The 285,000-nt window shown below is 39.4% G+C and overlaps 5 protein-coding genes across 5 annotated transcripts; 4 read left to right on the top strand and 1 right to left on the bottom strand.

Moving 5' to 3' along the window:
- Nucleotides 1-10,232: 10,232 nt before the first annotated feature.
- LOC130926796 (UDP-glucuronosyltransferase-like) lies at nt 10,233-23,972 on the top strand. Its single transcript, XM_057852031.1, has 5 exons — nt 10,233-11,186; nt 14,618-14,749; nt 14,852-14,939; nt 15,098-15,317; nt 19,351-23,972. Exons 1-5 carry the CDS (start codon nt 10,326-10,328, stop codon nt 19,631-19,633), a joined length of 1,584 nt encoding a protein of 527 aa, XP_057708014.1. The 5' UTR covers nt 10,233-10,325; the 3' UTR covers nt 19,634-23,972.
- Nucleotides 23,973-24,194: 222 nt separating this feature from the next.
- LOC130926799 (granzyme B(G,H)-like) lies at nt 24,195-35,752 on the top strand. Its single transcript, XM_057852034.1, has 5 exons — nt 24,195-26,018; nt 26,104-26,251; nt 30,930-31,077; nt 31,547-31,801; nt 31,898-35,752. The coding sequence occupies exons 1-5, from the start codon at nt 25,841-25,843 to the stop codon at nt 32,060-32,062; spliced, it is 894 nt and encodes a 297-aa protein (XP_057708017.1). The 5' UTR covers nt 24,195-25,840; the 3' UTR covers nt 32,063-35,752.
- LOC130926800 (rab-like protein 3) lies at nt 33,793-38,714 on the bottom strand. The gene is made up of 8 exons (XM_057852035.1): nt 38,574-38,714; nt 38,146-38,237; nt 37,903-38,032; nt 37,720-37,834; nt 37,390-37,540; nt 37,047-37,118; nt 34,309-34,347; nt 33,793-34,170 (listed from the first exon to the last, which is right to left on the bottom strand). The coding sequence occupies exons 1-8, from the start codon at nt 38,617-38,619 to the stop codon at nt 34,114-34,116; spliced, it is 702 nt and encodes a 233-aa protein (XP_057708018.1). The 5' UTR covers nt 38,620-38,714; the 3' UTR covers nt 33,793-34,113.
- An 88-nt stretch (nt 38,715-38,802) lies between these two features.
- LOC130926798 (general transcription factor IIE subunit 1-like) lies at nt 38,803-57,252 on the top strand. Its single transcript, XM_057852033.1, has 6 exons — nt 38,803-38,987; nt 43,828-44,123; nt 44,388-44,545; nt 53,566-53,761; nt 53,856-54,094; nt 56,394-57,252. Exons 2-6 carry the CDS (start codon nt 43,837-43,839, stop codon nt 56,852-56,854), a joined length of 1,341 nt encoding a protein of 446 aa, XP_057708016.1. The 5' UTR covers nt 38,803-38,987; nt 43,828-43,836; the 3' UTR covers nt 56,855-57,252.
- A 44,840-nt stretch (nt 57,253-102,092) lies between these two features.
- On the top strand, nt 102,093-279,552 carry LOC130926797 (syntaxin-binding protein 5-like). Its single transcript, XM_057852032.1, has 13 exons — nt 102,093-102,756; nt 144,981-145,078; nt 236,682-236,763; nt 245,915-246,015; nt 258,069-258,203; nt 265,736-265,799; nt 272,925-273,008; nt 273,698-273,821; nt 276,963-277,038; nt 277,790-277,944; nt 278,073-278,145; nt 278,353-278,500; nt 278,642-279,552. The coding sequence occupies exons 1-13, from the start codon at nt 102,586-102,588 to the stop codon at nt 278,711-278,713; spliced, it is 1,383 nt and encodes a 460-aa protein (XP_057708015.1). The 5' UTR covers nt 102,093-102,585; the 3' UTR covers nt 278,714-279,552.
- The last annotated feature ends 5,448 nt before the right edge of the window (nt 279,553-285,000 follow it).

The following is a 285,000-nucleotide window of genomic DNA, read 5'->3' as shown; positions in this document are numbered from 1 at the left end:
AAAACATGGCACATCCATTAAAAAAAAAAAAAAAACACATTTTTTTTTCTGTCGCATAACGGAACATACGTACTGAATGTAAAAAAGGCAATGTTTCACTGTTTTACTCATAGGATGACCTATAACTGTTACTACTGTAATTCAAGTCCTGTATGGAGTTTCTCCATTTTAATAAACATCGATGTCCAAAATGTATAACTATGCTTCTTTTCTGACTTCAATTAATTGTTTAAGTCGACATAACTCATAACTAATGCGTGTGTGTGCGCTCCTGCGGCCAGTGGACACAATTTTTGACGGGGGTAACAACATTGGCAAGACACCGGTGGTGGCTCTGTTGTACAATTAGTGTCTTACAATTAGCGTCCAGTAGTTGTTGTTGCTTTTGAAAGCTTAGGTTTGAAAAAGATTATGTATATCCAGCTTGCCTCTTCGGTCCTCGGGTGGTTTTGGAAAAGCAAATGACGGTCTAAGGGGATAGTCACATGATCTGTTCGAAAAATCATTCTGACCCATTATAAAAATATCTTTTTTGTTCATTAAATTCATTTTTGTTGATTGTTTTATTGCTTTACAACTTTTATAGACAATATTTTCCCGGAAAATTCTTAATTTTAAAATCATATACAGTACTGTATAGGAAAGTCAATTGCACACAATGACTTTTTTCACCCACCGGGGGTGGGGGTGGCGGGGCTAGCGCCCCTGCCCCCCCCCCCCCCCCCCCGAAAATCCACTTATACTTCCGAGCAAATTTAAAAAATTTAAATCTCAAATATTTAACTCTTATCTGAAAGTTATAGGGTATGCAATATAAACTGACATCGAGAACATATTCACATTCCCACTCATTTTCACTAAACCCGTGTGAACTGATACAGACTATACTACTACACATTTTAAGTTGAAACAGTTGATGCAAGAAAAAAACAAAAACAAAAGGACAAATTGAGCACATCACAGAAAGAAGAAAAGTCGTGGAAGAAAAATCTTGTGTTTTTAAGTGTCATTATCTGATTTTTTCTTCTTTATTCGAAGGAGAAAAACGAATTCTAAAACCAATATGAGATACACTGTTAGTATTATCATTATTATTTCCTTAGTAATTAAGATGTTACGTTAAAGGTCATAACACCCAAACCTACTATGACTGTAATTGTAACCATTGGGGAAAACCCCCCCCCAACCTAAACCTAGTTTTTTTGCCCAGATAAAAAAGTAAAAAGGGCACAATGAATACTGTATCTTCCTCATTTTGTTATTGGTAATTGCACAAGCGAGCTGTGGCACGTTGGGAATTTCACAAATGACAATGTTGGTCTGATGTTATCCAATCCTCCAAACTTGGTTTCCTTTTTTTTTCTTTCTTTTTTTTTTTTCTTTTTTGAAGGCTTCTCACGCTACCTAGCACTGCTTGTAGAATTGTGCGTGCAAATGTGCACGTGTGAAGGGTGTATGCAGGGTTAAAGAGGGACAGAATACCACACAGTCACGCACACTCCTAGCTGGTGTGTGTCACATACACCAGTGTGTGTGTGTGAAAGTGTGCGTGTAATAATAGGCAAACCAGCTGCAAGTTGATAGTTATTTTAGAGATAACACTTGGAAGTGATTCAAGGAAGGGGTGTAGCCCTCATTTCAAAAGTTGGAGGCGAAAGGGGGTGTTCCAGAGGAAGCCTGTTTTTGTGAAGAGGAAATATCACCCTTCCTCACAAACATGTGCTTCCTATCATAATGGACAAAGAACTAAACCAGTGTCAAACTCAGAGCGAGGTTAAACACAATGTAAGTAAAGTATAACTAGCAGACTTTAAGAAACATGCGACCTACTATTAGGGCTGCAGCTATCCATTATTTTAGTAGTCGATTAATCGATGAACTAGTTATTTCGAAAATCAAGTAATCGGATAAGGAACATAAAAAAATAAAATACCTGAGCTGAGCTTCAAATGGTAAAGAAAAATGGATCTATGTTCAACAAAACAATTGACTAACTTACAGAGCAAAAGTCCGCTAGCTTAAATGCTATAAAATGCTAACAACTTTTTAAAAATTTTACATTGGTCAAATGGTTCAGACACATATTCCCACAAAAAAAAAAACAGCTAAATGTACCTTTAAACTGAATTAAGAATGCATTAAAAAAAAAAAAAAAATTAGCTCCAACAAAAACTTAGCTTATGTTGGTATTCCCAGGGAGCAGCTGGATTCAGCCATGTGAAATGAGGCAGTATATCCACCCAAATCAATATAACTAACAACAAACCATTACAAAGCCACATTAGTTAAACGAATACTTGAAGCAGCAAAATTTATTTCGGATCTTGTTTTCTAATCGAATACTCGAGTTAATTGATTAATCGTTGCAGCACTACCTACTATAAGTCGTTCTAACTTAAGATTTTAAGTAGACATACTTGAAAGTCTTAATTTCTCTTAAATAACTTGCTATTTTGTGTATCATTAACATTAACATTAATTTGATATAAATTAAATGAATTAACTTGCATTATCAAGCTGGTGGGCAATACTTAACTTTCTGATTACACTGAGCTTGAAATGTTTGTAGTAACACAAAATACCTTTAATACAAAAGGCATTTTTAAAATATAATTTCAAACTGTCCACATCCTTAGATTAAAACCTTTAGATCAGTGGTTTTTAACCTGGGTTCGCTCGATGAGTCAGTCTAAGGGGTTCAGTGAAGGTTAAGACATGCAGGGCCCTATTTTAGGTAGCTGACTAAATCAAGGCAAAGTGGCGTTTTTGATCAGGTTTTGGACTGGTTAGTCCTCAATTTACAGGCTTTATTCCAATTATTTCAGCTGATAGTCATCTATCTGATGGGAGGAGAAACTGGTTTGCTCAGTGGAAGTTTGAGTCTGACTTGGTATGAGGAAGTACAACAGACCAACAGGTAAAGTGCACTGCGTTTACATAAGAAAACGACATTTGTGTCACATTTTACGACATGGATATAGTATGTGAGGCAAGGATGCGATAGATTGAGAATGTCAACACGAATATAAAAATAGAAGCAATGTGAAATAAATTTGAGTTTATTTCCATTGTGAAAAGCAAATCAAAAGGCATAATCTTTTGTTGTAAATTCACCCTCTATAATGGATTTGTGAGAAGATTCATGTTTATTTTTTTTAACATAATGACTTTATGAGCAAGTTTGCTGGTTATTTTGTGCAGGGTTTTTCATTAAATTTGATATCATTTGAGATGTAAACAAGACAGAAATTGCACACTGAAGGTTAATGCAACCAAGCAGGTTTAATGTTAAACAATATAAGGTATATTAGTCTAAATATGAATGAAAAATTTTAAGATATGCGCATTGGGCCAGTCTTGGTTTAGCATAAAGATTAAAACATACATTTTGGCCTGTTTAAAAACATGCATATGTCTACAAGAGAAGAAATTTGAATGGAAATTCACTTAGGTTTTAGCTTGCTAGCTTTGAAATATTGATTTTAAATCTGAAAAAAGAAAAGGTTTTTCTGATTCCTAAGGGTTCAGTTAATGCACGTGTGAAACTCATGGGGTTCAGTACCTTTAGCGAGGTTAAGAACCACTGCTTTAGATGTAAATACTTTTGAATCACCATTATTCATTCATTCATTCATTCATTTTCCATGCCGCTTATTCCTCACGAGGGTCGCGGAGGTGCTGGAGCCTATCCCAGCTAACTTCGGGCAGTAGGCAGGGGACACCCTGAATTGGTTGCCAGCCAATCGCAGGGCATCACCATTATTCTTCTAACACTAATCAGTCACTAACCTGTCAAAGGTATCAATATGAAATCGGAATATTCTCTGAAATCGAGCTGAGGTATCTTTTTTTTCTGCATAGGTCTACTGAGGGTTTCTTTGTACCCAAACAAGATGGCCAGGTTACACAGTGTCAAACCCCAGTCACACATTGACAGACACATTTGACTGAAAAAACCAGAGGCAATCATTCCCACTAGGACTGGGCGACCTGTTGCCCATTAGAAGAAACAACCCCCCCCCATATGGTCTGATCACGGTTCTTTTCAACTTTTTAAAAAATATTATTATTATTATTTGCAAAACTTGGATTTTATTTTTATTTTTAGAACTGGTAGTCTTTTTACACTGCAAAAACACTCCTCCTCAAAACTAGTTCAATTCTCGTTTTCAGTATAAATCTACTAGAAATTAGTGAAATTATCTGCCAGTGCTTCAAGTAAATTTACTTAGATTTCTTGAAATAAGAAATTTAGCTAGCTGAAAATAAGCTTAATAGACTTATTTTAAGCAATAAATAAGTATATTTAATCTTTAAAAAAGCTTGTTTGTCAGAAATGTTCTTGATTCAAGAATTGATATGTTCAAAACCTTATTTGAAAGCAAATTTTTCTTGATGAAGGTGAAAAATGACCAACTTTCAGATGGCTTAATCAGACCAAATAGTAATATTTACTTAAGGTGGGGGTCTTCAACCCGCGGCTCTAGAGCTGTGTGCGGCTCTTTAGCGCTGCCCTAGTGGCTTTTCAAAGGTTTTTGAGATGGAAATATAATTTTTGTTTGAATTTAGTTTCTGTATTAGGACAAAAATGACACAAACATTCTTTCAATTCATTAATATTGTAATGAAGTTAAACTTGAGGTGGCATTGTACAACAGAGTAGTCACGTGGTGTGTCATTCTACATAGGATTCACTGCATGGAAAATAAACATTTAATCATGAAGGCGAATAATGTACTTCTTGCCAACGTAGTCATTTTGATAGTGGGCTAATATAGCTAATATCGATACATACAGCTGGTGTTACTTTCATTATAAAGCTTATACTAGTACAAGGCTTTTAATTTTTTGAGGCTCCAGACATACTATATCATTTTTTTTTTTTTTTTTGGTCAAATCTTTCAACATTTTGGATTGCAACCCCTGACTTAAAGTAAGTAATATCCTGATGCATTAATCTTTAACACACAAAAAAAGATGGAGAAAGTTATTTGACTAAAGAAAAATAATCAGATTGAGACTATAAATTTGCAGCATACAATGGCATCTACCGATGTACGTTAGCAATAAGCTAGCAGACGCACTAAGAAGGAAATGTATTTTGTATTTTGGTACACAATACGTGTCATTTTCTTTGCTTTACAACTGACCTCACTTGGAATCTACAAAACTACTGAAAACTGTCAACATTAGAGGGAATGTTACCCAGCTAGTCATTATGCATTTGCATATGAAAAGGGTCTATTAAATTTCAAACGACTGATCACCGAGATCGATATACTGTATTTATTTTCGATCTGAACTCATTGGCCTATTGACATTGATAGATGTCCAATCCATTAGAATTGAAGGGTTGCCAGCAAATGAATGAACGTTTCCATCCCAGTTCAAATGGATTAGACATCTACGATAAACAAACACATTCAGAAGGATGAGAAGACCCATATGATTAGCCTTCTTCATTAGTGGCATGGGAAGTGTGGTGCTGAGGGTGCTGCAGCCTCTCCTGGAAAAAAAAAGTGTTTTGGTAGATTCTTTTGTTGTTGTTAAAAATAAACGAATAAATAAAACATATTAAAACAATACAGTATATAACTTTGGGGATAATGATCTTTATTCAGGAATCACACAGGGTGTCCATAGCACACACACCAACAGAGAAATGCAGTACATAAGAAAACATATGAAGAAACAGAGGCTAGAAAAAAAGAGGGCGTCGGTTTGGTCTCAACCTTGGTAGGGGCGATACAACAGCATAACCTGCATGTACACTTTTTGCTGGGGATGGGGCATTAATAAGGCCAAACAGATTGGGTGATCGGGTGTCAGGGCTACAATGAACCTAATTAACTGATAGCCAAATAAATTAAATCTGTATTGATTTATACTAACTTTTATGTGTACTGATTCAAGTGATGAACCGTTCGTTTCCAACCTTTGTTTTCAAAAAACAATTTAAGAAACATTTTTAAAACTTCCAGAATAAATGTCTGGATTTTATTAGCAAATTTAAATTGCAATATTTGAACTTAATTTAAATTATATTAGCATTAACAATAAATACAAATGTGTTAATAATCTCTTAACTATCCAAGAATGCAAAAAAAAAAAAAAAAGGTCTGAAAGACCACTCAACATAGTCTGTCTAAATAAATGTATTAAATATAACCGGGAAAAAAAAAAAAAAAAAAAAAAAAACTCTTAGTGACTTAGTCAGGGATGAGAAAAAAGATACTTAAAATTGGTGCCTTCCTTCAGGTAAAAAACTACTGGTTTTGTCCACAAGCATCTCAAAAGTGCATCAGTGGTTTGACCAATTATTCACTCGATTATGATCAATGTATGGTTATCTGCCAATTATTAACTGGATTCTTGATCGATGTATGATTATCTGAAAAAATGTTTGCATAAGCTGCAAATAAAAATACAACCCCTAGCAACAAGTATGGAAACACCAGTCTCGGACAAACACTCACTCGGACATTTTATCATGTAGAACAAACTCATATAAAAAGCTTGAAAAAAATAATGAATTAGTTCAAAAGTGCAACTCATTAGCATTCAGAATCACTAAAATGAATAAAAAACATTGTGGTGGTCAGTAAATGTTACTTTTATAGAGCAAGTGCGGGGAAATATATATGGAATCACTCCATTCTGAGGAAAAAATATGGAATCATGAGAAACAAACAAAGAAATAACAATCAAAACACATCTCTAGTATTTAGTAGCACCACCTCTGGCTTTTATGACAGCTTGCAGTCTCTGAGGCATGGACTGAATGAGTATTCTTCATCAATTTGGTGCCAGCTCTCTTTGATTGCAGTTTCCAGATCATACTTGCAGGTTGTAGCCTTGCTGTGGACCAGCACATTTCCACCACAGGTTTTCAATCGGGTTGAGATCTGGGCTGGCCATGACATTGACTGGATGAGTCTTACTCCAAGGAATGCTTAAACAGTTTTAGCTCTGTGGCATAATGCATAGTTATCTTGGAAAGTGACGTATTTTCAATTGATGGGGTAAGAAAGCTGTCTAAAATTGTAATGTAAACTTGTGCATTTATTGAAGATTTAACCACAGCCATCCCACCGGAGCCTTTGCCTGACATGCGGTCCCATATCATCAAGGACTGAGAGAATTTAGATGTTTTCTTCAGGCAGTAATCTTTGTAAATCTCACTGGAACAGCCCCAAACCAAAGTTCCAGCATCATCACCTTGTCCAGTGCAGATTCTTGACTCTTGACACCTTTTCCAATGCAGATTCTTGACTCTTGACAAGATGATGATGGCCTGATCAGCATGTGTTGTCTTTTTTCTTTTACAGTCAACATTTTCCTGCGAAACAAAGACTGCATCCTGGGACCTCTCTCTAAGCAGCTTCTTGCTCACGTTTTTCTGGTTCTATAGTTTCCGGCAGAGTTCACTACATTTCTCACAGTTTAATTAACGTTAACAGTCAAAAACACACACAAAAGGACACTGCTTTCTTCGCAGCTTTCTACTTGAGTTTTGCGGGTTTGCAAGTTCCCACAGATTAATGTAATGCTAACTCTGATGCAGGTCAGACTTTCAGTAGCAAAAGTAGTGGTGTGTTTCCCACCTCCATAACAATGATGCCTTTTTACATCACTAACAATGGCTGCAGCTGGCCGATACAAAACTTCTAATATCCCTCATTTTTGGCGGGGGCGGAGGAGGCAGAGTGTTGTCGACATGTTGTATTTTTATGTCAGGACTCAGCTCGGGGCTGGCTGCGTGTGGGTTGGTCAAGTCATCAGCCAATCAAAGGTGGGTTTGAGGAAAAAAATGGACTGGCACATTCAGCGAGTGAAAAGGGGTAAATTAAAGTCTGAACATAATGAAAATAATTAACTTAATAATGGTAGGATCTATTCTATCCTTAGAACATATGGAAAGACAATCTAAATGACCTATATAACTGAACTCATTATATAATGCAAATAAGGTTGCGTAAAAGTTGGTGGGGACAATTTAAGCTTCCTGGAAAGTTGGTAGTGTTATGTCCCTACCATCCTTATACAAACCTACGCTGTTGGGCCCAAGCTATCAGTGCACAATAAACAAGAGGGCAATAAACAGGCTTTTCCGGCAATGGCGCCACATGCTTGAACTATACAGTGTACCACAAACAGTTTGCTGAAGACATTTCAACAAAGCACATGGATTACAGGAACCATGTCCTATGGTCTGATGAGACGGGCGGGCTTTCTTGTGTACCGTCTTCAGAAGAGGCTTCCTCCTGGGGTGAAAGCCATGCACATCAATTTGATGTAGAGTGCGGCGTATGATCTGATAACTAATAGGCTGAACCTCCACCTCTTCAATCTCTGCAGCAATGCTGACAGCACTCCTGTAGCGAGTCACATGACATTTTGGAGAGAAAAGGACAAGCAGTACTCAATTTGGACATTTAGGAATGTACGTATTTACTAAGGGGTGTACTCACATTTGTTGCCAGGGGTTTAGATATTAATGGCTATATTTTGAGTTATTTCTAGGGGAAAATTTATTAACTCTATTATATAAGCTGGACACAAACTAGTTTTCATTATGTCAAAGTGTCATTTTGTCTGTGTTGTCCCATGAAAAGATATAGTTAAATATCTGCAGAAATGCGAGGGGTGTACTCACTTTTGTGATACAGTGTATATAAAGCTCTTTGTAGAGTCTGTTATTTTCATTAAAATATTATTTTCATATTCATTTAACGATACATGAAGTTAAACATCAAATTTCATAATAGCGCTTTAAAGTTGGGTAACCCAGAACTAAAAAAAAAAATTGGCTGGTGCTGCACCATTTAGGCACATGAAATAACAGCCTCAGCGCATCATTATAGGCTCATCAATGATTTATGTTGAAAAAGGTTTTTTTGTTAATAACATGGTCACCACCTGACATCTTGCCTGCTACCGGGTCACATTGAATAAGACACTGTTGGAAAAGTTAACTGTTGACAGAGGAGGCGTTAACATGGTGAAAAAAACAAATCAGTGATTAGTTTTCTTTACTAAAACAGCGTAATTTTCTAAAATTCAAATGAAGATGATTATAATGATAGTTCTATCTACCTTTGGTGTCTTCAAATAGGTAAGACATGCATGTATTGTAGCCATTATTGTTTGTTGCCGTGCAAAGCGCTGTTGGATATTCATGTGCAATTTATTTTAGTATTGTGAAAATAGGTGTTAAAATGAGGCTTATTGGACCCTTTAGTTTTCAAAAGTATTTGTGTGTCATTGTCTTGCTGCACTGATTTGCGTCATAATAAAGGGCGCTTTTATTTCGAGTACAAAACCTCTAACACACACTGTAGGTGAAATAGAACGCTGTCTTTGTAGTAGCCTAGTAGTTGTACAAAAACTACGAAACGGCCGTTTTTAGATGGGAAACACTAAAAAAAGATGCTCAGCACCCCTTACTGTGAGTGACTTCCAGTGCCCCTGATCTTCATCAATGGCAGTGCAAGAGTTAAAAAAAAAAGTCCATAATGAAATTCCCTCATAATAACATACTATTACAGTTAGTATAATGATCTCGTCTTCTGTTGTGGCATTTCTGAGCTTATTGGCTTTGGAAAGACGCCAGGTTTTAAGGTATAAAGGGTCCATTTAAGTTATCCCATTAAGGGCTTAAAATGCACATACACAACAGTCTAGACAAATCTCGGTTGCTTTAGAAATGCAATCAGAATTCAAAAGTTTCTAGTTGCATTTGTGGCAAATAGTAATGTGCAGAAATATGGAATACCCTCATCATGTAATGAAATATCAGTTGAAACAAGGCAAAGGGTGAAACAAGGTCAAAGGAACGTCAAGCCCACATGTTCAGGCGTGGGGGAGTAGAGGCACGCTCAAAGTAAACTTTGCACTGCTTTGCACAAATCAGTTGTATAATCCGTTAACAAAAGCCCTCAATCTTTCGCCTACCGCTGACTAGTTAAGAGGCAAATAAAACACGTTTGATGCTTAGACTGAAAATGTTATTTAAAAAGTTGAAGCTGTTTGCCTGTTTCAAAACGTGAAGAATGCTCAAAGTTCCATAAGACATGCGATTGGCAATGAGAAAGGAGCGTGGCAAGAGATATGATTGTGTAATAAAGAGGAAAATAGTCAAAAGCATATCAGCAAATGATTTACTGTTGTAACTTTACACCACTACTCTGTCTTGTGCTGTTGATGCCTGATATAAAAGCTTCCAAGGACCGCATGCTCGCTCACACCCGCACACACCTCAACTAGGAAAACAACACGGTCTTGCTCTTTTTTGGTCACTTTTGCTTCTAGGGAGAGAGGAAGCAATGACTGTCAGGGTGTGGTTTTCTGCTCTCGGGCTGCTGGCCGGGCTCTGCTGCTTCATTCTGGGGCCTGCCGAGGGTGGAAAAGTACTAGTTTTTCCCGTGGATGGAAGTCACTGGCTGAGCATGAAAATCTTGGTGAAGGAGCTGACTCACAGAGGACACGATGTGGTGGTTTTAGTGCCTGAAAGTGGAATGCTGATGGAGAACTCAGAGGGCTACCGGACTCAGTTTTTCCAAGTGCCCTACAACAAATCTGAACTGGACAGGTCGTTTAAGCAGCTCCAGGGCAGCGTCTTTGTCAAGGCGCCGGCATTCACAGACTTATTTTTTAACGTAGAGCTTTTGGTCAATTTTACGACATTCCAGGCAAAAGGCTGTAGAAGTCTCCTCAGCCAGCCATCTCTGATGAGTCAGCTAAGGGATGAAGGTTTCGATCTGGTGCTGACAGACCCTTTCCTACCGTGCGGCTCCATCCTGGCTCGTATATTTGGAATCCCGGCTGTTTACTTCCTGCGCGGACTACCCTGTGACTTAGATTCCAAAGCTAACCGCTGCCCTGTTCCTTTATCTTACGTTCCCAGATTCTACTCCGGTAACACAGATGTCATGACTTTCCCACAAAGGGTAAAAAACAATTTAATGGGGCTCGTGGAGTCTTATTTGTGTGGGCTCATGTATGCCCACTTTGACGATCTGGCCAGCGAGTTTGTGGAGGAAGGCATGACCTATAAGAAGTTGTTGAGCCACGGTGCTATTTGGCTCTTGAGATACGACTTTGTTTTTGAGTGGCCTAAACCCATGCTGCCTAATATGTTTTTAATTGGTGGTATCAACTGTGCAAGGGAGAAGCCCCTGCCTGCAGTGAGTATTCTGACCATGCATGACATCTGGATTCACTCATGGCATTCTATATGCACATTCTAGGAACACACACTTCCTTTTTATAAAACCAGGCTTAAACCTTCCATGGTGGTCAATCAGAACTAGCAAAATCCTGTTGTAACTCTTTTCTTTGAACCCTTCCTTGACCATTTAATTACAACTGTTTGAGTAGTTAATCAAATCACAAATAACCATTTGGAAACCTACATAAAGGATGAAATGGGATTGAAGGATTACTTGTATAATCTTGTTTGCATGTTTAGCAGATGAAAATGTTGTTAAAGAAAACTTTTTTTTCACTCTCTTGTTGCCTTTGTCAAAGGTGTGCCATGTAAAGTAAACAGAGTGGAAGGGATTCTGTGAATCTGCAACCTTGAAACTACACAACTGTAGAGTAGGAGAGACTGATGACAATTGCCACTATTACTCATTGCCGGCCATTGACTTATTGACATCAAATTCATTTACACTGTTAGGACAGTTATTGATGATCTTTTAGTGCCATCGACAGTGCTAGACGTCCACTCCATTTGGCTTTGGAGGAACCTCTCCTTGTCATAATGGATTGGACATCTGGTGCTGTCAATTAAAGCCAACACGTTAAATGAGTGCCCTGTAAAGAGTTAGCAGAGGTTTTACAAATTGCTATACCAAGGGTCAGCAACCAGCGGCTCTAGCTATTTAGCGCTGCCCAAGTGGCTCCCTGGAGCTTTTCCAAAAATGTTCAAAAATGATAAAAAGATTGGGAGGAAAATATGTTTTAGTTTTAATATCGTTTATATCGGAGGAAAAACATGACACAACCATTCTTGTAATTCATTAATATTGTAAAGAAGTTAAATGGGGCGGCATCATACAACAGTGTAGCCACAAGGTGCGTCATTCTCTATAGCAGTGTCAGTGACCTTTGCTGAGTCATGGCACATTTTTACATTGGAAAAAATCTCGCGGCACACTACAAACCAAAAATCTCCCAAAATTACTTTCTGTACGGTATATTTAGTTATAAAATAATTTCTCAATATTTATACATACTCAGTGTGAAGATGAACACAAAGTCGATATCCTGGCAGGAAAGTTCTTCAACAGCTCTCAGTCGCTCTCTTTTTTATTTATGTATTTATTTATTCATTTTTTTTATAGCAGTTAGGCTCGAATAGCTCAGAACTATAAGGCAGGGGGACTTTAGCAATGTCTTTTACCGCATCAGCATCTCGCTGACAATGACTTTGCAGCCAGGCCAAAGTGTGGCACTTTTTTGGATTTAGCAACAAGTTCAGCAACAAGGTAACTGGCTTTGAGGGATTTCTCATTTACCTTTATAGCTTTTCTCAAAAAAGTTGCCCGTTTCTCTGTGTTTTCACAAAGGCGAACAAAATAGTCCTTCGACTTGTTTTGAAGCGACAACTACTGCAACTGCTGATGTCGTGTTCAAGAACTGCTCGGATTTCTAGCCATCAGCCTTCTTGCTGTCCGCGACAATGTGTTGGAATAAAACACAGGGGGAGTATTGACGGTTGTTACATATGGATAAAATAGAAAGGCCACTTTCGTGTATATTGACACTTGACGTGTCTAATCAAATTGTTGTACAGTAGACGTGCTGGGGTCCACATCGCGGACAGAAAGGTGGCTGATGGCTAGAAATCCGAACAGTTCTTGAACGCGACACGAGCAATACCTCGCTCATCTGCACACGACCGTATCTTTCTACCTACTTTTTCTTTCCTACCGCAACTCAGTCCGACGACGTTAAAAAAAAAAAAAAAAAAGCGTTATTGGATCATTTCCCGCGGCACACCTGACGATATCTCATGGCACACTTGTGTGTCGCGGCACACTGGTTGAAAAACACTGTTCTATAAGATGCACTGCAGAGAAAATACACATTTACTGTATTTTTCGCACTTTAACGCGCATCGGAGTATAAGGGGCACCTTCAATGAATGGCCTAGTTTAAAACCGTTTTCATGCATAGGGCGCACTGCATTGTAAGGCGTGGTTGGCGTTGCGTTATGCATCCACATGATGGAGCTGAGCTAAACATAATGTCATGCCATGATTAACTAACATTGATCCATATACAGTATATTGTAAGGCACATCGGATTGTAAGGCACACTGTCGGGTTTTGAGAAAATTGAAGGCTTTCGGGTGCGCGTTATTGTGCGGAAACTATGGTAATCATGAAGGCTGTGCTTGTTGCCAATTTAGTCATTTTGATAGTAGGCTAATATAGCTAATATAGATACAGACAGCCAGTGAAGCCTTTATTATAAAGCTTTCAATTTTCTGCGGCTCTAGACATATATATATATATTTTTTTGCTCCAATATGGCTCTTTCAACATTTTGGGTTGCCGACCCCCTGTGCTATACTAATCAGCCTCAAGCGTCTACTAATACAGTGGTACCTCTACATACGAAGTTAAATCATTCCAGGACGTTGTTTGTAAGTTAAAAGAATACATAAGAATAAGAATACATTATAATTCCATTCATTCGTTCCACAGCCCGAAAACCTACACTAAATCCTTAATAAATACTGCTGGTACCATTACAGAGGGCAATTATACAGAGCAAAACAAATAAATTAAAAATAAAAATCGGAATAACAATATAATAATAATAATTCCTGAAATAATGTCAAGAATCGGGTTCTAATGTGGCGGATGTGTTTTTCGTGCTGTACCGCTTGGCTGACGTGACAGTGAGATAGAGAGTGTTGTAGAGATTTTACTTTCTCTTTAGATGTCCTGTTGTTGTTGGCGCCAACTGCAGAGGACAGTAGACGTGTTCTGAAAATTCTGAAATAAAGGATTAAAAACCAGACGAAGCTGGCGATTTTTGTGTGATTTAACCACAATAATAAGTGTCACCTTAACTTAAAAAAACTGGCGAACGGAGATCGGAGGAGGACCGTCGAGACGGCCGTATTGTCAAGCCAGTTCACGGACACGCACACCATGCTCATATTTTTCTATCATTTATATCATCTTAATTTCAATGGTAAGCGTCACCTTTTTCCCTTTTTCACCACCTGCACTAACCTTCTTGGAACCCATGCTGATTTCTCTCATAAGAAAATATGCCGCGCGTCTGTTTTGGGGGAAAACGAACTGTGGCGCGGACATAAATCATCGTATTTCAAGCTTGTCGTTGGATGTAGAAACAAATGGCGAATCAAATCTTACGTCAGATGTCGAAAAGATCGTATGTCGAAGCAATCGTATGTTGAGGTACCACTGTACATTGCATAGAAAAGACCTTCTGCTACATAAAAAAAATGTTTGGCTTCATCTCTTTTTCTAAATAATTTAATTTTAAACCAGCAGTATTGCATCATGTTTAAAAAAACACACTAGAGATATATTTAATATACTGACAATATTGCCATGTATGATCCTGGCAGGATTTGGAGGAGTTTGTGGAAGGGTCAGGTGAGGATGGCTTTATTGTTTTTACCCTGGGCTCCATGGTTTCTAATATGCCAGAGCAGAAAGCGCTACAATTCTTGGATGCCTTTCGGCAGATTCCCCAGAGGGTAAGACACCAATAGTACAATCAATGACATGTTCCACTACATATCACACCATATTGCGCAAATGAACCTGTTGTCCATACATTAAACATGAGTATGTTACAGGTTTTATGGCGATATACTGGAGTTCCACTAAAGAATGTACCAAAGAATGTTAAACTGATGAAGTGGCTACCTCAAAATGATCTTTTAGGTAGGTTTGTGTTTTTAGTCAACATTGTGCAGGCTGGAATGTATTATCAATTGTAATCATGTTTCAAAAGCAAACTTAAGGTTTCCAGTTGTCTGTTTGTAGTTTGTGCTACGCTCCTTTAATGTAAACACTTCTTTTTCTTTCCAAATGCTGCTCAGCTCATCCCAAGGCTAAATTGTTCCTCACCCATGGTGGGACCCATGGTATCTATGAAAGCCTTTGCAACGGCGTCCCCATGCTCATGTTGCCACTGTTTGGGGACCAGGTGGACAATGTTCACCGCATGGTGGTGCGTGGTGTTGCTGAGAGGCTCAGCATGCACGATGTGACGACAGAAAAACTGCTGGTGGCTCTGGATAATGTCATCAACAACAAAAGGTAAGACAGGTTTCAAGTAGTAAATAAAGTAATCCGATCTTCTCAATGTTTATGAATGACAATTGAGAACATGATTGGTTCATCAAAACATGACTGCTACTTTAAATATTTCTCATCCTATCCTGATGAGTAATGATGTATGGTATTGTAATTTTTTAGCGTGTTTTCTTTCCACTTGGGGTTATTTTGGAATTATGTTCCAATCAAGTGACTGTCGCCAGTTCATTTTGGCCAGTTTCTTCACAAACACCGCTGAAAACTGTCTTGAGACGAGTAGTGCTGTGCGAAATGGAAAAAAATCTCCTATCGCGATATGGGCTATTTTATATCATGATATCAATATGCCTTATACAGTCCTGGCCAAAAGTAATGGCACCCCTGCAATTCTGTCAGATAATGCTCTATTTCTCCCAGAAAATTATTGCAATTACAAATGCTTTGGTAGTTATAGCTTCATTTATTTTGCTTGCAATGAAAAAAACACAAAGAGAATGAACAAAATTAAATAAATCATCATCATTTTACACAAAACTGGGCCGGAAAAAAGTATTGACACCCTCAGCCTATTACTTGGTAGCACAACCTTTAGACAAAATAACTGCGAACAACCGCTTCCGGTATCCATCAATTAGTTTCTTAAAATGTTCTGCTGGAATTTTAGACCATTCTTCTTTGGCCAACTGCTCCAGGTCTCTGAGATTTGAAGGGTGCCATCTCCAAACTGTCATTTTCAGATATCTCCACAGGTGTTCTATGGGATTCAAGTCTGGCCACTTTAGGAGTCCCCAGTGCTTTCTCTCAAACCATTTTCTAGTGCTTTTTGAAGTGTGTTTTGGGTCATTGTGCTGCTGGAAGACCCATGACCTCTGAGGGAGACCCAGCTTTCTCAAACTGGGGCCTACATTATGCTCCAAAATGCGTTGGTAGTCTTCATACTTCATTATGCCATGCACACGGTCAAGCAGTCCAGCGCCAGAGAAGGCAATGCAACCCCAAAACATCAGGGAACCTCCACCATGTTTGACTGTGGGGACCGTGTGCTTTTCTTTGAAGACCTCGTTTTTTTCCCTGTGAACTCTATGTTGATGCCTTTTCCCAAAAAACTCAACTTTAGTCTCATCTGACCAGAGAAAATTCTTCCAAAATGTTTTGGGTTTTCTCAGGTATGTTTTGGCAAACTCCAGCCTAGCTTTTTTAAGTCTCTCGGTCAGAAGTGGGGTCTTCATGGGTATCCTACCATAGAGTCCTTTTTCATTCAGACGCCGATGGATAGTACAGGTTGACACTGTTGTACCCTCGGACTGCAGGACACTTTGAACTTGTTTGGATGTTAGTCAAGGTTCTTTATCCACCATCCGCACAATCTTTCGTTGAAATCTCTGTCAATTTTTCTTTTCTGTCCACATCTAGGGCGATTAGCCACAGTGCCATGTGCTTTACACTTCATGATGACACTGCGCATGGTAGAGACAGGAACATTCAGGTCTTTGGAGATGGAGCCTTGAAATTGTCCATGCTTCTTCACAATTTTGCTTCTCAAGTGCTGAGACAGTTCTTTGGTCTTCTTTCTTTTCTCCATGCTCAATGTGGTACACAAAACGACACAGGACAGAGGTTGAGTCAACTTTAATTCATTTTAACTGGCTGCAAGTGTGATTTAGTTATTGCCACCACCTGTTAGGTGCCACAGGTAAGTAACAGGTGCTGTTAATTACACAAATTAAAGAGGCATCACCTGATTTTTCAAAGGGTGCCAATACTTTTGTCCGGCCCATTTTTGGAGGTTTGTGTAAAATGATTCCATTCCCTTTTGTGTTTTTTCATTGCAAGCAAAATAAATGAAAATGTTATGATTTACATTTACATTACATTACATTTGTAATTGCAATCATTTTCTGGGAGAAATTGGGCGTTATCTGACAGAATTGCAGGGGTGCCAATACTTTGGGCCAGCAGTGTATATGCCATATATTTGATGTGCCAACACGACGCACCCATTGGTTGGATGCGCAGGCACAATGTGTGTTAACTGACACCACTATTTACAAACAATGGGAGCGTCTTCAAATACCACACCAGACGCAGAATAAGTTCCTAGTTTATCAGTACCTACCGTTGACTGTAGATTCGTCCAATTAGCGATGAGTGTACATTTTAACCTGGTACCTATCTCTTTGGGTTCTTTATTATCATTTTTGGATTTGTCGTTGTGTTTTTTGATTGTTTTTTTTTTTTGCTATGTGATTTGCCATTGTGTTTTTTATTAATTTGCCCATATGTATTTTGATTTGCCGTTTTTTTATTTTTTATTTCGCTGTTAACACAGACGTGGGTAAAATAGCCAGCTTTAACAGGGAAGCCCAGACTTCCCTCTCCCCAGCCACTTCAACCAGCTCCTCCGGCGGGATCCCAAGGCGTTCTCAGGCCAGCCGAGAGACAAGACCATATTAGTCCAAAATGATGACACAAAAATCATAAATTTCAGACCAGAACAACAATACAAAACATCACCTGTCCAAAGAGCTTAAGTGCCTTCTAGTGGAGAAAAAAATTTGTTAACTCTGATTGGTATAATCGATGTGGTTATTGTTTGAATGTGAAACTGAGACGGCCACTGTCGGCATCTCTGGCAATAATAAAGTCAATATGTAGAATAAAAACAAAAAAATGTAACGACTTTAGTGTAGCAAAAGTAGGGGAGTAAAAGTAGTGTTTCTTCACAAATCTACTCAAGTAAAAAGTATTGCGTGGTAAAACAACTCTAAGAAGTACCGTGTTGGCCCGAATATAAGACGGTGTGTTTTGCATTGAAATAAGATTGAAAAAGAGGGCGTCGTCTTATATTCGCGGTCCTGACATTATACCCCTTCACGACGCTAGATGACGCCAGATATTATTGAAGCGATGTTCTGTTATGACAGATCTCAGCTACTCTCCCCATTCACGACGCTAGATGGCGCCAGATATCATTGAAGCGATGTTCTGTCATGACAGATCTCAGCTACTCTCAAGTTTAACCAGTTTGCATTATTTTATTGCAATGTTTTTCCTTATTAAGATTTGTTGCAAGATTACAGTTACAGTTAGACTTCACTTTGATGGTTAATGCAGTTTTGTTGTTTTATCACAATAGATTGGTTTATTTACATTTCAAAAACCAGAAGCCATTCATTTACAAATGTGATTGCACTTTAGTTTACATATTTAAATGTTCAGATATTAAGATTTGAATAAGGCAAAATAACATTTTTTTCCCTCTCAAATATATTGTTATTATTATTTGTTTCAGATGAACTGTAATTATTTTCTGTATAAAAATTAATTTGGTGTTCAAAAAGTCTTTTTTCAAACTTGAGTCTTGAAAAAGAGGTGGTCGTCTTGTAATCAGGACTGTCTTATATTCGGGCCAACACGGTAAATTTTTCTTAAAAAGTTACTCAAGTAAATTTAACTGAGTAAATGTAACGCGTTACTACCCATCTCTGGTCTAGAGTGTAAAATATAGAAAACTATATAAAAGGCATACACTATATACAACTAAAATGTAGTACAGATGTAAGTAAGATGTACAAGTGGAATCTAAAGTGACGGTGAATTAGGCACTATGACAAAATAAAAATGCAGATACAGCATTGTATGTTTTCTCACACACAATGTACTTCTGTATACCTTTGTAGCTATAAGGAAGATAGACATGTAAAATGTCAAAACATTTGTATCGATATACATCGTCATATTGAACAATACTAAGCCTGAGCTATGCTAGCTAGTTTGTCCAATTGATTTAAACTGGGAGGATTGGCGGTGACTGCTCATCTTTCAGTGCCGTTACGGTGGCTAGACAACCAATCCAATTTGACTTGGAGGGGCAAATGAACTATAAACGGTTAAAATATATCAAGTAGAAGGATGCAAAACGTCCCATTAGTCACAAATTGGTTAAAATATATCAAGTAGAGGGGTGCAAAACGGCCTATTAGTCACAAAATTGATACCCCTGTTTTAAATTGATGTGTTGAATGGCTTTGTACAGGTACAAAGAGAAAATGGAAAAACTGTCAGCAATCCACCTCGATCGCCCAATTCCACCTTTGGATCTGGCAGTTTTCTGGACCGAGTTTGTCATGAGGCACAAAGGAGCCGCACATCTACGTGTAGCCGCACACGAGCTCAACTGGTTCCAGTATCACAGCCTGGATGTCATTGGCTTCCTGCTTGCTGTGGTTGCAACTACGCTGTACGTGACTCTCAGATGCTGCTTGTTCTTTACCCGCAAAGTTTGCACAAAGGTGACTGTGAAGAGGAAATCAGAGTAAAACCTCTGAGATGGATTTACCATAAATATTATGTACTGATCTATAAATGTTTTAATGTGTGAATTAATGAATATGTGTGTGTGTCTGGGGTAACAGTCCTAATTTTAAGTTGATCGCTGAAAAAATTAAACTATTTTTGACTAAATGGCAAAGTTTCATCGGTGTATGTGCTGTATATTTTTGTAAGTACTGTCATATAACGGGCCTTGTCTGTGACGGGGCCTATTCCTAAACTGCCCCAGAACTTGAATGAAGATCAAGTTTTTAAAGATTGTAGCTCTACTATTTTGTTAATTTAAAAAACTAACCTCATAAAGACTGTGAAGACATCAGATTTTGGGTCATGTAGGCAACAGTATTAACATTTGGCATACAAATGTGACCTACATGACCAATCGTCACATTTTTAAATGATAATCATCATGTTCTTACATGATTGTTATCATGATTTGACATGATACCATCATGTAAAAATGTTGTACTGGACTTTTTTTTTATGGTTGCAGCGATATGCTTCACAAATGTATATAATTTCTATGAATAGATAAAATTCTAAATTACAAACAATGAATGAATTAAATTAAATTGAATAAAAATAAAAATACATTGTGCTTACGGCCCCAATATTACTTGTACGTTTTTATTATTTAAATTTCATACAATTTAAATGAGTGCCAAAAGAATAAACAAAAAAAAAAAACAAAAAAAAAAAAACATGAATATAGAAAGTTGCTCCATTGTCTTCTGAAACTCTAAGTATTTTATGTGCAGCTTTATTGGATCACAAATAGACCTACAGTACTTACAAATCTAATACATAATCTTCATGACTAAATGACAAATGAATTCCATTTGCAGAACAATATGTTTGATCTACTGTAATAATTACCTTAGTTGACCACTATGCATGTAGGAGGGCAAATTTCAAACACTGGCAAAGTATGAAATTGTCACATTAAATTGAAACACAAAACCATGCTACCATGCTCATCACTGAAATTTTAGCTATGCGCACCAGTGTTGTTTTCGTCAACGATGACGTTAACAAAAAAATTTAGTCAACGAACACTTTTTTCATGACAAAGATAAGACGATAACAAGATAAATACATGTTTTGGGAAAAATAACGAGTCTAATACCAGTTTATGTCTGACAAGAACAAGACGAAAATGCGCAATGGTTTCCGTCACATGTTCACAATATGTGATATTATATGCGAAGCTAACCTGCATCGTAGCAGTGTCTGGTTGTGTCACTGATGTGACGTGTTGGCCCCTGCCACTCACCAGTGCGGTGTCCTCTCCACTTTCAAGGCTTGCACACACGCACACTGTAAGATTTGTTTTCTTATATTGGCCAGAAAGAATATGCAATAATAATAATAATACATTTTATTTGTACAGCGCTTTTTTCCAATGCTCAAAGACGCTTTACAGTAGGAACAAAAAAACAGCAAACAACGAGAACAGAACAAAACAAAACAATAAAAAAAATTATTATACAGTATGTTAAAAGCTAGTTTAAAAAAGGTGAGTTTTTAACAGTTTTTTGAATGTGGGAAGGTCAAAGCCTACACTGCTGGCCAAAAGTATCGGCACCACTGCATTTCTGTCAGATAATGCTTAATTTCTCCCAGAAAATGATTGCAATTACAAATGCGTTGGTAGTAATATCTTCATAGTTCACTTGCAATGAAAAAAACACAAAAGAGAAAACTTAAAAAAAAAAAAAAAAAAAAAAGTAATTTTACACAAAACTCAAAAAATGGGCCGAACGAAAGTATTGGCACCCTTTGACAATTTGTGATATTTCTCTAATTTGTGTAATTAACAGCACCTGCTACTTAACTGTGGCTCATAACAGGTGGTGGGAATGACTAAATCATACTTGCAGCCAGTTAAAATGGATTAAAGTTGACTCAACCTCTTCCCTGTGTCCTTGTGTGTACCACATTGAGCATGGAGAAATGAAAGAAGACCAAAGAACTGTCTGAGGACTTGAGAAGCAAAATTGTGAGGAAGCATGGGCAATCTCAAGGCTACAAGTTGATTTCCAAAGACTCGAATGTTCCTGTGTCTACCGCGCGCAGTGTCATCAGTAAGTGTAAAGCTCATTGCACTTTTGCTAACCTCCCTAGATGTGGATGGAAAACAAAAATTGACGAGAGATTTCAACGAAAAATTATGCGGATGGTGGATAAAGAACCTCGACTAACATCCAAATAAGTTCAAGTTGTCCTGCAGTCCGAGGGTACAACAGTGTCAACCCGTACTATCCGTCGGCATCTGAATGAAAAGGGACTCTAAGGTAGGATACTCAGGAAGACCCCAGTTCTGACCCAGAGACATAAAAAAGCCAAGCTGGAGTTTGCCAAACCTTCCCTGAGAAAGCCAAAAATGTTTCAGAAGAATGTTCTCTGGTCAGATGTGACAGAATTATCATTCTTGATTCAGCTCAAGCTGTGTGCAGACACACTCTTGCGAGCTCCCACGAGCAACTTATCTCAACCGATAAGCGCTCAGGGCCAACTTAGGGCCAGCAAGCTCGACTCCCAGTATGGCTCCAAAGAATTTGAAATCTGGAGAGTTGGATGAAATAAAATCATCCATACAGAAATTGGAGGACTCCTTGACTGGCTTGATTCAAAGCCAGAATCAAGAAAATCAAAGGAGAACTCAAGAAAACGTCAGAGAGCTCCAGGTGTGCTGAAAACGAGAAACTCAAGCAGGCTGTCGAGGAGAGAGATGTTCGCATCAAAAGGCTGGAAATTTTGGCTGACGATCTCGACCAGTGCCGACGCGTAAATGAGCTCATCATTTCGGGATTACAACTGACGCCTAGCCTAGGTGATACAGTGGCGCAACTGGCAATCGCTAAGCTGAAAGAGTATGGAATAAACATGGAACCGCTGGACATCCGTCGCTGCTTTCTGCTCCCATCTGGGGGGAGACGACCGGCGACGGTGCTCATGAAGCTGGCAGACCACAAGACCAAGACTGCCCTGCTTAACTAGCGCCGCCACCTGAAAGGGTCGAAGATTTTTTTGAATGACAACTTGACTCGCCGAAATGCCGAAATTGCAAGAAAAGCACGTCAGCTCAAGAAAGCTGAGAAAATAGCCATTACCTGGGTCTCGGATTGCAGGATCCTTATCAAGATGCAAGATATGATGATTAAAGCTATAAGGAGTCTTGAAGAGCTGACCCCATTCGAAAATTTATGATGACATCTGAAGCCACACTTTAGCTTGATCCGGACCACAACTTTTACAATAGCATGTTGGATAACTGTAAATACTACACAGCGGACCAGTTTAACAACTCCGTGGATGGTAAACTGAAACTTATCAACGGCAGGAGTCTCTACAAGAATTTTGAACACATTAAGGATTATCTACTAAAGATAACAAAGGCTCTGACTTTAATTTGCACGGATATAACATGGCACAAATGAATCAGGCATCGAAGGGGGCAGGGGGTGTTGCCTTGTTTGTTAATGAAAATTTTAGGTTTGAAATCCTACATGACATGTGAATTAGGATTGACAATCTCCTGGAATGTATTACAATTGAGCTCCTTATCCCCATTTGTAAAAACATAATTATCTGCTGTGTCTACCGAGCTCCTGATTCAAATGTCCAGCTTACTGAGTATATGGAAAAGATACTGTTTAAAACAAATATTCTTTTGTTGTGGAGACATTAATCTTGTGAAAAAATATGTACAACATGTTGTTTGATTTTTCCTCACACATTCATGTCTGATGAAACTGTTACAGTGATCTTTGTGTGCGGCAATTGTTGCCACCATGTACACCTTAAGAATGTACCCTTTAAAGAGACTTAGCATTTTGAGTCGCTACTCACATCAGCTGTGATACACATAACACTTTTGCCACACACATAGCCACAACAAAATGTTCCCACAACAAATAGATGCTAGAATGTCAGGGACAATGACAAAGCCATAACCTTGTACGCCCTGAAACTCAGACCACTAAGCCTGTGTACGAGACAGCTAAGTGATCAACAACCGCAATGGAGCTGCATGACTGGACGCTGAGTTACGAGAGAGCTGTGTGATCAACAACCGCAATGGAGCTGCTTGACTGGACGCTGAGTTATTGTAAACCCAGATTGTTGTTTGTGTTATTGTACAGTTTGTGGCCATGTGATGTATGTAACTGTACCATGTCTGATTGTGCGTCTTTAGCTGTATGGGGGGACGGGAAACTGATAAGCATATGCTTCCTCACGTCTGCCTTTGTCTTTTTCCTCGGTTCTTTCTTCCTTCGGGCAAATCATATCACATTTTGTAATTGTCAATGATTGTAAATGATACAGATGATGATGACAATAAATAAATATTTCAATTTCAATTTCAAGTAGAGCTTTTTGGGAAAAGGCATCAACATAGAGTTTACAGGCAAAAAAACGGGGCCTTCAAAGAAAAGAATGCGGTCCCTACATTCAAACATGGCGGAGGTTCCCTGATGTTTTGGGGTTGCTTTGCTTCCTCTGGCACTGGACTGCTTGACTGTGTGCATGGCATTATGAAGTCTGATGACTACCAACAAAAATTTGCAGCATAATGTAGGGCCCAGTGTGAGAAAGCTGGGTCTCCCTCAGAGGTCATGGGTCATCCAGCAGGACAATGACCCAAAACACACTTCAGAAAGCACTAGAAAATGGTTTGAGAGAAAGCACTGGAGACTTCTAAAGTGGCCAGCAATGAGTCCAGACCTGAATCCCATTGAACACATGTGGAGAGATCTGAAAATGACACTCTGGAGAAGGCACCCTTCAAATCTCAGAGACCCGGAGCAGTTGGCCATAGAAGAATGGTCTAAAACTCCAGCAGAGCATTGTAATAAACTCATTGATGGATACCGAAGCGGTTGTTCACAGTTATTTTATCTAAAGGTTGTGCTACCAAGCATTAGGCTGAGGGTGCCAATACTTTTGTCTGGCCAATTTTTGGAGTTTTGTGTAAAATGATTTTTTTTTTTTTTTTTCTCTTTTGTGTTTTTTCATTGCAAGCACAATAAATGAAGATATAACTACCAAAACATTTGTGATTGCAAGGCTGAGTAATCATCATACACGAAATGTAACTCATAGCGTTAGCATTCGTGTTAGAATTAGGCTAATGCTAATGGTGAGCGTCCTCTTAAACTCTCGGACAACTTTCTTTACATACAGTTCGTGGCGTCAAGGTGTGTATAATTAATTTAAAATAATGTACTGTTATTCTGCTGAGTGTACAGGGTGACCCCAAAAAAAGTTTACACTGCTATAATACAACTTAAATGCCATGTTTATTCAGCTTAGAATTAGAATTTAATCACAAATTATACATTATTGTAAAGAACATGTACAGTACACTCTATTTTTCAATGTGTCCTCCCTTAAGTGTCACAACAGCCTCCAGGCGCCTGCGGAAGGCTTCTTTATGTAGGATGCTGTCATCTTTTCCCAAGATCTAACAATGGACCTCTCCAAGGCTGCCACAGAAGTTTGTGGCTTCTTACAGGCACTGTCCTCCATAGTTGCCCATATGCTATAATCCAGGGGATTGAGATCTGGACTCTGGGGTGGCCACATATCACCTTGTCAATCAACTTTTTGGTCCGCACAGATCTTCACTTCCAGACCCAGGTTTTCTTGAGGCTGTTCCAGTATCTTTCAGCTTCTTTTTAACTTTGTAGACTGCACATCTGGATATTCTCAGATTTGCTGCAATCTCAGTATGTGTCAGACCGGCACGCAGCAATTCAGGTACAGCTAAAGTTTTCTTCATTTTCAGCAGAAGCACAGGAATTGTAGAGACGAGCGATTACCAGCTGCATTGAGTGACCTTAACGAATCACTTAAGTATGACAACCTATTTAGATATGTTTCAATGGCTTTTAAACAAGCAGTCAACTGAGTGTAAACTTTTTTTTGGGTCACCGTGTATATTGCCACCGGGCTGGCGTTGTCCTTGTAGACGCTACAATATGTGCTGATCTTTCAATGTTCATTCAGAATAGTTGGAAACCTTTATTTATTCATTTTTGGAGTAAAATTTTTAATTTTAGTTTTTATCAACAAAAACTTGATAAACACATTTTTAGATGACTAAAATACAGTATGTCTAAGACTAATAAGTACTATTGTCCAAAAGGCCAAGACTGAGACGAAAATGGAAAGTGTTGCCAAAAACAACAATGATGCACACAAAAAAAAGTGTCACCTCCACCTCTGTCAGCACCTCCTATCAATTTCCTGTATGTATGTATTGCTTTCGAAATGACTTTGACATCAGCAAGTGTTCAACCTGCACAACTGTAATGATGTATGTCTTCGGCACCCTATTTGCCATTCAGCTGCTCTCTGGGTTTTCAGGTGAGATGACATTCAATTACTATCTGTACATAGCGAAGTACAAATAATATTAAAAACATAACTGGATGCGCTCTCTTCACATCAGAGGCAACAGGGAGCAGCATAGTGGGTGGTAAGGTTGCAAAGGCTCACTCCAAACCCTACATGGCATCACTGCACGTCAATGGAGGCCACACATGCGGCGGCATACTAATCCGCGAGGACTTTGTTCTCACTGCGGCCCATTGCAAAAAGTGAGTTTGGATGTATGCAGTGCACTTAAAATATCTCCAACTAGGATATACATTTTCATCATAACATTTTTTCATTTATCCCATTGTAAACCTAACCCCCCTTAGGTTGGATGTGGTGGGTCGATACATTTATTTGCAAGATTTATTAAAGATTAAAATTAAAAGATAGAGCTAATTACAGTGATCCCTCGCTACTTCGCGCCCTCAGTACATCGCAGATTTTTTTCAACAACAACAAAAAAAAATACAGTATTTTATTTAAAAATGTGGCTAAATGCATGTTAACATGCACAAATCATTGTTTTCTTTGATATATACACTGTATTTAATTTATATCATATTTATTACAATAGCAGTGCTTAAAAACCTCAGTTACAGTGGTACCATAGGCAGAGTTTGACTTTTGGGGCAAGTTGATGACCCGCCAAAACGCAGTGTCAGCAAAGAAATTAAAGAATATTTAGGTAATACTTTACAATAAGGGTCCCCTAATTAACATTAGTTAATGCAATTTTAGATAATAACTAATGTTTAAGTAACATTACAATAAATAAAATAATTGCTTATCTAACATTTATTAATATATTAATTAACATGAGTTAATGCATTAGCTAATGCATTAGCTAATGCCATTAGTTAATGCATTAGTGATTGCATAACTAGACAGTAACTAATGGTTTGGTAAAAAAAAAAAAAAAAAAAAAAAAAAAAAATATATATATATATATATATATATATATATATATCTATAGGACTATATAGGGTTAGGGTTTGTTAACTTAGCATTTATAATTTCTTAGTTAGGGGACACATGTGCTACACTTTACAATAAGGGTCCAAAAGACATTCAGTAATGGTTAATTAAGGTTAAGTAAAACTTATGCGGTATGTTCACGTGAAATAATACCATACTTAAGGTTAGGGTAGCAGCACCCAAGGACTCACAGAGCAATGTTTCTCATTTTAAAATAACACAATCAATTACTAGTACCAGTATACATTAATAACTATTTATTAATGCACTAATGTATATGTGAATCAATGTTAAGTAATGTATTATACAGATATTATAACCTAACCTTAAGTATGGTATTATTTCACGTGAACGTACCTCATAAGTATTACTTAACCTTAATTAACCATTACTGAATGTCTTTTGGACCCTTATTGTAAAATGTAGCATGCGTATCCCTTAACTAAGAAATTATAAATGCTTAAGTTCTCCCCTCTTAACCTTTATTAACCATTACTGAATGCTTTTTGGACCCTTATTGTAAAATGTAGCACGTGCGTTCCTTGACTAAGAAATTATAAATGCTTGAGCCACCCCTCAACATTTATTAAGCATTACTGAATGCTTTTTGGACCCTTATTGTGAAGTGTAGAACATGTGTGCCTTAACTTAGAAATGATATATGCTTAAGTTAACAAACCCTAACCCTAAACCCTAATCCTATATAGGCCTATATATTTTTTTAATTTTACCAAACTATTAGTTACTGTCTGGTTATTCATTAACTAATGCATTAACTCATGTTAATTAATATATCAATAAATGTTAGATATGCAATTATATTAATTATTGTAATGTTACTTAAACAGTAGTTATTGTCTTAAAATGTATTAACTAATACATTAACTCATGTTAATTCATATATTAATAAATGTTAGATAAGGGATTAAATGAATTATTGTCATGTTACTTAAACATGAGTTATTGTCTAAAAATGCATTAACTAATGTTAATTAAGGGACCCTTTTCGTAAAGTGTTACCAATATGGATAATAATAAGTTGAAAATGATCATTTTTCGTTTCCCACCATTCTTGAGGGGAATTCTAAATCAGGCTGCTTAGGACAGCTATACTTTTCGCTAAGATCATCATCCATTGAATATGGTACGCCCGCCAGTGTCATGCCAATGTAGTTCCCCCTCATTAAAAATTGCACTGCGGTGCACTGATTTGCTTGATTTCAGTGTTTTGGTGATGTAGTTATCTATGAGGTTTTAGAAAATGGCCCATCCATCAAAAAAAAAAAAAAAAAAAAAAAAAAGTCGCATAACGTAACATACGTACTGAACGTATGGCATTGCTTTACTGTTTTACTCGTAGGATGACCTATAATTGTTATTACTGTAATTCAAGTCCTGTATAGAGTTTCTCCAGTTTAAGAAACCTCAATGTCCAAAATATATAACTGATTTTCTGGCTTCAATTAATTGTTTAAGTCGACATAACTCATAACTAATGTGTGTGTGTCGGCTTCCGCAGCCAGGGGATGCAATTTTTGACGGGGGTAACTCCATTGGCAAGACACCGGTTTTGGCTCTGTTGTATAATTAGCGTCTTAAGTGGAGCAAATTGAAACTCCGCTCACCATTTTGGCTGTGCTCTCTGGCGTTTCATGGTCCACGTTTTCAAACCTTGGTTCTTGCTTAGTAGTTGTTGTCGCGTTTGAAAGCGTAGGTTTGAAAAAAATTTTTGTATATCCATCTTGCCTCTTCAGTCCTCAGGTGGTTTTGGCTAAGCAAAGCAAATGACCATCTCAGGTGCTAGTCACATGATCTGTTCGAAAAATAATCTTTCTAAGAATCTAAGAATCTTTTTCTCTTCATTTCATTCATTTTTGTTGTTTGTTCTATGGCTTTACAACCTTTATAGACAATATTTTAACGGAAAACTCTTAATTTTAAAATCATATATAGGAAAGTCAATTACATGCAATACTTTTCACCTACCTATGGTTGGGGTTGGCCCCCTGGCCCCCATAAACTCCGAGTGGTACTTCTACATGTGAAGTTAGTTCACTTCAAGATCTTGTTTCTAAGTCAAAATGGTTTATGTCCAGCAAGATTTTCCCATAACAATACATTATAATCCCATTAATTTGTTCCACAGCCTGAAAACCTGCACAAAATCCTTGATAAATGCTGCTACTATTGCCAATAGTAATTACACAGAGCAAAACCAATAAATTATGAATAAAAATCATAATAATAATATATTAAAAGTAATAATAACAGCTGTAATAACGTAACAAATTGGGTTCTAATGTGGCGTTTGTGTTTTGTGTGGTGTACCTGAACACATCGCATGGCTGACTTCACAGAGTGAGGGAGGACTTTTTACTTTCACTTTGTTCAGCTGGGGCGGACAGTAGATATGTTGTGTTGTACAAATTCTGAAATAAATGATTAAAAACCGGACGAAGCTGGCGATTTGTTGGCAATGTTATCGTAATAATAATTGTCACCTTAACTTGCAAAGACTGGCGAATTGAGGTCAGAGGAGGACCGTCGAGATTCTCGACATTCTACGGCCTTATTGTCAAGCCAGTTTACGGACGCGCTCACGATGCTCATATTTTTCTATCATTTCCATCTTCATTACAATAGTAAGCAAGCCCGTCGACGGGGGGGATAACCGTGTATTTTGTCCCGGGTTTCAGGACCATAGGGGCCCCTGAATGACCCTTAATTTATTTTACTTTATATTCACATATTTATTTTTATTTAAATCATTGTCTGATTAAATATTATGTTCTACTCGATATATACTTAAAAACTTTAACATGTTAGATATTTCAAATATATATTTATTCCTTTTTTTGCACAACCCCACCCCCCCCACCCCCTCTGTCTTAGCAGAGAATGGTTTGACCCCGCTCTGGCGCACTCAAGGCTACACTACGTGCGTGCCCTGAAGTGGGAAAAATATATCTGTCTTCAAATATATCTGTCATTGTTATAAACATGGCGACTCGTCATAAATCAGGTGCACAGAAAAGAAAAAGAGATGAAGATCATAGAGGTGAACGAGAAAAAATTATGACGTTTATAAAAGGGGGACAAGAAGCCAGAGAATTAGGGCTAGAGTCGGTTGTGGACGGTGATGTCAGTAAGTGAACAACAGCCGCTAAAACTGAACATTTTACATTCGCGATCACCATGACCAAAGCCCGATTCGAGTCCGTCACCAGCCGCTTGTAGCCTATTGAGGTGCGGTATGACAAGACATGTTGGTTAGTTATACTGTTTTGTTGCTTAGCAGGCAGGCATAGCACTCTCAGTTGTATTGTATTGTAGCCTACATGGGACAATAGATGGAAATAGTTTGTTTATATTGTGTCACATCACATTACGGTCTGTTAAATTCTCCTATCCTTATCAAATTAAATAATTTGAAAATTTACACTCATTGCTTGCAAAGCGTTAAAAGTACTGCGTATGTTGTCGTGACAAGCCGGTGGCAGGGGTGGGGTGGGTGGGCCTATAATGGTTTCTTGCCACGGGCCCCTGCAAGTCTGTTGACAGCCCTGATAGTAAGCCTCACCTTTTTCATTTTTTCGCCACCTGCACTAACATTCTTGGAACCCATGTTGATTTCTCTCACAAGAAAATCCGCTGTGTGTCAGTGTCGTCGGATGTTGAAACAAATGGAGAGTCAAATTTTACGACGGATGTCGAAAAGATTGTATGTTGAAGCCAGTATGTCGAGGTACCACTTTATACATATATTGTACATATAAAGTCTTTTTGTTGTTGTTTCGTTAACCGTGAAAAACGAGGGATCACCGTATATTAAAACTGTCAGTGAAAGGAAGATGAACCCAAGTTGCCTGAGCGGAAGTCTGTAACAAAGTTGTACACTTGTTCGTTTGTTCCTTTGGTTGTTAGTGAGTCAATAGAGAAAATGACAGTTATACTTGGAGCGCACAACATAAGCAAGCACGAGAAAAGCCAGCAACGGATCCACGTGGCAGAGTTCTATCTTCATCCACGCTACACCCCTGGAGGGTACACCAATGACATTATGCTACTTAAGGTAAACAAAAGTCATGAATTGTTTTGTTTGAAACCTGAAATGTTATTTTGATGCTTTCTAATAGAATGAATATAAATGTGTGCTAGTAAACTGCAGAATCACTCAATTAAATGAATTGTACATACATAATAACATACACACATAATAACATACACAATGAATTCTACATAATGTCACGGTACCTTAAGAGACATTTAAAAAAAAAATTGTTAATATACTTTTAATATCTGTTTCAGTATTTAATCTTTAAGTACAAGGCAGGCAAAAATTATATATTATATAAAGTATATATATGTATACAAATTTTAGAATAATTCCTTTATTTGTTCTTGAGTTATCTTGAGCACAAACATACACCAAACAGACAAGACGACACATATGGAACAGAATACATAACCTCTGCCTCCCATAGCTTTCATCTACCGGCAGAGGTAATGTCAACCAATTGTCAGAATCTGCTCTCTTACAGTTGGAACGTAAGGCCACGCTGAACAGAAACGTCCAATTTATTGTTCTACCAAAGAAGAATGGGAAAATTCCGGCCCAAACGAAATGTGTCGTTGCTGGCTGGGGCCAAACTGAGAAAGTGCCCACTTCTGATGTACTGAAGGAGACCACCGAGAAGATACAGTTCAATTTTGAGTGCAAAAATATTTGGCAGGAAATATTTCATTCAGATCACATGATATGCACCAGGCCCGACAAGAAAGGAGGGGTTTGTTGGGTAATGCATGTCAATCACTAAATAGCATGCAGACAAATGTATCACATAACATATTAAGTCACCAACAAACCATAACTTTCGTTTTGTGTCCCCTAGGGAGATTCCGGGGGTCCGTTAATCTGCAACACTACGGTTCAAGGACTAGTGGCCTTTGTCTACCAAGATGACTGCAGTAATCGCACGATTCCGCACGTCTTCACCAAAGTTCACCCCTTCCTTCCTTGGATTAAGGAAGTGATGCAAAGGAAGGTTGTGGTGTAAGCACATTGCAAAATTTCTTTACTTGCTAAACGCTTATTAGATGGCAAATTTCCATACACTGCTGGCCAAAAGTATTAGCACCCCTGCAATTCTGTCATATAATGCTTAATTTCTCCCAGAAAATTATTGCAATTACAATGCTTTGGTAGTAATATCTTCATTTATTTCACTTGCAATGAGAAAAAACAAAAGACAGTGGAAAAAAACCAAATAATTATCGTTTTACACAAAACTCAAAATGGGCCAGACAAAGGTATTGGCACCCTCAGCCTAATACTTGGTAGCACAACCTTTAGACAAAATAACTTCGAACAACCGCTTCCGGTATCCATCAATGAGTTTCTTACAATGTTCTGCTGGAATTTTATACCATTCTTCTTTGGCCAACTGCTCCAGGTCTCTGAGATTTGAAGGGTGCCTTCTCCAAACTGCCATTTTCAGATCTCTCCACAGGTGTTCTATGGGATACAAGTCTGGACTTATTGCTGTCCACTTTAGAAAGTCTCCAGTCCTTTCTCTCAAACCATTTTCTAGTGCTTTTTGAAGTGTGTTTTGGGTCATTGTCCTGCTGGAAGACCCATGACCTCTGAGGGAGACCCAGCTTTCTCACACTGGGCCCTACATAATGCTGCACAATTTGTTGGTAGTGTTCAGACTTCATAATGCCATGCACACGGTCAAGCAGTCCAGTGCCAGAGCTAGCAAAGCAACCCCAAAACATCAGGGAACCTCCGCCCTGTTTGACTGTGTTCTTTTCTTTGAAGGCCTTGTTTTTTTCCCCAGTAAATGTTGATGCCTCTTCCAAAAAAGCTCTACTTTTGTCTCATCTGACCAGAGAACATTCTTCCAAAACGTTTTTGGCTTTCTCAGATAAGCTTTGGCAAACTCAAGCCTGGCTTTTTTATGTCTCTGGGTCAGAAGTGGGGTCTTTCTGGGTTTCCTACCATAGAGTCCCTATTCATTCAGACTCTGACGAATAGTAAGGGTTGACACTGTTGTACCCTCAGACTGCAGGACAGCATGAACTTGTTTGGATGTTAGTCGAGGTTCTTAATCCACCAGCCGCACAATCTTTCGTTGAAATCTCGTCAATTTTTCTTTTCCTTCCACATCTAGGGAGGTTAGCCACAGTGCCATGGGCTTTACATTTATTGATGACACTGCGCACGGTAGACATAGGAACATTCAGGTCTTTAGAGATGGACTTGTAGCCTTGAGATTGCCCATGCTTCCTCACAATTTTGCTTCTCAAGTCCTCAGACAGTTTTTTGGTCTTCTTTCTTTTCTCCATGCTCAATGTGGTAAACACAAGGACACAGGAGAGAGGTTGAGTCAACTTTATTCCATTTTAAATGGCTGCAAGTGTGATTTAGTTATTGGCACCACCTGTTATGTCCCACAAGTAAGTAACAGGTGCTGTCAATTACACAAATTAGAGAAGTGTTACATGATTTTTCAAAGGGTGCCAATACATTTGTCCAGCCCATTTTTGGAGTTTTGTGTAAAATTATAATGATTTAATTTTTTTCCCATTCTCTTTTGTGTTTTTTCATTACAAGAAAAAAATGAAGCTATTACTAACAAAGCATTTGTAATTGTAATCATTTTCTGGAAGAAAGTGAGCATTATCAGACAGAATTGCAGGGGTGCCAATACTTTTGGTCAGCTGTGTAGTTGTTCTCAGTTTCTAGAGAAGTAGGTGCCGTTCATTCAGAAACAAAACCAATAACTATAGGAAAAAGTGTTCTTTATTGATTTTAGCATGAGACAAATACACAACATAAATAATTAAACACATGATGACTGTCATGTACGTTTGGATTTATAATATGAATAAAAAAATAGATGTATCCATCTTGTAGCTTCTTTATTTTTTTATCACAAGGTAATGTGCATATTTGACTGGTTTAAACATAAAATCATAATTGAAAATGATTAATGATACTGTAAATGTATTTGTCCATGGAATAAAAGAAAGTAAAACTGGTTGAAGGGACAGAAAGTTGTGTGACAAAACTGCTTTTGTTAACGTTTAACCACAGACCGCACTGTCAGTCATAGTGCAAAGTCTTAAAGTTGAATCGCTTTCGGTCCGTGAAGCCTGTCATCTGCACACACACAACGCATGTCTTTATGCTTTAAGACTTGAGTACATTTTAAAACATTCTGAACAATATTTAAATACTATAGGAGCGCAGTGTGGATTTTAAATTTTACAAACGAAATTCGTTAAAATCAGAACTCACCTGACTTGGATCTCTTGTGAAATATCTTTTTTCAATCACCTGTTTGAAGATACGGCTCATGTTTTTATCACATCACAGTATAGCTTCATGGCATATACATTATGTTAACCCAATATCGTATATCAAGTGCAGTCAATGGCTTCGAAAGATGCCAGTCCTCCCAGTTTAAATGGAATAAATAAATAAATAAACAAACTTTAGAGTGCTATATTTCCAGAGTGCATACTGGTATTATTATTTTTTAAATTGTATTTTTTTTAACTGAACATTTTATGACTAAATATTATTATTAATTCATGAAAAAAGATTGATAATAATTTGGAAAAAAAAAAAGTCAAGTTATATTCGAGACCTGGTGTCCACATGTTGACACCACAATTTAATTCATGTAGGGCGCACCCATAGGCGGAGATTGATTGGGTGGTTGCAGTGCGCTACCTGGTGGCCGAAAATGTCATTGCATGTAATTGATGAATTTCAAGGGGGAAGTTGAGAATTTTTGACATAAGGGCTATATAAAGCTTACTCTTCGAGTTAGTGGGGGTTTAATTAGTCAGTGGAGTTGATTTATACAAATTCTGTGTAGTTTGCTAGTTATTTGTTAGTCTCAGGGTCCCAGAGTGGCTAAGCTAGTGTGAGTCAATGGTGCCTGCTTTGCATAGCAAAAAAACAAAACAGAAAAAAAACGTATGCAAACATGAGAATCACCAATGACCCATGCAATCAATAGTGTTGGCTATGGTTCCAGGATAACATTACTAAAACTGACCATTGCATGTCAATAATTGTAGTATGAACAGTAACTTTTGTAATACAGCAGCTCTGCAGGGAACAGGTTGTCTAGGCAAGCAGGGCGGAGTGATATCACATTGGTTTTTTCAACGCCGTTTAATCTGTGGGAACGAAAGGGCCACCCCAGCAGACCGAGCATGAGTGGCCGAAGCACTCCTTTCTATTGTAGTCGCATTACGCATCTAAAAAAAAAAAAAAAAATAGTCCAGCAGAATGAAATGAAATACGGCAGTTTGGTGCGACATTGTTTTGGTCATATGGGTATTTCAAACAGTGATCTGCATTTTGAATTTATTTGACTATGTTAGATCTGTTAATATCATTTTTTTTATTGGCATGCTAAGCAGACATCAGTGTTGTTTTCGTCAATAACGACTATAACGAAAATATTTTGTCGAAGAACAATTTTTTCATGACGATAACGAGATCATTACGAGCTAAAAACGTGTCTTGGGAGACTAAAACATAACGACACAAATGCCAGTTTTCGTCTGATGTGACGAGAACAAGACGAAAATGCGCTATAGTTTCTGTCACATAATCACAATGTGTAGTTAGCCTGCAGTGTCTGGTTGTGTCACTCATGTGACGTGCTGTGCCCCCCGAAAACTCCACCGCTAGTGTACTCTCCAGTCTCCCAATGCTTGTTTTAAAACACATGTAAGATTTGTCCTTTTATCTTTGTCCTTAAGAGAGAAAATGCAGCGTTGCTTTAGCCTTTAAAGGTCTGTGCTGTGTGATCATCACACACTAAATGTAACTTGCATTGTTAGTATAGCATTCACGTTCATGTTAGTATTAGGTTATATTGCTAATGGAAAGCATCCTCTTAAACTCTCGGACAACTTTTTTTTTTTAAATATACAGTTCGTGGCGTCCAGGTGTGTATAGTTCATTGAAAATGTACTGTTTTCCAGTTGAGTGTGTATTATCACATAATAAATTTTTAGAGGCTTGTAGATGCTATAATATGTTCTCGTATGTCAATGTTTATTCGAAATATTTTTTTTTATTAATTGGAGAGAAACTTTAGAATTTTACAGGCAAAAATATTGAGTAAACGTCGACTACAACTAGACAAAATTAGTCTTGGAGTTTTCGTCAACAAAAAGTAGACGAAGACAAAAGCATTTTGAAATGACTGAAAAAGGAATAAGACTAATAAGTATTATCGTCCAAAAGTCTAAGACCAAGACGAAAATTAAAAGGCCTGCCAAAAAAACAACACTGGCAGGCACCATTGACTCGCACTAGCTTAGCCACTCCGGAACCCTGAAACTAACAAACTGCACGGAATTTGTTGAAATCATCTTCAAGATTAAGCCTACTGTCAAAAATTCTGAACTTCCACTTTAAAATAAAGACCTATTTGTTAAAATGTTGTCTATCAAAGTTGTAAAGCAATAAAAAAAAACAACAAAAATGAATGAAATGAACAAGAATCCTACAAAGTATTTCCTAATGGATTAAAATTATTTTTTTTCATAGATCATGTGACTAGCAACTTACAGACGGTCCTTTAGCCAAAACTACACCTGAAGAGGCAAGATGGATATTTAGAATTTCTTTAAACCTAAGCTTTCAAAAGCTTCAATAACTGAGCTTGAACACGAACAGTATCAAGATATAAATATATATATTTTTAAATGTAATTTAATTGCTGACACTGCATTTCGGGGTGATCAACATGCTTTGCCCCTCCTCCCACAAAAGTTAAACTCCTCCTTTGGCCACACATGTATCCCAACTGCCTACATGATCCAAAATGTGATGTCCACCCATGTGGACAAAAGGTCTTTATTGTTAATTTAAGCTATTATTGCTATTTTTTCCTCGCGCCTTCTTGTAGAACCGCCCTTTGTAGAAGTGCAAACTTAACTAAAAAAAATACTTTCAGTCCACGTCAATAGCTGTGCTATTGCTATGTCATTTTGTCACTATCTCACCTTGTCAAAGAATCTGCTGAGCTTCACTGCATTGGATGTGCCTGCAGCCAAATATCTCAGATTGGTACAGTCCTGAAGGAACAAAGTAGAATTTGATATTTCAATTTCAAAGCTCAAAGATGGTCAATATTGTTGGTCTACAATAACATAGGATTTCGATACAGTATGTATCTCCAAACATCTTCTGTGCATGTTACATTGATGTTATTCTAGCAGAACAACCACTAGGGGTCACCATAACTATTTGGACTGCCAACGTGACGTCTTCAGCAGCAAGTTTTTGATTGCAGGTCTGATAGCAGTTTTCCTGAGTTAAAAACAAAACAAAAAAACCTTGACATACAAGATTGATCTCCTCCGCGTTGAAGTCTTCAGACAAGAAAGCCGTCCGTGTGAGAACTTCACTCCGTTTGGTTTCGGAGATCTGGTCAAACTTGGTGCCAATGAGAAGCAACGGCACCGGATTCTCTGCAAACTGCTCACGATCATAGTCACTTGCAGGGGAAAAAAAAGGATACGTTATCACTTCACAGATCACCCCAAAAAGTGTATTAAATTTCGAGGAACAAAATCAGATGTAAAAAATTATTAACTTATTATTTTTGGACCAATTGGGAGAAATTTGACAATTCTGCACGTCACATCTGTCAATCTCGCTTGAAAACACACATACCCATTGGAGACAATGACGCCCGTTGGTGACGAATCCTTGTTTAGCGCTTCCAGTGACCAGCGATAAAGATTCTGAGATGATTTCTTATTTGTCAGATCGTGGACTAAAATAATTCCTAAAATGATAAAACAGGTGAGAACAGCAATGCTTTCCAATATTGTACACACGTGGACACAACTCTACCGTTGACTGAATTATAAAAGACGGCTCTGGTGCTTTTTATACTGCTGGCACTGCCGACCGAGCCCCCGACATCCCATAATTCAATGTAGAATGTTTTTTCGTCTGGGGTTCCCTCTTTGTAGTCTTGAACCTGTATTGCAAAATTCAAAACACATTTGATGTGATATTATTGTTCACAATGACAAATCACGTACAACAGCCAGCAATCTTGTTAGTTTTATTCTTAATTGAAAGCAACCTTACCCGTACATCTACTGAGCATCCAACAGTCCAGGATGGATTCCCTAAAACCTGGTTCTGGCACAAAAGATGTACTAAGGAGGACTTTCCTACACCTGTGAACAGACAGTGCACAATGGACTGAGGATCTGAATAAAAGGTAATACCTTCTTAGTAATTAGAAAAGTGGTGCTCAAGTTGTAATTAATATCATCTAAGTTAATTCTCTTACCATAGCCACAGCAGTAAAATATAAAGTTGCTTATTTATTAACAGTTATTCATCCAGTGTTAAATAAATCAATAATAAAGTTAATTATATTTAGACTACAGTACAAGATGGAGCATGACCTATAGAGCTAGAACTGCGGCATAGTATACTTTTGAATATGGTATTATACCATGTACACATTTAGTCATGAAAACTACGTTATTCCAAAAGTATGCACTTACCGGAATCACCTAAAACTAGCACTTTAACTCTATCAAGAGAAGCCATGATTTGACAGTAGCAACGGGTGCCAGTTTCCGGAAGAAAACATGATAAAACCCCGCCCAAGTTCAAAATACCGTAATTCTACTGGCCGTTTACAGTTTTGCGCCTGAGTATTATATCATCTTATTGGCTAAGCATGTTCTCATCTGCCAATTAAAATGACAAAAAGACGTTTTCTTCCGGTTTTGCGTTTTCTTTCCGGAGCAGCTGCTCAAATTCGAAGCAGAGTGAATGCTAGTAAACTTAGCCGGCGACAAACTTAAAAATCAGCAATTCCAGTGTTTCTCTTCAATGATGTTGTGATCACTCTGAAGTGAAAACGGCTCCAGAGGACATATTTTGCGTTTATTTGGAATTCAACGGATAAGGAGGTAAGTTGAACTCGTGAGAAAGCACTAAATCATCAGTGTTCTTCGCATTCAGATTATCTCAGGTACTACCTTTTAATTTCCTCTGGTTATAATATACCTAAATAGAGTGGCTAGCATGCAGTATTAATTGGTTTCATTTGAAATAATATAACGTGTTAATAGCTTCTGTTATTGATAGACAGTAGTGTGAATTAGATGAGTGATTACTTCTGAGTTTCACACACATCAAAAGTTGTGATAAGGATGTTTAAAAAAAAAAAAAAGAAAAAAAAAGAAAGAAAAGCAACAGCAAAAACAACCCATCGACCGTGAATTACAGAACATATATGGGTGATTACTTCATATTTGTTACGAGTAGGCATGTGCCGGTATGATATTCTGACGGTATGATAACCTTAAGGCAAAATATCACGGTTTCACGATATTGCAATAGGGAATGGGACGTACTACGTCATTGTTTGGACGCGCCTCCATGCTGATAATATGCCTTACTTCCGGTCCGCCAAACTCAACGGGGATTGTAACGTGTGGTAGTGCTAAGCTAATTCCTTTGGTGTATTAGAAAGAAATTATGGGTGTGTATTGTTGTGTTACCGGGTGCAACAGCTTCTCCTACGACAAAAAAAGGGCGAGGAAAACTGGACTCACTTTTCACCGTTTTCCTGCATGGAGGACCAAATATCAGATCACGAAGGCACGACGGATGGCTGGGGCGCAGCGGTTCGTCGGAAAAGCATTTCTCTTGATCATATTTCTGCTGGAATGAGAGTGTGTTCCCGTCATCTCTACTCTTGTAAGTTGAACGATTTATCCGTTTTGGTTTCGATACGTTTTTTTTTTTTACCATTGTGTAAATCTGCCTCGGTAGCAATGCTAACCTACTACTCCTCCTCACCTACCTGTTGTGTTCCTAGGAAAACCTGCACATTAAATGCTGACAACACATCCCGATTGGTCACCATATCTCTTCTTGGGTTATTCTGAGGTCAAGCGCACCACATCGGCGCGTTATGAGAGGTTGGAAAGGCGAAGAGTGCACGCTGAAACTTCTGTTTGCTGTGCTCTTACAAACACGAGCCCAAGTGTTGTTGTGAAAAGTCAATAAAATATGAATACCAAAACATGACTTGAACAACTTCTTGACAAACTGTAACTGCTTGTTGTTTACTTCAGGTCTTCATAATAAACAGGTGTAAAAATGACAAAGTCAGGTGACTTAATGTTGTTATTCTATTTGGAATATGCATTGACAATTTTTGGACAGTGTTGTAGACAAGAACTGGGACTGATAAGTTGCAATAGATTTATTTCAAGTAATGCAATTTCTCCAATACGATATTTGAATTGACAGTTTAAAATCTTTAAATTAGTGCAAACAAGGCCCACCCTCTGACGGGGGCAGCAAATATTATATAATAAATTATAAGTAATACACAAATACAAGATTACAATAAACTTGTCTTTGTCAAAGCAGTTTAAAACACTATTTACTGGCCTTGGGTAAATTGCCAGACAGAATAAATATGTGCTTTAAAGTTCTTGCATTTCCATTTTAAGTATTGCAAGTACTAGTCTCCAACACAGTATTTGAACTGACAGTCTAAAATCCTTTTAGTACAAAATGGCCCACACTCTGGCAGGGGGCAGCAAATATTATAATAAATAATATAATACATTATAAAAAGCTATATACTGTATAAATATAAGATCACAACAAAACCTGTATTTTTCAAAGCAGTTAAAAAACATCCAGTGGCCTTAGGTAAATAAAGGTGTATAAATATGTACTTTACAGTTCTTGCATTTCTATTTTAGGTATTGCAACTTTTCCAACACTATTTGAATTGACAGTCTAAAGTCTACATTAGTGCAAACAAGAATATTATAAATTAAAAATAAAAATAGAATATATAAATTCATCATTACAATGAAACGTGTCTTTGTCCTAGTGGTTAAAAAAACCCCCACTTCACTGGCCTTAGTTAAATAGCCAGGCAGAATAAATATCTGCATTAAAGTTCTTGCATTTTCACAAGTTAAAAGCCCGCAGTTTATCGACAAGAAGGGCAGACCCTGATGGCGTCTGCTGCAGGGGCTTGTTTGAGTCCGACACAGGACAAATAGAACCACTCCATTGAACAAATTTTCTTTGTCAAATGATCCAAGAAGAGAGATGGTGACCAATCGGGATGTGTTGTCAGCAGGTTTACCTAGGAACACAACAGGTAGGTGAGTCGTAGTAGGCGAGCATTGCTACCGAGGCAGATTTACACAACGGTGTAAAAAAGCAAAAACGTATTGGAACCAAAAGTGGATAAATCGTTCAACTTACAAGAGTAGAGATGACAGGAACACACACTCATTCCAGCAGAAATATGATCATAAGAAATGCTTTTCCGATGAACCGCTGCAATCCAGCCATCCGTCGTACCTTCATGATCTGATATTTGGTCCTCCATGCAGGAAAACGGTGAAAAGTGAGTCCAGTTTTCCTCGCCCTTTTTTTTGTCGTAGGAGAAGCTGTTGCACCCGGTAACACAACAATACACACCCATAATTTCTTTCTAATACACCGAAGGAATTAGCTTAGCACTACCACACGTTACAATCCCTGTTGAGTTTGGCGGACCGGAAATAAAGCATATTATCAGCATGGAGGCGCGTCCAAACAATGACGTAGTACGTCCCATTCCCTATTGCAGTTTCAAAATGTGTTTCTTTGATAAATCTGGGTTAAAAAAATCCATTGAACAGGATTTTTATTTTTCAAAACATATTAGCAAATTGAAACAAGTTAAAAACAAATAAATAAATAAATAATGTAAATGAAATTAAAATAAATGCAGTCCTTTTGGTGAGCCTACACCCACAGCTCAACATTATTACCATCAGAACAAAAATGAATTATTTTCCATAAAGCATGTGTGTATGACTTGTATCTTGTTTAAATTGTGCACATACTCTCTTTCTCAACACAGACAGTTGCAAGAGAGAAAAAAACACATGTTTTACCACCACTAAACACGCTGGAGTTAACTCTCGTAGCTAGTGGAAACGTTCATGACGGTGTTTAGTAAGCTTTAAGTTTGTGGAAATGCGAAATCATATCAGAGGTATTTCCTCCTCGGCAGCCATCCTCCGCAAACTTGTTTGACATGTCGGTTGGCCCTCCTCCTCTAAGCCATGGCCGTCTGTAACTTTTCTGTAGCCGAACTATTCCCGTACCAGCGATTTCGTTTTCTTCGATGGGGAAAAATGTTCAGGAGTTTCACCTCCTCCAGCCATCGTGTAGCACAGCTGACTCACTGACACTGAGCAACAACCGGTGGTGGAGGGTTGAGCCTTACAGCTGCAAGTGAGCGATTTCTCCTTGCATTTTGGGACATAAAAAATATCCAATACCTTAGGGACGGTATGATTGCAGTTTTGAAACCTTGACGTTTTCATACCACGGTATACCTTTAAACCGGTTTGTGGCGCATGTTTAGTGACCAGTGTTGGGCACGTTACTTTAAAAAAGTAATTAGTTATAGTTACTCGTTACCTCTTCCAAAAAGTAACTGAGTTAGTAACTGAATTACTCTATAGTAAAAGTAACTAGTTACCAGGGAAAGTACTGTAACTATTTCCGTTACTTTAAAAAGAAGTTGTAGTATGTCAAAGAATTTGAAATTTTCTGAGCAGTATTCGAGTCAGTTGAATAGAGAAGAACAGACAGGTAGTTGTGTTATAGAACCTTGTAATATTTATTGCACCTTACCAGCAACAGATTTATCCTACACTTAAAGTGCAACAAAAATAAACAGATTTGAATTGATTACCACAGATGTCGACAAAAGCTTTGCCCCGGGACATAAATTACACTTTACATGCACGGTCTTTCCTTTAATTTCGACCAACTTGAAATAGTGTTTATATCTCCACCTCGTAAAGGACAAATTTTCCTCTGAATGCTCTGCCATTATATCCCTCGGCATCTGTTTTGCGTGTGTGTATTTGCCGCACGCGCTGTTCCGGTTTGTGTGTGAAAACACCGGCTCTCAAGTTTGTTTAAAAAAACAACAACAACAAAAGCAAAAACAAAAAACTTTATTAACAACGAATGCACGTGCGCTATTAGGCTTGAGCGTTTATGTCACAGAATGGGGGATCACGTGAGATTTGACAACAACGCAGCCATATTTAAGCAAGTCTGGCTCGCGGGACATTAAACTTTAACTTGCCAGTTCGATAAAGAGTCAAACTCGTTACTAAGGCGAAGAACAGATATGTGATCAAACTTAAGGATGTGAACAATGTTGAACCTTATGAGCAAGCCGAAGACAAATGGAGTAAAGATGTTGATGGGCTTCCACAATTACGCAAAATGGACATTCTGCTGTATTTATTGTTTGGTGTATGTTATTAAACTCATCAGCGATTCCGAAATTACAAATCGCTACAAAGCTACGAACAGTTTTGCTGCGGATGGATGCAGGACCTGCACATTATGACCGTATCAAACGACAACTCCATCGTTCTTGCAAAGGTAGGCTATGTGTGGTTACTATTTTCATTGCCACAAACCTGAACGCACCCCAAGTCTTGGATGGCAAATAAACAGAGCAGAGTAGACTCGCTATAGCTGGTAGTTTCTTCAATTTATTCAAAGTAAGTAACGCACCGCTTTTGACCGTCAGTAACGGTAACGGCGGAAAAATAATTAGTTGGATTACTCCGTTACTGAAAAAGATAACGCCGTTATGTAACGGCGTTATTTATTACGCCGTTATTCCCAACACTGTTAGTCACTATTTGAAATATTTTTCATAATCTTAGTTTGGACCACCTTCTTCCACAGCACAAGGTGATGGAACCAGAACTCTTGACCGAGGTCCCCGCTGCATTGAAACGTCTCGCCAAGATGGTAGTGAGGGGGTTTTATGGGGTGGAGCACGCCTTGGCCTTGGATGTGCTCATTCGCAACCCATGCGTCCGTGAGGAAGATATGCTGGAGCTGCTCAAGTTTGACCGGAAACAACTGCGCTCTGTACTCAACACATTAAAAGCTGATAAGTTTGTCAAGTGTCGTATGAGAGTAGAGACGGCACCGGATGGAAAGACAACGCGACATAACTACTACTTCATCAATTACAGGTGATTTATGGTTCATGATCGTGCCTTACTCATCATATATATTATCTTTAACACTAATTGAAAATCGTCGCTCTCCATTAAAATGTATGGAAAAGCCATAAATCTGTTCTAAATTTCTAATTTCAATGTGTTTTAAAATAAGGAAAACAGAAAATTTCATCAACTAATTGAGTGCATAGCATGTAGCTCAAAGTCAGGCCACATCATCAGTGGCTAAAAAGCCGTTTGTATTTCACGTTAAAAATGTCTATTCATCCATGACAGAGTCCTGGTGAATGTGGTCAAGTATAAACTGGATCACATGAGACGACGTATAGAGACTGATGAACGAGATTCCACCAACCGTGCCTCATTCCGATGTCCCTGCTGCTTTTCTACTTTTACTGATCTCGAAGCCAATCAGTTATTTGACCCCACGACAGGTAAGATTATAAAGTGACATCATTCAAGTAGGTAACTTTCATTTGGTCTAGGGGTGCACGATATCCATTTTTTGAAACCGATACCGATATCAATAACTTCCTGCTCCTCAAGGCCGATACCGATACGATAAACGATAATATATATATAATTTTTTAATGTATATCAATCAGTCAATATCATTGACGATGCCTCCCCTGAACAATGAGCACTGATCTAAAACAGAAACCCAAGAGGTATTGTGCTTTGTCAGCAGATAAAACATTTGGTGCAACAGGAGAGGAGACTTTTGTCGTCTTGGTCTATGAAACAACTTTCTTAACCTGGCAATTACAGAACAGCAAGCCTATCAATAACCAAAAGGCCTCTCAATGACTTCTACACGTAACTCTGTAAAATACAAACATTTGCTAATTGCCTAGTAAGGTTTATAACTCAGTGAAGGAAAAATACGGCCTCTAGAACAGTAACAAGCCTTTGCATACTGGCAAAACAGAAGTGGAAACAAATGCAAATCCCAATCCGACACCAAAAATATTATTAATAGGCCCGATAACATGTATTGTTATTGGGTATATTGGGATGACGTCATAATTCCTATTATCGGACCGATAATTATCGTGCACCTCTAATTTGGTCATCTTTGTTTTTACTCTATGTACAGCTTGTCACTTATACACTACATAACCAATTGTAGAGGTGGGAGATTTATTTGTTTATTTGTGAGAATTAAAATGGTGTTGCACTTTACTCCCCACTGCAAGACGATATTGACTAGACCTGCACAATATATCATTTGAACATTGCCATCGCAATGTGCGCATGCGCAATAGTCCCGTGGGATTGTTTTATTTTTATTTATATATTTTTAAATGGTAACTTTTGTTTTTCTTCATAAAAGCAGCAAAAAAAGCAACCTTTTATTAACACCAGTCTTCCTCATTCACATATAAACCCCCTTAGCCTGGAATAAACGGTATTACAGTGGGGAGAACAAGTATTTGATACACTGCCGATTTTGCTGGTTTTCCCACTTGCAAGCCATGTAGAGGTCTGTAATTTGTATCATAAGTTCTCTTCAACTGTGAGGGACGGAATCTAATACAAAAAAACATAAAATCACAGTGTATGATTTTTAAATAATTGCATTTAATTGCATGAAATAAGTATTTGATACATCACAAAAATCAAACTTAATATTTGGTACCGAAACCTTTGTTTGCTATTACAGATACCAAACGTTTCCTGTAGTCCTTGACAAGGTTTGCACACACTACAGCAGGGATTTTTGCCCACTCCTCCATGCAGATCTTCTCCAGAGCCTTCAGGTTTCGGGGCTGCTGCCGGGCAACACAGACATTCAGCTCCCTCCATAGATTTTCTATCGGGTTCAGATCTGGTGACTGGCTAGGCCACTCCAGGACCTTAAGATGCTTCTTACGGAGCCACTCATTAGTTGCCTTGGCTGTGTGCTTTGGGTCGTTGTCATGCTGGAAGACCCAGCCACGACCCATCTTCAGGGCTCTCACTGAAGGAAGGAGGTTGTCAGCCAAGATCTGGCGATACATAGCCCCATCCATCCTCCCCTCAATACAGTGCAGTCGTCCTGTACCCTTGACAGAGAAGCAGCCCCAAAAAATGATGTTTCCTCCTCCATGTTTCACGGTTGGGATGGTGTTATTGGGGTTGTACTCATCCTTCTTTTTCCTCCAAACATGACGAGCCGAGTTTAGACCAAAAAGTTCAATTTTGGTGTCATCTGACCACATGACCTTCTCCCATTGCTCCTCTGGATCATCCAGATGGTCAGTGGCAAACTTCAGACGTGTCTGGACATGCACTGGCTTCAGCAGCGGGACCTTGCGTGCGCTGTAGGATTTTAATCCATGACGGCGTAATGTGTTTCCGATGGTTTTCTTCGAGACTGTGGTTCCAGCTCTCTTCAGGTCATTGACCAGGTCCTGCCTTGTAGTTCTGGGCTGATCCCTCACCTTCCTCATGATCAGTGATGCCCCACGAGGGGAGATCTTTCATGGAGCCCAAGAACGAGGCAGATTGACCGTCAACTTGAACTTCTTCCATTTTCTAATAATCGCTCCAACAGTTGTTACCTTCTCACCAAGCTGCTTGCTTATTTTCCTGTAGCCCATCCCAGCCTTGTGCAGGTCTATTATTTTATCCCTGATGTCCTTACACAGCTCTTTGGTCTTGGCCATTGTGGAGAGGTTGGAGTTTGTTTGTTTGAGCATGTGAACAGGTGTCTTTTATACAGGTAACAAGTTCAAACAGGTGCAGTTACTTCCGGTAATGAGTGGAGAACAGGAGGGGTTCTTAAAAAAGAATTAAGAGCCGAAATATTTACTAGTTGGTAATGTATCAAATACTTATTTCATGCTGTTAAATACAAATTTATTATTTAAAAAATTATACAATGTGATTTTCTGGATTTTTGTATTAGATTCCGTCCCTCACAGTTGAAGAGAACTTATGATACAAATTACAGACCTCTACATGGCTTGCAAGTGGGAAAACCAGCAAAATCGGCAGTGTATCAAATACTTGTTCTCCCCACTGTATATGATTACGAGGGATGTCCCGATCGCATATTTTTGTACCCGAGTCTGAGTCACCTGATTTTGAGCATCTGCCGATACCTTTGACGCTCACATTGCCGCGAACAGCCTCTCAGTTACACAATGAATGAGTTGCCACAGCACAATTCAGACTTTGTACAAAGCTTAACGATAATTAACACATTTGTGCCTTTGATCGTAGAGCTACCGAGGCGTCCGTGGCCAGATCAAAGCTACAAACCTGTCAATCATCGTGAACTTTGAGTACCAAACGCTGCACTGGTGACCAAGAAAAACAATTTGGTTGCACTGCTTAGCAGCAGATCCTTTTAACCCGATACCGATCCTCTAAAAAAATCATGCGATCGGCCAAATTTCCCATCATGAGATCGGATCGGGACATCTCTGATACCTACAATGTGGTCATAGTGATCCACCAAAGTATTCCCAAATGGAGCGATTCAAGTTATCTAGTGAAAATTCTTCTAGTTTTAATATGGCAATATATAGCAAACCCCCAAACAGTTTTTTTTTGAAATATCGTTCAGCCCTAATATTGACCGACAGCAAAATATGCCTTGTACAATATCTAATTAATTTTCCTCTCCACAAATGACTGTGGTTTGAATGTACAGTTTTTAAAGTTTTCTCTTTTAATTTTCACTTTGGCTTAGAAATATAATGTATGGTAAATGTCATAAAAATGTGTGACTTGTTATCCTGATTTTGTTATGCAGGAACATTTTCTATAAATTGGGTGTAGTCCCAATTGTGCTATTTAATACCCAGCTTTAATACTGCTTTGATCGGCTACTCAGTTACAACGTGAAACAGCAAAATCTGGCAATTTCAATAAAATCAACACGTCAGCACTCTGCGTATGATAGCGAGCACTCGAGCTTAGGTAATTTTATACTTGTAACGGCTGTAATTAATTTGCAGGCTATAAGTGTAATATAAGTGAGAGGCTTGTGGAACCAATGTACAGTAGGACTAGTGTTACATTTATTTTAGGGGGGGGGGGGGCTGATGGAGGACTAGCTACTGCGAGTTTCCATTTAATGAAGTAAAATGTGAAATGAAGGTTTTGTCTTATTGTACACAGTAGGGTTGTTCCGATCATGTTTTTTTGCTCCCGATCCGATCCCGATCGTTTTAGTTTTAGTATCTGCCGATCCCGATATTTCCCGATCTGATTGCTTTTTTTTTTTGCTTCCGATTCAATTCCAATCATTCCCGATAATTTTTCCCGATCATATACATTTTGGCTATGCATTAAGAAAAAAATGAATAAAATTCGGACGAATATATACATTCAACATACAGTACATAAGTACTGTATTTGTTTATTATGACAATAAATTCTCAAGATGGCATTTACATTATTAACATTCTTTCTGTGAGAGGGATCCACCGATAGAAAGACTTGTAATTCTTAAAGGACAAATGTGACTTTGTATATTGTGACTAAATATTGCCATCTAGTGGATTTTTATGAGCTTTCAGTAAATGATAATTCAGCCATTTAACTTCTGCCCAAATGCATGATGGGAAGTGCAACCATGACTGTGCGTAATGGTACCAATTGATATATCTTCTCAGCGTTGGGAAATAAATTAGGGTGTTAAAAAAAAGATCAACTACTACCTTTCTTCCCCACATTGCTTCCCACGATATTTCTGATCGTTGAGAGAGGGAATGTAAGGCTTTAGCCAATTAAAAAAAGGCTTCAAAGACTGCCAAAATTCTCTCTACTCATTTTACGTTGCCCTTTAGTTCTATGTATATGTAATACGGTGCCATTATAGATTGAACGCAACAATGCGTGAGTGGGTAGTGCAGCGCATGCGTTAATTTCGTTAAATATTTTAATGTTATTACCGCTGTTGACGCGATAAATTTGACAGCCCCACTTTAAGCCAAAACTAAAGACTGGATGAGTGTAAGACATTTAGCCTATAACGTTAAATACAATTAGAAAACGATTTACTTAAAAAAAAAAAAAAAAAAAAAATATATATATATATATATATAATTAAAAAAGGCATGTCCGATATTTTTTTGCTGATTCCGATACTTTGAAAATGACGATTGATCGGGACATCTTTAGTACACAGCATTTACTGATGCTTTCAACCACAGTCCCTCATCCTTGATTGTTAAATATCAGTGATTCTGATCAATGAAGTGAAAATGTCACATTGTCTGGACGGTTTTGAGTCTTTTGACAATGTGACGTATTTGTATTTGTGAAGTATTACAAAGTTGGTAGATAATCATTACAGGTTCAGCCAATAACTCTGATGCAGATACATTGCTCATTTGCATTAAGAATTATTGCATTAACGTCTTACTTTGCATGTTTCACAGAGTTTAAAAGTTTTTTTTTCCCCATTCATTTTTTTTTTTTTTTTTTAAAGTAGTTTTTTAGTGTGAATGGCTTTTGCGGGTGTGTTCGACACGAACAGCAACACACAAAGTAGACATGGGGATTGTGCTAATGCTGGAACAGTTCCCATTATTGACAGTGAAATCAGCACGGGAAGCAGATGGCCTCTTACAGGAAGCAGAGGATGTGTACACAAGGTCCCAAACCCCTTAGCCGCGCAGTGCAGTGTTCAGAGCATCCCCCTTGAGGAAAAAAGATGCACAGTGGAATAAATTACAGTATTTGAGTCTGCGTTGTCATTAAAGTGGAACGCATAGAGCATCCACTTTTTATTTTTTTTCTAACAAGCCAATCTCTGATACTCTTAAAATTGGGACACATGCATACAAACTATTGTTGTTTCACGGCATTTCACTTCATTTATTGATGTGGGGTGCAGAGCCAAATAGATGAGAATTGTGTTGATGCGTGGTGGTTGGACCATGACCATTTGGACATTTATGGCTGTCAGTGGATTTATTAATGACGTGACAGTTCACAAAAACAGCAGGATGAATTCTGAACAGTTTTGCAGTCATGTTATTTGCTCGTATTCAGCCAAATGCTCATTGAATGACGTGCCTCAGTGCAGATGGGCAATGAGTGGAAACATACTGTGCAAAAGTTTTTTTAAAGCAAAAAAAGTGGAATTTTGTTAAAAGGCTTAGTCTGTCACCTGACCTGAATCCGAACGAGCATGCATTGAATTTTCTTAATACAAAATTGAAAGAAATTCAGATTGTAATTGACCAAAAAGGATTTCCAACTATTCAAAAGTGTAAGTTTGATTAATGACAGATTGTTAGTATTTCCTACTACCGTAATTTTCGCACTTTAAGGCGCACCTGACTACAAGCCGCCACCCATCAAATTTGACACGAAAACGGCAATTGTTCATAGATAGGTTGCGCTGGACCATAAGCCACTGCTGTCATTATTGTATTATAGGATATTTAAACCAAAAGATATTAACCGGTAACACTTTATTTGACAGCGGCATCATAAGACTATCAAATGAACCTCCATGAAGCTTTGAACCAATTGGATGCAAAGATCCATTGCTTCAATAATAAGCTTCATTTGGCCATTACTGCTCCTTTGGGGGAGACAGTCAACCCTGCTGCGACTTGCTGTCAACACTGTTGTAGTCCAACATGCCTCCGAGCATGCATTGCTGCGCTACAGATGCAAATAACAAACAAAATTCATGTTCTTTGCTAATTATTTCTTCAGTTATTGTTGTAGTTGTTTCATTACTTGCTAATTAAGGAATTTGGTAACACTTTATTTGACAGAGGGACCATAAGACATGACATGACACTGCCATGAGCATTAATGAATGCTTATGACAGACATCATTTCGTGTCATCCGGAAAATGATCTCACTTTTGAATGGATGTAAAAGATCCGAGCTGGTCATAAAAGGAGTTAGTGACATAAATTGCCAAATGACACTTAACGACACCTGTCATAAGCATTCATTAATGCCCATGATAATGTCATGTCATAAATTATCTATCAATCAATCAATCAATCAATCAATCAATCAATCAATCAATCAATCAATCAATCAATCAATCAAATTTATTTATATAGCCCTTTACAAAACCCGAAAGGCCCTCAAAGTGCTTTACAACAAAACATGGCTCAAAATAAATAAAAGGCAGGAAAATATTATACAATGACATTTAAAAAATAAAATAAAACAAAGACAGTGCATCGCAATAAAAGTCCAGCAAGTAAAACAATAAAACCGATAAAATCGAAAAACATTAAAAAAGCCCTTAAGCTAATTAAACCAGGCTATCCTAATCTTTGTAAAAGGCGAGTCTAAAAAGGTGTGGTTTTAGCCGAGACTTAAAAAGACCTACATCCGTGGTGGTGCGGATTTCGGGGAGAAGGCTATTCCACAGCCTGGGGGCAGCAACCGCAAAGGATCGGTCTCCCCACTGTTTAAGTTTTGACCTCGGAACATCTAAAAGAAGCTGGCCGGTCGAGCGAAGAGTCCTGCCAGAGTTACGAAAAGGTAAAATTTCCGATAAATAAGATGGAGCCTGGCCATTAATAGAATTAAAAACAAACAGTAAAGTTTGAAATCAATTCTAAAATGGACTGGAAGCCAGTGGAGTGATGATAGCACGGGGGTAATATGCTCACGTCTAGGTGTACCTGTTAAAAATCAAGCAGCAGCATTTTGAACAAGTTGCAGCCGAGAAATCGAGGACTTGGGTAGGCCAACATAAAGTGTATTGGAGTAGTCCAGCCTTGAACTTATAAAAGCGTGAATTGCTTTTTCAAGGTCGTGGCGACTAAGAAAAGGCTTCACTTTGGCCAAGCGACGGAGCTGGAAAAAACTTGCTCTTACAACAGAACTAATCTGTTTTTCAAAGTTAAGTCTGCTATCGAATATCACTCCGAGATTTTTAAAGTGTGTCTTAAAAATGTCAGCTGGAGCGCCAGAGTTTGGCTCAAGGGCTTTCATCATGGAAGGTGTGCCAAAAGTAATAAATTCAGTTTTGCTCTCGTTAAGGTGTAAAAAGTTTTGTGCAAGCCACTGCTTCACATCAGATATGCACTCCATCAATTTAGCGAGAGCAGTTTTTTTGTTAGGTCTCAGGGGCAGATAAAGCTGCAGGTCATCAGCATAAAAATGAAAAGCGATATTATGTTTTTTTATAATTGATCCTAAAGGTAGGAGATAAAGCGCAAAAAGAACAGGCCCTAAAATAGAGCCTTGCGGTACCCCGCAAGACAGAGAAGTTTGTGAGGAGGAAAATTCCCCAATCATTACCGAGAATGTTCTATGTTGTGGGTACGATTTAAACCATTTTAAAGCGTTACCAAGGATACCTATGACATATTCTAAACGAGATACAAGGACTGAATGGTCACCTGTATCGAATGCTGCTGTGAGGTCCAGTAAAACAAGGATAGCCGGGTTTCCATTATCTACAGAAAGGGCAATGTCGTTATGTACTTTTAACAATGCTAACTCAGTGCTGTGTCTGGACCTGAAACCTGATTGGAACTTGCCAAGGGTGGAATTTGTCTCTAAGAAGGTTTGCAATTGAATAAAAACAACTTTTTCTAAAACTTTGGAAAGGAAAGACAAGCGGGAGACGGGTCTAAAATTGGACAGCGCAGAGGAGTCGAGATGGGTTTTTTTAAGAAGGGGTCTGACTACAGCCTGTTTGAAGGCAGCTGGGACAGAACCGGAACTGAGAGAGGTGTTTATGAGAGACAGCAGACTTGATCCAAGGCAACTAAAGACTTCCTTCAGAAGCATAGTTGGTATTACATCTAATGGACAGTTAGTGGGTTTCATGCCACTAAGTCGGTGAGAGATGACAGTGAAATATGATCAAATTGCTCAAAGGCATTGAGCAGTTCTGAAGGACGTACGTTATCGGATGAGAAACCAGAGTTGCGGACATTTTGCCTTACTGAAGGCAAAAGTATGACGGTCTTATGGCAGTCTTATGACACCGCTGCCAAATAAAGTGTTAAGTATTAACCCAAATAAATCATCAAATAAGCCACACTGGACTATAAGCAGCAGGATTCAAAATGAAGGAACAAAGTAGTTGTTTATAGTCAGAAAATTACTATTTTTCGTCCCTTAAAATGTGAAATCATATAAATTGTTGTAACACCTGCACTATTTAAGTCATTTGAACATATATATCTTTGTATTACAGCTGAAAGCCTTCATTTCAATCACATTTTGTTTGTTTCACTTAAAATATATTGTAATGATGTTTGGAGTCCGTGTAAAGGGCCAAATATTTATAAACCTGACTAACAAAAACTGCTCTGAGTGCTTTGTTTTATCTTGGCATGCGGTTCATGACACAAAGATACTCTTTGAGAAAAGGCACAATTTGTACTGACAATAATTAATCGATGAAAATCAACTTTTGACAAAGAATATTATTTTGGAAAGCGATTAAATAAAATGTTTTAGGGCAGGGGTGAGGGATTTCATGATTCCTAGTCAACTCTTATAAGGGTCTTCACACAGGTACATTCCGTTGCACGTTCTGTCAAACGGAAGTGGAAGAAGATGAATCTGTGTGTCCTGATGCCAGGACACTGGTGGCACGATTTAACGAACAGATAGAGCCCATCTATGTGCTACTCCGCGAGACCGAGGATGTGAACTTGTCTCACGATCTGCTGGAGCCCGAACCCACAGAGATCCCTGCTCTCAAGCAGAGGTCAGTTTCTGCCACCGCAATCGTGATTTGGACCATCAAGTCCGGAAGATATGACTTGGCAGCAGAAAGCCACTAACGTGGATCTTTCTTCTAGCCGTGAACGCAACGCGGCGGCTGCGGCTAACGCTGTGAGCGGACCACACCGAGAAGCCTGGTCCAACAAAGGCTCATCCTACGCTGACCTCTACACCCAAAATGTTGTCATCAATATGGAGGCACAGGGTGACCTGCAGAAGCAAGCGAGTGAGGGCACGGCATCCAAGGAGAGGCCTGTCTGGTTAACACAGAGTACTGTGCAGGGCGCTTACACAGAGTCGGACTTGCTGAAAAACCGTAAGTGTGCTTTTTCTTACTCCTCTTAAGCTTTTTTCTTTACATTGTCAGACTTAAGCAATTAATATACAATAGAGCTGTTGGCTTGTTTTTATACAATGGCAACTAGCATTGTGTAGTAGCGTTAAACCAACAGTCGCTCAATTAGTGAAATGTATTTTAGTACACAATTTGTGTAATTTTCTTTTTCTTCACTGTTTACCTCAGTTGGAGTTTAATAAACCATGTAAAATCCATCCAAATTTCATCATATTTCAGGGATTGTTCAAAATCTACTAAACTAGTCAATTTGCGTATGGTCAATTAAATATGACACGGGTGCTCACTGGGATTGATCTACACTCACGGTGACTCACCAGCCACTTTATTAGGTACAACATGCTAGTAACAGGTTGGATCCCCTCTTGCCTTCAGAACCGCCTCAATTCTTCGTGTCATAGATTCAACAAGGTGCTGGAAGCAATCCTCTGAGAGTTTGGTCCATATTGACATGATGGCATCACACAGATGGTGCAGATTTGTCGGCTGCACATCCATGCATCCATGATGCGAATCTCCCGTTCCACCACATCCCAAAGATGCTCTATTGGATTGGGATCTGGTGACTGTGGAGGCCATTTGAGTTCAGTGACCTCATTGTCATGTTCAAGAAACCAGTCTGAGATGATTCCAGCTTTATGACATGGCGCATTATCCTGCTGAAAGTAGCCATCAGAAGTTGGGTACATTGTGGTCATAAAGGGATGGACATGGTCAGCAACAATACTCAGGTAGGGTGTGGCGTTCCACCGATGCTCAATTGGTACCAAGGGGCCCAAAGAGTGTCAAGAAAATATTCCCTACACCATTACACCACCACCACCAGCCTGAACCTTTAATACAAGGCAGGATGGATCCATGCTTTCATGTTGTTGAGACCAAATTCTGAGCCTACCATCCGAATGTCGCAGCAGAAATCGAGACTCATCAGACCAGGCAACGTTTTTCCAATCTTCTATTGTCCAATTTCGAAGAGCTTGTGCAAATTGTAGTCTCAGTTTCCTGGTCTTAGCTGAAAGGAGTGGCACCCGGCGTGGTCTTCTGCTGCTGTAGCCCATCTGCCTCAAAGTTCGACATACTGTGCGTTCAGAGATGCTCTTCTGCCTACCTTGGTTGTAATGGGTGGTTATTTGAGGCACTGTTGCCTTTCTATCAGCTCGAACCAGTCTGGCCATTCTCCTCTGACCTCTGGCATCATCAAGGCATTTCCGCCAACAGAACTGCCGCTCACTGGATATTTTTTTTTCCGGACCATTCTCTGTAAACCGTAGAGATGATTGTGCTTGGAAATCCCAGTATATCAGCAGTTTCTGAAATACTCAGACCAGCCCTTCTGGCACCAACAACCATGCCACGTTCAAACTCACTCATATCACCTTTCTTCTCCATACTGATGCTCGGTTTGAACTGCAGGAGATTGTTTTAAACCATGTCTACATGCCTAAATGCACTGAGTTGCCGCCATGTGATTGGCTGATTAGAAAAGTGTTACAGGCAGTTGGACAGGTGTACCTAATAAATTGGCCGGTGAGTGTATATCATATATATTTTTTTAAAATTAAAAAATCATGAAATCACCCAGCCCTAATGTATGACTAGCTATTAATTGGTTTAACTAATGCACAAGTTTTCCTTCTCGCCATTTTGCTAACGATGTCGTAGTAAGGGTTATGACCTTTAATTTATCAGGGGCATTTTTGGTGTATAGTATAAAAGTAGTGCTTTACTGGTATCTTTTAGCAATTATAGATAAGCCCACACTTTTTTTACTTGACATCGTAAAGTATTATACATTATTTTATTGCTCATCTTGTATATAATTTAATGTCAGAGTTTCTCATTAATGTAGCCATCTTAGCCATTCTCTGGTCATAGAAGGTTATCGCATTCGGTCAATGACTTTCACTGAGTTATCTTAGCAGCTGACATTTTTCAATAGCTGAGGGCACGTCGCAATCAGAGAATTTCTTTTGAATCATAATTGCTTAATTTGAAATATTTGTTGGATTGTTTGATTTATGAATGAGCAAGCTTTGCTCGTAAATGTTTCTTTGTTTTCAGAAATACTTTAATTTGTCACTAGGAACGTCAAATCCATTTGGACTAGCAAGCTGCAGTGAATTAACGAATGTGCATTCACTGCAAACCCTCCCTGTTCAAATGAATAGGATGTCTATCATTGTCAATGTCAGTTTTTGAGTCGCAAGTCACTTCCGAGAAATGAATATTCTTGGCGTAAGTGTTTATTTAATTTTCACAGGTGGAGACACTGTAGCCGGCATCCAAGATGGAGCAGGTCACCCTGGAGCTGGCCAGTCCGAAGAAAACGAGGAGGTAATGCGGGCCTTGCTCATCCACGAGAAGCGAGCTGTAGCGGGGCCAGGTGGAGGCGGAGCAAACGCCGCCTCCAGGGGACTGGCGTCCGCCGCTACCAATGCTAGCGACTCAGAGAGCGACACCAGTGAATCCGACGACGAGGCGCCCACTGCCCCTCCTCCTCATGTAGCCACCGCCGCTCCTCGGCGAGTTGCGGAGGATGAAGAGGAGGATGATGATGACTTTGAGGAGGTGGGAGATGAGCCCACGGTGATGGTGGGAGGCCGGCCGTTCTCTTACGGTGAAGTGAGCCAGAGGCCGGAGCTTGTCGAACAGATGTCTGCGCAGGAAAAGGAAGCCTACATTGAAATGGGGCAAAAACTCTTCCAAGAGATGTACTTTTGAGCACACATGCATACATATTTTGTACAAACTTAACAAGATGCTGCTTCCCAAATCAATCCATTCATTAGCACAGTGAATGATCCAAGTGGGCACATATGCTTTGTCAGTGTGCCTCAAAGGTCACTCAGCGTATAGTATTCATTCCGAAGTATGTTGTAGATTCTGCAAGCCAGCTATGCATTTTGTGCCAATGTTTTTCCTCGGCTGTTATTTCAACAGGCGTCTTTTTTTTTGTTGGTATTAATACAGCTGTTTAATTTGAGACATATATGTCCAAATCTATCATTCATGCTACCTTGAGGGATTCTGAGCAACTTGCTCAAAGGCTCAATTAATTGCTCAATAAAAAGAGCAATGCGTTGTGACATTTCAGTTTTCTAAAAATAAAAATTTGTTTTGAATTGTACAAGACTCGCATTGAGTCAGCCGTGTCTCGACTCATCTTGTTATGCTTTCATTTCAACTGCTTTAATTTTCCTAGTCCCAGTCACTGTAAATGTCAATGCAGTTGGACTAAAAAGCTGAGGGCTAACACCATTTTAAAATGGCTATGTGTAAGGGACAAATGCTTCTGCTGCCCTTTCCTCAAGGCTAGACCAGGGATATTGAGAAAAAGGAACTGCTTGTCTCTAGTGACACAGCCTCTGTGAGTCGACAGCATATTATTATTAACCACTGGGGTTGGAGCCAGCAACATGGATTTGCACGTATTATATACAGGTGGGCAAATAAGTATTTAGTCAACCACTAATTGTGCAAGTTCTCCTACTTGAAAATATTAGAGAGGCCTGTAATTGTCAACATGGTAACCCTCAACCATGAGAGACAGAATGTGGGAAAAAAACAGAAAATCACATTGTTTGATATTTTAAAGAATTTATTTGCAAATCATGGTGGATATATGTATTTGGTAAATACCAAAAGTTCATCTCAATACTTTGTTATGTACCCTTTGTTGGCAATAACGGAGGCCAAACGTTTTCTGTAACTCTTCACAAGCGTTTCACACACTGTTGCTGGTATTTTGGCCCATTCCTCCATGCAAATCTCCTCTAGAGCAGTGATGTTTTGAAGCCGTCGCTGTGCAACACAGACTTTCAACTCCCTCCACAGATTTTCTATGGGATTGAGATCTGGAGACTGGCTAGGCCATTCCAGGACCTTGAAATGCTTCTTACGAAGCCACTCCTTTGTTGCCCTGGCTGTGTGTTTGGGATCATTATCATGCTGAAAGACCCAGCCACGTCTCATCTTCAATGCCCTTTCTGATGGAAGGAGACTTTCACTCAAAATCTCTTGATACATGATCCCATTCATTCTTTCCTTTACACAGATCAGTCGTCCTGGTCCCTTTGCAGAAAAACAGCCCCATAGCATGATGTTTCCACCCCCATGCGTCACAGTGGGTACGGTGTTCTTCGGATGGAATTCAGTATTCTTTCTCCTCCATACACGAGAACCTGCGTTTCTACCAAAAAGTTCTATTTTGCTTTCATCTGACCATAACACATTCTCCCAGTCCTCTTCTGGATCATCCAATTGCTCTCTAGCGAACCGCAAATGGGCCTGGACGTGTACTTTCTTCAGCAGGGGACACGTCTGGCAGTGCAGGATTTGAGTCCCTGGCGGCGCATTTTGTTACTGATAGTAGCCTTTGTTACTGTGGTCTCAGCTTTCTGTAGGTCATTCACTAGGTCTCCCCGTGTGGTTCTGGGATTTTTGCTCACCGTTCTTGTTATCATTTTGACACCACGGGGTGAGATCTTGCATGGCGCTCCCACAATTGCTCCCACAGTTGATTTCTTTACACCAAGCGTTTTACCTATTGCAGATTCAGTCTTACCAGCCAGGTGCAGGTCTACAATTTTGTCTCTGGTGTCCTTCAACAGCTCTTTGGTCTTGGCCATAGTGGAGTTTGGAGTGTGACTGACCGAGCTTGTTGACAGTTGTCTTTTATACCGATGAGTTAAAACAGGTGCCATTAATACAGGTAACGAGTGGAGCCTTGTTAGACCTCGCTAGACCTCGTTAGAAGAAGTTAGACCTCTTTGACAGCCAGAAATCTTGCTTGTTTGTAGGTGACCAAATATTTATTTTCCATTCTAATTTGGAAATAAATTCTTTAAAAATCAAAATGTGATTTTCTGTTTGTTATATTCCACATTCTGTCTCTCATGATTGAGGTTTACCCATGTTGACAATTACAGGCCTCTCTAATCTTTTCAAGTAGGAGAACTTGCACAATTGGTGGTTGACTAAATACTTATTTGCCCCACTGTATGTACTGTATACATATTACATACTGTACATAATGTACATGGGGGATGTCAAACTCATTTTTGTTGTGGGCCTTTGGAGGGCTATAGACCCCACTCACATGACGTCACAACCGCGCCTCTGCGCCATATTGTCCGTCAGGTCGTCGTGTTTACGCATTACCGCTACGTAAATTCCTCCTATTATGGCGTGTTTTTCTGCTCGTTATCATTAATAATCATAATGGTGAAGGCGTGTGTGGCGGTTGGTTGCAGTAAAAGAGAAGATAGACGGAGAGACTTGAAATTCTACCGTATTCCGAGAGACCCGGAGAGGAGAGCGAGATGGACTGCTGCAATTCGACGAGAAAACTGGGCACCAAACGATCACCACAGATTATGTAGTAGTCATTTTATATCTGGTAAGATGCATTTAATATATATTTAGAGGGTTTTGGGCTGACAACCACAATTAAGATCATCGCGAGGCTAATCGCCGACAACATACAGTTTCAAATTCAAGATGCTTATTTCTTCCACCATCATTATATTTTGAATAATATTTAGCTGGTACCAAGTGAAAGAAGCTGGCCTCGTCTACAGATCATCAGTTAAACAGGTCAAACCTTTTGCAAAGGGGGCCAGATTTGGTGTGGTAAAAATGCGGGGGGCTACCTTGGCTGATTTACATAGAACAATATATTTAAACAAATTTTAGCAAGCCCTTCTGTGTGTCACATTTGCTTTATTTTTTTTAATTCACAATTTCAACAGTCTCGTCTTTGTGGCGTTCTCTTTCGACACTCGGGCTCTTGCGAAATACTGCTGCTGTGAAATTAAACTAGCTTCAAGTTGCTATAATTTCTCACTGCGTATCTTCCCTGTAATGTTGTCGTACATGTCAGCGTGTCTTGTTTGGTAATATCGCATCACATCGAACTCTTTGAAAACAGCGACTGTCTCTTTGCAAATGAGGCAGACACAGTTGTTGCGTGTTTTATTGAAGAAATAGTCCAATATCCACCTATCCTTGAAGCGTCGGCCATCGCAGTCAACTTTTTTTTTATTGATTGTCACCATTTTAGAAAATTGGAAGTAAAGGGTCACACGGGGTAATGTTGCTTAGAGTGCTGCTCTTAAAGTTTTTCAAACTTTCGTGAGAATAGGCTGATTTTGTGTGGACAAGATAGTTGTCGGGGTAGCAGATGTCAGGCAGAGAGGGCGAAGACAGCGGGTCGAAAAATATCGATTTAGGCATCAAATATGGATCTGGCGAATGGATAGACTGAAGCTTTTCCACATAACGCCTTTTATGCAACGCATCCAATGAGTTTACAGCGTCTGAAAGCACCGGGGCTTCCATGAATTGCACTATAAATTGCACGACAAATTGAAACCATTGAGAATACGGATAAACAATGACGGACAATATGGCGGCCGGATACAGCGACACGTCATTCTGTGACGTTGGTGAGTAGGGTCCATTCATTATTATTATTCATTATGTTTGCCAAATAGGACTGCCAAAAGTAATCGACTAATTGGTAACTAATCAATCATCAACTAAATTGACACATGGACTTCATAATGTATTGACGGGACACGGGGCGTGAGGCCGATGCATAGGGGGTCTATCTCCGTCAAAGCTGACCCAGTGGAAACACAGACAAAGAGCTTTTTCTGTTGAAAATTCTTGTTAATAAATGCTTAAATACCTGAATTCTTTATCGATATGGACGTAAAACAGTCTCGATTCTTGGTTAAAAAGCAAAAATACCATGCAGGGAGCATTTATTTTGTTTAAATATTGCGAACTATGAGGCTAGTCAGTTAGGGAATTAGCGGCCGCCAAATGTAAACAAAGAACTTTTTTCCGTTGAAAATTCATGTGAATAAAAAAGCTTATATCCCTGAATTCTTTATAGATATGGACGTTAAAGAGTCTCGATTCTTGGTTAAAGGCAAAAAAACAACAACATGCTGGTAGGATTTATTTTACGTAAATATTGCGAATTATGAAGCTAGTCAGTTAGGAAATTAGCAGCCGCGATTTGTAAACAAAGAGCTTTTTCTGTTGAAAATTCTTGTGAATAAATGCTTAAATCCCTGAATTCTTTATAGATATGGACGTAAAACAGTCTTGATTCTTGGTTAAAAGCAAAAAAAAAAAAAAAAAAAATGCGCAGGTAGCATTTATTTTATGTAAAAATTGCGAAGTATAATGCCAATGCTGTAGCGGCTAATTTCTCCCATTGACTTTTTTTCACCATGTTTCAAAATGCATGCATGGTACGAAAAAAATAATAATTACCTTGATTTCTCGGACAAATCACTCCTGAGACAATCCTTCCTATTGGATGCAGTACAGCTTTCGTACTTTTTCAAACTAAATCCGGCGTTAGATCGCTGCATGTGACTGACTGCTAATAAATGAAGCAGAGTTTGGACGGTCATGTCAATACATTATGAAGTCTATGATTGACAGCTATTTTGGTAGAATTATTTACTTGTATAAAATGTGTCCAAATCTTGCCCTTTATATATGTATTTTAAATTTATTTTAAATTTCTTATCCCCACGCACCAAAATGAGGGTAAAGGTGGAAATCTTCTTTTTTAATTCATTTATTATTTCAATTATTATTATTTTTTTATTAGAAAAATAAAAATGATGATTTTAAATTTAAAACACTTTTTAGCAAAAAATTAAGCTACATACAGTTTATCTTTGAGGACTAGAAATTTTTGTTAGATTTTATTTTAGCGAAAAATATGAAGTCGATGTATCTGATTTCCTTCTGTGGTCTACACTAAATGTTGTAGCGGGCCCGTGATGGGAGTTGATTGAACAGGAGACCATATAATCTTTCCCCACCAATGACAGCAGTAGATGTCCAATCTACCCTCCCACTTCAAATAGAGTGAACGTCTACTAGTGATGAGGTCATTTCAAAGCAAAAGTATGAAAAGAGTCACATGATTGTACCTCTATCATCTTCAATAACACTGAAAGATTTAAAAGGGCTTTTTCAAGGCGGACTATTCTACATAAGTGTTTTTTTCGGACCCCAAATTACCAGTCTGAACACCCCATTTTAAAGACCATCCTCATGTTGCTGCATAAGTTGATACAGTGCCTTGCAAAAGTATTCGGCCCCCTTGAACCTTGCAACCTTTCGCCACATTTCAGGCTTCAAATATAAAGATATAAAATTTTAATTTTTTGTCAAGAATCAACAACAAGTGGGACACAATCGTGAAGTGGAACAAAATTTATTGGATAATTTAAACTTTTTTAACAAATAAAAAACTGAAAAGTGGGGCGTGCAATATTATTTGCCCCTTGCGTTAATACTTTGTAGCGCCACTTTTTGCTCCAATTACAGCTGCAAGTCGCTTGGGGTATGTTTCATTCAGTTTTGCACATCGAGAGACTGACATTCTTGCCCATTCTTCCTTGCAAAACAGCTCGAGCTCAGTGAGGTTGGATGGAGAGTGTTTGTGCAGCAGTCTTCAGCTCTTTCCACAGATTCTCGATTGGATTCAGGTCTGGACTTTGACTTGGCCATTCTAACACCTGGATACGTTTATTTTTGAACCATTCCATTGTAGATTTGGCTTTATGTTTTGGATCATTGTCCTGTTGGAAGATAAATCTCCGTCCCAGTCTCAGGTCTTGTGCAGATACCAACAGGTTTTCTTCCAGAATGTTCCTGTATTTGGCTGCATCCATCTTCCCGTCAATTTTAACCATCTTCCCTGTCCCTGCTGAAGAAAAGCAGGCCCAAACCATGATGCTGCCACCACCATGATTGACAGTGGGGATGGTGTGTTCAGGGTGATGAGCTGTGTTGCTTTTACGCCAAACATATCGTTTTGCATTGTGGCCAAAAAGTTCAATTTTGGTTTCATCTGACCAGAGCACCTTCTTCCACATGTTTGGTGTGTCTCCCAGGTGGCTTGTGGCAAACTTTAAATGAGACTTTTTATGGATATCTTTGAGAAATGGCTTTCTTCTTGCCACTCTTCCATAAAGGCCAGATTTGTGCAGTGTACGACTGATTGTTGTCCTATGGACAGACTCTCCCACCTCAGCTGTAGATCTCTGCAGTTCATCCAGAGTGATCATGGGCCTCTTGGCTGCATCTCTGATCAGTTTTCTCCTTGTTTGAGAAGAAAGTTTGGAAGGACGGCCGGGTCTTGGTAGATTTGCAGTGGTCTGATGCTCCTTCCATTTCAATATGATGGCTTGCACAGTGCTCCTTGAGATGTTTAAAGCTTGGGAAATCTTTTCGTATCCAAATCCGGCTTTAAACTTCTCCACAACAGTATCTCGGACCTGCCTGGTGTGTTCCTTGGTTTTCATAATGCTCTCTGCACTTTAAACAGAACCCTGAGACTATCACAGAGCAGGTGCATTTATACGGAGACTTGATTACACACAGGTGGATTCTATTTATCATCATCGGTCATCTAAGACAACATTGGATCATTCAGAGATCCTCACTGAACTTCTGGAGTGAGTTTGCTGCACTCAAAGTAAAAGGGCCGAATAATATTGCACGCCCCACTTTTCAGTTTTTTATTTGTTAAAAAAGTTTAAATTATCCAATAAATGTTGTTCCACTTCACGATTGTGTCCCACTTGTTGTTGATTCTTGACAAAAAAATTAAATTTCATATCTTTATGTTTGAAGCCTGAAATGTGGCGAAAGGTTGCAAGGTTCAAGGGGGCCGAATACTTTTGCAAGGCACTGTAAGTGCGATACGTCATCTTTAAATTGTTTCGAGAAAGAAAAATGTTCAGATTCAAATGTCAGTCTTCACAGTGGAACTCACTGAGGTTGGGTACCTCTAGAGGGAAGCCCTCCTAGCCCATATATCTCTTTTAAGTCAGAGGATGGACACCTGTAGGGCAGAGCCTCAAAGGTCAGGAAGAAAACAGAGACTCAGCCTCATTAAAACAATCCCCACCCTTCAGGATAGTGCAATTAAAAACCTAATCCCATGCTGTGCCATTGATCCGGCGAGGCTAGCGCAAGAGAGGAAAATGTGTCGAGAAGTTGCATAGCGGCTAAACTGAATCCAACAAGGAAAACATAATGCAGGTGTAAAAACTGAAAGGTCCATGTGCTGTGTTGAGGTGATAACGGATTACTGTGGGCTATATTTTTTTGGTTTATCATAATTATGTTTGTAATAATAGATCGGATTAACGTGGACATCCAGAGGACAAAGGTGGCATGAGTTTCGTGGCTGTGTATGACTGTGTGCATTGATTAATGCTTCGCAGGGTTAGCCTGAGAAGATTACATAAGGATTGATTGATCGAGGTGTCGCTGTCACTCTTCATCCAATAAAGCCTGAAGATGAAGCGCTTAATGATCGACCTGGTTTGTGTGTCTGCCACTTGTTTTGAAGTTGCTTCCATGGTCCTTTCAGCAATAGGAGGGCTCTATAAAGATTGAATCCATCCACTGTTATTCGTCACCCTTTTTGGGAAGCGTAGTTTTACCTTGTTCTATTGTAACCTTGACATGTATCAATCTACGATTGCGCCCTTCAATGCTGTTTTGAGGTATGAGAATCACCGACATTTTGACTTGCTAAAAGCCATGCCACGGATTTTCCCATAAGGCCAGATATTAGTTGCCACCCTGACACTCATACTTAATTTATTTTCCTCTGATCAGATGCCTAATTATTTGAAGTAGGCACTCGACCATAAATCCCTAGATGAACTGGCAGATTACTGATTTCAAAGCTTTAAGTAAGTTATCACTTGCTCCTCATTACTCAACAAGACAATTGGATTTCCTGACTAATGCTTTAGGCATCTGTGTTAAATCATCTGTCTTTCTGAAAGTATTAGTACATCCTTACTATTTGACTTTCTCACATCAAAAAGTACGGGTGTAACGGTACATGTATTTGTATTGAACTGTTTCGGTTCGGGGTGCTCGGTTCGGAACGGAGGCGTACCGAAGTAGTTTCTGATGTAATGTAAAGTGCTGTCAAATTTAGCGCGTTAACGGGCGGTAATTAATTTTTTGAATTAATCACGGTAAAATATTTGACGCATTTAATGCAAGCGCGGAATGCCCACGCATGCATCCCATAATCCCACCGTTATTTACGCCCCACGGACGGCTCGCTAAGGGCGTAACATAAAACGAGCCACACACACAAGTTGCAAGTGGACACAAATTTATTCACATAAGTCGAACTCGCAATGAACAAAATATACAAAATGCGGAAGGAGATGGCTTCAGCGTAAGCCCAGGCCAAAACAACAAACAAAATGAAACTACACTTAAACCCCACCCGCTAAGTAAACCCTGATCGTAAAAAGGAAATTAAAAAAAAAAGACAGCCACTACCCTGGCTTCTACACTAAACAAAACGGGTTGAACGAAAACGGCAGTTTACTGCTGCGGTGCTCTTATTTACAGTGGTGAACAAAAACGATCCAATAACGAATGAACACAAAATACCTCACTGAAAAGCGGGAGTGTAACAAAATAGCGATCACAGGTGAACAGGTCAATGAATGGCGAGCAAACAGCTGGCGAGGAGGTACGCGGCATGTATGCTGTCAAATGCGAACTCTGAGTGTTGACTGTAAAATGACGAGCGGTCAGATGACTTTTGTTAACGCTGCCTTTATTTGGTTAACAAGACTCAGGCACAATACAACACACACGCGGGGATGCGAGCTCAAACAACGGCCTAATAGTACTACCTTGTATTGGCTTAGCTGCCGTAAAGCAAGTGTTGTTATTGCCGCAAATGTAAACAAAGGGCTGCACAATGGATACATGACAGACATCGGCTAGTTTCTGAAGTTGGCACCCTTCCTCGGGTGGCCCATCAGCGGCGGCGACATAGTCTGCCCGTCCGGCGTCAATCAGAGTACGTCACGTTGAGAGGGGAGGCAGCCAGCTGGTGGACGCGATGATCAGCTGACTAACAATCTCAAAAAAGATAACAAACGGCCAGGGCTGTCACACCACTCAGAACAGCAGCGTGAGCAGCGTGGGTAACGGTTAAATGTACAGTGGGGCAAATAAGTATTTAGTCAACCACTAATTGTGCAAGTTCTCCCACTTGAAAATATTAGAGAGGCCTGTAATTGTCAACATGGGTAAACCTCAATCATGAGAGACAGATTATAGGGAAAAATAAAACATAAAATCACATTGTTTGATTTTTAAATAATTTATTTGCAAATCATGGTGGAAAATAAGTATTTGGTCTATACCAAAAGTTCATCTCAATACTTTGTTATGTACAGTTCGCTAGATAGCATTTGGATGATCCAGAAGAGGACTGGGAGAATGTGTTATGGTCAGATGAAAGCAAAATAGAACTTTTTCGTAGAAAGAATACTGAATTGCACCATACCCACTGTGAAGCATGGGGGTGGAAACATCACGCTTTGGGGCTTTTTTTCTGTAAAAGGACCAGGACGACTGATCTGTGTAAAGGAAAGAATGAATGGGGCCATGTATCGAGAGATTTTGAGTGAAAATCTCCTTCCATCAGCAAGGGCATTGAAGATGAGACGTGGCTGGGTCTTTCAGCTTGACAATGATCCCAAACACACAGCCAGGGCAACAAAGGAGTGGCTCCGTAAGAAGCATTTCAAGGTCCTGGAGTGGCCTAGCCAGTCTCTAGGTCTCAACCCCATAGAAAATCTGAGGAGGGAGTTGAAAGTCCATGTTGCCCAACGACAGCCCCAAAACATCACTGCTCTAGAGGAGATCTGCATGAAGCAATGGGACAAAATACCAGCAACAGTGTGTGAAAGCTTGTGAAGAGGTACAGAAAACATTTGGCCTCCGTTATTGCCAACAAAGGGTACATAACAAAGTATTGAGATGAACTTTTGGTATTGACCAAATACTTATTTTCCACCATAATTTGCAAATAAATTCATTAAAAATCAAACAATGTGATTTTCTGTTTTTTTTTTCCCCACATTCTGTCTCTCATGGTTGAGGTTTAACCATGTTGACAATTACAGGCCTCGCTAATATTTTCAAGTGGGAGAACTTGCACAATTAGTGGTTGATTAAATACATATTTGGCCCACTGTAAACATGGAAGAAAAGAAAAGCAGGTTGGCGCTCTTGGTGGGGAATTCAAATAAAAAAAAAGAATATAGATGGAATTACGGTGGCCCTGAAGTGCAAAACACAACGGCAAATCAAAAAACACAACGGCAAATTAAAAAACAAAACCGCAAATTAAAAAACACAACTGCAAATCACATAACAAAATAACAAATTAAAAAACAAAACCCCAAATCACATAACAAAATAACAAATTAAAAAACACACCGCCAAATTAAAAAACACAATTGCAAATCACATAACAAAAAAACATTAAGAAAAACACAACTGCAAATCACATAACAAAATAACAAATTGAAAAACACAACGCCAAACAAAAAAACACAACTGCAAATCACATAACAAAAAAACAAATTAAAAAACACAACGCCAAATTAAAAAAACACAATTGCAAATCACAAAACAAAAAAACAAATTAAAAAACACAACGACAAATCACATAACAAAATAACAAATTGAAAAACACAACGCCAAATTAAAAAACACAATTGCAAATCACATAACAAAAAAACAAATTAAAAAACACAACGCCAAATTAAAAAACACAATTGCAAATCACAAAACAAAAAAACAAATTAAAAAACACAACGACAAATCACATAACAAAATAACATTAAGAAAAACACAACGACAAATCCGAAATGACATTACATATCGGCCCGAAATGAAATTACATTTGGCCAACCGGAAAAGGTAGGGACCAGTCAAAATGTTAACTCATCGCTGATTGGACGAATCCACCGGAAACAGTACGCTCGAGACGGAAGACTCGACTGCAAGACGGCGCCGACCAGCAGGGATAGTTACTGCTCGCTTTTGGTTCAACATTTGGCCAAAAATACGTAAAACACAACTGAATTCTTGAAGTATAATGTATTGCCAGACCTGTGGAAAGCAGTTGGTGGAATCTTCACCTAATTTTTGCAGCGGCTGTGACAAGAGGCTTCGAGAAGTTTCTAATGTCAATGACGCAGAACGTCCTTCGAGTAAGTAAAACAGTGCAGTATGACTTTCTTTACCTCTGTAAAACGATACATACGTTTACTGGAGAAAGCTAACATTATTCATTCGGATACCAGGCCTTAATAAGATTTCCTTGACATGTCCTAATTATATATTTTTATTTTGGGAATGAAAGCATTGCGTAATGCATGCCAATCAAATGATCTACTGCACTGTTGCCATTCTTATTTCAGAGAAAGTTGCAGCCGTTTCCCTGGAAGAAGTTCTGATGTTCACTACAGGGTTAGCAGCATTTCCACCAGCCCTTCCACGCATCGAGTTCTTGACACTCACGTTCCACTCGCCTACACTTGTGCCAATACATTGTCAGCTTTATTTTAAGAGATATATGGTGTCTTCAAGCAATCCAGAATTCACCTGGATTTGGGTATTTTTAATGTACTGTATTTACAATGTTTTTTGTATTACGTTTTGAGAAACATCCTATGAAATTTTTAAAGTAACAATTAACTCAATGCCATTGACGACGCTAGACCACGTGGCTCTTTTCAAACTTCAGCTGTGAATTTAAATATCACCAGCAGACATATAATCCATTTAAAATAGGTGGGGTGACAGAATGAACATCCATTCCTTTGCTAACCCTCCCATTTCAATAGATTTGACATCTAGCGTCGTCAATGGCATTGAGTTAATTACACTGTATTGCTGCGATTGTCCCATTTTCCGTTCGAGGTCTGTTCGCATTCTCATTGGGATGGCACAAAGACCCTTGACGCAATTAATATAATCGGTTGTTGTCACCTACGTCATCACGACCACCTGAGCTGCCATCTTTCGTGTATCTCAGTGACCTGGATTACATCCGTCCCGGTCACGTTTGTTTTGTTGACAATTTTGCGGGTAAGCAGCCACGCGAATATCACATCGAAATGGGAAAAAGCCAGAAGAACGACAAGACTCCTTATGTGGAGAAGCTTGAAAAGGAAGCGGGAGATCGGTATTTGTCAGTTATGACGTCAGTTATGGTGCCTCTGCTGTGGTCTGGAGACCAAAGATGACATGGTTGCGTGTGATAATGAGATCTGCCCCATTATTATTTAACCTGTGTTGGTTCTGCTCTCTGTGCTCCACTTAAGTTAGTGGTGGTTGGTAGTTTGTGATTTGTTTTAACTGACAATTTGGCAACATTAAAAGTACCTGGCCAAAATAGTTAACTGTCGTCCTTTGTATAAACATTATTATGCGTGTGTGTGTATATATATAATACAGTATTGACACATACTGTACTTACAAAGAATAGGATTCAAGATGACTTAATGTTTTATTAAATACAATCAAGTCACAAAATACAAAATATCAATAACAGCTAAGTTTGAAAGGCTGAAACGGTTAGCATCGTAAATGGTATAACAGTACAAACTACACAACAGTTGGGCAAAGGTTTGTAAGGGCACCGCATACATAAACAATCTTATCCAACAATGTGCAATCTTCGCCGTCACATGGCAGAACCAAGTTAATAGGTATAGTTCCTGTTGGATCTTATACTTCTGGCAAAGATTACCAATTACCTGTTCAACATGGATCCTCAAATGTGCTATATTCCTAGTCTCCTCCACATCTCTACCAGCTAACTGACAGCGACCGTTTGTGAAAGCAGGGAGTTTGACCTCTGCACATAACATACCCACATGTTCTTGAATATCAAAGCCTCTGTCAGTCAGGTTATTAGGTTATTAAAAAAAGCACTGTTCAAGGTGATATGTTTGTCACTTGTGCGACCACCCCAACCTTTTGACATCAAACAAATTCCCCCCTTTGGTGGGATTCCAGTTAGGTATTTCATGGTGTAGTTATGCTTGTAACTTGAAAACATTTGCGCACACGCCTTAAGATTTGATGGTTTCTCTGTAAAAATGTCAAAAAACTCAATAATCACTGCAACTCTGCGTCTGAAGGACTCAACAAACTCGTGAGGCATTGTTTTATAGAGTGTTTCTCTGTTGGGCCAAACAATTGCTCGTCTCAAGTTAGCATGTAAAAAGGGCACCATGCCACTGAACACTCAATACACAGTCTTACGGGAAACATGGAATATGTGTGCAATGTGTAGTGTAGGCAGGTCCAAACGCAGGCGCATGAAGGTCAGAAGGAGCATCTAAAGGGCGCTGACGGCTCCTCCTGTAGCTCACCAACGTCTTCCTCCATCCTCAATTTCTCACGCCTACTTCGCCTAGAAGAGCGGTCCACGTTGGTGGGCTGAACACATGTGTGTCCCAGGCGTAAGGATGGTGCCCAGTCAGGGTCTGCCTCATTTATTTCATATGTGGGTTTTCCTTAAATTATAAAAGTCATATCAGTCATACAACAGGTTAACATTAGTAACTTAAAATGGATTTTAAAGCTTTGTAGTGTGTCTAAACTGGTGGGACCTGACCTCATATGGCACTGATTTGTATGCAACAGACTTTTTTTTTTAAGTTTAACTGATCATTAGGCATAACAAACAAGCAGAAGATTCTTCTGGTGATTTAGTAGATCTGTAGTCTCCTCCACAGAGTGCTTGGTCAAGCATATCAGTAGCCTAAGCGGGAGGTAAATATTGCATTTTTTTCTAACACATCTCCCATACTTATAATCATTCATTGTGTGCTGTTACATCTTCATTACTACCCTTACTTTGTTACCTTTGAACTGTTTTTTGTGTACTAGTACCATATGGTGAACGCCTGTTGCTTATGCACAGTTAGCCAGTAGGGCTACAGTTAGCCTCTCTTAGACACTAGCGTGGTTAGCCAAAGTAAACAACACAACCACACGCCATAAGCGTTTAAATGCAGTCAGTATCAGCATCCGAAGAACATTAACACTTCCAGTTACTTACCTTTATGGAAATGTAGGGAACAGACCGACATGTTTTCAGTTGATGAATAAAAAGTGATGGCCTTTCTTCTCACCGCTGCCACCATTCGAAGCCTCTTGGTCAACTCATCTGAGTTCCATATCTTCTCTTCCAGGCGGGAATGCTAAAAAAAAAACATATCCCATCCTTTTTGCATTCGTTTCTATCATGGGACGTAGAATGGCAGTCTTTCACACAACACGAGTGTACCATTTTCAACGATTACCACGCAGAATGGATGCCTAGCAAAGGATCACGTCGCGGGCTTGTTGTTGTTCTGCAATACACGAAAACCCACAATGCATTGCGCCAGAAACGTCACGAGACAAGAACCGATTGCACGCGATTACAGACGGATTGTTGTTTGTTGCGCCACAAGCCAGCCACATTATTCTTCTCGAGAATCCATACACCCAGAGCCAGGCCAAAGGGTTTAAGTTTATCATAGCCATCCACGTGCCTGTTGTAATTTGGCCTCATGGAGTGGTACGTGCGTCTCACAAACCTTTTGCGAGTATGTCCAATAGGACTTCATACGTATGCCCCGGAAAAAAATATTCTTTTATAGCGGCAGCCATGTTCGCATCTTCGGTAAGGCTCATTTTGAAATTCCACGCCAGAAGCGGAGAAACTTTCTTGTTCATCAGTACTACGCTTTCCGATGGATTTGTCCAATCAGCGATGAGTTAACATTTTGACTGGTCCCTACCTTTTCCGGTTGCATAAAATGTAATTTCATTTCGGATTTGTCGTTGTTTTTCTTAATGTTATTTTGTTATGTGATTTGTCGTTGTGTTTTTTAATTTGTTTTTTTGTTTTGTGATTTGCAATTGTGTTTTTTAATTTGGCGTTGTGTTTTTTTAATTTGTTTTTTTGTTTTGTGATTTGCAATTGTGTTTTTTTATTTGGCGTTGTGTTTTTCAATTTGTTATTTTGTTATGTGATTTGCAGTTGTGTTTTTCTTAATGTTTTTTTGTTATGTGATTTGCAATTGTGTTTTTTAATTTGGCGTTGTGTTTTTTAATTTGTTTTTTTGTTATGTGATTTGGCGTTTTGTTTTTTAATTTGTTATTTTGTTATGTGATTTGGCGTTTTGTTTTTTAATTTGTTATTTTGTTATGTGATTTGCAGTTGTGTTTTTTAATTCGGCGTTTTGTTTTTCAATTTGTTATTTTGTTATGTGATTTGCAGTTGTGTTTTTCTTAATGTTTTTTTGTTATGTGATTTGCAATTGTGTTTTTTAATTTGGCGTTGTGTTTTTTAATTTGTTTTTTTGTTATGTGATTTGGCGTTTTGTTTTTTAATTTGTTATTTTGTTATGTGATTTGGCGTTTTGTTTTTTAATTTGTTATTTTGTTATGTGATTTGGCGTTTTGTTTTTTAATTTAAATTAATTTAATTTTAATTTAAAAGGGAAGAGGGCCACATTTATGTGTACACTACACACACTTTGCACACATTATAAATAATAGTTTTTTTTTTACTGTTCTAAGGCACTGTTGTGTGTTTGTTTTTGCAGAGAAAAAGAAAATGTCTTCAACAGAAAGAATGTTAATGTTAATGCTATCTTGTGGATTTATTGTTATAATCAAGAAATACAGTACCTATGTACAGTATGTTGAATGTACTGTATATATCCGTCTTGTGTCTTATCTTTCCATTCCAAAAATAATTTACAGAAAAATATGGCATATTTTAGAGATGGTTTGAATTGCGATTAATTACGATGAATTAATTTTTAAGCTGTGATTAACTGAAAAATTTTAATCGTTTGACAGCCCTTACCTAACCCTTACTTTTCGAGGCTGTGGTCATAAAGTTGATATGGGATACTTGAAACTGATCAGTGTTGCAACTGTTCAATTTTGCACATCAGATATTTTTTTTAACGAAATGTCTTCGCTAATGTTATTTATTTTTATTTTGTTTTTCAAAATATCTACATTTCAGAAAATTGTATCTTCTATTTTTGAGCATAATTCTAGCTTTGTATAGGCTAATGTTCCTATTGTTGAAAGCACAAAAGTGTGTAATAAACAACTAGCACATTTATATTTTGCATTTTGTTTTTTTTACTGTACCGAAAATGTACCGAACCATGACCTCAAAACCGAGCTACGTACCAAACCGAGTTTTTTGTGTACCGTCACACCCCTATCAAAAAGGGTTGAAAAATTATTGCAAACAAAATAAAGTCATTCAGTTTCAGTTTTTTTCTTTTTTTGGGGGGGGAGTGGGAGTGGGGGGGTTATGATATCTTATTAGCTGCCATTGACGCTTCTAAACATCCAATACATTTGGACTAGAAAGGCTTTTTTTCAATGAATATGTTGTCGGTGTTTTAAAAAAACTAATGTAATTTTTTTTTTTTTTTTTAAATTGAAAATTAGGTAATTTTTTTATAATTCTTTTGAACTGGGAGGGCTGTAAATGATCATGTTTTTTTTTAAATGAAAATGTTAGGGGTTTTCAAATATTTTACTGCTATTTTTTTTATTGTTAAAAATCAGAATAATTAAAAAACATTTTTTGATAATTCTTATGAATTTAGAGGGCTCTAAATGATCGTGTTTCTTTTTTAATAGAATAATGTACAAAAATATACGTATATTTTTTTAATTTAATGCATTTTTTAATTGTCAAAATGTTTTTTTTCTTAAATTAACAAAACATTTAAAAACCTCATCTTAAAATTTTGTTTTTCTTTTGCATCCCCTTTTTTCTAATGAACGTTTTTATCCGATTTACGGTAATAGATAACAATTCTTTTTAACAGGGAAGGCTAAAAATAATCATGTTTCTCTTTTTAAATTAAAAAAAAATATTTATAATGTAATGTTTTTTAATTTTTAAATGCCCATTCTTTTAAACTATTTTATTTCTAATTCTTGTTTGAATTTTTATTTTTATTTTTTTATTTTTTTAATGATCTTATTTCACTGCCATTGACAGTGATAGACTTCCAATACATTTTGACTGGGAGAGCTGTCAGCACCCCGTCAATGACACTTAACGAGGTAATTCAAACATGAAATAAGGCCTACATTCCATATATATACTGAAGATAAAAGAAAATCCCTATCATCTATGCCCTCGACATGTCTAATTCTAATCCGTTACATTCTTTTGTGTGTCGTTGTGAAGACGCGGTTCCTCCAGCACTCTCATTCTGGAGACTTGATTTGAGTTGACTATTGACAGAAAGACCAATAGTATGACCTTCCCAAACCTCTGATCATTTCTCACCCCAGTGGGAACGGGCAGAGGGCTCACCTATTTTCATGGCTGATTAGCTTCTGGCTACTACTCGAGCAAGTTCTACTGCTCCCCATTTTCGAAATACTAATTCGCTTTTTGGGAGAAGCGTTAAGTTTAGTTGAAAATAATAATGTGTATCTTTCAATTCTTGGTGGTAACCCAAGTGTGCAATCGATGTGGAGTACAAGTGTCTTCCTGACTTTTATGTTCCTGAAGTGCATTTGACATTGAAGTGTAAGGCGCCATCTGAAACATGCATAACAGAATAATGGTAGCAAAAATAAATGAAAAATGTAATAGTTCTTCATAACTTGTGTCTTTTGAATTGAATATGAACACAGCCTCTTTTGGTTTCCAGTCTGCCCTAGTGTTCTACCAAGCTGTCTTTATTATTAGCCAAGCTGTTCAGGCCACGAAATTGTCAATCAGTCTTTTGAACCTTGTCATTCTGTCTTACTTATTTTCGGAGATTTTATAGCACAGTATCTGCTGTTACAATCTGTCTTGGCCAGCACATTTCATAAATGACAGCAACATCTCCATAAACTGATATGCATGCTGTCACAATAATTTAGAAGGATGGCATAGGAGTGCAAATTACCAATTTCATGACAAGGGGTGTGACAAAATATCGAAATGGTGATATATCGTGATACTTTGTATCCCAAAAGGTTATCGATATGCTCCTGCCAAGAATCGAGATATCGTTTTAAAAAGGTGTCAATGTCTAAAAAAAAGAAAAATAAAATAAAAAGGAACTAACAAGTTGCTACCAAAATCTTCCACCATAATAGTGTCTCAGTTAACTCTAAGGCTGCATTGATGATGCTCGACGCCCAATCCATTTAGACTGGGAACATTCGTTCATTCAAAACCAGAGCGTTCAGTCATTCTGTCGGATTTTCAGGGCATTTACAGGTCATGCTGTTCATTTTAGGGTATTTACAGGTCATTTCCTGTTGAGTTTAAGTCACTGCCTATTCATTTGGGTGATTCTCAGGTCACTTCCTGTTCTGTAACTCAAAATAAACAGGAAGTGACCCATAAAATACCCCCAAATCAACAGGAAGTAACTGAAAATAAACAGGTAAATGACCTTAAATGGCCCAAATTACCTCATTGCCTAGCACTAGCTGCCACTGACGTCCATAGACGTTCAATCCGTTTGAAGTGGGAGGGTGGCAGCGTATGAACGAATGTTTATTCGCTGCCACCCTCCCAGTTCAAATGAATTGGACGTCTGCTTGTGATAAACTCATTCCAATTTACAACAGAAGCTTGTTTTTTCTGTTTGTTAGTTGTTTATAGAATATCCTATGTTAGGTTTTGTGTTTGGTTTCTCCATGTGTGACTTGTCCCTGTGATTACCCATTGCTCTCACCTGTGTGTGTTTTCCCAGTGTATCCTGCAATCTGCATCCACCTGTGTTACCCAGCTGTTCCTCGTCTCATTACCCCTTGTCTGCGTATATAATGACCCAGTTTCTTGTCACTCTTTGTTGCGTCATTCTGTTAGGGACGCGGGCAGGCAGGCAGGTTGTGTGGACCCAATTGCAGGGAAACAAAAAGCGAGGCAGAAGGGCGGTACAAAAGGTTTTAATTAATGCCAACAAAAAACAAAGTACCAACAAAACGACTGGGTTATCCAAAAACTCTTAACAAACAAAAGTCGGGCTAACAAATAAACTTACTTTCAAAGCAGGGCGAGTAACACGAGGAACTGTGTGGGAACGCAGGCATGAACGTGGACCAGTACATTGACATTGACATAGACACAAAAAGGAGTGACAAGAAACTGGGTCATTATATACGCAGACAAGGGGTAACGAGACGAGGAACAGCTGGGTAACACAGGTGGATGCAGATTGCAGGATACACTGGGAAAACACACACAGGTGAGAGCAATGGGTAATCACAGGGACAAGTCACACAAGGAGAAACCAAACACAAAACCTAACATCCTAGAATGATTTCCTGACCAATGTATCGATAATCGTTGTATTGCCATATCGTCAGATCATCGTTATCGTGATCTTTGTATAGCGTATCGTATCGTGAGGTACCAAGAGGTTACCACTCCTATTCATGATGATATGATATTGATTATTTGGACAACAATACAATACTTGCTGATATTAGCAAGTCAAAATTAGATTGTTAGATATGTAAACAAAGTGCCTGTGGCACCATAAAAAAATCTTAAATAGCATTATTATTGGAAGGAAAATCATATTTTGAGACGATTCAATTATATACAATAATTTGGAAAAGCCGTATAGCCACTCCTGTAATTATAGCGCTCTGGTGCCTCCATCTGGATAATGACGCCGGTGGAGTAGTGATTTGAGAATTCAGCCCAATGGAGGAGGAAGCTTTTTCAGCGATTCTGGTTCAAGGTCTTTCAAGTGACATTGTCGATCCAGAGGAAGCCTGTGGCATGCAGCCATATACAGTATGTTTGAGTCGTATTCGGAGGAGGAGGATGATTCAGAACGACAACAGAGCGCCTAGAGGGGTTAAAGTCTACACAATTGCATCTTCCCGGAGGACAGGGAGCATTGTCACCCACAAAATGCAAGCCACCTCCATATTAATACGAGTGCATGATCCCAGTATTTGACATAATATAAAACATGTACCTTACTCACTTCCTTGTCCGTCCAATGGTCCCACGGTTGTCGGACTTGTTTTGCCCATTTTTCGCGGTGAACAGAATCTTTTTGAAATAAAAGGCTCACACCAATTTTCCTGGTGTAGCAACAAAAACCTGCAGCTCATTGGGCTGGCGTGACACGAAAAATAAACAGATTGATCTGCAAAATCAGCTGGATCCGCAGTCCTTTTGCATACAATAGCTAACTGCATAGTGAAGATTATGTCTCCTGTTAACGTCACATTCGCCTTCTTCCTCAATTCGAGACCGTGGTCGGAAGTCCCTCATTTTCGTAGCGCGGGATTAAATTTTTTTTAATAAATATAAAAATATCGCGTCTGTTCACATCCGTGGTCCATTTCATTCAGGAGCATAAAATACCGGGTGTAATATGAAATAAACATGCTTTTTTGTGTCGCAGGCACTTTAAGACAATCACTTCATTTCACAGAAAGACATAAAAACCTACAGAGTACTCGGTTTTGTTCTTACAATATTCCAGACATTTGAATGATTTTTTTTTTTTTTTTTTTTAACAAAATAACATCTATAAGGTATTAATCTACATTGCTGGCCAAAAGTATCGGCACCCCTGCAATTCTGTCAGAGAATGCTCAGTTTTTCCCAGAAAATGATTGCAATTATAAATGCTTTGGTAGTAATATCTTTATTTTGCTTGCAATGAAAAAAGACAGAAGAGATAGGAAAAAAAACACATAAAATTCCACAAATGGGCCCGACAAAAGTATCGGCACCCTTTGAAAAATCAGGTGACGCTTCTCTCATTTGTGTAATTAACAGCACCTGTTACTTACCTGTGGCACATAACAGGTGGTGGCAATGACAAAATCACACTTCCAGCCAGTTAAAATGGATTAAGGTTGACTCAATCTCTGTCCTGTGTGCTTGTGTGTACCACATTGAGGATGGAGAAGAGAAAGAAGACCAAAGAACTGTCTGAGGATTTGAGAAGCAAAATTATTGTGAGGAAGCATGGGCAATTTCAAGGCTACAAGTCCATCTCCAAAGACCTGATTGTTCTTGTGTCTACCGTGCACAGTGTCATCAACAAGCGTAAAGCCCATAGCACTGTAGCTAACCTCCCTAGATGTGGACGGAAAAGAAAAATTGACGAGAGATTTCAACGAAAGATTGTGCGGATGGTGGATAAAGAACGACTAACATCCAAACAAGTTCAAGATGTCCTGCAATCCGAGAGTACACCAGTGTTAATCCGTACTATCCGTTGGCATCTGAATGAAAAGGGACTCTATACCCAGGTAGACCCCACTTCTGACCCAGAGACAAAAAAAAAAAGCCAGGCTGGAGTTTGCCAAAACTTACTTGAGAAAGCCAAAAACGTTTTGGAAGAATGTTCTCTGGTCAGATGAGACAAAAGTAGAGCTTTTTGGGAAAAGGCATCAACATAGAGTTTACAGAAAAAAAAAAAAACGAGGCCTTCAAGGAAAAGAACATGTTCCCCACAGTCAAACATGGCGGAGATTCCCTGATGTTTTGGAGTTTTGTGTAAAATGATTATTCATTTTTATTTCTTCATTCTCTTTTGTGTTTTTTTCATTGCAAGCAAAATAAATGAATATATTACTCCCAAAACATTTGTAATTTCAATAATTTTCTGGGAGAAATTGAGCATTATCTGACAGAATTGGAGGGGTGCCAATACTTTTTGCCAGCACTGTATGTTATGAATTTTGATCGATTTCGATCTGATTATGCTTAACAAATTGACATATCCTTTAGAGAGATTAATTCTAGTCACTAATTGAAGACATTTTTGAATTTGTAATAAGAAACAGAACTTATTGCAATATGTATCAGGGGTCGCATTAACCGAATATTTTCCGTCGTTGACCGATTTTTTAAAACGGTGACGGAAACAACTGAAGTCCATCCGTCATTTTGACCGGTTGCAATTCACACCCCAGACCACAGGGTGGCGAGTGAGCATATTAATTAGCTATTGTCTCTCTTGATGCATGACGTCGTTGGCCTTACTCTGAAAAATGTCAAGGCAACTGAGTGTCCGAAATTTCTTCAAAAAGCCCCAAAACGACGATGGTGTTGATAAAAGAGGTGAAAAAACAGGGACTGCACAAGCAGGCACGCAATTGAAGTCCATGCGCACCAGGAGGAAAGTGTGAGACTACGTTCAGGCCACAGCAGGTGAACTGTTAATTTCCTTGTTCCATATGCTACATATGGTAGGCTACCTACCTACTGGGGCCACAGTCAGCTGTTTTTGTCACTGCGGAGAAAAAGTTACATATTCATCTGCTTGATGTGTGATGGCACGGTGTGGATTCTCTGTTAAGCTTGTTCGGGCAGAATATTAATTTAAAATGAAAGAAAACTAAATACTATTGAATATGTTGAAGCGGTATGCAATGTTAAGAGTCTTGTTAGCTGTAGGCGCACTATCCTATTCCCCTCACTATCCACTCGCGGGGGCCTGCGCTTGTCAGTGACGTTCCTTATTCTCGCTATATGATTATACAACTTTAACATTTGTTAATAATACGCTCTGTGTGTAGTATCATCCATCGCTTTTCCTTTTTAAATGGGCACTTATAAGCGAACGCAAGAAGTAACAACGGGAACATTTTTAAACAGGCATTTCACGGGAGAGCATTTTGACTCTTCGGCCAATCATATAGCGAGAGCGAGTGGATAGTGAGGGGACGGCTCTTAAGTGTCTCTGTCACGTGACTGTCGTAGCCGGTAACGCGCTCGGCCAAATGGACACACAAGTACGGAAAGTGAATTATGCCAAACAAAGGGTCAGCACAATGTCATTATCATCATTTTAAAAATTTAAGTGACGGGTAAAAATAGATTATGACCGGATTTTTATGACCCTGTCAGTCAAAATGACAGACAACGAAAAAGTCTAGCGCAACCTCATATATATGCATATATAAAGTAACTTCCTGCAAGTCCCTGGTTTTGAGAAGATTTCAAATTTGCATCACTATAGTGAATGACTTTTCGTTGCTTAAGTAACAGCCAAAACAAAAGTCCCTCTTACAAGTTCCAATGTTGACTGATGCTTGATTGATCACCTAAAGGTTTTTTGTTTCAGTGAAGACATCAAAAGTAGAACAGAAAATACAGTTAGTACATATAATATGTATCAGTGAAGTGGCAGAAAAACAAACAAACACAAAAACAAACAAGCAAACACAACAACTGCACATACACCGAGACATAAAAAATATACAACCTACCATGAGGCTCTTGGTTCAATTATAATTTTTTTTTTTTTACCTGTCATGTTAACTTATCACAAACGTGTGAAATATGCAATCTTTTTTATCTTTAAATTGCATTTTGTCTTTCTCATTACGGTAAGTTGATTTCATTGTCTGCTTCCATGCAGGGTTTCACACTATCTCCTCCGCCCACCACCAGCAGGCCTAGTAGGAGAAGTCCCATGAGTTTGCATGTTGACGTCACCAACTCATCATGCCAACGCTTGTTTCTATGCCACCCAGCTAAAGTCTCTTGGCATAATTAAACTTTCAGTCCCCCTTGGGAAAGTGACTATTCATTAATGTGTGAGTCATTCATTTCAGTTCTGCGCTCACTTTAAATCTTGTGCTGCCCAAGCTTTCTCTGTAGTCATTAACTGTGTTGAGTATGAATCAATACTGTCGTCACTCTACTATGTGGCACAATTTTTTTTTTTTTTATTAACAAAGATTTTGTTTGAGCAGCAATGCTTCAGTATGCCAAGATAATTGTGCCCTAAAATGGGGAAATTAGTCCTGCCTTGAGATACATTTCAAGACGGTTTTTTTCCCAAATCAACTCCCTCCATTGAAATGAATGGCAATCCCGTGAATCCTTTCCAATTTTCTACAAAAAAAAAAAAAAAAAAAATTCTTGGAATTTTTATGATTAGGGAGGGCTCAAAGAATCATTCTCTCTTCTTCACCTTCCTGGTCAAGACACAAAAAAGGCCACTCCTTTATTATTCATTGATGAATCAGAATGAAATTTGGTAAGTATATTCTTGGGATGTATACAATTACGCAACCTTGAAGCCCGATTTTTTTTTTTCATCTTAGAGCTGATGAATTAATTGTAAATTGAATAAAGGAGTAATTACGGACTTGCTATGTTAGTTACCCCAGTTTTCCCAAAGATGTTAGCATTACGTCACATGCTCTTGTTTGGCTACAGGGCGATCACAATTCATTTGAACTTGTTTATTAGAAAAATATACTCTAATATAATGTACGTTATAAAACCTGTGTTCTTATTTACTGATCATATTTTACTTTTCATATTTTGTTTGAATTCTCTGGTTTATTGTTTTTGATTGTGTGTGTGTGTATTTGTAACTGTCAGCACCTTGCAGATGACTGCATACTTCAATGGTGTACCGCACGCAAAACGTCACTTTTGCTCATTAATATTCATGACGTTAGCAACTGTTGCTAGACGGGTCAAGCTCGTGTTTTTCCCTAATGCTAAATGCATGTAAATAGTGTACGAACGAGATGTTTACTGAGCTAAACCTACCAATTCTCTCTGAAAATTATGTCCGTAGTGCCAAATTCACTGGTAAACATGTGGAAGAACCAGGGCTGGGTGATATGGCCTTAAGTACGTATCACGATAAATTGAGCAGATTTACCTCAATAACGGTAAATGACCATAAATTCGCCCAAGCAGACAGTTATATTATTTGAAAATTTGAATCAATTCATGGAATACAAATTAACCGTTTCTCGTTAAATTTATTTACCAGCTTTCAATTTAACAATTGCACATGCAGTCTAAACATTAAGTATTAAAAACAATCTTGTAAACAATAAGAATTCTAGTGTGAACATTTATAACAGCTTGTATAACAACTTGAAAAATGTACAACATTATAAAAATCAATATGACGACTGTGCAAACATGTAATTCTAACACAAATGACTTGCAGCTTTAACAGTACACTTCAGACAAGTTATTGGTAATGGCTGCTGCGACATAATTATTGAACACAAGTGTTTACGTCAAGGTTTCAGTTTTTTATTTTCCCAAAACATTTTTTAATACATGCACCCCCCCACACAGACATAACCAGATTAAAGCTGTATTGCTCTGATGCCAATGAAACATTTAAGGTTTTATGATGGCAGAATAAAGCAAACACATACAGAAAAATAGCTGTGGCCATTAAACTGTCATATTATATATAGGCTTCACTGTTGGATTATACTTTATGCTGAGTGTTTTACCATCATGAAAGCTGTCAGACAAATCACACAAAGATGCCAAATAACGCGACATAATGATTGCTACATGAAGTCCGTTCCCAGTCCACTCATTAATTTCAGCCGTTTCGACAAGGTTAGAGCCACTATCAGACTCTTTCACGTTCTTTTGTAGCCGCTGTCATTAGCCTGTGGCTTGGCTACCAGAAGAAAGCAGTGAAAGCATCCTCTCCTGAAATCGTGAGAACCAGGGAGGACAGCGGGTGAAAGCCCGTCTGGAACCCGCCAAAAGTTTACTTAATGTCGGGTGAAAGTTTGGCGACGCTAACTTAAGCCCGACTCCATCCCGTCCACTTGTAGCGTTAGCCGCTGGCGTTATGCGAGGCTGCTTCTATGTTGACTCACTTCTGGTTTAAGATGGTGACGTCACGCAAAAATAGTATTCGTGCAGTACACTATTTTGTTGTACTTGTGAAAAGATATTTATTCCTGTTCTGTTTTTTGTTTAGGTTTGTGTTTTTTTGTGTTTTTATTCCAATGAAAATCAAATGTTTAAAAAAAATTAGATTTTTTTTTCAGAGGATAAAGAATATAGTTGTACACGTACTGTAGGCATTGTTATATTACCAATATGTTGCTTTTTGTGAAGTTATGATGAGAATCGGCCAAATGACGACTCATACCTAAAAAACCTTCAAGTCGGGTCACCCCTGCACAAGGATTTGCGGAAATGAAGTGCATATACCTGTAAAGAATTGTATTCATTTTTCAGTGATAAAATGGTGCAGGAAACCTTTTTTTTTTTTAAATTTCCAATCGCATCATCTCACAATGACGCCTAGTATAAAGTATTTCCATTGCTAATCGACTTGTCTTGACTCAGCAGTAGAGTATCTAATTTGCGCATGTTGCAGAAAGAAAACATGTCTTGGCTCTGAAGAGTTATGTAGAAAGGGAAACCATTCAGGTGGAACAGCTACAAGCGCTGAGGTAAGCGTCTCCCATGTTTTCTCTGTGTAGGTGACTTGCAGTTTTTTTTTTGGAGGACGGCTTTATGAGCAATTTATGCTATCCCTGTAAATGGCGGCCAATGAGAGGGTTTTCAAATGAATGAATGAATGCCTTTATTGTTATTGTACAATATTACAATGCGGAGTGCAAAATAGTCAACTACATGCTTTTAATTTGCAATATTATTTAAAAACTACACATGAAATCACTAACCTATTGGATGGTGCAGTCTCTCAAACTATTGTGATTATGATTCAAATTACGACCGTTTGATCTGAGTGCCTTTTTCGTATGAAATATCAATAGACCGATTGAAGATACCAAAAATTCATTTCACTATCCCTAACATTTGATTCTCATCCTTGAATTTATTTGGTGTCATCATTTTGTGCTGGGACTGTCAGCCTTTCACATATGCTCTCAATAGTGATTCAACACCCAGAAACCAATTTCCTTGTTCCATGCAATCCGAGAGACAAATAGGCCTCAGACATTTGACTTGACAGCCTAATATTCCACGTGTCGAAGAGACCCCAAGTGCAATTATGTATGACGCCAAATGCTTCACCTTCAATAGCTTTCCACCTAAAACAAAAGTGAAATGTTTTATCAACCATCATTGTCTCTTGTACGTGCTGATTACCATGGCCATGGGAGTCTGCTACAACCCAGAAAAGTCAAAGCTGTATTCAAGTTAGATCATTTCATTAGAGCTAGAATATACCGTGAGTTGGCTATCATTGTGTACAATTTGCAGTCGTTTGAGTAAGTTTTAGAAAGAGTGAGACATAAAATCAATTTGAACTTGGATGACTAGAATTTCACGATGATGTTTCAGTGCCATTGGCGGGGATAGAGGTCCAATACATTTGGACTGGGAGAGGCTGGCAGTGATCGTTCAGTCTGGGATGCTCATATTCGGCGCGATTGAAGGCGCGAGACGTCCAATCCATTATCACTCGTCCTTTTTACCCCTCCCAGTAAAAATGGATTGGGCGTCACGCACTGTCAAATGGCAGGTGAACTAGGGTGCCACAATTATTTACTAGGGTGCCACAATTATTTACTAATTTGATTAGCAAATGAATCGTCATCTATTTTGATAGTTAACGCACCATTTAGAGACATTGTTGACTTCAAATAGGCAAAATCATTTTTTGAGCCTGTGAATAAGCTTTTTTTTTTCCAAAGGAAAAAAAAAAAAAACGGGTGGGAAACAATATTCTCTTTGCTAACTTTGTTTTTTGTGACTAAAATAGGAATAACGTTAATATTACCTTGTTACATATCTATTCATTTATTTGTCATCTTTGTACTTTATTTATTTACAATTATTAATAAAAGGGAAGTATTGGTAAATGGTGCGTGTACCTTTGGTCATTCGTTTTTCCTTCTAATTTTGGAAAACAAAAAACTGAAAATTAGGCCCATTCCTTTTTGTTTTCATGTGTGTTATCATAAAAATGAGAACTGAATCGTCTCCCGATTGAAAACCGGTAATTCAATAACGGAAAACGAGCCTTTATACGTTTTTCCAATGTCAATTTATTGGATTGAAGTTAAAAAAAAAAAAAATGTGTGGATCACAGACTGAGACCAGAAATAGCAAAGAGGTTTGTATTTAATAAAAAGTACAACAAAGGAAGCATGCCAAACAGTACGCGAATTTATCAAAGTCCAATAGAAAATAGAGCACAAAAAAACCAAAATGATCAAATTAGGATAGAAACGGAGGAAACGTTGGAGAGCACTAAGAATATGCATAGACAGCTGTAAGCAAGGCAATCGTCTGACACAGTTGATAGACACAGTTGTCCTTAAATACAGTGTGCTCCTAATGCATCACAAAGACAGCGTGCTCCTTAATGCGTCACAAAGAGCAACTGAGAACAAAAACATGACAGCATGTGACACCAAGTTCGCTTTTACAATGAGCCCTGACCCGGAAGACGATGTTCTTCTTCAACAAGACGAATAAGACCCTGCTGCAGCTGCATAATATTAATTTATAAGAAAAAGACCCTGCTGCAGCTGCATAATATCAATTTATAAGAAGAAGAAGAACATTGTCTTCAGGGTTATGAATCATTGTAAAAGCTTGGAAAACACAAGTATTGGACGTATTTTGTTTTTCGACTTCAGTATAATAAACTGATATTGGAAAAACAGATTAAGGCTCGTTTTCCGTTATTGATTTACCATAATTTCTGGACTATTGGGTGCCCCTGATTACAAGCCTCACCCAGTACATTTTTAAAGGAAAAGCCATTTTGTACATACATAATCCTCTCCGTCTATAAAGTACGTGTGCCCACATAGTAAAATGAGATATTTACAAAGAAATACAAAGAGTTTTCTAAATTTTAATAACATACCTTAACTTTTCTTTCCAAACAGCGCTAGCAACACGGCAGTTACATAGCAGCACCACAGCAGTACAGACCTAACCGGGCTGGTTATTAGAAACATAAAAGTCTTTGTTAGCCATCTTCGTCTTCCTCCTGTGCACTGAAACCATGGAAGTCTTCATCCTCAGTGTCGGATATGAATAGGCTCAGATACACTTCTTCACGCACCTACTCAGTCTCTCGTTCCTTGTCGTTTTCAATGTCTCCTACAATGAGGCAAATTCACTCCTGGGCTTGTGCCGTCCTCTTCGACATGTAGCAGACCGGCTTTTCAAAACCCGTTGGTGATGGTGGATTTTTTTTTACACTGCTCCACGCTGTCAGGATCCAGTGGCAGACTTGTGCAAAAGTTGCTCTTTGGATGCAGCCAGTTTTGGTAAACGATCTCTCTCGCCGCTGGTCATCCAAGCCTCCAATTCAACTTGGAGTGCCACTTTAATTTCTTCGAGCATTTTCCATGATGCGGGTCTGCTAATTTTACTCATGCACAAAGATTAGGGTCTGCTACTTTTATTCATGCACAAATCACAAGTTAAATTACCGTTAGCAGTGCAAACTAGCGTCTTCCTCGACACATATATTCCACGTGTCTTATTCTTACATTTTATGCTCGAGCACCCCTGGCGGCCGTTCGAAAAATCGGTAAATTAGCCACATCGTTGCACACGCTGAAGGATTCAAAATGAGGTAAAAAAGTAGCAGCTTGAAGTCCGGAAATTACGGTAGCAGTTTTTAATTGGGAAACAGGAGACAATTCATGTATCATTTTTTGTTAACACACATAAAAATAAAAAACAGAATTGGGCTCGTTTTCCGTTTTTTGTTTTCCAAAATTAGAAGGAAAAACAAATGTCCAAAAGGTACACGGACCGTGAACGTTGTCATTTTTTCATTTTTGGATTTAAGTGAAAACAAAGGAAAACATTTAATGCTGTTGTTTATTGTTTATTGTCATTGTCATCGGTATCATTGACAGTTACAATATAGCATTGCGATAAGATTAACCCGAAAAACAAAACAAAAACAAAGAAAAGACAAGGGCTGACGGAAAAACGAAGAAAAGACAAGGGCTGACGGGAGAAGCCTGGGGTTATTAAATCCCGTCCCCAATTAAACCAAAGGACGCACATCATTACATGATAGAGTAGGCGTTTCACATTGTGGTACAAGTACTGTATTTTATTTATTCATTTATTTAATTTTATTACACATGAATTATCTTCCCAGAAGTCATTGATTCAACGTAACACTTTGCACAAGCTTTCTGTCCTCTGTTTGCTCATTGATTAGGGTAGAGTTTGTCTGATTTGTTGAAGGAGGATAGCTGTGGGAGTCACGGAAATCCAGACGTGAAGGTGTTGGCCGGACATGGGTGTTGGCTCGATATAGGTCATTGTTGTGAAAATTGTTGTCCAGAGTACTTATTGACCAGTTACACAGTTCCATTATACAAAAATTGTTGCAGATTTAATCAACGCTCGACAGCATTCGCGTATGTCAGCAGTTGGAATGTTCAGTCTTTGCGACAGAGTTTATTATTAGGGCATGTTATGACTACCTTATCGTTAGTCTCTGAAAATCCTCCACTTTTTGTTATGGGAACACTATGTGGTGTCTGTGTGTCTGCCAGAACGCCCTACTTTGACTCTCGTCCAGTTGTTTTTTAATACTGGAGGTCAGTCAGGTAGCGACTAAGTATACTGTCCTTATATATTTTTTAAAACGCTGCTAGGTACCCCATGTTGGTCAGTGCAGAGTCAAGAGCATTTCAGAGCCGGGCCCCTATGTTAGTAATCGAAAATGATTTTAAGGTAGTTCTCACATGGCTATAGATAAACACATTTTCCCCCCTCAAATAATAATTTAATTCCCTTGCTTGGAAGCGAATTTGTAAGTTATGCGGAAGACAATTTGTATGTGCCTTGTACGTCATCTGAACAGTTTTGAAGTGTATCAAATCATAAAATCTTAAAAACTTAGACTTGATGTAAAGCTCATTTGTGTGTGCTCTTTATGGTGCTTTGTGGATAATCCTAATCGCTTTCTTTTGAGGCATCAGCAGAGGATGAAGGTGGGCTTTGTATGTGTGTCCCCAAATTTCCGCACAATAGTTGAGATACGGCAAAATCAATGCACTGTAGAGTAAGGGTGTAACGGTACATGTATTCGTATTGAACCGTTTCGGTACTTGGTGCTCGGTTCGGAACGGACGCGTACCGAACGAGTATCTGACGTAATGTAACCCTTACTTTTCTTGGCTGTGAGTCGATCAGGTTGCAGTTTCTTTGTGTATATTGTATGTACTCCGTCTTCTCTACTATAATGAGGACCAACACGGTAGGACAGTAGGCTATAACCCAGAAACGTCAACGGCGCGACAACGTGGCCGCCGCGAGAACGCAGTGAAACGTGGCCGTTAAAGTCAATCAGCCAATGCACACCAGTCGCAGTCGTGTTGGACGCGTCCCAGAAGCAGCTCAACGCGATGCACGCAAAAAGAACGGCAAAATTTTATTATTTGACACGAGACGTGGCCTTCCTGCGTCAATACTACTAGCGAGCAGACCGGGCAGACCGGAAGTAAATCGTGTAAAAATACGGTGGATCCGGTCGATTTTCAAACTAATATGTAATCGTAACCCACTTCTTGAGTCCATCAGATCTCAAGGTGGTAGATCGGGGCACAGTTGACTTGTCTTTGTTGATTTACAGTTGTCTTCTCTGCTATAATAATAACCAACACGGCCCCGTGTTCAATACCTTCCTACCACAACAAAACAAGTAGGAACTAATATTCACATAGGAACTAAAGTTATACAACATAAAATGTACAATATAAATGAATACTACATCACATTTGTAAAATACAAACACATAATAAAATAAATAATAGCCCATTTAAATAAAATAAATTGAAATGAGCTATAACACCTGTAATTAAATAATAAAAATAATCCACAGATCTTGCTTACACAATTACATTTATTAATTTCTGTGTGGCGCTTTAACTTAAGAAAATCCACCAATAAAGCTTTTGAAAACCGTTCATAAGGGGAAAAAAAATCATTCAGGCATTTCATTTGTAAAATACATGTTAAAATCTTTGTCATTGGGATTGCGTTTCTCTTTTAGCACAGGACTTCTTTTTTCTTCTTTCTTTCGAAAAGACAGCTGACCAATACGTGGGGTCTGAAAGGCAAATTGTTGTTGGATTATTATCTTTAAATACCTGCTACTTTTTGAGCAAAATTCTAGCTTTGTATAGGCTACTGTTGCTATTGTTGAAAGCACAAAAGTGTGTAATAAACAACTAGCACATTTATATTTTGCATTTTGTTTTCTTACTGTACCGAAAATGAACCGGTACATACTGAACCAAGATTTTTGTGTACCGTTACACCCCTAGTGTAGAGTTTTTGGAGAGCCTTCTCATCTAGCACATTTTGGACTCTAAAGAGAATAGAAATGTTTCTGGCTAGCTTATTTTTCAGATGGCTTCCATGTGCCTTCCATGTTAATAAATCATCAATTACTACTCCTAAGACTTTGTGCTCTCTTACTCTCTGTATTGTCACATGGTTTATTTGTATGTTTAAGTGCTCCTTGAGACCCTGTCTGCCAAATAGCATATATTTTGTTTCTTCCAGATTTAGAGATAATTTATTAGCGTTGAACCATTGCTGCAGCTTTTCTAGTTCGACATTTATTAGCTTAGTTAGACCTATCAGGTCATTCCCTGAACAAAAGATATTGGTGTCGTCCGCAAAAAGTACCATTTTTAATAGCGATAATATTTTCTTTTATTTATTTATTTTTATTTTATTTTAAAAATCCTGAAAGGAAAAAAAACTAAATATTGTCTAATTTTTGGACTATGAAAATTTAAGATGAATTTTATTTTAGTAAAAAAACAACAACAACAACAAACGAACTAAAAAAAAAGTTATTTTCTTCTGCAGGCCACGTGAAATGAGGGGCTAGGCCGGATCTGGCCTGCGGGCCACCAGTTTTACACTCCTGCTCTAAATGATGACAAACTAATAAGCATTTTCCTCTAGTTAATCACATCTCATTTGTATTCTGCATTGATTCAAAGAACACCTCCTATCAAGGCTTTGAAATCAGAATCAGACAGAAAATGAGGAAAAAAATTCTTGTTTTCATCCGCTGGTCAGAAATGAATCTCCCGCTTAATCAAGCATGTATTTTCCAGCTCGTTTGTATGAGAACGATGAAGCACTGAAGCATCACAGCCTTTTCTTCACCTCCTCCACCTTGACTCAATTATGAGTGTTCTCGTTGACAGGAAGCAATTCGTAATTGGAAAATGATTAACTCATTAGCTGCCAGTGATGGTGCTGGATGTTCCAATCCATTTGAACTGAGAAGGTTGGCAGCGAATGAAAATTCATTCGCTGCCAACCTTCCTAGTTCAAATGAATTGGGTGTCTACTAGCGATAAATATCATCTTCGATGGCTCTGAAATAGTTAAAAACAATTTCCACTTTGTTTCTCTTTTTTTAAACGTCCGTCGATGTCGAATGACCTGACCTGATTTGCATTTAACACAACCTAAAAACACGAAAATGCTGCACGCCGGTTCTGACATTAAACATTTAAAAGCGCAGCTTGTGGTCCAAATGTAAACCAAAGGTCAGCCCTGCCCGGCATCAAAAATTGAACACACAAAAGTGGAGTCTTCAGCCGCTCCCAAACTCCAGAACAGCGTTGTTGGCGCTAAAACAGTCAAAGCGAAGATGGCAAATTATTCTTATTTTCTTGCATTTAAATGTAAAAAAAAATCTGGATTTCAAACAAGTTTCTATTTTAGATTGTAATTGAATATTTTTGAACATTTTGGTATGCATGAGTTAAAGCTTGCTCACTAAGAAGCATCTAAATTGCTAATTATCAATGAATATTTCATGGTAATTCCATGAAACTGCATTCATTTAATTTAGAGTTCCTGCAAAGGGAAAATATTGTCTTCTAAATTTTATACACCAAATAGAAGAACTATCGTAACAAGCCTGCCAACTCCAGGAGAGTATCAATTATATTTAATGTTGTTTTAATTTTTAAATTATTAATCTACATTGTTTCTTTCAATGTTTTTTTATGCTGAGGCAAAATTTTGAATTAATAACATTTTAATTAAAACAGAGTTTATGCCGGTCATTAAAAAGCATTCAAAGTCATTAAATGGATTTTGTCAATGTTTGAGACATTAAAAATTATATAAACTTGACGAATAAAAAAAAGTTGTTTTTTTTTAAACAGTATTAGAGTTGTCTGATATTATCGGTCTGTGCTCGTCATCATACTACGACACCCAATTTGAAACGTCATCAACAATAGGCTGATAGGAGAGCAGAATCACGTCACTGAAGCATGATGGGAAAGATCATGTCGAATAGACAAGTTTCCTGAGTGAAATATGGGCGGCGCCATCTTGGACAATGTATGCCTCGAGCTTCCGGTTTAGGACGATGTTAAAACTGCGAAATCAAGCCAGAGGAATCCACAGAATCTTCCAAAACTGATTCTGCACGACCTAGATAGACGTAGATGAGATTGGATGATTGTTCTTATCACTTTGTTAATCAATCGTGAACAAAATTATAACAACCTCTCAGCCTGTGTTGACGTGAAGTACAGATTGATACGCCGGCCAATTGAGTGACCAAAATGAGGCGAAATTACAAATTGTATTACATTTTCCGAGTGCAGAAAGGCTGACACTGATTTTGTTGTTACAAGGAAATACTAAAAGGTATGAACATATCATATAAACCAAAATAGTATGTCACTTTTTTATTGCAGACATTTATCGCAAAAAAACATTAGGACAACATGATTCCATTTCCTGTTTTATTTAAAACGATTGGTGTATGTGCAAAACAGGTCAATAAATCACAATTTATAAAATTATTAGAAAAATATTAACGAAGGTTGAGCATACGAGGAATGTGTTATCAGACAGCAGAGCTTAAGCCGCTTTTCCAAACATTCACCTGACATCACGGAGACTCTCGGCGGCATCCAGACGGACTTTATCCCGCTGTGTTCGGTAATTCCAGCTCCAATAGCATATCTTAAAGTTGCTGCAGTTAAAAAGCTAGTAATTGGATCTCGGGATCGAGCTGACGGTCCGCTTCGAGGCAAGCTTCCCCCAGGTAGAACAAAATAAGCTTGATATACCGTATTGGCCCGAATATAAGACGGTGTTTTTTGCATTGAAATAAGATTGAAAAAGAGGGGGTCGTTTTATATTCGCGGTCTAGACATTATATCCATTCACGACGCTAGATGGCGCCAGATATCATTGAAGCGATGTTCTGTCATGACACATCTCAGCTACTAGTTTAACCAGTTTGCATTATTGTATTGCAATGTTTTTCCTTATTCAGATTTGTTTCAAGACTAGTTACAGTTAGACTTCACTTTGATGGTTAATGCAGTTATTGCAATTTTGTTGTTGTATCACAATAGATTGGTTTACAGCAGTACTTGTCAATTATTTTGCTACGCCCCCCCAAGGAAGACGTAAATGTTTCGCGCCTCCCCAAACTCTGCCGCCACTGTAAATAGTATCATTTGTCTATTACTATTATAAGTACGCCTCTGCCTCACATTGTACCCTTTTTTTCTATTAGAGAAAATAAGAGATCAACTTATAAAGTATAACTTTATTAACATTGTTTTGTTTGTAAAAGAAAAGACTTAACACGCATCAATTTGCCTGAATTAAAAAAAAAAAAATCACATCCAAACTGTAAAAATACACTCAAGGTACATTTTTGACCATTTGAAACTGAAAAATAAAATCAGTAAATACTAACAAATTCAAATTGATTAGAAACATTAACTCATGAGGACAATATACCAAAAAAAAAAAAAAAAAAAAAAGACCGAAAAAACAAAACTGAATAGAAGAATAAAACAGTGTCTTTGGACAGAAGGACAGTTTTTATTTTCGCTGCTCCCAGTATCACCTCCAGTTTGCAATGACGTGGGGTTCTATATAAGTATTACCATTACCATATTGCACTGAGCATGCTAACAGCGCTCACCGGTTTACTGATATAACACTGACAAAGCGGGACGATTGTTTCCAATATTCGGCACGTTTTCGCTGAAAAACAACCAAGCAGCTTATCAATGAGATTGGGGTCTAATGTCTTTAAGTGGCGTCTTAATTGATTTGGCTTCTGGCTGTCCGCTATAATCATTTTTAGACACAGTAAACAGTGGTCTTTCCTCGTTTACCACTGTATTAAATGTCAAAGCCAAAAGGCAAACGGCCCGAAAAAAGCGCATTCTCGGCGGCCGAGGGAGAACCGTAGGTGAGGGCGGTCGTCGTGACGATCCCAAGCCGAAAATGGCACTTTTCAGGCGGACACGTGAGAACCGTAGAAGATAGTGAGTCACTGCGTGAGTCTGGCCGGAAAACGGCTTTCAAAAACGGCGCACAGCTTTCCAGCTCTTCATTCATGAGTCTCTTCCGTGTGCTCTTGCTTACTTCAAAAAGACTGCGCGCACTTTGAAAATGAGAGCGCCACTGCCACCCACTGAGTGGATGTGCAAGTACACTTTATTCTAGTACGGAAAAAAAAAAAAAAAAAAAAAAAAAAGCATGTTCCCCGAGGTCACACGCCATTCATTTACGAATGTGGTTGCACTTTAGTTTACATATTTAAATTTTGAGATATTAAGATTTGAATGAGGCAAAATAACATGCTTTTTCTCTCAAATATATTGTTATAATCATTTGTTTCAGATGTACTGTAATTATTTTCTGTATAAAAATTCATTTGGTGTTCAAAAAGTCTTTTTTCAAACTTGAGTCTTGAAAAAGAGGGGGTCGTCTTATAATCAGGGCCGTCTTATATTCGGGCCAATACGGTATGTCCATCAACGTACAGTAAGTGTTGCTGTGAGGCGCATCAATTTATATTCCCTTGCCTGACAGCATTTTCCACCTGTAAACAAACGAACAAAAAACTTGTAACGCCTTCTTTTATTCATGCCATCCAACACGTACTGATTAGCAATAGGCTAGCAGCAATAGTTGTAGTAAATGATATTAAAGATCATGATTACAATCATCATCATAACATAATCATATCATAATTTTAGGTTTCATATTTTCTGAGCACATGCCTTCCATAAGACAGCAGCAGCATGACTACACGAACTCCCAGGACCTGCGGGACAGTTTGCAGTATGGACGTCTCCCTATGGTGATAGCAGCACCCATGGTTTGTGGTAAGGAGCATTGAGGCACTAGTTTGGTTTTACATCCGCCTCCATGAAGACAAAATTCCTGTGATCGTGTATGAGGACACAGCGAACTTCGTGGCTGCGGAGGTACTGGAATGCCTCTGAGCTTCCTGATGGCGTTTCCATCCACTGCCATAGTGTCAATAAAATACGATAATATTTTACCTCAGCCACTTCTTTATTTTGTCTTCCCATGTCGAAATGGCAAAAGATGCGGTATTTCCAAATTGTGATTTTTCAGGGTTTTTAGTGAGTAATGCCACTCCAGCGCCATTGAAGTCAATGGTAAAAAAATTGGAAACGGAAGTGGTAGGCAGACATAAGGAAGTAAGGTGGAAGTCAGAAACTTGTCTGTAGGGCAGCAGGATCTTATGGCATGATTTAAAAGTAGGAAGTACATACAGTCATATGAAAAAATTAGAACACCCCATTAAACATTTGGTTCTTTATTAAGAAATGTTCACGTATCAATATCTGATCTTGGTTTTTCCTTATTGCTGCAAAATAAAGTGTTTTAATTGCAGGTAAACAACAAAAATTAACATTGCTTTACTTATTACACTCAGGACACCCCTCCAACTAATAGCTAGTGTTACCCCCTTTGGCTGAAATAACTTCAGTGAGAGGCTTTTTGTTGCCATCTACCAGTCTTTGGCATCGGTCTGAAGAAAGTTTGCCCCACTCCTCAACGCAGAATACTTTCAGCTGTGAAATATTTGAGGGGTTTCATGCATGTACAGCCCGTTTCATGTCACCCCACAGCATCTCATTGATTTTTTTCACAGATGATCTAACATGTTCCTCAAGCACCTTCTGATACACGATAGAATTCATGGTGGAATCTATGATGGTGAGGTGGCCAGGTCCTGCTGTAGTGAAGCATCCCCAAACCATGACACTTCCACCTTCATGCTTTACATTTGGTATGAGGTTCTTTTTCTGGAATGCTGTATTGGGTTTACACCAAACATGTCCTCTGTTCTGGTGGCCAAATAATTCAATTTTATATTCATCTGTCCAAAGATTATTCCAGAGGTCCTGGTCTTTGTCTACATTCACTCAGGCAAACGTCAGTCTGGCCTTCATGTTCTCCTTGGAGAGCAAAGGTTTCCTCCTTGCACACCTCCCATGGAGGTTAAACTTGTGAAGTCTCTTTCTGATTGTAGAGGCATGCACTTTCACATCAACAGTAGCAAGAGCCTGCTGTAGGTCCCGTGATGACATTCTAGGATTTTTGGACACTTCTTTTTAGCATCTTGCGGTCTGCTCTCGGGGTGATCTTGCTTGGATGGCCAGACCTAGGCATGTTGGCAGTTGTTTTGAATGTCCTCCACTTGTAGACCATTTTACTGACAGTGGAATGGTGGATTTTATTATTATTTTGAAATCTTTTGAAATTACTTAGTAGTCTCATAAGTGTCTACAATCTTCTTTCTGAAGGCCTCAGACTGCTCCTTTGATCTCAACATGGTGCACACCAAACTAAATGTGAGGTTTAAATAAGGCAAGCCTCCTTCAAAACACTGGGTAATGATGTTCTAATCACGTGCACCTGATGTGATACGTCTTTGTGTGATTTTAGCCATTTTAAGTGAGATTGAATACGGGGGTGTCCTAATTTATTCCTCAACAGAAATTCCATTAATTTAAAATTATTTTTTTACTATCTGTCTATTTTTATTATCTGAGTCTCTCAAGATTGGTCAAATTAATATTAACTATCCATATGACCAAATATGTTAGAAAACACACAGGCTTCCATAGGGTGTCCCAATTTTTTCACATGACTGTACATATCTTCTACCCTTCTGTATTGTATTTTTGCCTCGTACAGTGGGGCAAATAAGTATTTAGTCAACCACTAATTGTGCAAGTTCTCCCACTTGAAAATATTAGATAGGCCTGTAATTGTCAACATGGGTAAACCTCAACCATGAGAGACAGAATGTGGAAAAAAAAAAAAAAACTGAAAATCACATTGTTTGATTTTTAATGAATTTATTTACAAATCATGGTGGAAAATAATTATTTGGTCAATACCAAAAGCCAATCTCAATACTTTGTTATGTACCCTTTGTTGGCAATAACGGAGGCCAAACGTTTTCTGTAACTCTTCACAAGCTTTTCACACACTGTTGCTGGTATTTTGGCCCATTCCTCCATGCAGATCTCCTCTAGAGCAGTGATGTTTTGGGGCTGTCGTTGGGCAACACGGACTTTCAATTCCCTCCACAGATTTTCTATGGGGTTGAGATCTGGAGACTGGCTAGGCCACTCCAGGACCTTGAAATGCTTCTTACGAAGCCACTCCTTTGTTGCCCTGGCTGTGTATTTGGGATCACTGTCATGCTGAAAGACCCAGCCACGTCTCATCTTCAATGCCCTAGCTGATGGAAGGAGATTTTCACTCAAAATCTCTCGATACATGGCCCCATTCATTTTTTCCTTTACACAGATCAGTCGTCCCGGTCCCTTTGCAGAAAAACAGCCCCAAAGCATGATGTTTCCACGCCCATGCTTCACAGTGGGTATGGTGTTCTTCGGATGCAATTCAGTATTCTTTCTCCTCCAAACACGAGAACCTGTGTTGCTACCAAAAAGTCCAATTTTGGTTTCTGACCATACCACATTCTCCCAGTCCTCTTCTGGATCATCCAAATGCTCTCTAGCAAACTGCAGACAGGCCTGGGCGTGTACTTTCTTCAGCAGGGGGATACATCTGGCAGTGCAGGATTTGAGTCCCTGGCGGCGCATTGTGTTACTGATAGTAGCTTTTGTTACTGTGGTCCCAGCTCTCTGTAGGTCATTCACTAGGTCCCCCCGTGTGATTCTGGGATTTTTGCTCAACGTTCTTGTTATGATTTTGACACCACAGGGTGAGATCTTGCATGGAGCCCCAGATCGAGGGAGATTATCAGTGGTCTTGTATGTCTTCCATTTTCTAATAATTGCTCCCACAGTTGATTTCTTTACACCAAGCGTTTTACCTAGTGCAGATGCAGTCTTCCCAGCCTGGTGCAGGTCTACAATTATGTCTCTGGTGTCCTTCGACAGCTCTTTGGTCTTCCATTTTCTAATAATTGCTTCCACAGTAGATTTCTTTACACCAAGCATTTTACCTATTGCAGATTCAGTATTCCCAGCCTGGTGCAGGTCGACAATTTTGTCTCTGGTGTTCTTCGACAGCTCTTTGGTCTTGGCCATAGTGGAGTTTGGAGTGTAACTGACTGAGATTGTGGACAGGTGTCTCATACCGATAATGAGTGAAAACAGGTGCAATTAATACAGGTAACGAGTGGAGCCTTGTTAGACCTCGTTAGAAGAAGTTAGACCTCTTTGACAGCCAGAAATCTTGCTTGTTTGTAGGTGCCCGAATACTTATTTTCCACTCTAATTTGGAAATAAATTATTTAAAAATCAAACAATGTGATTTTCTGTTTGTTTTTTCCACATTCTGTCTCTCATGGTTGAGGTTTACCCATGTTGACAATTACAGGCCACTCTAATCTTTTCAAGTTGGAGAACTTGCACAAATCGTGGTTGACTAAATACTTATTTGCCCCACTGTATTCTGAAATGTCTTTTGTGACAAGAGGCAATATTTTCCCATTGAGGCATGTCGTAACCTGAAATTTCCATTTTTCAGCCCCTAGCAGTAATTGTTTTTTCTCTATTTACGATGCAAGTCTAGCTGATTACGAGATCAGTCTGCATCCGAGTTGCCAGAGGTCAGTAATCTGTAGACTACTTAAACTAAGGGTGCTGCAATTTTTACAAACAGGGCAACCTAAAATACGGTTAAAAACTTTGCTTGAGATGGCTTTTGGTTCAATATGAACTTGTCAGAGTTGACTTTTTAATAATCATCACAGAATCAAAATGTAAAAGCGGGCACATTGCGCATATGTGTTATGCTTAGAACAGAGGACATCAAACGTTGCCACAGGGCAGTGGCTACTGGTGATGTAAAAGCTTATGTGATACCACTCGCCCTGGGCATTAAGATAAGGTAATTATGATACCTGATTTCTCTTGAATATATATATATTTTTTCACATAGTATATTATGACATTTTATACCCAGTGGTATAGCAATAAATGTGGCTAATGTATTCATTCACACGCTGTGCATTAATATTTATGCATCTCATTCGTTTTAACCTTTTAGATTGGTCTTAAGTCATGCAGGGACGTTGTCATTTGTCCAATTTATATCAATAGCCTTGCACTTTTTATCAAGGGACTGTCACTTAAAATGTAAGTACTACCCAAAGTATAAATAGAATAAAAACAAAAGCTCGGAAGCATCTTCTTCTCTCATCTGAGTGTACTTGGAAAACAATTCTCACTCACAACATAAAGGAAAATAGAAAATAGTCTGAAGTATGTTTGTGGCCTTGTTAATGGAGAACTATGTGCAAAAACCACTCATGTGGGCTTTCTGATACCTTTAATGACTTTCTTTTAAAATATTAAGAATGGTCTTAAACCGGCCTGACCATGCTGAATGTCTCATTTACCACAATTATAAAACTAATCGACCCACAGGGCAATTTTACAGAACCTTGACTTTTACTACTTAAGTTATTTTTCCTTCTTCACAAGTCAGAATTTAAAATGTATCCTATATTAAATAGGTCAGACTCAATCACTTGTTAAGTTGAAGAATATGAGAAATACATAAAAAGTGTATAACTATACAAATGTGTTTATAGTTGAACATATTCCTTTGGGGTAATCTTCAGAGAATCTCTTCAGTTTGGAAGGCTTTTAGTTGGCATGTTCTTTTAGCCTTTGCAGCAACGTGACGTGTTAATAGTTGTGCTACACTCACATTTCCTAACATAGGTCATGCGTTGCCAGTACACTATGAAATATTTAAATGTTTTAAAAATGCTCAAGAGGCAGGCTTTGGGCTTCATAGAGCTCAAACACAACCAGTGAACTGAAAGACAAACAGGCTAAAAACAAATATTTTTTTATGTTTGTTACCACATGGATGTAGAGAGAGCGTGAGAGAGGTTTCAGGACATTTGAAATGTCTTTCTTTAAAACAACTGGATTGGATTATGTAGTATAGTGCTCAAGTGTACACAGGGACCTGATTTGGCCAGTAAATTTAATCATGTGTATCGACCTAATGTTTTGACTCTAAAGTGAAATTTAATTTAAAAAAGTTGTAGTCCAAAATGAATGATTGGGAACTACAGAAATCAGAGGATATTTATTGTCCCTGCACCCCAATGTTTTTTTTTTTTTTTTCAATTTAAAATAAAGAGAATAATTACACACTTTTCCCTTTTTTTGTTTTTGCATAATTAAAAAGCAACCAAATTAAAAAGAAAAATAAAGAAAACATGTTATTTTTAATCTTTTTAGTTTTTCTATTGAAAAATGTAAATGTATAAAAATATTTTACAAAAAAAAAAAAAAATGTTTTTCTTTTTTTTTTTTTAAATACAAAAATAATAGAGAAAAATAACAATGAAAAATGTAAGAATATTTGGTATTGAAGGGCTCAGAAAAGATCATTTTTAGATCAATAATGTCTCTAACTGACTCGATCGATTGATTCAAAATATAGTAGTTTTTGTTTTATTTGATAATCCATTAGTTGTTGATTAGTCTCTTATTCACGGCAACTCCGAAGGAAACCATAATTACGTTTTTGCCCTTGGCAAAGATGAGTTTGACACAGTCTGGTTTGGAGTACAGGTAGTCCCCGGGTTCCGAACGAGTTCCGTTCCTACACTGGGGACGTAATCCGAATTTCCGCGTGAGTCGTAATTAACCCTTTAAGTATCCCTAAATACTCTCTAAATCTCAAAATAACTATCGAAAACCATGTATTATACGTGCTTGCACTGTTCTTCCAAGATGTTAGAGCTAAGTCTTAGCTAGACAGCGAGCTAAGCTGTAATCTTTCCCCTCTCTCTCTCACGCGGCTGCGCGAATTCTTCATGGGAGCAAATGCATTCTCCCTCGTTTGTGCGCGTGCGCTTTTCTATGTGTGCAAATACATTCTTCTTCGTGTGTACATACGCTCTTACTTGCATGCGGAAGTACTACCTGCTCTACGCTTCCTGCGCCAAAATAAAAGCATGCGTGGGTGGTGGTGGGCGTCGGGGGTGGTGGCGCATCCCCCTTATCCTATCCCTGAAGGCCGGTTGATGGGGGTGTGGATGGCCTGGGGGACCACACTGGATCCCTGGGGGATGAGGATGGCTGAAGGCTGGTTGATGGGGGTGCGAATGGCCTCAGGGACCACACTGGATCCCTGGTGGATGAGGATGGCCCCTTTGCTGGGCTGCGGGAGGAGGGATGGGCTGCGCTGCCCAGGTGGCACCCACCCGGCATTTCCATTCATCTGCAGGACTATCACATGTTAGATGGCACTCACGCATGACTAGGTGAAAATAGACACACTAAAGTAGAGAACCTCGGTGTCAGGATTAATGATGAGACAGCATAGAATGCAGATAGAATTTGCAGATGATATGGTGCTGTTGGCTTCATCAAGCCGTGACCTCCAGCTCTCACTGGGGCGGTTCGCAGCCGAGTGTGAAGCGGTTGGGATGAAGATCAGCACCTCCAAATCCGAGACCATGGTCCTCAGCCGGAAAAGGGTGGCATGCCCTCTCCGGGTCGGGGATGAGATCCTGCCCCAAGTGGAGGAGTTCAAGCATCTTGGGGTCTTGTTCACGAGTGAGGGTAGGAGGGAGCAGGAGATTGACAGGCGGATCGGTGCAGCGTCTGCAGTGATGCGAACTCTGCACCGGTCCGTTGTGGTGAAGAAAGAGCTGAGCCAAAAGGCGAAGCTCTCGATTTACCGGTCGATCTACGTTCCTGCCCTCACCTATGGACACGAGCTGTGGGTCGTGACCGAAAGAACAAGATCCCGGATACAAGCGGCCGAAATGAGTTTCCTCCGCAGGGTGGCCGGGCTCTCCTTTAGAGAGCTACTCTTCCGCGTTGAGAGGAGCCAGTTGAGGTGGCTCGGGCATCTGGTTCGGATGCCTCCTGGACGCCTCCCTGGGGAGGTGTTCCGAGCATGTCCCACCGTCGGGAGGCCCCGGGGTCGACACAGGACACGCTGGAGAGACTATGTTGCTCGGCTGGCCTAGGAATGCCTTGGAATCCCGCAGGAGGAGCTGGCTGAAGTGGCTGGGGAGAGGGAATTCTGGGATTCCCTGCTAAAGCTGCTGCCCCCACGACCTGACCCCGGACTAAGCGGAAGATAATGGATGGATGGATGGACAGCATAGAATAGGATGCCAACCTACTCACACTCACAAGGGATTCACATAAATACTGGGTTCTAGACCACATGGCTGATTTGTGTACACTCCACCCCTCCCAATCACTTATCTCTCAGACCACCCCCCCTCTTTCCTTGGTTATCAGGCCCCCACATGCTGTCAACCGGAAATACAACTAGCTAACGATAGCACCAACATATTCATAGTTAGTTAGTGTAGGCGTTCAATGCATTTCTTGTCGTTGTTTGTGCTTCTTCTGTCTCTCTCTCCCTCTTTTCTTCTGTTCCCGAATTGCCCCCTTCCCCCTTCTGTTCCCCCCGCTGCTTTCTCCTAATAAAAGAAATAAAAAAAAGAATAAAGTAAAGAATAAGATACTGTGAGGTACTATAAGGTACTACAAAAAAACAAACAAAAAAGTCTACTACTGTATAGAGTAGTGCATAACAACAATAATAATAATAATAATAACAATATCCTAAAAGATAACGCAAATAAAGATACATTGTCGTCAATAAGGTGAGTTTCATTTTTTTCTCCAAAAAGTTTAATTCATTGAACTTCATATTTTTGTATGCTTTCTTTGTCAAATTGAACAAGCTCCCTGCTTTTTTTTCCAGTTAATAATCTGCAAAAACAGATTAGACATTCACACGTCTTAATATTGGAGCTTCCTGAAATGTTGAACATTAAAAACTTGTTTGACGTTTCACTTGACCTGCAAGCAGCCACCATGTTATTCTGCTGAAATTTTCATTTGCTATTGAAGCGCAAGAGAGCAAAAGCTAGAGAGAGAGCGATAGGCAGAGCAAGACCGAGGCAGGGAAAAAAGGAGGTGGGGCTAGGCTTGCTGAGTGTTTTCAGCACCGTGGACAGCTCCAGTCTCTGCATGTGTGTCTGGGCGACAAGCAATCACATCCACCCTCGAACAAACATCCAGCATTCATCTGTATCTTTGTGTCTCTCCGTCTTTGGAATTTGTGGGCTCTTGCTGCTCCTGCACCGTGAAAAGTGTTTTTTTTGGTTTGTTTTTTAAAGGAGTGGAACCTGCCTGCACCAAGTTCTTTTTGTTTTCCACTCTCATCAGAGCATGGCTGCGACTCGTCTCCGTGACTGTTGCTGACGTGTGGGATGTTTGTCCAACCCGCGCGGATCCTTCTTTAGGATCTAAAGAAGTTTGAGCGCTCCAGACACATTCATTCTGTCAGGATGAGGTGCCCGTGTGACTTTTTAAATTTCACTTAAACACAGCTGAGGAGAGAGTGGGCTGCACAGCCTGATACATCTGCAGCAGCAGAGCTTCTCATCTAAGTGTCTGCGAAGAGCCACATTTCATACTCTTTTCCATATTAGCGCAAGACAGAGACGTCAGAAATGAAGAAGTTTCGTAAGGTGTTGGACGGCTTGACCACCTCCTCTCCGGGTGGCGGGACTATGGGATCGCCGTCGTGTGGCAGCGCCGCCGGGACCCCCACAGCGGCGCCCACCCCCAAAGAGATCGACGTGCAAGAGACTCTCGTGTCAGAAAACTTTCAGCTGTGTAAGGTGGGTGCATGACTAAGCTTTGTTTGCCTTAGCCGGGCCGTGCTTCTGTCCTCCACGCCCTCTTTATTTACATTCACACACACACACTGTGTTGACACCGTGCCATTCTCTGCTACAATTTATGTTGAATTGTGCAACATTTTACCCTTTGGAACGTTTGTGAAAGTTCTCTTCGACAAAAGAACGTTGAATGTTTCACAGCTTGTTTGTCATCCATTTCCATGGGCGCGCATCTGGCTAAACTGACGCGAGTGCAGTTTTGGGAAGCTCCCACCAGCATGCACATGTGATCCAAACACCTAGAGAGCATGTCACTGAATAGCTGCCTTGCTGTTGCATCAGCGAGCACACATAAACGCTGTGCAGGCGATGACATAACTGGTGTCCCTCCCTTGCATACAAAGTGCACACAAGAGGGACCCTGCAGTACTGTTCTTATAGTTGACGTGCTTTTCATCGGGGGAGGGGGGGGGTGTTGTGTGGAGCAAGAGGAGGGGGCTGGTGCTGATGTGCGTGCTAGCACTGGGGTTATACAGTAGGTGTATTTATAGCACGATGCATTTCAGAGCTGACTGCAGTGATTATTCCTTGCGCTGGAAAGAAAAGGGTGAATTTTGGCGAGCTCTGTGAATAATTCATTAAGAACCCAAGAGAATGTGCGTTGTTTGCGGTGTTATATTTTGGAGTGGCGGCAGGGTGGGAGTTGGGCTTTTATTTCTACAAAGATTAGAGGAGGAGGTTGATTCATGAGAAAAGGATGCTGCAGAGCACCCTCAACAAGGCAGACGGGGAGGAGAAAGTGCTGGAAAACCAGCAGCGGGATTGGCGAGTCCCATGCAGGAAGCTGCGCCTTCTCACTGAGTGCCTTAATGCACTGTTGATATTAAATACGGACAGTGGATTGATTGAAGCTCTCGTGTAAAAAGCACAAGTGTATTGAATTCCGCCTCAGTACTGTGTGTGCAAGTGGATATGTACGTATGTGTGGGGAGGCTATCACTCCTTCCATCCATTTCTATCCTCAACTGAGTTCAAAGGGTGAGGGGCAAGTTATAAAGCTGTCTCATGTGGCGTATTATCAGTCTTAAATTTATGTGTGAACTTTGACCTCTCCAAGTCATGCTACTTATGTATAAGACTATTTATTTCACGTGTCTATTCAACCTCGGGTTACTAAATTATACTGGTTTTTAATATAAATTGCTGAAGTCATGCCAAAAGACAGAACAACTTAAATGCTCAATTGTGGAGAAGTAAAGTTAACTCAATGGCTGCCATAGTAACGGCTATAAATGATCTTTTCATCCTTCTGCTGTGAATTCAAAATAATTTTTTTACGGATAGATTAGCAAATGTTCATTTCAGTGTTGTTTTTGGCTGCCTGTTTAATTTTCTTTTTAGTCCTATGGAGGATAAAACTTATTAGTCATTTTGTAGTCATCTCCAATGTGTTTGTCTTCCTCTAGTTTTATTGTTAAAGAAAACTAAGTCTTGTAGTAGTCATCGTTTACTAAATGTTTTTCTCTGTAAAATTAGTTAGCATTAGCCTAATGCTAATGGCGAGCGTCTCATGAAACTAGGGGTCAGCAACCCGAAATGTTGAAAGAGCCATATTGGACCAATAAAACAAAACAAAAAACAATGTCCCAAGCTGCAAAAAATTAAAAGCCTTAAATAACCCTAATAATGAAGGCAACACATGATGTATGTATCTGTACTATATTAGTATCTATATTAGCCGACTATCAAAATGACTAAGTCTAAAAATACATAATGAGCCTTCATGATTTAATGTTTATTTTCCCTGCAGTGCATCCAATGCTCCACGTGACTACTCTGTTGTACAGTATGATGCCACCTCAAGTTTAACTTCATTACAATATTAATGAATTGTTTCTTTGTGTTTATTAAATTATAGTAATGCAATGAAGAAATCCGATTTTTGATGTCATTTTTATCTTGAGGTTTCGGAAAACAACAAAATGTAGCATGTATAACATGCCGCTTATCTGCGCATGTCTTTGATTTTCTTCATTATCTCAGTTTTGTTTTTTAAGTCCGCAAATAGGTGTTCTGATATGTTGATGAATGTCTCCATCATGTATTCACCATCTGTGAACGGTTTCCCACACTTTATTATCTCCCGGGTTGCAACAACACATGCAGCAGTAATGGAGTTTGGTGATGCAATCCACTTCTTAAAGCTATTTTTGCGCTCCTCTAAGTTTTACAGAAGTAATGGAATCGCACTTTTTCTCTCACTCCCAACTGGGTACTCGGCTGCCGGTTTGTTTATGATAGCCACCTGCCTGGCACCCCACCCTGCTGATAGAAATGTGTGTCGCAGGGTATGACGCAAATCTTCGTTGACAGGAATGTTGAAATTTAATATTTATTCTACACATTTTTACAGCATTGGAAAACATTAAGAATGTTTCTGTCATTTTTGTCCACCTACAGAAACCATATAAAAACAAAAAAATTATTTCCCTGAACCATCTTTTTCCATTTTCAAACAGTTTTTAAAATGCTCCAGGGAGCCACTAGGACAGCACTAAAGAGCCACATGCGGCTCTCAAAACAGGTGTTGCTGACCCCCGTCTTAAGCTCTCGCGAATGCTGTGCTAATGCTATGAGTTGCATTTAGAGTGTGATGATCACTCAGCACAGATCTTTAAAGGCTAAAGCAACATTGTATATTCTCTCTATCCAAGACAGGAAAACAAATCTTACCGTGTGTGCAAGCTGGAGTGACTGGAGACGACACTGTCACTAGTGACACACCAGACACTGCTAGGATACAGGCTAACACACATTATGAACATGTAACGGAAACTATTGCACATTTTCATCTCGTTCTCGTCTCGTCAGACGAAAACTGGCGTAGTATATTTATGTTTTAGTGTCCCAAACATGTTTTTAGCTCGTTATCGTCTCATCATCGTCACGAAAAAAAGTATTCATTGACGAAATATTTTCATATATCGTCACCGGTGACGAAAACAACAATGGTTTATTTGCTGCTGTCCTTCCCATTTCAAATGGATGAGATGTCTACTTGTGACAAACTAGTTTATAGGCAATACTTTTGTCATATAACCAATTCCTGTCTTTGTCGTGTTTTTTCCCCAGCAACTTCCACCCCACGTCCAACCAAAGGAGAGGCAGTTTCCTTGGTTGCACGGTTTTCTCACTTAGTCCTCGATTTGCTTTTATTTTAATGTGTTGTTGTTAATTGGGTGAATGTTATCTTTAAGTAGAAATATTGAAGGAATATCAAAGCATTTTAGGACCAGCAAGATTTTGCCTTTTGATTGAAATACGACTGTTTTCACACATGGGACCCCGCTGAAGCGGGTTTGTGAAGTGAATGAATGCTTATTTTTGTACAATTGTGAAATAGAGAAGCGTGGTGTCACTGAAGAACGATTGTAACCACATGCTTTGGCCGTAATTTGAATGTTCAAGTTAAATCGCATCAGCTGCATGTTAATGAGGATTTAACTTTTGCAGAAACCCAAGCAAAGATGACCAACTAAATAGCTTGAAAAATGGCATTCTGGGCAATTTCAAGTCAAATTGTTGTGCAAACCTGGTAAAAGGGTTATAAAAAATAATGTAAAAAAAACAAGACCTTAGTGCCACTTTAAGATAATTGCTGAAAACACGCAGAAAGACTGAGAACTATTTTAGTGACTGAGAACTATTTTAGTACTTAGTTGTAGAGATGTGAAGTTAACTCTTTGGCTGCCATTGAGGGTGATAGACATCCAATCCATTTGAACTGGGATGGGTAGCAGTGAATGAACAATGGTTCAGTTGCTTTCAGTTCAAATGGGTTGGATATCAAATAGTAATAAACTAGTTACATTTAAAGAAGGAAGAAGCCACATGATTGGACATTTATCATTGTCAATGGTAGTGAAACGGTTAAACTGTTACAGTTTTGTTGTTGTTGTTGTTGTCATTTTTGTTGCATGACACTGTCCTCTAAAACAAACTCAACAATGATGGCAGACAGGCATGTGCTGGCATGAGATTCTGAAAAAAACAACAACTTTTTTTTCCATTGAATAGGATTTTTCTTTTTCAAAACATATTAGCAAATTGGAACATTAGTATAATGTTAAAATAAAAAGCTAATCAATTGATTAAAAACACCAAAACGTTCTAAATAAAATTAAAATAAATGCTAGACACACTAAACACGCTGGCGTTAACTCTCCTAGCTGGTGGGAAACGTTCATGACAGTGTTTACTAACCTTAAGTTTTGTATAAATGCGAAATCATATTGGAGGTATTGCCTCCTCAGCAGCCACCCTCCACAAACATGTTTTACATGTCCCGTCTGTAATTTTTCTGTAGTCGAAGTATTCCCATACCAGCGATTTCGTTTTCTTCGATAGGGGAAAAAGTTCAGCAGGTTCACCTCCTCCAGCCATCGTGTAGCACAGCTGACTCTCTGACACTGAGCAACAACCAGTAGGGGATTGTTGAGCCTTGCAGCTGCAAGTGAGGAATTTCTCCATGCATTTTTGGGACATAGAAAAATAGCTAACGCCGTAGGGACGGTATGTCAGAAAATTTTTGCGGTTTTGAAAACTTGACGTATTCACACCACAGTATACCCTGAAACCGGTAATCGGCACATGTCTAGCACACATATGATGAATATGCCATTCTGAAAACAATTTAGCAGCAAAATAAATAAATATAAGTACAACGTACCAGTTTAACTGTGTAACTTCACACCAGAAAAATATTTCGAAACATTTTTTAGCAGTCTCTGACATCAGTTTTTTAAGGTTTTCTTATTTCTGGCAGATATTTACCCACATTGTTTCCTTTTGGTTCTGTTTGCACTCGCTGTGTGCTGACATTGCAGCCACATGCTCTTATCATACTTGCTTGTGTCAACGCTTCCAGAAGAAGAGTAAGCAAAGAAAGGATTTTGTCTTGTGTGGTCCATGTGGTGCTTTTATTTTAAGAACATTTTATATACTCATTATTTTCAGCGTTCACCTCCGTGTAACCCAGATCCGGCAAGAGTAATAATGTTAATATTTCAAGCTAATGTAACGCATTATAGCCTATTATAGGAAGATATTAGTGAGTCAATTTGAAAACGATCTTGGGTGCGAGCCAAATTGAGAGTGCTTTTTCTAAGAGGTATTGTTGTGTTTTTCAGATGCTGGCTGGATGTTTTTTATAGCATGATTATGCAGGAATTACACAGCGGATTCCAAATGTTGTGAAAAAACAACAGCATCTTATGTAGTCTGATGTCATCAAGGGCGTCTGTATACTTCAGGCATGTCAAACTCCTCTTTGTTGTGGGCCACATCGTCGCTAAGGTTTCGTCGAACACCATTGTGTCGAGTAACACATACAAAATGTTTTACTCATTTGGGTTCCATTGACGGTGTAAAATGAAATAATCTACTGCAACAACAGTCAGAGGCAAAATTCTCTACAATGACGCTAGACAACCAATTTATTTTGACTTCTCCCAGTAAAATTGGATTGGACGTCTAGCACCGTCACTGGCGGTGAAACTAGGCCTGACTCATCGACAACTAATCAGTTATCAATAGAAAAAAATCTAGATTGATAGTCAGTTAATCATTTGACAATGACGTTGTTAAACTCAAAATTTTCCAAATACTCTTTTTGATCCTCCTAATAAAAGTTTTTGTTACTTTGTTTTTTAATGTTACTGTACTGTATTTCTCTTTTTGAAATAACAGTAATAATGAAAATAAGGAAACAGTAAATATTTTCTTTGTTATTTATTTTTAATATTTGGTTTGTTCTAATTGAAACTCGTAAAATTTAAAAAAGTTATTAATTTTCTTTTTTTTAATTCATTGTATTTCATTTGCAAATTTTAATTTAAAAAATGAGGGGAAATGGTAATCAAGCTCTTTTAATTTGGACATTTAATTAAAAACCCAGGAAAAAACAGTAAATTTCTCTCTCTTTTATTATTTAAATGGATGATATTAGAAAAGAAAAGACAACACTGTATATTATAATCTCCAATTTCTGGCCTACAGAAAGTTTAGATAAATTTATTTTAGCCACAACCTTGAAGATTATACACATGATATACCTTACTTTTTAATTTGACGACAGGTAGTCCCCGGGTTACAAACGAGTTCTGTTCCTATGCTGGCGGCGTAACCTGAATTTCCGCCTAAATTGGAAATAATGCTTTAAATTAGGGCTGTCAAAATTAACGCGTTAATGGGCGTTAATTAATTTTTAAAAAATTAATCACGTTAAAATATTTGACGCAATTAACGCAGATGTCCCGCTCAGACAGATTTAAATGACGGTACAGTGAAACGCTCACTTGTTAATTGTGTTTTATGGAGTTTTGCCGCCCTCTGCTGGCGCTTGGGTGCGACTGATTTTATAGGCTTCAGCACCCATGAGCATTGTGTAAGTAATGATTGACATCAACAATAGCGGGCTGCTAGTTTATTTTTTGATTGAAAATTTTACAAATTTTATTAAAACGAAAACATTAAGAGGGGTTTTAATATAAAATTTCTATAACTTGTACTAACATTTTTCTTTTAAGAACTACAAGTCTTTCTATCCATGAATCGCTTTAACAGAATGTTAAAAATGTTAATGCCATCTTGTTGATTTATTGTTATAATAAACAAATACAGTCCTTATGTACTGTACGTTGAATGTATATATCCATCTTGCGTCTTATCTTTCCATTCCAACAATAATTTACAGAAAAATATGGCATATTTTATAGATGGTTTGAATTGCGATTAATTGCGATTAATTACGATTAATTAATTTTTAAGCTGTAATTAACTCGATTAAAAATTTTAATCGTTTGACAGCCCTACTTTAAATACCCCCGAATCTCGAAAATAACTATCCAAAAACATGTATTATACGTCATTATACCGTCCTTGCCTAGACGTTGGATCTAAGTCCTAGCTAGACAGCGAACTAAGCTCCGAAATGACGATGTCAGACGTTCGTGCGCTTTTCTGACTTTACTCAGCTACACATGACATCAGCACTTGCAGAATGAAACTAAAAGAAAAATAAAATTAAATCAGTTTCATCTTCATTCACAGCATTTTAAATTTGCGTGTATAACTAGCTGCTGATAAAGCAATAACAATCCGCACAAACGATTAGCATGTATCAGTGAGCGTCCGCACGTCATCAAAAACCATCACATTAACTCACCCCAAGTATTTAACCGCAATTGAAAATGCACAATAAACAGTACAAAAGGTGTTATGTACAGGTGTTGCCTTTGTGGATGCTTCACAAGCAACACATGTGCGCGCAGGCTTTCTTTCCCCTCTCTCTCTCACTCAGCTGCGCAACTTTTCCGGGTGTGGGCGTGCGCTCTTCTTCATGTGTACATGTGCTTTTACTCGCGTGTGGAAGTACTACCTGCTTTATGCTTCCTCCGCCAAAATAAAAGCATGCATCACAAAATAAAAGTCAACATTATTAAAAAAAAGACTGGATACAAAATAGTGGACGAGACCAGCTTTGTTAAGTTGAAATCGCATAAGTCCGGTACGTCGTAACCCTGGGACTACCTGCATTTTCAATTTACCTATTTTAATTTTTCACTAATTTTACGAATTCAAACTTACTTTCACGGGCCACACAAAATGATGCGGCGGGCCATATTTTGGCCTACGGCCCCCAATGTGACACCTGTGGTATACAATAGCTTGACCAGTTCACTGCTACCGTACAGTGATTATATCTCAAATTCCTAAACACAAGACGAAACAAACCTCCAAAAAAGATATTGAAACAGCAATTCATATCTCGAAAAAACTTGCAGGTTAGGTTACACAGGGTATCCGTGAATTGCTCTTCATGCATGAAAAAAAAAAAAAGAAAAATTGAAATTTTTTTCAAGCCTAACGTCTGTCAAATAACCATAAAGAAACTCTTGAGTGTGGCTCTCAGCTCATCTTCTCTCAACCTTTTCTTGCTAGAAATGAGAGGAGAGATTCAATGAGTCGCTCAGCCACCTGCTACCTCATCGTTCTCCCTTGATTTCATTCAGTCTGTGGAAGAGTTTGAAAAAAATAAAATAAAAAATCAAAATGAAAAAGCACTATCAGCACTTCTGCAAGCACAATTTCTATAGCAGCCTGCTTTGAAATAACGTGAAACGAGAGAAAAAAAATGGCATCTTCCCACACTGCAACAGTGAAGACAAGTCATGACTAACTCTGAGAAGTAAGCCAGAAAGACTCCCACACATTACCACACACACACAAACAAACACTAGTGCATATACTGACATCACCATGAAAAGATCAAAATATTAACCCATTATAGGGCAAGTAAAAAAAGTGTGGTCACATTTTGCATCATGTAGGCCATAATATTAACATGTGGTATACCGTACAAGTGTGGCCTACAAGTAATGTCCACTATTGTCATGTCAGGTGTCCTTATACTACTACCTTATATTACTATGCATCGTATAATAAGTTCCGTTATATAGGTCATTTAGATTTAGATTGTATTCCCGTTCTTGTAAGGAGAGAATTGACCCTACCATTATTAAGTGAATTCTTTTTATTATGTTCAGACTTACATTTATGACTTACCCCTTTTTTCTTGCTAAATGTGCCGCTCCATTTTTTCTTCTCAAAACGCACGTTTGATTGGATGATGACTTGCACTGATTTAAAAATGTATTGATTTATTTTCTACATTTTTTATTTAAAACTATTTTATTTGCAGCCAATGCAGACATTTTTCCCATGTTATCATACATTAATAATAGTCAAGGTAAAAAGTTTTCATTTTTTTGTTGAGTTTTGCTGTGCTTGTGGATAAAATCAGTAGTATTTTACCTGAAAGAAGGCTCAATTTATATTTATTTTTGTTATACCCTAAGAATTTTTAAAAAATTATACTGTACTTATTTATTTAGACAAACAATGCTGATTGGTCTTAAGACAAATGTTTTTTTTTTTTTTTTTTTTCTCAACAAGTACAGTGGTATGAAAAAGTATCTGAACCTTTTGGAATTTCTCACATTTCTGGATTAAAATCACCATCAAATGTGACCTGATCTTTGTCAAAATCACACAGATGTAAAAACAGTGTCTGCTTTAACTAAAGCTACCCAAACACTTATAGGTTTTCATATTTTAATGGGATTAGCATGCAAACAATGACAAAAGGGGAAACATATGTAAGTGAACCCTCTGCCTAAGGAGACTTAAAGAGCAATTGAAACCAATTTTTACCAAACAATTTAAGTCAGGTGTGTGTGCCCAATCACTGATGAGTGGTTTAAAGCTGCGCTGCCCATTATAAAACACACACCTGGTAACAACTGTCTTGATAAGAAGCATTGTCTCATGTGCATCATGGCTGAGTCAAAAGAGCTATCTGAAGACCTGCAATCAAAGATGGCATGGTGGCTGAGTGGTTAGCACGTCCGCCTCGCAGTTTTGAGATCAAGGTTTCAATTCCAGGCTCCGGCCTTCCTATATGGAGTTTGCATGTTCTCCCCGTGCCTGAGTGGGTTTTCCCCGGGGAGTCCGGTTTCCTCCCGCATCCCAAAAACTTGCATGGTAATCCAAATTTTCCATCGCTATGAGTGTGTGTGTGAATGGTTGTTTCTCTCATTGTGCCTTGCGATTGGCTCGCAACCGATTCAAGGTGTACCCCGCCTACTGGCCGGAGTTAGCTGGGATAGGTTCCAGCACCTCCCTAGTGACCCCTGTGAGGATAAGCAGCATGGAAAATAAATGAATGAATGAATGAATGATGTGCCAGGCTGATCTGCAGCTACAGGAAGTGTCTGGTTAAAGTTATTGCTGCCAAAGGGGGGGCACAATATATTAAATGTGATGGTTCACTTACTTATTTTCCTCCAGCTGTCATTGTTTGCATACTATCATTAGTTAAAAGTTTTTCATCTGTGTGATTTTGTCAAAGATCAGATCACATTTGATGGTGGTTTTATGCAGAAATATGAGAAATTCCAAAAGGTTCAGATACTTTTTCATACCACTGTATTTATTGTGTACGTTAATATAATTTAAGTTATGTTCAAATATTGCATTTTAAATTTGCTGATCAAATCCAGACATTTATTCAGGAAGTTTTCAAAATGTTTCTATTATAGTTTTTGAAAACAGGTTTCAGTCGAGCGGTGTATCACCTGACCAATACACGTGAAAGTATCAGTCGTTACAGATTTATTTTGCATTGATCATTTAGCCTATCCATAATAAATGTAACCCTGACCCCCGTTCACCCAATCTGTTTGGTCTTATTAATGTTCCATCCACAGCAAATAGTGTAACTTGCTGGTTATGCTGTTATATCGTCCCTACCAATGTTAAGACAAAACCTACCCCATTGCTTAAAACAGTCTTATTTTCCGTGCTTTGCACATAATTTATACAGTTTTGGCACACATTTCAAGAGCATACGGAAAGTAGTAGATAAAATACCTTGTGCGCCCCAATAAAGAGGCCACTTGACACTCATGCATCATCACACGTGTTTGAGTGCTAAATGCTTAATATATCCGGATCTAGATCTTGTTAAAATATCCACCCGAGGGACATCTTCAGGCCATTTTCATCTGTGATATCCTTTAAAAAATTATTAATATATTAATTAGATTTGTGTTGACCCTTTATGCTCGTAAAATCACTCTCCCAAAAAACCTTTCAATGTCAATTAGGATAATGGGGTAGGACACTTTTTAGAGGAAACTCTTCCGGCTTTTTAATTTTTTTCAATTTTCTAGCTATCCCAATGCAGAAGTTGAATCTGAATTGTAATAAGATTTGACTGAGCTAACATCCATCTTTGCTAACATCTGGAGTTGATACTGAAAAGCTTTACAGCTTGGTTCTTTTTGAATAGGTTACAATGCATTTTGCCTGAAATGTCAAAAAGCAGTTGAAAATTGTGATAATACCAGGTTATTCATAAATAATTCTGTTCAAGACCCTTAGTAATGACATCTTTTGACAGCAGCTCAACAAACAAAAGCTCATTCTTCTTCCTCCTTTTTATTGGATTACATTTATATGATCTGCTTCAGTTACTCCGCATGAGTAGCGCTACTCAATATCGTTCTAATAGCTCTGTAATGTTGCTAGTAGAAGAAGGATTTGGCATTGTTTCAACAACAATGACTTGATGATTTGACTGTACTCACAGTTTTGCAATGAAATGAACACTTGGAAACAGCATGAAAAGTCCCCATATGGAGGATTTCTATAATTATAGAAATGAATTATAGTATTTTTGTTGAGAAAATGTTGAGTGATGCCAACCATTGTTCTTTAGGCATTATTGAACTGTTGTGAATTGTATTTGTTTTGTCTGATTCATGCTGATGAGTATGTAGCGGACAAAGGGGTAGGATGCGTATAAGTTTTTTACTTCTTCCTACTCCTTTTCGAATCTTATGTTTTGTTTGAATTCTTGTGTATCCATAATGTGATGCATGTTTTCGAAATAAATTCAATCAATCAATCAATCAATTTCCCTTGTGATATTTTTGTTTGACATGGAACTGATTACAGCTCACTATATTTACTTTTTGTAGCGTGAATTGTTTAATTTGGATCTAGCGTGAACACAATATTATAGTGTATTGTGTGGCATAGACTTCGTAATGTATTGACGGGACACGGGACGCGGGGCCGATACATAAGGGGCCTATCTCCGTCAAAGCTAACCGAGTGGAAACACAGACAAAGAGGTTTTTCCGTTGAAAATGTATGTGAATAAATGCTTAAATCTCTGAATTCGTTATAGATATGGGCGTAAAACAGTCTTGATGCCTGGCTAAAAGCAACAAAAAAAAAACGTGCCGGTAGCATTTATTTTACGTAAATATTGCGAACTATGAGGCTAGCCGATAAGGAAATTAACGGCTGCCAAATGTAAAGAAAGCTTTTTCCGTTGAAAATTTTTGTAAATAAATGCTTAAATCCCTGAATTCTTTATAGATATGGATGTAAAACAGTCTCGATTCTTGGTTAAAAGCAAAAAAAAAAAAAAAAAAAAAATTTAAAAACGTGCAGGTAGCATTTATTTTATGTAAATATTGCGAACTATGAGGCTAGTCAGTAAGGAAATTAGCGGCTATCATATGTAAAGAAAGAGCTTTTTCCGTTGAAAATTCTTGTGAATAAATGCTTAAATCCCTGAATTCTTTATAGATATGCACGTAAAACAGTCTCAATTCTTGGTGAAAAGCAAAAAAAAAAAAAAAACCTGCAGGTGGCATTTATTTTACGTAAATAATAAATAAATAAATAATTTTGACAAATAATAATAAAATGTTTCAAAATGCATGTATGGTATGAAAAATATAATAATTACCTTGAATCCTCGAACAAATCACTCCTGAGACAATGCTTCCTGTTTGTATGCAGTACAGCTTTCGTACTTTTTCAACCTAAATCCGTCGTTAGATCGCTGCATGGGATCGACTGCTAGTAAATGAAGCGGAGTGTGGGACGGCCCCCATCGGGAAGGCATGACACAGTGAATGGCGAATGTGTCACATCAGTACATTATAAAGTCTGTGTGGAATCAAAAGGCGAAGCTCTCTATCAGTTCATACCCTCACGTACTGTATGGTCACGAGCTGTGGGTCCCGGATACAAGCAGCCGAAATTATTTTCCTCTGCAGGGTGTCCGGGCTCTCCCTTAGAGATAGGGGTACTCCTCCCCATTAAGAGGAGCCAGTTGTTGTAGCTCAGGCATCTGGTTCGAATGCCTCCTGGATGCCTCCGTGGAGAGGCGTTTCGGGCATGTCCCACTGACGACCGAGGACACGCTAAAGAGATGTCTCTCGTCTGGCTTGGGAACGCCTTGGGATCCCGCTGAAGAAGCTGGTTGAGGTGTCTGAAGAGATGGAAGTCTGAGCTTCCCTGCTAAAGGACTCCCCGATCCGACCCCGGTTTAAGCGGCAGATAATGGATGGATGGATGTGTGGAGTCTACTTATCCAAGCCAACATGAACCACTTGAATCACAGAAAAATAAGATACCAATGTTAAAAGTGACGTGAACTACCCTCACCACATTAATTTTTTCCCCCTGCTCTTCTACCCTTTGGTTTCCCTTTTTCTTATAAAGAATTGAGAATCTGTTAGATATAGCTGATGGCAGCTATACCTAACAGATTCCACTCTCTGTTCCTTGTATCTGTCACTGACAGGGCTGGCGATCTCGTCCAAAAAAGATTATATTTTTTTCTTATCTTCCGCTCTTGATTCTTTCAGGATATTTTTAGCTTGGTTTTTATTTTAGTAGTTTTATACTATTGCGTATACGATTGTATATTAGCATTAAGCTAGCAGGCAGACGCCAACACTGGACACTTTTTTTTTGGGACTGTTCAAGATCTACCAAACTTGTCAGTTTGCATCTGCATATGCATTTGGTCGATTGAATATGACACGGCTGATCACCGAGGTCGATCTAAAAATTTGTCAGATCTTCGTATCTTGATAATACAATTGCCTAACCCTAGTTGCAGTTTTTCAAAAAATTTTTCAAGTTTCCTTAGGTGGAATGTAATTTAAAAGATAATTTCCATGTAGGTTTATGACATTGTTTGCCATCGAAGATGTTTATACAGTTAATTTGATATTATACGTACAGTATCATTAATTCAGAAAAGAATTGGAATCCCGATGATCTGGACACAGTTGTGGCTCATTTGTATAATTGCTTGACAAGTTGAAGCTGCTCCAATCTTTTCTGTCGACCATCAGGTCCTTCGTATGACATCGCCTTACTCTGTTCATAGCCACCCTGCGGAATCTCAGTGATAACGATGACTCATTGTGATGGGCTTCCAATGTATCTCATATTACCATGTGTCAGAAGCCTCAAGGGGTTTCTCGTGTAAGAACTTAAGGTGGTGATGTCTGCCTAAAATGGAGAGTTGAAGAAAAAAGAAACACTATGACAGATTGAGAGTTTGACATCAATTTAGAACGTAGAACTCTGCGGCACCAACGTAAGCAACTAGGCCTCTGAGAGCCAACTTAATCATGTGGGGTCACTGGCATTTGGTGCAGAAGGAGTCTTGAGTGAGGCCGGCATGTGCAGTCTCAGCAACACACTCTCATTCCCTTAAGTAAACCTCTGCAGTTACTCTCTCAAAAATGGATCCCTTGGCACAGGAGGAGCGGACTCCTCTGGAAGGATTAAGGAAATATACCCCGGTGCTTGTTGCACATAGCAAAGGCTCAGAAAATATGCTCAAAAGTACCGGCTTTGCTTACGGCCTAGTAATTCATAAAGCTAAACTTTAATGAATAAACCATTATCACCTTTACTCAGGCACAGGTGCACTTAAAACCCTTGTTACGAGGAAGGGCATGCAATCTGGGCATGCAATCTACTTGCATTTGATTGGCTAAAATAGTATGCCACTTCCTGGAAATACCTAATAAGTTTTTTTCTCCACTGTTATCGATTGTTCGTTTGTTCATTCATCTTCTAAGCCGCTTATCGTCATGAGGGTTGCAGGGGTGCTGGAGCCGGCACATTCTTCGGACTACTTTTCCATTTATAAACATTTTTATTCATATTTTATTCTTGTTGTTGCACAAATGGCGCTGCTAACTTACGACCGAATTGCACTATTTCTGTGTTGCACATATTTCAGTCTAAGCAAGCTATAATTACTTGCTTATAGCCCTAGAGTATATATTTTCCTATTCATTTATTTGATTTAATTTTAATTAAAATACATATGTTTTATAATGGAGTGCCACGTTAAATTTTGTTGTTCACAATGCTCATTCCGTTGCTGAAAATAAGAATAAAGATCTATTCTATTCTATTCTATTCTATTCTATTCTATTCTATTCTATTCTATTCTATTCTATCTTAACTGTAGACATTAGGTGGGGTTCACCATGAATTGGTTGCCAGCCAATCGCAGGGCAAAGGGAGGCAAATCTATTACAGATCAGAAAAGTGAAAATCTGTTTTTTTGGCAATTTATTTAACTGGATTTTTATCCGCTGGTATACATATGATGAACGTTTTTTCTCCCTCTTTAAGTTACTCTGGCTAGCTTAAACGATGATTTGGCTAGTCTCCAGGCTGCCGACCCTAATGAGGAATAGCTCTACAGCAAATGGATGGATGGATGGATGATTCTATCGTAAAGTACCAGCTTCTAATGTGGGTTGTAATGCTATAAGTAGAATACCGTCTGTCATCCTATTTCCAACCACACATCACCTACTTTATTGCTCCATGATATTAACGAACCAGCCGGTGACAATAGAACAAAGACTGAGAAAGTATTATCAAAGCAATACTAAAAAAGTGACTTGGTCGGACTGAGTACTTTTATAGCAGAGGAAGAGCAAAGTTTACTGGCGCATCTTTGACAGCAGCTGTGTGTCAGGAATGGAATAGCTCTTTCTGGAGGGAATGTGATACATTATTAGTTTTATACTTTGTGGGCACTCGGACTGAAATGAAAAAACGCCACTGAACCATGGCCTCTGTGCTATTCTTACTTTTTTTTCCCCTCTCTTTAAGTTTAGACATTATATCGTGTCTCTGGCTTCCTCTCTTTCTGTTACTAGGTAGCCCCTCCCAATATGGTGTCCCCTTGGTAAGAGTTGACAGCAACGCTTCTTTCATCACGTATCGTATACAGTGGTACCTTGACATACGAACAACTCGACATACGATCCTTTTGACATCCGACGTAAAATTTTGTCTTGACATGTGACGACATGCTCGAAATACGACAATTTACAACTGCGTTGCAATTTCATTGTTTTCCCCAAAGACGGCAGCATGGCGGATTTTCATGTGAGAGAAATCAACATGTGTCCCAAGAAGGTTAGTGCAGGTGGTGAAAAAAGGTGACGCTTACCATTGAAATCAAAATGGAACTGATGGAATATGTCTACGCTCTCAACGGTCCTCGTCCATCCTTCGTTCGCTAGTCTTTATAATTTAAGGTGACAATTATATCGGTGATATCGGTAGGAAGTCGCAAGCTTTGTCAGGTTAATAATTATTTATTTCAGAGCATGTGCAAGACAACATGGCTACTGTCCGCCGTAGCTGATTCTAACAACAACAGAACATGAAAAGTGAAAGTAAAAACTGTAACGCACCTCTCACTTCTCGTCTGTTACACAGTGTGTTCAGAAACAGCATGCAAAACACAACCGCCACATTAGAACCCGTTTCGTCAGATCATTGTTATTATACTACAAGCCCTAGCAAAAAGTATGGGTCACCTGTTAGACGAGCACTCACTCAGACATTTTATTATGTAGAACAAACTCAGATAAAAAGCTTGAAAAAAATAATGAATTAGTTCAAAAGTGCAACTCCTTGGCATTCAGAAACACTAAAAGAAATAAATAAAAAATATTGTGGTGGTCAGTAAATGTTACTTTTATAGAGCAAGTGCAGGGAAATAAATATAGAATCACTCCATTCTGAAGAAAACAATATGGAATCACTCTATTTTGAGTAGAAAATACAGACACACCCAGTTAATTTCCTTTCCTTAATGGGGCCCCTGCCTCAGATTAGATCTGCTCGTTAGTCAGCAGTTAAAAACAGTGCACTTATCACACCTTGGAGGGCTGCTGGACCAAGTGGATTCACAAGAATCATGGCTCCAACAAGAGTGATGTCTCTTGAGACCAAGGAGAGGATTATCAAACTTCTTGAAGAAGGTAACGCTACACGTATGGTTGCCAAAGATGTGGGCTGTTCACTGTCAGCTGTTTCAAAAATCTGAACCTAGTACAAACAGCATGGCAAGGTTGTTAAAGTTAAGCATGCCGGTAGACCGAGGAAGACATCCAAACGTCATGACAAACAACTAAAGGTCATATGTCTTGAAAACAGAAGATGTACAACAAGACAAATGAAGAAGAAATGGAAGGAAGCTGGAGTCAAGGTATGTGACAGAACTGTGCAAATTCGCCTAAAGGAAATTGGATTTTCATACATAAAAGCTAAAAGGAAACCATCATCGACACTTAAACAGAAAAGAACAAGACTGTAATGGGCTAAGGAGAGGTAATCATGGACTGTGAATGACTGGATGAAGGTTATTTTCAGTGATGAATCAAAAATCTGCATTGGGCAAGATGATGATGCTAGAACTTTTGTTTGGTGCCGTTCCAGTGAGATTTACAAGGATGACAACATCAAAATTCCCTCAGTCCTTGATGATATAGGGCTGCATTTCAGACAAGGGCACTGGGCTGTGGTTAAATCTTCAATAAATGCACAAATTTACATTGAAATTTTAGACAGCTTTCTTATACCTTCAATTGAAATGATGTTTGGGGATAATGAAATCATTTTCTAAGATGACCATGCATCATGCCACAGAGCTAAAACTGTTAAAGCATTCCTTGGAGAAAGACTCATGCAGTCAATGTCATGCCCTGCAAATAGCCCAGATCTCAACCCATTTGAAAACCTGTGGTGGAAATTGAAAAAAAAAAAAAAAAAAAGGTCCACAGCAAGGCTCTGACCTGCAAGGATGATCTGGCAACTGCAATCAAAGAGAGTTGGCACCAAATTGATGAAGAATGCTGTTTGTCACGCACCAAGTCCATACCTCAGTGACTGCAAGCTGTCATAAAAGCCAGAGGTAGTGGAACTAAATACTAGAGATGTGTTTTGATTGTTATTTCTTTGTTTGTTTCTCATGATTCCATTTATTTTTCCTCAGAATGGAGTGATTTTATATTTATTTCCCAGCACTTGCTCTATAAAAGTAACATTTACTGACTACCACAATGTTTTTTATTCATTTCTTTTAGTGTTTCTGAATGCCAAGGAGTTGCACTTTTGAACTAATTCATTGATTTTTCAAGTTTTTTATCTGAGTTTCTTCTACATAATAAAATGTCTAAGTGAGTGCTCGTCCGAGACTGGTGATTCCATACTTTTTGCTATGGGTTGTATTATTATTCGAATTTGTATTTATAATTTGTTTGTTTTGCCATGCGTAATCGCTATTTGTAATTTTACCCACAGTATTTATGAAGGATATAGTGTACGTTTTTGGGCTGTGGAACGAAATAATCAAATTCTAATGTCTTTTTATAGGAAAATCCCGCTCGAGATACGACCACTTCGACTTACAACCCAGGTCCTGCAACGAATTAAATTCATATGTCGGTTTAATGATGTTTTTTTCTGATCTTCTTGTTCTTCTGACTGTTCTTTCTGGGAGGGCTGGTAGCGATCGGTCGATCTCCTCGGCCAGTAGATTGAATGTCTAGCGCCGTAAATGGCAGCCAGAGATAGTTTATGAAATAACATTAAAGCCATGCAAACAGAACGTTGTTGATCTTTTTGCTTAGTTTGAGTGTTGTAATATGTATATTGCTAAAGTTACTGTGTGGTCACTGTGAATATAGCTCATTTTTAAAGCAACTCTGGTTTGTCTAGCACAGTCAGCAGCTGATGAATTAACGAAATGCTATCTTGTTACGATTGGTGACGTGGGGGAAATTAGAGTGCACTGAAAATCCAGATTTAGACAATTTTGATATGTGTTTCTTATATTTGGCCTTTTTGGGTTGTTGTTATGTTGCAAGTGTTAACAATTTTTTGTTTGGCTTGACAACAACAGTTATTTTTCTATTAAAAGTCAATGAACTTTCTGAATGAACAAGGTATTGCAGTCGTAAATATGGTCGAGCTGTTTATCACTCTTGTAACATTTCGACCATTTTAAAGGTGATATAGTTGGAGTCATGCCTAGTTGATTTTTTTTTATTAGTGTTTGAAGGTGATGCTGTACTTATAATTTATTTCACTGACTAACCGGCAATATGAGTTCTCGAGACTGCAATGCATTTCAGGCAATTATTGTGCTGCGGAATCAAAGGACAGTGATGTGATGTGTTACATTACAGGTCATGCGAATTGTTTCAAACTAAATGTAGGAATTGTGGTTGAGCAATGTCCGTGTTTGTGTGTGATTGTGTACAATTTTGCTTCTGCTCAATTATATGTAAGCCTCCACAATGCTGTGTCCACTCGGTCTGTAGGCTGCGGACAGCTTGCTTCACCTCATGTTGTTCAAATGCAATCAGCTGAGCTTTTCAAACAGACTCTCTTTGCAGTTCAGTGCACTCTCTTTAACAAATCAAGCCTGGCAAGGGTGTCTCTTCTATAGCCATGCTTGATTAAGCGCCGCGCTAATATGCAGTAATTTTACTGACATGTGGCTTCTAGTGAGTGCAAATTCTCACATATGAGGCATGTGTATTGTGGCTGTTTTGTTTTTTTCAAGCTATTTACAAAGTACCTTCAGCTACCACCAGACATCATGCGCTCTTTGCTTTGAATCTCTCCTGACCTAACCTTTTCCTTAGTGTAGGTGATTAAAAATAATACTAGCAAGACACAATCACATGTGTATTAATTTTGGTGATATTAAACTATACTAATGTATTTTAATGAACTTGCTGAAAAGTGTGAAGAAAAGTGAAACAGGTGAAACACTCTTCAAAAGTATAAAAGGAAGAACATGATACCCACTAAAAGACATTTGCCAAAGTGTCATTCAAGAACACAGCTTGTTAAAAGATGTCTTTTATAGGATTTTCTTTCATGTTTGTAGATTTCTTCAAAAGCGCCAGCAATTTTCTTTCTTCAAATAAAGCAGGAAATGGACTGATTTATGCACCTTTTAGTCACTTCTAATTGCACTCTTCAGACTCACAAAAATATGGGCTTGTGGTGCTTGTCGCAGACTCACTGTGATTAAAACCTGGCCTTTAACACAATAAAGTCTGAGAATTTGTTTGAAAAATCAAGCGTTTCGTTTCTGACGTTCTCGCTGTTAGCTTGTGAATCGTGGATTCAATTCTAATTTCAATGACAGTGTTAATAAAAGTGTGAATGGTTGTCTGTCTCCATATGTCTCCTGTGAATGGCTGAGGATCACTCTGTTTTAAACGGACCAGAGTTCTTTTTCTCAGATAGTTCGCTAATATGAATGTGCATCCAAACTGTAGTTTGGACCAAACAACTGAACTCTGGTCTGCTCAAAAATCGTAGGTCTTGGTCCACTTTAAACGCACCCTGCTTCGCTTGTGAATGCAATCGGAGAAGGATGCGCCTTGCTACTTTATGTGCAGCGTCACAGCGTGAAGCTGTTATGCTCTAGGCCAGGGGTGTCCAAACTTTTTGCAAAGGGGGCCAGATTTGGTGTGGTAAAAATGTGGGGGGCCGACCTTGGCTGACGTCCTTTACGTAAAACAATATATTTAAGAAAATTTTAGCAAGCCATTCTGTGTGTCACATTTGCTTTTTTATTTTTTTAAATGAATAATTTCAACAATCTCACAACTAGCCTTTGTGGCGTACTCTTTTGAATCTCGGGCTCGTGCGAAATACTGCTGCTGTGAAATTAAACTAGCTTCAAGTTGCTTCAATTTATCGCTACGTATTTACCCTGCAATCTTGTCGTACATGTCAGTGTGTCTTGTTTGGTAATATCGCCTCACATTGAACTATTAAAAAGCAGCGACTGTCTCTTTGCATATGAGGCAGACACAGTTGTTGCGTATTTTAGAGAAGAAATTGTCCAATTTCCACCTATGCTTGAAGCGTCGGCCATCGCAGTTGATTGTCGCCATTTTAGAAAATTGGGAGTAGAGGGTCACACGGGGTAATGTTGCTTAGAGTGCTGCTGCCTTTTAGTGGGTAAATGAGGGGCAGCATTTAGTGTGTAAGCTACTTCATATGATGGTAGCAGTACTGCTGACCAATTTATTAAGTCTGTGTGTGGGCCAGACGTTATTAATTTTAGGACAGAGGCTGGGGGCCGGATGAAATTTGTCCACGGGCCGCATTTGGCCCCCGGGCCGGACTTTGGACATGTCTGCTCTAGGCTGTGACGGCACCAGCAGGGCATCCTTGGAAACAGAAGTATAGCGCGGACGCTATTCAAAATCAACAATGGCAAGATGACAGACGATTAGCCATGGCTAAATGTTGTTGTGCTGCGCAAAGCAGTAGCATTTGATACACAGGATCGGGTTCTAATGTGGCGATTGTGTTTTGCATGCTGAACGTACCGTGTGAGAGTGACTGGCCGAGATAGGTGGAGTTTCTCGGTACAGCCGTTTTGTGAGTCTCACTTAGAGGTAAGATCAGGCATAAAAAATCCAGCCCAATCCGGGTCCACGGGTATTAAAGCCCGACCCATTCCGATCAATTAACTTGATTTGTAGGCCCGAGTCCGAAACCCCCCCCAAATTTTATGTTTTGTTTGTTGGCCCGAGCCTGAAAACTCCCCCGAAACTTTATGTTTTATTTGTGAGGACTCAGGAGAAGGAGGCAAGGAAGGGGATGCGTCAGTCAGACCTGGACAGAGCACTGCTTGTGAAAATGGACTGGTTGCATTTGTGATAATGCCTGTGCATAATGACAACAAATTAAAGCCTATCTTTTGTAACACATTCTCCCAGTTAAACAATACTGTAAAATGCATATTCAATAAACATTTATATTGTTTATAATTGTGTGTCTGTTCTATCAGGTGGATAGTTCATGCTGCCATTTGACATTTATTTTAATTTCTTTGAGTTGGCAGGAAAAAAAAAAGTTTTCTTAATATTTCAATATTCTACATATTTTTATGATCGTTATAAATGCATTTACACAATGAAATAATGCTGGAAAAGTTTGTTAAATATATTTCTCGTATGAGAGCAAAGTGCCACATTCGTTACATTCATATGTTTCTGATGCATCTTCAACAATCAATTTGAAGCCTTTCCACACCCCACTCTTACCGGTGCGTGTTTGCCTTTTTTAATTCCCCCATCTTTCGTTTGTTTTTAACTTCTTGCTGCTCCATATCGAAATACCTGGTCAAAAATATTAAACGGATGCGTACTCGTGGATGGGAAGATCGGAGACCACGAAGAGAGCGGGACCACAGCGTTCACGTGCGCATGGCATGTTGTGGCTCTGCGGCTCCTGTTTGCAAATACCATAGAGTGACTTCTCTGTTTTATCCAAATTATTTATTTAATAACAAGTATTCCTTAGTTTAACATCCATGCATCATTTTAGTATACATATATAAATATATACAGGCCCGAAATTCGTGTCAGGTCGGGTCGGGTTCGGGGTTAAGATCTTACCTCTAGTCGTGCTCTTCTGTAAATGACGACAATTTGACAGTCCAAAAAGTCACGAAAGTGAGAGTGATGCGCTCCTGTGTGACTTGGAGTCCCTTTCGTGGTCTAATTTTGTCCTATGCATTTTTTTATATGCTCCAGTTTTCTCGGCACTGAGTTGAGAGGGAGGGACCCCGCCGCTGGCTGAGCTCCGACTTGCTATGCTTTGCTACATTATAATTTTTTAAAAAATTCAAACTTAAATGCATACAAACTTCTGCTTCACAAAACAGTCAGTTGAAAATTGACACATACGGTTGCACGGTTGTATTATCATTGCAAAATAAAAGACAGTAATAAAAAAATAATAAACTATATGCAGTTTAAGATGTAAAAATAATGCTATGCTACATTACGTACAGTGTCACAGCACCACACTGTGACACTCCATGCTAAGTCCCCTCCCAGGAGGGAGGTATTTCCTCTTCTATTTGTCCAATCAATGAGTGCGCTTATCGTCTACGTTATGCTGCTCTGAAAGTTCGGTTGGTGCAGTGTGAATTGCTGCTTTTTTTTAATTTTATTTTTTTTATTTCAACAACTCATTTGCAAGTGATGCTGTGAGGTAGCTCTCCAACCAGACCCTGGTCCTCTTGGTCTAGTGCAGTGGTTCTTAACCTTACTAAAGATACTGAACCCCACAAGTTTCAAAAGTGGATTCATCGAACCCTTCAGAATTAGAATATAAAGCATTTTTTTTCAAATTCAAAGCCAATATATCTAGGCTAGCAAGCTAAAAATTTGGCAAATTCCTGTTCAAAAATTTTACTCATTTTGACAACATGTTTTATAAACAGGTCAAAATTTGAGACCACGGTGACCATTGGTCTGTTGTATTCCCTCATACCAAGTGTGAGTCAACCTTCCACTTAGCAAACCAATTTGTCCTCCGATCAGATCGAGGACTAGCAGTTATAAGAAAGACTCACCAAACCTCTGGGGTTCGATAGAACCCAGGTTAAGAACCACTGGTCTAGTGTGAAAATCCTAAGTTGGATAGAAAAATTCATCATTACTACCTAAAACTAGAAAAAGCAATATCTGGAGAATTTTGGGGTGCTTTGCTCTGCTGGTCGGTAAACTCACATGGTTATTTTTCTGTTGATTTTGCGTCACTTCCTGTTCATTTTGGGCCATTTCCGGGTGATATCCTCTTCATTTCCAGGTCACTTCCTGTTCGTTTTTGATCACTTACTGATTTGGGGGCAATTCTGCTTCACTTCTGCTGATTTCGAGTCATTTCCTCTTGATTTAGGGACTTTTTTTTTTTTTTTTTTTAAATTTAAAATTACAACATGCAAATGTCACAAATTAGGATGGTTCTGTTGCAGTCTTGTTATTTGTCTAATGCCTTTACTTATTAATTTTCCCTCTAAATATCATTTGGCATTGGGCAAGTTAAAACCCTAAGCGACACTTTGTATTCAGTCTCTTCTCAAATCGCCACAATGGAGTATCACAACAAACTCCTCCTCCTCATCGTTTCTTGTAACAGATGCATTCATGGCTAGTGAACCCACGCTTTTATCAGAGGAAACATACGGCTAACCTTTTCAGTCGACCTAAAAGGTTTTCCCGCTTAAATGCTGCCAGACAAAATGCACAATTGTATCTAAAGGAAAGGCATATTCATCCATTATGCTGAAGCAATCAACGCTTATTTCAGACTGAATGTATGCAAGCACATTTCCAATTTGCAAACCACGTTGGCAACTGCTGTGCCACTTTTTGGTTGGCTACATAGCAAGTATGCTACTAGTTCTTTGTATGAAAATGATTTATGAAAGATAATTGGCTCATGTCTCCTTCTGCCACTGCCAAAAATGTGAAGAGTTTACAGCCTCAATACTTGTCCATTAAGCTTGAAGGGAAGCTTCTGACTTTTTAAAATTTATTTTCAACTACCGAGCTCTCATGCTGCACACTTATGCTTATTTGCGCTCTTTAGTGTGTGCATTCATCCTTGGAGAAAATCAGCCTTGGCATCAGTGTCGAATGTAATGCTTTCAGCAAAACAAACACAATAAGCTTATTTTTGGCTTAACTGGAAAACAGCGATGACTTATTTTTCCTTTTTCTTTCCTTGATGTGGCTATAGATTAATCAAGACTCCACTTTTTTTTTTTTTAGTCAAAAGAAGTAAATATGAGTGTATTTGAAAAAAAAAAACTGTTGCTGAAATGCAATGTGATTTCAACTAGGGCTGCAGCTATTGAATATTTTAGTAATCGAGTAATCGACTGAAAATCCTATCGATTAATCGAGTAATCGAATCAAACATATTTTTTAGGTAAAGAGCAATTATAAATATACATGAGAAAACAAGACATTTCATCTAATATTGAACCATTTTCAGTCAATCAATGTCTTTATTTTCGATGTACATTGTTGAAAACAGCCAACAATTGCCTCTCTGATGTGACTAGAATAATAAAAAAAAGACCAATTCACTGCTTCCACTCCAAAAACTTTTAGATCTTATATATATATACAGTGCCTTGCAAAAGTATTCGGCCCCCTTGAATCTTGCAACCTTTCGCCACATTTCAGGCTTCAAACATAAAGATATGAAATTTAATTTTTTTGTCAAGAATCAACAACAAGTGGGACACAATCGTGAAGTGGAACAACATTTATTGGATAATTTAAACTTTTTTAACAAATAAAAAACTGAAAAGTGGGGCGTGCAATATTATTCGGCCCCTTTACTTTCAGTGCAGCAAACTCACTCCAGAAGTTCAGTGAGGATCTCTGAATGATCCAATGTTGTCCTAAATGACCGATGATGATAAATAGAATCCACCTGTGTGTAATCAAGTCTCCGTATAAATGCACCTGCTCTGTGATAGTCTCAGGGTTCTGTTTAAAGTGCAGAGAGCATTATGAAAACCAAGGAACACACCAGGCAGGTCCGAGATACTGTTGTGGAGAAGTTTAAAGCCGGATTTGGATACAAAAAAGATTTCCCAAGCTTTAAACATCTCAAGGAGCACTGTGCAAGCCATCATATTGAAATGGAAGGAGCATCAGACCACTGCAAATCTACCAAGACCTGGCCGTCCTTCCAAACTTTCTTCTCAAACAAGGAGAAAACTGATCAGAGATGCAGCCAAGAGGCCCATGATCACTCTGGATGAACTGCAGAGATCTACAGCTGAGGTGGGAGAGTCTGTCCATAGGACAACAATCAGTCGTACACTGCACAATTCTGGCCTTTATGGAAGAGTGGCAAGAAGGAAGCCATTTCTCAAAGATATCCATAAAAAGTCTCGTTTAAAGTTTGCCACAAGCCACCTGGGAGACACAACAAACATGTGGAAGAAGGTGCTCTGGTCAGATGAAACCAAAATTGAACTTTTTGGCCACAATGCAAAACGATATGTTTGGCGTAAAAGCAACACAGCTCATCATCCTGAACACACCATCCCCACTGTCAAACATGGTGGTGGCAGCATCATGGTTTGGGCCTGCTTTTCTTCAGCAGGGACAGGGAAGATGGTTAAAATTGACGGGAAGATGGATGCAGCCAAATACAGGAACATTCTGGAAGAAAACCTGTTGGTATCTGCACAAGACCTGAGACTGGGACGGAGATTTATCTTCCAACAGGACAATGATCCAAAACATAAAGCCAAATCTACAATGGAATGGTTCAAAAATTAACGTATCCAGGTGTTAGAATGGCCAATTCAAAGTCCAGACCTGAATCCAATCGAGAATCTGTGGAAAGAGCTGAAGACTGCTGTTCACAAACACTCTCCATCCAACCTCACTGAGCTCGAGCTGTTTTGCAAGAAAGAATGGGCAAGAATGTCAGTCTCTCGATGTGCAAAACTGATAGAAACATACCCCAAGCGACTTGCAGCTGTAATTGGAGCAAAAGGTGGCGCTACAAAGTATTAACGCAAGGGGGCCGAATAATATTGCACGCCCCACTTTTCAGTTTTTTATTTGTTAAAAAAGTTTAAATTATCCAATAAATTTTGTTCCACTTCACGATTGTGTCCCACTTGTTGTTGATTCTTGACAAAAAATTAAAATTTTATATCTTTATGTTTGAAGCCTGAAATGTGGTGAAAGGTTGCAAGGTTCAAGGGGGCCGAATACTTTTGCAAGGCACTGTATATGTATATATATATATATATATATATATATATATATATATATATATATATATATATATATATATCTTACCTGAATATGCCATTACGCTTGATAACACACATCACTTAAAAGTTAAGTGTTTTTCCCACGTGTTTTAATTGAATTTCCATTTGTGTCTAGCCATTTTAATTCTAGTTAAGTTTTAAGTTACTCTAAACTGTAAGTCCTGATAGAATTTTGAGTTTTTGAAGTGTTCAAAATAAATGTATTGTAACATATCAGGTTATAATATGGCAGGGATATTTTCACGCGTTCCTGAATGCACTGTATGACGTGCGGGGGTGAGGGAGGTGCGGGAGAGCGAGAGACCTGCCTTCCTTTTGTTGTTGTCGTTCCACAAGTTTGGAAAAAAAAAAAAAAAAAAAATTGAAACCTAACGAAGCGGGTGACTCTTTGTCAACGTTACAGTATAATACCTGCTGTATTAGAGCACATTAGGGACCAGTGCTACTTGGTGTTTTATCCAGCAATGACTACTGAGCTAAAATTGACAGTTAGCTTTATCTTATTTTCATTTTACACCCTCATCACTCTACAGCGCTATGTTTTCACAGATTAAATAAAGCCTGTATGTAAGACACGTTAGCCACGCATTGACAGTGGTCTTAATAGAAACCTAGCCCTCCGCAGGGCTAACATTACGTGAGCGAGTGACAGTAACGTTAATCGTATTTATTAGCGCTGAGAATTGTACTGCTCTAAGATGGCGGCTGTTTACTAACACCGCTGACTCTGTCATTTTGCATCTAGTTTAACATACATGTGATATCTATGAGACACAACAGATGCTACCTGTTACCACCGTAACATCATGCGGGCTAGTTTTTAGCAACGTCGGCGTAGTTTGGAGCGGCTGTCGGCTGCAGAAAGGTTTTTTAAATATTTTTTTATTGCTTCTTGCTCTAAGCACGTGACGGCAGCGCGTTATCACGCATTAAAAGTAGTCCGGGCAAAACATGATGCTTAGAGCTGGCTAAATTAAAGGATTCCTCGAGGTGAATAAAATTACTCGGATCAGTTTTTAAACTCGAGTTACTAGAGTTCCTCGAGTATTCGTTTCAGCTCTAATTTCAACCCACTTCTTTATTATATAATACATCATCATTGAGGATTCAACATGGTGCATGCAGGCACAAATACACATGTAAAAAAAAACAACAACAAAAAAACTTCCTATTAGTCATGCGAACTTAAGATTTCAAGTACAAATAACTTCTTAAGTTCTCTTGTGTATTCCTAACTCGAGTTTATATAGCAAACACGATTAACCTTTTAAGGTCTGGGCCTATTTTGTCTGATTTTGCATGCCTTTGAAGTTGCCTTTATATTTCAAAGAAAGAACTGTTTACGATGGCCTGGTTTGGTCCCTTTTTTTGTGACACCTTGAACTTCATGTCCAAACTGTTGTTTCCTTCACTGACCAATTATAAATCATAATTTTGGGCCCAAAAAGACCAAAAATTCCAAAATCATTTTGTCAAAATTTTTAATATTGATGTCCAATTGACAACCAAACATGCGTAACAAACCGTTTTGAAACTTTGTAATATTTATTCAACATGTTAGGATGAACATTCAACCAAAAAAAATTAGAATAATTAGTCTTATATTTGACAATTCAACATAAACAACAGGTATAGCCATAGGCGTTTTTTGCCTTTATACATGCTCTAGTCAAAACAGGTTATATACAGCAGACCAAACAGTGAAGAACAGTGAAAAAATATATAACATCTAACACAAAAAGTGTTTAGAGGCCATCTCTTTATGAGTTTAGGTATTGCGGCCCATCACCTGATGAAAACTATGTACACACAATCAAGCTTCTTGAACACACATTTATATACACAAATTGAGAAGACTGATTGTGGGGAAATATATATATATATATATATATATATATATATATATATATATATATATATATATATATATATATATATATATATATATATATATATATATATATATAACATTGGGAAAAAAAGTATTTTCAAAAATATTTACAATAAACAAGTTAAATTTTTTTCAGGCATGCCACTCAGAAAAGCAGTTTCATCCTGGAATTACACACAGGGCTACATCACACAGCCCACACTTCCATGGGGTGTCGGTCCTCTTTCCACCCTTCCACCCTTCCATTTTCATTTCACTTTACTTTCATTGTCACTATAAATGTACATGAAAAAAAAGTCAGTATTTATGAAAATAATAAAGTATAAAATAAAAATATATACAGCAATAAATAATAATGGAAATCTATATGTATGACAATAGAAAGAATACCATAGCTGAACATGTGCTACATCCCTAATCTTCATATAGAAAGAAGAACACAAATTATAAATTCCTGCCTGGGATACACACAGTGCACGTACGACTTTGATCTGATATGCACATTTTATTATTATATACACAAACACACACTTATATTGCATCAAAATTAACTTTGTCTTGCAATATCAAAAGAAACTTTTTCAGCATAAAAAAAAAAAGTGAGTTGGTTTACCTCTGCTCGTTGATGGCGTCACCCACGTGTTCAAATCCGTCACTATCTTCACTCGAGGACTCTTCCGAAGAAGACGATGATGACGAATTTGGACCATCCTCTTCCTCAAGTTGATCAAAAAGCACAATTGCTTGTGCAAAATTTAGTTTTCCATTCATTCTCAAAGTCACACAAAGTCGCTCGCTCGATCCAAACGGTCTCGCTCGCCACCTCGCTGCTTCAGAACACTCCTCCCTCTCGTTCGGTGGAACCTCGCACGGCAGTTATATTTATAAAAAAAAAAAAACGCATTTTGTGCTTCCACTGTGACTTCGAAAGGGTTCGTTTGATTTGTGTTTTTTTCATGGAGCTTCCGTTTTGAAAAAGGACAAGAAATAATGGAAATATAGACATAAACAAATGATCTATGCAGCGTTTTAATGTTTTTTTGAGAGGACAATAAAACTATAAAACTTAAATGACAATATCTCACGTTTTAGTTGGTCGATTGACTTCAAATAATAACGAGAGTAAACCGCAACTTCCGCACTTTAAAACGAGACCAACCAACGGCATGTGGGTGACGTAATTAAAACGTGAGGGCGCTTCAAAGACGACGTGCGCTGAGGACGCGCCGGCGCGTCCTTCGACTCTCAAGGGTTAAATGAGTTGAAATAACTTGAATTATCAATTTTATGGGCCATATTTTAATTTCTGAGTAAGCTGAACTTGAAATGATAAATTGTGTGAAATTAGCATCACTCCTGTTGCCTTGTAGGCTTGTAGGCTCTAAAAAGCCAGAAATGTTCTCTTTTACTAAAATATGTTATTAGAAACACATATATTCTTGTCATTGATTTAAAAATCTATAATATTTAGTACATGTTTTGACCTACGGAGGGCGCTGTGTTTTCCGCGCGCAATGCACGCTAGTGGTGATGACGCGGTTGGGCTGGACTAGGAGAATAGCTGTGCTAGCTAGCAAGCGAAGCTCGTATGACGACAGGCATGATTTTGTTACATTCTGCTGCTAGTCAGATTGTTTTTTTACAGAGCTGTGAAATGAGTTCCCAAAGTCGTACCTGCACCCAATTCCAGCTCATTAGCAGTGTCTTTAAACCGATCCTAGGCGGCTTACCGAGATGTTGGCTTTCTGCGATTTGACAGTTTGAATTCTTGACGCCTTCATTGCGAGTTGCATCTTTGCCTTGGTTTTTCCGTTCGTCTGCCTCACATTGCGGTTTTCCCTCGGGTGTTTTTTTTTTTTTTTTTGTTATCGATCCAGATCTACTGTCACGGACCCTTTTTGTGTCTCCATTTTCGCTATCGAGTGTTTTTCTGTGTGTTCAATAAACCGTTTTACGCAATCCCTATGTCATTGTTCTCTGCTTGCTTCCGAATTCGCGGACCTTAACGGATTGGTTGGTTTTCACATTAGGACTTGGTACTGATTGCATCTCATAGATCGGATATATCTTTGTGAGGAAAATCATGAGTCTGATGTGGAAGTATCTTCATGTGGTCAGTGCTCGTCTGTCGCACGAGAAACGCACGTTCGAGTCCCGCTGGAGACCTTCATTTAATTGCTTTTGCTGCTTGTTTTGCGAAATATTGACAGTGCTTTCCTGCTCATCACTTTTCCGCTTGGTTTCAAATTGGAAGGGCATAACCGACGACATGTTTGTGTAGCTAAAGAGTGACACTGTGGAAGCCCGGCAGCGCCACCCAGTGGCGTCACCGCCCAGATTGCATTGCGTCCTCAACAACAATGGCGACCTTAAACTAATTTTACAAGTTTTATTAAAACTAAAACATTAAGAGGAATTTTAATATCAAATTAATATAACTCATACTAAAATTGATCTTTTAAGAATTATATCTCTTTCTATCCGTGGTACTGTGGTTTACTTGAAATGTTCATGTTGTATGGTGTAAAGGATAGATAGTTGAAACAGGAGAATGCCATTGTCAGTGGCGTAAGGCAATGCACACAGGAAAAAGGTGTCGATAAAAAAGCTACCGTTGGGTCAGGTCGGCTCTTTTTTCAGTCTTTTTCAGCCCGTGACACTCAAGATGTTCTTCCACATCTTTACCAATGAATTTGGCACCAGGGACATCATTTTTGGACAGAACTGGTAGGTTTGGCTCAATAAACATCTCGTTCGCACACTATTTACATGCATCTAGCATGAGGGTTTGACCCCCCTAGCAACAGTTGCTAACGTCTTGAATATTAATAAGCAAAGGTGACGTGTTGCTTGCGGTACGCCATTGGACATCTATCATCGTCATTGGCACTGAAAGCGTTAAGAATTAAGAAAGTTACAGCTTGTACAGTTTTAAGTTGTTTAACTGTGTTAATCTTGTTAACAAGAGAGAATTAAGACACTAATAAGTTTTCAACTGACCAACATGATTTTGGTGTAATTGGAAGGTTTATCTCATGTTTATTTAGATTTTTTGGTTGGGGGTAAAAGTAATGTAGTTAAAATTTAGGAACTTTTGTAAAATACCTTGTGATTATCTGACGACCAGTGTATGGAGAGTTAGGATACACGGTGAAATTTAAAAAAAAAAAAAAAAGTTTTATAGCAATAATAACAATACATTGTATATCTAGGGCGCTTTTCAAGCCACACAAAGATGCGTCATGTTGAGTTTTACATGATAACCCTTTTTTTTTTTTTTTTTTTTTAAATTAGTTTTTCATCAAAATGTGAAAATTCAAATGAAATTGGTTAATTTGAAGTGTCTGAAAGTTCTGTCAACTTTCTATTCATTTATTTTACACTGTACATGCATACCTCCCACTAATACAGGTATTCGATTATTTGGACTAGCTTTATCAAAACCAAGGGATTCTTGGGCTAGTCAACTTATTGGCAAACATTGATGGCGATATATGTGATCTAGCACTGTCAATTGCACTAATGCTTAGAATTTATATACAGTAATGATATTTTTACATGAACCACTTTGTCAGAAATTAGAGACAGTGTGATTATTACGTATTCTCAATATTTGCAGCTTTAGCCGCTCAGTGTACAATCGGGTGGCAGTGGGAAACATGGGTGCTGCTTTCTATTTATAGAAACAGAGGTCTAGACCATCCCTGCAGCTCGGCACCGTTTGTAGAGCGATAGAGAGAGAATGGTGGGTGGCGCGAGGTGATAGAAGGCTGCAAGGTTTAGGATTTACGGGGAAGGCTATCCAATAGATCAGGCACGTGTGCTTAAAGGTAGTGTGGATGTAGAGATAAACAACACAGCAAAGTGAGAGAAAAGGGAGCCAGAGTCAGGAGCAAAGTTGATGTAATGCAGCCTCTGGCAGATAACACTGCTGCTTTGTTGCGGGTAAACAGCTGGTATATATCGAGTGACGTTTTTTGTATTTTTTTTGGGTCGATCTGAACTGTCGAGACAAATGATACACTGAAAAATAGCGGAGAAAAAGCCCGTTATAGCGTCAGCCTTGCAATATGTATGAGCTGCTCTTGGAAGCATCAAAGTAAATGCACTTCTCATCCACGCCTTGACTGTCTTGTATGTATATGTGGGGGTGGTTCTTCTGCATCCCAGCAACAGTACACTTGACTGGGGTCAGAGCACCTTATCTGGGTCTGATGGAAACTCCCAGAAGACGATCGTTTCTGTACATGAATGTCTCTTCTCCGTGTGCCTTAGCTTTAAATGTGGCTGACATGGCAATTGATTCTTGACATCATGGGAAAGAATATGACAAACATTGTTTAAATAGTAGCAACAGTGCACTTGATAGAATATTTTCAGTAGTGTGTCCAAATTTCTTCAGACATTTCGCATGAATAAAAATTGGACTTCAATGAACCACAAAAACATCGCTTGATTGCCAAGACAAATGATTCTTGACATCATGTTGAAAGAATATGCCTAACCTTATTTGAACATTTGCAACAGTGCCCTTACCTAATGGTAGATTTCAGAAATACTGTATTGGCCCGAAATAAGACGGTGTTTTTTGCATTGAAATAACACTGAAATAGAGGGGATCGTCTTATATTCGAGGTCTAGACCCATTCACGACGCGACATGGCACCAGATATCATTGAAGCAATGTTCTGTCATGAAAAATCTCAGCTACTCTCAAGTTTGACCAGTTTTCATTATTTTATTGCAATGTTTTTCCTTATTCAGATTTGTTTCAGGACTACAATTACAGTTAGACTTCACTTTGATGGTTAATGCAGTTATTGCAATTTTAATGTTTTATCACAATAGATTGGTTTATTAACATTTCAAAAACCAGAAGCCATTTATTTACGAATGTGACTGGACTTTAGTTTATATATTTAAATGTTCAGACATTAAGATTTGAATGAGGCAAAATAACATGCTTTTTCTCTCAAATATATTGTTATAATCATTTGTTTCAGATGTACTGTAATTATTTTCTGTACAAAAATTAATTTGGTGTTCAAAAAGTCTTTTTTCAAACTTGAGTCTTGAAAAAGAGGGGGTCGTCTTATAATCAGGGGCGTCTTATATTCGGGCCAATACGGTACATGTACGGTATGCCCAAATTTCTTAAAACAAGTTATGTGAATAAACTGGACTTGAACCAGTAGCGGAACAAATGTGAACAGGGCCCTGGTTGGATAGGCATAATCATTCCCCCTTCCCACCATGAGTGGACTGTCCAATGTTTAGGGGAGGGTGGGGGCTAGTGGGCCCCTACAGACAACCAGCTCGGCGGCTGGCAGAGATATTTTAACATTTAAACACTATATTGCAGCTCCGCTCGTCATCTTACCTTTCCGTTTGACCTACCTCTCGCTGAACCACGCCCACATTATGCCCGCAAACTGGGCCCCTTGGAGGGCTCGGGTGCGGTCACACCTCCAGCTCCCCCCTAAATTCCACCCCTGTCTTCAACTTTAGCTGCATTCCTGTGATGATTGTAGGGCTGCAACTATCGAATATTTTAGTAATCGAGTATTCTACTGAAAATTACATTGATTAATCGAGTAATCGGCTAAAAACCTTTTTTAGGTAAAGAGCTATTATAAATATACATGATAAAACAAGACATTTCACCTAATATTGAACCATTTTTAGACAATCAATGTCTTTATTTTAGATGTACATTGTTAAAATCAGCCCACAGTTGCATCTCAGATCTGACTACAGAAAAAAAAAATCACTGCTGTCACTCAAAAAAACTTGAAAACTTTAAAAAAAATGTTCTTAGTTCTTACCTAAAAATTTCATTATGCTTGATAACATACAGCACTTAAAAGTTAGGTGTTTTTCCCACTTGTTTCAATTGTATTTCCATTTGTGTAAAACTATTTTTAAGTTCTAGTTAAGTTTTAAGTCTAAATTGTAAGTCATGATAGTTTTTGCAGTGTTCAAAATATATGTATGATACCTGCTGTATTGGAGCAAATTAGGCACCAGTACTACTTGTTATTTCATCCATCCATGACTACCGAGCTAAAATTGACAGTTAGCTTTATTATCTTTTATTTACCACCCTCATCACTCTACAGCACTATGTTTTTACAGATTACATTACATTAGCAAGGTACAGTAACGTTAATCTTGTTTATTAGCGCTACGCTAACTTCATTTTACCTTGTCCCGAGTATCGCTCCTACGCTCTCGGAGTAAACGTGGTGCCTTCAGTGGGGCTAGGCGGGTGGGTCGCGCGGTGGGACCCCGCCCGGGTTTCGGGAGCAGTCATAGGTCAGCAGGGCCACCCGGGGGTAGTGTTATGCAAGCGCTGTCTTACTGTGAATACATGGAAACAGTGTTTGCCTTGGTCTCTAGTTGGGCTGTCCCAAACGACTAATTTCCTCCCGATTAGTCAGCCGACTATTTTTACGATTAGTCGACTAATCTAATATATATATATATATATATATATATATTTTTTTTTTTTTTTTTTACTAATTTAATATTGAAATTTTTGGTAAAGCTTATTAATTCACAAAAAACATTTTGGAACACCTACATTCTTTATTAATGTATAAATAAATAACATAAATATCAATAATAAATCACGAACAATGAGGTCAAATGCTGCTAGCATTAACTGTTGCCAAAAAAATGTAAATTGAAACACTGTGACGTTACCTTTTTAACAGGAGTCAAAACAATTCTTACTCTTTTTGCGAAATGTCATTGTCTATATCGTTCTAAATGTTAAAATTAATCGCAATGTCCTGGACAATCATTTTCAGAATACTTTGTGTGAGTTCAGACGCTTTTTCTGGTTGGCATTCCGCATTTTTTTGGGAGGGGAAAAACTGTTCAACCTTTTTTTGTTTTAACCTGAAAATAGATAAAGCCGAGGGCACACTGAAATATTACCACAAATATTTGAATGAAAGGCACACCTAGTCATAGTAGCAAAAATTAAATATATAGTATTAATTTTACAGTATACTACTATATGTATATACACAATAATACAATAATACTTTATAATATAAAGTAACTAACATGCAGTCATGGATTACAGTAAGAAGGCCAGTGTTGTGTTTCCATATATATTTTTTAATTATATTATGTATATACAGGATGTATATATATATATTAGGGCTGTCAAACGATTAAAATTTTATATATTGTATATATATGTGTGTGTGTGTATATGTACATACATATATATATATATATGTATACATACACACACATATATATGTATGTATGTATATATATATATTTCCCCCCAAGTGGGACCTTTCATGATCCTACTACATTTAATAATAATAAAATATATAATTACATTATATATATCATTATTATTATTTTTTTTTTTATTAAATAAAAATGCACGTTGATACGACGCACATAAAGGCAACTTCAAAAAAAAAAAAAAAATCGTTTGAAAGTTGTATGGACTTACAATCCGCTAGCTTGTTGTTTCTTGTTGTCTTCCGATATACACCTGGGTGACGGCGCTTCAAGTGTTCGTTCATAGCCGACGTGCTACCGTGTGTAACCCAGGTTAACATAGTCTCACCAAATTAAGAGCCATTGATAACGACAACCAAATAAGACAAATAAGACTACATTATTAAACATTAAAATGGAAAAATGTTTAAAAACCCGTGTTTAAAAATATTAAAAACCTGATATAATCATCAAACTAAGTTATTTGACAATTACTTGATTTAAAAGAAATAAAAAGTTAAATAATTCGGCTACACTTTTATTTTGAAAATCTCTATTGGCACTAACCTGTAGAATGCGCACTTGCACCGCTACTGCTCATTCGTGATTGAAGAAGGAAAGCGGTAAGCCCCTTAGAGTTGCTGCTAAAAAGATTAAAATATGATAAAAACTATGATACTAAAACTTTTCTTCTAACTGTGAAAGGTGTATTTTTGGACTACTCACAAGCACTGTTCATCTCTATGACAAACTGCTTGCTGAAAGGGACTTGGTGAGTTAGAAATCCTACTTAATCATATTTGTTTAATATTTTAGTTCATATTATTTGAGCCAGTGTATGCTAAAAGTGTCAATTCATGATATTTTTGTCACACGATTGTTGTAAACCAAGAAATGGTGGTTAATTGAACGTATGACGTCGCAAAATGTCTCCTTTTTGCCTAGCCTGGCCACCTGCTCTGTCGGTTTGTGGCGTGCGTCGCTGCACTTTTGTCGACTTCACTCGACGATAGCTTTATTTTAAAACATACTTGGATCTCTTTGGTGTGCGAATTAGTTTGTTTGTTTGTGTGTTTTTGTGAATTCGATGGGCTATTAAAGCTTGATCCAGAACTAATTGAGAAATTGTTGGAAAGAGAAAGTCCAACCAAGAAACAAGATGGCGAGCTAATCCGGAGAAGATCCATCGAACTGTGCCGCACGCAGGAGCGAGAAGCACGCGAGATTCCCGTTTAACATCCTTCGACCTGGTAGGATCTACTATATTTTTTTTTGTTGCCCCAGCGGAGGATTTTCCCCCCTCTGATCTCAAGGAACAGCAGAAAGACTGGAAAAAAAAAAAAGACATTGATACAGAAAAAGGACACTCCTATCTATCGGAGCCGTTCAGCCTTTTGCTGAATTGTTTTGAGTTTACCATTTTTGTCAAGTTTATTTTTCTGCATCTGTCTTTAATGCTCTAAGTGTTATTGACTTAAGGTTTTGTTGATCAACAAAATTATACCATTTGATGAGAAATTTTGAATATTGAAGAAATCAATTGATTTAAAAAGGAAAATTAGAAATCTGAAAAACAAAAACAACCCGGGTTGATAGATCCTAAAAATAATCAAAAATAACTGATTATAAGATAGGAGAAATAATTGATAATAGATCATACAAATAATCAAAAATAACTGATTATAACATAGGAAGAGAACTTAAAGGAAAAATTGACTTATTCAATAAGGGAACAAATTTCCTTTTGTGAAATTTATATATATATTTTTTTCAATTCTTTGTTAACTATATGTCATTGTATGTCTATTGTGTGTTTTTGTTTATAAAGAATAGGCCGGCAGTTCAACAACATAATTTGTCCGAGTCATTTATTTGGTTTGTGCATATACTGCTTCAGTAGTCGAACCTAGTACTAGCCATTGCATAATTAATTGACTGTAATCACGTCATAGGTGTTACACGTGGTATGCAGCTCAGCTTAGCATAGAGTCATCATCATCATCGGCGATCACTCGTAATCGAGTATGATAGTCCACCTGGGGGGGGGGGGGGGGGGGGGGGGTTATTTGTGGGTCCTCAGATGGCTGAAAAGTCCAATTCTAGAACCACAGACTTTCGTGCAGTGTGGGCATGGGTATGTGTTACTGGGGGTGGAATATGATGTGGCCTCATGGGTGGTAGTGCTGCGCTGTCTTTTGACTGTGGCAGCCCGGCGGAGATTAAGTTCATGGAATGTGGCTCCTTTGCATAGACTGTCTCTCCATGCAGACCTATTTTGGGCAAGGTCTTCCCAGCAAGCGCTGTTGATGTTGAACTGCTTGAGGCAGTTTCTTATGTTGTCCTTTTAGTGCTTCTTCTGCCCTCCAGGAGCTCTCTGGCCTGTCAGCAGCTCTGAATAAAGGACCTGTTTGGGCAGCCGCGTGTCTGGCATTCGGACAACATGGCCGGTCCATCTGAGTTGATGTTTAATGACGGTGGTGCTAATGCTGTCTATGTTTGCCTCCTCGAGTACCCTGACATTTGTGCGCTTCTGCTTCCACGTGATGTGCAGGATTTTACGTAGGCACCTCTGGTGGTAGGACTCCAGAGCTTTTACGTGCCTGCTGTAAGTGGTCCATGTCTCTGCTCCGTATAGAAGTGTAGGCATGATAACAGCCTTGTAGACAAGGATTTTTGTCCTTGCCAGCAGGTCGGGATTTTCAAAGACCCTTCTTCGGAGCTTTGCAAACGCTCCTCCGGCACAGGAAATTCGATGGTGTACCTCAGAGTCAATGTCTGCGCTCGAGGAGAGGTGGCTGCCCAGGTAGGAAAACTGGTCCACATTTTCAAGGACTGTGTTGTCGATCACTATTGTTGGCGGGGTTATGGTGGAATCTCGTTGAGGCTGATAGAGCACCTTGGTCTTTTTAACATTTATGGCCATTCCTAGGAGCTTGTATGCTCTAGCAAAAGCATCAAGTATGGTCTGGAGATCTTTCTCTTTGTGGGCGACGATGGCATTGTCATCTGCGTATTGTAGTTCCACAATAGAGGTATTGGAGATCTTCGTCTTGGCCTTGAAACGGTTAAGATTGAAAAGCTTGCCATCTGTTCTGTAAATGATCTGGACTCCAGGGGGTAGGCTGTTACTAATTAGGTGGAGAATGGCTGCAATGAAGACGGAAAACAGGGTAGGGGCAATTATACATCCTTGTTTGACCCCAGTTGCCACCTTGAAAGGCTCAGTCTCACTTCCACTGCAGAGAACTGTTGCTGACATGTTGTCATGCATAGAGTACACACAGTAGCACACTCCATATTTTCCTTTAAATAATTTCAGGCTCTGGCTAGTCTGGTCTTCTTTTATGGCTTTATGCCGCTTTCACCATGTTACCAATTCTGCCCTTCTTGGTAATTGGCATTTTCAACTGCTCGCAGTAGTGATATAGATTCACTTGACTCGTTGTCGTCGGTTCGTCCAATTTCCTCCTCAGGAAGGCGAAAACACCGAAAGAAGTCGGATGGCTTTTTATGGATACTTTTATTGACCAAAACAAAAACAGCCACTTAACTCCGCGCTGCCCGCACACTTTTCCAACTCTCACCGATCTCGTTCCCTCCCTCTCTCTCGCTCGCCCACTTTCTCTCCGCTCAATCTGACAATGCTGGTCACATTGATAATAACAGTGGCCTCCTTGGGGGTGCTGGTAACAACCGCTTGCATCGCGAGCGCCCTCCATTCTAAATTTTATCTGCATTTATTTTTTTTAACCCATCATTACCCGTCGACGGTATGTTTTACCCGTCGACGCATTTACGTCATCGATGACGTCGACAACGTCGACTAGTCGGGACAGCTCTAGTCTCTAGCTTGAAAAGCTGCCACACTTTTGACATTTCCTTTCGCTTCGCTTTCGTCGGCTTCTCTGTCGCTACCTCTATATTCATGCGTGGTTGAAATAAAAAATATCCACCACCTGTCCCTTGTTCCTCTACACACGTGATGTCAGCGCGTTGTGGCACGTTAAAAGTAGTCCGGGCAAAATATCATAGTTAGAGCTGGCAAAAGTAAACGATTCCTCAAGGCCAGGGGTCGGCAACCTAAAATGTTGAAAGAGCCATATTGGACCAAAAAAAAACAAAAAACTAAATATGTCTCGAGCCGCAAATAATTAAATGCCTTACATAGGCCTTATAATGAAGGCAACACATGCTGTATGTATCTGTATTAGCTATATTAGCCTACTATCAAAATGACTAAGTTGGCTAAAAATACATAATGAGCCTTCGTGATTTAATATTTATTTTCCCTGCAGTGTATCCCAAGCACCACGTGACTACTCTGTTGTATGATGCCACCTAAAATTTAACTTTCTGTTCTGTTTCATTGCTTTTATGAAATTAAAGAAATGCAATAAAGAAATCCAATTTTTAATGTCATTTTTACTTGGAGGTTTGAGTTTGGAACATGCATAACATTCCCCATATCTGGGCATGTTTGATTTTCTTTATTATCTCGGTTTTGTTTTTGAAGTCTGCAAATTGGTGTTCTGATACTGTATGTTGATGAATGTCTCCTTCATGTACTCACCATCTGTGACCGGTTTTCCACGCTTTATTATCGCCCAGGTTGCAACAAAACTTGCAGCAGTAGTGGGGTTTGTCGATGCAATCCACTTCTTAAATCTATTTTTGCACTCCTCTAAGTTCTTCAGAAGTAATGCAATCACACTTTTTCTTGAACTCATAACTAGGTACCCGGCTGCAAATGTAGCATGCCTTCCCTGGAAATGTCTTTCCACATTACTCTTTTTGTTATTTGACAACTTCTAGCCACAGAGTAAACATCCAGGCAATCCTTCCGCATTGGCAATGAATGCAAATGATTCGGTCCAAGAAATGTTGAATCCTCTGTTATTTTTCTCTTTTTTCCTTTCTGATCCATGGCCCATCACACAGCCGCTGGTTTTGTGACAATAGCCACCTGCCTGGCATTCCGCCCTGCTGATAGAAACGTGTGTCGCAGGCTATGACGCAAATCTTCATTGACAGAAATGTTGAAATTCAATATTTATTCCACACATTTTTACAGCATTGGAAAACGTTAAGTTTGTTTGTGTCATTTTTGTCCTCCTACAGAAACCATATCAAAACAAAAAATATATTTCCCTTTTCCATCTTTTTAACATTTTTTAAAATGCTACGAGGAGCCACTAGGGGGGGCGCTAAACAGCTGCATAAGGCTCTTAAAACACGGGTTGCCGACCCCCGCTCTAGGCGGAGAAAATGGCTCAATCAATTTTTAAATTTGAGTTACTAGAATTATTCCAGTTATCTTTTAAGCTCTAGTTGATTGTGATGATAAATTATGAGGACTTCACTTATTCCTACTAGTTATACACATAGTTGAAAACGGAGTGAAAGATATTAATTTTGCTTATGTGCTGTAAAAGCTTAGCAAGTAGTTTTTATTTTGTATGGGAATTTACATTCATACTGAACTGGCATACATGCTCTTCATATCGCTGTTTGTGTTGTTTCTCATTTCCCCCTATCTAACTGCATCACCACCGAGTGAATTCATTGTGTTTGTCCACAGACGGTCATATTATCCTTCCAAATTCATGTCTGTGCATGCCTAATTAAAGCTCAAAGGGCCAAGAAATGAGGTAGAGCAGAGGGGTTACACAAATCTGGCAGCTATAGCAAACAAACAACCTCCAATATTGTTGATAGAAATCTATAATTAGCATCAGTCACATTAGAATTGTTTAAATTTACATTGCACATTGTACACCACTCCCACATCGGTTATGCCCATGCCTCCACATCTGAGTGGAGTAGATTAAAGGAAGTGAGGCAAAAGCGGGAAATGTAACATGACGGATGGCTGACAGCTGCATACATTGAATTTCGGAGAAGCTGCTACAGAAGCGGGATCAAGGTTGCTTTCATTTCTGATCATACCTAGCTGACCTCGTACACAAATTTTTGTTTTTGAATATCAATTAGAATTCAGCTCATCAAAATTCTGCTGCATTGTCACTGTTGTCCTTAATTATGTGCATACAGAGTCAGTAGTGTGTATGTGAGAGGCTTGCCTGGAATGACAGAACTGCCTAGGGAATACTTCTTGTTCTTATGAAGTTTTGTTGTTGTACCAGTGTTAGACATTGTTCATTTAATTAAAAAACGTGCTTTAAAAATGAAATATTTTTTTATTGACGACTCAGTAACTTTTGTTTATTACCATTTTTAACACTGAAACTTAGAAAAAACATCAACATTTCTATGGTTCTAGCAGCTTTAATATTGTTTCATAAATTAACTTACTGGCTGGCATTGATGGCGATAGACGTCCAATTCATTTGGATTGGGAGGTTTGGCAGCCTGCAGCTGATCATATTTTGACCCAATGTCCTTTGATTCGAAAATATGGATTTACAAAAATTTAATTTAATCTAATGTCACACACTCTAAAGCATTCCTGTAGGGGTGCATAATCCTGCTTTCAGACATGCAAGAGATGTCGGTGAAAACACTTTGTTGGCTATTATTGGCAATGGCATACAGCTCGGAGGCAATCTTTCAGTTTTTTTTATTGAATTAAATGCCACAGATGTTGAAAAATGCTTGAACGGAACAGTAGAATGTCACAGCCAGAAAGCGTTGATGTCTGTTTTCTATTGTTTTTTTTTGTTGCAGACGGTGCGCCATGGTTTCCCCTACCAGCCCACTGCTTTGGCCTTTGACCCTGTGCAAAAGATCCTGGCCATCGGCTCCAGATCAGGTGGTGTTCGAATGTATCCTTTCATCTGCTCACTCTAACCTCAGCGCGGAGAGACACGCAGCCCAACTGTATGTATGCTAAAATTTACACAAAACAACGTCAAGGCCAAATAGCACAACGCTATGTGTGAGGTCATATCTGACCAAAAGTCACCTGTGAGAATTTGTGTTTGCTTGTCTAAATTTAGCTTTCCAAAATATATCTGTTCTTTTTATCTTTGTCAAGGTTATGAACGGAACTTGTTTCGCCCCACAAATTCGTGTGGAGCTGTGCGACTCAGCTGAGAAAGAACCTATTTGGTTTCATCACGATAATAATCAATGATCCTTCAAGGGAAAATTCAATTTACACTGTTGTATATTTTTGTTGGATACTGCACAGAGAAGCAGACAACACGCATCCAGGCTTGTAAAGGCTAGAAATGATAGTGAGGGGTGAGTTTTAGGGAGGGATAATTGTGACTTGCTAACATATAGCCATCTTGGTAGCTCAGTATGCAAACTAGTATCTGGTCAAAAACTAGTTATGCGATATTCTTTCTTGATAGTGTCATTTTTCCCCCGTGCTAATATCCCACTTGGATGAAGTTATTGACATAAATTATCTCAGTGGTGCATTTCAAACACATTAAAATTGACATATTGCAAAAAGGCAGGCTAGTTTACCTGGTTATTGACATTCTTCCCTCTATGTATGCACCTCAATTGAGTTGTAAAGTGGCCATCTAAAGGAGAGGTATGCATTTTCTCACACTTGAAAACAGCATTTAGGCCTTGATGTATGAGATATGCTTCAGTTAGATAACCTCAAGTATCAGCACACGATTCATCTTCTTTTTGGAGCGATCTTGAAAGGAGTCAGGTTGGGGCTGGAGGCTGTAATGTGTCATGCAAATTCGCCGCAACTCACCCCATCTTATACTATAGGGTGTATCAACTAAAAATGTGACTTTGACTCTTTGCTATCTATCTCGACGGAGAGACCCTACCCGGCACCATGGTAAGATAGAATAGAATGGGGGAAACCCAAAGGCAAGGCACTGGCTGTTCCGTTACATAGCGAAAAGATTCCATTTGTACACCACATAACCAGAGTAAAATATATTTAAATAAAATTTATGGAGACTTTTTTCTTTGTTGTAATATATATGTGTGTGTGTCTGTGTTTCATTTGGTCTCCAGTAATTTTTTTTTTAGTCATGTAACAGTATCTCAACTGCCATTTTGTCACCAGTCACGATCTTATTTTTTACTTTATTTTATCAATACGCGTGAATATGTGCTTTTAGATAGTTTTTTTTTTTTGGATTTAAGGAGTATTTAGGGGTACTTAAAAGGTTAATTCGGAATTTGGGTTACGTCGACAGCCTAGGAACGGAACTCGTTCCTAACCCTATATATATGATATCTATATATACACATACATATACATACAGGTAGTCCCCGGGTTGGGAACGAGTTCCGTTCCTACGCTGTCAATGTAACCGAAATATATGTATGTATGTATATATATATATATATATATATAATTTTTAAAAAAAATCGTCGTCTTGCCCACCCGGGCGGTATGGTCTCTCCTTTCAAGCTCGGGTCCTCTACCAGAGGCCTGGGAGCTTGAGGGTCCTGCGCAGGATCTTAGCTGTCCCTAGGATTGCGCTCTTCTGAATGGAGACGTCGGACATTGTTCCTGGTATCTGTTGGAGCCATGCACCCAGCTTGGGGGTTACTGCCCCTAGTGTCCCGTTCACTACTGGCACCACTCTTGCCATCACTCCCCACATTTTCTCCAACTCTTCCTTCAACCCTTGATATTCCTCCAGCTTTAATGTTCTTTTTTCCTGATGTTGCTATCGCTCTGGATTGCTACATCTATCACTACTGCTGTCTTCTGATGTTTATCCACCACCACTATGTCAGGTTGGTTGGCCATCACCAGTTTGTCTGTCTGGATCTGGAAGTCCCACAGGATCTTGGCTCGGTTGTTCTCGACCACCTTCGGAGGTGTCGCCAACCTTGACTCTGGGGTCTCCAGTCCGTACTCGGCACAGATGTTCCTATACACTATGCCTGCTACCTGGTTATGTCGTTCCATGTGTGCCTTGCCTGCTAGCATCTTACACCCTGCTGTGATGTGCAGGACTGTCTCAGGGGCCTCTTTGCATAGCCTGCACCTGGGGTCTTGTGTGGTGTGATTGACCCCAGCCTCTATTGCTCTTGTGTTAAGGGCCTGTTCTTGTGCTGCCATGATCAGTGCCTCAGTGTTGTTTTTCAGTCCGGCCTTTTCCAGCCACCGGTATGTTTTTCCCATGTCAGCTACCTCCTCAATTTGTCAGTGGTACACACCATGCAGCGGCTTGTCCATCCATGATATATCATCCATGATGATATATACAGTGGGGAGAACAAGTATTTGATACACTGACAATGGGAAAACCCACTGGCAGTGTATCAAATACTTGTTCTCCCCACTGTATACATACATACACATACAGTACGTACAGTATGTAGGGTCCGCCATATTTTGTCTTTCTCTGTGTAATTTTGTTGATACTTATTCAGTTTTTCTCTTTTATATGACATTTGAAAGCTGAAATCCTTTATTTGCTGCAACATAAAACATTGTTTATTAAAGCCTATTTACGCTACGTAGAGCTCAATGCACTTTGCTAATCTTTGAGGGACTGAATAAGCCAACATTTGAGTTCGATGTTCAACTGTCGTTGCCGTAACAGGCCAACCTGAGTGCGACAAATCTTCCACTGTACTGACCTCATCAAACTTTTTCACAAGACTCATATTTGCTGGATAGGTTGGAGGTGCGGATCGAAACTGCCTTTGAAGTTCTCGTTGGGAGAATGTCAGAGTCGGGGCTTTCAAGAACTACACTGATCCATCGCTACTCCGCGCTTCATACTTTTCCCATTCAGTCCATTGTGGATTTTTTTCAATTAAAAAAAAAAAATACAGATGAGCTCTGTCAGGTTGATCACGTAGTCTCACTCTCCCTCCCTCTCCCTGCTCTGTGTTCGTCAGGCAGTGCACTGGAATTGCTTATTAAACTTAACAATGACTGACAAAAGTGTAGGTTTTATCTTTCCAGAAGTTCAAAGCGCCACATGCGTCAATCATCGTTTAACTTGTTAAACAATTGCTGTGGCAACTCATTCTGTGTAAGTGAGCAGCTTGAGCGGATTTGAGTGGACTCAGTCAATGAAGCATTTAATGAAGCCAAAATTTTTTCTACTACTTTATTCTTGTTTAAAATAATTCGGTGGTACAGTAACATGTTTAAAACTTATCATAATTATTACATTTAAAGTGCTTAGAAACTATTTATTAAAAAAAAATACTTTGGGAAAAAAATTAAAAAACATGTCTTATATGTATCTCTTCCAATGCTAAATCTGAATAAATACATTAACCTCACAGTTTTTAAAAAAAAAATTTTTTCTTTATGCGTGGTTTTTGACTTATTGCGGCAGGTTCTTGTCCCCATTTACCGTGAAAAACGAGGGATCACTGTACTACAAAACCGCAATCTTTTGCAATTGGTTGGACATCATTAACATACAAGTATAGCTTAAATAAAAATAGAAATGCTTTCGGGATAAAAAAAAAAAGAACAGCTTTAAAATGAAATATAGAAAAGAAATATTTAATAATTATGAAAATACAAGTATACTGTATATGTTATATCTAAATCCATATACTGTATATATTTCTTTAGTTTTTAGTATTTTTTACAATATTTATTTTTTCTAATTAATATCTGTAGTAATTATTTATTCTATAATTAATTATTTAATATTGAATTATGAAATATATGTAATTCAATTAATTATTTAATAAATGTTAAAATTTTTTTTTTTTTATCTAATATATTAATACTCTGCTATGTAATTTAAACTAATTTAATCCAAAATTTCTGGACACATCATCAGTAGTGTACCTCAAGTTCATCAGGTTATTCCGGCCATTACCAAGAGACACTTTCACTCGAAGAAGCTTTGATTAATTCCTACACAAATTCACTGATGCAAATTGGGATTGTGTACATCTCTGTTTTATAAATTTGCATAACTTTCTAGCACAAAACACTGTATGTGGCATGCAACAATTATCAATAAAGAACTCCCAACAGAGCCATGTGGGATCTTATAACTACAAGCATAGCTACGAGTCTATTGCATCTCAATGCACTCCTCCTCTTGCTCCTCCCTTTCCCTTCCGCTCTGTCATTTCACATTGCATGGCTGTCATGTCTCAGGCTCACAACTGTCCCTCCAACAGCCCACGCCTTGGGTCACCCGGTCACAAGGAAAGGAGATGGCATGTCAGCGGGACCTAGGTAGAAGATTATACTCTCATAAATACACAGTGTTCCTAGCATCCCCGTCGGGAACCAGAGGCAGAGGCAGCAAACAATTATCGATGCTGCAGTTGTTGCGCTGCTGGTCTTGCTGGGGAAGATGATGAACAGACACAGTGTTCTGCTGCTAAGAGGAAATGGAAAAAAATCAATTGGAAAATCTGAAATGAGACATGCAGCAATGTTGTTTGAAGATGGGAGAGAAGGTGAATTTTAGAGTGGGAGAAAGAAAGTTGGATAAAGATGTCACTGATGAAAAGCTATTAAAACGTGTCCTGATTACGTGATAAGCGCCGCCAAATGAAGCAATGTGATCTCCTTTGTGCGTCTGACAATCGTGCCATCGCTTCCCTTGAAATTCTGCCATGGCTGTGAAACGAAACAGAGATTGCGGCTGGATGGAAGCCCTTGAGTGACTTAGCATTTGTATTTACATGCTGCACACATCGCAGTACTCTCATGAGGGCCCTCGCTTATTCTCATTCTCCATAGCTACACTTTAAAAGAAAAAAAAATGTTTTTCTACCTTGCCCTACATCACCTTTAACTCTTCTTGATTTAAGCTTGCATTTATTACATTAAATTACTCTACCCTTCACAGCCTTCCTCCCCCTTGTGTCCACCTGTCATGGTCATCCCATTTATTTCTGCAGTGCAGCAAAATGGTGGAATTTGACACGAATAGCAACCATTTCTAAAGGATTAATAGAAGTTAAATTACCAAGCAAAATTGTTCTATTAAAGACCACTTTACATTTTTTGAAAGTAAGAAAAAAATAACATCAGGTAGCTGTGATTACGCTTGTTCACAATGTGGCACATTTTGGTTTTGTATGCTGTAGTCTACATCATACTACATTGGGTGTGCAGGCTTGGTACTGACAGTGATAGACAATGAGCTCTGCATACAGAGTGACATTAAAGCAGCAGGAAAGCGTTTCAGCTGATACAACAAAGAAAAAGGTGCGATATAGGCCACTGCAGTGTAAAGACATAAGCTATAAGGAAAGAAGACCAGTGTTGGGCACGTTACTTTAAAAAAGTAATTAGTTACATTACTCACTACTTCTTCCAAAAAGTAACTGAGTTAGTAACTGAATTACTCTATAGTAAAAGTAACTAGTTACCAGGGAAAGTAACTATTTCCGGTACTTTAAAAAGAACTTGTTGTATGTCAAAGAATTTGAAATTTTCTGAGCAGTATTCGAGTCAGTGGAATAGAGAAGAACAGACAGGTAGTTAACTTGTTAGGTGCTTCAGCAGATTTGAATTGCTTACCACAGATGTCGACAAAAGCTTTGCCCCGGGACATAAATTACACATTACATGCAGGTTCTTTCCTTTAATTTCGACAAACTTGAAATAGTGTCTATAACTGTCACAGATTACTTGAAAAAGTAATTACTGTTTACTGATTATGCCTCAAAAAAGTAATCTACTCTAGTAATTACTTTACTGATTACTTTATTATCAAAGTAACTAAGTTACTTTAAAAGTGATTTATCGGTTACTTTTTTATCAATTTTTCTCTCTTTGCTGCCTCAACATAAGAATGACAACAGAAAAATGACATCACATATAATTGACTTTCCGATAATTGAATTTAAAGAGTAAGATCAGAATTTTTCACATAAGGCTTAATCTTCGAGTTAGCGGGGGTTTAATTAGTCGATGGAGTTGATTTCAACTACCATTGACCCGAGCTACCTCAGCCATTCAAGAGCACTGAAACTAACAGCATGGAATTTGTTGAAATCAACTCCACCGACTAATTAAACCCCTGCTAACTTGAAGATTAAGCCTAATGTAAAAAATGTTGAACTTCGGGTTAGGGGTTAGGGGCGCCAATGTAAAAATATGCAGATTGACTGCACAATAATCAACAGCACACAATTGAAATAATGCAATAAACAATGTAATAAACACAAATGTGGGGGCAGGCGTGAATGCGAGCACATAACCCGGAAGTGCGCCGTACACACACATGGTCAATTTGGCCACAAAACAAGGCGGCAACTAAACACTTTACACTCAATCGGACGTACAACACATCCCAAAGATGCTAAACGGACCCGTCACCTCACAGCATAAATGTGCTACACGAATATGATGTAAACAATGCTTGCCGACTTGGAGCGATGACTACCCGCCGTTGCAATGGCAAAGCTACGAAACGGTCGTACATGTAGCAGCTTCAACCTATCAATGTAACCCTCCAGAATGAAGGAAAAATACTCACGTTCATTTATTGACACACACAGATCAACATTCCCTCGCACATCTCAACAGGTGGCTGTACTTGGCTCGAATGTGCACCCCATGTTGTTCACGCCTTTCTTAGTCCCAAAACACATAGCGCGTGTGACTCAAAACCAAAACAGGAATTAACATTGAACGGTTACAATGGAAACGAATCCGGAGTGAGAAGATGGGAATCTTTCTAACATTTTCTATTCGAAATGCAATGACAACATAGTAATGCACAGACACCGAGGAAACTAACTTTAATCAGATTACTGATTCAAATGAACGCAAAAAATGAACGCATTAGATTGCTCGTTACTGAAAGAAAGTAATCAGATTACAGTAACGCATTACTGACAACACCGGGTAAGATATTTACTTGCATAAACTAGGGGTGTGCCATCTTAGGCACCCCACGAGTTGATCCGTTTCCGATTCAGGGTGCTACGATTCATTTATTGAACGATGATCACGGTATTGACGATGATCACGGTTATCACGATTGGCATGATTATCGATGCATCTTACATTTTTAATTAATAAAGTAGCCAAACAAATTTATGTCCATTATTTATTTTAAATATCCCAATGATTCAACAGGAACAATAGAGGAACATTTTTTTTAACAAGAAAGTGCAAAAACATTAACCATTTTAAAGGCAGTACTTATTTCTCAACATGCCCATACAACACACAGCTGACCTTGAGATACTCTTTTCACAAGAAGTCGCAAAAACATTAGCTGTTTCAAAGGCAGTACTTACTGCGCTCAACAATACAATAAAATTTACACTAGTGGAATGAATTCCACATTTTTTGGGAAAAAAAAGTGTCTTTAGCAAGAAGACTTCTTTTAACCAATATACTTGGTCTTCACAGATTTCTGTACTATTTTGCATGTTTGTAGTGTTACCGCTGTACTTAATCCTGGTTTTAAACATTCTGCATCTGTTTGTACACCAACAATCAACGCACAAATTGACATGGAAATACACGTTAGCGAATTCGCTAATTAGCTTAGCGCTCGGCGCTAACTGTTAACATCTCAAAAACAACAACAATAAAGGCTAAACAGTACAAGAGTGTTCGTGTACTCACCTCTTATAGACACACACAGGACTTAGCAACACACTCGGTACATTTTTCAATTGACATGACTTGAAACTACTGCTGGACAACTGAAATACAAGGAGCAACGAACTATCTCTCTTCCTCTAAAAAATAACTTGCGCACAGAAGCGCGACTCCCGGGCTCTGCCTGTCTCATGCACAAATTTATTTTCCAGTCTTTTGAAAAGGAGTAAATCTCGTTAAGTAACCGGCAGCATCCATCATAACATTGTGCGTGTCCGTTAAAGGTGTCCGGGCGGGTCTTGAATTTCGTTCCGCTACGAGTGGCTGTCATAAAATTATTAGGGAAAATCATCGTTTTTGAACATTTATGAATCGTAATCGAATCGTCACGTGTCGAATCGCGATGCATCTAATCGATAATCGATTTTTTGGCACTTCCTTACGCGTAAACGCTGTGACACATGACTACAACTGAAGTCAGACAGTATTTCAACAAAAGCTGACATTACCCCTATCAGGTATACCGCATGTCAAACGGATGACAAACAGCCATTCACAAAATTTAAACTCTTCAATAAATCAACTATGTGCAATGCATCATTTTAACAATATGATCTAGTGAGGAAAAGCATGCAGAAATGGTAGGAAGGTTCATTTCATGCAGTCCAAGTGGTCTTGTGTCAGAGTGTATAGCTTTTTTAATGCATTCTCTCCACTCCCTTTCATTTTTTACAATTGTAATAGGAGATGCATGCTCCATTTGTATCCCACAAGTGGCACATTCAGTAAACATCCGGTGCAGTAGTAGCCTCCTGGCTTCAATTTCACGTCCACAATATGCAAGTGATGCATTGCATCTACATAGTGAACTGAATTTAATGCTTTGATATTTCTGTCATATCCTATGGGCGTTTATATTACTACACACTTAATATTTATAGCTATGTTATTATATTACAGTATGTCAGTCAATGTATAACATCATTACATTTATATTCTACTTCATCACCCGCAACTCATATTACACCCGTATGAACTGTTCGTCATGGTCTATATTTTAAGTATAATAATATAATGATTTACTGTCAGTGGCTATAGCTGACAGGATGCACATAACTATCTATAAAGATTTGCTGCTTTTGTTGTGCATATACTGTAGATTATTTTGATGAACGTTTTAGGATGCTCGTGACTTTCCCTCCCATTAAATGTGTTGCTGAACAAAAAGATGCCTCACTGATTTTTATAGATATTGCAACAATGATAAAACCGTGAAGTCAATTTTGTTCTTCCGAGTCTGGTTAAGGGTCACAAAATAGTTAGAACTGAAATTCTTTGAGAAAGAGGCTTTTCTATCCTTTTCTTTTAAATTCCATTCCATTTGAATAGTTTCTAGTGTTTAGCTTAAATTTTCACAGTGTTTTTTTTTTTCCCCCAGAAATTTAACTAAAGGTCACTGGGGATGTGACAAGATATCTATATACAGTGAGGCAAATAAGTATTTAGTCAACCACTAATTGTGCAAGTTCTCCCACTTGAAAATATTAGTGAGGCCTGTAATTGTCAACATGGGTAAACCTCAACCACGAGAGACAGAATGTGGAAAAAAACCCAGAAAATTACATTGTTTGATTTTTAAAGAATTTATTTGCCAATCATGGTGGAAAATAAGTATTTGGTCAATACCAAAAGTTCATCTCAGTACTTTGTTATGTACCCTTTGTTGGCAATAACGGAGGCCCAACGTTTTCTGTAACTCTTCACAAGCTTTTCACACACTGTTGCTGGTATTTTGGCCCATTCCTCCATGCAGATCTCCTCTAGAGTAATGATGTTTTGGGGCTGTCATTGGGCAACATGGACTTTCAACTCCCTCCGCGGATTTTCTATAGGGTTGAGATCTGGAGACTGGCTAGGCCACTCCAGGACCTTGAAATGCTTCTTACGAAGCCACTCTTTTGTCGCCCTGGCTGTGTGTTTGGGATCATTGTCATGCTAAAAGATCCAGCCACATCTCATCTTCAATGTCCTTGCTGATGGAAGGAGAGTTTCACTTAAAATCTCTCAATACATGGCCCCATTCATTCTTTCCTTTACACAGATCAGTCATCCTGGTCCCTTTGCAGAAAAACAGCCCAAAGCATGATGTTTCCACCCCCATGCTTCACAGTGGGTATGGTGTTCTTCGGATGCAATTCAGTATTCTTTCTCCTCCAAACACGAGAACCTGTGTTTCTACCAAAAAGTCCTGTTTTGGTTTCATCTGACCATAACACATTCTCCCAGTCCTCTTCTGGATCATCCAAATGCTTTCTAGCGAACCGCAGACGGGCCTGGACGTGTACTGGCTTCAGCAGGGGGACACGTCTGGCAGTGCAGGATTTGAGCGCCTGGCAGCGCATTGTGTTACTGATAATAGCCTTTCTTACTGTGATCCCAGCTCTCTGTAGGTCATTCCCTAGGTCCCCCCGTGTGGTTCTGGGATTTTTGCTCACCGTTCTTGTTATCATTTTGACGCCACGGAGTGAGATCTTGCATGGAGCCCCAGGTCGAGGGAGATTATCAGTGGTCTTGTATGTCTCCTATTTTCTAATAATTGCTCCCACAGTTGATTTCTTTACACCAAGCGTTTTACCTATTGCAGATTCAGTCTTCCTAGCCTGGTGCAGGTCTACAATTTTGTCCTTCGACAGCGCTTTGGTCTTGGCCATAGTGGAGTTTGGAGTGTGACTGACTGAGGTTGTGGACAGGTGTCTTTTATACCAAAAATGAGTTCAAATAGGTGCCATTAATACAGGTAATGAGTGGAGCCTCGTTAGAAGAAGTTAGACCTCTTTGACAGCCAGAAATCTTGCTTGTTTGTAGGTGACCAAATACTTATTTTCCACTCAAATTTGGAAATAAATTCTTTAAAAATCACACAATGCGATTTTCTGTTTTTTCCCCCACATTCTGTATCTCATGGTTGAGGTTTACCCATGTTGACAATTACATGCCTCTTTCATCTTTTCAAGTAGGAGAACTTGCACAATTGGTGCTTGACTAAATACTTATTTGCCCCATTGTATAGTAGCTTGGCTCTTTCTATTCCAATAGGTCATCGATGCTCTCACCACGAATCGATATATTGTACATCGTTCGAAAAAGATGTTACTGTTTAAAAAAGGAACCAACCTGCTACTACCAACATTTGTCTCATCTCTATGTTCACTGGCTGCCATTGACGGGAGAGGAGGGGCGTTTATTTGTTCATTTCCCCTCCCACTCAAAATGAATTGGATGTCAAGTGCCGTCAGTGGAACTTGAACATGAGCATTAAAAGCAAATAGTAATATTGTACCAACCATAGTAGACACCTATATTAGAAGTATATCACATCTTTACTGTTTCAATATCACAGTCTTTTCTGCTTCATTGTGAACATCGCTTTGCAACTTATTCCATAAAGTGACCCTTGGGTGCTACACACTCCTATACTACAGTTGGCAAGTAGAGACCTGTAAATGCTATCAGGAGACATTCAATCAGCAGAAAATGAGTCTGTGGCAGGACTGATCATGCCTCTCTGTGACAGCGTGTGCCGATGCATAATAGGCTCAAGTTTGGACGCGGCGTTTGTGGTTACAAAAATTATGCAAATATGCACGGTGTGTGTGCAAACACATCTCACGCACTTTTGCATCTGATTATGGCTTTGGACGCACTCCGCAGCAGCTAAGCTACTGAGAGCAACAGAGTGATTATGTTTGGGGGCTGTTCATACAGTCAGCAAATGACACAGTGAGATAGTACTGAATGCTTAATTGATCCAGTACAGTCATATTGTTTTTTTAATTGAAGCTATAAAGCTGTTTTGTCAAAAGCGTATATACAGTACTCTCATTTAGCTTTGAATTGACTGTACCAAAAGCTGCCTGACCTGTTGTGTGCACACAATCAATTTACATGAACCAAAATCCATTGAACGAGCATGCTGATGTGATTGTTTCATTGCCTGCTATTGGCAACGATGGACATCCAATTCATTTAAACTGAGAGGTAGGTACTGGACCGTCATGAAGTTTGCCCCCCATCAGACAGAAATTTATATAAAAATGATGTCAATCATTTGTGCTACGTTTGTGCTGTAAAAAGTTTCGTTTGTGCTGCTTTCATTTTGAAGAGATTTACAATTTTTTTTATAGGTCAATCTGAGGTCAACCAGCCCAAATTTTGATTAAAAATGGCTAAAAATTGTGTCAGTTGTTTATGTTTCGTTTGTGCTGTTGTAAAAGGTTTCATTTGTGCTGCTATCATTTTTGAGACATTGATATATTAATTTCGAGTAATGACGTCAGGCAGCCCCCTATTTATTACAATATGGACCCATAATGGTACCAATCATTTATGCTTCATTTGTGCTCTAAAAATTTTCGTTTGTGCTGCTATTGTTTTTTTTTTAGATATTGAGATGTTAATTTCGAGCGATTACGCCAATGGCGTACCGCAAGCAACACGTCACTTTATTCAGGACGTTAGCAATTGTTGCTAGGCAGGTCAACCTCCCGTTTGTCCATAATAGTAAATGCGTGGAAATAGTGTACGAACGAGATGTTTACTATGCTAAACCTTACAGTTCTGTCCGAAAATGATGTCCCTGGTGCCAAATTCACTGGTAAAGATGTGGAAGAACATACATATGTTCAGTTAAAGAGATGGCTTAAGTGCCGAGGGCTGAAAAAGACGGGAAAAAGAGCCGACCTGATCCAGATTTAGCTTTTTTATCGACACCTTTTTCATGTGTGCATGGCCTTACGCCACTGACAATGACATTCTCCTGTTTCAACAATCTATCCTTTACCACCATATGCCTGGTCTTTCATATATAATATATCCTCTAGTTGTCTTACGTCTCTGACCGTTGTTGGGGGCCATTTAGATTGCTATTTTTGTGTAGCTCTCGCAAATGCTGCTCAGTGACAGCCAACAAACACTTTTAATGTTTTCATTAATAACAAATCTTAATTCTATAATGAATTTACACTTCCCTCCTTGCTAAAGTTGTTTTTACAACAGAAAAGGTAACAGTGGCAGTCAGATACCATTTTAATTTTTTTCAGGTCATTCATTGTCAGACAGAAGCAGCACAGCAAAACGCTACGCTAAAAAATAAATAAAAATATCAAAATGGCTTACCTCTTCTTCCTCTGTAAGACTATGGCCCCCAACAAAATGTTTACTGTATATGAAATGTAAATGGCTTCACCTTGCTGGTCTTTTGGATGCCGTGCAAGTTGATCCATTCTTCCCATTTTTTCCTCCGACTTTATGGTTTCGGGAAACATATGAAGTAAACATCCGTCATATGTCGTAATGTATAGAGTTGTTTCTACAAGTTCCATAGCAGCAGTGTTTGATCGGCATGTTCTTTTTTGAAAGATTACCGGAGAAAACAAGCAGAAATAACATAGATTGTATGCGAGGGCATGTCTATAACAACCCACTTCCGCGTTACGATAGTAACGTCACGGTCTAAAAATAGCAATTGTGCCGTACGCTATTGCAGCCCCTCTGTGGCAGCTGACGGAGTGTACCAACTCTCTCAATAACAGAGTGGTAGCACAAATGAATGGCACCTTCGCAGCCCCCTATTTACTGCAAAATGGAGTGCCATTTGTTTGTGCAACATTTGTGCTAGTTGTTTGGACACCTCTCTATTATTGAGAGAGTTGGTAAGCTCCATCAGTCATGGAGTTGGATAGGGAAAACCTCTGAGTGACGTCATCACTCGAAATTAATATCTCACTATCTCAAAAATGATAGCAGCACAAATGAAACTTTTTACAGCATAAATAAGCACAAACGAAGCATAAACGATTGACGTCATTTTTAGCCTTTTTAATCAAAATGGGCTGGTTGACCTTAAATTTGACCTATAAATTAATTGTAAATATCTTAAAAACGATAACGGTACAAACGAACCTTTTTACAGCACAAACGATTGACATCATTTTTATACTGTATAAATTAGCGTCTGATGACTTCACAGAGGTGAAGTTCAGTCAAAATTGATTGGATGCAAGGGCGTTGGTTTGGTCTCAATATTGGTAGGGACAATATAACTCGGGACGACAAATCTATAAGACCAAACAGATTGGGTGAACAGGGTCAGGGCTACTTTTCTCACAAATATGAACCTAATTAATTGATTGACTAAATGATCACTGCAAAATAAGTCTGTATTGACTTGATACTAACTTTCATGTGTATTGGTTCAGGTGATACAGCGTTTGATTCGGACCTTTTTTTTTTTTTTTTTTTAAACTACTAAAACATTTTGCAAACCTCCAAGATATATTTCTAGATTTTATTCACAACTTTAAATTGAAATATTTTAACATAATTTATATCAACACACACAATAAATGCAAACGTGTTAATAATCTCTTAACTATCCAGGATGGTAAAAAAATAAAAGTAAAAGTCTTAAGACCACTCAACATTATCCAGCTAAATAAATACATTTAATACAACTGAAAAAAAACATCTTAGTCAGGGAATGGCAAGAAAAAAATAAAAATAAAATAAATAAAGAAATAGAATTGGAGCCTTCCTTCAGGTAAAACACTACTGCTTTTGTCCACAAGCACAGACAAAAAAAATATAAGGTCCTTTGGGCTTCTTTGGGACCACATAAATAAAATAAAAATTAAAATTGGGGAGAAGGGGCTAAACCTCCGTTCACTACATATCTCACAGTTTAATTAACATTAACAGTAGAAAACATATAGAGGAGGACACTTCTTTCTAAGCAGCTTCCTACTCGAGTTTTGCAGGTTGCAAGTTCACACAGTTTAATGACATGCTAACTCTGATGCAGGTCGGACTTTCAGTTGCAAAATTAGTGGCGTGTTTCCTACCTCCACAATGTTGACATCTTTTTACATTACTTACAGTGACTACTGCTGGCCGACAAAAACTAACAAAAACTAAAAACTAATATCCCACCTCTTCCTTTAAGGGAGTGGAGGAGTTGGCGTGTTGTTGACATGTAGTATTTCTGTCGGGGCTGTGTTCCTGTGTGTGTGATGGTGGGGGGAATCAAGTCATCAGCCAATCAAATGTGTGTTTAAGGGAGAAAAAAATGGACCGGCACATTCAGCCAGTGAACAGGAGTAAATGTAAATCTGTACGTAACGGAAATAATTCACTTAATAATGCTAGCTTCAATTCTATTCTTACAACATAGACTGAGTAGACAATCTAAATTACCTGTACAACTAAACTCATTATACAATGCAAATCAGGTTTCTTAAAAGTTGGTAGGGACAATTTGGGCATCCTGAAAAGATGTATAGTAAGCAAGTAGTGTTACAGTGAAGAAAATAAGTATTTGAACACCCTGCTATTTAGCAAGTTCTCCCACTTAGAAGTCATGGAGGGATCTGAAATTTTTGTTGTAGGTACATGTCCACTGCAAGAGGGATAATCTACAAAGAAAAATCCAGAAATCATGATGTATGATTTTTTTAAACAATGTATATGTGTGATACAGAAGCAAATACGTATTTGAACACCTGAGAAAACAAATGTTAATATTTGGTACAGTAGCCTTTGTTTGCAATTACAGAAGGCAAACGTTTCCTGTAGTGTTTCACCAGGTTTACACCCGCTGCAGGAGAGATCTTGGCCCACCCATCAGTCAGGTTTCTAGGCTGTTACTGAAAAACCCAGAGTTTGAGCTCCCACCAAAGGTTTTCTATGGGGGTTAGGTCTGGAGACCGGCTACACCATGCTAGAACCTTGTTATGCTTCATACGGAGCCACTCCTTAGCTTTCCTGGCTCTGTGCTTCAGGGATTATCAAGGAAGACCCAGGCATGCCCCATCTTCAATGCTCCGACTGAAGGAAGGAGGTTGTTCCCCAAAATCTCACAATACAGTGGCCCACTCATCCTCTCTTTAATAGAGTGCACTCGTCCTGTCCCATATGTAGAAAAACACCCTCAAAGCATGATGCTACCACTCCCTTGCTTCACAGTAGGGATGGTGTTCTTGAGAACTCATCGTTCTTCTTCATCCAAACACGGTTATTGAAATTATGACCTAGGAGATCTATTTTACTCTCATATGACCACAAAACTTGTTCCCCTGACTCCTCTGCATCTTACAACTGGTCACAGGCAAACTTCATACTGGCCTTGACATGTGCTTGTTTAAGCAGGGGAACCTTACGTGCCATGCATGATTTCAAAACATGACGTCTTAGTGTAATACCAACACTAACTTGGAAACGGTGGTCCCTGCGCTTTTCAATGCTTTTCCTCACCTTTCTTAGGATCATTGAGACCCCACGAGGAGATATCATACATGGGGTTCCACTCTGATTGTGATTGACCATCACATTTTGCTTCTTCCATTTTCTAATGATTGCTCCAACAATAGACCTTTTTTCACCAAGATGCTTGACAATTGCTCCGTAGCCCTTTCCAGCCTTGTGGAGGTGAACAATTATGTCTCTCATGCATTCGGACAACTCTTTGGTCTTGACCATGTTAGAAGTTTGAGCCTTACTGATTTTATGCGGTGGACAGGTGTCTTTATGCTGCTATCGACCTCAAACAAGTGCATCTGACTTTTAAAAGGTGGACTCATAGGTATTTCAGGGTCAGAATTGTAGCTGATAGACAGGTGTCCAAATACTTATTTGCAGCTGTATCACACAAATAAGTGGTGAAAAAATCACGCACTGGGATTTTTGGATTTTTCTTTTTAGCTTCTCTCTCTCTCACAGTGGACATGCCACTACGATGAAAATGTAAGACTCCTCAATGATTTCTAAGTGGGAGAACTTGCAAAATAGCAGGGTGTTCAAATACTCATTTTCTCCTCTGTATGTTCTTACCGCCCCTATGCAAACCTACACCCTTGATTGAATGTCTAGCTTTTTCAATGGCAAACAATGAGTTAAATGACTGACAAATAAAGATGTCCAATTCATTTCAACTGGGGGAACTAGCTGTGAAGGGTCATGTTTCAGTGCCATTTCAGTAAATTACAGTTACTGTATAGTATTATTTAGAAACAACGGACATCTTATTAGTAGCGCAATACAATCCTTCAAACAGGCATAAAACATGCCCTCCCACTAGTAGACACGTGTAAGTTATTTGTGTTAACCTGCACAATTAAGCCCATACATAAATGAACAAAAAGATAAAGTCAATATACAATGATGCATTTTTTAACTCAAAGGAGTAAACTTACCATGGACATGATAGCATCTTAATTTAGATGATTGATTATCAACCTGTGTGCCTGGCACCCTCGTGTGCTTTACATTAAAAGGCAAAAGGTACAATAAACTGGTGTAACCATTTGTTTTACCGTACATGCAACTGATTGTTATAATTTCTATCAGTTTTGTGTTCTATTAAAAAGCACGATATTTCACACTGACTTGATAAATAATTGTTTTCTAAGAATTGGCACTTTTTGTCAAGTTGTTTGTTAGGTTTGTGGTTTGCCAGTGTAAAATAGAGGTATTTGATCAATTCAGGTTAGCAAACACTGTCTTAAATATAATGTATTTCAGAGGACAATAAGTAGTAGCTCGCAGCGCCTCAGAAATGACATTTATTGATCGATCAACAAATGTTTTTTTGGAATCAGCATGATTGCTTGTTCAAGGTTTGTTGGATGTGTTATTTATGGGGAGCTGTGATTAACTACATATTGTCCTCCAACCTGTTAAGTGTTTATTTTTTTTCTTATTTGCTCCGCATTCATTTTAAATGTGCCACATTAAAAACAAAATCACAAGGTTGGTTATTTTTCTGTTAAAAGCATCTGGTGTGTTTCCTTCTTTCTTTTTAAAGAGCTACTGTCTGTCCTCTGGGCTCCATTATTATGATGTCTCTCTGGTTAGGAAGACCACTCATTTCCTTTTAACGCCATAATGATGCCATCAACTGACATTAGTTCCCATGATGCTCTGCAGTTTGTAGCCTTTGCCACATGGTCTGAGTCTTATTGCTTTTGTGTCCTTTCTAACGTGAATAGCAGACTGGAGGACAATGCGATATGTTTCCTCGATTGCTATATATTTTTTTACCCTTTGTGGTTTCAGTTACTCTATTCATCCTTTCCCTGTTCTAGATTAAATTACAAGGATAAAGTGTACGTAGGTTGAAGAGTATATTAGTTGTCAACGTGTGCTTGTGTCAGATTCAAAGGAGAACATATGAATATGGTGTTTCACATTTAAGATGTAACTTGATCTAGAAATATTCTGATTTACCATATATGCACTCTGTGTTTGGCAAATTTAACTCTTTGGTTGCCATTGAGAATGTAAGACTTGCAATCATTTGAGTCTTTCTATCATTCTGCTGTGAATTAGAATGAGTTTATCACCAGTAGACGTCAAATCCATTTGAACTGGGAGGGCGAATGAAGAAATGTTCATTCGCTTACAGCTCTCCCAGTTCAAATGGATTGGACGTATATTGTCGTCAATGGCAGACAAAGAGTTAATTGAGGTTCCCGACCTTGGTGAATTAAACGACCCTGATATGCAGTACAAATGTAGAGCAATTACTTTAAATTATGCTCATCCTTTTCGTCCCTACATTTCCCCATACCCTCCTTACTGTCATTATTTGCTCCTTGGGAGAAAGGGCGATAAGGTCGAGGATTGAAAGGTCAGATCACTAATAATAGCGGTGCTGAAAAAATCTCGGAAAGGCCACTGGTTTTTAATCAGGATTCATACTACTGAATCCATTGCAAAAATTATAACATGTCACAAGATATCTGCATTAATTCATAGGCTGCTTTTGACCATGCCAATTGAAGTGGGAGGGTGGCAGCATTTTCGTTGCCACCCTACCATTTCTGGATTGGACATCTACTACCGATAAACCAGGGCTTCAGACTGCGACCAAATTATCACATTTTGCGAGTAAAATTAGAGCCAGTGCTAGTAGTTTTTTCCATCTACTCGCACATGGGCTGACAAACTCCTTCACGGTTAAATCCACTGGTGACGATGTGTGAAGTGGTCGCCGCTGGTCAAGCGGCGGGCGGGTCGGCCCCTCGCGAGTTGATGCTGAGCCAACTGGAGTATATAAAAAATGCATATGGAAAAATTAAACTGCGGCTCAGAAAATGAATGAATGAATGAATGAAAGGGAACCCCAAGTCAAAAAGGCGTGCAATCGCTTTCACTTTCGTGCCTTTTTGGACTGTCACGCAACGGGCGCCAGCTGAGGATCTGCCTTTCTTGGTCCCTGATACACACGCGTCCACATGGTCGTCTTGCTTAGTTTCTGCTTCCAGGAAATATTCGCGGTGCCACACCATGTTTTGTATTTCTTATTTTCCAAATAGTGAGTGCGCAACTGCGCAACGATTGTAACGTCTTAAGTAATGATGTTACACTTTATAATTTTCTCAAGATTGATTTCAATCGCAACTCGGTGATTGCTTGTAAAAGCGGAGCGTGACCACGCTCTCCCTCCTGTGTAATGCATTAAAATGCGTTCCTGAAAGAAATAGCGCTCACAAAACTCGGACAAACTGGCAAAAGAACATTGAATATACAGTATAAATAGATATACAGTAATCCCTCACTACTTTGTGCTCAAACTTCGCGCCCTTAGTCCATCGCAGATTTTTTTTTCAATTAAAAAAAAAAAATATATAATACCGATGAGCTGTCCCGAGCCAATCGCCTAGTCTCACTCTCTCTCCCTCCCCCTGCTCGTTGTGTGTCAGGCTGTGAGTGCACTGGTGTTGCTTGTTAAAGTTAACAATGATTGACAGACGTTGATGTTTGATTTTGCCAGAGAACCGAGCTTCAAAGCACCGCATGCGTCAATCATCATTTAACTTGTTAAACAGTTGCTGTGGCAACTTATTGAGTGTAAGTGAGAGGATTTGAGTAGACTCACTCAATGAACAGGCATGAAAATGGGTCAGGGGTTAAAAAGGTGAGAAGGGTGTGGAGGAAATATGTTCCAGTACACTGTACAACCCAACAAAATATTGAGCTCTGTCGACCCACACTGTGTTTCAGCAGGGCCGTGCAGAGACCGTTGGAGGGGCGGGTGCTCGTCGATCAAAAGGGGCACATGAACATGTACTTACTGTAATACACCTTAAAACAACATAACTTCAATTTTAACCAGCTTTAGGTAATAATTGGCTGCAACTGTGACATAATTTAATTAGGAGGGGGCAACAGTGAATAGAAATCAACACTGTCATCAACACTTTCTGGCTGTCACTCAGTCTGTCTGCCTCTTTTCTTCCTTCAACCTCTGCATCAAAACTTCCTTCCTCAACTTGTTCATCTGAGAACAAACCACATCAGACGATCACTGAGCCACCAACAGCTCAGTTTTCTCAAAACTATTATTTCATTATTATCCATACTTAACAACTCTAGCACCTAATAATTAATAAAGCAACGGCATAAAATCCTATAGAAAAATAACATTGTAATTGTGTTTATAATTGTATTTTACACCCGACTATCCTTGCAAACTTATTCTTACCAAGTGTGCTATTCACCCTGCTGATGAGGTATCCACTGCCTTTGGCAGATTCATTCAACTCTTTTTTTATCCCTCAATCTCCTTCCCTTACAAGACATATCTATATAATGAAATAAAAATCCACAGTAATAGGGTGGTAGGTGGGTTCCACACTTTTTCTATATGGCGTGGCTCCCGGGGTGTGGCCTCCCCTCTGCCTCGGCTGCCGGCCGCGGGAGTGGGTTGGGGGGTCGGGTCTCCGATCTTGCATCGCCCCGTGGCAGTTCCTGGGCGTTCTCCTGCCTCCGCCTTCCCCTCTCTTCTCTGGCTGGGCATCCGCCCTGCGCTCCGTCGCGGGTCGCTGGCTGGGCGCCGGTGTATCAGCAGGGTGTCGCCTGCACCGGCGGGGGACACTGCCTTGCCTGGGGCTTGGTGGGCCGCTGGGGGTCCTGTGGCGTGCCGTGCCGGTTGGGGGGCTGTGGCTGTGGCTCGTGGCCCGGGTGGGCGGGCGGGGGTGGGTGTAGGCGTGGGGTTGGTGATGCGTCCCCTCCTGCCATCCCTGAAGGCCGGTTGATGGGCGCGCGGGTGGCCCGGGGGACCACCCTGGGTCCCGGGGGGGGGGGACGGTGGCTCCTTTGCTGGGCGGCGGGAGGAGGGATGGGCTGCGCATGGCCCCCCCGAGCCCCCCGCCCGCCCTCCCTCCCCGGGCTGGCTGGGTGGGGGCCGTGGCCCTGGGTTGGCGCCCGCGCGGTTTCTCCGCCCGTCTGCGTGGCTGTCGCGCGCCCGGTGGGGCTTGCGTGCTGCTGGATGTGGTAGGGCATGCTCGGGTTGGGGGTTCCGGTGCCGGGATTGGCGATGCGGCGGCGTAGGGTTGGTCGCCAACGGGCTTACACTCATAAGAGATTCACACGATTACTGGGTTCTAGATCACAGAACTGATTTGTGTACACTCTACCCCTTTCAATCACTTAGCTTATAGTCTTATAGACACCCCCACCCCCATTCTCCTCTTTCACTGGCCAATTGGCCCCCACATGGTGTAAACCGGAAATACATCTCGCTGACGATAGCACCAGCATATTAGTAACTAGTTTAGATGTTCAATGTATTTCTTGTTGTTTGTGTATGTGTTTCTTTTCTTTCTTCTCTTGTATTTCTTTTCTTCTGTCCCCCCATAATCCCTTCCTGTTCACTGCTTTGTCATAATAAAAAGGTATTTTGAATGATCACAATGGGAGTATGTCAGACTCTTCATGTGAAACATTAAAACTGTTCAGAATCCGGGCACTTAGACTTCCATTCTCTGTGTCAAACAGCTGAACAGGACAGGTTTAAAAAAAAAAAAAAAAAAAAAAAAAAAAAAAAAAAAAAAAAAGGAAATAAAAATCATAAAAAATCAGACTCCCCGGTGGCTTTTATTTTTAAAGCTTTCTTAATTTCTTTCTCTCTCAATAACTATGGAGGTGGATTTGTGTCTTCATTATTCAATCCCCCAAAAAAGTTGCTTCAATCAAAAACAAAGTTGCTTCAATCAAAATAAACATTTTTAATCCCAAAAAGTCACTTCAATAAAAAAAAAATTGTTTTTGATTGAAAAAAATTAATTTGAGACACAAAAAAGCATTTGAAAACTATTTTTCTTGATTGAATCATCTTTTCACATTGAAGTAATGTTGTTTTGCGTTTGGGCCCCATTTTGGCTAGGATATTTGTGTCTTTATTATTATTCAAACAAAAAATAAGTTGCTTAAAACAAAAATCAAAACAAAAACAAAAAAAACTCACTTAAAAAAAAATTCTACCATAGAAAAAGTTTGTACATGTGTCCATCATCGTTTTACAAAGTGAGCAGCCTCAGAGGGTTTGAGTAGACTCACTATGAAGCATTTAATAAAGCCAACCATTTTCTTACTACTTTATTGTTGTTTAAAAATAATTCGGTGGGGCAGTAACATGTTTAAAACATGTAATTCTTACATTTTGAAGTGCTTAAAAAACATTTATAAATGATACTTTGGGGTGAAAAGTGAAAAAACATGTCTTATATATGTATCTTTCCCCAATGTAAAATCTGAAAAAATGCATTGAACACGCGCAAAAAAATTGTGGGGGTGGGCGCTACTTCGCGGTTTTAACTTATTGCGGCGGGTTCTGGTCCCCATTAACCGCGAAAAACGAAGGATCATTGTATTTCTGAAAAGCTTTAAGAAGCAAGAATCATTCTCGCCACTCGTCGGGCCGGTGTTGTGCCGACACCGGCCGTCATCTCAAGTCCAAGCCGAAAATAACGCGTCTCAGGCGGACGATGGGAGCAATGCGAGGCGCCCCCCTCCATCCGAGAGCAGGCCGCTTAATTTGGTTCAACAGTGCGTTTCTTCGTTTATATTACCGCTAAATACACAAGCTTGACGCCAATTTAATGGGAGCTATTTTTTCACGGGAGATTTGCCTAGCTCTAGCAGTGTTCAACGCAATCTGCAACGAATAGCAGTAACTTTATTATATCGCAAAATATGAAAACGATTGAAACCTTTACTCACCAAATTCAATCTGCTGGCAAATACAGGCAAGTGTGTATTTTGCGCTCTGTCTGCTTCGGTGTGGGTAAGGCCTGCTTTTTGTTTTCGCAGCTTTGCAATGCAACCAAAGGCTCTCCTAGCATTCCCTGTACGTAAAGAGTGCGCGCGATTGGAATAATGGAACGCAGTTTGGGCCGATGATTGGTTCTCGTCAGCGAAGCATCTGGAAGGATTTGCTGACTTTCCAAGTGTCACTGTTTTAAAGGACCGATTTCTGAATTGCTTCGTTTCCGTACTAAGTTAATCACATGATGATAATAATAATAATAATTAAATAAAATCTCCCGACCCCCCCCCTCCCAAAAAGAATTTCTCCTCGGATCTACGCAATTCACGTAGGTCGCCCTTTTTGACTTCAAAACGGCGAATTTCGCCGAAAGGTGAGAGATTTTCATGCCTGAATGAAGTGTTGCGAGTGCTGCCTAGGAACAGACAGGCTCTGTGTGCATATGCGCGGGCGGGGGCATAAGGAAGCGTGTGTGTGTGGCAACGTTCGAGGCAGCCGGAAGTGTTGTGTTCGCGGCAATAAACGCCACATGTTAAAAGTGATCCTGAGCAGTTTGTAATTTCCAAGAGTCACAGCCAAGGGAGGTACCAGAAGCATTTAATAAAGCCAAGCATTTTTCTACTACAGTACTTTATTCATGTTTAGAAATAATTCGGTGGGACAGTAAAATGTTCAAAACTTATCCTAATTATTACATTTGAAGTGGTGAAAAAAACATTTATTAAGATACATGTATATGCATTTTTCCCAAAATTATATTTTGGGAAAAAAAGTGAAAAAACATGTCTTATATGTATCTCTTTCCAATGCTATATCTGAATAAATACATTGAACATGGCGGGAGGGGGTGTGCTTTACTTCGCAGTATTTCACTTATCATGGCGGGTTCTGGTCCCCATTAACCGCGAAAAACGAGGCATCACTCTATATAGATATATATGTATTTAGATAAATGTGTATACACACACACAGACGCACACATACACACACACTGTATGGCTCTTGTGGAATCACATTTTAAAATATATTGGGTGTTTTGGCTCTCTAGGTCAAAAAGATTGCTGACCCCTGACTTAAACCCATGACTCTCTTTAGATTCTGCTTTTTTAAACTTTTTTTATGTAAATATATATTTCTTTTGTCGTGAATGCGTCACTCCACATCCAGCTCGGTCTCTCGAAGAAAAAATTCCCATTTTAACCTAATTTGTAAGTAGTATACTTGTTGATGTAAAAACTGATAGAGAATAAAATATAGATTCAGAAGTTTGTAGTTTTATGCATTTATTATGAAAGTATTGGTTAGACAGTAAAAATTTGAGGAAAACTTTGCATGCCAATTTACAGTGTGTTCCCCTGAATCATCTGCTTGCACCCCTAAAATTTGAAGTCGGGGCAACGGTGCTCCGAGTGAAAAATGTTAGTCTGGAGCCCTGCAAACCTGTTTAAATTTCAAAGCAGGATGAAATAAGCCACATGATTGGACGTCGATCATTATCAATGGCACTGGAAGAGTTAAAGGAATAGCAAGCGCTTTGATCAGTGTGGCTATCTACTGCTCCCAATGCTGCACTTGTGTAGTGTACAATCGTGTCATATGCGGAATTTACTCTAAAAAACGACATAATGAAAAAGGAGAAGGCAGTGTCTGTTTGCCACAGTGTTCAGCTTTTGACTGTTGGAAAAGGATGGCGGGTAAATATAATAATTGGGCAAAGAAAGGCAACAAGCAGAACAAGAGCGAAGACTTATTAGGAGTGTGCGCCTATTTTATTTTTACTTCTTTATACCTGTCTGTGCCTTTCACATTAAGGTCATTTAAACTAAGTGATTACTATTTCTTTAAGTATGTAAAAATATGATGCAATATGGTTTGGATATTACAGAATGTATTCATAACACATTATGTATAAAATAGAAAATACAATAAATGATAATAATAATGCTATAAAATAGTAAAAAATAGATACCCTAGTCGTAACCAGTGCTGTTAATAACAGAGTTAGAATATAACGGCGTTACTAACGGCGTTATTTTCTACAGTAGTGAGTAATCTAATTAATTACTTTTCTCATCTTGGCAACGCCGTTAGCGTTACTGAGGCGGGATAGGTGTGCGTTACTATACGTTATTATGTTGGTTGACTGACGCGAGAAAAGTCTTAGAAAGACGGACTCGCGGAGACGAGAAAGCAGAGCAGGAGTGAGGAGGAGGCAAGGGAGTGTGACGCCGTTGTAAAGACGATGCTACTATGCTAGGTGGCTCCAATAATACCTGACTGTAGCCGGTAGCCTACAAACTACGTCCGCATGATGCTTCGGTAGATATCACATATATAGAGAACTAGATGCCAATGACAGACACGGCGGCATTAGCAACATGTATAATAAAGAACTAGATGCGTTGGTAAACAGCGGCCATCTTAAAGCAGTAGACTTCTCAGGAAGGCTCTGTTGTAGAGAACCTTCCTAGCGAACCTAAGTAACTTTTTATCTAAAATGCTCCTAAATCGGCAAAACTCAACTTAAATCAATCTTTAAATGATGAAACAGTTTTAAAAAGGAACTAATGCAATAACGGGAGCAATTTTCCCAATTTTAACGGTTGATTCCCAACATTAAATGACTTCCACACATAGCAAAGGTTACTATCTAGTTATCGCAATATCCGCAATATCTCTGTGTCTAGTTATGTTTAGGGTAAATAATTGGGCCAATTGTCCCAAAAACTTCACATTGTGTGACCTGTTTTTTTTTTTTTTGGGGGGGGGAGAAATACAAACATGAAAATTATCACCAGTTACTTTGCCAAGTAACTAATTACTCTTACATTCAGGTAACTGAGTTACTAATGCTATTACTTTTTAGGAGAAGTAATTTATAATTGTAATTAATAACTTTTTAAAAGTAAGTACTGGTCGTAAGACATTTATGTTGCTTCACAGATATTTCATAGGACCTCAAATTTTCTCACATCCATAAGGCACTTCTTTCTCATACAAGTACTTGTGGAGTCGCATCCTGTGAAGCGCAAGGTAACCTTCAGCTCTAAAGAGACAGAACAGCAAGAAAAGGACCTTTGCAACCTTTGATATCCTATAATAACAGGAGGATGCTTTGTGTGTAGAAAACACGGAGTGCAAAGTTTAAGCGAATGACATGAAGGTGCTGCAGAAGATGTATCACTCTTTTTTTTGCAGTGTTGTGGGAAGCAAAGCAGTTTACGAGGTCCCGCATGGTAGCACCGTTGAATGCTGGGACTTTCACTGAGCGTTCTTTAAAAATGACTTCACTCTTCAGGTTATTGCCTGATGTAAAAGAGTGGATCTTTGGAATTACACAGGACAAACAGGTAAAAGCTTGTGCTGGAAGGGTCAGTGATGTAAAAAAAAGAAAAAAAAAAAATACTGTAAAGTACAGACAGCTGTGTTTCCCAATATTTAACCGTAGAACAAACAACAACAAGAAAACAAAACAAAAAACAGGGAACCTGCACAAAATTCATTGTCAAATTAACTACAAACTTCATTTCAAATATATATTTATATATAGAATTGTTTTGAATCAAGTTAATATAAAAGGTATGTATGTGAAATCAGTCTGATGGTGGCGACATCACAGTTCTGCCTTTCTGGATCTCCCCCTTCTCCAACTGGAATTTGAACCCACGTTGTCACTGCAGTGTTGTTAATCTTACTTTAAAAAAGTATTTAATTACATTTACAAATGACCTCTAACAAGTAATTGAGGCAGTAACTCAGTTACCTTATTGAAGGAGTATTCAGCAGAGTAACTGACGTTACTTTTCATGTTCTACACATTCCATACGTTCTATAACACAGGTGTCAAACCGATTCCAGAAAGGGCCAAGTGGGTGCAGGTTTGCTTTCCAACCAATGAAGAGGACACCTTTTCACCAATCAGATCTTTTACATGTGTAATCAGTTAAACTTTGTCAGGTGCTGCTTGTTTCAGTAGGAAGTTCATTGGTTAAACTCTCTACACGGTATCGGTTGGAACAAAATCCAGCACCCACTTGGCCCTTTCTGGAATCGGTTTGACACCTGTGTAACATCTTTCACATCACATCACATCTTTAGATTTACTGATTGAAGAATAAAAACGCTATATACAGTATTTTAGAACATTTGGTATTTGTTTGGATCAAATATATTAGTGGAGGGAATCGTATTTTTTCTCGTATTTACCGTTTGACTGTTTGTATTACTCTAACACACTTAATATAATCAATCAGGGAATAGTATCTTTTCTCGTATGTATTGTTTGACTTTTTGTATTACTCTAACGTACCAAATGTAAAATAAATACCATTTATATCATACTTTAAGGAAAACAAGCAGAATATATTTGATATAGAGCATAAGAGATAAAGTGATGGCTTCTGACCACGGAAGTCCAAAGCGTGCGTCATGCAGCTGACTGAGCTAGCTTGACACTGACTACCAGGTGATAGGCAAGACATCTACATGCCCAAGTCTGCAACACCAAATCCCGCAATCAGCTCTTCAGGACAGTCCAGAACAAATGGCGGGACGTCCTGTACTACCATAACACCCAATAACAAAAACAACTCTACGCTTGATAGCTTGGCCCCTCTCAGACGTCAAGACAGGCCGAACCTCTCACCTCAGTTGCCTCAGTAATCATGACCCAGCAACGAACGGTGATTCACGAACTTGACCGCCCAAATATGCTACAGAAAATTTATCCTAAACAAGACCCAGGTACACCCTTCATCCGGCCCACCGTACCGCGGACTTTAAAAAGGCTGAACGTTTAGCTAACAACTGTCGCTTCTCGGGGACATTCCGATGTGCTCGTTGTTTTGCTGACCCTGGATCCAGAATTGCCTCTTTGTCGGGGAACTATTTGCTGTTTTGTCGTTTGATCGCTGTCGACCTGAATAAATTGTCAACTTGTGTTTCGAAGCCTTCAAGCCAGCTTTCAAAATGAAATCAGTACAAGGGGTTAAGACTAAGGTGAACGCGCGGAGTCTAGCCTAGTTAGCTGCGCCAGCGCGGGTTGGGCGGTTCGGCTGGCGTTTTTCCGGCAATCTGGCCAGAAGGTCAGATTCCTTATTTAGTCTGTTAATCTCTGAAACTGTATCTTAGGTCTACTGCACAATAAACAGAACACTATCCTTAAATATAAAAGTTTTTGAACACTACCTTTGAAATACCTGGCCCATCGCTGTCTTGTTGTGTTTGCTGGAGCATGCATTGAAACAGGGCATGATAACCACCTCCTTCCCTCCTCCCCTTTCCCGCTTTGCTATCCCCAGACAGGCAGCTGATGGTGACAAAATCAGAGAACTCGCCCTTCAATCAACCAAATTGTTGTAACGCGCCCCTTCACATCCTCAGTAACGGTAACGGTGTTGCAAACATGGGAGTAATTAATCAGATTACTCACTACTGAAAAAAATAATGCCGTTAGAAACGCTGTTATACTCTAACGGCATTATTAACAACACTTGTAATCAGTAGCACTGACCACTAAGCCAAAGGGACAATCTAGTGTCAGCTGCTAGTACACTCTTTTAAGATCACAGAGAGTCATGTTTTCCTCGCCTTCTACAGGCAAATCATCGAACTGTTCAGCAGTAGTTCAGTAGTTAGCAGTTTTAGCTGCCAAGATGATATGTGTGGGTTAAAATCCTGACATAGACTTCCTAATTGTACTGACGGGTCACATCCATCAGCTACTGTGCAACGCCTTCAAGTAGGGGGCTGTCCTACAGTCCACTTCAGTTATTCGCAGTAGGTAGCAGTTAGTCAACACATGCAGTGATCCAATGCCGGCTCTAGGTACAAAAAGTACGAAAGCTGTACCGCATACAAACAGGAAGGATTGTCTCAGGAGTGATTTGTTCGAGGATTCAAGGTACTTATTATATTTTTCGTACCATGCATGCATTTTGAAAAAAAAAAAATCAATCGGAGAAATTAGCCGCTACAGCATTGGCATTATATTTTGCAATATTTACGTAAAATAACTGCTAACTGCATGTATTTTTTTGTTTGTTTTGCTTTTAACCAAGAATCGTGACTGTTTACATCCATATCTATAAAGAATTCAGGGATTTAAGTATTTATTCACAGGAATTTTCAACAGAAAAAGCTCTTCGTTTACATATGGCGGCCGCTAATATCCTTACTGACCAGCCTCATAGTTCGCAATATTTACGAAAAATAAATGCTACCTGCGCAGTTTTTTGCTTTTACCCAAGAATCGAGACAGTTTTACGTCCATATCTATAAAGAATTTAAGGATTTAAGCTTTTATTCACAATAATTTTCAACGGAAAAAGCTCTTTGTCTGTGTTTCCACTCAGTCAGTTTTAACAGAGATAGGCCCCCTATGAATCGTCCCCGCACCCATGTCCCGTCAATACATTATGAAGTCTATGATCCTGACTGAAGATAGGGACAATGAGCAAAGTGCAACATGATGTAATCAAGGTACATATCAATTACAGTATAAAAATTAGAGCCGGGCGGTTTACTGAAAATGTACCGTGAACGAGATGGTTCACAATGACCGACATAATTTTGACCATGTCGGTAAATTCATTTTTCTAATGAAACAAAGAATAAAATATTTTCACTTTGGTTATGTGTTGTTTGGCTATGCTCATTCCCCTTTAAGAAAGCAACCAATGTGCTTATGTGGGAAGTCACATGGCTATCAGGAAATCAAACAAACAGAAGCCAGGTACGCTAATGCCAGCGGCTAACGCTACAAGTGAACGTGATGGATAATCGTGAAACAGTTACTGGTAGCTAGGCTACAGGCATTTCGGGTATAGCATTAGTCGACGCTCATAGTGTGGTGCCAAGAAAGTTGGCTTCACCACCTGTGATGGCGGCTCTAACCTTGTCGAAGCGGCTGAATTTAAGTAGTGGATTGGCTACGGACTGCATCGAGCAATCAGTATGTTGTGTTATTTTGTATCTCTGTGTGTGTTTGTGATATCTCTGATAGCTTTTATGATGGGTACAGCATTAGACATAATGTACTATATAATCCAACAGTGTTGCCAATAGTATCACCGTTTAACGGCCACAGCTATTTTTCTGTACGTGCTTGCTTTATTCGGTGTCATTACTGCCATCATAAAACCTTAAATGTTTCATTGGCATAACGGTTTGAGCAGTATAGCTTATTGTGTGTGCGTGTATTTCAGAAAATGCTCTGGAAAAAAAAAAAGCTGAAACCTTTAAGTAAACACTTGTGTTGAGTAATCATGTCACAGTGGTCATTAACATTGTTAGGTGTCGCAGAATGGAGGGGACCCCGGTGCGGACACGAAATAGCACAATGGTTGTGATTTCTGATGGCGTTTATTCAATCGAGGTTGATGAAGGTTGGGCAGGCGAGAGGCGGACTGCACTCCAGGGAAACAAAGTAATTTGTTCCTGTGACAATAAAAGAGTTCGTGAGCAGGGGATTAAGACAGAAAATATAAAAGGAACACACAAAGCAACTGATGACGAAACCAGACGAGTTGATTGGGCGATGAGGTGGGGCGACAACAGGCTGCATGCACCTGTGGCTGCTCCACTCGTCTGATATCCAACCTGCAATTAGATGGAAACATGCACACCTGCCCAAGGTGTTCAAGGTCTCAGGAGGGGGTAGGGGGGCAGAGGCCCTAACAACATTAAAGGCCAAATTATACCGGACGTGTTTGCGGTCCAGATCCGGCAAGATATAGCGCTGGAGCCAATCCGTTTCTATTCTATCCTATTGTTCAAATTATATCGGCCGCGTCAGCGCTACGAATTGACTGCAAACTATTTCCGACGTGCTAAAATTTTTTATTTTAGCCGCGGACGCATCCGTCAAGATGGGTGGAGCCAGGCCAGGAGTCAACAGGCCACGTGCTTATTCACGGTTTAAACACCAGCGAACATGGAAGAAGAATGGAAGTGGAAAGTCACAAAGTGATTTATGATGCAGCAGATCATTTTTATATTGACAACATTAAAACAAAGCTGCATGGTGTTTTTCGGGCAGAGATATCAAACACATGACGTGCTGACAACTTTTTTATTAACACACGGCGCTAACAACACTTGCACAACCTGTGGCTCTCAGCAAGCTGTGTCTCTCTCTCTCCCGCGTCACATGACCAAAACAACATCACCGTTCCGTGCAATTCAGGGTGCGGTGAGTTTTTATGCAAGTTATGTAATTTAAAACGGTAATTAAATAGTGACCCAAACCCATGGTTAAAGCAAAATTAATTCGGGAAAAAATGTTCTGTCAAATCAAGTCAGTCCACCTCTCTCTCTGCTTCTTTGTTGAGTACAGACGGCGTGTTTGTCGTTGTTTTTAATGCCACATTATCTCACGTGATCACGTGAGAGCTCACGACGGCATGAAGCTGCCGGACTGCAGTTGTGCGCAGCCGGTATGTTTTGTCCTATTTTTGACGTACTGCGGAGCACGCAGTCAACATGTAGATTGGTGAATTCGACAGAGGCCGGACTGGTATAATTTGGCCTTAAGTTGTCTGATACTCAGTCCTCTGTTTGAACTGTTCAAACCGCTCTTGCTGTTAATCATTTTTGTTACAATTACATTTTTACACAGTGGCCATATTGATATTTATAATGTTGAACATTGTTCAAGTCATACAAGAGGTTATAAATGTTCATACTTGAATCCTTATTGTTTACAAGATATTTTTATATACTTAATGTTTACACTGCATGTACAGTTATTAAATATGTTAAATTGAAAGCTGGTAAATAAATCAAGGAGAAACGGTTAATTTTGATGTCACACTTTGATTCAGATTTTCATATTATATGAAAGTCCGCTTGGGCGAATTTATCGTCATTTATCGTTTTTGAGGTAAATCTGTTCAATTTACAGTGATAAGTACTTAAGGCCAGATCGCCCAGCCCTAATAAAAATATAACAATATTGAATTTTACTATTATGATTTTAAGTGAAAAGAAAAATCTACAAAGGTCGTCAATGAAACTGATGGTTACTCAAGCACTATAATGTTTTTACGTGTATTTTACAGTTTTCCCGTTTCTTTTTTAACAATAAAATTACAAATACAGCTGCCAGTATTTTACCGTAAATTCAAAAGTTGTTTTTACAGTGCAACATGTAAAAAAACAAAAACAAAACGTGTTAACATGCTTATCATTAACCACGTATAAATTCAGTGCTGCCAACACGACATTACATCCAATCTGTTAGTCTTTAACTGGATCCGATTACGAGACCATTTGAATGGAATGACTTGACCCTGCTGATAGTTTCTCTAGCGTAATAATGAAGTTGCTTATGTGACTATTTAGTATTCCTTTTTTTCTGCATTGGTGCTTTTCAAAAGACATTATTTTACATACGAATTACTTTATTTGGAGCAACCAAAGGCGGGTTTTCTACATTTGAATCAAAATTGGAAGTACTGTGATATATTTCTTTAATCAAGTGGTTCAGTGAGAAAGCTTGTGTGCTTTGCTGTGCACTCTGGCAGAACCATTCCGCTGGAAGGGAAAAGAACATTTGAAATACAGTACATTATACCAGTCGCAGTAATTACACAATAGACAGAAAAAAATGCATTAGATAATTAATACATGAATAACGTAACTTCAAAAAAAAAAAAATAGTATACAGAACAATCTACCGATAGATCATGGAGAATAGACAATCTTTTATTTATAATTTATTCAAAGTTGTATACTATACAGTCATGTGAAAAAATAATGACACCTGATAAAATATTCAGTTCTTTTTTAAGAAATATTCACATATCAATGTCTGATCTTGTTTTTCTTTATCTCTGGAAGAGAAAGTGATTTAATTGCAAGCAAACAACAAAAATTAACATTTTTTTACTCATTAAAATAAATATATCAAGAAAAATGCATATTCTGAGGAAAAAGTTTGGACACCCTACCACCTAATAGCTAGTGTTACCCCCTTTGGCTGAAATAACTTCAGTGAGACACTTTTTATCGCCATCTAAGTCTTTGACACCGGTCTGAAGAAAGTTTGCCCCACTCCTCAAGGTAGAATACTTTCAGCTGTGAGATGTTTGAGGGGTTTCTTGCATGTACAGCCCGTTTCAAGTCACTCCACAGCATCTCAATGGGATTAAGATCTAGGCTTTGACTTGGCCATTCCAGGTCTCTCCATTACTTTTCAGTCAGTCCTTGGTGGATTTACTGGGATTTTTTTGGGTCATTGTCATGTTGCAGGGTCCAGTTTTGCTTCAGCTTGAATTTTTTCACAGATGACCTCAAACACCCTCTGATACACAATAGAATTCATGGTGGATTCTATGATGGTTAGCTGGCCAGTTCCTGCTGTAGCAAAGCATCCCCAAACCATGACACTTCCACCTCCATGCTTCACAGTTGGTATGAGGTTCTTTTCTTGGAATGTTGTATTGGGTTTATGCCAAATATGTCCACTATTCTAGTGTCCAAATAATTCAATTATAAATTCAGCAGTCCAAATAACATTATTCCAGAAGTCCTGGTCTTTGTCTACATTCACTCTGGCGAACTTCAGTCTGGCCTTCATGTTCTTCTTGGAGAGCAAACGTTTCCTCCTTGCACACCTCCCATGAAGGTTAAACTTGTAAAGTCTCTTTCTGATTGTAGAGGCATACACTTTCACACTTACGGTAGCAAAAGCCTGCTGTATGTCCCGTGATGACATTTTAGGGTTTTTGGAGACTTCTTTTAGCATCTTGCGATCTGCTCTCGGGGTGAACTTGCTTGGACGACCAGACCTGGGAATGTTGGTAGTTGTTTTGAATGTCCTCTACTTGTAGACTATTTTCAGGACAGTGGAATGGCAGGTTTTATATTCTTTTGAGATCTTTTGAAACCCCTTACCAGACTCGTAAGCGTCTACAATCTTTCTGAAGGCCTCAGACAGCTCATTTGATCTCACAATGGTGTTTTCTCTGACTTCAACAGACAGTCACTGTTGAAAGTTTTCTGCTTTGAGGGGTGGGGCAAACTTTCTTTAGAGCAATGTCAAAGACTGATAGATGACTACAAAAAGCGTCTCACTGAAGTTAAGGGGGTAAAAGAGGGTAACACTACCTATTAGGTGGTAGGGTGTCCTAACTTTTCCCTCAGTTAGAATATGCATTTTTCTTGATATATTTGGTTTAATGAGTAAAACAATGTAAATTTTTGTTGTTTACCTGCAATTACATCTTTTCCAGAGATAAAGACAAACAAGATTAGACATTGATATGTTAACACTTTTTAAAAAAAGAACTGAATATTTAATAGGGTGTCATAATTGTTCACATGACTATATATAAGACACACTTGGATGAGCTTCAGAAAGATAACTTCAAAGTTTGGAATAAGTCAACAACTACAGTGGGGAGAACAAGTATTTGATACACTGCCAATGGGTTTTTCCATTGGCAGTGTATCAAATACTTGTTCTCCCCACATATATCCCAAATAAAGTATATGTATCTTATCACTTTGATAAGTTAATATGATGCAACAGATGAGCAGTCTACTGTATTTTCGGCATCTGCAAGTGAGACAACATAAGGTGAAAACTGAGGTTATAGCATGCAAAAACTCTTGCTGCAATAAAGCTGACTTTACTCGTTTGTTGTAATCGCTGACTCAAATTATGCAAATCCAGGCATGATCTGTTTGCTTATGTCCACTTTTCGTTTTGCATTAAACACAGAATATTAACAAACTTGGAATGCATTGCATTACATTGATTGCACAACCTTAAAAGTAAAACTTAGTTGTTTGTCCAAAACAAAAGTAGTTGTTAATGTACTTTCCCCAGCATTTTGCCCTTCTTTGTCAAAGCCAGAGCCGCCCCACTGACTTTGAATAATGCAATTCCAAATGATTTGGGTAGCAGGTGTTGAAGGTCAGATTGATACTTTAGCTTTACTGCTGCGCTAATTGCAATTAGCAAGTGATTGTCCTCGCTGCTTTTCACTGATTGATTTGTGGCGTCACTCACTGTTGCCTGTACGATATTCTTTGTTGTCTCAAGGAGAACACATTTGTATGCGTGAAAACGTTAACATTTATTATCTCCTACCAAGGAATATTTAGGATCTGTACTTTTGACCTTGCTAGGTCAGCCAGCAGGGATGTGCAGAGGGGGGAGGGAGGGCGGAGGGTGCTTCAGCACCTGCCCTTTTGCCCCTACATGCCCAAAGTGCCCCTTTTTGACGGGCTTTTTTTTTTTGCTTGTGTGTTTGCTGGCCGACTGTGCAAGACATGCCATCGAGTACTTCCCTTGAACAACGCACACACCTTTAAAAAACAAAACAAAACAAAACAAAAAGTTCCTCTTTGACCTGGGTGTGTGGCGAGGAGTCCAAGGACATCTGGTGGTTGGAAACAAATGGTGTTAACCTTGCAAACCGTGTTCGAGCAAATAGTGAAAAATCTTACACCAGGTTTATTGTGGGGATTTAAAAAAAAAAAAAAAAAAGTTAATTTCTCTGATAGTTTTCTACTTTAATAAAGAATTAAACCCCTCACCCAGCCCCATGGCTATTTCGATCCGTGTGTCTCTACTATCTATAGGCAACCATATTTGTCCATTCTCTTCACAACGTTATCTAGAAGGGTACACATCTTTAAGTTTTCATTTTAAACTAAATTTAATATTTGCAATCCATCCCTTTATTTCATTTTTCTTTGATTCCAGTGTTTGTATGAAAGGTAATGTGATAATTTGGTAAATAAATTTGTATTTTGTGGTAAAATTTATATTTTTGTATTGTTCCCACTTTTTAAGTGTTCTGTGTTCTCTCTTCACAACATTATTGCGAGAGAAAGAAATTAAGAAAGCTTTCAAAATAAAAACATCAGGCAATTTGAATTTTTATATCTAAGATTTATATTTTAGTATATAGAAAGGAGTTTGAGGGACAAAAAATAGATGGATGAGGCTGCTAAAGGCAGTGGATACCTCATCAGCTGGGAGAAGAGCACAATATGTAAGAATAACTCAGTTTACAGTGATATTCAGGTATAAAATCAAAAAATTATAAACACAATTACAATGTTTTTGTTCTATAACATTTTATGTCATTACTTTATTATTAGGTGTTAAGAGTTGTAAAATATGGATAATAATGAAATAATAGTTTTGAAAAAACTGTGCTGATGGTGGCTCAGTGAACATCTGATGTGATTTGTTCTCAGATGAACAATAAGTTGAGGAAGGAAGTTTTGATGTAGAGGCAAAGGAAGAAAAGAGTCACAGCCAGAAAGTGTTGATGACAGTGTTGATTTCTATTCACTATTCCCTCCTCCCAATCAAAGTCTGTCACAGTCACAGCCAATTATACTGTAAAGCTTGTTAAACCAGAAGTTATGTTGTTGTAAGGTGTATTAACCCTTAAATACCTGCAACATGAAGCAATTATGAGAGAATTCCAAAATTTGAAAAATAAGGTCCTAATGAAACTTTTTTTTTCAAATTTGTAAAAAGAAAAGTCAAAATGAATATGTGTAATAAGCGCTCTAATATCTATAACCCTTGCTAAATCCTGTTTTTTTTTTTCCCTCATGGAACCTGCAGATGCATGTGTTGACTTGCATCCATCATATTTTTTTGGGAAAAGAAATGTCAAAATTCTGAATTAGTCTCAAAATCATGAAATTGTAGGTGTATCAAATGTGATACTGTTATGAACGGCAAGCCGTTGATGTGGATCCCAAAAACAGACAAGGAGATCAGGTAGAGCTAATGTTTGTATTTAATAAGTACAACAAAGGGGAGCACGCCAAAATGCGAGTAGAACTGAGAGAGCACGCCAATAAACGCGGATATAATAAAATACAACAAAGGGAGCACGCCAATAAACGCGGATATAATAAAATACAACAACGGGAGCACGCGAATAAACGCGGATATAATAAAATACAACAAAGGGAGCACGCGAAAAATGCGAGTTTAACAAAGTACAACTAAGAGAGCACGCTAGAATGCATGAATATAACACAGTACAAGAATCTGACTACAAAGCCCAAAAGAGCACTAAAGTAAAGATGACCAAACCAGAATACGACCGTAGAACGTCGGGAAACTCGAAGGATGACGATGAACACACAGGCGGTAAGCAAGGCAAATAGCAAGCAATAGTCCGACACTTGCAGATGGTGACAAGCTTCCTTAAATACTGAGCTTTCCTAATCAAGCACAGGTGTGTCGCATTACCCCGCCAATCTGGCTCAATCAGGTGCTGCATAAAGGAAAGAAAAAGAACTGAGACACACACAAATATGACAGAACCCCCCCCTCAACGGACGCCCCCTGGCGGACCACCTGGTTTCGTGGGATGAAGGGAGTGGAAATCCCGCAGCAGCGACGGATCGAGGATCCAGGAGCGGGGGACCCATTGGCGTTCCTCCGGGCCATAACCTTCCCAGTCGACCAGATACTGCACCCCCCTACCCCGCCTCCTAGAATCGAGAATGGAACGCACCGTATACACTGGCCCACCGTCAACCACACGAGGAGCAGGAGGAGGCACTGGCGGGGGGTTCAAGGGACTGGTGGAGACCGGCTTGAGCAGGGAGACGTGGAAAACCGGGTGGACCTTCATGGAGCTCGGAAGCTTCAGCCTGACAGAGACCGGATTCACCACAGCATCCACAGCGAACGGACCGACGTATCTCGGGCTCAGCTTCTTAGAAGTCCCAGCGAGGTGCAAATCTCGTGACGACAGCCAGACCATCTGGCCCGGACGATAGACCGGAGCAGGCCTTCTGTGGCGGTCAGCAATCTGGCGGTTGCGGGCTGCCGTGCGGACGAGTGCATCCCTTGCGTTCCTCCAGACTCTATGGGCCCTCCGCAGGTGGACCTGGACAGACGGCACAACTACCTCCGCTTCTTGCGACGGAAACAACGGGGGTTGGAACCCGTACGCGGTCATGAATGGCGACCTCCCAGTGGCTGAGCAAATGAGGGTGTTGTGGGCATACTCCACCCACGGGAGATGTGATGACCAGGAGGCCGGATGCAGCTGACAAACACAGCGAAGGGCGGCCTCCAGGTCCTGGTTGACCCGTTCAGTCTGTCCATTCGACTGTGGGTGATAACCGGAAGACCGGCTCGACGTGGCCCCCAAGGCCTTGCAGAACGCTCCCCAAACTTTCGACACAAATTGTGGCCCCCTATCGGAGACAAGGTCACTCGGAATGCCATGACTCCGGAATACGTGCGCCACCAACAGGTCAGCAGTCTCCAAAGCAGAGGGCAACTTGGGGAGTGCGATGAAATGCGCCATCTTTGAGAACCGGTCCACGACGGTCAAGATGACAGAATGACCCTTTGATCGCGGGAGTCCAGTGACGAAGTCCAGTGCCACATGGGACCAAGGGCGAGATGGGACAGGCAGTGGATGCAGCAATCCAGCTGGAGGGCGGTGAACCGCCTTGCCTCGAGCGCAGATGGTACAAGCAGCAACATAGTCCATGACGTCCTTGCGCATACCCGGCCACCAAAACCTCTGTGAAATGAGGAAGAACGTGCGGGACACACCCGGGTGGCAGGCGAACTTGGAAACGTGACCCCACTTCAGCACTCCTGCACGTTGAGCATCTGGAACGAATAACTTGCCCGTGGGGCAGCCTCCAGGCACAGTTACACCCCGCAGGGCCTCCTCCACCAGACGTTCGATCTCCCACCGTAGTGCCCCTACAATCAGGTTGTCAGGAACGACCGGCTCGTCGGAAGGCCCTTCCTCCACTGGCTCATGGATCCTCGAGAGTGCATCGGGCTTCCCATTCCTTGACCCTGGACGGTAAGTAATAATGTAGTTAAAGCGGGTCAGGAACAATGACCAACGGGCCTGACGAGAGTTGAGGCGCCTGGCTGCCCGAAGGTACTCCAAGTTTTTGTGGTCCGTGAGTATCTGGAACGGCTCTTCTGTCCCCTCCAACCAGTGCCTCCATTCTTGCAAAGCCTGCACAATGGCGAGCAGCTCCCTGTTGCCGACATCATAGTTCGCTTCCGCCGGGCTGAGGCGGCGGGAGTAGAAAGCGCAGGGGTGCAGTTTCTGGTCGACCGAAGACCTCTGGGACAGGATGGCCCCCACTCCGGAACTCGATGCGTCAACCTCGACCACAAAAGGAAGATTAGCATCAGCATGGACCAGGACAGGTGAACTCGTAAACGCTCGTTTTAGGCCTACAAATGCGGCCTCTGCCACCGATGACCACATAAATGGCCGTTTGTTAGAGGTCAGCCTAGTAAGAGGCTCGGCCCTCATGCTATAATTACGGATGAAACGTCTATAAAAGTTGGCGAACCCGAGAAATCTTTGTAATTGCTTACGCGATGTCGGAGTTGGCCACTCGGCCACTGCCTGGATTTTAGCGGGATCGGGCCTGAGCTGTCCCTTTTCCACAATGAACCCCAGAAACTGTATTGAAACTCTGTGAAATTCGCACTTCTCTGCCTTGACAAACAATCGGTTTTCCAGAAGTCTTTGGAGAACAAGGCGAACATGTTGCCGATGTTCTTGCAGGCTTCTTGAGAATATTAAAATATCATCCAGATATACGAAACAGAATATGTTCAACATGTCACGCAGTACATCGTTTATGAGACTCTGGAACACGGCAGGTGCATTTGTGAGGCCGAAAGGCATAACAAGGTACTCAAAATGCCCGAGCGGGGTTTTAATCAATCAATCAATCAACTTTATTTGTATAGCACATTTAAAAATCCGCCAAGGAGACCAAAGTGCTTTACATAGCAAAACACAGCAAAATAAGTCAACTTTGAAAGATAAAACAAACACATAAAATAAAATAAATAAAAGACGAGGTCATAAACTGTCATTGCACATTAAAAGCTGACGAAAAATAAAATGTTTTAAAAGCGGTTTTCCACTCATCTCCCTCACGAATCCGGACCAAGTGGTAAGCACTGCGCAAATCTAATTTTGTGAAAATGGTGGCTGATTTCAATGGGGCGAAAGCTGAATCTAACAACGGTAGCGGGTATTTGTTTTTAATAGTAATGTCATTGAGACCCTGGTAGTCAATGCACGGCCTAAGACCCCCATCTTTTTTGCCAACAAAGAAAAACCCCGCCCCCAACGGAGAAGATGAAGGGCGAATAAGGCCAGCAGCCAAGGAAGAGGAGATGTATTCCCTCATTGCCTCCTGCTCTGGTTTAGAGACCTGGTATAACCTTGAGTTGGGCAGCGTGGCATTGGGCAGCAAGTTAATGGCACAGTCGTAAGGGCGGTGCGGCGGTAAGGTTTTAGCATGCTCTTCACTAAAAACGCGCTTGAGATCATGATTATCAGAAGGAACATTGTCCAAATTAACTGGCTCTGTAGCAGTGTGTGCTTGACTGGGAAGCAGACACGCCGACCGTAAACAGTGTGCATAACAAAAAGTACTCCAAGTTACTATTTGCGTTTTAGCCCAGTCAATATTGGGGTTATGTACTTTCAACCAGGGGAGCCCCAGCACTACTGGAGCAGATTTACACGGCATTACCAAAAAGCTACGGACCTCAAAATGATTTCCGGACAGTTTTGTTTTGAGCGGAGGCGTAATAAACCTCACGTCCGCCAGGGGTCGCCCATCGAGATCTAAAACCCGTTTGGGCCTAGCGAGTCTTATTAATGTACATTTAAGAGCGTCCACAACACTCTGGTCAACAAAACAATCATCAGCCCCCGAATCGATTAGAGCAGAAAACTTAATATTAACCCCACCGTGTGACAATTCACCCGGCAGTTGCAGTCTCATAACACCTTGGGGTTCGCTGGGTTCCTTTATCACGTCGCGGGGCAATTCACTTGACTGATTACTGTCATGTACGAACCTCGGCCCCCCTCGGGCAAGGGGAACCCCTGGGACCGAAGATCCAGATAGACGCGAAGGGACAGCGTCACAGGCGGCGATATGGTGCCCCGGCGAGCCACAATAAAGACACAAGCCTGCCTCCAACCGCCTCCGTCGCTCCGCAGCAGAAAGGCGCCCGCCACCGAGTTGTGTAGGCTCCCCTCCTATCGGGACCGGACTCCGCGTCGGCGTAGAAATGAACGGCGGTTTGACGAAGCTGTCCCCACGGACCGCAGTCGGACCGCTCCGCGGCGATGACCAACGACGTCTCCGAGGCTCCATGGCACGTTCCCTCTCACGCGCTTTCAGGCGATTGTCCAAAAGCACGGACAAAGAAATCAGGTCTTCCAGATTCGATGAATCATCCCGAACCGCCAACTCGTCCTTCACCGCAGAAGACAGCCCGCGCCGAAAAATCCCACACAGCGCCGCTTCCCCAAAACCGCACTCAGCGGCCAAAATGCGAAACTGAATAGAGTAGTCTGCAACAGTTAGATCGCCCTGAAAAAAATCCAGCAGGCGGCTGGCTGCCTCCTTGCCTCTAACTGGATGATCAAAAACTCTTACAAACTCAGTCTCAAAAGTTTCAAAAGAATTACGGATCGCGGGCCTTGTGTTGCTTACCGCCATGGCCCATGTAGCCGCTTTACCGGCGAGGAGACTCATTACATAAGCTACACGGGATCTGTCACTCGCAAACGTACAAGGCTGCTGGTCAAAAATTAGGGAGCACTGATGCAAAAACTGTCGGCAAGCACCTGGCTCTCCCTCATAACGATGAGGGTGTGGCAACATCGGCTCCCGAAAAGAAGCCGACGGGCTCATCGGGGGCGGGGCGGGTAGATCGGGCGCCGCAGCAGCGTCAATTATACCACCGGGCTTTACAGGCGAAGCCATATTCGCAACTCTTGTGGTGAGCGAGCCGATCACATCCACTAATTTGCGTATCGATTGCTCGTGTTGACTGATCATATGGTAGTGACCAACGAGAGCACGGCAAAGACCCTCCGAGTCCGTGGGATCCATGTGGTCGGACTATTCTGTTATGAACGGCAAGCCGTTGATGTGGATCCCAAAAACAGACAAGGAGATCAGGTAGAGCTAATGTTTGTATTTAATAAGTACAACAAAGGGGAGCACGCCAAAATGCGAGTAGAACTGAGAGAGCACGCCAATAAACGCGGATATAATAAAATACAACAAAGGGAGCACGCCAATAAACGCGGATATAATAAAATACAACAAAGGGAGCACGCGAATAAACGCGGATATAATAAAATACAACAAAGGGAGCACGCGAAAAATGCGAGTTTAACAAAGTACAACTAAGAGAGCACGCTAGAATGCATGAATATAACACAGTACAAGAATCTGACTACAAAGCCCAAAAGAGCACTAAAGTAAAGATGACCAAACCAGAATACGACCGTAGAACGTCGGGAAACTCGAAGGATGACGATGAACACACAGGCGGTAAGCAAGGCAAATAGCAAGCAATAGTCCGACACTTGCAGATGGTGACAAGCTTCCTTAAATACTGAGCTTTCCTAATCAAGCACAGGTGTGTCGCATTACCCCGCCAATCTGGCTCAATCAGGTGCTGCATAAAGGAAAGAAAAAGAACTGAGACACACACAAATATGACAGATACATTTGCCAACAAAGGGTTAAATTATTGTTCATATGCCCCTTTTGACCTATAAGCACCTGCCCCTCCATCGGTCTCTGCACGGCCCTGTCAGCTAGCATATTCAAACAGCTAAACACTCAACATACGTCTTATACACACTAGTCATCAAAAAACAGAGTACCGAATACTAGCTATTTCATAGACTGTTAGCATATAGCGCCCATGTTTGCATAGAGCTAGTGGTTGATAATTAGCCACAAACATCACACATATAAAACTAGATCAGTGTTGCACGCTGTGAACCAGTGGGAACCAACATTGTCATTTTGCGTCGGTGCCATTCGATAAACATTAAAGTCAGTGGTCAACATTATAGAAATAGCTGTAGCTTACTCATTTTTTTCTCCACCAATTTTCAAAGGGCGTGGTTTGTCACAAACGCCCAAGATGCCGTAATTTTACTGCATACTTAATTTTTGATAACATTTCATCCAACTGCAGCCTGAATCATAGCCACATTCAATTCAATTTTAGTGGAGAAAATAACCCACCTTATACAGTGGGGCAAATAAGTATTTAGTCAACCACCAATTGTGCAAGTTCTCCTACTTGAAAAGATTAGAGAGGCCTGTAATTGTCAACATGTCAACCTCAGCCATGAGAGACAGAATGTGCAGAAAAAAACAGAAAATCACATTGTTTTATTTTTAAAGAATTTATTTCCAAATTAGAGTGGAAAATAAGTATTTGGTCACCTACAAGCAAGATTTCTGGCTGTCAAAGAGGTCTAACTTCTTCTAACGAGGTCTAACGAGGCTCCACTCGTTACCTGTATTAATGGCACCTGTTTTAGCTCATTATCGGTATAAAAGACAACTGTCCACAACCTCAGTCAGTCACACTCCAAACTCCACTATGGCCAAGACCAAAGAGCTGTCGAAGGACACCAGAGACAAAATTGTAAACCTGCACCAGGCTTGGAAGACTGAATCTGCAATAGGTAAAACGCTTGGTGTAAAGAAATCAACTGTGGGAGCAATTATTAGAAAATGGAAGACATACAAGACCACTGATAATCTCCCTCGACCTGGGGCTCCATGCAAGATCTCATCCCGTGGCGTCAAAATAATAACAAGATCGGTGAGCAAAAATCCCAGAACCACACGGGGGGACCTAGTGAATGACCTACAGAGAGCTGGGACCACAGTAAGAAAGGCTACTATCAGTAACACAATGCGCCGCCAGGGACTCAAATCCTGCACTGCCAGACGTGTCCCCCTGCTGAAGCCAGTACACGTCCAGGCCTGTCTGCGGCTTGCTAGAGAGCATTTGGATGATCCAGAAGAGGACTGGGAGAATGTGTTATGGTCAGATGAAACCAAAATAGAACTTTTTGGTAGAAACACAGGTTCTCGTACTCAGTTGCATCCGAAGAACACCATACCCACTGTGAAGCATGGTGGTGGAATCATCATGCTTTGGAGCTGTTTTTCTGCAAAGGGACCAGGGCGACTGATCTGTGTAAAGGAAAAAATGAATGGGGCCATGTATCGAGAGATTTTGAGTGAAAATCTCCTTCCATCAGGAAGGGCATTGAAGCTGAGACGTGGCTGGGTCTTTCAGCATGACAGTGATCCCTTAACATACAGCTAGGGCAACAAAGGAGTGGCTTCGTAAGAAGAATTTCAAGGTCCTGGAGTGGCCTAGCCAGTTTCCAGATCTCAACTCTTTAGAAAATCTGTGGAGGGAGTTGAAAGTCCGTGTTGCCTAACGACGGCTTCAAAACATCACTGCTCTAGAGGAGATTTGCATGGAGGAATGGGCCATAATACCAGCAACAGTGTGTGAAAAGCTTGTGAAGAGTTACAAAAAATGTTTGGCCTCCGTTATTGCCAACAAAGGGTACATAACAAAGTATTGAGATGAACTTTTGGTACTGACCAAATACTTATTTTCCACCATGATTTGCAAATACATCCTTTAGAAATCAAACAATGTGATTTTCTGTTTTTTTTCCCACATTTTGTCTCTCATGGTTGAGGTTTACCCATGTTGATAATTACAGACCTCTCTATAATTTTCAAGTGGGAGAACTTGCAAAATTAGTGGTTGACTTAATACTTACAGTATTTGCCCCACTGTATATCCTGCAGTACAGTCCGTCATAGGCTACTAGTTACTTATGCCACCAATTTCACCAATAGGCATTTAGCCATACATATAACAATTTGTGTCCACTTCATGACCGAGACAGGGAGCATAAAATAAGGGGTTAAATTCATTTATTTAGTGTGCATAACAATTCAGTTGTTTTGCTGTATGAATCTTTTTGTCGTTTTGTCGAGAGCATGCTGAGAGCTCTTGAAAGGTTGGTAGGTTGCCATGGAAATGCCAATACATAAAAATGTTACAATTGAATGTTAAAAAAAAAAAGCCTACCTTAGGGGGCAAAACAGTTTTCAAGCATAAATTGTAGTGCCGTGTAGTTGGTGAGCAGAGAGAAGTTGCAGTGAATCTTTGCAAGGTGTCATGAAGTGGGAGTGTGCAGTGTAGCACATCATATCGCATTAATTCATTCTGTCTATCTTCTAAACAACAGACTCTTGCCGAAGGGCCTTTCCAGTGCCAGCTGCCTCTCTTGTTAATTTGATTCCTCACCTCATCGCCCGGGCCAGGGGCAGTCGCACACAAATGTCCAGGCGTTGTTGTCTAGACATCTGTTGGCCGTGACAAAAAGGTCTTTTTGATAGCATTTCCCTGATTTTCATGCATTCATTTTTGTTCCTGTTGGTTTGCCAAATTCACTACAGATGATGGAAAATGATTCATATTAGTGCTCATTACTGCTGCAGAGGAGCCTGATGAGAGGAGATAGACGTGGGAAATGATGCACGAGTGAGGCAGGTAATGAATGCAAACACTTACGGAGCTATTAGAAAATAATTTCTCCAATTTTTCAAAGGTTAACATGTAAATAGGCCTTTTTCTTTCTATCAAATAGCAAACAAAACTCTTGATTACATGTAATTACTTTCCATTTGTGCGTCCTTTACAGTTTTATTTCAATACATCACGTGCTATTTTTTTGTTTTTGTTTTTAATTTTAGTTTTTATACTGCAGGTTACTTACTGGCTCATACATGGAACACAACTGGTAATGAGGTGCTTGTATCATGAGAGTCCACTGTATATATCCCAAAAAGTTGTATGTCAAAAACAGTAGCAATTGCTATAAGACTGCAAGGGAAGCTCTTTTCCCTCAAAATGTCAAAAAATAAGTGATCAAATATATACTGTTGTGTGTACCATGCCATTGACTGACTGTACACTCAAGCTTTGCTCAGAATTAGCTTTTTATCACTGGTTATGATACGGCTTGCTTTTCATGCATTCGTGCAGCCTCACAGTTAGAGGTGCATCGACAACTAATTGATGAGCAAATTAATCGACAACTATTTTGATAACCAATTAATCGTTTAGGACAGGGGTCGGGAACCTTTGGCTCACGAGCCAGATCTGGCTCTTTTGACGGCTGCATCTGGCTCGCATAAAAAAAAAAAAAAAAAAGTTTCCGTTTACTCCTTTGCACATTGTGCGAAACAGCAACGGTCATCGGTCATATGCTGGTGTTGAGCAGTAATGAGCAGACGTGACTTTTGCGACGTATGTTAACTAATTTAATACTCCAACAACACTGGTGCAATTTGCACTACATATAATCAAATAGCAACCTAGATGTGCTACGTTAGATACCCCCCAAGTCCCATGCCATTGCCTGCGTGGGAGACGTAGTCCGTATACTACAACCGAAAGACTAGAAAGCCGGTTCGCAGTAATTTTATTGGGAAAGTGGCAAACATACATGTCGTTGTGTCTATCTGTATATTTATTTATCTATCAATTTCATAGCCAAAGCAGATGAGGCACAGACACTGTTCAAGTGGGGTCGCCGTATTTTGCTGTCGAAATAGCGGCCGATGTGCGCATATACGTGAAGTAAACTTCCCTCGATTGTAGTTTCGTTTTCCACGTTTGGCAGCTAATTTTAGAAACCCATTTGAGAAGGTGGCAACAAGAAAAAAAGACGAGGATATCGTAATTTTCAGCAGGAATGGAATTTGTCTTTGTGGAGAGTTTTTGATCACTTTTCGGATAAAGACAAGATAAATAAACAGATAAAAATGACATGCCTATGTCGGCAAAAACTGTTCACGATCTTACCATCACAATGTCAAATCAAACTGAGGCAACGCAATTGAAGGACATAAATGTGGCATCGTTTTTTCTCTCGCTTTGGATGAGTCAACAGACTCAGCAATTTATCCCAAATCAGCGTAATTGCAAGGTTTTGACTATGAACGGGAAAACAAGAGGGGAGGATTTATTCAAGTCCTTCACTGAGTTTGTTAAAAAAATCTACCGATGGATAAACTTGTTTCGGTGTGCACTGATGGTACTCCGTGTGTGGTGGGGAAAAACAGGATTCGTGGCGCTTCGTGAACATGAAAAGAGACGCATCCGAAGTTTCTCAAGGCCTGCATGAAGCTTAACCCCACCCAGTATCAACCAGACTACAAATCCATCAGCAAAGCCATGCACCAGTAGTCACATTAATGGTAAGAAATACTCATCATTGATGAGCAACAGCATAACAATGTTATTAAAAAGACTTCAGAGACTTGTTATACTTTAAAAGTGTTGAAATTACATTAAATGCACACATTACTTGTATTTTTAGTTTTAAACATATTGTATGGCTCTCACAGACCCCTGGTTTAGGACCTCCTTCACTTTAAACTTTCTTGAAATTATAACATACATATAACTTCTCAGTTGTAAATATTGTCAGATTTCTTTATTATATTTTTGTTAAGTGATTTCTTCATTATAATTTTGTTAAGTCAAAGTAGGACATTAACAAAAATCTGCTTTTACTTTGGAAAACAACAACTAACATTTTTGCCAATTATCCGACATCTTACTGTCCAAACTAGCTTCTTCATAGGGCTGCAATCACTAATTCATTTAATCGATTAATATTGATCAATGAAATAGTTGCCAACGAATTTGATAATCGATACCATTGTAGACTACGGTTAATTCTGGAAGCTGTAATAAAATATTATTTTTGAAGGAAATAGCCATCCATTTTGTTTTCATTGTTACTTACAACATGCCTAAAACAGCTTCAAGGTAAATTGTGAAGGTAATTGAAAAAAGTGACATTTCTCCAATGAATTAGTATTGTATTTAATTAGTTGTACAATTAATCGATTTAATTGTTAGTTGCATCCCGACTCACAGTCATGTAAACAGTGTGGAGTGGACGCTGGTGTGTCTGCAGAATTGAGAGTGCATAGTTTGAGCGCCTTGAAAGGTGGAAAAGCGCTATACAAGTATAATACCATTTACCATTTCAACTTGAGCGAAACGGGGCAAGTCATTGGCTAAAGGCTGGGTTTATCCTGCCGACCGGACGCTGGGCATCTCTGGGGGTCTATCGGCAGTGGGCGGGGCTCGGTTAGCCCAAACGCTGGCTTCTCTGCATGATAATTTGATGATCTGTCTCAGGCTGAATCCCTTTTTGATTGACAGTGCAATAAGCAAATCAGTGATCTTGTCATATTAGAATCCACGGGAGGCATTTTAAAAAATTTTATTCCGTTGTTCTGGGTTGAACAGGAGACTTTCCTAATCATCGTTGTGATTGTGTTGCATTGTTAAAAACGACTTGAGAGAAAGTGAGTTTCAATTTTTGTGTGTGTGTGTTTTTTTTTTTTTTTTTTTTTTTTTTTTTTTTAAATTGAAGCAGCTTGTGTTTGGAGACTTGACTTCTGGCATTTTAGTTTCTTTCCCTACTGAGCCCTCCACCGTCACAAAGCACTCATAGGCGGACACACTTTGAGCTTTCCTTCATTAAAAGACCAGCATCCTCCAGTGATCAACCAAAAAAACAAAACAAAGATACAACCTCTCAGAATCAAGACAATGTCCAAAACCAACTCATTATAACTTCAACAAATGTACTTCAAATAGTTATAAGGTATATTGTATTGTTATTGCATTGCACAGTGTAGCTACAAATCTTAACTTTCAGTTTCTACTCAATTGGAAAGAGGTGGAGCTAATTTATCATCACAGACACTTTCGCACTCACACCTATGATATATTCAGAGAGAAGATGTATTCTCGGGTTGTAGGAGGAAGCCGGAGTACTTGGGGAGGCGGGAGGTCTTGTAAAAGTACTTAATTAACAGTCTCTCAGTGCCATTGATGGTGACATCCAATCCATTTTAACTAAGCAGTTATAATAGTTTGGTTGTCTATCCCCGTCAATGGCAGTGAATGAGTAAAGAACATAAGACTGTTGAAAATTTAACCCATTAACATTTGTAGTAAGAAGTTTACATGAACAGTTCATACTAACCAAGAGCCTTAATATCATTTTGATCTTTAAATTATTCATTTGAGCAGTTATGCACTGCACATTTTCAATGATTTTCAGAGATTTTTTTGTTCCCCAGCTCAACACCTTTTGTGTTTGAATGTATTTATTCAATGTAAAAGTTTTGAGTGTTGGATGTTCCTTCACAATGGGGAACAAAGTTTTTGTTGGTTTGCGTCTGATGGCTGTTTTTAACAAAATTTTGGTTCTGTAATCCAAACTGTTCTCAGTTTTACTACATCATTATAGACAAGTTTCCGAGGTACGTCCACTTTACCTTCTTATGTCTGCCAACAACTTCTGTTTTCAATTTTTTTTACCATTGATATCAATGGCGCTGGAGTGGCATCACTCACTAAAAACCATGATTTGGAAATACCGCATCCTTCTGCCATCTCAACATGGGAAGACAACATAAAGAAGTGGCCAAGGGTGACCACAAGTAAAATATTATCGTATTTTATTGACTCTACGGCAGTGGATGGAAACGCCATCAGGAAGCACCAAGGCATTCCAGTACCTGCACAGCCACAAAGTTGGATGTCTCCTCATACACAAACACGGGAATTTTGTCTTCATGAAGGCGGATGTAAAACCAAGCTCGTACCTCAATGCTTCGTACCACAAACCATGGGTGCTACTATCACCATAGGGGGACGTCCAAACTGCAGGCTGTACATGTATCGCGGGTCCCAGGCGTTCTTGTAGTCATGCTGCTGCTGTGTTATGGAAGGTATGTTTTCCAAAAATACGAAAACTAAAATCTGGCGCATGAAACGACTTGTGCCTTTGCAATTGATATTACGATGATGATTGTAATTATGAAGTGTAATAATTTTTACTCCAACTACTGCTGCTGCTTTCCTGTTGCTAATCAGTATCTGTTGGATGGCACCGCATAAATCCAAGTGTTACAAGTTTTTGTCCTTTGTTTACAGCTGGAAAACGCTGCTAGTCAAGAGAGGACAACTTCATTTGTACGTTGATGGACATATATCGAGACTATGTGCATTCTACTTTGATGATGAATGACTCGACTCCCGGGGACGGCTGAGAACCAGGGGGCTGGGACAGACAGTGGTTCGCCTTGCGGCGGACCGTCAGCTCGTTCCTGAGATCCAACTACGAACTTTTTAACTTTAAGATACGCAATTAGAGCTGGAATTACCGAGGACAGCGGGAGAAAGCCCGTCTGAATGCCGCTGAGGGTCTCGTAATTTCGTGAAAAAGTTTGGCTCCATTAAGCCCTGCTGTCTGATAACAGATTCCTCGTATGCTCAACCTTCATTGATATTTTTCTAATCATTTTATAAATTGTGATTTATTGACCTGTTTTGCACATGCACCAATCGTTTTAAATAAAGCATGAAATGGAATCATGTTGTCCAAATGTTTTTTATTGCCATCATTATCAACAATAAAAAAGAATGACTATTTTTGTTTATATGTACATACTTTGTAGTATTTCATTGTAACAACAAAATCCATGTCAGCCCTTTTGCATATGGCAAATGTAATATAACGTGTATTTCATCTCATTTTGGTCACGCAAGTGGCCGGCCTATCAATCTATACCTCATGTCAACACAGGCTCACAGTGTTTTATATTTTGTCCACAAATGATCAACAAAGTGATAAGAACAATCATATAATCTTATCTACGTCTCATCTACATTGTGCTGAATCAATTTATGGAGATTCAGTGAGTTCCTCTGCTTTAATTTTGCAGTTTTAATTTTGTCAAAACACTGCTTACTTCAACCGTACTTCATGTTGTTTTTTTCTGAACCGGAAGTTCGAGGTAGACATTGTCCAAGATGGTGCCGCCCATATTTCGCTCAGAAAACTTGTTTATAGAAGCCAGTTTTCTTAACAAATATGAAAAACACTGTGTTTAAAATAGGGGCTTGTTTTATAGAACCAAAAAGAAAAAAAATATATATACAATAAAATAGAAAAGGCATAACTGCAATGTTTATTTAACGTTATTTTGTTTTTACAAATGACTTTTTGTATGCCTATACATTAGTTCTATCATCATAAGATGCGGAGAAAACACTTGACATGATATAGAAACGCTGAGATCAGTTTTGGTTTCTGCACCCAGGAATGTGTTAAAAACACCTGACTTCCCTAGTGTAATCAACAACGGTTCAAAATTAGAAACGCTGCCTCAAATGTATACAATGTATACAGTAGATGTGAGCATAATTCTGATTGTTTCCATGTTTGCCTCATACAGTACACGTATTACGTATATCCTCCAAGGCTGGAGACAATGAGAGGCACTTACTGTACATTTTCCTTTGATCACATACAGGTATACTGTATGTGCTATTCCTGTTTATGGTATTATCATATCAGAAGAGCTTTTGCTGGTAATATCTCAAAAGATATGACTTTCCATATATAATACCACATCTATTTTTCGTCAGTACTTCCCCAGAGCCAGCGGGTGTTAGAGATGAGAACGCATGTCAATTGCCGCTATTCCCATCTGTGTTTGGTTTGACACCATAGACAAGATGAGAGACCTAAAGGAAAATCATGAAGAAACTAAACTCTTGAGTTGAATTAAGAAGACACTACAGGGATGTGGAAATCAAGCCGTTACAAAGGGAAGTGAAGGGGAGCCACAGGAGAGTGAACTGGAAGTGTTGATGCGTGCAGAGGGGAACTATGCTCAAAGTTGTGTGTCCATTCACTCTAAATGGAAATTGTTGTGTTGTTGAATGAATGCATCTCAACTGATAACTGTGTGCCTACTCAGTAGGGAATGTGGCAAATATTGAACTTGTCCATACGAATGTTTTGCATTTCATAAGTGACTTAAAATCTAAAAAATTGTTTTTACCATGTAATCTGCTATGAACTCAAACAGAAACGTGAACAATACTTAATTACAATGCAATCTACATTCATATACTTTAGGTGCTCGAAACTATGGATGTGACAATACATGTACAGTATACACGCAATCACAATACACTTACAATACTAGGAATCCCAAAAGGTTATCGATATGCTTCTGTCAAGAATCGATATATTGTTTTAAAATGATGTCAAGGTTTGATAAAGGAACCAACAGGTTGCTAACAAACGATTTTCACAAGAGAAAAAAATTTCCACTAGAATAGTATCTACATTAACTCACGGGTTGCCATCGATGGCGTCAGATTGGACGTCGTGAAAAGAACTGGACATCAAAGGCACCCAAACATGTACATTCAAAGCCAGTCCTCACAGTTTAAATGAACTGGACGAGCATCATTGTCAATGGTAGACAATGGGGTAATAAAATCTTTCATTAGTTTACAAGAATGTTTTATTACTATAGTGTTTCTGTATCAATTTGCAGAAATGATGCACTGAAATTGTCCCCGTCTCTAAAGAGGACAAAAGTTTTTGATAAATAGTCAACAACAGTGCAAAAAATAAACAATGTTTTTACATTTAGAAATGCTGGTAGTCCCCAGGTTATGACATACCCGACTTATGTGAGTTCGACTTTATGACGCCAGAGTCTTGTCCGCCAATTTGTTTCCAGTTGCTATTTTTTTTTAATTGCGTAAACAGTAATTATTATTATTATTATTGTATCTCACAGTATCTTATTTCTTACTTTATTCCATTAATAATATGGGCGGCCGTGGTGCAGTTGGTAGTTTGAATTGTCCTGGGACCGAAGGGTCAGCGGTTCGATTCCTGGCTATGACTGCCCACTGTCGAAGTGCCCTTCGGCAAGGCACTGAACTTTAATTTGCCCCCAATGGGTTGGCTGCGCCTTGCATGGCAGCAGCACCATTGGTATGTGAATGTGTGCCCAAAAGGGTAAATGTGTGCTGATTTATGGCACTCTGGGCATGGTAACCATGTAGTTAAATGTGCTACGTAAGTACCCTCCATTTACTATTTAATATGACTGTTCTGCCCTTTGAGGAATTTTATTTGATGTTGACTTTTGTTTTGTGATGCATGCTTTTATGTTAGCACAGGAAGTGTACGTGATTGCGCATACGAAGAAGAGCGAACATGCACACACAAGGTAGAGCTTATTTGCGTCAACGAAGAAGTCGTGCAGCCAAGTGAGAGAGAGGGGGGAAAGATTACAGCTAAGCTTGCTGCCTAGCAAGGATTTTGCTCCAACACCTTGGCGAGGACAGTACAACGACGTATAATACATGTTTTTGAAAAGTTATTTTGAGATTTAGAGGTTATTTAAGGGTACTTAAAGGGTTAATTCCGATTGATGCGGAAATTCGGGTTACATTGCCAATGTAGGATGGGAACTGATTCGTAAACAGGGACTACAAGTAGCTTGTTTTTCTTTAATAGTTGAAGCATAGACTACCGTAGGTTGATCTTCTGACTCATGTATCAATATTTGGTGTATTGCCATATTGTGAGATCGTTATCGTGAGCCATAACTAGCAAATCTTTACGTATCGCAAAGTTTCCACTCCTATTGTATAATTCCAGCTAAATAAATGTTGACTGACAGTGTGGTTTCGTGGGTTTCAGCACTACCTTGCCATCTGTAAGGAATACAAAGCAAAGTCATGCCCTATCCCATCAGCAAAGCCATCTGCATCATAATGAGCTATTAGTAGTAGTACATTCAATGCTCTTTCCTTCTCGCCTCATACTTGCAGAGGTGATGTCATTCAGCATGTTGTTATCTTCTCTTGTGAATGTGAGGGCATATTTTTAGATTTCTCTCCCAGCAGTCTGTTTTATTATTTTTCTTTTTTTTTTTTTTTTTTTTTTGGTACTTTTATCTTGTGAGGGTAATTTATATTTCTCCACAAACCCTCGTTCTGGGATGTAAATTAGTGGCACTGCCAGTTTGACAGAGTGAAGATGGATCTTACAATTTCAGGGTCAAAATAAGATATTGAGTTTTATTTGACACTAGGTTCAATTATATTTTCTGGTATTGTGATGCAACACTCGAATATCTCTCACATGGTAAGGAAACTGAGGTGAGCCACATGCCACCATTGACATTTTTAGTTCATTCACACTACTGAAATGTTGCCACACACAGTCTTTATTTATAAAGATAGAAGTACAATACGTCTCTTTTACATTCTGTATGATATATCGTGGATAGATAAAAAAATAAAAATACAGTAGGTACTTTATAGTAAATGGAATGGACCAGCATAGAAAAGCGATTTCTAATCTAACTCAGCTAAACCAAAAAATAATCAGTGATAAATCGCTAAAATAGGGACAGTTATACAACTTTAATAATTTATTTTTCTTCTGTGGCCTTGGACACAGAAATATGTGCTTAAAATGGATGATACAATATTGTTACAAACATCAAAAAATATTTGTGGCTGAAAACAGCTCCACAAATGAGGACTAGCCTTAAATGTTACATGTAACTCTGGGTATTGTTTAAAACGTTGTACCGAAGGACCTGAGGCAAATGATATGGTAAAATATAAGATAATGCTAGATAAGGAGTGGCACACCAAAAATGTTTTCATGAATTAAAGACTATATATACACTGAAGAAAATAAGTATTTGAACACCTTACTATTTTGCAAGTTCTCCCACTTAGGAATGGTGGGCGGGTTTGAAATTTTCATGGTAGGTGCTTGTCCATTGTGAAAGACAATCTAAAGAAAAAGAAAAAATCCAGAAATCCCAGTGTATGATTTTTAACTATTTGTATTATACTGCTGCAAATAAGTATTTGAACACCTTTCTATTAGCTATAATTGTGAGCCTCAAAGACATGTTAGTTGCCTTTAAATAATCCAACAAATAAGTGGAGTGAAATCATGGATGAGTCTGAAATTTTCATCTTACGTGCATGTCCACTGTGAGAGAGATAATCTAAAAAGAAACATCCAGAAATCACAATGCATGATTTTTTAACTGTTTATTAGTGTGATACAGCTGCAAATAACTATTTGAACACATGTCCATCAGCTAGAATTCTGACAATGAAAGACCTGATAGTCTGCCTATTAAAAGTCTACCTCCATTCCATGTATTATCCTGAATCAGATGCACTTGTTTGAGGTCGACAGCAGTATAAAGACACCTGTTCACCCCATACAATCTGTAAGAAACAAACTTGTAACATGATCAAGACCAAAGAGCTGTCCAAAGACACTACAGACAAAATTGTTCACCTCCACAAGGCTGTAAAAGACTATGGAACAATTGCCAAGCAGCTTGGTGAAAAATGGTCCACTATTGCAGCAATCATTACAAGAAGCTACAGTAAACATGACGATCAATCTCAATCGGAGTGGAGCCCCATGTATGATATCACCTTGTGGGGTCTCAATGATCCTATGAAAGGTAAAGAATCATCCCAGTAACACGACAGGAGTTGGTCAATGACCTAAAAAGAGCTGGGGCCACCGTTTACAAGGTTACTGTTGGCAATACACTAAGATGTCATGGTTTGAAATCACGCATGGCATATAAGGTTCCCCTGCTTAAACCAGGACATGTCAAGGCCCGTCTTAAGTTTGCCTGTGACCATTTGGATGATGCAGAGGAGTCAGGGGAGCAAGTTTTGTGGTCAGATGACAATAAAATAGAACTCTTTGGTCGCAATTCCACTAACTGTGTTTGGATGAAGAAAAATGAGTACTAGGCAAAATAGTGGGGTGTTCAAATACTTATTTTTTAAATTTTTTTTTACTGTACATACTGTAAATATACTAGGGCTGTCAAAATTATCGCGTTAACGGGCGGTAATTATTTTTTTAAATTAATCACGTTAAAATATTTGACACAATTAACACACATGCCCCGCTCAGACAGATTTAAATGACAGTACAGTGAAATGCCCACATGTTAATGTGTTTTGTGGAGTTTTGCCGCCCTCTGCTGGCGCTTGGGTGCGACTAATTTTATAGGCTTCAGCACCCATGAGCATTGTGTAAGTAATTATTGACATCAACAATGGCGGGCTAGTAGTTTATTTTTTGATTGAAAATTTTACAAATTTTGTTAAAACGAAAACATTAAGAGTGTTAGGGTTGCGTGAGCAAGAGAGGATCCCGGAGCAGACACACAGGGGTGAGATGCGTGCTCTTTTTATTAGTGATCACAAAAGTGTGGCGAGGGCTGGTGACTTGGCTCGGGGTAGTTGAGCTGGCGTGAGGCAAGGGAGCTCGGAGGGAGACAGGCGTGGAATCCGACAAGGGGCGCGCAGAGAACAGGTCCTGGAGCGAGAGAAAAAAACAAGTCGTGAGCCGGTGATCAGAGGAACGTATCTAAGCAATGCGAGAAACAACTGACGGTGGAACCAGACGAGTTGATCGGGCGACGAGGTGGAGCGTCTGCTTGGCTTTTAAGGCTGGCTGATGTTAATTGCCCTCAGGTGTGGCCGCTCCACTCGTCTGACCTGTAATCAAGTAAAAACATGCACACCTGCTGGAGGTGGGCATGTCTCAAAAGGAAGGGGAAGAGGACCTAACAGGACCCCCCCCCCTACGGGCGCCACCTGGCGCACGACGAAGAGCCCCGGGATGGGCACGGTGGAAATCCCGGATGAGCACGCGGGACAACACCCACCGGGCCGGGATCCAGGACCGCTCCTCCGGGCCATAGCCCTCCCAGTCAACCAGGTACTGGAGCCCCCGGCCACGGCGGCGAACATCCAGAAGCCGCTCCACCCTGTAGGCCGGATGCCCGTCGACCGACAGAGGCGGTGGAGGGGGCGGAACAGGGGGGGCCAACGGACTTGTGGAAACCGGCTTGACGTGGGAGACATGGAACGTGGGGTGCACCCGGTAATGAGCAGGGAGCCGAAGACGCACTGCGTTGGGGTTTACCACCTTGATGACCTCAAAGGGGCCTACGAACCGGGGGGCGAGCTTCGCCGACTCAGTCTTCAGCGGCAAGGACTTCGAAGAGAGCCACACCTTTTGACCAACCGTATAGGCCGGCGCAGGTGTGCGGCGGCGGTCAGATTGGGCGCATGACTTCTCGGAGGCCCGTAGGAGCGCGGAGCGTGCCTGTTCCCAAACCCTGGAGCAACGATTGATATGCGTCTGGACCGACGGAACCGCAATGTCTTGTTCCTGCGTGGGAAACAATGGAGGTTGGTAGCCCAAGGAGCAGAGGAATGGGGACATACCGGAGGAGGCGTTTGGCAGAGAGTTGTGCGCATATTCTATCCACGGAAGCTGGTCGCTCCAGGTGTTAGGACGGGCCTGTGTGGTACAGCGGAGGGCCGCTTCGAGCTGCTGGTTCGTGCGCTCGCATTGCCCGTTTGTTTGAGGGTGGTACCCCGACGACAGACTCACCCCGATACCCAGTGCAGTGCAAAATGCTCTCCAGACCTGAGATGTGAATTGCGGTCCTCGGTCGGAGACAATGTCTGCTGGGATGCCGTGTAAGCGGAATACATGGTGAGTGAGCAAGTCTGAAGTTTCCTTGGCCGAGGGAAGCTTGCGAAGGGGGATGAAATGGGCTGCCTTGGAGAATCTGTCTACCACGGTGAGAATGACTGTGTTACCTCTGGAAGGGGGGAGACCGGTGACAAAATCCAGAGCGATGTGTGACCAAGGGCGGCTTGGAATTGGTAAGGGGCGGAGGAGTCCAGAGCTGGGCTTGGTGGAAGTTTTGCTGCGGGCGCAAACTGTACAGGCGAGGACAAATGACCTTGTGTCTTCCGACATGGATGGCCACCAAAACCGCTGGCGCAGCACGGCGAGTGTCCGTCTGATGCCGGGGTGGCAGAAGAGGCGGGACGAGTGTGCCCACTCCAGCACCTGGGAACGTAGGGACTCGGGAACAAAGAGATCAGACTGAGGGCCCTCTCGGGGGTCCGGGTGCTCACCGTGGGCTTCCTTCACCATTCCCTCGATCTCCCACTCCATCGAAGCAAGGAAACAGGTCTGTGGGAGGATGGGTGCGGGCTCTTCCCTTGGTTCGCTGGCCTGGAACTGACGTGAAAGGGCATCTGGCTTGGTGTTTTTTGAACCTGGGATGTAAGACAGAGTAAAGTAGAAACGGGAGAAAAACATGGCCCACCTCGCCTGTCGTGGATTTAGTCGCTTGGCTGACTTCAGGTATTCGAGGTTCTTGTGATCAGTTAACACAAGGAAGGGTTGCGATGTTCCCTCCAGATGGTGGCGCCATTCCTCCAAGGCCAACTTGACTGCCAGGAGTTCTCTGTCTCCGATGGTGTAATTGCGCTCTGCAGGAGACAGTTTGCGGGAGAAGAAGGCGCATGGGTGAACCTTACCATCGGCAGGCCTCCGTTGTGACAGCACTGCCCCCACGCCCGTCTCTGAAGCGTCAACCTCTACAATGAACTGAAGCGATGGGTTAGGAGGGGCCAATATAGGTGCCGAAGTGAAACGGGCCTTGAGGTCACTGAAAGCGGAGCCGGCAGGATCAGACCAATGGAATTGTGTGGCGGTAGAGGTGAGGGCTGTGAGGGGAGCTGCAATCCTGCTGTAATTTCGGATGAACCTTCTGTAATAATTGGCGAAGCCGAGAAAGCGCTGGAGCTGCTTTCTGTCAGAGGGGCGTGGCCATTCCAGGACTGCCTTAACTTTCGCTGGGTCCATTCGCAATTGGCCCTTGCCAACGATGTAGCCAAGAAATGTGGTCTCGTTGACATGAAACTCACATTTCTCAGCCTTTACAAAGAGTCTGTTCTCGAGAAGACGTTGGAGAACTTTATGGACATGATCTTTGTGTTCAGAGGGGGTGCGTGAGAATATCAGGATGTCATCAAGGTAGACCACCACAAATCTGTTGATGAAGTCTCGGAGGACGTCATTAACCAAGTTCTGAAAAACTGCAGGGGCGTTAGTGAGGCCAAAAGGCATGACCAAATATTCATAATGCCCCAGGGGCGTATTAAATGCAGTTTTCCACTCGTCCCCCTCTCTGATGCGGACGAGGTGATAAGCGCTGCGCAGGTCGAGCTTTGTGAAAATCGTAGCACTATGGAGGGGGGTGAAAGCGGAGTCCATGAGTGGAAGAGGGTACCTATTCTTGATGGTGATGTCGTTTAGGGCTCGGTAGTCGATGCAGGGCCGCAGGCCACCATCCTTCTTGCCTATGAAAAAGAAGCCTGCGCCGACCGGGGAGGAGGAGGGACGGATGGTGCCAGTGGCCAGGGATTCGGAGATGTACTTCTCCATCGCCTCCCTCTCCGGTTGTGAGATGTTGAATAGCCGACCCTTGGGCAGAGCAGCACCAGGAAGGAGGTCGATGGCGCAGTCGTACGGACGATGCGGAGGGAGCGACATCGCACGATCCTTACTAAAAACCTGCCAGAGCTCGTGGTAGCATTCCGGGACAGTTGAGAGGTCTGGTTGCTCCAGCTTCTGAGCGGGACAGGATGGCACTAGAGCAGATTTGAGACAGTTAATGTGGCAGAACGGACTCCAAGCGGTTACCTTGGGAAGGGACCAGTCTATGGTGGGATTATGTTTCTTGAGCCAAGGTAACCCAAGGACCAAGGGTGTGCGGGGACTCACAAAGACTAGGAAAGTGCTCACCTCTTGGTGGTTGCCTGACAGGAGCAGCTTGATGGCCTCAGTTTTCTGATCCACACTGAAGAGGAGCTGCCCGTCGAGTGCAGTGGTCCTCAATGGCACGGGGAGCGGGTGCGTAATCAGCCCTAATTGTGCCACGAGCTCTTGATCAATAAAGTTCTCGTCTGAACCGCAATCAACTAGGGCATCTACCGAGCGTGACTGGCCCCGCAAAGAGAGGGTAGCTGTGAGCTGCAACCGACCCGAGGAGTTGTGTGACATGTGGCTTACAAGTAGCGTCTCTACTGGTGAACCTGGACGCACTGGGCAGCTACGCAGAAAATGACCACTTTTCCCACAGTAAATACACAAGCGTGCGTCAAACCTACGCATGCGCTCCTCCCGAGACAGCCTGATGCGCCCCAGTTGCAGTTGCTCGGCGTCTACAGCAGGGGGCGATATCGCGGGTGCAGCGCCTGTGGCCTGGAGAGGAAGTTGACGTGGAGCTGGCCGACGGAAGACAGTGGAGGGGGGAGGCATGGTGGTTAACTGTGTGCTATGCTCTCTCTGACGTTCGCGTAAACGATTGTCAATATTGATGGAAAGTTTTATGACAGCGTCCAAGGAAGATTGTGCATCACGGGCGGCCAATTCATCTTTGAGGCGTTCATTAAGACCGCGGACGAACACCTCCTGCAGCGCCTCGTCATTAAAGCGGCTTTCAGCCGCTAATGTCCGGAACTCAACGGCGAACTCGGCGACGCTCCGAGTCCCCTGGTGAGCAGACAAGAGCCGCTTGGCGGCTTCTTTTCCACGGACTGGATGATCGAATATTTTCCTCATTTCCTCCGTGAAACGAGGATACGTGGCACATACCGGCGAACCACTCTGCCACACTGAGCACGCCCAATCCAACGCGGTGCCCCGCAAACAGCCAATGAGGTAGGCGATTTTTGCTCTGTCTTCGTGGTATGTGGACGGCTGTTGCTCAAAAACTAAGCTACATTGCACCAAAAAGGCGCGACAAGTGCCGAGATTGCCGTCGTAAGGCGCCGGTGCGGGCACGTGAGGCTCTCGGAAAGTCAACGATGACGCCGGGTTATTTGTGGGTATGTGGAACGGAGGAGTAGCGGCGTAACGTGGTGCTGGCTCGGCTAAGCGGGCTTGAGGCAGTGGTGTGAGCTGCTTTTGTATGGCTTGGAGTGAATGAGTGATGTCCGTTACCTTATGGAAGAGCGATTCTATGGCCTGGTGGTGGTCAATGAGTGATGTAGGCGAGCTGGCGAGGTTGTCTGCGAGATCCATTATGGCCCGATCAAACTGTTAGGGTTGCGTGAGCAAGAGAGGATCCCGGAGCAGACACACAGGGGTGAGATGCGTGCTCTTTTTATTAGTGATCACAAAAGTGTGGCGAGGGCTGGTGACTTGGCTCGGGGTAGTTGAGCTGGCGTGAGGCAAGGGAGCTCGGAGGGAGACAGGCGTGGAATCCGACAAGGGGCGCGCAGAGAACAGGTCCTGGAGCGAGAGAAAAAAACAAGTCGTGAGCCGGTGATCAGAGGAACGTATCTAAGCAATGCGAGAAACAACTGACGGTGGAACCAGACGAGTTGATCGGGCGACGAGGTGGAGCGTCTGCTTGGCTTTTAAGGCTGGCTGATGTTAATTGCCCTCAGGTGTGGCCGCTCCACTCGTCTGACCTGTAATCAAGTAAAAACATGCACACCTGCTGGAGGTGGGCATGTCTCAAAAGGAAGGGGAAGAGGACCTAACAAAGAGGGGTTTTAATATAAAATTTCTATAACTTGTACTAACATTTATCTTTTAAGAACTACAAGTGTTTCTATCCATGGATCGCTTTAACAGAATGTAAATAATGTTAATGCCATCTTGCTGATTTTTTGTTATAATAAACAAATACAATCCTTATGTACCATATGTTGAATGTATATATCCATCTTGTGTGTTATCTTTCCATTCCAACAATAATTTACAGAAAAATATGGCATATTTTATCGATGGTTTGAATTGCGATTAGTTGCGATTAATTACGATTAATTAATTTTTAAGCTGTAATTAACTCGATTAAAAATTTTAATCGTTTGAGAGCCCTAATATATACATATATTGATCTTGAAATACTCAGGTTTGCAATGTAGTGCTACTAAAAATAAAGTGCTATGTGTTTTTGGTTAGCTCAGCAGACAAAATGATCTGTTTCTTATTGGTGGTTGTTTTGTTTTTATTTTTTATTAAAAATTTTTTTTTTTTTAAGGAAATACATAAAAAAGGGCATAACAGTAACCAACATGGCTGGGGATAAACATGTTTTACCTAGAAAGAAACAGACCCTTGAAATGTTGTTCAGGTGATAAAATTCAGCTATCATTTTAGTCTGATGTTGTAAGATTATTTTTACATATTTCTTTTACTGTCTGAGGTCCAAGACAAATAGCTGAAGCATCACTTATGTCCATCCAGGGTGGCATTTACAAATGTAAAAAGTGTTGGCCCTAAGACTGTACCTTGGGGAACACCATAGTTCCTTCTGTGACATCCTGACAAGTTGTTTTAACTCATGTTGACAAAAAGACTCTGCCAGTATGGTAATATTGGAACCTAGTTAACTCAAATGCTTCCATTGATAATGATTGATGTTCTAACCCATTTTAACTGGGAGGGCTGGCTATAAACCTCCCAGTTAAAATGGATTGGGTGTAAATCACAGTCAATGGCAGTGAATATGTTAAAAAGTGTTCCTTGGAGACTGAGCGTATTGTGCAGCTTGTTTAAAAGAATATTGTGGTCAAAATTTTCAATAGTGTGTTAGTCTTTTAGTACAGTACAGTATTATATTATTTAATTATGTTAGAGTCCTTAATTAGTTTCTTCTCTTTCAGCTTGCTTCCATTTTCATAAGATGTTTAATGTGGTTATTTGCACATGCTATTTCTGAGTTGAATGGCGTCCTCTGCACGCATCCTTTTAAATGCTTTAATGTTGCAAGATCAGTTTAGCATCTGTATGTTTTCAGCCATGTATGCATTCAAAACATGGCTTATTCAGGCTCAAGTGCACCCGGGAAAGAGCTGTGCTTACATGGAGCCAGTTGTGTATACACTTGAAAAGGATGCACGCGTTCTCGTGCAAGCAGGTGTTTCCGTAGGCGTACGTGCGTGAAGGCAAGGATGAACACAGAGATGCCTGCGAGAAGATGAGAAGAGATTGAGGTTAGGATGAGAGATAGTTTCTTGGCAGTGGAGCCGAATTGGGCTGATTTATCTTCCCACAATATGACTCGTTGTTTATGAGGCATAAACTTCAGATTTGAAAGGACTTAATCAAAGACGCTAAGGAAGAGATGCTGAGAGAAGAGTGCATTGAGGATGCAGCCGTGGAACAAATAAAAATGAACGGTTTGAATTTTAGATGAAATTATCGGGCCACTGTAATGTGTATTGCTCTGGCTAGCTAAAAACTAAGCCAAGAACTGTAAAATTCTGGCTTTTAGGTTTGTGATGTTGAGATTCTTTGTTACTAAGTGGTCCGCATGAAAAATTAATTGCTAGCATGGAGTAAATATTACAAGAATAGAATGTTGTTAAAATCATAGTATGGGAAAGATATTTTCAGTATTTTGCAACTCTGGATATCTTGCATCTGTTGTGAGTTTTTACAAAGCTACTTTAGTGCCTAAGACATTTTCAGTGTCTCTCGCAGCTTTTAGTAAACTTGACCCAGCAGCAGCTGTTGAATCCAAGGTTCATACAACCATTCTAAGTGCAACATCAGCGAGCAGAGTGTAAAGTCTGAAAGGAGAACATAATATAACCTACAGTAGTTACACATGGTTTGTTTGATGAAGGTATGTGTGGGAGGACTCCTATATTTGGGCAAATGCCTAAAGAAATTGCTGTGTTGAGCCAAGTAATAATGTGTCACTACTGGAAATGTGTAAAGTAAATACATGGCAAAGACTGCATTCATTATATTATTGTAAATTCATTAAAGGGCCCTCGTTTAACTCATTTGTGCCATTGACAGTGCTAGATGTTCAATCCATTTTGTCTGTAAGAGTCTGGCAGCTAATGATGCTAATTACTATTAGTGCAACACTATTACTACTATTACTATTATAACTATTACTATTATTATTACTATAAAATGAAACCAACAACAGTGCATTTCTGTTTTTATTCATTTTAATTGGAGTATTTTTGTTTTTAATTAACATTTTATTAATTCATAATTATGTATGGATCCAAATTGAATATAAAATAATATTAAAAATACTATCATGATCAATAGTATTAATAAAAAATTATTGTAATTTACACCATGGCCATGGCTATCACTGCTCCCATGGGGGAGACAGTCATCCTCTGCTCGCACCTGCTATAAACACTTATCCAACATGCCTCCTAGCATGCATTGCAGCGCTAGAGATGTAAATAATCAAAATTCATGTTCTCTGCTATTTGTTTCTTCAGTTGCTCTTCCAGTTTTTTCTTAATTGCTAGCTCTGGTATTTGGTAAGACTTTATTTGACAGTGGCACCATAAAACGTTCACAAGACCATCATAATTATGACATGACACTGCCATGAGCATTAATGAATGCTATGACAGATGTCATTTTGTTTCATCCGGCAAATTATCTCACTCTTGAATAGATGTAAAAGACCTGAGCTGGACATAAATGGAGTTAGTGACATAATTTTCCGGTTGATACTTATTCGCATCTGTCATATGCATTCATTAATGCCCATGATAGTGTCATGTCACAATTACAGTATGACGGTCTTATGGCAGTCTTATGGCGCCGCTGTCAAATAAAGTCTTACCTGTTAACCCAAATAAATCAGCAAATAAGCCACACTGGACTATTAGCCGCATGATTCAAAATGAGGGGAAAAAAGTTGTGGCTTATAGTGCGAAAACTACGGTGGGTATATATCTATATCTATCTCTCTATATATATCTATATCTATATATATATCTATACCTATCTATATATCAATATCTATATCTATCTATCTATCTATCTATCTATCTATCTATCTATCTATCTATCTATCTATCTATCTATCTATCTATCTATCTATCTATCTATCTATCTATCTATCTATCTATCTATCTATCTATCTATCTATCTATCTATATATTATTGCCACATTGGTATTACAACTTACAGATTATTGCAAACATGGGTTGTTATTTCATGTTATGTTATGATAATATATAAATGTATATATAAAATAAGTAGAAGTTTTGCCATGTGAGAGTCAACCCAAAATACGGAAATGGAGATGTCTCTGATCAGCACATGCTAGCTACTCTCCTTATACAGTACATTTTTTTTACCATCCTGATTCAGTGAGAAGACAGATTTTTATAGTATATCTTTAATAAAGTCAAATGTTATTTGTCTTATAGCTTCTTTTCTCTTAGCTACAGTATTTAATGTTCCTCACTTGTTCCTCTGTTGCTTGCAAGTCTTGCAATGTTGTCATAGTACGTCATGTTGTTAAAGATTATGCGACTGTATGCACATACAGTACTGCCTGCTGCTATTGAAGATGCCAGTCATAAATGACCTCGCTCTTCACCCCCCATGCCTTTTAGCACTGTAGCGTCAAAATTCAAATTCCCAAACCCCCAATTAAGCATCTTCAGAAAAGCTTTTTGTAAGACTGCCATATGTTTGCCAGTAATTATAACAATACTTAAAATAAAAAAAATGTTTGATCAAGACTGTAAGCATGCGGTTTACATTTGCTGTCTCTATAATGTGGATAAAAGTAAACAAAAATTAAACAAAATTAAAACGCTAAATGCTTAATCAATGCGTAAATGTTTCTATAGTTTACTTAATTAATTGACGCTGTTCATTGTAACAGCAAGACATATTAACAATTGACTATTGTTGGTATTAACAAAAAAAAAAACCTGACTTCTATATTATCAATTAGTATTGCAATGTTTTTTTTTTTTTTGTTTTTGTTTTTTTTTTAGTATTTTTTAATCATTTTTGTATTATAATATAACAACAACAACAAAACAAAAAGAACAGCAACAACACAAACTTAATGAAAAAAAAAATGAGTATAAACAGAAATACACACGGTTGTTGCCTCCAAAAATGCCTAAATTGAATTTCATAATAAGTTTATAAATTAACAGAATTTGAATGAAAACAAAATCAATACAATCAAAGTGAATAAAAATTGAAATACACTGTAGTTATGGCCCTCTAAACTCTTTTTTTTTTTTTTTTTTTTTTATTATTATTATTTTTTTCTCATTGCCCGCCAGGGTTATAAAAATTGCCTGCCAACAATAAGAACTGAGGTCCAATTCATTTAAAATGGGAGGGGATACGATGAATCCTCATCTTTCTGTGCCATTGACGGGCCTAGATGTCCAATCCATTTTGCCAGGGAGGGCTAGCAGCGATCATTTGGTGCCAACCCTCCAAGGCAAAATATATTTGGACGTCTAGGACTGTCAATGCCAGCCATTGAGAAAGAGTTCATAATATTGTCTTTCTACAGCCAAAAATCCCACTCAAGTCTTTCTCTCACATTATTAATTTGTCTGTTTAGTCTGCTTGCCCTTTTCCTTACTAATGTTTTTCATTCTTAAACATTCTCTCTTCTGCCATTACCATAATTTGCTGTTTTACCTTTCCTATCTAATCCCCATCCTCTAATTTGTTTCTTTTCAGTCACCTTTATTTGATTATGTTTATGATTGTCATCTCTACATTCCACCCTCACCGGCATGGTCCCCTCCTTCCATTTGTGTTTATTCGCACATTGTCTCTCTGTTGATGGGGAGGCATTGAGGCAGGCAAACCGGCAAACAGGCAGGCAGGGCGATGGGTCATAATGATGGTGCTGGCTTCTATAAAAAGCCTGCAGGCAGCTGAATCAATATCTTCTGTTGTCAAACGGCACCTTATCTAGACAAAGTGACAGACAGAGGCTATTGGCTCTTGACTGCCGCACAGTACTCGCAGCATTGCATTGGTGGGCTTCTCCAATCTGTTTGTTGAGTGGCAATGCGTGTACCCTGGAAGGCTTGGCCGCGGCAAGCTCTTTTGTTAGCCTCACATATTCTTTGGAGCAGAAAATCTTGCCGGACTTGTCACTGCAGTACTTGACAAACAGCTCAGCGTTGCCATTTAAAAGACCACAACAAACACACCCATGCGCAAAATATTTTTCAGAGTCTTGCAAATAGAATAAAGCTTTCTGTATGCTTGTATAGAGGAAGTTACACGTGTATGCTCAGATCAACAAGGACCACATTTCTAATAATTCAGTGGTGCTTCGCTTTGAATATGCATTCCAAGCAAACATATCTCTCTGCCTAGGGTCAGAATTGCTAAGTCTTACAAGGGCAAGAGTTCATACGAAAGCTGGATATCATGTTTGAAGGGATTTGTTAAGGAACACCATTTATAGCTGATAACAGCAGTTCCGGCGCAAAAGTGTCTTTAGACACACTATACAACATTGCAGGAAAAATGAACATTAACCCTTATGCGCCATCATCTACCATTTTGGTAAATTCGGGGAATTTTATGTTTAAATCATAAAAAACACAACCTAAAAAAAAACACTAGGGGGCTAAAATTTCCCGGGAGTGTGTATAATGTGCTGAAGTTCCAAATGGCACCATGCTGATGTTTCTAAACCGTTGCAGTTGGGAGTTAGAAAAATGTAGTACGTAACGTACAAAATTTACCAAAATGGTAGCATTGACTTCCATTATAATTCATATTATTTGATCTATTGTAAACCTGATGTGTAAAAATGCATTTCCCGCGATTACCACATCAATTGCTTCAGTTGCGTCTCAAATGTCGTGTGCATGGCAAAAATGTGGCTTGAGAGTTTATTACACCTCTACACCATGAGGGGACGCTACATACTAACTCATGATCGCACTTTGTTGCATTGGCCTGCAACCAGACTTTCCTTTCGGCAGGGAATATGATCGGTATTGCTAGTAGAGGCATGTGTGTATTTGTGGGTCTTGCTGGCAAGTCCCCCCCCCAAAGAAAAAATAAAATACAATAAAATAAAACTTATCCTTTGAAATGTGTAGTCTGCGCACGCTTTGTTTACCTTTGAATGGGAGCTCTGGAGAAACGCTCAACGCGTATGTATGTGACGTTGTTTGAATCTCAAAATTTCTGAGCCCCCGTTTGGTCAAGGACGGGGCATCGTTTCACTCTCGACTCGAGTAACGTCCGATACAGTCTGCACCGCAACAATGGCAAAGAAGACGTTTAGCGAACACGAAGCCCGCCTGGCATTTTTGGCAAGCAACGACAGCGATGAAGAAAAAAAGAACACTTGAATTAGACACGTCTGAAAAGCAATCTTCTAGTGAGTTTTCCCCGGATTACCAGCCCGATGAGAACGAAGAGTCTGGGGGACTCGGAGTCTCTCGGTTCCGATGGCCTAGCTCTAGAGGATCCACAGCAAGAATCAGACAACGACCAGGATCCATCGGGCAACGATGACCAGGTCACGACATGGATTTCAAAAAATAAAAAAATTATTTGGCATCCAAGTGTTGCCTGGAAAACGACAGGCGTGTGTGCGCTTGCGCGGGCGGGGGAAAAAGGGAGCGCGCGCGCGCGCTGTAATGAGGAAGTGTCTGGTTACGTTGAGGCAATCGGACGTGTCTGTGTGCTCGGCAATAAACACCACAAGTTAAAAAGCGATCAAGAGCAGTTGTCATTTCCACCTGTCACTCCAGGAGTCTTGTAACTGTCAATGATACCGATGTTGATGATGACAATAAACAGCAACAACAACGCCTTCATCCATCAGCTGATAAAGACGCGTCACACCAACATCAGTGACCCTCTGACGAAGGCGGAAGTGTTTGCCGAAACATGTCTGGTAAATAAACCACCTACCATTGCCTGGGATAAAAGAAATGACGTATTGATACTGGCTGGGCTGTTTTGATCGAGGCATGAGGCAACAGCAAGCTTATGGAGCAGCAAAACCGGGCGCCCAAAAAGATTGCGGGTGCAACGTCGCATCGGCGATTTAGGGACGTCAACAATACTTTGCGATTTGATGACAAATTGAGCAGACCACATCGTCATCGCGAAAACAAACTGTCACCAATTGCAGAAATATGAAACAGTTGGAACCTTGGCTGCAAAAAAAAAAAAAGTTCTACCCCGGCCACGAAGTCTGCGTGGATGAGCAGCTCGTTGGTTTCCGGGGGCGCTGTGCATTCAGACAGTACATGCCGTCAAAGCCAGTGAAGTATGGACTACATATATATATATATATATATATCAAGCATAGTTGGTTTTGGTCATAGCACAGTACCACTTTTATTCTCCATAGAGGGCAAAAAATGAAAAAAAAAAATAAAAAACAATATGTGTATGGCTAGCTCTGACTCCAGTGAACATTTTGAGTAGTTGAAAGTAAAAAAAATATTCAGAAATGACTTGGTTATCACACCTGTAAAACACCTACCATTTTGGTAAAATATGTACGTTTCAGGGTATTTGCCCCAAAAGCTGCTATTGTCAAAAAATGGAAATGCAGAAAAAATGATGTTGTTATAACTTTTTGACTTATTCAAGGCTCTAATTATGCCAAATGAAAATTTCCAATTCAAATTTGTTTTATATATATATATCCACCATAATTGGTTTTGATCATAGCACAATACTGCTTTTATTGTCCATAGAGGGCAAAAAAATTAAATTAAAAGAATAAAAACAATATGTGTATGGATAGCTCTGACTCCAGTGAATATTTTGAGTGATTGAAAGTAAAAAATATTCAGAAATGACTTAGATATTACACTTCTAACACATCTACCATTTTGGTAAAATATGTACGTTTCAGGGTTAGTTTTTATATGTTACCACAAGGTTAAATGAACTAAATGAATTGCATATGAAATTTTTCTCCAGCACAATGCAGAAACATCTTTTGTATTATAACTACGCGTACATACCTAATGATAATGAGATCTATGGCTACATTTGAATGCAGCAAATAGCCCTATTATAAGGCGATGTAAACAAATTCAAAAATCCAAATATGCTCGAAATCTGTTCTGATTACTGTAATTTGCGGACTAAAAGCTGTTACTTTTTTCCTTCATTTTGAATCCTGCGGTTCATAGTCTAGTGCGGGTTATTTGTTGATTTGTATAGGTTAATAGGTAACACTTTATTTGACAGACTGTCATAATACCGTCATACTTTTGACATGACACTACCATGGGCATTACTGAATGCCTATGACAGATGTGTCATCCGGCAAATTATGTCACTAACTCCATTTATGCCCACCTTGGATCTTTTACATCCATTCAAAAGTGAGAATATTTGCCGGATAACACTAAATGTCATCTGTCATAAGCATTCATTATTGCTCATGACAGTGTCATGTCATAATTAAGATTGTTGAAGGACATAGTACCTTTTCTCATAGGCACCGTCTATCTGTTTGTATTATTCTAACACACTTAATATAATCAATCAGGGAATAATATCTTTTCTCGAATTTACGGATCGACTGTTTGAATTACGCTAACATACCCAATATAAAATAAATAGGACTCATACCATAGTTTAAGGATAACAAGAAGACTATAGGGCATAAATGATATATGACACTTTCGTATCACGGAAGCGGGTTAGGGTGTAACCAAACCCTAAACCCAAGACTGACGCTGACAAGCCCACGTCTGCACCACCAACTCCAGCAATCAGTTCTCCCAGACAGTCCAGAACAAATGGCGGGACGCCCTGTCCCAACACGAGGCACACCGGAGATCACCCGATATCCAACTGATAAAACGACTGATAAGAGTCCAGGAGCCCCCTTTGACGCTGAGGTGGCAAAATCCACAACACTCGTTGCCCTGACAACAGTAACTCTTGAATCCTCCAGTCCAATCCACAAACAGACAATAATCCCAAACACACCCTTCTTCCTGCCCACGGCTCACCCCGCGAGAGCCGTCAAATGACTGAATGTTTAACTAAGCGTTGGTCTTTTTCTCGGGAAACTTTTGTTGACGTATGATAGGGTGACCTTGCCTGAGTCTGTGTCTGTTTCACCTTGCTGTTTGATCGCTGTCAACCTGAATAAATTGTCAACTTGTTTTCGGTGACCCTCCTTAAAACTTTAAAAATGGAGTCAGTACAAAGTGTTAAAACTAAGGTGAACGCGCGGAGTTTGGCCCTTTGGTCAGGATGTCGGGGTCCTGCTAGCCCGGGTCGTTGGAGATGCGCCAGCGCGGGTACGGCGGTTCTGCTGGCGTGATTCTGGTAGTCTGGCTAAAAGGTCAGATTCCTTCATTGTCAAATGACAGTCTTACGGTGCCACTGTCAAATAATGAGTTACCAAATACCATAAAAAGCAATTAATGAAACAACTGGAACAGTAACTGAAAATGATTTAGCATAGAACATAATTTTTGATTGTTGTTTACATCTGTAGCACTGCAATGAATGGTAGGAGGCATGTTGGACAGCAACAGTGTTTACAGCAGGTGGCAGCAGTGGTTGACTGTATCCCCCAAGGAAGGAGTGATGGCTAAATGAAGCTTCTTGAAGCAATGAAGCTTTGCTGCCAATTAGTTCAAAGCTTCATGGTGTTCATTTGATCTTATGACAGACACTTATAATACAGTGAGGACAGCTATGACTTATAGTCCAGTGCGGCTAATTTATGCACAAATGCCGTTTTCGTGTCACATTTGGTGGGTGGTGTCTTATAGTCAAGTGCGCCTTATAGTGCGAAAATTATGGTGCTAGGGTTACTGAAGGTTAATGCTTTTCTGAATCGAATCTTGGGCCTTTGAGTACTGGAAGTTGTTTAAGGGTACGTTCACACTGCAGGGTGTGATGCCAAAATCTGATTTTTTGTAAATTGTGTTTTTTATCTGTAGCTGTCTACATTTCCAAAACAAATGTGACTCATAGCGGCGCGCAAACATGTTGTGACGTGACACGCATGCACACTGTAACACATTGTCACGTCGCAGTGTTTGCAGAGGTAAATATTTCATGTTATGGGAGACCACTATTTTTAACCTAATAACTTCACATGCGGTAACAAGAAAGCAAAAGGTATTTACTGTAGCCTGTCTGCCAATTCTTGTTTTCATCTGTTGTTTGTTTAGTCGAATAGCTGCGACGTTCATGATGTAAAGCTCGCATGCATATGGATCGCGTTAGGTCAGTGGCATTGGATTGATATCAAAATTTATAGCCACATATGAAAAAATCTCATGCATGTTGCATAGAAGCAAAGAAATTGGATTGGACCTGCGGTGTGAACGTAGCCCAAACCATGTCGAAAAACAACACAAAACTCTTTTGGAGTAGGAAGGGTACTGAAGATTACATAGTTATAGTTAAAGACTTGAACATATGATGAGATTTAACAAAAAGTTACAAGGGTTTGTTGGAATGCAGAAATGATGCGATTTGCTTCATCACGTACTCTGTGCATGATGGTGTTGCCGTGCAATAGGACACCCGAACACATAAATGGATAACCAAAAGACTAAAAAAAAAAAAAAAAAAAAAAACTAATATTGACCTTAACATGAAGATTGTTTTCATATAAACGTAGCCAATGATCGATGATTGTCAGCTGTCTTAGGCCTGAGCTCATCTGCGTACGAACGGTATAAAAACCGAATGAATATTTATCTGGCAATTAGTAAGGGCGAATTACTTGAGTAGTAATATGGCTCCTCGCTCGATAACGAGAGCAACTCTTCCAGTGTCATTGTCTCTTCTATCGACTGGTGCATTTAAGTTGGAGGTCTACTGTTTATTTCCATATAGAAAAAAACTTAACATGCATTGGCTTTTCTATCCTTTTTCATGAGGCAGTGCGCTTGAGTCTTTGTTTTGCAAATTAGAACCCCTGAGTTGGTAATTACATTCCTACCGACAGGTGATTTGTTTTTCTTGGCACTTTGGAACAGTAGCTCATGCAAGTATAACACCATCTCATCTGTTTCATCCCACAAATTACAGGTGGCATTTTGAAAGAGAAAAACATAACCCAGTGATCCAGCTGTTTTGGAAAATGTCATCATAAATAATTGTGCTTCTGTTGACATGACCACAGGAAACACACTGACCCTCAATATTTCAATCTGCTTGCATTGTATGCCACCCATCGCTTCTTGAAACGTGCTTTGTGTTTTTTAATCACTTATAATGAGGCCACAGCTCGCTCCATTTCTCTCCATTTCTATTTCTGACATACACCAAAATCTGAAGGTGCAAGCTAATTTCCTCAGTCCAGCCAATCTGCGGGTTAATTACTCAGTGAACTAATTGTGTACAGCCAAGAGTGAACAAAGGCCAGAATGTGTGTAAGGAGCAGTGTTGTTAATCTTACTGAAAAAAAGTAATTAATTATAGTTACAAATTACTTCTCCCAAAAAGTAATTGCGTTACTAACTCAATTACCTGAATGTAAGAGTAATCAGTTACTTGGCAAAGTAATTGGTGATAATTACTCCCCCCCCCCTCTCAAAAAAAAAAAAAAAAACATTGGCCACACTATGTGAAGTTTTTTGTGGAGGTTTTTGGTACAATTGGCCCGAGCCCAATTCTTTACCCTAATTTACCCTTTACCCTGAATCAACTGTTAAAAGTTGTTAAAATTGCTCCCATTATTGCATTAGTTCCCTTCTCTCTACTTTCGACATATGAAAGTTTTAAAACTGTTTCATCATTTAAAGATAGATTCAAGTCAAGATTTTGCCGATTTAGAAGTATTTTAGATAAAAAGTTACTTAGGTTCGCGAGGAAGGTTCTCTTCAACAGAGCCGTCCTAAAAAGCCTACTGCTTTAAGATGGCGGCTGTCATTTTGCATCTAGTTATATCTATATACAGTACATGGATATCTACCATGTCTATCATATCTACCATAACATGCGGGCGTAGTTTGTCCGGCTATCGGCTACAACATGTATTATTGGAGCTACCTAGCATCGCGTTTGCTCGGCGTCACAACTTTCTTGCCTCCTCCCCGCTCCTGCTCTGCTCTGTCGTCTCGGTGAGTCCGTCTCCCTCAGACTTTTCGACCAATATAGTAACGCATAGTAACGCATGCCTTTCCGTCCTCAGTAACGGTAACGGCGTTGCCAAGGTGAGAAAAGTAATTAATTAGATTACCCACTACTGAAAAAAATAACGCCGTTAGTAACGCCGTTATATTGTAACGCCGTTATTAACAACACTGGTAAGGAGGCACACATTTGTGTATGTATATGATGTATAAGTGTTTGAAGTTTGTATGTTCTCTCTGTAGTTGTGTGGGGTTTTAGTTAGAGACAGACCGATTATCAGCCGGGCCGATCATCGGGACAGATATTTGGAAATTTGACGTCTTTCGGTATCTGCCTTTTTTTTTAATCCGACCGGCTAACATGAAAAACTCAATTTAAAACTAGGTTATTGCGGCTTAGATGCCGCCGCGCCTCTCTCTCCTGCAGTAGTATTCACCCTGTCCTCTGATTGGGGAAATGGTAAATGGAGTTACATTTCTATTGCGCCTTTCCACTTTTTTAAGGCCCTCAAAGCACTTCACACTATCCTCATCTACCAACGCAGTAGCAGGAGCAACATGTTTTAGTATCTTGCTCATGGATCCTAAGGTCATCAGGACGGGGAATCGAACCCACAACCTCAGGATTGGGGAACAACTGCTCTACCACTGAACCACGTCACCCCTTATTATCCATCCATCCGTCCGTCCGTCATCTACCGCTCAAACCTGGGTTGGGTCGCGTAGGCAGCAACTTTAGCAGGAAGGCCTAGACTTTCCTCTAACCAGCCAGGCGTTTCGTGGGCAGCTTAGAGACAGTCTCTCCAGCGTGTCCTGGGTCGTCTCTGGGGCCTCCCGCCATTGGGACATGCCCGGAATACCTCTCCAGGGAGGCGTCCAGGAAGCACCCCAGGCCACCTCAGCTGGCTCCTCTCAACGTGGAGTAGTAGTTTTCTTCCGGTTACACAATAATGCCAACGTTGATGGAACGCTTGAATGTGGATCTTCAGCTCATCAACATTGAACAACAAATGTTGATCATACTGTAATGTCCGTAACTACGCGCGGGTCCTTTAAGAGGCGATCAGACATCAAAATTCTTTTGACACCAAACCTGTGCTTTATTCTTCATTTACTTGAAGTGTGACATGTAAATAAGTCACAGACTCACAGCAAACATATGTACACCATAAATGAGGAAGTGCACCAACCAAAAATACGACATGAAGTGATAAAAAGCTGGCAGTGTTTGGCCGACTGTGTCACCGTTTCGGGTAGTCATTCGCTTCCGAACACACACATACTTGTCTCAGTGGTTCTTCCATTTTTTATGCAATCGCTGACCTTGCCATTTGGCAATCTTTATAATGTCTTGACGAGACATTGTAGAAGTTGTCGTACTTGCTCTTCGATGATACTCTCGTCGGCTTGGTCCATTTTTGTGTGTAGCAAGTGTGATTTCACGCCAAACCGGAAACATCAATTTATTTGCGCCACGTCACCAAGTGTTGACGCGTCGACCAGTCAGAAAATTGTGGAGATGCATGTCAGGCTACGGCGAAGGGTCGTAAATCGGGTCTGCCTTGGCGGCGTAGGTCTGCCGCAGAAGCATAACTCAGCTTTAAGGGAGAGCCCGGACACCCTGCGGAGGAAACTCATTTCGGCCTCCTCATATCCGGGATCTTGATCTTTCGGTCACGACCCACAGCTCGTGACCACAGGTGAGGGTGGGAACGTAGATCGACTGGTAAATCGAGAGCTTCGTCTTCCAGCTCACCCCCTATTAGGTATTATTTTCTATTTGTGTGATTCAATAAACATGCTTTAGGCATTTAATTGAAGTTAACTGTTTGCATTGTCATTTTTTTCACGCCAATTTTCTACATTTACTCCAAATAAATATTGGTTCCAAAAATCGGTTATCGGCTCTGTTAAGTACTAATAATCGGTACGGGTCCTGGAAAACCCATATTGGTCGATCTCTAGTTTTAGCAGTTGCTACCGCTTCCTCACTCATTTAAAAACATGCATAGTAAGTTCAGTTAAGATCCTCAGGTTCCTTTGGAGGGCCGTTATGTCTGCAAACTAGGGCTACTGCTGTACAATGGAGCAATTAATCAACAACTATTTCAATAGTTAATGAATTGTTTAGAGACATTGATGACATAAAAATTGTCTGTATCCTCTTTTTTGAGTGTCTTAACAGCAAATATTGTCCGATGTATTTTTTATTATCTATACAGTGCCTTGCAAAAGTATTCGGCCCCCTTGAACCTTGCAACCTTTCGCCACAGTTCAGGCTTCAAACATAAAGATATAAAATTTTAATTTTTTGTCAAGAATCAACAACAAGTGGGACACAATCGTGAAGTGGAACAAAATTTATTGGATAATTTAAACTTTTTTTAACAAATAAAAAACTGAAAAGTGGGGCGTACAATATTATTCGGCCCCCTTGCGTTAATACTTTGTAGCGCCACCTTTTGCTCCAATTACAGCTGCAAGTCGCTTGGGGTATGTTTCTATCAGTTTTGCACATCGAGAGACTGACATTCTTGCCCATTCTTCCTTACAAAACAGCTCGAGCTCAGTGAGGTTGGATGGAGAGTGTTTGTGAACAGCAGTCTCCAGCTCTTTCCACAGTTTCTCGATTGGATTCAGGTCTGGACTTTGACTTGGCCATTCTAACACCTGGATACGTTTATTTTTTAACCATTCCATTGTAGATTTGGCTTTATGTTTTGGATCATTGTCCTGTTGGAAGATAAATCTCCGTCCCAGTCTCAGGTCTTGTGCAGATACCAACAGGTTTTCTTCCAGAATGTTCCTGTATTTGGCTGCATCCATCTTCCCGTCAATTTTAACCATCTTCCCTGTCCCTGGAGCAGGTCCATTTATACGGAGACTTGATTACACACAGGTGGATTCTATTTATCATCATCGGTCATTTAGGACAACATTGGATCATTCAGAGATCCTCACTGAACCTCTGGAGTGAGTTTGCTGCACTGAAAGTAAAGGGGCCAAATAATATTGCACGCCCCACTTTTCAGTTTTTTATTTGTTAAAAAAGTTTAAATTATCCAATAAATGTTGTTCCACTTCACGATTGTGTCCCACTTGTTGCTGATTCTTGACAAAAAAATTAAATTTCATATTTTTATGCTTGAAGCCTGAAATGTGGTGAAAGGTTGCAAGATTCAAGGGGGCCGAATACTTTTGCAAGGCACTGTATATTTAGATTTTTTTAATTTAAAAAAGAGAGTATATTCTCTTTAGTTTCAAAATTTAATGTTTTTTTTTTTTTTGTATACATTTACAAAAAGGAAAAACAGTATTCTATTTTTATTTATTTATTTATTTATTTATTTGTATTTTTTATTAAAAAAAAATAGGAGAAACTTAGAAAGTCTAAATTGTATTTGTTTATTATATAAACAAAACGAAAATTTAAAGATTTCTGTTTTTAAATTAAGAAAACATTTATTTTGAAGGGAAACAAACTGTAAATATTCTCTGATTTATGTTGTCCTCGATGACAGAAATGTTCTTAAAATTTCATCCTAGTGAAAACTAAAGATAGACCCATTATTGGTCGGGTCGATTTTCGGTGCCGATATTTGGAAATGTGACGTATATCGGGTTCGGGCTATTTTTAATCCGACCAGCTGATATGAAAAAATCCATTTAAAGCTACGTAAGTTATTTCGGTTCAGATGCAGCGGCCCCTTTCTCTCTCCTGCCTGCTGTCTCAAGCACCAGTATTCCCCCTGTCCTCTGATTGGTTAAATAGCCAAAGGTAAATGGACGTACACTTGCATTGCACCTTTTTAAGGCCCTCAAAGTGCTTCATACTATAGCCTCATCTACCTACTGGGGATGAAGAGCCAAAAGGAACGTGGGGTTTAGTGTCTTGCTCAAGGATACTAAGATGAGAATTGAATCCACAACTTCTGGGTTGGGGAACGACAACTCTACAACTGAACCATGCCACCCCTCAAGGGGTAGAGGCATTTCAATGAAGTTCAGTGTTTGCATTATTAATTTTTTTTAGGCCAATTCTTACACTTTTACTGCAAATCAATATCGGCTCCAAAAATTAAATAATAATCTGTATCGGTCCTGAAAAACCAATATCGGTCGATCTCTAGTGAAAACCACAAAATTCATGCCTGTGGTTTACTTTTGCATGGCACACAAAACAATGTGGCGGGCCAGATCTGGCCCCTGGACTGCAATTTGACATCACTGCTCTAAATTGTCCATATGTGTTAATTTGAATGTTAATGGTTGTATTTGTGGTCTATGATCAAATGAGCAGCTGCCTCTTGGCCAGGTCAGCTGGGTTGGCTTCTGACACATTCATAACCCAAGTGAGGATAAGTGCCCGAAAAAAAAAATGGGCCGGAAAACAAATATGAATGCATTTTACGTGAATATTAATACTACTGATGCCAAATTTGAGTAATGTAAGAGCCATGACTTGCCCTGTGTGGGCATTGGAAACTCCATCTCATTTAATAATTCATGTTTACTCTGTTGTTATAGATGGAACTTAATGGCAGGGCTTTGGCGAGAATGAGATAACAAGAGTGGAAGTGAGACAATTGCGGTTACTTATTACAGTTGTCTACCACGATGACATGTTTGGCCATAACCTTTAATCTTCAACTGTCGAAATGAGTCTGTATTAAAAGAGACATTAACGATGTTTTGTCAGCCAGCTTTGTCTAAATCCTCAAATGTATTCTAAAAGCATCGACAAGCAGCCAACGATCACGCTTGCACACACTCATTTCACATCCTCCAATTTTTTGTCCTACCTCCTCTCTGCTGTGAGGTGATACTCTAATTTAAATTGCCCGACCTTCTCTCCGCTGCTTAACTACTATTATAAAACAAGCACAAAGTAATTACTATACACCTCACACCCATAGACACACACTCAGACAACGGAGATAAGAGGGAAAAAAAAAATCCCTAAAAAGGAGGGGGTGATAGTAATTGCTAATCCTACAAGATGAAAATGAGATTTTTAACATGGATGGCTAGAGATACAAGAAGTGGATCTTAGGTCAGTTAGAGAACTAATGGTGGGATCAATACATATCAAAGTGCTGTGATATGATTCAGAAAATTGCACGCTTTGATCAGTGGTCATTTTACATGTCAGCACTCTAAATTGCAAGGGAGTCAAAGGGACACAAACAAATGGATTTTATTTTTGGCAGGTTGAACACGAGACAGTTTTAACCATTTGTAGAGCACTCGTTTAACTCAACACTAGATGTTCGATATATTTTGACTAGGAGGACTGCCAGTGCCGTTATTGGCATTGAAAGACGAGTAGTTTGAATTAATTGGAGGTCTATAATTGTCATTCTTGCTCCAGCCTTCACCGTGTACCGACGCACTCTCTGAGCTCCTGAAGCACTGTCGAAAATCAACCTATCCAATGAACCTACTCAAATTGACAATATTGCGAAATGCCATGGCAATCAATGACTTTTGGGAAGATATATGAGTAAAAAAAATGGACTAAGCAACTCTAACATGCTAGACTGTGCGTCCCGGGCTGCTGGGGTACGGGTATTGATAAGCATATGCTTTTTCCCGTCTTCCTTAATTATATAATGATTATTCCATATTCTGTGACTGTCAATGATTCTCTTTCTTGGCCAAACTATCCCACATTCTGTAACTGTCAATGATACTGATGATGATGACTATGACAATAAATTTCATTCATTCATTCAATGGGTCAATGAGTTAAATACAATGAAATAAAACAACAACAACTTTAGAGATCAAAAATGGTCACTCACCCTGTAAAGGGTTAAAGCAGGAAAATAGTTTTTTTCTTGGATACAGCAATAATATGGACCACTTATCCCAAAGTTTCAGAAATGACAAAATCTTAATAAACATGAAACAAGAGTGGCCGTACAGCCATTAATAGACATTGACCCATAAATGTGTGTTAAGAAATATGTGAAGCACTTTGGTCACTCTAAGGGTATAGCTAAAAGCTCTATGTAAATGTTTGTAATTCAGCATTTACCAAACCAACACTATTTAACTCAAGATTCCTAAGGCTAGGGTCATTTTGAAGGTCTTAATGCACAATTCCGATTTTTTTGTCATATCTGATTTTTTGGCGGGCCCGTTCAGGCTGCCTTTGTCCATTGAGCCCTTTCCAGTATCACGCATGTGCACTAATTTGGAGTCCGAGATGCGCTGAGCAAACGGACTCGCATGCACAGGAGCATCAAAACAAATGACTACACATGACGCACATACACACACATCCAGATAGAGTGGTACGTCTACATACAAAGTTAATTCGTTCCAGGACCTTGTTTGTAAGTCGAAATGGTCGTATGTCGAGCAGGATTTTGCCATAAGAATACCTTATAATTCCAATAATTTGTTCCACAGCCCAAAAACCTACACTAAATCGTCAATAAATCCTGCTGGTACTATTACAAATGGCAATTACACTTAGCAAAACATATAAATTATAAATAAAAATCGGAATAATAATATAATAATAACAATGATAATTCATGTAGTGATGTAACGAATCGGGTTCTAATGTGACGGACGTTTTTTTCCGTACTGGAATGCACCGCGTGACTGACGTGACAGAGAGAGAGACGGATGCGGTTGACAGTTCACTTTCACTTTAAATTTTTTCTTGAGAACACTGTCAACTGCTGTGGACAGTAGACGTTCTGAAATATATGATAAAAACCTGACGGTGGTGATTTCTTTGGCGATGTTGCCACAATAATAATTGTCAGGACTAGCGAACGGTGGTCGGAGCTGGACTGTGGAGATGTATTGTTGAGCTAGTTTACGGATGTACACCCCACGCTCATATTTTTCTATAATTTACATCTTCATTTCAATGGTAAGTGTCACCTTTTTCCTTGTTTTACCACCTGTACCAACCTTTTTGAAACCGGTGTTGATTTCTCCCACAAGAAATCAGCCGTACGTCCGTCTGCGGTGCTGTCAAGTTGTCGTATTTCGAGCATGTCGTCGGATGTAGAAACAAATGGCCAGTCAAATTTTACGTCAGATGTCAAAAAGATCGTGTGTCGAAGCAATTGTATGTCGAGGGACCACTGTAGTTTGCCCCGACTCCCGGCCGTGTAAGCAATCTTGAAATATTGCTCATTTGGAGCAGAGAGAAAACCGGACATTCTCAGGCTTATCCTCAACCTATTTTTTTATTTTTATTTTTTTATGACTGTTGTCAAGCCCACCCCATCCCCAAAAGCTGCGTTCAAGCTAGGCGCTAACGCTAATGCACAGCTGCACCGCTACCGTAGAGCCCTGTCTCTCTCACTCTTTGTTGACGCAATTGCTGCATGAATTCCGATGTGGGCGACTTGACAGTTTAGACCGCAGCCACATTCTGGAAAAACGTGGCCCAGATCGGATTTTGACCACATAAGAAAGTGACCTAAAAGGGATTTGAAATGGTCCACTTTTACGACATTTTTTTCCATTCAAACTGTCAAGTTAATGCCTCACTCGAGTCGGAAAAACACGAAAAAATCGGATTCGTGCATTAAGACCTGCGGTATGAACCTAGCCTAATTGATTACACTCTTTAAGCCATCACACACTCAAAAAAGAAACACCCACACACAACTGGGCAATTTGTCCATTAACACAAAACAGAAAGGTTAGGATTTCTCAAGACAGACAGTATAAGGCCTGCTTTATTTACTTAGCCACTGCCATTGACAGTGATATAGATTAAATCCATTTTAACTGGCTGGCACTGAGTTATCATGCTTTTCACTGCCATTGACGGCGATAGACGTCCAATCCAATTTGACTGGGAGACTAGGATGATCGCTGCCAGCCCCTCCAGTCAAAACGGTTTGGGCGTCTGTCACCGTCAATGGCAGCCATTGAGTTCAGATCCAAAACATTGCAAGCATAACAGAATGAACGTTAACTGAATGCTCAATATGACAAATTAAATGGTTTTGGAAAATGCCGAGGGTGCATGCAAGCTTTCGCGATGGAACATTCGGGAAAGAATCAAAAGTGAAAAATAACTTTCGGATTGATGGAAGTGGTAGTGTCAGAGGAAGAAGCAACCTAAACTTATCACTCAAATACAGAAGAGTAAATGTTTTATTTAACTCGTACGAAATGTGTGATAATTGGATTAATGTGCACATCCTGCCCAACGCTTAACCACCAGTGTAGCGATGTCGTCTCTCCAGGTGACGCTATTCAACTTTTAGTGATTAGTATGACCTGAATGACTCACAATCTACATTTTAAAAAAAGCAAAGTTAATAATAGTTTACCGTTGTAATTACACATATTGCAGTGTCTAATGTAGTGATCCCCTGGAAATTGCTGGGTGACAGTCCAGAGGCTTGCCGGAGTGAATGACTCATTGACATACACTCAGGATAAAGCAGATGTACAGAATATAACAAGCAAAAGTGGCCAGATGGCTCAGCCACAAAGGCAGATCATTGGCAGTATGTAGTTGTTTAAATGTTAAATTGGTACAGAAAAAACCCCAAAACAATGTTATTGCATAATTAAGTGTGCTAATTAGGATATAAAGGCTCTGTTAGTGTTTATGATCTTGCAAACGTGCAGATTAGAGCATGTTAATTTGTCTCCAGAAAGTACTCGCCAATCTGGTTTGATTAAAATGAATGTTTATACGGAAAACTGAAATGACTTTGTCATGTTGCACTTTCCCATTACCCTTGCAAGTAGAGTTGTTTGAAAATATCGGCCACCTGATAATATTGGCCGATAAAAGCATTTAAAATTTTATCGAAAAATATCGGTATCGGTTTTCCACCAGTATGTATTCTGGGTTATAAATTATGGAGCCTTTGTGGATGGACTGGTCACAGCTTAGCACAGCAGCTGCGCTTAGAGTGACCTTTCATTGTCTCCAAACTAAGATGCTATAAATTTGCTAACTGAAGTAAAGACCCTAATCACTCATGGTGCACAGATTGAATGAACAATAAATAAAAAATAATGAACTAAAAATTCATCACATATAACTTTTGCGTCACCAGAAATGCATAGTGATCGTTTGTAGACAACTTTTAGTACACATACCATTCTGGAAGTCGAATAAGCGTACCAGTGAATAGTAACTACCTTGTTCGTGGAAAAAAATCTAAGAGTACATAGTGTATTGTTGTGTACAGTACATTACTTTAAAAGAGAATAAATGTTAAGTCTGTATGAAAGATTTGCGGAGTTAGGTCTGCCTTTGACTCGGTCTGACAGCAAGTCAGAGTGTATGTGCAAAGTTTGGTGTTCTCTTGCACTTCGAACAAGATTTAATGTTGCACCAGTAACAGCAGGACACTGAAAAAGAGCCATCGAGTCACCTCTTTGTTACATATATGGCAGAAAAGACGAGAATGAAAAACACCTTCCAAAAAAATCCCTGGAGTATCAACAAGATACCTGAGCGAAATATGGGCGGCGCCATCTTGGAAAATGTCTGCTCCAAACTTCCAGTTTAGAAAGAACATGAATTGCGGTTGACGTAAGCAGTGTGTTGACAAAGCCAAAACTGCAAAATCAAGCCAGAGGAACCTACAGAATCTCCAAAAATGGATTCAGCACGACGTAGATGAGATTGTATGATTGTTCTTATCACTTCGTTGATCATTCATGGATAAAATTCTAACAACCTGTCAGCCTGTGTTGGCGTAAGGTGTAGATTGATATGCTGGCCACTTGAGTGACTAAAATGAGGTGAAATTACAAATTATATTACATTTGCCGAATGCAGAAGGGCTGACATGGATTTTGTTGTGAGAAGGAAATATTACAAAACATGTACATTTAAACTAAATTAATTCTTTATTATTGTAGATATTGATCTCAATAAAATATTTAGACAAGATTCCATTTGTTTCATTTAAAATGATTGGTGCATGTGCAAAACAGGTCAATAAATAACAATTTTTTGAATACAATTGAATACAGAGAGGACCAGGCTGACTTGCCATGGATCTTGTATATGGCGGAGTAAGGCTTCAATGTATCTGCACATCTGAATGACATGTTTGTGCACCGTCTCATCTGTAGTGACTAATTGAGTCTACAACTACGGATTATGTTTTTTTCTGGCAAGGAAATATAGGACAAAGAATATCACACACTTTTATAATAACTCAATTCAGGTCAGTGGGTGTTGCCGCTTTGCTTCTGGCTTACGCACTGGAGAAAATGTAATTCTCACTCTAATGCAACTCATTACTCCCTCCATGTACCAGAAAACATATGTGCTAATGTGTCAATTGTTTTATATTCATAGGCGAGGTGACCACGAGTCACCTGAAATAATCAACATTTTCTAGAGCATGACAGCAGTCAGTCACTATGTGTTTATCTGACAACAGTGCTGTGTTTATATCTCGTATGGATGTAAGCGGTTCACCTTCACATCAGCTTTGTGTTCTGACAGTGTTTCGGTTGTTTTGATCTGGCCCCGAGTGTGATGTGAATTTGAATGCGATGTGTGCTAAGAGTGGTTTGCCAGGGGGTGAGTGATGCACACTGACACAGACCGATGATTTAAATCTGTTTCCGTCCACTCCCTTTTAAGCACTTAAATCACATACACCGGCTGTGATGGTCATTACCATCCAGAGTCAACAAACTACTGAGAAGCGAGCCGTATACTAAAAAGGTCTGTATTCCCGTAGCAAACTATATAGTGGCGTAATAGTTACTGAACATGTTCTTTGGATAATTTACTGTATATTCGTGCCCATGGACAAATCCAGTCATTATACATAGTCAAGTGATTTTTTTGGGAAATTAAAAAAACTAAACAAAAACATGACCATTTAAAGTCCTGCCATCCAAATATGTGGACATTACATTTGGGGCCTACACAACACAAGATGTGATGTTCACATATGTGGATGCCAGGTCTAAATTATTACTGTATATGATCTTTTTTCTTTTTTGCCATTAGTCAATCTTGTATTTTTCACCACCATCCATCCATCCATCCATCCATCCATCCATCCATCCATCCATCCATCCATCCATCCATCCATCCATCCATCCATCCATCCATCCATCCATCCATCCATCCATCCATCCATCCATCCATCCATCTGCGGCTTAATCCAGGGTCGGGACACGGGGGCAGCAGTTTTAGCAGGGAAGCCCAGACTTCCCTCTTCCCAGCGACTTCAGCTAGCTCCTCCGGCAGGATCCCAAGGCGTTCCCAGGCCAGCTGAGAGACATGGTCTCTCTAGTGTGTCCTGGGTCGTTCCTGGGGCCTCCCGTCGGTGGGACATGCCTGTAACACCGCTCCAGGGAGGCGTCTAGGACGCATCCGAACAAGATGCCCGAGCCACCTCAACTGGCTCCTCTCAACGCGGAAGAGTTGCGGCTCGACACCGAGTTCCTCCCGGATGACCGAGCTCCTCACCCTATCTCTAAGGGAGAGCCTGGACACCCTGTGGAGGAAAGTCATTGCGGCCGCTTGTATCCGGGATATTGTTTTTTCAGTCACGACCCACAGCTCGTGACCATAGGTGAAGGTAGGAACATAGATCGACTGGTAAATTGAGAGCTTCGCCTTTCGGCTTAGCTCCTTCTTCACCACTACGGACCGGTGCAGAGTCCGCATCAGTGCAGACACTGCACCGATCCACCTGATAATCTCCCGCTCCCTCCTACCCTCACTCATGAACAAGACCCCAAGATCCTTGAACCCCTCCACTTGGGGCAGGATGTTATCCCCCACTCGGAGAGGGCACACCACTATTTTCCGGCTGAGGACCATGGTCTCGGATTTGGAGGTGCTGATCTTCTTCACACCCGCTTGACACTCGGCTGCAAACCGCTCCAGTGAGAGTTGGAGGTCACGGCTTGATGAAACCAACAGCACCACAACATCTGCAAAAAGCAGAGATGCAATGCTGACGCCACCAAACCGGACCACCTTAACACTTCGGCTGCGCTCAGAAATTCTGTCACTTCAAATTATGAACAGAATCGGTGGCAAAGAGCAGCCTTGGCTGAGTCCAACCCTCACTGGGAATGAATTCGACTTACTGCCGGTAATGCGGACCAAACTCTGACACTGGTCGTACAGGGACCGAACAGCCCTTACCAAGGGGCTCGGTACCCCATACTCCTGGAGCACCCCCCACAGTACTCTCCGAGGCACACAGTGGAACACCTCCAAATCCACAAAACACGTGTAGACTGGTTGAGCGAACTCCCATGGACCCTCAAGGATCCTGCCAAGCGTGTAGAACTGGTCCACTGTTCACATGCATATATAAATTAATAAATTATTAATAAAACAGTATTATTACAATATGTCACAATTTTGGGCGGGCAGGCCAGGTGGACCCAATCGCAGGAAAAACACAGGGAGGCAAGGCAGAGTACTCAAAACTGTTTAAAATGTTTTAATTAGTGATGTAAGAAGGTGCGCTGAGCCTTCTAAGCGTTTGTCGAATAATGAAGGGACGTTTCCGCGAAGTGCGTACTGAGGCTTGCTTCATTTAAGGGAGGTTCCGAAAACGAGGTCTGAAGCCTCGCTGCTCAGCAGTACCACGTGATTGCTGCAAGAAGTGCTTTAAATTTTCTCGCATGATTGGACAGCTCGCTATAGTACATAAACACGTCTGGCTACATTTAAAATTTGAGTATTTGAGAGAGTTACGATCAGGTGAGAGTTTGGGTAGTTTGGAGGTATTACAGAGTGACAGGTTTAGGAGTGACAAGAGGAGGAGGAGTATAGTAGTTGATAGGATAGAGCCAACAAGAAAGGACCTCTCCTGTGTGGAAATTTTTTTGTTTTTGAATGAAAATGAATGAGCCACCCTCATTCTGTACATCAATTTTTAAGTTACACTTTTACTGTCCTCTGCCAGATTACGCTCATGCCAATTTCAGAAAATACATTGCACAACCTCTCATATTCTGATAATACCATATGGGAAATAATTTTCCACACACTACACACTATTTATTACAGTAATCCCTTGCTACTTTGCGGCTGAATTTTCACACAGTCAGTGCATCACAGATTTTTAAAATCTTGTTGTAGGAATAAAAGAGTTCTAAAAACATTTATGTACACTTTATTTTCATCTACGTATTTATGTACATTATACACACACCCCCACACACGTGTTATATGAGAGAATGTACAGTATGTATTATTTATATTCATTTTTTTTTTTTTAAATTTACGTTTCAAACTATTCTTTAATAATCTAATGATCCATACTGAATGCAATCATAGGATTTTATATACACTTGTTGATATAATACATTCACAAAAAAATGTATGTTAAAAATGGGGCGGGGGGGTGACTCTATTTCGCGGTTTTTCACTTTACGCGGTCGGTTCCTGTCCCTATTAACAACGATAAGTCATGGATCATTGTATGTACATACACTGTATGTGTTCATCTACATGTACATAGAGGATTTGGTCAAACAATATTTTGTAAATGAATTCCTTCCTACCTGAAAAAAAAAAAAAAAAAAAAAAAAAAAAAAACATCAACAAATCACACATGTGGTTAAGAGACAACTGACTGTGATTATGCACTTAACCAGTAGGGGGTACCGTGTTCACATGAAGCTTCGAAAAATGAACCCTTTCTCGTACCAATTGGCTGAAGTGGTTCAATGCCTCACGAGGCTTCATCTCACCATCACTAGTTAATGATAGTTAACAAAAACACAAAGTATAAACAAAAGATTAGGGACCAAAAGGGCAAAGTCCGAACAAAACTATGAGTATGAACAAGGGACTAGGTATCAAAAAATTTTATACAGGGGATGCATGAACACAAGGCTGTGGACGCAGAAATAGACAATGACGCATCAAGGACTGAACAAAAATGGAGAGCTTAAATACACAGACAAGGGGTAACGACTCAATGAGGCATAGGAGGGTGACACGATAAGCTGCGGATTGGTCAACACACAACGCACAGGCACAACAGGTGACATCAATGGGTAATCACAAGGACAAGACACACTAGGGCACAAGCTTGACAGAACTTAACTCATACCATGACACAATAAAAATGAAACGAAACATGAACATTCTGGTTGTGGCACAAATCTGAAGTGTACATATATATTCATTTCGTTTTTTGAGTGCCATTTAGGGCCCTAGACAGCCAATCCCTTTTGATTGAGAGGGGCCAAATGTATAGACCCTACTCACGTGACGTCACAGCCACGCCCCCGCGCCACGTTGTCCGTATAATCGTCATGTTAATGCATTAGCGCTTCGTAAATTCCTCCTATTATGGCGTGTTTTTCTGCTCGTTAACATTAATTATCAAAATGGTGAAGTCGTGTGTGGCGGTCGGTTGCAAAAACAGAGAAGATAGACGGAGAGACTTGGAAGTTTTACCGTATTCCGAGAGACCCGAAGAGGAGACCGAGATTGACTGCTGCAATTCGACGAGAAAACTGGGCTCCAAACGACTACTACAGATTATGTAGTAGTCATTTTATATCTGGTAAGATGCATTTAATATATATTTAGAGGGTTTTGGGCTGACAACCACAATTAAGATCATTGCTAGGCTAATCACCGACAACATACACTCAGACGTTGTGAATGAACTACCTGAAAATATATAATTATAAGGGGATAATCAGACAGTTGTCATACAATTAATTTACAATTTCACTATTGAGGTCAAAAGCCAAAAAATAAATTCAACTAGGGACAATCTGGAGTAGTGCTATCGCACTTCATATTTATTACATATTATATTTGTATGTAGTGAGAGTGCTATCGCTAAACCATATAAACATTAAAAGCCCTAGCTCCATTGACAAATGACATGAAATACATTAGACTTGACAGTGGATGTTAGCAAGAACAAAAGATTTTGAATTGAAAATTTCGTAACTCACCTTCCGAGCACAAGATTCCTGCCGAATTTTCGTGTACGAGGACCTGTTTCACCCAACCAGCAACGTAGCATTTATAAGCCTCCAAGCTCTTAAAGTTTTTCAAACTTTCGTGAGAATAGGCTGATTTTGTGTGGACAAGATAGTTGTAAATATCAGGGTCAGGCAGAGACGGCAAAGGCAGCCGGTCAAAAAACATCGATTTAGGCATCAAATACGGATCTGGCGAATGGATAAACTGAAGCTTTTCCACGTAACACCGTAACGCATCCAATGAGTTTACGGCGTCAGATAACACCGGGGCTTCCATGAATTGCTCTATAACTTGCTCGACTAATTGAAAACAATGAGAATAGGTCTAAAAAATAGGTACAATATGGCGGCCGGAAACAGCGACACGCCCATTTTGTGACGTAGGTGAGTAGGGTCTATTGCCTGGAACTCCAGACTCACCGCTGTTCCAGCGATAGAGTCTGGCGACCGTTCCGCGGATCAAATTTCCAGGGCGGAGCAAGCCACAGCAAACAGAGAGTGGAGTGGACCAATCAGCGACAGGCAGACGTGATGTTGGTAAAGCGACAAGAAACTAGCGTGTCGAAATAAACACACGAGGAGAGCGGAGAACAGAAAAGTTTATTCAACGTCGCTAGTGCGAGACAGACTGTTGGTTTTAGCGACTCAATGTGTTTTTTGTCATTTAAAACTGAATTTACCGCGGATTGGAACATATTCTCGCCTCTTTCGTTCGCTATCTGTGTCGTTGTGGAGATGACTTCCAACGCGCAAGAGTGACGTTGCTCGTTAAGAACACGTCACGCAAATGAACAAATCTGATTGCAGGGATAATTTTGTTCTGGCTCGAGTGGCCAATAAGAAGCCGGGTCCCAGACTCTTTTCAAAGTGTTTGAAAAATACAGTAAGAACAGTCTGGCCGTGCCAGGCAAGCAAATGTACACCCTATAAAGGGGGAAACTGCCTTGTAGGTTTAACAAAACCCTCACCAGCACAAGGAAAACATGCAAACTCCACACAAGAGGGAGAAGAGATTTCAAACCAGGACACCTCACCGTGCTGCCCTCAAAATTGTTGCGATAATAACACTTGAGTGCTTAATAGGCGTTACACAAAGTCATACGACCGTTCCCTTATTTCCCCAGTGAATGAGTCATGAATCTTAATGACAGGATTTAGGCAAATGCAGGATAGGTGTATCTATAAAGGGGTGCAATTTGCTGTGCATTCAAATATGGATTGCAAGGATCTGCTGAAGGTGCAATGTCATTTTAGGTCATGAGCCAGATGTACATCTGTAAATTTGCTTCTTGATCCTTCTTCTCTTGCCTCCATACTCCTATTGCTGTTTCACGACTGGATTAAAGCCCTATCTCATACAAGCTGCAACGCTCCTGATGACTTACTGAAGCTATTCATTACAGCTTTTCACATTTTGTTCTCAAAATAACATAACAGATTTGTGATTGCAGCTCATAAAGGTTACACAATCACCTTGCCTGGAGCGGTTTGTGATCTGATGTGATGATGTGAGTCGGCTTCATGCCAAGTGAGGTGGGGAGGAATCACACTTTGAGGGAAGAAGGGGGAACAAACTGGGTGCTTTGTGACTAAAGAGAGATTTGTGCACGCACAGGGTATTTATGATTTTATCTTATTTTTCCTATTCAGAAATATGGTCAGAAAGAGAACCAACATTTCAAGTCAATACTTATACAAGGTTTTACATTGTCATGGCATTCACTGAGAACGAAATGCGGAAATTGAACTTACGTTGAATGTCTAGACTGTGGAAGACCTTACACTGTCTACAGTGCTGACACAGTGACATTCTCAGTGTTATACATAAAGCAATTAAAAGGCTGGCTCTCTCCTGGCAGAATCTTTTAAATGTAAATCAGGGTGCATTTTAATACAAAACCTGTTGCCCCTAATCTGTAGTTTGATTTTTGTTCTGTTCACACACCTAATCAACATATCAGAAGCCCTTTCCTTTTAACAACATGAACATGTAAAAGTAATTTGAAAATTGCTTCACAGCGTGAACACTGTTTACTTGAATTGGAGAGACAGCCAGCGGGGCTGTAAGGGCATTGTTCCTTCCTTGCCCGGATGTTTCACCGCTAACATGAGTGCCCTGAGGAGGGAGAGGAGTAATCATAATACATCAATGTGCATTTACTGTACGGTACACCCAACTCCATTCGTCTGATGAAGATTAGACAAAACACGCAAGATGTAGCTTTAGGTGAAGCTTAGTTTAGAAAAGATAATGCAGTGGAGTACAGCTATTGTTTGTAGAGAAACATGAAGTAGATGCACATACAGTTTAAAGTTTTAAGTGCCTGTGACAGCATAAAAAAATCTTAAATGTGAATTAGAATCATATTTTGAGACGATTCGACTATATACAACAATTTGGCAAAGCGTAGATGATGAGAAATTAGTCTTTTAATCTACCGTTTATCCCCGCCTGTCATTATAGTGCTCTAGGGTCCCCACCTGGAGGATGATGTCGACAGGGTCACGATTTCATCTGATTTAGAATTCAGCCCATTGAAGGGGTGTTATTCAGAATGAGGAAAATAAGACAAAGAGAGCAGCAAAATGTCATTGTTTCAATCTCTCTCCTCCAATATTTTTACAGGATATTCTTTTTATCTAAGTATTTTGCCTCAGTTGCCAAATAAATGGTATGGTCATGACAAATAACAGTCTTGTGCTAAATGGAATATGTAATATTAAAATGCATTTATTCAGGACTACATGGCAAATTACTCAATAATGGTCAAATCTCTCGACTTCTTGCACCTCCCAAACGATAATTTATGCCACCGGAGTTAGTCCGGATTTTCTCTTTTCCCTGCCCCAGCTTCGGAGAGCGTAAACAAACCAGGAGGCGTGACAGCTAGCCGACATGCTAACCCGAACAGAGCGGCATTTCAAAGTCTTATTCTTGCCTTTCGAAGCGAAAAATCACACAAAACTACCACTGATTATGTCACACAGTGGCGGGGTTGTCGATTGTCTTCATCGATCAGCAACCCCCCTGCGGCAATCCAGGAAGTCACTCATTTTCATGGCGCGGGATTAAAAAAATTGAATACATAAATCGATCGCTTCCACACAGATCCAAGCGGTCCATTTCATTCAGAAGCATAAAATATCGTGTGAACTATGAAATAAACATGCTTTTTGCTGTCATAGGCACTTTAAATTGAGTGGACCACAGGAGCATGACAAAGCATTTACCTTTGTTTGTTTTAAACTAGCAAATAAATCTAATAAGCATTGTAATGTGTAACATTTTTGCAAATTCTTTATAAATGTTCCTACATTTCCTTGACTCTGTGATGTCATCAGACTGGGTCGACCTGGGGTTGACTGCTTTTGTCAGCATGAGAGCGGTGCAGCTGTTCTTCAACTACAGTTCCTCATCAACGAGGTAAGACTTAGTATTATGGGGCACTTATCTACGACTGAGAGGGGGAATTTTATACAAGAATGTAGAAGAAGGTATCAAGCAAAATCGACTTTCACTGCAGTGGGTGTTGACTGCCAGGTTACCCAGTCAAATAAACAACATTGGACTACATTTGTCATCAATGACAGCCATTAGGTTAAACAGAACCATTATCCAAATTTGGTCAGCTTTAGAAAAATATCAAATGCATTGTACACAATTGGTGGCCATGGGCATACCGCCATCACTGCTATTGACAGTGATAGACGTCAATTCCGTTTTAACTGGGAGTGCTGGGAGCAACTGAAACAGAGTGAATCTAAATTACCGTTAACAGAAGTTAAAGTATTAACAGTAAATGTTCCTGTAATTTAAAGGGCAGTTGAAAAGTTGGTCGGATTTGGGTGTATTTGCGAGAAAAATGTGTTTTTTTTGTTTTTGTTTTTGTTTCTTAGTACTCGGTCAATACTGCCTTCCTACACCCGGAAGTGTGACGTCATTTACAGAAGGCAACAAAAGACATATCGGACTTTATCCATAGCAGTACCAGCAATAGTGATATTTCAAGCGAAAGTACCCAGTCAGGATTGCTTTTTCATGACGTTAGCGATGACGAGGGCTTACAGGAAATATTATCAGCAATTAATCCTTACATGGTTGAACCTGAGGCGTCAGATGACGACAATCTACTTGGCACAGCAGACAGTGGTGATGATGCCGATTGGCAGCTCGATTCCTTAAGAAAAGAACAGTGGTAAGCTTATGTCTAGCATCGTGATTTCTCCTTGAACCTTTCTTTCCCCAGTTATTCAGTTATGTAATTATCAGTAATTGCAAAAAAAAAAAAAAAAGTCGATCAGCTATATACTAGATCTAGTAATAAATGTATCAAATTCACATAAATAGAGGAGCTGTCAGCTGTCCTAGCTACCTATAGCAGGCCAGCAAAAACGACAGGTCGCACTTCAACAAACAGGTAGAAAAATTTGCCCTTCCATATCAAACAGAATTGCATCAAATTCTAGAATTAGAAAAGCCAGTAAGGGTCTAGAGTATTTACGTCTTTGAAAAACCAAGGTTGTATTCTCCTAGGCTTTCAAAGCTTTCGTTGCCTTAATCTTGAAAGCAAAGGAGCAATCGAGAAACCGGGAAGAAGTTCTTCTTCTTGACTCTCACAAGTGACAGTCTCGAGTCTTTGTGTTTCATCACTACACATCGAGATGGGATAATGAATCTCACGAATAAAACCCAGACAATCTTTATAATATATGGCGAGGATAACGTAGTGCTGGCGAGGTCTCCTGTAAATTACGTCACCAGGTAGTGACCGGCAGCGAGGCGCGTCCCTCGTTGCTAAGGTGTTGCTATGTAAGTTCCTGTAAAAACTACGTGGTCAATTCAATTTTTTTTCTGTAGTATGAGTTTTGACACAGCGAATGATGAATTCAATACAAATTAACCAAATAAAATGCTCAAGAATTGAACTCTTCATCTGCCCTTTAAGTTTAAAAATGATTTTTTTTTTCCCTATTAAAAAAAAAAAAAAACAGTAAATATACCTTATTTTTCGGACTATAAGTCATAGTTTTTTTCATACTTTGGCTGGGGGTGCGACTTATACTCTGGAGCGACTTATGTGTGAAATCATTTCACGTGTTATTTTGGTGTTTTGGAGTGACACTGATGGTTTGGTAAACTTGTTAGCATGTTTTTATGCTATAGTTATCTGAATAACTCTCAATAGGAGGGGTGTAACGGTACACAAAAATCTCGGTTCTGTACGTACCTTGGTTTTGATGTCACGGTTCGGTTCATTTTCGGTACAGTAAGAAAACAATGTGCAAAATATAAATGTGCTAGTTATTTATTACACACTTTTGTGCTTTCAACAATAGGAATATTAGCCGATGGCGGAAAACACATACAAGACTGAAAAAGCAGTTTCTGCTCTTGCACTCCTCTTGAAAAGAAACTGCTGTATTTTAAGCCAAAACAACTGTTGTGTTTGATAGAACAATATGTCTATATGCTGCCATAGCAGATTCATGGCACATGAAGCCCCCGAACTATTTTTAATTTGTCCGTTTTACCTTGAAAACCCCCGTTTACAGATGTCGCGCAACCGTTTTTCTTTTAACCCTGCCATAAAACTAAGGTAATTAATGATATTTATCATTCAAAATGTCTGTCATTTTTAGCTTAGAATCATTAATTGATGTCTAATATTTAGTTTAAAGAGAAAAAAAGACTTTAAAAAATTATTCACTCACAGATTTCAAACTTTTAAACAAATAACGTCACAATGAAAAAAATGGCGACTGGAAAAAAGTCACGGATATCTAATTCTTAACTATCGCTTAATTGTATTTTTTTGTTACTGTCGTACTTTCTCCGATATGTTAGATGATAAATAATCGATCCAAACAAAGAAAAATTGAAAATAAAACGTTTAAAGGGGTAAATAAATGAAAAAGAAAATCTAGGACCACTCCTTGATGTCTGCGATTTCTGCATCGCGACCTTGTTATATTGCCATGTTTCACCCATAAAATTCCCTCAAAATCCAGCTGTGGGCATTCACAACTGTGTCTTGATACTCAGTGATACATGCTACATGGAGTTTTTGGATCGAAACAAGGTAAGTACCCGATAACATCTCGTTAAATTAGTGGCGTCTGTAATTCTGCTCTCGCCTCCAGATAGGGTTTTGCTGTTTAAAAAACTTTTTTTTTTTCAAAATGCCCTCCTGTTCAAATTTTTTCTTCCCCCAGAAAAATGGAGATTTTAAGCTTTCCAATGATGTATCACACATGCATATCGGCCAATTTTGAAATTTGGCCAAATTGGGGGTCTCAAAGCAGAACTTCAAGTCACCTGAGTGTTTTCCGCCCTATACAAAGCTAGAATTCTGCTCAAAAAGTAACGGGTATTTAAAGATAATAATCCAACAACAATTTGCCTTTCAGACCCCGCGTATTGGTCAGCTTTCTTTCTGAAGGAAAGAAGAAAAAAGAGGTCCTATGCTAAAGGGAAAAGCAATCCCAATGACAAAGATTTTAACATGTATTTTACAAATGAAATGCCTCAATGAATGAACGGTTTTCAAAACCTTTATTGGTGGATTTTCTCAAGTTAAAGCGCCACACAGAAATTAATAAATTTAATTGTGTAAGCAGGATCTGTGTATTATTATTATTTAATTACAGGTGTTTTAGCTCATTTCAATTTATTTTACTTAAATGGGCTATTATTTATTTTACTATGTGTTTATATTTTACAAATGTGATGTAGTATTCATTTATATTGTATATTTTATGTTGTCTAACTTTAGTTCCTATGTGAATATTAGTTCCTACTTGTTTTGTTGTGGTAGGAGGGTTTTGTATTGAACACGGGGCCGTGTTCGTTATTATTATAGCAGAGAAGACAGCAGTAAATCAAAAAAGACAAGTCAACTGTGCCCCGATCTACCACTCAAGAGATCTAATGGACTCAAAAAGTGGGTTACGATTGCATATTAGTTTGAAAATCGACCAGATCCACTGTATTTTTACGATTCTAGCTAGTAGTATTGACGCAGGAGTGCCGCGTCTCGCGTCAAATAATAAACTCTACTGTTCTTTTCGCGTGCGTCGCGTTGAGCCGCTTCTGGGACGCGTCTAACACGGGGCCACACTGCGACTGGTGTGCGTTGGCTGATTGACTTTAACGCCCGCGTTTCACTGCCTTCTCGCGGCGGCCACGTTGTCACGCCGTTGACGTTTCTGAGTTATATACTGTCCTACCGTGTTGGTCCTCATTATAGTAGAGAAGACAGAGTAAATATAATCTACACAAAGAAACTGTAATCCGATCGACTCACAGCCTCGAAAAGTAAGGGTTACATTATGTCAGAAACTTGTTCGGTACGCCTCCGTTCCGAACCCAGCACCCCGTACCGAAACGGTTCAATACAAATACATGTACCGTTACAGCTATGTTACGTTAACATACCCGCCACGTTCGCATTTTTTTGTTCATGCATAATGTAACATTTTCATACTGTACACTTATTCAGCATGTTGTTCTCTATTGTATTTTTGTTTTAAATGGCCTTTCAAGATGACATATCTGTTCTATGTATTGGATTTTATCAAGTTAATTTCCCCCAAAAATGCGATTTATACTCCGGTGCGACTTATATATTTTTTTTTTACCTCTTCATTGCGCATTTTTGGGCTGGTGCGACTTATACTCAGTTTCAACTTATAGTCCAAAAATTACGGTATATATTTTTGTTTTAGAAATGATCATTTTTTTGTTAAATAACAAAAAAGGAACAAACTGTAAATTTATTATTTTTCTTTTCATTAATTTTTTTCAATTTAATTTAAAACGATATATTTTAATTGTCAAAAATAACAAAATACCTTAAAATCTATTTTAAGTGGGATGGTTGGCACATTAAAGCTGTTGAAAATTTAAGAAGATTGTTGATGTGTTTTCTTAGTTTGAGTGTTACTCTCTGTCTCTTTGAACTGTGGTTCAGCTGCCACCGTAAATGGCAGCCAATAAGTTAATGCAGGTATTCTCCTCATGGTTGCTGCATGTCAATGTCCTCTCATACATTCAAGTGTGTGGGCCGTTACTGCCCTGCTAATGGTTGCTTTCCCAGAGTTGTCTCTTGACATTTAGTTTGATGTATTGACTTAATCTATTAGTACGAAAGTGGCCACTTTTAACAGGCGTGTTTCAATAATGACAAAATGAACCTTTCAGCACGTCGCCAAAATATTAATTCACCAGCGACGTTCCAAACATAAAAATAATTATAAGAATAATAATAAAAATTGAAAGTTAATTTGAAGATTACAACAAAAAATGGAAAATTCTAAATGAAAAAAGTAAAAAAAAAAAAAAAATTCTAAATGAAAAAAGTAAAAATAAATAAATAAATAAATTTTTGGGAATAAATACATAAATATAAATACAATTGTGGAATAAACAGAACTAATAACATATAATTTTTTTTGATTAAGAAAATATCTTGTACTTATGTATTGCCCCAAAACTGTATGTATATTTGCTAAAGGTAAGTTCAGGTGTCAAGCTGTTAAGACAAAATTAAAATTCTTATCCGTGGTTGTTGTGAATAGTATTTTTCAAATTATTATATTGTGTGTTTGCCTTTTTCCGGATGTATAAACAATGCATGGCAGACAGATCCTCTCGCACAAGTGCAAAATATTTCCCTGGAACAAACATTTTTATTTCGACTGTGTTTATGTTGTACATCATGTTTTATTTTACTTTAATTGCAACAAGGAAGCGAAACATAAATAATTGACAGGGGAAAAAAACAGCGATATTATTTGAAAGGATGAAGAATCACTCTTGGGAGAAAAAGAAGATAAATGGAAGCAATATGTCGAACATTCGAGTAGGTCCTTACACCACTACTAATGAATCAAATACACAAAAAGAGAAAAAAAATCTGCACATAACTGGACTGGTGAAAAAATTACTCACTTTTCTTTTTTGACCTTTTTGTAACAAAATAGTAAAGATTTTGGAGAGGATATTGTCAAATTAACTGACTTGCTGCCATTAGTTATTTCACCACAAATACAACAAAAATGTTTTTTTTTTGTCATTTGTTGTCTAATTTATTCCTGATCAGTTCACATTTCGGCATGTTTTTTCGACAATGCTACTGATTTATTTCACCCTCCCTACACATTGTGTAGTTCTTTTTCACCATAAAGAAATTAAAAAACAAAAAATCTTAATCCTAACATCTAAAGGAGAAACATAAGCAGGGGCAGTGGCACGGGAAGTGTGGTGCTGAGGGTGCTGCAGCAACCCCAGGTGCTGAGGAGAAAAAAAGCATTTTGGTAGATTCTTTTTTTTTTTTTTTTTTTTCATAAATAGAATATTGAAACAAAAGAAATAATTAAAACATATTGAAACAATAGTTTATTTAACTTTGGGGATTACATATACAGTGGGGCAAATAAGTATATAGTCAACCACCAATTGTGCAGGTTCTTCTACCTGAAAAGATTAGAGAGGCTTGTAAGTGTCAACATGGGTAAACTTCAACCATGAGAGACAGAATGTGGGAAAAAAAAACAGAAGATCACATTGTTTGATTTCTAAAGAATTTATTTCCAAATTAGAGTGGAAAATAAGTATTTGGTCATCTACAAACACGCAAGATTTCTGGCTAACTTCTTCTAACGAGGCTCCACTTGTTACCTGTATTAATGGCACCTGTTTCAACTCATTATCGGTATAAAACACACCTGTCCACAGCATCAGGCAGTCAGTCACACTCCAAACTCCACTATGGCCAAGACCAAAGAGCTGTTGAACGACACACACCAGAGACAAAATTGTAGACCTGCACCACGCTGGGAAGACTGAATCTGCAATAGGTAAAACGCTTGGTGTAAAGAAATCAACTGTGGGAGCAATTATTAGAAAATAGAAGATATATAAGACCACTGATAATCTCCCTCAATCTGGGGCTCCATGCAAGATCTCACCCTGTGGTGTCAAAATGATAACAAGAACAGGGAGCAAAAATCCCAGAACCACATGGGTGGACCTATTAAATGACCTACAGAGAGCTAGGACCACAGTAACAAAGGCTACTATCAGTAACACAGTGCGCCACCAGGGACTCAAATCTTGCACTGCCAGATGTGTCCCCCTGCTGAAGCCAGTACATGTCCAGGCCCGTCTGCGGTTCGCTAGAGAGCATTTGGATGATCCAGAAGAGGACTGGGAGAATGTGTTATGGTCAGATGAAACCAAAATATAACTTTTTGGTAGAAACACAGGTTCTCGTGTTTGGAGGAGAAAGAATACTGAATTGCAGCCGAAGAACACCATACCCACTGTAAAGCATGGGGATGGAAACATCATGCTTTGGGGCTGTTTTTCTGCAAGGGAACCAGGACGACTGATGTGTAAAGCAAAGAATAATTGGGGCCATGTATCGAGAGATTTTGAGTGAAAATCTCCTTCCATCATCAAGGGCATTGAAGATGAGACGTGGCTGGATCTTTCAGCATGACAGTGATCCCAAACACACAGCCAGGGCAACAAAGGAGTGGGTTCGTAAGAAGCATTTCAAGGTCCTGGAGTGGCCTAGCCAGTCTCCAGATCTCAACCCCATAGAAAATCTGTGGAAGGAGTTGAAAGTCTGTGTTGCCCAACGACAGCCCCAAAACATAGAGGAGATCTGCATGGAGGAATGGGCCAAAATACCAGCAACAGTGTGTGAAAAGCTTGTGAAGAGTTACAGAAAACGTTTGGCCTCCGTTATTGCCCACAAAGGGTACATAACAGAGTATTGAGATGAACTTTTGGTATTGACTAAATACTTATTTTCCAACATGATTTGCAAATAAATTCTTTAAAAATTAACAATATGATTTTCTGTTTTTTTTTTCCACATTCTGTCTGTCATGGTTGAGGTTTACCCATGTTGACAATTACAGGCCTCTTTAATATTTTCAAGTGGGAGAACTTGCACAATTAGTGGTTGACTAAATACTTATTTTTTTAACAAGTTTTCCTTTGTTAATAAAACCACCTGACATCTTGCTTGCTACTGGGTCACGTTGAATAAGGCACTTGGAATGGAAAGTAAACTGTTGACAGAAGAGGCGATAACATGGCACAAAAACGAATTAGCAAACTTTTTTTTTTTTTTACAAAAGTAGCGATTAAATTCAATTCGAGGTTGAAGACGCCAAAATGAAGATCACTGTCCTTTTGGCTTCTTCAAATAGTTTAGATATATGCTTGCATTGTAGCCATATACACTATTATTGTTTGTTGTTGCTGTTGAGCTGCCGCCGTGCAGAGTGTTGCTGAATATTTGTGTGCAATTTAAACCTTTTAGTTTTCAAATGTGTCCGTGTGTCATTGTGTTGTCTAGTTGCGAGGATTTGCATTATAATACACGGACGCGTTCCAATACAAAAACTCCAACACACTCTAAGTGAAAAAGATTGCCGTCTTTGTAGTAACCTAGTAGTAGTATGTAAACTATCCAGCATGCGTGTGAACTGCCATTGTGCCCGCCTTGTATGGAAAAAACGGGCGAGCATGACAAATTTGGACCAAAACGGCTGTTTTTGGAAAGGACAAACTAAAAAATATCTTCAGCACCCCCTGCTGTGAGTGACTTCCAGCATCCCTGAGCTTGCCTGGCACGGCCAGACTGTTCTCCCTGTATTTTTCAAACACTGAGAGAATAGTCTGGGACCCAGCCCATTAACAGCCTTTCGAGCAAGTACAAAATCAATCGTCAAATCAGATTCGTTTATTTGCGTGACGTGTTCTTAACGAGCAACGTCACTCTTCCGCGTCGGAAGTCGTCTCCACAACAACAGAGATGGCGAACAGGAGAGCTGAGAATATGTTCCAATCCTCGGTAAAATCAGTTTTAAATAACCCAAAACACATCGACACAAGTCATTGACAACTCTCTGTCTCGCGCTAGCCATGTTGAATAAACTCCGCTCTACTTGTATGTTTACTTCCGCGCGCAAGTCCTTCGTCGCGTTTCTAACGTCACATCCGCCCGTCGCTGATTGGTCCACTCCGCTGTCTGTTTGCTGTGGCTTGCTCCGCCCTGGATTTCCAGACTCAATAGCTGGAACAGCGGTGAGTCTGGAGTACCAGGCTATCCCTGAGCAGTGGTGTTTTTTTTTTTTTTTCTTTTTTTTAAAATAGGAAGCAGTTCCACACAAAAAAACCTCATTTTATTCTTCTAAATGAGTTGAAGATTGTTCAAAATGATTTATAAGAACAATGTGGTGGCCCGTGGCCAGAGAGCAGATAATACAAACTGAAATTAATAAGAGTAAAAGTCTGCCTCCCATTTTTTAATACCAAGATTAAAAATTTTAATCTAATACTAATTCTTCCCTAGGCTGCAATCTTAAGTGTTCTAAGAAGTTCACCATGGGAATTCTTTGTAAATGCAATCAGTTATGCCTTGAACAAGGGTCGAGCAGTTTTTTTTTCCTTATCAGTTTTAAGAGGACATTAAGAGAAATTACTAATTTTAATAATCATCGTAATTGGTTATTCACTTGTGGTTTTTTTTTGTTTTGTTTTGTTTATTACCTTCTAGGGAGCATTAGTCACAGCCTGCGCAGATGACACGTTACACTTGTGGAATCTTCGTCAGAGGCGACCTGCTATCCTGCATTCACTTAAGTTCAACAGAGAAAGGTAAGAAGCACTCACAACGTGCACAGGGTCCAAGTCACTACCAATCCTGATGATGAGAAACATGACAGAAAATGGATGGGTAACCTGAACTTAACCTTGTTGGCTGTAACTTTGAAATGGATCATAATTCAATTGAACAATCTTTTTGTTGTTGTTTTACACAAAATAGCTGTCTGTGTAATGCTGATAAAAAGCATATTCCCATTTGTCTGCTGTCAGAGCTAAATGGCAGACAATGCCTTTTATATTGCAATACTGTTTTTGAAAACAGCTACAAAAAATGGAGAAAACATCAAAAGAGAAAATTGATTTTTCAAACGCCTTAGGTGGTTCACGATGGAGCAGTCACAGACACGGACACATTTCATCATACAATTTTCCTCTTTTCTTATCAACGTTTTTTAATTCTTCATAGCTGAGATAAGAATCCTTGCAACATTTTGAGAGAAGGCTTGTTTCAAGAATAATGTTTCAAACTAAAAGCTATATTTTTTGAGCAAAGAGCAATTACACAATTGAACAGGCAGTTTAATCAAAAAGGTTATTGTGCATTATATCAATGGTGTTTATATCAATGGTCTTTATTGTTGTAGTTTCCTTTATGTTAGCCAAATTTGGCTGCCACTGGTGATCGACCATTGACAGCGAATCGATGATCAAATGAATCAGCAATCGTTAGATCGTCTCAATGTTTTTGTTGAAATTTTTGATTGACAAAAAACAAAATGAGGGGAACTACACTTTTCTCCTTTTAAAAATAATAATTTGGGACAATTTTGAATAGGAAAAATAGTAGATATTCTCCATTTTGGCTTTATTTTTATTTGTATTCATATGTCTTATCTATGTATTTTTTAATTTACATATTTTCAATAAAAATAAACAAAATAAGAAAAAAAAACTATAAATACAGTGATCCCTCGCTACTTCACGCTTCAAACTTCGCACCCTCAGTCCATGGTGGATTTTTTTTTCAATTACAAAAAAAAAAAAAAAATACAGATGAGCTGTCCCGAGCCGATCGTGTGGTCTCACTCTCCCTCCCTCTCCCTGTTCTTTGTTGTTCAGTCAATACACTGGAGTTGCTTACCGTGTTTTTCGGACTACAAGTCACACCTGAGTATAAGTCGCACCAGCCATAAAATGCCCAACGAAGAGAAAAAAATATATATAAGTCGCACCGGAGTATAAGTCGCATTTTTGGGGGAAATTTACTTGATAAAATCCAACACATAGAACAGACATGTCATCGTGAAAGGCAATTTAATATAAAAAATACAATAGAGAACAACATGCTGAATAAGTGTACAGTGCATGAACAACAAAATATACTGTCCTCACCAGGACGCTACGGCTCGGTCCTGGCTATTCAGCAGGCTAAACTCCCAAATGCCGATGCTGGATGTCCGTATAATTTGCTCAATCAATTTCTTCCTCGATACCAAACAGGTTCACATCGATATAAATAAATGATAATTAGGTGCTTTTACAGCAATGACATGACACAAACTGTTAGCATGTGTTCGCTAGCATTAGGCTCTGAGTGTCCGATCGTGGGTGGAAAACACACAACAAAAATAGAAAAGATGATACACACAGGTGTTGCCTCCGTAGAGATATTTTACAAGCATAAAGAATGAACAGAGCTACGTAGCTGTCGGTCTTCTTCTGGCGTGTGAGCGCTGTTCTTCACGTAAACAAGTGCAAGTGCGCCCCCACGTTGGCGTGAACGTGGCCATAGCTATTAAGTTATTCAGATAACTATGGCATAAAGAACATGCTAACAAGTTTACCAAACCATCAGTGTCACTCCAAAACACCAAAATAACACGTGAAATGATATCATAATGTGTTAATAATTTCACACATAAGTCGCTCCTGAATACACCCAGCCAAACTATGAAAAAAAACTGCGGCTTATAGTCCGAAAAATACGGTATTAAAGTTAACGATGATTGATAGACGTCTTCTGTATAATCTAACCACAGATAACTGGAAGCCTCGACATCAAAGCGCCGCATGCCTCAATCATCGTTTAACTTGTTAAACAGTTGCTGTGGCAACTCGTTGTGTGTAAGTGAGGAGATTGAGCGGAGTTTAGTTGACTCACTCAATGCAAAGCATTTAATAAAGACAAGCATTTTTGTACTTTATTCTTGTTTGAAAATAATTCGGTGGGACAGAAACATGTTTAAAACTTAACCTTAAAAAAATATATATATATAGTTATTACATTTGAAGTGCTTAAAAACAATTTCTTAAAATATAAATATGGCGGACTTGAAGTTCCGCTCTGAGACCCCAAATTTGAAATGACCAAATTTCAAACTTGACCTACGTATATGCATGTGTGATACATAATTGGAAACCTTAAAATCTCAATTTTCTGGGGGAAGAAAAATTTTGAACAGTAAGGCATTTAAAAAAATGAAAATTAAAAAATGAAACCCCTAAACCCTAACTCAAGGTGAGAGCATGAGAGAGCATAATTAAAGACACCATGATTTTAACGAGATATAATCGCTTACTTACCTTGTTTCGATCCAAAAACTGCGTGTAGGATGTCTTACCGAGTGTCAAGACAAAGCTGTGAATGGCCACAGCCGGACTTTTTGGGTATTTTATGGGTGAAACACAGTAATAAAACAATAGTCACAATGCAGAAATCCCAGACATCAAGGAGTGGTCGAATTTTTCTTTTGCAAATATTTAGCTTTTTAAATATTTTTTCCCAATTTTTCTTTGTTTGGATCGATTATCATCCAAAATATCGGGGATTATCCGACAGTTACAAAAAAAAATACAATCCATTATGAGGTAAATATCCACGACCTATTTACAGACACAATTTTTTTCATTGTGACGTAATTTGTTTAATAGTTTAAAATATGCGAGTGAATAATTTAATAAAGTTGTTGTTTTTTTTTAGCTAAATATTAGACATCAATTAATGATTCTAAGCTAAAAATGATAGACATTTCGAATAATAAATATAATTACTTAACTTCTTTTGGGTGCTGGGTTGAAACAAAAGCGGTTGGGCGGTGTCTGTAAACGGGGGTCTCCAGGGTAAAACAGACAAATTAAAAATAGTTTGGGGGCTTAATACACCATGAAACCATTATGGCAGCATATAGACATATTGTTTTATCAAACACAACAGTTGTTTTGGCTTTAAATACAGTATATTAAAGAGGGGTGCAAGAGCAGAAACTGCTTTTTCAGCCTTGTCTGTGTTTTCCGACATATATATATATATATGTTAAATATATAATGATCTTGAAATACACAGGTTCACAATGCAGTGCTTCTAAAAATAAAGTGCTTTGTGTTTTTTAAGTTGTGTTTTTTCAATTATCCTTTGGGGAAAAAAGTGAAAAAACATGTCTTATATACTAGTATATTTCTTTCCAATGCTAAATCTGAATAGATACATTGTACAAACACAAAAACAAAACAAAAAACTTTTTTTTTTGTTTGTTTTTGGGTTGGGGGGTGGCTACTTTCCGGTTTTTCACTTATCAAGGTGGGTTGTGGTCCCCATTAACCGCGAACAACGAGAGATCACTGTACTTTATTATTTTATTTTTTTTTTATTTGTACTAAGGAATTTGATTTAAATTTAGTGGGGTGGAAAAAGAGCCCCAAAACAAGGTCAATGAACAGAGTTCACAGTGGCGGACAGACAAAATGACATGGCAGGCTCGATCTGACCGCATGTGATGTGTATGATATGAATTTGACGGTTTTAAAGTTAACCTGTAACAAGGCGCTATTTAGAACAATTGTAGTACAGCACAGCCACCCATTTATCCATTGTCTGTTCCACTTATCCCATGCTGGGCCACGTGAGGCTTGTCCTCAGTGACATTGGGCGAGAGGTGATTTAACCTGTGAATGACTAGTGATCTGTCTATTGTGACCCCGCCTCCTACCCGATGTCAGCGGAGATAGGCTCTGACTTCCCGCAACCCGGTAGACCGCATCAGTGGCACAGATGATTAATGGCTACTTCTACACTGCACCATGAGCAAGCACTTGGCAAATGTGACAAGGAAAATAGCTTAGTGGGTGAACATGCATCAACCTTGACCAGAGAGTACTGCAGTGAGGCACAGTGAGAGCTGAACGGGTTACAATAAAACTAAATTACTGGACCAGAGGTGTGTTATTCGGGCAGTTGTACTGTTGTCACAGAGGCTCTGGTTTTTGTATTCATCCATTTTGTATTCGGATTCCGTTCATGACAGCAAAATCCTACACCTGCTGACTTTGGGATGAAGTTGGATTACACCCAGGATTGGTTGTCAGTCAATCACAGGGAACTTGAGCACAGTCACTGAGCGGGAACTGAACTGAACCCATGGTGCCTGTGCGGAAGTCTGGTGAATTAAACATCGATAACTCCAACATCCTTTGATATTTATTCTCTGTCCAAGGGCCTAGGTTTGCTCTCAACATTGGTAGGGACGACATAACCTGCATGTAGACTTTTTGCTGTGGACGGGACATTAATAAGAGACTGGGTGAACGGGGGTCAGGGCTACATTTCTCACCAATATGAACCTAATTAATTGAGAGCCTAAATGATCAATGCAAAATAAGTCGATATTAACTTATACTAACTTTATTGGTTATTGGTGTATTGGTTTAGGTTATAGTTTAACCCTTCAGGTTCAATTCAAAACCTTTGTTTTCAACTACTACTAAAACATTTTGAAAATTAATGTAGAAATAAAAGTTAAAATTGCAATGTTTGAAAACTATTTTTATATATGGCGGAAAACACACACAAGACTGAAAAAGCAGTTTCTGCTCTTGCACTCCTCTATATAGGAAACTGCTGCATTTTAAGCCAAAAGAACTGTTGTGTTTGATAGAACAACATGTCTATATGCTGCCATAGCAGATCCATGGCGCATTAAGCCCCTGAACTCATTTTAATTTGCCCGTCTTCCTGGGAAAACCCTCGTTTACAGACGCCGCGCAACCGCTTTTGTTTCAACCTAGCCATAAAACGAAGGTAATTAATCATATTTATTATTCAAAATGTCTGTCATTTTTAGTTTAGAATCATTAATTGATGTCTAATATTTCGTTAAAAAAAACAACTTTAAAAAATTATTCACTCGCATATTTGAAACTTTTAAACAAATTATGTCACAATGAAAAAAACGACATCTGTAAAAAAGTCACAGATACTTACCTCATAACTATCGCTTCATTGTATTTTTTGTTGTTGTTTCAGTCGCATTCTTTTCGATATGTTAGATGATAAATAATCGATCCAAACAAAGAAAAATTGGAAAAAAAACATTTCAAAAGGTAAATATATGAAAAAGAAAATCTCGACCACTCCTTGATGTCTGCGATTTCTGCATCGCGACCCTTGTTATATGACCATGTTTCACCCATAAAATCCCCCCAAAATCCAGCTGTGGCCATTCAAACCCGTGTCTTGACACTCAGTGATACATGCTACATGGAGTTTTTGGATCGAAACAAGGTAAGTAAGCAATAATATCTCGTTAAAGTCGTGGCGTCTGTAATTCTGCTCTCGCGTACTCTCACCTCCAGATAGGGTTTTGCTGTTTAAAAAAAATTGTTTTTCTTAAAAATGCCCTCCTGTTCAAAATTGTTCCTCCCCCAGAAAGTTGAGATTTTAAGCTTTCCAATGATGTATCACACGTGCATATCGGATAATTTTGAAAGTTGGCTAAATTTGGGGTCTCAGAGCGGAACTATATATATATATATATATATATATATATATATATATATATATATATATATATATATATATATATATATATATATATATAATTACCTATATAACTGAACTCATTTTGTAATGGTTGGTTAAAAGTTGCTGGGGACAGTTTCAGCATTCCGAAAAGTTGCTAGTGTTATGTCCCTACCGTCCCTATGCAAACATACCCCCTTGTCGCTATCCCTGTGGCGCATTTTTTCCGATCAGAATTGAATTTCTTAAAAACTACGTGTTTAGTCTTCACATTATCACATGAAAAAAGGGAAGTTTAATCATGAAATTTTAAAAGGATTTAATACAATTCTGTTTCGAGCATTATGTTGGTGTTGAACCGATAGATATCATTTTTTGGCTCCCGAAACCAATTTCAACACCCGGTTGTGTGCTATTGGCCGACACCGATACTGTACAGATACCATGTTTGGTTTTTTTTTGTTGTTGTTGTTTTTTTTTTTTTTTTTCAATAAAAGACAATAATATGTATATATATTAAAAAAAAAAAAAAACACTAAATTACAGCATACGCACTTGAATTTAAAGGCACTGCTTTAATTTATTGGCTGACAATCACAGCGATAGATGTCCAATTCATTTGAAGTGGTAGTTGATGGCAGCAAATGAATGTTTTCATTCGCTGCCACCCTCCCACTTCAAATGGATTGGACGTATCCTAGTGATAAACTTATTTCAATTGACGGCATAAGTATGAAAATACATTTCATCGCACCGTCCCAAAATGGCTTCATCAACATTTAGGCATTACATCATATATATGTATAATGTGTAAATGTTATCCATTGAAAGGGAGTGAGAGGAACCACATTGACTGGTGGCAAACTGAGTCAGTTGTGTCCTTTATTTAGCACATTCAATGCTATTAACGGCGATAGATATGAAATCCATTTTAACCGGAATGGCTGATATTGAATGATCATGTTTCAGTGCCATTGACGGCGCTAGACGTCCAATCAATTTTCATTGGGAGAGGCTGGTAGCGAATGATCGCTGCCAAATCTTCGATTCAAAATGGAGCGGATGTCGATTGCTGTCAATGGCATCCAATAAGTTAATTTAGGAAGGTTGTTAATGTGTTTCCTTTGTTTAAATGTTGTAACTGGTCATATTCCATTGTTACTGTGGCCAATGTAAAAAAAAAAAATCATTTTGAAGCAACTTTGCTTCAACTTCATGATAAATCTGGATCGTAACAACACAGCTTTTGGGCAGTGTTCATGTTAATAAACCTATGTATGCTTTGGGAAAGTAGTAGGGAGCCAGAATACCCGGTGAAAAACATGCAAATGCTGAAAACATTAAAATTTCCACAGGGGTGTAGTGCTGAAAACCTATGAATAACAACCCCTCAAAATGAGATTTCTGATGCATATTTTAATAAGGAAGAGGAAAATTATCCTCACCGTTAAAATCCCTCTGAGTGACATTTTTATACACATTTTAGTTACACAGTCAATTACCCACACAAAAATAAAGAAGAAAAGGTTTGCCATATTTTTGATCTCTGAACTGTATTGTACCTGTCTTGTGTTGCAATGGGGGAGGAGGCTTCTACAGCTTTCACAAGCAGAGCAGTGAATCATACGCAAAGACAAAAGGAAAAAAATAAAGGGGCCTCGTGAATCATCTCTCAAAGGTGGTGACTTACTATTTAACTCTGTCTCTAGGGTCAACCTAAAGAAAGGAACGCCTGAACACCTCCACTCAGAATAATGCATGAATAACTGGAGATGGTGGCGACTATTGTGTTGTGATAGCTGTCAGTCACTTCTTCCTTCTACAGTACTTGCATGAGTTTTTTTTCTTCTCCGCAGAATATTATTGAACATAATTGAAACCCTAGGCACACTTCTGTGCACAACTCAAAGAACAACTGCTTTTTCCCCCCATGTTGGTTACACAATCATGTAGCTTTTCATGTTAGCAAGCACTTACAGTGGGGCAAATAAGTATTTAGTCAACCACTAAAAGTTCTCCCACTTGAAAATATTGGAGAGGCATGTAATTGTCAACATGGGTAAATCTCAACCATGAAAGACAGAATGTGGAAAAAAAAGCCAGAAAATCACATTGTTTGATTTTCAAAGAATTTAGTTGCAAATCATGGTGGAAAATAAGTATTTGGTCAATACCAAAAGGTCCTCTCAATACTTTGTTATGTACCCTTTGTTGGCAATAACGGAGGCCAAACGTTTTCTGTAACTCTTCACCAGCTTTTCACACACTGTTGCTGGTATTATGGCCCATTCCTCCATGCAGATCTCCTCTAGAGCAGTGATGTTTTGGGGCTGTTGTTGGGCAACACGGACTTTCATCTCCCTCCACAGATTTTCTATGGAGTTGAGATCTGGAGACTGGCTAGGCCTTTCCAGGACCTTGAAATGCTTCTTACGAAGCCACTCCTTTGTTGCCCTGGCTGTGTGTTTGGGATCATTGTCATGCTGAAAGACCCAGCCACGTCTCATCTTCAATGCTCTTGATGATGGAACTATATTTTCACTCAAAATCTCTCGATACATGGCCCCATTCATTCTTTCCTTTACACAGATAAGTCGTCCTGGTCCCTTACAGAAAAACAGCCCCAAAGCATGATGTTTCCACCCCCATCCTTCACAGTGGGTATGGTGTTCTTTGGATGCAATTCAGTATTCTTTCTCCTCCAAACATGAGAACCTGTTTATCTACCAGTATTTTGGTTTCATCTGACCATAACACATTCTCCCAGTCCTCTTCTGGATCATCCAAATGCTCTCTAGCGAACCGCATCCAGGCCTGGATGTGTACTGGTTTCAGCAGGGGGACACGTATGGCAGTGCAGGATTTGAGTCCCACCCGGCGCATTGTGTTGCCTATAGTAGCCTTTGTTACTGTGGCCCCAGCTCTCTGTAGGTCATTCACTAGGTCCCCCCGTGTAGTTCTGGGATTTTTGCTCACCGTTCTTGTTATCATTTTGACGCCATGGGGTGAGATCTTGCATGGAGCCCCAGATTGAGGGAGATTATCAGATGTCTTGAATGTTTTCCATTTTCTAATAATTGCTCCCACAGTTGATTTCTTTACACTAAGTGAAGAATCAAGAGTTATAGAAAACGTTTGGCCTCCTTATTGCCAACAAAGGGTACATAACAAAGTATTGAGATGCACTTTTGGTATTGACCAAATACTTATTTTCCACCATGATTTGCAAATGAATTATTTAAAAATCAAACAATGAGATTTTCTGTTTTTTTTTTTTTTTTTCACATTCTGCTGAGCTATATCGGGAGTTTTTTCTGTGAGCTTCTTAATGAGCTATTGTTTTGTTTCATGTAGTTATTATTGAGTCCATAGCTCAATGTATCTCAGTGGTGGCTACAAACAATAATTTGTGATTGTAAATATTGACTGGGTTCAACCTGATACTGGAAACCCCAAAATGTTCATTCGGGAATGTCAGAATTTTGCAGACGTCGATTCCAAATAACGGTCCTAATGTTGTTATGCAGACTACAAATAACAGGGAATTAATATCTGAAATTATTTGTTGAACTTCTTTCAACAAGAGTGTTAAAAAATCACAAATTATTCACAATTCATCATACGGTTTCCCTACTCAAATTATTCTTAGTTCAAACCAGTGTTGTTTTCGTCAACGATGACTATACTGAAAATATTTCGTCAACTAATAATTTTTTTCATGATGATGACGAGACGATAATAAGCCAAAAACCTGTTTTGGGAGACTAAAACATAACGACACTAATGTGAGACAAAAATACACAAAAGTTTCTGTTACATGTTCACAATCTATGACATTTTATGTGTAATTAGCTTACATCTTAGCAGTGTCTGGTTGTGTCACTCACGTGACTTGCTGCTGCTCTCCAGTTTCCAGGCTTGCACAAATGGTAAGATTTTTTTTTTTTTTTTGCCAGAGAGAATATGCAATGTTGCTTTAGCCTTTAAAGGTCATCGCTGAGTGATCATCACACACTAAATGTAACTCGTAGTGTTAGCATAGCATTCACGGTCACGCTAACATTAGACTAATGCTAATGGGAAGCGTCCTCTTAAACACTCTGGCAATTTTTTTTTTACATATAGTTCGTGGCGTCCAGGTAGGTATAATTATTTGAAAATAATGTACAGAACGGTTTTATGCCGAGTGTGTATTACCACCAAATTGGCGTTCTCCTTGAAGACGCTACAATATGTGTTCGTTTGTCAATGTTCATTCAAAGTAACTGGAAACCTTTATTTACTTATTTTTTGGTGTAATTTTTATTTTTATTTTACAGACGAAAACATTTTTAATAAACGTCAACTAAAACTTGACTAGGTTAGTCTTGAGTTTTCGTCAACAAAAACTAGACGAAGACGAACACATTTTCAGATGACTAAAATATGACTAAGACTAGTAAGTATTATCGTCCAGAAGACTAACTCTAAAACGAAAATTAAAAGGGCTGCCAAAAACAACACTGGTTAAAACAAAATTCATCATTTCTTTTTAGACAGTTCTGATATAACTAAACTAACTGTTATTCGTGGAAGGATCAGAATGAAATTTGATAGAGCTAATTAATAGATTGCTGATTTGTTTTGTAGTTATTACGTTTCTGGGTTAGCGGGGGATCCGAGTGCAGGGATAATAGGCAAACTGGCAGTGTCAACAATTTATTGACAGGTTTGGCAAATGGTGACGAAAGTCAGGTGAGCCTTTTTGGTGGGTGAGCAGGCAGGCAAGTTGTACTAGGGAACAAAAGCAAAATTACCTAAATAACATATTGTCAGGATTCTTAACTGACTGAAGCTGGAGTCACGAACTCGTTGAGCTGAGTTGTTGATCTGGTGATGACGTGAGGTCAAGGACCAGTTTAAGTAGGCTGTTGATGATGATCACCTGCACTTGATCCCAGGCTCACCTATCTGTTAAATCCGGTAATCAAGCCCCCCCACACACACACACAAAAGAGGAGAAGCAGGACTCAGGGGCCCTGGCAGTAGTTACTCCAGTTATGCTATTTTTTGGGGGTAGCAGGTGGTTGTAGTTCATTTGAACTTTTGTTGCAATCACTTATTTTCATGGCCCACTTGTAGCTGGACGGGATTCATCTGGATCTGTCATATCTGCCCTGTGATTTATTAAAAACTTAGCATATGGCTTACCATGCGGTTCAAATGGAACAACTGCCATTGCCTTCCTGTGCTTATATTTGTTTTTTGCCAATTTGGTTTCCTACTTTAAGTTAGACTACATGTCATAGGGATAATAAATATATACATGATGCAGTGCATTAATTAGATGGGCCACATTAAGGTTTCCTTTTCTTCCAATGCTGCTGAATAGTTCTTTGATTAACTATTGACTCTGGCTGAGAATTTTCTTATTAGAAGAAGGCGCATGTGTCCATAAAAAAAGAGTAACAGGGCTGGGTGAAATAGGCAATGATACCCGGATGATAGGCACTGCTTGCCGGAGGGGAAAATAACAGGAGAGCCTTCCTGCCAAGTTTCAAATGAAAATTTCAGGATGAGTAGGCCCATGAATTCTATGAATGAGTCAAGAAATGGCTGGCATGGATGAGGGCAATTATAAACCTCATTTTATTAAGGGTGGTATGGTATGGTGCTGAATTCCAACATCACTGCTTTGCTAGCTGTCAATCAACAGGAGTTCTATATTTTTAACAATTACCTGCTCTGGAGAAAGTGCCTGAATATTTACATCTGAATGTTAACTGAAAGTGAACACGGAGCTGAAATTTAGATGAAAAAAAAACCTGTTGACTATCCAGTAATGACTATAATACATCACAGCGCATTATGGAACTCCCTAGATAGCATGCAAGTATGCCCCACACTCAGGGTTGTGTGCACTAAAGAGGATATCACTTAGTTAGTGCAATAAGGCAATCTTACAGAAAGATTGCAACATGAAATTGTGCATTATCCCATCATGGAGATTGTATCTTGGTCTTTTGAATGACTTTCAAGGAGATAATTTTTTTTTTTCACAATTTAAAACGGTCCCTTGTCTGACAAACGTCTCTTACGTTCTCAAAGCTCCATGATGGATAAAGCATTACACCCCACTTATAGTACGAGCTGTCACACTCATGTCAGGTATGTCATCTATTACCATGACAACAAAGACACTGATAACAGGGTTTGTCCCAGTGCTTGATAAGCCTGGCGGGCCACTTCACTTCTCAGTCATACATACCAGTTTGTACTTTCTATGCGTATCCTAACCGTTTTCCTCCCTATTTTGTTTCTTGTTCTTCAGGATCACATTTTGCCACCTTCCATTTCAGAGTAAATGGCTTTATGTGGGGACGGAGCGTGGGAACACACATATCGTCAACATCGAATCCTTCATTTTGTCTGGATACGTCATCATGTGGAACAAAGCCATCGAACTGTAAGTGCTACATACAATATAATTATGTACAAATGATTAGTTATGTGAGTTGAAACTGAATTTTTGCTAATCCTCGGCCAGTTGAACCCTTGAAGGGAAACTCGGACTGAAAGACTTGTAGGCTCTAATGGGCCACAATTGTTGTCTTTTTTACTAAAATATGTTATTAGAAACACATAAAATATTGCCATTGATTTAAAAGTCTATAATATTTAGTAAGTTTTGACGTACAGAGGGCGCCATGTTTTATGGACGCTCTGGGTGATGACGTAGATTGTCACTGTCACTCGATGAATACTACCAAGTTACTGCAACTTCTTCTACACTGCGAGACGTCCAACACATGCACTCATAGGTTAAATGCGGCGAGTGCTTACTATTTGTGTTTTTATTGAGTCTTTTATTACCTTTTCATTGCCTCAAAATACTTTTTGCATGTTTCCCTCTAATACTTTTAAGCATAGTGTTTTCTGCGGCTTGTGGTAGCTTTAAAGCAGATTGTTGATCTGTTGACCACATTTTTCACGTAGCATATTTAAACCACCTTTATTTGATATTACTACGTTTAAGTATTTTCTTAAGGCAGCTTTAGTATGTTCTGTCTGTATGCATATAAACTAAACAAGCGGAAAGCGCACGGTAGTACTATGGGTGTCAAATTTATCTCTTGTAAGACGTTTTGCCGGTGTAGCACATTTTGGCAGAACACAGTTTTTTTTTTTCTTTCTTTCTTTTTTTTTTTTTTTTTTTGTCTTTCCTGTACATTTTGCTTTTGCTGCTCGTTTTGTGAGATATCCACAGTGCTGTCATGCTTATTATGTTCCTCTCGGGTTCAAATTGAAAGGGTTGAACATATCACATGTTTATCTCGCTAAAGTCATACTCTTGAAACCCGGCAGCGTAACTATGTGACGTCACCCCCCTCCGACGTCAATAACAAGTTAAACTAATTTTACAAATAGTATAAAAACGAAAACATCAAGAGGGGTTTCAATATCAAATTATTTTAACTCATAATAACGTTTATCTTTTAAGTACTACTAGTCCTTCTGTCCGTGGATCCGTTTAAAAGAGCACTAAGCAGAGTCATTGGCTACCACACAACTAGACGTCCAATGCCTTTGGAGTGGAAGAGGCTGGCAGCGAATAACGGCTGTCAGCCTCTCTCAGTCAAAAGGATTTGGACGTCTAGCGCCATCAATGACACTGAAATATGAGCATTCACAGCCATTCCAGCCAGTTTAAATGAATTAGACATATGTCTCGTCACTGGCAGGCAACAAGTTAAAAACTATAAAACAAACAAAAACAAAAAAACATGCAACAACTTTACAGTTATAAGTTTTTACATTTTATTTAATAATTTGAAAAATATTTTTAAAAAATAATGACTGATAATAAGAACGCAGTATGCATAAAGATAACAATTGAGACACATTTTGGTTTTTGGAAGCCACACTTTTACACTAAAATATGATGTCCACATATGTGGTTGACAGATATAATTTTTTTTAATTACCAAAAAAAGTCACTTGACCTATAAAAGGTTTATAATCAGGGAAAGCGAGAGAGAGAGAGAGAGAGAGAGAGAGAGAGAGAGAGAGAGAGAGAGAGAGAGAGAGAGAGAGAGAGAGAGAGAGAGAGAGAGAGAGAGAGAGAGAGAGAGAGAGAGAGAGAGAGAGAGAAAAAAAAAGGCTTTGCTCAATTAGACATTCATCACACAGGTATGCTCTTGTTGCGTTGTAGGTCAGGGTCACTGCGGTTTAACACTGATTAAAATGACATTCAACAAAAATGTCTCACAGTATAGAGTAAAACGATGAAGTCTTGACATTTTAGAACCCAAATGTCAGGGATGACTTAACCGCCTTTTAAGTTGTATGCACGCACAACAAAAACTGAACTCTGATCTCAGTAAGATACGCGTCACGCAAGTCCCAAAAAATGGAAAAACATACAATCGCCAATATAGATTGACATCTTATATAGCTATCAATAACAGCACTGTGGCATTCATGCGTTTGATGAGGTTTTTTTTTTCTCTCTCAAATGTCACCCACCCACATCACACTCCCTGGTGTTACACAGACAAGCTCCCTGCTACCATGTCAGTCACTCAGCACTTCCACACATAGCCATCTTGTTCTCTTGTGACAACCCAAACTACAGTGAGGAGTCATAACACTGGGCGTGTTTGTTTGTTTGTGTGTCTGAGTGGGAAGACTCTCTCGGAAAAGGTCTCGGGTGACGACTTAATGTTTAGGAGCCAATACAGAAGGCACATTTCTAACAATTTCTGTGGGTTCTTAGAAAGAATCTGTGAATGAAGGTTGTGCCAATTCATGCATTATTCACAATGCAGTGCAAAGTAACGTTTACTGCAAATCTGAAACATGTTGACTCCTAGAGCTGCCAAAAACTAATATTTTTGCAATGTGCCATTCATTTAAAATTCACATTTCTTACTGTTACAGTACAGAAATCAGATATTTTGTCAGGAATGCGGGCAGGCAGGTGGTGTGTGGACCCAAGTGCAGGGAAAGGGAAGCGAGGCAAAAAGGTGGTGCAAAAGTAATTTAATTAAAGCCGACAGAAAAACAAAGTACAAACCAAAACTGAGTTGATCCCAAAAAATAGTGATGTCACGAGGTGCGGCGAGCCTTGGAAGCGTGTGTCGAGTAATGAAGGGACTTTTCTGCGAAGCGCGTACCGAGGCTCGCTTCATTTAGGGGAGGTTCCGAAAATGATGCCGCCCGAAGCCTCGCTGCCCAGCTGTACCATGTGATTGCTGCACAGAGTGCTTTAGATTTGTTGCGCGGTTTGACAGCTCGCTACAGTCTATCAACACCTCAGGCTGCATTCAAAATGTGGGTGTTTGAAGGAGAGTTGTGATCAGGTGAGAGTTTGGCTAGTTTGGAGGGGGTTTGGAGAGTGGAAAGTTTAAGTGAGTTGAGAGAAGGGGACAGTAGTTCATACTTGGATGGAACCAGCAAGAAAGAGGACTTCTTCTCTGTGGATTTTTTTTTTTTTATAATAAAACAGAATGAAAATCCCCATCATCCTGTAGCTACAGCAATTTCCAAATTACACAGGCATAATTAGGACCCTTTTTCATGTTACACAAACACGTTTACTGTTCTCCCCCTGATTACGTGTAGGGTACACGCAGGTCCGTTGGCTTGGTGGTCAGAGCATCCACCTGCTGTGCTGTATGTGTGGTACGCATGGGTTCGAGTCCTGTCCTGGGCAAATGGGAAGCATTGTGTCGCATGGGGTGGATCCATGCAACACCGGCTACATACACATGTGTCCTTTTTGTGACATATTTATGTCACACTGCTGTTGCCATAGTGTGCACCTCCTGTGGGTGTGGTATTACAGTATAAAAATGAATCTCTGTTATGTCTCTGTGACATATATGATGAGAAGCACACTGAATAAAGAAGTGTTGTTCCATTCAAGTCTCGGCCTTACATGTACTTAGATCAGGGAAGTACAAAACACTTTTCAGAAAAAAAAACATTGCACAACCTGCCACATTATGATAATGGAATCACTTTCACACATACACCCACTACATTAAAAAAAACTATATATTGTTTGTAAGTTTTACTTCACGAGTGACGTATGACTGTGACTGTATGTGGCCACTCCTCTTACTGGACCCAAAAGTTCATACGTTTATATGTATAACTTGTCGTACGTTGATTTTTGGGGAGCTGCTTGGCACTGCTGACCTACAGGAGACATCGCCATATCATATATTTTTATGACTATGAGGTACTGTTTATGTCTATGTGTGTGTTTCTGTTTCATATGTATAGGTCCTTTTTGGGTTTTTTTCTTTTTGATTCAGAGGGTACTGCCCCCCATACATTATGGTCACTCAGGTTATGAGTTTGATCCCATTGCTGAAGATGTATGCCAAATTTAACTTCTGTGACAGGAAAACAATGAAAAGAAAGTTGAAGAAAAAAATATATATACTTATGTGGTAATCTATGTATATCGAGGTTTGGTGAGACAATATTTTGCTAAATAATACCCTCCCAACAGACACGCCCACAAAAATAAGCAAATTGCTTATGTGGTTGGGAGACAAATGACTGTCATTATACACTTAGCCAGTAGGTGGTTCCGTGGACACATGAAGCTGCGAGAAATGAACCCTTTCTCGAACCAATTGGCTCAAGTGGTGCAATGCCTCATGAGGCTTTATTTTACCATCACTACCAAAAATCACAGCAATCAAAATCCAGGGTATTGGCAAAAGACTGGTCTCAAAAAAAACTTACTAGGCAGAGGAACGCAATGGCTGGGGCACTGGAACGGACAAGGATCAACGTTGACATGAACTGAGACATTGACAATGACGAAACAAGGAGTGAAAAGAAACTGGGTGCTTGTATACACACACGCAGACAAGGGGTAACGAGACACCGAGGAACAGCTGGGTAACACAGGAGGATGCAGATTGGTGGATACACTAGGAGCAGGCACAACTGGTGAAATTAATGGGCAATCACAGGGACAAGTCACACTAGGATAAAACCAACACAAAACCTAACATATTTAGCTTTCCCAATTTTTTTGTTAGTTTTTTTTTTTTTTTTTAATTAAAGAAAAAAATAAAATTGCAGTAGAACAGTTTCTGATAAAATAAAAAATAGTATTTTCTACTGTTAACCCTAATCAGAAAACATTTGTCTTTCCCCTTTGTTTTATTATATTAAAATTTATGTATAAAAAGTGAAAGTGTAAATGATGTTTCCTTTTTGTTTTTTCTTTGTTTTATTTAGTTAAAATTATTACTATTTTTCATTTTTTGTATATACATATATACAGTGAGAAGCAAAAATATATACACCACTTGTGATTTTGCAAGTTACACTTAGAAAATAGGTAGAGGTCGGAAATTTCAATCATAGATGCATTTCTACTTATAGACACGTAATCTTAAAAAAAATCCGGAACTCACATCGTATGATTTTTTAATAATTTATTTGTAATTTACTGGGGTTCATAAGTATTTGTATCCCTGAGAAAATCAGTGAGTGCAGAAGCCTTTGTTTACAATTACAGAGGTTAGACGCTTTCTGTGGTTCTTAACCAGGTTTTCACATATGGAAATAGTGATTTTGGCCCATTCCTCCACACAAATTTTCTCTAGATCTGTCAAGTTCCGGTGCTGTCGATGAGAAACACCAAGTTTCAGCTCCATCCTAAGATTTTCTATTGGATTGAGGTCTACAGACTGGCTAGGCCACTCCTTGGTCAGTTTGGCTGTGTGCCTCGCATAATTGTCATGTCGGAAGATCCAGCCACGACTCATCTTCAAGTCTCTGACTGAGGGAAAGAGGTTGCGGCTCAAAATCTGACGATACATTTCACCATTTATCCTCTGCTTTATACAGTACAGTCGTCCTGTCCCCATTGCCAAAAATCAGCCCCAAAACATGAGGTTTCCACACTGGTACATCACAGTGGGGATGGTGTTCTTGGCATTGTACTCATCCTTGTTTTTCCTCCACACATGACAAGTAAAGTTTGCACCAAAAAGTTCTACTTTGGTCTCATTTGACCACATGCATTTCTCCCATGACCCGTCTGCATCATTCAGATGATCCCTGGCAAACTTCAGACGGGCCTTCACATGTACTGGCATCAACAGAGGAACCTTCTGAGCAATGCATGATTTTAAACCACTGCACTCTAGTGTTCTACTGACAGTAGACTTTAAAACTGTGCATCCAGCTCTCTTGACCAGCTCCTGCCACGTAGTTCTAGGCTGAGCTCTCACTTTTCTCATCATGAGTGATGCCGCACAAGGAGAGATTTTACATGGAGCCCCATTTTGAGGTAGATTATTAGTCATGTTTTGCCTTTTCCATTTTCTAACAATTGCTGCAACTGTTTATTCTCACCAAGCTGCTTTCCAATCGTCCCATAGGTTTTGCCCATATTAGAAGTTGGAATTTGACTGACTGCGGGGTGCACAGATGACAATAAAGAGCTCAAATGAGTGGTGGGTGGGTGGTTACTCATGGGGTAAAGGTGAACTTTTTTTTAAGATAACCAGACAACTCTTTGAGTGTCATAATTTTTGCTGATTCTCGGGGGTGCGAATACTTATGAACCCCAGTAAATTACAAATAAATTATGGAAAAATCCTACAATGTGAGTTCTAGATTTTTTTTAGATTATGTCTCTAGAAGTGGATGCATCTATGATTGAAATTTCGGACCTCTACCTATATTCTAAGTGGGTGAACTTGCAAAATCACAATGGGTGCAAATAATTCTGCTCCTCACTGTATATGGCCGAAAACACTCAGGTGACTCGAAGTTCCGCTCTGAGACCCCTGATTTGGCCAAATTTCAAAATTGTCCGATTTGCATGTGTGATACATCATTGGAAAGCTTAAAATCTTAATTTTCTGGGGGACGAAAAATTTTGAACAGGAAAGAAAGAAAGAAAAATTTAAACAGCAAAACCCTATCTGGAGGTGAGAGCACGCGAGAGCAGAATTACGGACGCCATGACTTTAACGGGATATTATCGCGTACTTACCTTGTTTTGATCCAAAAACTCCATGTAGCGTGTATCACTGAGTGTCAAGATACAGCTGTGAATGGCCACAGCTGGATTTTTTGGGGGATTTTATGGGTGAAACATGGTAGTAACAAGGGTCGCGATGCAGAAATCGCAGACATCAAGGAGGGGTCGAGATTTTCTTTTTCATATAGTTATCCTTTTATACGTTTTTTCAATTTTTCTTTGTTAGAATCGATTATTTACCATCAAACATTGGAGAAAATGCGACAGTAACATGGAAAATACAATTAAGCGATACTGATGAGATATCCGTGACTTTTTTACAGACACCATTTTTTTCATTGTGACGTAATTTGTTTAAAAGTTTAAAATATGCGAGTGAATAATTTTTTAACCCATAAATGGAATATTAGACATTAATTAATGATTCTAAGCTAAAAATGACAGACATTTTGAATAATAAACATGATTAATCACCCTCATTTTATGGCTGGGTTGAAACAAAAGCGGTTGCGTGACATTTGTAAACTGGGATTTTCAGGGTAAAACGGACAAATTTAAAATAGTTTGGGGGCTTATTATACCATGAATCTGCTATGGCAGTATATACACCTATTGTTCTATCAAACACAACAGTTGTTTTGGCTTGAATTACAGCAGTTTCTATTAAAGAGGAGTGCAAGAGCAGAAACTGCTCTTTCAGCCTTGTCTGTGTTTTCCGCCATATATTATTTTGAAAATTCATTTATTCACTCATCTTCCGCTCCGCTTATCCCCATGAGGATCATGGGGGTGCTGAAGCCAATCCTAGCAAACTATGGGCAGTAGGCAGAGGGACTGAAACATGATCATGCACTACAAGCATTCCCGGATAAATGGATTGGACGATCGTGTCCGTCAATGGCAGCCAAGGTGTAAATGAATATGATCATTGTCTTTCTCCACTCTTATCTTCTTATCTTACTCTCCCTTTACAGATCAACTAAGACTCATCCAGGACCTGTAGTTCACTTGAGTGACAGCCCAAAAGATGAAGGCAAGGTGAGTAGGTTGATAAAAAAGTGCTTTTCCTTTTTTCTTTTTTTTCCCATTTATCAACAGATCTAACATCAACAACGTGGGAATATTTTTCCCTTCCCTTGACGCACGCAAGCCGCTAACAAATTGTTACAAAAGTGTCAGGTGAAAATAGTTGCAGAGGAGGTCATTGACAAGCGCATTGATTTGCCCGATGGTTTTCATGGCAGCTGGAAAAAAAATCAGCCTTGACAAGCTGTGAAGACATGAAAACAAGACACACACTCACAGCTGCCACTGCTTGTTGCACTAAGTGACATCAGACAAAATTTTTCATGCTGCATTAAAGGGTTATGGACTGTATAGGGCACTTATTTAAACTCATTGGGTGCTAGTGATGACGCCATTTTGACTGGGAGGGCTGACAGTGATTATACATGATCATTCACTGTCAGACCTCCCAGTTTAGATGAATCTGACGTCCATCGTTGTCAATGGCTGGCAATGAGTTAAATACTGTACTACTATATATACAAAATAATTACATTACAAAATAATAATCATAATCAACTTTAGAGTGTTACTGGGGGCCCGAACCAAAGTGTATTTCGGTTGTTAGTTATTATAATGCTTTTTTAACATATCTATTTTTGCATCAGTGTTTCTTTTTTTTTTGCGGCATACCTAAAAATCAATATTAATTTTATTATTACTTTTTTATTTGTAATTTTTTTTTTAACTTATTGTTATTTATTATGTATTTTAATTGCCTTTCACGACTTGATTTATCATCTACTTGAAAGTAAAGAACAACTGAATGATTTTAAAATCATTAACGTTTTGGGATCATGGAGTTTAACATTTTCCTGCTCCTTAAAGTTCTCATCAGCCCAGGTACATGATAAGCATACCCAAAAAGCAGGCAGGCCCGAAAGTGTCCATGAAAACAGTGCATCTGATCATACTATTGATCCCAATTCTTATACGATTAAAGAATTTTTTTTTTCTAAGTGAACGCAACAAATGGCAGCCAATGGGTTAATCAACCTTGAAACAAACTAGGGGGAAAAAATCGGGCTCCAAGAATTGATGCGCTTACATCCCTAGAATATACTGTACGTCCCGAATTTCATTTTAATCTGTTCAGGATTAATGAAGGTGTAGCCATTTTAATTAGTGTCCTCACCAAGAAAAATAACAACAAAGTGATTGAGATTTGAAGTTTTCCCACTGGATGGTCTGTTAACATTTGGTCTTTTTGAAGTTACTGTTTTTTTTTTTTTTACAATGTTGTGGTTATGTAATGACCAGTGGCAGACTTGGCAATTTTGGGGCCTAAGGCGAACATATCCAGGGGCCCTCTTCATGGGTCAGGGGTTAAAAAGGTGAGAAGGGTGTGGAGGAAATATGTTCCGGTACACTAGGGCTGTCCTAAACGACAAATTTTCTCCTGATTAGTCAGCCGACTAGTTTTACAATTAGTTGACTAATCTAATAATGTTCTTTTTTTTTTTTTCTTTTCTTTCTTTGTTTTTTTTTTTTTTTTTTTTTTTTTTTTTTTTTTTTTACTAATTGAGCAATGAAATTTTAGTTGACGCTTAGTAATTCACAAAACCATTTTGGAACATTTAAATTCTTTATTAAAGTACAAATAATCATGTAAATGACAATAATTAATCACAAATAAACAATGAGGTTAAATGCTGATAACATTTACTAGTGCAAAAGAGTGGAAAGTAAACAGATTCAGAAAACTGACTTTGCCTTTCCAACATTATTCAAAACAGTTCTCAAAAAAAAAATCTAGCAATAGTATTATAGTATACTACTATATATAATAGTAGTATAATAATTATAATAATTATTCATTGCCAATCATATTTGTCATAAAGAGTGTCATTTGAAAGCTATTCTTATTGTAGAATCTGTATTCTGTAGTATTTACTCAACATATTATACTATTAATTCTGAACTATGTGGGATTAACTCCAGAAATCGTTATTTATATGACAACGAATATGACGTGCTTTTATTTTGAAATGTTCACCGGAGGTACGTTCGCTAAACCGCTAACCGAAAGCTTTAAACTCCGTAAAAAAACATTCTTCGTCATTGCTTGTGGTGTCACTAATAGATTTTATTTTTAGCAAATGCTGTTAACCAGCTGTTGAGTGTTATTGTATGACTGATTGGAACTGTACTGCACTGTTTCGCCACAGGGTGTGCTGTCGTGTATTTTATGTTCAGTGTGAAGAAGAAGAAAGTTAAAAGAGGCGTTAGCGGCCTCCGACCGGTTCTTAACTTCTCCCTCACTGCACTTTGGCTCTCATGGAGAGCACGTTCGCCCATGTGTTCGAAATAAACGATAGCTGACGTGCAAAGTGCAAAGTGCGAAGTGCGACGTGCAAGTGAACTGTATAAATAGTGAGTTTAGTGGGGTGAAAAACGCAGGAGAGCTAAGTGAAGCTAACAAACAGCTAAGCGGAGCTAAGCGATGCTAAACAGAGCTAAGCGAAGCTAAACGGCGCTAAATGTAGCTAAGCGGCTGATACTCAGTCCGTCATCGCGGAACAGTCCATTGTAGTGCGTGTGTGGGGGGGTAGATAATATAAATGTAGCATTCAAATGGCTTTCATTTTTGTTTTGTTATTTGTTTGTTTGGTATGCTACCATAATTATACATGACGAATAGTTGGGGGTGCTGCTGGTTCCGTTGGCTCAAGCCCTTGCACGTTGGGGCTGGTTGTAGGGGGCCCCCTACTGGTTGGGGGCCTAGAGCGATCGCCTACTTCGCCTGAATAGAAGATCCGCCTATGGTTATGACCAGGGGCGGACTGGTAATCTGTGTGTTCTGGAGGATCACAGAACGGCCGGTGCCCTGGATGGCCGGCGGCCGCCAATCATTATGCATCCCTGTTTTTATCCCCCCCTAGCCTCTGATTATCTACAGTTCGCATCCAATCCGACAGATGGCAGCAATGCGCCTGCTGTTCATCGCCAGTCTTATAGAAGAACGAAGAAAGCACAAAGTAGCCTTCATTGGTTCTTTGTGGAAGCAAACTAGCGACTAGCGTCAATGCACAATATGGATGGTGGTGGCAAAAAAAGAAAAGAGAAGGGTGGCGCGGAGAAGGTTAGGGAGAAAAAAAATAAAGAAACTGGAGAGCGAAGCATTAAAATGTCATAAATTGACAAATATTTTCGCAAGCAGCAGTCCATACAACGGCCACGTCGGGTAACAGCAGCTCAGCCCCCGGCGATGGTGAGAGGGGGAGCGGAAGCCGCTCTGACTTGCAGCCGGTGCTGGGAGAGAGAAAAGAAGAGGGAGGGTGTAATGATAAGCTGGTGGAAGTTCCCCAGACAAGCGCAGGGCAAGTAAAAAGGGATAAATACGGTCACTTGCTCGGTATACTGGCAATTGTTATCCACCAGGTAGCTACATTTTAAATTAAATAAATGACAATTAAAGGGTTAGTGCCAGCTGGTCTGTTTGCAATCGTGTCAAGTTACAGTATGCTAGTCCTACTATCACTCTCCTAAGGAAAAATATTTTAGCTGTAAAACAATGTATGCACACGCAGCAGCAATATTAATTCAGAAGAAATATAACAAAATATTAATAAAATGAATGGTTTTACTTTAAAGTTTAGTTAACTTGATATGATATATATATATTTTAATCATGTATATATCGTTTTGTTTTCTGGTTAATACTTTCCAATGAAGGTTATGTATCCAGGATTTGTCTTGAAATGTTTATTGTATTTTCATTGAAATGTCTTATTTGTATGGCAAGATTAATTATGGCAGGGGTCTCCAAACCGGTCCTCAAGGGCCGTTGTGGGGCCTGGTTTTTGTTTCAACCGATCGAGTACCGACAGTTAAACCAATGAAGTTTCTGCTAAAACAAGCAGCACCTGACTGCAATCAACTGATTACACTTGTAAGACACTAGATTGGTGCATAGGTGTTGTCTTGTTTTGTTGGAATGAAATCCTACGCCCGCTGCGGCCCTATGTGGAATGGTTTGGTGACCACTGAATTATGGCATAAACAATGAAATCATTTTATAGACAGAGATATATAGAGATATATTATAATCAATTGGATACATAAAACTTGCTTTGAAAAATAAATTCTTTCATTTGTTTTTTAAGGTTGATCATAGAGCTAGTACAGAAAATGAACCCAACTCCAGTTCAGCCTTGCAATACTTTGAGCGCCCCAAGTCAGACAGTCACAGTCTAGACACATTTTCTTCATTTTCTCTCAAAGTGCACGAAATTGATGCATTTTACAATAAAATGCCCCCGGACCCCCTAGGGCAGACATGTCCAAAGTCCGGCCCGGGGGCCAAATGCGGCCCGCGTTCAAACTTCGTCCGGCCCCCAGCCTCTGTCATAAAATCAATTACGTCTGGCCCGCACACAGAATTAATAAATTGGTCATCAGTGCTGCTACCAGCATATGAAGTTTCTTTCTCACTAAATGCTGCTCCTCATTTACCCACTAAAAGGCAGCAGCACTTTCTAAGTAACATTACCCCGTGTGACCCTTCCAATTTTCTGAAATTGCGACAATCAACAAAAAAAAAGAAAGTTGACTGCGACGGCCGACGCTTCAAGGATAGGTGGAAATTGTCACATCTTGGAAGTCTTGTTAATGTTTTGTGTTGATTCATGTCAGATTCTTTTATTTTGGTAGTGGCGTGCCTCCTAGAGTTAACTTTACTTCCTGCCTTTGTCAATCAGGCTGATTGCGTCCACCTGTGACCCTCTGTATAAATAGCCTGCTTCTAACCTTGCCTAGTGTCGGTTTTTCTGCTATCCTGCCACGTCCTTCTGTAAGCCCCTTTTTGAGACCGATTCAAGTTTTTGAACTAATGCCTTTTTGTTTTTAGTGAAATCTACTCAGTTGATTGATGTCCAGCTGTTGCCGTGAATTTTTGTTAACTTCCTTTTTTGAACTGGAAAATAAATCTTTGTTTGGATTGAACTGTCGAGCATTTGGGTCCTTTAGTGCATCCTTGTCAGAAATTGGACTGTTTCTTCACTAAAATACGCAACAACTTGGTCTGCATCATTTGGAAAGACAGTAGCTGTTTTTAAAAAGTTCAATGTGAGGCGATAATACCAAACAAGGCACGCTGACATGTACGACAAGATTATAGGGAAGATACGCAGAGAGAAATTGAAGCAACTTGAACCTAGTTTAATTTCCCAGCAGCAGTATTTCGCAAGAGCCCGAGAGTCAAAAGACAACGCCACAAAGGCTAGTTGCGAGATTGTTGAAATTATTAATCAAAAAAATAATAATAAAGCAAATGTGACACACAGAAAGACTTGCTAAAATTTGCTTAAATCTATTGTTCTACGTAAAGGACGTCAGCCAAGGTCGGCCCCCACAGTTTTACCACACCAAATCTGGCCCCCTTTGCAAAAAGTTTGGACACCCCTGCCCTAGGGGGTCTGTATTTCCCTCTGTATAGCGATTCTTGTGGGCTGGGCCGAGTCAAAAGTCCAGGGCTGCTTTTTAGTCCCAGTCCCCCCCTGGTTATGACAATGCCTATATAAGCATTAACATTTTAACAAACTGCTATCAAATCTGCTTCTTTTTTGTGATCTCAAACATATCAGTATAACAAATGTCTCATCTTCCAATGTGTTAAAAAGCCAAGTTATAAAGAAAATAGAAACGGCAGGAGATCGTGTTATCTGAAATTGGGTCCTAATTCTGAGTTTTGAATTACAATAAAACTGGTTGGATGTGTTTTTCTAATTAAGAAATTATAGGCAATCATATTTAATGAGATATTTGATTACTCACCCTGATAAACCTGCTTCAGCGCATATTTTGATGGAAATATAAATCGTTATAATACTGAATATAATGGCACACTAGCTTTGAACGACACAATTCTTATTACAGACATCAAACGACATGTTCTAATTGCTAATGTCCTTGTTCTTATTTATCCTATTAGTGAATTTGATGGAGATTTGAGAATTAATGCAGTACATTTTTATTTGGAAAACTTAATGTTACCCCTTTCATGTAGATTTGCATATCAATAACATACCCTAAAGAACTGCTCTAAAAGAACTCAGACAACTTTGCTGACTGCGCAATTTCTTCTAGGCTTATTTCTTCTTCTTCCCCACCCTCTCTTAACTTCTTGATCTACCACTGTCAGATGTCACAGTCTTTCCTCTCAGCAGGATGAACACGTTACGCCTCTTTCTTTTAAAGGAACCCTTCCCTAGAATCGCTTCTATCAGTGCTGATGAAAGTTGTCAACTTAGCTCGACTTTCATCCAGCGTTGCATGTGGGCGCCGGGTTCCCGCTTTTGCCTAATTTTTTGCAACTGCATGTGAGCTAGAATGTACACAAATTTCTGTGATTTACACTTTTGGGGGACATGTAGAAAAATACGATAGAATTACAAATGTGGATAGGGTTTGCTTCGATAAATGTAGGTTAAATACATGAGTGTAACTCAGATGTTTCTTATTACTGTGATCAAAGCTCACTAATTGAACTTCACAGTGAAACTGTATTGTGTTACCGATGCAAGTATCGGTATCGATATCGATAAAGCACTAAAATGACGTTAATGGTATCGGGGAGTACTAAGAAATAACACGCCGATGCTACGCACTATGTACTTTACCAGATCTAGTTTCCAACTTCCGGTCGCCCTACCCAAGATGTCCGCCAGCTGCGCACACTGCAATAAAAATTGGAGCGCTTGTCGCCCTTCCCAAGTTAATGATAGACGTCCAGTCGTGTAGCATCCAATTTGCTTTCTGTTGCGAATTTAAATGAATTTAGTTTCTAACCAAGACACAATAGAATTGCTTTACATTTAATTGACTACGCAAAATTTTATAAATTTGGTTGTATATTAAAAACATTATCAGTATCAGCACACTATTAGCTCATACCACACATCTGGGTAAAGGAATAGGTATCGGGAGCCGAAATATAGTATCAGTGCAACAATACATCAGACAAAATTTTACAAGAATATGTACTGCAGCCTCAGTATAAAAGAGGCTCTTGAAGTTATGGTTGCCAAACTAAATGTGCAGTGAAATGGTCTGTATGTGCCCACTTTTCCCATTATGTGATTTGATCTTTCATTTCAGCTTCTGGTCGGGTTTGAGAGTGGGACAATAGTGCAGTGGGATCTCAGGGCCAAAAAGGCTGACTTCAGGATCTACTACGATGAGGTGAGTTTAGACATTAGTGAAATAATTGACAAAAAGGTTTAAAATTTACTCAAAATGAGTAAAGATTTAATGAAATTTAAATTCTTTCCTTTCCATGGGTTCATTTTACGTCTCTTCACATGCATTTATGTTAACCTGAGTTACCCGTTTCATGTCGACTCCGCTTTTTCCAACTCTGTTCTCAGCAGGGTAGCTGAGATGTTCCCATACTGCTGACTTAAATTTTTAGGGTCTGCAATTTATTATTAGTAGCACTGGCCATGTTTCTCCCTCTACACCGGTACACAGTTGACGATGATAGACGTCCAATCATGTGGCTCTTTTCATCCTTTGGCTGTGAATTTAAATGAGTATCACTATTAGATATCCAATCCATTTGAAGTGGGAGGGTTCATCTCAAATAAACATTTGTCTAGAGCCGTCAGTGGCACTGTACATGTATAGTACATACTTTGAATTGAGTGTTGATTTATGTCTTGAATAATTGGGAAAAAGGTTGCATTATTTGGTTTGAATCAGCACATTTCTTTACTTATTTTCAATCAATTTTGTCTAGTTATGGTCGAAGCAAAGAATATTTACCAGGAACTGCTTTATATGCCATCTTAAAATGGATTGGCCATCTATCGCCAATTACCGGTATATGTGCATTTTCTGTTTTAAGAGGCATTTTCGATTTTCAATTACAGGCCATCCACTCAGTCAGCTGGCATCATGAAGGAAAGCAGTTTATGTGCAGCCACTCAGACGGCAGCCTAACAGTATGGAACCTCAGAAACACCTCAAAGCCTATCCAGGTTACATTCCCACATGGTAAGACTAAAATTTGTCATTTTAAGATGGATTCCCTCTTTGAAAAAAAAACAATGGGCAATTATTTTTTTCCTGACCCACCAGCAAATCAGTGTGTTTTGATTGTATGTATGCATACGTACATTTTCTCCCACTTATCAGAGATCTGGTCGCGAAGGCAGCAGCTACAGAAGGGAAGCCCAGACTTCCCTCTTCCAGCCACTTTATCCAGCTCTTCTTGGGGGATCCCAGGCCAGCCAGGCCAAGCCACCTCATCTGGCTCCTCTCAATGCGGAGGAGCAGCTGCTCTACTTCGAGCCCCTCCTGGATGACCGAGCTTCTCACCTTATCTCTAAGGGAGAGCCTGGACACCCTTCTGAGGAAACGTATTTCAGCCGCTTGTATCCCGGATCTTGTTCTTTCAGTCACGACCCACAGCTCGTGACCATAGGTGAGGGTAGGAACGTAGATTGACCGGTAAACAGAGAGCTTCGCCTTTTGGCTCAGCTCCCTCTTCACCAAGACGGACCGGTGCAATGTCCGCATCACTGCAGACACGGCACCGATCCGCCTGTCGATCTCCTGTTCCAAGACCCCAAGATACGTGAACTCCTCCACTTGGGGAAGGACCTTATCCCTGACCCAGAGAGTACATTCGACCTTTTCCCGCCTGACGACCGTAGTCTCGGATTTGGAGGTGCTGATTCCAGTAAGAGTTGAAGGTCACGGCTTGATGAAGCCAACCACTCTACATCATCTTCAAAAAGCCGAGATGCAATACCGAACCCCCTCAATGCTGCAGCTGTGCCAACATATTCAGTCCATAAAAGTTATGAGCAGAACCGTTGACATAGGGCATCCTTGGCGGAGTCCAACCCTCACTGGAAATGGATCCAACTTACAACCAGCTACACAGACCAAACTCTGACACCGGTCATGCAAGGACCAGACTCTACGTATCAGGGATTCTGATACCCCATACTCCCGGAGCACCCACCACAGGACTTCCCGGGGGACAAGATCTAACGCCTTCTCCAAGTCCACAAAACACATGTAGATTGGTTGAGCGAACTCCCATGACCCCCCAAGAACCCTGCTGAGGGTATAGAGCTTATCCACTGTTCCACGGCCCGACGAAAACCACATTGCTCTTCTTGAATCCGAGATTCGACTTCCCGATGGACCCTGCTCTCCAGTACCCCTGAGTAGACCTTCCCAGGGAGGCTGAGGAGTGTGATCCCCCTATAATTGGAACACATCCTTCGGTCCTCCTTTCTGAAGAGAGGGACCACCACCCCAGTCTGCCAATCCAGAGGCACTGTCCCCGATGTCCATGCGATGTTACAGAAGCATGTCAACCAAGACAACCCCACAACATCCAGGGCTTTTAGAAACTCCGGGCGGATCTCATCCACCCATTGAGGAGCTTTTTAACCACCTAAGTGACTTCAACCCAAGAGATTGGAGGACCCACCTCGGAGTCCCCAGGCTCTGCTTCCTCATAGGAGTGTTCTGATTGTGTTTACTTTATTGAGCCTCGGAACAATTTTCAAATATAATAAATCCAACAACACAACAATGTCATAAAAAGTGAATATTTCAGTTCACTCACAAATCTAACACCCTTTAAAGTCTTTGTCATTGAATGACAACTTGTTGACTCATAATGTAGCTTAATTGTACCTTCGGCTATCCATTTTGAAAGCAATTAATTGTTCTGCACGTGTTGATATGCAACTAGCATTCATGCAGTAGATGAACCAAGATACAATCATTGTTTTAATAAATGAATCTTTAAACCAGATGGCTGGAAACAGATAGTTTGCCTTGGCACATCTGATTATCTCTCATGGGATACTAATGTTAATGGGAATAAGTGATTTAGCAGTTGCAGTACAAATTCTAATTTGAAATCTGTAGTGGACATACTCTGTTTTGTAGTGTGTGTCTTTTCATAAAGGAGAAAGGAATCTGATTTCCAACAAGGGTAAGTGTACGTATATTTCACGGTAACTTGAGGACTCTTCATTCAGGCAACATACTAGCCTTTATTTTTCAGCTGTGACCGCATCCGTCACTTATAAGTGAATGGCTATCAGTCTGTGGTCTTAATAGCTGTCACGATGATGATTGTCCTCTAGGAAGACAAAATAAGATCCTAGATTAGCACAGCAAATTATAATTTAATGTGATTTGACAGTGATCGACCGATATGTCTTTGCACCCCTGCCCAAATAAATTAAACAGGAATACTTCACTCGAGTTAAATGGGTTTTGATGAATGTTGAATTTTAGTCAAAATGTAATTTAAAAAAAAAAAAAATCAACCATAATATAAAGTAAAACACACCCACACAAACACAACACAAGCTAAGGGACAAGCAGGAACAATAAAAACCTACTTAGATCTTTGCAATAAACCCAAAACAAACAATAATCATATTCTTGGAAACCAGACAGTCTGCCTCCACTGCAATAGTAAATAAATAATTGTGACGAGCCGCTGTCAACAAAGATGTGTTGGTTTCCCACCGTTGCTTGATATTGACTTTGTAATTTTTGTGCAACTGGGTTCCTGGATACAACTGCACCAGCCGCCCCTCCCCACTTGTGTTGTTTGTTACACTCACACTTCCCACTGTGAGCTGAACCAGACGCCTGCCACTCACATCATTTCTAACTTGCTACCTGCTGACTCCATGAAATAAATTATCTGCTTCGCCACTAGCTACACTTTGTGGATCTTAACAGTTCCGTTGAATGTGATCCATTTGTTATCTGCTACTAGACTGTGTTGTGATGATTTAAATTTGTCATCTTTAACTCACTGGCTGCCATTGACTAGTTGCCCTAAAAATTAATCATTTTACATTGACTACACAGTAACTTTGGCAAAATTGGCATATTACTCACTACACTGTAAGTAAAGAAAAAGTTCAACAACCTTCCTACTGTTCAAATGGTTTTTATGTTATTTCCTAAATTCATTGGCAGCCATTGGCAGCGATAGACGTCCAGTTCATTTTGACTGGGAGGGACTGGATGATCGCTGCCAGACCTCCTAGTCAAAGTGGATTGGACATCTGTCGCCGTCAATAACAATGAAACAATCATTTAATGTCAGCCCTTGCAGTTAAGGTTTGCGTATTTCCTGTGCTTCAGGTAAAATACAAAAAGATGGAAAGAAGGAATCATGTAAACCCATACTGAAAGTGGATTACAAGACTTCAAGGAACAGGTGTGTTTTCTATCTTGTGTTATTGAACAGTAGTTAACTAATGTGGACATGATCTTGATCCTGCATTTTTTTTTTTTCGTCGGAGTAACAAACTCATCTTTGATGCAGGCCATATTGGTTTTCGTGCGAATCGGCATCTATTATGATAATCGATGAAACAGTAATTGCTAATTGGATATTTGGTTGACCTAAAAAATAAAAAATCTTAATAGCATGTATTGTGTTATTTCAATTATTTTATTTCATTCTTTAATGTTTTTGTATTTACTAGTAGCACTGTCAAGCGATTACATGTTTAAATTGTAATTAATAGCATGATGAGCATGAATTAGCTTGCAATTAATTAATTAATTAATAGAAATCATTTTTACATTAACAAAACAAAAAAAGGGACAAATATATTCTTTTTAAAATTTCAAAATGTATTTTCTACTTATTGTTTTCAGTTTTCATTTATTGTTATTTATTTTTTAAAAGGTAACAATTTTCTTTTTCAATTTATTTATTAATTTTTTTATTTAAAAAAAAGCAGTACGTATTATTTATTTATTTATGTTGTTTGAAAAAAAAAAAAAAACAAAAAAAAAAAAACGATTATTTATTCATTCATTTATACATTTTTAAAAAGGTACAAATCAGGAAAAAAATTCATATACCCAAAATACCCAACATACTAGTACAGTTGGATAGAGGATTTTTGGATTCTTGCAGACTAAGAACATTTTTTGAACTGTTGTTTTTCCCAACACAGTGAGCCTTTTGTCATCTTCTCTGGAGGTCTTTCATACGACAAGGCAGGACGGCGGCCTACGTTAACCATCATGCACGGCAAGGCAATCACAGTGCTCGAGATGGACTATCCTATTGTTGAGTTCATGACTCTTTGTGAGACTCCATACAATAACGGTAAGTGCAAACAAAAGTTGCGTAAGACTTGTCAAGGTTGAAATGTTGTACCTTCAATTGAAAATGCTGCACAGCAGTTGCAACTCATACACATTAAGGAGCTCTCACTTCTGCTTTTTATTTTACAGAAGTCCAAGATCCTTATGCAGTGGTGGTGCTTTTAGAAAAGGATTTAATAGTGGTGGATCTAACACAGAGCAAGTATGTGTTTCACAGTTATGAAAGTCAGTAAAGTCTCTAGCAAAGTTGGGTTTTATTAATACGACATACTTGTTGTCTTTGAAGAAGAAGCCATATCACCAGGAACCCTCTGAGAGACGAGACTAATTAGAAAAATAACAAGTGCAATAAAGTCAGAACAAAGGAGTATTAAGACGTTAACGTCTTTTCTTCTTGGGATTTCCGCAGCTTCCCTGTCTTTGAGAACCCCTACCCCATGGACATCCATGAGTCTCCAGTTACATGCACAGCTTATTTTGCAGACTGCCCTCCAGACATCATCCCTGTTCTCTACTCCATAGGCGTTAAACACAAGAAAACAGGCTACAGTCAAAAGGTATGCAGCAGTTTGAAGATCATTTTCTAACGTGAAAGCAAGCTAAATTCCGTAATTATGGTTAAAAGCATGTCATTTTAGCCACTTGAAGGCAAGGAAAAAAGTTGCTAAAATACATCAACACAGTTTTTACCTTGCTAGGAATGGCCAGTTAGTGGGGGAATGTGGACGTTAGGCTCGCACACCTACCCGGAGATCATAATCACTGGGTAAGTCACAAAAATTTTAATTATAGTAGTGCCTTTTTTGGGCAGTACGTTAGGTCATCATCTGCCATTGACGACACTAGAGGTCCAATCCATTTTTACTGGGAGACACTTTATTGTAAGTCATTTATTAACAATACTCAAACTTGTAGTCTTCCAGAAAGCCAGTCTTCAGCAAACAAATAAAAATCCAATGTAATTAACTCATTGGCTGCCATTGACGGCGCTAGATGTCCAATCCTTTTTGACTAGGAGGCGTGAATGGACGTCTAACTCCGTCAAAGGCATTGAATTACGAACATTCTCGTACAGCCCTCCCAGTTTAATTGAATTGGACTTCTACAGTTGTCAATGGCAGGCAAAGAGTTAAATAATATGAAAATTTAAAATAAATATATACTGTATATATATATATATACATATATACTGTATATACACCATATTTTCATGACCATGGGGTGCACCGTATTAAAAGGCGCAGGCTCATTTTCGGGTGATATTTTTGTATTTAACACACACACAAGGCGCACTGAATTGAATTGAATTGGGTGTATGAAAGACATACGCTAGAGTAGGCAGTGGGAGCAAAACTGTGTTCAATTTGACTTTATTAAAGAATTTAACAATGTACTTATCTTCATCAATCCACAAATCTCTCAAAGTCCTCATCTTCTATATCCGAATTGAACAGATGGGCTAGGTCTCCATCAAGCATGTCAAGTTCGTAAGCGTGTCTCTTCGCAGTAGTTGCCATTTTCTAGGGTCCTTCGCCAAACCAATGATGTTTAGCCTAACGCACATACTCGAACACTACATCTACTGGGGGAAGGCCCGCATCACAAGCAACCTTCTCCTATGAGGGGCCGTACAAGACATTTTTCATTCTGGCCCTCTCACACACATACATTCTCCTTTCACATACATATATATTCACTCTCACACACATACATTCTCCTCTCACATGCATACATTCTCCTTTCACATCCATACATTTTTACTTTCACATTCATACGTTTTCACTCTCACATTCATACATTTTCACTCTCACATTCATACATTTTTACTTTCACATTCATACATTTTCACTCTCACATTCATACATTTTCACTCTCACATTCATACATTTTCACTCTCACATTCATACATTTTTACTTTCACATTCATACATTTTTACTTTCACATTCATACATTTTTACTTTCACATTTATACATTTTCACTCTCACATTTATACATTTTCACTCTCACATTCATACATTTTTACTTTTACATTTATACATTTTCAATCTCACATTCATACATTTTTACTTTCACATTTATACATTTTTACTTTCACGTTTATTTTTCAAAGTACTTTTATTTTGAAATAATACATCAGAATTTTATCAGAGTACTTTAGTTCAATACTTGGGGTAGTCTAGTATACCCCAGAAGTGGAACCGTCCCAGGATATCAACCAGATTTTTTTTAAATCAATTTTTGAAATCGGGCGAAATGACAGCAAAAATGGGCAATTTTCAAAGTACTTTTATTTTGAAATGATACATCAGAATTTTATCAGAGTAGTTCGAGTCTTAGGGTCGTCTAGTATACCTCAGAAGTGGACCCGTCCCGGGATATCAGCGAGATATTTTTAAATTAAAATTTGAAATAAGGGTAAATGACAGAAATAACTAGCAATTTTCCAAGTAGTATTACTCGGAATTCCTAAATTATTTTTTATATCATAATACTTTAGTTTGGGTCTTGGGGTGCTCGAGTGCCTCTCTCAAGTGGACCCGTTCTTGGATGGCTTCCCGTTTTTTATTTATTCATATTTATTTATTTATTTTTTTTTTCAATAAAGGGGCTAGCGCTGTGAAGAACCCGGGGGACTTGCGCTGTGAAGCCACCGCGTTCCATTATGAAGCCAGCGCGTTGCAGTACCATAATGCACACAATGCAAACAATGATCCAAATGAGGGGCGGCTAGCTTGACTTCGTTTTTACGAGTGGAGGGTGGCTTGACCGCAGTAGTCTGGGAGCGGGTCATATTAGCTCCCGCTTGGACAGTTGAAGAGGTTCGAGAGTTGCTCGGTCTAAAAATGTCTCTCATTTCACTTTCGACTGCGTCATAATTAGCACTGTTGGGTGCAGCTGATTGTGTCCTTTGCCGCCGCTCGAGACAGGAAGCCAAAGAAGTTAGTTTCTGGGGTCGACAAAATGTTTTGCAAAAGTCCAACTGCTTGCCGAAGTGATTGTGCGTCCTCTTCCTTGTTATTTTATGAACAGTAACCCGCGTCAGGTTCTCAGCCAATCAGAGCTTACCATTCAGAGCTAGCCAATCAGAGCTGGCTTCCGTTTCAACTAGACTCTTTCCGTTTTCACTATACTTTCACTCATACATACTAGTGACGGGATCTGTCGTTCACTTGAGTAAACGAATCCATTCCGGTTCGTTCAGTAAAAAGATTCGTTCAAACAAATCGTTCAACGAATCGTTCGCCCCCCTCATCTCCCTCCCCGCCCAAACGAATCGTTCGGTTACTGAACGGGAAGTGACGTTGCCGAACGAATCACCAAAGACCGCTTCGCAGTATAACTGAACGGGAAGTGACATTCTTGGTCCCTCCCTCTCTTGCACACAGGCACCACTCGTCGTAGTTTCAGAAATGAGTGACAGGCGGTATCATTCTGCTTTCACAGACAGCCTCGTCTCCCTCCTGCTGCTGCAAAAGCGAGGGAGAACTTTCGCGTCGTCTGTCCTAGTTCTATGGGCTCAAAGTCATGCCTCGTGCTTGCATTTCGATTTAGGACACGGTTAAACATTTTCCTTTTGTGGGGGGAGTGGGGGTTTGGGGTCGGGGGCACACGGAGTTTTTTTTAGCATGATCTTGATCACATATGCTACCAGCCAACGCAGCATGCTTGCTGTCACGAAAATAAAAATAAATCGAAAGTTTAATTTCTAAATATGGAACGACCAACACATCATATTTACCTCTCGCTCTGTTGTATTTTTGTTTTTATGCTCATCACTATTATTTTAGGTCACTATTGTTAAAACTGAAGTGTAAATAGCTAGTTGTCAAATGTGCTGCTCTGAAATAAAAACAATACTACATTTTGATATTCGACAGTTTAATTGCAAATCAGTATTAAGATGATCGTATTGAATTTTTGCACTGGTATTAACAAATAAAATAATTCGGTCAGCTCCCCTGTCGCCCCCTCATCTCAGATTGTCAAATGCTGACGAGAAATAATTGTTTGTTCTTTACGATGTTCTACTCTCATTAGTCTGTTAAGAAAAATGTAGACATATTGCGACATCTCCCGTGTCCGCGTGCGTTGTTTTTGAGTAGCACATGATGGACGGATGGACATAATTTGTCAAATCAACACCCGACACGCTGACACGAAAAAAAAAATAAATAAAACAGTCGGAAAAAATTGACATGTATATACAGTTTCATTGCAAATCAGTATTATGGTGATAATACTAAATATTTTTTCTGTGCGCATATGAGGTAAATAACGCTGCCATGAAGCCTCCATATAGTGACAGTTCTCTGCCCCCTTCACTGCCGTGAGTGCCGTCACGCGACCGCAGCTCACTTTTGCTTGCCTCGTAGATACCCGTGTTTTTTTATTTATTTATTTTTAGCTACCCGTGTTTTAACTACTGCAAATTTGATAGTATGTTGTCAGTCATAGGTAGTCCCGAGTCTGTTGAGAAAAGTAGTACACTAAACCATGCTCGCTAGATTTGTGTGGTGTTTTGTCTGTTTGAGCAGCATTTGATAGGCTCCACGTTAACAAATATGTGACAAAGTCATTTCCTTCCATTTTATGACTCGTTCACCGCATAGTCATTACTGGAAAGTCAAGTTAGCGGCAAGCTAGGTCAGGCACCGGAGGACCGAATCACTGAACGGGAAGTGACAAAACTCAGTCTTTCCCCCCTGCCTGCACGCTGGCTGCTTATTGGCCACACGTGGAAATGAGTGACAGATGCCTTGATTCTGTTTCCGCTCCCTCCCCTGCCCGCGATGAGGCTGGCGTCTGATTGGTCGTGTGCGATGTCAGAAGACGCTGCCGCTTGCTCAACGCCCTCCCACGCAGCGAACAAGCGCCACCAACTTCATAGAACGAATCAGTGCAGATGGTGATTAGTTCGGTCTCGTTCACCCAAACAATTCGTTCAAAAAGACCGAATCGTTCGCGATCGATACAACACTAATACATACATACATTCTCCTCTCACGTTCATACATACTTTCCTCACATACATATATATTCACTCTTATACACATATATTTTATTTATACAAACATACATTTCACAGACTAAAAATGTGTGAATGTGAGAGTAAACATGTATGAATATCAGAGTGAAAATGTATAAACGTGAGAGAGAAAATGTATAAACGTGAAAGTAAAAATGTATAAATGTGAAAGTAAAAATGTATGAATGTAAGAGTGAAAATGTATAAATGTAAAAGTAAAAATGTATGAATGTGAGAGTGAAAATGTATAAATGTGAAAGTATAAATGTGTGAATGTGACAGTGAAAATGTATAAATGTAAAAGTAAAAATGTATGAATATGAGAGTGAAAATGTATAAATGTGAAAGTAAAAATGTATGAATGTGAGAGTGAAAATGTATGCATGTGAGAGTGAAAATGTATGAATGTGAGAGTGAAAATGTATAAATGTGAAAGTAAAAATGTATGAATGTGAGAGTGAAAATGTATAAATGTGAAAGTAAAAATGTATGAATGTGAGAGTGAAAATGTATGAATGTGAGAGTGAAAATGTATGAATGTGAAAGTAAAAATGTATGGATGTGAAAGGAGAATGTGTGCATGTGAGAGGAGAATGTATGTGTGTGAGAGTGAATATATATGTATGTGAAAGGAGAATGTATGTGTGTGAGAGGGCCAGAATGAAAAATGTCTTGTACGGCCCCTCATATTCTCCCGTTAAGGTTCTCATGATGTCTTGTACGGCCCCTCATATTCTCCCGTTAAGGTTCTCATGAGGCTCTAACTTACGTCCGCCTTTTCAAAGATTGCTCAGTCAGACAGACACATTTTGGTACTCAGTCCACTCAATAGGCACACCATATTGTAAAGTGCACAGTCTATTTTGGAGAATTTTTTTGTACTTTTAGGTGAGCCCTATGGTCGTGAATATACGTTATATATAATTATTATTATTATGATTCCTCTTATTTTAATTAAGACCAGGCTTTTACATATGTGGAAGAACTTTTAATATTGTGTCCACATAACAAAAAGTGATGTCAGTATGTGGATGCCAGGTATGTATGAGGTTACAGTGGTATGACAAAGTATCTGAACCTTTTGGAATTTATCACATTTCTGCATAAAGGCACCATCAAATGTGATCTTATCTCTGTCAAAAACACAGATGAAAAAACAGTGTCTGCTTTAACCAAAACCACCCAAACATTTACAGGTTTTCATATTAAATAAGTAAGAAAAAAATAAGTAAGTTGACCATCACATTAAATATTTTGTGTGCGCCCCCCCTTTGGCAGCAATAACTTCAACCAGACGCTTCCTGTAGCTGAAGGTCAGTCAGTCTGTTACATTGATCAGGACTAATCTTGGCCCATTCTTCTCTACAAAACTGTTGTAGTTCAGTCAGATTCCTGGGATGTCTGGCATGAATTGCTGTTTTTAGGTCATGGCACAGCATCTCAATGGGGTTCAAGTCTGGACTTTGACGAGGCAACCCCAGAATGTGTATTGTGTTCTTCTGAAACCATTCTGAAGTTGATTTACTTCTGTGTTTTTGATCATTGTCTTGGTGCAGCATCGATCCTCTTTTTAGTTTCAAATGTCTGACAGACTGCCTCAGGTTTTCTGCAAAACATCCTAGCAAACTTTTGAATTCATTCTTCCATTAATGATTGCAAGTTGTCCAGGCCCTGAGGAAGCAAAACAACCCCAAATCATGATGCTCCCTCCACCATGCTTCACGGTGGGGATGAGGTGTTGATGTTGGTGAGCTGTTCCATTTTTCCTCCACACATGACATTGTGTGTTACTCCCAAACAATTCAACTTTGGTTTCATCCGTTCACAAAATATTTTGCCAAAATTTTTGTGGGGTGTCGAAGTGCCTTTTTGCGTACATGAAACAAGCATCAATGTTTTTTTTAGACAGCAGTGGCTTCCTCCGTGGAGTCCTCCCATGAACACAATTCTCGGCCATAGTTTTACATATAGTTGATGTGTGCACAGAGATATTGGACTGCCAGTGATTTCTGTAAGTCTTTAGCAGACA

The sequence above is a fragment of the Corythoichthys intestinalis genome, chromosome 12 (assembly GCF_030265065.1).
Source record: "Corythoichthys intestinalis isolate RoL2023-P3 chromosome 12, ASM3026506v1, whole genome shotgun sequence".
NCBI classification, from domain to species: Eukaryota; Metazoa; Chordata; class Actinopteri; order Syngnathiformes; family Syngnathidae; genus Corythoichthys; species Corythoichthys intestinalis.
This window is presented reverse-complemented; position numbering and strand designations above follow the sequence as displayed.

Bases quoted from the DNA above. Each gene is read 5' to 3' on its own strand.
- LOC130926800 (XM_057852035.1), bottom strand. From the start codon at position 38,619: ATGGCTTCTCTTGATAGAGTTAAAGTGCTAGTTTTAGGTGATTCCG. The intron at 38,238-38,573 runs GTAAGTGCATAC...GTCTGTTCACAG, and splicing joins GCTAGTTTTAGGTGATTCCG to GTGTAGGAAAGTCCTCCTTA. The intron at 37,541-37,719 runs GTATGTGTGTTT...TTCCCCTGCAAG, and splicing joins GGCGTCATTGTCTCCAATGG to TGACTATGATCGTGAGCAGT.
- LOC130926797 (XM_057852032.1), top strand. From the start codon at position 102,586: ATGAAGAAGTTTCGTAAGGTGTTGGACGGCTTGACCACCTCCTCTCCG. The intron at 273,009-273,697 runs GTGAGTTTAGAC...TTTCAATTACAG, and splicing joins TCAGGATCTACTACGATGAG to GCCATCCACTCAGTCAGCTG. The intron at 273,822-276,962 runs GTAAGACTAAAA...CCTGTGCTTCAG, and splicing joins CCAGGTTACATTCCCACATG to GTAAAATACAAAAAGATGGA.
- LOC130926798 (XM_057852033.1), top strand. From the start codon at position 43,837: ATGGAACCAGAACTCTTGACCGAGGTCCCCGCTGCATTGAAACGTCTC. The intron at 44,546-53,565 runs GTAAGATTATAA...GTCTTCACACAG, and splicing joins GTTATTTGACCCCACGACAG to GTACATTCCGTTGCACGTTC. The intron at 54,095-56,393 runs GTAAGTGTGCTT...TAATTTTCACAG, and splicing joins GTCGGACTTGCTGAAAAACC to GTGGAGACACTGTAGCCGGC.
- LOC130926796 (XM_057852031.1), top strand. From the start codon at position 10,326: ATGACTGTCAGGGTGTGGTTTTCTGCTCTCGGGCTGCTGGCCGGGCTC. The intron at 14,750-14,851 runs GTAAGACACCAA...AGTATGTTACAG, and splicing joins TTCGGCAGATTCCCCAGAGG to GTTTTATGGCGATATACTGG. The intron at 14,940-15,097 runs GTAGGTTTGTGT...AATGCTGCTCAG, and splicing joins ACCTCAAAATGATCTTTTAG to CTCATCCCAAGGCTAAATTG.
- LOC130926799 (XM_057852034.1), top strand. From the start codon at position 25,841: ATGATGCACACAAAAAAAAGTGTCACCTCCACCTCTGTCAGCACCTCC. The intron at 26,019-26,103 runs GTGAGATGACAT...TCTTCACATCAG, and splicing joins GCTGCTCTCTGGGTTTTCAG to AGGCAACAGGGAGCAGCATA. The intron at 26,252-30,929 runs GTGAGTTTGGAT...TTTGGTTGTTAG, and splicing joins ACTGCGGCCCATTGCAAAAA to TGAGTCAATAGAGAAAATGA.